The following is a 248937-nucleotide window of genomic DNA, read 5'->3' as shown; positions in this document are numbered from 1 at the left end:
TTTATCAAATGGCCACCGGACTATTTACATTGACACCCCACCCCCCCCATTGGTTTTGTACACTGCTGCTACTCACTGTTTATTATCTATGCATAGTCACTTCACCCCTAGCTACATGTACAAATGACCTCAACTAACCTGTACCCCCGCACATTGACTCGGTACCGGTACCCCCTGTATATAGCCTCCTTATTGTTATTTTATTGTGTTACTTTTTATTATTTTTTACTTTAGTTTATTTGGTAAATATTTTCTTAACTCTTCTTGAACTGCACTGTTGGTTAAGGGCTTGTAAGTAAACATTTCACGGTAAGATCTACACTTGTTGTATTCGGCGCATGTGACAAATAAAGTTTTATTTGATTTTGATTTGAATTCATTTATTTCAATTGACTGATTTCCTTATATGAACTGTTACTCAGTAAAATCGGTGAAATCTTTGCATGTTGCGTTTATATTTTTGTTCAGAATATTTTGTCTGGAATTGTGTTTGGTTAGTGGGTTTTCGGTTGTGCAGTAAGTGTACATGTGATGTGATCCGTCCTCCAATTAAATGGGTGGAGTAAAAGGCCAGCAACACTCCGTACTCTTCAGAGCCCTATGAAATGACACCATATATACATTCTACAGACTCTACTGTGTATTCCCTACAATACTTTTACAGCGACACCCAGAATAGTTCTTGCATTATGCCAATCTGTATTCCACATACAGTGATTCGCATTGGGGGCATTTATTTGATCTTGAAACATGTTTTAAACTCACATTTTATTCAAATGTCACCTAAATATGAACAAATATGAATCATTGTTAATGTTCAGACAATTGTTTTTCATATATCATGAATGGTTATTGACATTTTTCTCCTATTACGTGGGGGACTTTTATTTTGAACATTTCACAAATTCTGTGTCAGGACCCGGTTACGAACTCGGGTCTCCGGTGTGAGAAACAGTCACTTAGTAAGCTGAGCCACTAATAGTCGGCAGAACCCAGAAGATGAGGCAGACACAGCAGTACTTGAGACGGTGAATTTAATAAAGTAAAAAGGAAAAGATCTTCAGGCAAAAATATAAATCCACAACGTCAAAAGTAATTCCAAGAGAAAAAATGTAAATCCTCCAAGAAACAAGGAAAATCCACAAAGTGGTAAGAACAGCAGGGAAAAAACAAACCTCAAAAGAATAATCAAAAATAAACAAGAACAAAACCAGAGTACCCCAAGAAAGACCAACAGGAGAAACAAAAGTTCACAGCATGGCTGGGGCTGGGTGCTAACATTCAAACACAGAGCAAAGAACTGAGGAACACTAAGGGTTTAAATACATACAAGGGAAATGAGGCACAGGTGCAAATAATAACTGGAACAAGGGAAAAACAAAAGGGTCAAAAAAGCACAATGGGGGCATCTAGTGACCAAAACCTGAACAATCCTGGCCAAATCCTGACATTCTGTGACCCGGAAGGACTTTTTTAGTGTTGCCTTCGAGACGCTAATCATGTGATCACTTCGCTAATCAAATGCCCCACTTGTGCTGCCACTGGACAGCGAAAAGCTAGTAAGTGAACCTTAGTTTATTGTAATTTAAATTAGTTTGTACTAGTTAAGTGTTGAGTTAGATAACAATAGCTACCTAAATTATTATTTCAAATAATTTTGGTGACTTCACAGCAATTGCTAGCTTGCCTAAATTTAGCTAGCTAGCAGGCTCAGCTAAATACAAATCCCCCAAGATACAGCCATGTCTCATAGTCACGTAATGAGATTTGTAAATGAAAGAGGAATATAATAATATAAATTGAATAGAGTTTCCCAGCTTCCCATTTAGAGCTTCTGACGCAGCACAGAAATGCCCTTATCCAGATGGTGTGCAAAGACAACTCCTAACAGACCTTCTAACTTTTTGTTGTTGTTACTTTTAAGGTTGGAACTAACATGCAGTACCTCCAGTAGAAAGAGAGGCAAGAACAATTCCTCCACTCAGGGACAAGCTACACTATTTACAGCTCTGTGTAATGTTCAATGCTTTGCTGGACTTTTTGAAACTTCATGTATTTTTATTGTTTTAAAAATGAACAAATAAATGCTATCTAAGAGACTGGAGTCATGTCTTCCTTTGTTGGTCAACCTAGATAGGGTTGATAGGGTTGAATGGCCATACCTCTTTCGCGTCTTGGAAAAGTTTGGTTTAGGTACCGTGTTTGCAAATTTGATAAAATCACTATACAAATCTCCTAAAGCTAGGATTGCTACCAATGGGATTACTTCCTCCTCTTTCCCTCTCTATAGGGGGAACAGACAAGGTTGCCCAATTAGCCCCCACCTCTTTGCCCTCGCCATCGAACCGTTGGCTGAGGCTATTAGATCGTGCACTGACATACATGGCTTTGAGGTGGGCCCCCATACCCATAAGTTATAACTCTTTGCGGACAACTTTATCTTATTTCTAACGAACCCAGAACATTCCCACTCTCACTTACAGAACCTACTACAGTGTTATAGTTCTTTCTCTGGATATAAGGTCAATTTTGATAAAAGCTAAATCTTACCATTATCTGTCTTTGACCACCATACCATCAAGCACAAGTTTCCTTTTAGATGGTCTCCTATGGGCTTCACATATTTGGGCATAATGGTGGATGGTAACCCGAGGAACCTCTATAAACTCAATCTGGCCAGCTTGTTGCAAAAGGTGGAGGGTGACCTTTGGTGACTTCACAGCAATTGCTAGCTTGCCTAAATTTAGCTAGCTAGCAGGCTCAGCTAAATACAAATCCCCCAAGATACAGCCATGTCTCATAGTCACGTAATGAGATTTGTAAATGAAAGAGGAATATAATAATATAAATTGAATAGAGTTTCCCAGCTTCCCATTTAGAGTTTCTGACGCAGCACAGAATGGACTTGCCTCTCACTCTACTGGGTGGAATCAATGTAATTAAAATGAATGTCCTGCCCAGATTTCTATATTTGTTTCAATCTCTCCCTGTGCCCGCAGCATTATTTTCCTCTCTCGACAAGCTGACCAGACGGTGTATCTGGCACGGCAAAACCCCTAGGGTTGGCCTGGATAAACTGACCCTTGATTATGGTCAAGGGGGCTTAAACCACCCCAATTTTAGAATATACTACTGGGCTGCACAGTCTAGGTTTCTAGCTCAGTTTGACAATGGTCCCTCTCTCTCATGGTTGAACATTGAAAAGTTTGAGATAAATGATGACACTGGGGCAGAACTGTTTTACAAATGGGACAGAAAATCTATAAAAACCATCACAGACAACCCTTTAATCATACATTCTGTTCTGGCATGGTGCAAACTGCATGAGCTGTTCAGACGAGAGGGATTTCTTTCCCCTAAAACCCCTTTATGGAACAATAGATTGATCCCTATGTATTTCCAGAATAGTAACTTTAGACCATGGTCTGATAAGGGGATCACTCTTCTGGAACATTGCTATGAGGAGGGAGTTGTTATGTCTTTTGATCAGCTGAAACAGAAATACCACTTGCCTAACAAGGACTTCTTTAGCTACCTACAACTACGAAACTTTATTAGGGTGACTCTCAAGGGACAATGGAACCTACCTAAGATGTCACCTATTGAACAACTCTGCCACGCAGACCAACCACTGTTCAAGACCATTTCCCGTGTTTACGATGCTCTTATGTCAGGACTAACACTGCCTGAGCTAGATAAACCCCGACTTAGATGGGAAAAAGATCTGGGTATTAATCTTGATGAGGGTCTATGGAGTGACCTATGCAGGGATGGTGTTACTTCCACATTGAACTCCAGATACAGACTGATCCAGTTTAATTTCCTCCATCAGCTCTATATCACCCCATCTAGACTGCACAAGTTCAACCCTGATATCTCCTCCCTATGTTTTAGATGTGGCTCAGATGAAGGAACATTCCTCCATTCCACTTAGCAGTGTTCAAAACTACACAGTTTCTGGCAGGGGGTATGCGATACCATATCCTCAAATCATGGGGTTGCATTCCCTTTAGACCCAGAGGTTTGTCTACTGGGTAACTTTACTCATTCCAATCTTAGTCAAAACCATACTATAAAGCTAACAGAAATATTGCTAGCGATTGCCAAGAAATGTATTGCATTGAAATGGAAATTGGATTCCCCCCTGCCAGTTGCAATGTGGCTATCGGAAGTTAATAGTTGTATCCCACTGGAGAAAATCACTTACTGCTTGAGGAATAAGTTAGAGACATTTTACAGAATTCGGCAACCTTTTATTGACTATATGCAGATTCTCCCCTCACATCACATTGATTGAATCTCTGTATAATCCTCACATACTGTTTCACACGTAATGTATAATATGTACAGTAGCCTACGGCAGGTGACCATATGATCCAATGTCTCATTATTATTATTTTTTATTATGACTTATTTATTGTATGTTTGTATATATCATTATTTATTTTAAAATTTTTACGCTTGTCTGTCACTTTCACTTTGTCTAATATCTTTTCATTTTTGTTTTGAATGTTCTTAATTGGAAAATGCAAAAAAAAAAGAAAAAAAAAAGAACAAATAAAAGGAAATGTGACACTGGGTCAGATCAGCTCAGCAATGATTGACAATAACCAGACCCCTTCTTTCCCCCACAGAAAAGGGGAGGAACTGGGCCGGTTTGACAGTTCACACCCTGTTGTAAATTACAGGAGAAGGGGGGGGGGGCTCTTTCTCCCCCTTTAGTAGGAATGTCTTTGTTTCACAGACAGTTTTCCCTCTTAAACTCTAACACGGTCAAAAGTGGATACTGGATCAATATTTCTAACATAACAATGTGGGGAATGGTCAGTGGGGAGCTATAGAAAACTAATGTCATATGGGTTTTCATTTTGTGATGTCATTAAAACTGGTGAAAAATAAATAATCTAACTCAAAAAGTATTTACACTACAGGTATGAAGTCTCCATCCTTAACGTTGTGCATATAATATAAACAATTATGAAAGTATTTTTGTTAAGATATGAATGTGATTTTAGGAGGTATGAGAGAATCTATCTCCTATAAACTGTGCATAAGTAAGTAGCCACGCCCTGAGTGAGGTCGGATAGCATGCCAGACAGAAGGAACAATGCGCCTTTGACGAGAGTGCATAACAAGCATTGCCAACGAAATTAACATTAGACCAGGAAAGACGGGGAGTTGCAGCCCATGTCTAAAGTGGTTTAAATGCTGAATCTCAGAGACCAGGAAACGTGAGCCGAGAGCTACATGTTTGAAATGGTTGGAACTTTGAACCTCAACTCGAGGTGAAGAAATAAACTCACCTTCCTTTAGACCAGAGAGACGGCGAGCTGCAGCTCATGTCCATTGTGGTCCGAATCCTGAATACCATCACGAGGGGGAAAACAAACTCCCATCAGACAATCACTAAAACAGCTGATTAGCTGTCTTGAGTCAGATATTGAGAAAAGCTCATCTAAGTGAGACTATCCTACTACACTCATCACCAATGGGAACCGTTGACACGGCTGGCTATCTTTCAGAGTGAACAACAGTGGAAGACGAGAAAGGGGAGACCCCTTTCAGACAATCAGAGCCATACAGCTTGCCACTGAAAGGCCAACAATCTTCCTAAGGAGGGCTGGTTTCGACCGAACAAAGGCACTCATATGTAAATACATGAATGATTTCTTATTCCAAATGGGCGGCGGTTCGTGTGCAATATATATGATTAGTGTGAGAATAGTTCTAAAATGTATCCACGAAAAGTGTCCCTTTTCCTCTCTCTCTCTCTCTCTCTCTCTCTCTCTCTCTCTCTCTCTCTCTCTCTCCCTCTCTCCTCCCCACCACTCTTCATTCGTTGTGTATAAGCCACCATATTTTGTCAGTCCACTAGGGACCTTTGTCTCATGTAAAGGGTCTATGTTTATTCTGTGTTATTATTTAGTTAGCTAGTAAATAAATAATTATACCAATTTGTGTAGTACTGAATCATGAGTGAGAATGGGGATTTAGCAGATGCGTGAGGTTACGACTGTTCAGAATGATGATATGATATGAGGTAATGATTAATAAGATGACAAATCAGAATGATAATATGATAAGAGGTAATGATTAATGAGATGACTGGTCAGAATGATGATATGATAAGAGGTAATGATTAATGAGATGACTGGTCAGAATGATGATATGATAAGAGGTAATGATTAATGAGATGACTGGTCAGAATGATGATATGATAAGAGGAAATTGTAATTTATTTCAATTTTTTTAATTTAACCTTTATTTAACTAGGCAAGTCAGTTAAGAACAAATTGTTATTTGCAATGACGGCCGAGGAACAGTGGGTTAACTGCCTTGTTCAGGGGCAGAACGACAGATTTGTACCTTGTCTCCTCTGGGATTGATCCACCCACCTTTTGGTTACTGGCCCAATGCTCTAACCACTACCGCCTTGTAACGGCAGTCTAAGTCGTCCTCCTCCTCAGACGAGGAGAGGCGAGAAGGATCGGAGGACCAATGTACAGCGTGGTAAGTTTCCATGATTTAATAACAAGAAAACTAGACAAAATACAAAACAACAAACGTACTAACCGTCACAGTCCCGTGTGGCACAAACACTGACACAGGAAACAACTACCCACAAAATCCCAACACAAAACAAGCCACCTATATATGATTCTCAATCAGGGACAACGATTGACAGCTGCCTCTGATTGAGAACCATATTAGGCTGAACACAGAAACAGACAAACTAGACACACAACATAGAATGCCCACCCAGCTCACGTCCTGACCAACACTAAAACAAGCACAACACATAAGAACTCTGGTCAGGACGTGACAGTACCCCCCTCCTGAGGTGCGGACTCCGAACGCACCCCTAAAACTTTAGGGGAGGGTCTGGGTGGGCATCTGTCCGCGGTGGCGGCTCCGGTGCAGGACGAGGACACCACTCCACCACTGTCTTTGTCCCCCTCCTTAGCGTCCTTTGAGTGGCGACCCTCGCCCCCGACCTTAGCCTAGGAATCCTCCCCAAGGCCCCCACATGATTTAGGAGACAGCTCAGGACAGAGAGGTATCTCAGGACAGAGAGGTAGCTCAGGACAGAGAGGTAGCTCAGGACAGAGAGGTAGCTCAGGACAGAGGGGCAACTCCGGACTGATGGCAGCTCCGGACTGAGGGGCAGCTCCGGGCTGAGGGGCAGCTCCGGGCTGAGGGGCAGCTCATGACTGGAGGGCAGCTCATGACTGGAGGGCAGCACATGACTGGAGGGCAGCTCATGACTGGAAGGTAGCTCATGACTGGAGGGCAGCTCATGACTGGAGGGCAGCTCATGACTGGAGGGCAGCTCATGACTGGAGGGCAGCTCATGACTGGAAGGCAGCTCATGACTGGAAGGCAGCTTATGATTGGAGGGCAGCTCATGACTGGAAGGCGGCTCATGACTGGAAGGCAGCTCATGACTGGCAGGCGGCTCTGGCAGCTCCTGACTGGCTGGCGGCTCTGGCAGCTCCTGACTGGCTGGCGGCTCTGGCGGCTCCTGACTGGCTGGCGGCTCTGGCGGCTCCTGACTGGCTGGCGGCTCTGGCGGCTCCTGACTGGCTGGCGGCTCTGGCGGCTCCTGACTGGCTGGCGGCTCTGGCGGCTCCTGACTGGCTGGTGGCTCTGGCGGCTCCTGACTGACGGACGGCTCTAGCGGCTCCTGACTGACGGACGGCTCTAACGGCTCGGGACAGACGGGCGGCTCTGACGGCTCGGGACAGATGGGCGGCTCTGACGGCGCTGGGCAGACGGATGGCTCAGACGGCGCTGGGCAGACGGATGGCTCAGACGGCGCTGGGCAGACGGATGGCTCAGACGGCGCTGGGCAGGCAGGCAGCTCAGACGGCGCTGGGCAGGCAGGCAGCTCAGACGGCGCTGGGCAGACGAGCAGTGCAGGCGGCGTTGAGCAGACGAGCAGTGCAGGCGGCGTTGGGCAGACGGCCGACTCTGACCTGCTGAGGCGCACAGTAGGCCTGGTGCGTGGTGCCGGAACTGGTGGTACCGGACTGGAGACCCGCACCTCAAGGCTAGTGCGGGGAGCAGGACCAGGGCACACTGGACTCTCGAGGCGCACTATAGGCCTGGTACGTGGTGCCGGCACTGGTAGTACCGAGCTGAGGGCACGCACCTCAGGGCGAGTGCGGGGAGAAGGAACAGTGCGTACAGGGCTCTGGAGACGCACAGGAGGCTTGGTGCGTGGTGCCGGAACTGGAGGTACTGGGCTGGAGACACGCACCACAGGGAGATTGCGTGGAGGAGGAACAGGGCTCTGGAGACGCACTGGAAGCCTGGTGCATGGTTTAGGCACTGGTGGTACTGGGCTGGGGCGGGAAGGTGGCGCCGGATATACCGGACCGTGCAGGCGTACTGGCTCCCTTGAGCACCGAGCCTGCCCAACCTTACCTGGTTGAATGCTCCCTGTAGCCCGTCCAGTGCGGGGAGGTGGAATAACCCGCACTGGGCTGTGTTGGCGAACCGGGGACACCATGCGTAAGGCTGGTGCCATGTACACCGGCCCGAGGAGACGTACTGGAGGCCAGATATGTTGAGCCGGCTTCATGGCACTTGGCTCAATGCTCAATCTAGCCCGGCCAGTGCGGGGAGGTGGAATAACCCGCACCGGGCTATGCACACGTACAGGAGACACCGTGCGCTCTTCCGCATAACACGGTGTCTGCCCGTACTCCCGCACTCCACGGTAAGCATGGGAAGTGGGCGCAGGTTTCCTACCTGCCTTCGCCACACTACCCTTTAGCCCCCCCCCCCCAATAAATGTTTGGGATTTCTTCTCGGGCTTCTTACCGCGCCGTCGTGCTAACCTCATTCGCCGGTATCCCTCCGCACATTGCTCCATCGAATCCCAGGCGGGCTCCGGCACTCTCCCTGGGTCAACCGACCACCTGTCTATTTCCTCCCAAGTGGTGTAACCCAGATCCGGCTCCTGCTGCCGAGCTAGCTCCTCGAAACGCCGCCTCTCCGCTTTTGCTGCCTCCAGCTCTGCTTTGGGGCGGCGATACTCCTCTGGCTCTGCCCAGGGTCCTTTCCCCTCCAAAATGTCCTCCCATGTCCAGGAGTCCTGTGTAGTTGGCCGCTGCTGCTGTCGCTGCTGCCCGTTGCCACGCTGCTTGGTCCGAGTTAGGTGGGTGGTTCTGTAACGGCAGTCTCCTCAGACGAGGAGAGGCGAGAAGGATCGGAGGACCAATGTACAGCGTGGTAAGTTTCCATGATTTAATAACAAGAAAACTAGACAAAATACAAAACAACAAACGTACTAACCGTCACAGTCCCGTGTGGCACAAACACTGACACAGGAAACAACCACCCACAAATCCCCAACACAAAACAAGCCACCTATATATGATTCTCAATCAGGGACAACGATTGACAGCTGCCTCTGATTGAGAACCATATTAGGCTGAACACAGAAACAGACAAACTAGACACACAACATAGAATGCCCACCCAGCTCACGTCCTGACCAACACTAAATCAAGCACAACACATAAGAACTCTGGTCAGGACGTGACACGCCTCTAATGATTAATAAGATCACTGTTTATCGATTAAATAGATACAGTGGGGAGAACAAGTATTTGATACACTGCCGATTTTGCAGGTTTTCCTACTTACAAAGCATGTAGAGGTCTGTAATTTTTATCATAGGTACACTTCAACTGTGAGAGACGGAATCTAAAACAAAAATCCAGAAAAACACATTGTATGATTTTTAAGTAATTAATTTGCATTTTATTGCATGACATAAGTATTTGATCACCTACCAACCAGTAAGAATTCCGGCTCTCACAGACCTGTTAGTTTTTCTTTAAGAAGCCCTCCTGTTCTCCACTCATTACCTGTATTAACTGCACCTGTTTGAACTCGTTACCTGTATAAAAGACACCTGTCCACACACTCAATCAAACAGACTCCAACCTCTCCACAATGGCCAAGACCAGAGAGCTGTGTAAGGACATCAGGGATAAATTGTAGACCTGTACAAGGCTGGGATGGGCTACAGGACAATAGCCAAGCAGCTTGGTGAGAAGGCAACAACTGTTGGCACAATTATTAGAAAATGGAAGAAGTTCAAGATGACGGTCAATCACCCTCGGTCTGGGGCTCCATGCAAGATCTCACCTCGTGGGGCATCAATGATCATGAGGAATGTGAGGGATCAGCCCAGAACTACACGGAAGGACCTGGTCAATGACCTGAAGAGAGCTGGGACCACAGTCTCAAAGAAAACCATTAGTAACACACTACGCCGTCATGGATTAAAATCCTGCAGCGCACGCAAGGTCCCCCTGCTCAAGCCAGCGCATGTCCAGGCCCGTCTGAAGTTTGCCAATGACCATCTGGATGATCCAGAGGAGGAATGGGAGAAGGTCATGTGGTCTGATGAGACAAAAATAGAGCTTTTTGCTCTAAACTCCACTCGCCGTGTTTGGAGGAATAGAAGGATGAGTACAACCCCAAGAACACCATCCCAACCGTGAAGCATGGAGGTGGAAACATCATTCTTTGGGGATGCTTTTCTGCAAAGGGGACAGGACGACTGCACCGTATTGAGGGGAGGATGGATGGGGCCATGTATCGCGAGATCTTGACCAACAACCTCCTTCCCTCAGTAAGAGCATTGAAGATGGGTCGTGGCTGGGTCTTCCAGCATGACAACGACCCGAAACACACAGCCAGGGCAACTAAGGAGTGGCTCCGTAAGAAGCATCTCAAGGTCCTGGAGTGGCATAGCCAGTCTCCAGACCTGAACCCAATAGATAATCTTTGGAGGGAGCTGAAAGTCCGTATTGCCCAGCGACAGCCCCGAAACCTGAAGGATCTGGAGAAGGTCTGTATGGAGGAGTGGGCTAAAATCGCTGCAGCAGTGTGTGCAAACCTGGTCAAGAACTACAGGAAACGTATGATCTCTGTAATTGCAAACAAAGGTTTCTGTACCAAATATTAACTTCTGCTTTTCTGATGTATCAAATACTTATGTCATGCAATAAAATGCAAATTAATTACATAAAAATCATACAATGTGATTTTCTGGATTTTTGTTTTAGATTCCGTCTCTCACAGTTGAAGTGTACCTATGATAAAAATTACAGACCTCTACATGCTTTGTAAGTAGGAAAACCTGCAAAATCGTCAGTGTATCAAATACTTGTTCTCCCCACTGTATATACCTTATAGAGTTTCATTGGGGAGATGGTAACTCTTTAAACAACCAAATTCCTAATGAGTAAATTGTTACATGATTAATTTAATCGGGTAACAATTAAAGATAGTTAGTTGATTAGATAAATAACAGTCATCAGATTAATGAAAGTAAAGTCACGACAATGTCTTTAATGTTCATTTGTTTTAGTGATAATACATTTGTGTTTACATCATTAAACCTTTATGTATGTGTTATGAATGACCAAAGGTGACTGACTGACCTTATAGTAATAACAGCGTCATATGATACAAGGCATTTATGTATCTGTTACAAATGACCAAGCGGTCTGAACTTAAGTACAGTGTCATGCGATATAGAGTCTTTATGGATGTGTTATGAATGACCGAAGGTGTCTCACTTCAAACTAAGTGTTACAGGACACTACATAAAATGTCAATAAATCGGTTATAAATAGGTTATTAACGTACTGTTGATTTATGAAGGTATGGCTCGTTTTTGTTGTGTGCGTGTTTGTGTACTGAGGAACAAGTAACTTGGTTCCTGAAGAAAGACACTTTCAATTTCTTTAGGTTTGGGGCTTTCATCAAAGTAAGTGTTTCTTTAGGTTTGGGGCTTTCATCAAGGTGTTTCTTTAGGTTTGGGGCTTTCATCAAGGTAAGTGTTTCTTTAGGTTTGGGGCTTTCATCAAGGTGTTTCTTTAGGTTTGGGGCTTTCATCAAGGTAAGTGTTTCTTTAGGTTTGGGGCTTTCATCAAGGTGTTTCTTTGTGTAAAGTCACCCCCAGGCTATTGCACACATTTCCACAATGTATCTACTTAAAACTGTATTTTAAACTTAACCCTAACTAATGAAGGCCAAGTTTGATGCGTTTATACACCAGACCTTCCGCACATTTGGGAGGAAGTGTCTGGGAACGAGATTAGGTGTAATGTGACTAACATGGCATCACTTTAGAGTGTATGCCGTCCTTCAGCACAACATGTCACCCTTTATAAAGCACATAATATAAAGCACATGTTTATATTATGTTCGACATAGTGGGTTATATTACATTTGACATGGTGATTATGTCACACAGTACGGCCACATTTATGAACCCTTTATAAAGTATGACATAATGGTTATAGATGCTTTGTAACACATTTATGTAGTGCTTATGAATGCCTTATGAAGGCTTTATGAAGCCTTTATAAGCTGAACGTCATTTAAAGTGGGATCCCTTCGGTCAAATCCTTCTCCCTCCTGACTCTGCCTCTTTGACCCTACTCTACTCCCTTTCCACATCCTTTGACTCTCACTGTCCCCTTTCCTCCCGGCCGACTCATTGCATGCTAACAAAATATAGCTGCGGGCCATTGTTGGCAACTGTAACATTGAAGCTAAACCTAACCCTAACCCTTTTCCTAATCTTAACCTCAGTCTCCTGACCTGCCACGCTAATTTACCTAACCTGCCACGTTAGTTATCCTAACCTGCTATGTAAACAAATAATTTGTGTCGAGAAACCATCAGTCTCATAACACCGGAACTGACCAATGGCAGGTATCAATGAGCATTTCCTGATATCAGGGAACACCCACATCAAGAAATGCCCCGCAAAACAGTCCGTAATTACACAATATTCGAGAATTTGACAAAAGCTGTAAACCTTTTAGCCATGACTCAACAAAAGATGAAGGATATGAGGAAGAAATTATCACTTATCATATGACTAATATCTTCTTCGGTGGTATCATAAAGCCTTCATGAACCCCCCTACCTTATGGGAGTGATTTAAAGGGGCATCAGACATAACATTTTGATAAGTTTTGTGTGTTGAAATGCAATATAACAAAGCTATTTTCGAACAAGTCTCTGTATTAACAATATCCCTCATCACTTATCCATCACTGCAAATTAATTTTATTGCCTGTCTGTCGGCATAGCCTAGGCCCACCTCCAAAAGCCTTCACAGTTTGAACATAAATGGCAATGACAATGTGTAGAAAAATTAATATAATTTAGTTTATACTGAAGGAGATCATTGCGCAAATGAAGTGGTAGCCTATATCGTTTTTCAAGTAGAAAAGAACAGATATGGAGGTTAAAATGATGTGCTTACGATACAACAATACAATATCAATGTGTTTTAATTTACATACATCATCGTTTTTCACTCTTGCAGGTCTTTGGCATGCATATTGTTGGCATGATGGTTGACACAGACACAACATAGTTCTCTTTGTTCTGTTTCAGAAGTAAAACAAATAGTAGCACTTTACATTATAATAACTCCACGTAATAAAGCATGTATACTGGCTTAATAAATAGTTTAATCATCATTTGCTAACCTTTCCTCCCACATTGTAAATGCTAGTAATCTAGTATACACTGAGTGTACAAAACATTAGGAACACCTGCTCTTTCCATGACACAGACTGACCAGGTGAATCAAGGTGAACGCTATGATCCCTTATTGATGTCACCTGTTAAATCCACTTCAATCAGTGTAGATCAGGGATGGGCAACTTTGATGGGGGTGGGGGCACAAAAAAACGGAACTCATGCGTACCCACATCCACCCCCCCCTTTCAAAGTTACGTTTTAAAGTTAAATTCCTGCAATTCTGCAATTTTGCCATAGGTGGAGGCAAATGTTAGCAGTTTTTAATATGATAACTGAGAGCTAGTTGATAACTAGTTACTAGTAACTAAACTAGCCCCGGGGAGCTAGTTACCCCACGCTACCCTACGTTTAGAGAGTTACTATATTTAAAGGTCCAGTAGAGGTGACACCAAACAAAGCCATGTGTGAAAATAGTCTGCAGTTAAAAGACTGAAGCACTGGAAACATTTAAAGTTTATACATATACAATTTCTACCTGCAAATCATACATGTAACACGTTTACCTCAATCACATATCAGTAATAATTAAGTAATAAAAATCAACTAGAGAACAACTGTCTGGTCCGGCCAGCTGTTGTGTGTAGTCTACATCTCCATGTTTTATGATCAGTTCATATTCTCCAGGTTGACAACCCTAGCAGAACATTCACATTACAGCTCTTCCTCAAGCCCTTTGTAACAGTTGTTTCACAACAGTTTTTGTGAATAAAATTTCAATATATTTCCTTATTCTTTAACCATTTATATGTTCTAGGGGCCATTTTGAGACCTTAAGGAGCATCAGGTACTGCTGGAATGTCTACCAATGGCATGTCCATCTTTTTGTTAGAAATTACACTGGTCACTCAAAACATTTATAAAGTATTTCTAAAGCATAAATAGCTCACATTTTATTTTAAATGAGGCCATGCAAAAATATGTAATTTATGATTAGTAAATGGTTTATAAGGACCTGTATACATAGTCCATAGATAAGTAATGTTACTTCAACACACAGTATATCATATAAGAAAGCACTGTTAAATTAAAATGATCATGCTGAGTCATTTTAAAACCACTGAACGGATAGAGGTGATCAGCTCATCAGATGAGGTTAACTGAGTTACTGTGCTGTAAATGGTGAACAGTCTGAACACCCATGGTGAGAGAATGACTTCAGAAAATGTTTTAATACAGAAAACTTGTGAACAAAATGTACTCTCAACATGGACAGACAGACACATAAATATAAAATGTGTCAAAAACTCATTTTTCATCAGTCCATAGCACCGCAGAAGGTCAAAGAGATATACCAACCATCTGCCAAACACAACAGCAACTTCAACAGCCGGGCCAGCCAGAAGAGTCTCTTCAGAATCCAAAACAAATCAATCTACGTGGAAATTACGTCATAACTGCCATATTGGGACTCCAGAAGACAGTGAAACAAGAGAACAATTAATTTTACCGGAGGACCACCTGCTGGGGTGATAATTCAGATTGCCTGGGACTCACTCACTGACTGATGGGGAGCTGAAAACAATCAAATGGTCTTGTCATTCTGCACAATCTTCGAGTGCTGTGAGGAACTCCAGAGCTACAGATGTCTTTAGTTCTGAGCAGCTGGGTTTATAAGCCATAACTGTCACAGAGAAGAATCAAGAAGACAACATTGACATGTAGTGCTGATTGCAGAGTTCATCCTTTCAAGGTCAGTTATAGGTTAGACAGACATATCAGTAACTGGGGCTAACTAACTCCAGGGTCCATCTTAGTCCTGTGTGTCATTGTCAATTATGACCAACACACCTATTACCAGTGTCTGTACACCTCACGAGTGTACAATTAAGCGATAAGGCCTGAGGAAGTGTGGTATATGGCCAATATACCATGGCTAAGGGCTGTTCTTATGCAAGATGCAATGTGGAGTGCCTGGACACAGCCCTTAGCCATGGTATATTGGCCATATACCACAAACCCTCAAGGTGCCTTATTGCTATTAGAAACTAGTTACCAGCGTAATTAGAGCAATAAAAATAAATGTTTTGTCATACCCGTGGTATACGGTCTCATATACCACGGCTGTCAGCCAATCAGCATTCAGGGCTCGAACTACCCAGTTTATAATACTTTGAATGATCCTTCATATGCTCTTCCTAAAACAAATCTTATCTGGTTCCTTAGCTTATCGCTTACTCCAACTATACATCAATGTGCTACAGGTGCTGCCTGCAAACACTCCACCTGGGACCCAGGGTCTCTCAGATCAGATGCCCCATCCAGGGGTTCAGGTGATGGGCTTAATTATTGTGTCTGGTAGGCCTCCAACATTTCCATCCAAACAGAAGAATTCTGGTTTAGTGCTGATGGAGGTGCCGCTGGTCTCCCCAGAGCCTTTCACTGGGCTGCACTTCCAGCGGTTGAGGGGGTGGGAGTAGGAGTGGGACTTGGTGCTCCAGCAGCTGTGCACCAGCAGGAAGAGCTTCTTGAGGATGGCCTTTCTCAGGAGGATGTAGATCCAGGGGTCCAGGATCTGGTTCCAGGTGGCCATGCGGATTGACAGCAGCAGGCTGGCAAACGCACGCTCGCCCTGGACCTGGGTGCTCAGTATGATGACGTTAACCTAGGACGGTAAACATAGGACATTATGTGAGACTGAATGTAATTACTTGAAGGGAACCATTTAAATTGTTGTTAGTTGATTACTGTGCTTTGTTCAACGCTTCAAATTGCGTTATTACAGTATAACCAGCTCTCTTGAATCAAGGGAAACTGATTTAAGCTACCACTTTATTTTATTGTCCTAGAAATAGCTGAATAGAATATGATTAAATTGCGTTTGAGAATGTGTAATAGTGTTTGTGTACACAGTGATGTGTGAGGGGCAGTAAATGAGTGAACGGTTTTTATATTAAGGGATACCTGGAGGTAATCGGACCTCTCTGAAATGAAAATGGATGGCAGTCCCCCCTGAGGATAATATATTTTTACCTGGCCCTCCCCGAGCATTTGAAAAAGAAAACATGTAACCCTCCAAAATTATCATTAAAACAAAATAGCTGAAATATAAATTCCACTTTAAGTAGGCTATCAATGTTGCAGTCGTGATTTCTATCAAATCCCTGAGAACCACTGCTGTAGTTCATACCCCATTCATCCGTTAGAGGGTGGCATTTACCAATTTAAGCATTAAGGGTCTTCCACACTAAGGACGATAACTATAACAATACATTATTGATGTTGGCGAGCATCCACACTAGAGGAAAGTTTGTCGTTCTACAATAGCCTATACCTGTCAATCAACTGATCAATGCATCCTGCTGTACAGCATCCGTAGCCTATAGTACATTGTGCACGGGAACAGCTGGAAGAGAGGAGCTAGAGTTGTGTAGCCAAAGAAGCTAAATATTAGCTAGATATTAGGCCACTCATTAGGTAAATATTAAGGCTATAAATATTTACCTGTCAAAGTGCATGAAAAATAAATTAGGCTAACAGATAATGAAATGACTGATCTGTGCGTTCCTCCAGGCTGTGCTCTGCAGTCCCCGGGCAGTCGGGCATGCAAAGCTCCACTATTGATTAGGCCTAGGATTTTAGACAACATTATTCCACCCTTAGGCTACAACAACACAGTGCAATTGGGAATGTATTATTGTTATCAAGTGCGTAGACCTACACATTTATTGGCTAGGGCTGTAAACTGCAGTGATGTAGGCTAATTTGAATAACCGCTCAAACGTCCTGTTTTGAATGCTTCATGCCTAAATAACTGCATACAGCCTAAGCCTGATAATGCAACCATTTAGATCAGTTGTGGATCTTTTTTAGACAGTTTACAAAGTTCAGAAAGGTACATTAGCAGGCTACTCATATGGTGAATTTTAATCACACCATCGAGACTTCTCTTTCTCTCCTTTCAAAATCACAGCCAGTTATTTTGGTTTCTGTATTTTATATTCAGCAAGCAAGAACAAGCTGGAATCTCTCCTTGATCCGTAGAAAATAAAATGCTTGAAATAAGTGTACAACAGGCTATTGTAGGTCTAGTCTAGCATTTCCTGGGACTCCAAGAGATAAAGACGAATTATTAGGAATAATACTGCAGTGAATGGCATATAGGCCTACCCAATGAATTTACACAGATAAAAAAAATCAAAAAAAGTTTATGAAATGATAAACATATCGCTATAAAGGCATACAGATAGTCCAGCCATCCACATGGACTGTTGTCCTCCCCATTCAGTAGCAGCATTGAAGAACCATCTCCTTTCAACTTCAAAATTCAATTGAACTTTTCTGGACTGTCTTCAGCGGACAGAGATTGCAAAGAAACCCTTCAATTATTGTGAAGGTAACTTTTTTCACTTGCTGTGGTCCTTGTGTAATTGTGCTATGCCATGCTTGTTATTGTTCATTGGTGCTTCCAAGAGAACTGGAACTAAAAAAAAACAACAAGATCAAATCACAAGGTTATTGATTTTCAATGAGGAAAGTCTGAGTTCTAAAAAGATGCCAGAGTTTTCAGTGTTGAAAGTGGAATGCCCATGCAGCCAGGCTCAGCGAGGAGAATGAGAGGGAGAGAGAGCACAGGGTAGTACACCAAAGTTACACACAGTCGAATTCAATATGTAAATTCCAAAATGCTGAAAATAACTGACATTTAGTCGATTACAAAATACATGACCCTCGCTGGACAAAGAAAATATGAAACCCTCCCACATTTTCCTCCGGGTAACATTGTGTACATTTTGAACGCTCCGTAAACATCTTATTGATGTAGGTCTAATGAAATGTCTTGCCAGAGAAAAAACTATATTGTTTGACCTTCCCTTACAAGCCTTCTCATCACGTGTTAATGATCCAGCTTAATCTAAGTTATTATACTGTCACTTTTAATTTTAAGAATCCTGGTCTACGATTAATGGCAGGCATAGAAATAAAAACATTGTCAAAGGAGGACCATTTATTTCAATAAGACTCGTCAGAGGTTCCATCACAGAGAAGAATTCTGGATTGAGAATGTTTCCCCTCTACTTTTGCTGCATACCATATTTTGCTCTTAAAAGGGTTGGTAAAAACAAATGTCATTGAAATGGATGTAAAGTAACTACACAAAGTACTGGGAGAAAAGAAGGAGATTACATGCCAGAAATCTTGGCGTGAAATGACAAACTGCCTTAACGTGAACACAAGGGTCAAAAGCACAAAATAACAAACAGGCCAAAAATCTGTGCCCTATTTAACATCTTGAGCATCTCTACAAAGGTTTAAATAGCTCCCTTTCCTTTTGAAAGGATTTGTGAGCATTTTGAGTAGAAGAACAAATTGCTTGCTGTGGGAATCTTGGCAGACTCCACCAATGCAGAGGACTGTTGGCAGAGATGAGGTGAAAGTGAGTTCTTCATCACTGCTTAACAGACATACCAGAGATAAGCGCTTCTACGACCCAGTGAAAGGAGGGAAGAAGATGCCTTACCAATAAAGGGCCCCAGCACACACAGGACACAAGCATGATGGTTATGAGCTGGCAGATCATCTCAAAGTGGTGGGAGGTATCCTTGCGGCGACGTTGGCGGTGGCAGCGCAGCTTGGACTGCAGTAGGGTGCAGCTGGTCAGTGTGTTGCACACAATGGACACCAGCAGAGCCAGGAGGCCCAGTGTAGAGAAGATCAGCGGGAGGACCACGTCCAGCCAGTTGCGGGGCCCCTCCATGCGGAAGAAACACCAGCTCTGGGAGCGCTGCACCTTGTAGGGCCTCCACAGCAGCACAGGTAGCAGAGCCACCAGGGCAGCTAACAGCCAGGTCAGCCCCAGCAGCCACTTCATGTGGTGGGCGGCAAGGGCTGTGGAGTGGAACAGGGGCCTGGTGACACCAATGCAGCGTTCCACTGCCATTAGGCTACCCAGGAGCAGGGGGCTCAGACCGAAAAACACCATGGACACCCCGAAGAGACTGCACAGTATGTGGTGCGGGTCAAAGGCTTCCCACTCCTTGTTAAAAGCGTAGACATATAGCACCAGGGAGCCGTTAATGAGGTGGCCCAGGAGATCGGTGCCCACCAGGCCGCTGGCGAACAGCAGGAAGGAGGCCTTGGTCTTGAGGCGAAAGCGGCGGTAGGCTTTGACCAGGATGCAGAGAGCCAGGATGTTGGAGAAGATGCCCACGGTCATGGAAATGACGGAGGCGGTGACGGACAGCTCCGTCTGGCCGCAGGTGGTGTTGGAGTAGCTGCCTGATGCTGTCCTGCTGCATCCCGCCTCGGAACTCCCATTGCCTGGCATCATCAAGTCCTGGTCCAGTCTGAGGATCAACATGTGACAGAAAGGATGGTTGAATGGCTTTGACAGAGCCCCAAAACATTTATCTTCACGACACGTTAATAAACAACACTCCAACACAAATTACATTTAAAACGTAGATTTTACGGAGCAACTGAGTCATGACCAAGGTGAATACGTATACAGAGCTTTTATCTAGTAGGTCTACATTTTAGAGCATCAGACTTATAAGTCAGTGCTTACAAAATATATATATGTTTTCCATTAAAATGTGCAGTGTACCACTGGGCTACGGTAAATGGTCATTCAAATAAGGAACAAGGAGTACCAGGCTCCCACTGTGCAACAGTCAATAAATATTTCATCATTGCAGTGGTAGAAGTGTGAGGTGCGTAAAAATACATTTATTGTGTTTACTTTATTGAGAGAAATCAAGCAAGGTATTGTGTCATTTTGGAGTCACTTTTATTGTACATAAGAATAGAATATGTTTCTAAACACTTCTACATTAATGTGGATGCTACCATGATTACGGATAGTCCTGATAAATCGCAAATAATGATGAGTGAGAGATGCACAAATATGCAAAAATATCATACTCCCTAACAAATGCTACCCCTGTCATTGTACTGTTGAGCAGTTATCATGTCTTGGGGGTATGGTGCATCTGTACCTTTCTCACTCATCATATTTCAAGATTAATTGAGGATTATCCATAATCATGGTAGCATCCACATTAATGTATAAGTGTTTAGAAGCATATGTTATTCTTATTTACAATAAAAGTGACTCCAAAATGACACAATACATTATTTACCATTAATTTCTATTGGGCACAAAATAATTGGAAACACAACCAACAGCAAATGCATCCAACAAATGTGTAGAGTCACAAGCTTGACGCAGTCATTGTGTGTTAGGAATATGTGACCAAATATTTAACTTTTTACTACTTTATAAGTGAATTTGTCCCAATAGTTTTGCTCCCCTAAAATGGGGGGACTATGTATAAAAAGTGCTGTAATTTCTAAATGGATCACCTGATATGAATGAAAATGCACTCAAATGAAAGCTGACTGTCTGCATGTTAACCTCATAGTCACTGTTTGATTTCAAATCCAAACTCTTTAGAGACATAAGAAGAAAAAAAGCTTCACTTTCCCAATAATTATGGAGGGTACTGTACTTCACTGCCTTGTTTCAGTGTTGACTGCACCTGGTCAGTATTCAACCAATCGATTGACACCCTTTGAAAAAGTAACATTTTATATATGATTGAGCAGAGTTTTGTAAACAATTTTCATCAATTCCCTTTTACTTCTAGCTCCAGGACGTTAGTAACCCCTAAAACAAAGTTTAAAAGGTAGGTTAATCACTGACTTCACGTGCGTCAATCGTAAAAATCACTGTATACAAAAATAAATGTACACTGAACGTTTATTTTTGGAAAAAGTGATTTTTACGCATGACGCACGTGAAGTCAGTGATTAGCCTACCTTTTAAACTTTGGTTTTAGGGGTTATTAAAGTCGAGGTATCAATATTTCACTTGTGATAAAGAACTGATATTTTGGTCGAAACTATGCAACAAAAAAAAAACAGAAATAAACATGATTAATTAAAGGAAAATTCCCACCTGTCAACGTCTTCAGCAATTATATGTCACCATTTACCGATGCAAGGATATTATGGATTAATGAGAACAAGTTTGACTGTTCTCATAACAGTAATCAAATTAATTACGAATTAATTGGTAAAGAAATCATAATCTTGGCGTCTCCTGCTTTGCTGCTTCTCGGAGGTACAATGTCCCATAGCGTAACGGTGTGGTCCATGAACATCTGACTCTGTTCCCGTCAAATAACGCACATGAAGTACCATTTTCCAGTTTGGCACCGCACCCGTCTTAACAACACATTATAACATACTGTCTCCAAGCTCTTTCAGCTACTTCTGTAAAGAGGGGCGCGGCCTCACCAGTAGATGTGGTGCGCCACACAAAGCCCTCCTCTGAGATTTGTCACACTGATGAATGCAGAAGTTTTGTCATTTTGAGAAAGAATACATCAAACACCTGGAAACCAGTTTATAATCTGTTATATAGAACCCTTTTATAGGGTTCTTTGATCAGAACGTTAGGGGTTCTTCTCCCCTGAACCAAAATTGGTTCCATATAGAACCCTACATTAATAAATAAGAAGTTGTTCTTAACTGACTTGCCTAGTTAATTAAAGGTATATATATATATATATATATATATATATATATATATATATATATGTGGTGTAATTTATGAATTACGGCTACTAATAAATAATACGATTTCTAGCTAAGAATATAATATATTAAACAGTAAAAAAAAATAGACAAAAGAATAGCGGCATAGTTTTGAGATTTTATTATCATTATAGTTTGGAAATATACACTGGTGGCCATGAAGGCATCTTTGTTTGAGTGATGGCCCACGTCAATCTCGGTACCAACTGTATTTTTGCCTGGCTGCTTCCTTAAAAAAAAAAACAAAGGAGCAAAAACATTAGTTGATCTTCAGAAATAAGCATCAGTTAATCTGCTTTGTAGACATAATTATGATGATGTAGAAGAAGAATTTACATGCAGCAGCTGAAATAATAATGTAGTGATCCTCTGCCTCAGATAGCTAGGTTACTTTCAGACTGAGCAAAACTTAGATAGTGTTTTAAAAGTCATTTCATGATTAACTAGGCTATTGACTCACCAAGACTTATTATAAATAATTGTTTATAAATCATTTTGATAGCTATCAATGCCTTCAAAAAGTATTCATACCCCTTGACTTATTCCACATTTTGTTGTGTTACAGCCTGAATTTAATTGAGTTTTTCTAAGAAATTTGCACACCTGGATTGTACAATATTTGATTATTTGTTTCCCAGTGTCTGTTGGAAAGCAGACATAACCGGTAATCCTCTAGGATTTTGCCTGTGCTTAGCTCTATTCCGTTTTTATCCCCAAAAACTCCCTAATCGTTGCCAGTATCGGTGCGTGGGTCGCTGGGGAAGCCGAGCCAGAAAAAAATGCCATATTACAACCTATGTGTTGTGATAATTACGTTGTTTTCTCCTGTTAGTTCGCATGCCTTGTGACCGTGATATATAGGCCTAAATCAGAGACAATAAGAAGACAGAATAAATTCAACCACAGCTTTGTTTCATCACAAAAACAGAGAGTAACCTCTCTCCGGTGAATTCCCGAAGCATATTGCATGTAACAAACAGTTACATGACCTACAGCATGGTCAAGAAAGTTAATGTTTCCGACATTTTCGGACTACAAAACACTACTGCTTTAGAACCATAAAGAGTTACCACAAGTCGCAAAGAAAACAGGAGCTGCCACGACTATTCCAGCATCATTTCAACTTTAACATTTCAACATCAGCAAATCACCTCTGCTTAGTCTAATACAGTGACAACTAAAAGATACCAAAGAACAATTTAGTCCAATCAACGTGAGCGAAATATGATGTGGCTGACCATGGTTCTGATTTGTGTGCGTGTGTGTGTGCATGCGTTTGTGCAAGTAGAAAAAACATGTTGACTCACCCTACGCCAACGCCATCCTTCTCTTTCATATTGACAAAACGGTCTAGTTTTTGTTGTCCTAAGCTACCTGGCTAAAATGCTTGCTTGCTAGCCTAACTTGCTTTCATAGGTAACATTAGCTAGATAACATCAGCCTTCTACATCTAGCTACATATTGAACTTCCATCCTGTCAGTCCAGGGGCATAATGTATGAATTTATGGTTGGATCAGAATCGCCGTTGTAATCATTGGCTAGTACGGAGAATTATGGCTAATTATGGCTAAAGGGTGAATTTTAGCTAGACAACAACACAATGAGATGCAACAATTCAAGTAGTTTCTGTCAATTACATATTTATCTTGGCGTGATGTGATAGGAGTGAAGCCAAATCCAAACTGGAGTCCCTTGACAGTTTTTTTTGGTGCACCAGGACCATTCACAGTTGAGCTCACTCAGTTGAGATCAACGCTGTGTGGCGTACCGCAGATTAGCCACCAGGGGGAGACTCGTCGAGGCCTGGTGACAGACGGAGTCTACATCACGGTGCGATCGCCAGGACTAATTGGGGCTGATTGTGGTTGGTGAGTAATCAAGGGGCTGATTGCTCACCAGCTGGACAAGTCCCATAAAGCTGCCAGTACATGGGGGTGGGGACTGGGGAAGAGAGGTTACTCCCGTATAGTCGTGTTCAGTACCAGAGATAATGGAGGGAGCTCGGTTTTGTTCCCCACCGGATACCGCAAGACCTCGGAGCCCAGAAGACTGTGTCCCGGAGGAGACCTATTCTTTTCTCTTTGTTTATTATTTAAATAAACACCCTTGAAACCGATTTTGTCAGTGTCTGATCTGTGTAAACGTCTTGACCAAACCCCCTGGTCTGCCACAGCTGATTGGCTATTATTTTATACTTTTTTTATCAAGGGGGGCCAAATGCTCGCTGGCTTCCCCTGCATTCAATGCTACAGGCGGCAACAATGTCATACACTTTATGACCAGGCAGCATCAGATAGATGGCCTACACATACAGAGACAGAGGGGTGCTGTTTCGCTTGCTCCGATGCTTTCTTTGGTGAAATACATACTCTTGCGAATTGAAGGAACATTATGAAAACACAGAGACTAAAGATAAATTATTTGATATGTTGGTTTTTCAACAAAAAAAAGCTACTTTTTTGGGGAAGCCTGGCTTACCTTGCTTCCATGAATACACACCACTGGTCCTTGCCGATGACAAGCATACCCATAACATGATGCAGCCACCTCTATGCTTGAAAATACGAGGAGTGGTACTCAGTGATGTGTTGAGTTGAATTTGCCCCAAACATAATGCTTGGCATTCAGGACATAAAGTACATTTCTTTGCCACATTTGAGTTAGGAAGGATGCCTGTATCTTCGTAGTAACTGGTAGTGTAATTAATAACTTCACCGGGCTCAAAGGGATATTCAATGTCTGCTTTTTTACCAATAGGTTCCCTTCTTTGCGAGGCATTGGATAACCTCCCTGGTCTTTGTGGTTGAATCTTTGTGGTTGAATTCAATGATCGACTGAGGGACCTTATAGATAATTGTGTGGGGTACAGACATGAGGTAGTCATTAAAAAATCATGTTAAATACTATTATTGCAACTTACTACTTGACTTGTTCAGCACATTTCAACTCCTGAACGTATTTAAGCTTGCCATAATAAAGGGGTTGAATACTTATTGACTCAAGACATTTCAGCATTTCATTTTTAATTCATTTGTAAAAAATTCTAAAAACATAAATCCACATTGACATTATCGGGTATTATGTGTAGGCCAGTGACACAACATATAAACTGTATCTATTTTAAATTCAAGCTGTAACAACAAAATGTTGAAAAAGTCAAGGGGTGTGAATACTTTCTGAAGGCATTCCTTTCAGTCAGTACACTGGGCTCCTTTCAGTCAGCCCACTTCACATCACGTGCATTCAACAGAGGTCAGCAACAGTCTCCTTTTGGCTTCATGAAACATAGCCCCCTCATCTGACTTGTCATGAGGCAGGCTTAGAGTGGCATCATCACCAGTTTTAAAGGTCTTTAAAATTCATTTCAAGAAGTTACTATTATCTAAAATGCATAAAAGTATATACATGTGTGGTTTGGATAAAATTCACTTGTCCATTAACGTGCATACTCACCCCACTTTGGTGGCGCCTCTGGTGCGGGGACCCTCGTCGCCGACCCCGGACTGGGAACCCTTGTTGCGGGCCCCGGACTGGGGACCGTCGCTAGAGGCTCCGGACTGGAGACCGTCGCTGGAGACTCCGGACTGGGGACCCTCGTTGCGGGCCCTGGACTGGGGACCATCGCTGGAGGCTCCGGACTGGAGACCGTCGCTGGACACGCCGGACTGGAGACCGTTGCTGTAGGCTCCGGACTGGGGACCGTCGCTGGAGGCTCCGGACTGGAGACCGTCGCTGGAGACTCCGGACTGGAGACCGTCGCTGGAGGCTCCGGACTGGAGACCGTCGCTGGAGACTCCGGACTGGAGACCGTCGCTGGAGACTCCGGACTGGAGACCGTCGCTGGAGGCTCCGGACTGGAGACCGTAGCTGGAGACTCCGGACTGGGGACCGTCGCTGGACACGCCGGACTGGAGACCGTTGCTGTAGGCTCCGGACTGGGGACCGTCGCTGGAGGCTCCGGACTGGAGACCGTCGCTGGAGACTCCGGACTGGAGACCGTCGCTGGAGGCTCCGGACTGGAGACCGTCGCTGGAGACTCCGGACTGGAGACCGTCGCTGGAGACTCCGGACTGGAGACCGTCGCTGGAGACTCCGGACTGGAGACCGTCGCTGGAGACTCCGGACTGGAGACCGTCGCTGGAGGCTCCGGACTGGAGACCGTAGCTGGAGACTCCGGACTGGGGACCCTTGTTGCGGGCCCCGGACAGGGGACTGTCGCTGGAGGCTCCGGACTGGGAACCGTCGCTGGAGGCTCCGGACTGGAGACCGTCGCTGGAGGCTCCGGACGGGAGACTCTCGTTGCGGGCCCCGGACTAGGGACCGTAGCTGGAGGCTCCGGACTGGAGACCGTCGCTGGAGACTCCGGACTGGAGACCCTCGTTGCGGGCCCTGGACTGGGGACCGCCGCTGGAGGCTCCGGACTGGAGACCATCGCTGGAGGCTCCGGACTGGAGACCGTAGCTGGAGACTCCGGACTGGGGACCCTTGTTGCGGGCCCCGGACTGGGGACTGTCGCTGGAGGCTCCGGACTGGGAACCGTCGCTGGAGGCTCCGGACTGGAGACCGTCGCTGGAGGCTCCGGACTGGAGACCGTCGCTGGAGGCTCCGGACGGGAGACCCTCGTTGCGGGCCCCGGACTAGGGACCGTAGCTGGAGGCTCCGGACTGGAGACCGTCGCTGGAGACTCCGGACTGGAGACCGTCCCTGGAGACTCCGGACTGGGGACCGTCGCTGGAGGCTTCGGACTGGGAACCGTCGCTGGAGGCTCCGGACTGGAGACCGTCGCTGGAGGCTCCGGACTGGAGACCCTCGTTGCGGGCCCCGGACTGGAGACCGTCGCTGGAGGCTCCGGACTGGAGACCGTCGCTGGAGATTCCGGACTGGAGACCGTCGCTGTAGGCTCCGGACTGGGGACCGTCGCTGGAGGCTCCAGACTGGAGACCGTCGCTGGAGGCGCCGGACTGGAGACCGTCGCTGGAGACTCCGGACTGGGGACCGTCGCTGGAGGCTCCGGACTGGAGACCGTAGCTGGAGGCTCCGGACTGGAGACCATAGCTGGAGGCTCCGGACTGGAGACCGTCGCTGGAGGCTCCGGACTGGAGGCCCTCGCTGGAGGCTCCGGACTGGAGTCCGTCGTTTGAGGCTTAGTGCCATGACTCCTCACTGGAGGCTTCGTGCCATGGATCATCACTGGAGGCTTCGTGCCATGGATTATCACTGGAGGCTTCGTGCCATGGATCATCACTGGAGGGTTCTTGCCATGGATCATCACTGGAGGCTTCGTGCCATGGATCATCACTGGAGGCTTCTTGCCATGGATCATCACTGGAGGCTTTGTGCCATGGATCATCACTGGAGGGTTCTTGCCATGGATCATCACTGGAGGCTTCGTGCCATGGATCATCACTGGAGGCTTCATGCCATGGATGATCACTGGAGGCTTCGTGCCATGGATCATCACTGGAGGCTTCGTGCCATGGATCATCGCTGGAGGCTTCTTGCCATGGATCATCACTGGAGGCTTCGTGCCATGGATCATCACTGGAGACTTCGTGCCATGGATCATCACTGGAGGCTTCTTGCCATGGATCATCACTGGAGGCTTCTTGCCATGGATCATCACTGGAGGCTTCTTGCCATGGATCATCACTGGAGGCTTCTTGCCATGGATCATCACTGGAGGCTTCTTGCCATGGATCATCACTGGAGGCTTCGTGCCATGGATCATCAGTGGAGGCTTCTTGCCATGGATCATCACTGGAGTGAGGAGACGTATGGGCAGTCTGGTACGTGGAGCTGCCACAGGGCTCACCAGGCTGGGGAAACATACAGGAGGCCTGGTTCTGACAGCAGGCACAGGACTCACCAGGCTGGGGAGACATACTGGAGGCTTGGTTCTTGGCGGACAGGAACAGGACACCAGGCTGGGGAGACATACAGGAGGCTTTGTCCTTGGCAGAGGCACCGGATACACTGGGCCGTGGAGGCGCACTGGAGGTCTCGAGCTTAGAGCTGGCACAACCCGTTCTGGCTGGATGCTCACCCTAGCCCAGCAGATGCGGGGAGCTGGGATGTAGCACACCGGGCTGTCAACGCGCACTGGAGACACAGTGCGCTCCACCGCATAACACGGTGCCAGACCAGTACGACGCTTGCCACGGTAAGCACAGGGAGTTGGCTCAGGACTCTCTTTAGTCCCAGTAAGGGGAGAGTTAGGTTCTGTTAAGAGTTGAAGGGGTAAGTTATGCTGTTTAACATTTAGGCCTAGTTTCAGCTGCAGTAGAAACCTATTGAGGGGATGAGCTTTAGACTTGCCATCATCTGTTGTTTTTGTATCCTGAATGTTTCTGCTATAGACAACTGTCTGAGAAAAGCTATATATCCTGCAATACTGCATCCTGTAATGAATTGAAGTACTGTTTTCGTACAATCATGGATCCTCATTCCTACCTCTCCCCTCCCTTGGCTACTCTGGGTCCGCAGTTCATGACTCCACACTGAACTACTGAAAGAAACAATTAGCTAATTGCCAATGTCATAGCTCTATTTGGCATATTCAAAAATGAACATGTATTTGTAAGAGCTAGCTTATAAAGTGTCTAATATTAGCTGATTCTGAAACAACCTTATCTATCTAGCGTGTAGTTCATATGATTACGGTTTAATATATTTGCATTAAATAATCAACTTTGCTTACCTTACAGGTCAAATGCAGCTGTTATTATCACAATATAAAATAATTTCTGGGTAACAATTAAGTACCTTACTATGATTGGTAGCAATCAAAATGATTAAAAAAAGAAACAAAAATAGCTTCTTAGCAAAGAGACATTTCTCAAGCAAGAATGTTGCTAGGACTGTCTGGGAGTGGTCTGAGTGGGGAGGGAAAAACTGAAAACTAGCTGTTATTGGCAGCAGTTTGGAACTTTCTTATTAACTCATTTACCACCAGGTGATGTAACCAGACAGGCCAATATGTCACACCCTGGCCTTAGTTATCTTTGTTTTCATTATTATTTTAGTTAGGTCAGGGTGTGACATGGTGTAGTATGTGTTTTTGTATTGTCTAGGGTGTTGTATGGTTTAGGGGGTTAAGTAGAGTAGATGGTTTAGTGTTCAGTGTAGGTGTCTAGGAAAGTCTATGGTTGCCTGAATTGGTTCTCAATTAGAGACAGCTGGTTATTGTTGTCTCTGATTGGGAGCCATATTTAAGGCAGCCATAGGCTTTAGCTGGTTGTGGGTAATTGTCTATGTGTAGTGTTTGTGTCAGCACTATTTATATGTATAGCTTCACGGTCGTCAGTTTGTTATTTTGTTAGTTTGTGTATAGTTGTTCGTTTCTTGGTTTTTCTCTCTTCTTTAATAAAAGAAGATGTATTTTGCACACGCTGCGCCTTGGTCCAATCTCTCTCAAGAAGACGATCGTGACAGAATTACCCACCAATCTAGGACCAAGCGGTGTGTCAAGCCGCAACAGGACCCACCTACACAGGATTCATGGACATGGGAGGAGATACTGGATGGTAAGGGACCTTGGGCACAACCGGGAGAATATCGCCTCCCTCGTGAAGAGCTGGAGGCAGCTAAAGCCGAGAGGAGGCGATATGAGGAGGCAGCACGGAAGCAAGGCTGGAAGCCCGTGAGTACAACCCAAAAATTTCTTGGGGGGGGCCTTAAAGGGAGTGTGGCGAAGTCAGGTAGGAGACCTGCGCCTACTCCCTGTACTTACCGTGGAGAGCGAGAGTACGGGCAGACACCGTGTTACGCAGTAGAGCGCATGGTGTCTCCTGTACGCATGCATAGCCCGGTTCGGTACATTCCAGCTCCACGTATCGGCCGGGCTAGATTGAGTGTTGAGCCGGATGTCATGAAGCCGGTCCAACGCATCTGGTCACCAGTGCGTCTCCTCGGGCCGGCTTACATGGCACCAGCCTTACGCATGGTTTAGCCGGTTCGCCTACATAGCCCGGTGCGGGTTATTCCACCTCCCCGCACTGGTCGGGCGACGGGGAGCATACAACCAGGTAAGGTTGGGCAGGCTCGGTGCTCAAGGGAGCCAGTACGCCTGCACGGTCCGGTATTTCCGGCGCCACCTCCTCGGCCCAACCCAGTACCACCAGTGCCTCCTCCACGCACTAGCCCTATGGTGCGTGTCTCCAGCCCTTTACCACCAGTGCCTACACCACGCACCAAGCCTCCTGTGTGTCCCCAGAGTCCTGTGCGTCCTGTTGCTGCTCCCCGCACTAGCCCTGAGATGCGTGTCCCCAGTCCGGTACCACCAGTTCCGGCACCACGCACTAGGCCTAATGTGCGCTCCCAGGGTCCAGCATGCCCTGTTCCTTCTCCCCGCACTAGCCTGAAGGTGCGTGTCTTTAGCCCGGTACCTCCAGTTCCGGCACCACGCACCAGGCCTACAGTGCGTCTCAGCCGGCCAGAGTCTGCCGTCTGCCCAACGGCGCCTGAACTGCCCGTCTGCCCAACGGCGCCTGAACTGCCCGTCTGCCCAACGGCGCCTGAACTGCCCGTCTGCCCAACGGCGCTTGAACTGCCCGTCTGCCCAACGGCGCCTGAACTGCCCGTCTGCCAAAAGGCGCCTGAACTGCCCGTTTGCCCAACGCTGTCTGAACTGTCCGTCTGCCAAGCGCCGAATGAACTGCCCGTCTGTACTGAGTCTTCAAAGCCGCCCGTCTGTACTGAGTCTTCAAAGCCGCCCGTCTGCCATGATCCTTCAGAGCCGTCCGCCAGACAGGAGCCGCCAGAGCCTTCCGCCAGACAGGAGCCGCCAGAGCCTTCCGCCAGACAGGAGCAGCCAGAGCCTTCCGCCAGACAGGAGCAGCCAGAGCCTTCCGCCAGACAGGAGCAGCCAGAGCCTTCCGCCAGACAGGATCAGCCAGAGCCTTCCGCCAGACAGGATCAGCCAGAGCCTTCCGCCAGACAGGATCAGCCAGAGCCTTCCGCCAGACAGGATCAGCCAGAGCCTTCCGCCAGACAGGATCAGCCAGAGCCTTCCGCCAGCCATGAGCAGCCAGATCCGTCAGCCAGCCATGAGCAGCCAGATCCGTCAGCCAGCCATGAGCAGCCAGATCCGTCAGCCAGCCATGAGCAGCCAGATCCGTCAGCCAGCCATGAGCAGCCAGATCCGTCAGCCAGCCATGAGCAGCCAGATCCGTCAGCCAGCCATGAGCAGCCAGATCCGTCAGCCAGCCATGAGCAGCCAGATCCGTCAGCCAGCCATGAGCAGCCAGATCCGTCAGCCAGCCATGAGCAGCCAGATCAGTCAGCCAGCCATGAGCAGCCAGATCAGTCAGCCAGCCATGAGCAGCCAGATCCGTCAGCCAGCCATGAGCAGCCAGATCCGTCAGCCAGCCATGAGCCGTCCAGCCAGGATCCGCCAGAGCCGTCCAGCCAGGATCCGCCAGAGCCGTCCAGCCAGGATCCGCCAGAGCCGTCCAGCCAGGATCCGCCAGAGCCGTCCAGCCAGGATCCGCCAGAGCCGTCCAGCCAGGATCCGCCATTCAGTCCGGTGCTGCCCCTTAGTCCGGTGCTGCCCCTTAGTCCGGTGCTGCCCCTTATCCCGGTGCTGCCACTTATCCCGGTGCTGCCCCTTATCCCGGTGCTGCCCCTTATCCCGGTGCTGCCCATTATCCTGGTGCTGCCCCTTAGTCCGGTGCTGCCCCTTAGTCCGGTGCTGCCACTTAGTCCGGTGCTGCCCCTTAATCCAGTGGGGTTAAGTTGGAGGGTGGTCATTTGGAGGAGGCTACGAAAGCGGGTAGTGACTATGGTGGGGTGGGGACCACAACCAGTACCAGAGCCGCCACCGTGGACAGACGCCCACCCAGACCCTCCCCTAGACTTTATGCTGGTGCGTCCGGAGTTCGCACCTTAAGGGGGGTTATGTCACACCCTGGCCTTAGTTATCTTTGTTTTCATTATTATTTTAGTTAGGTCAGGGTGTGACATGGTGTAGTATGTGTTTTTGTATTGTCTAGGGTGTTGTATGGTTTAGGGGGTTAAGTAGAGTAGATGGTTTAGTGTTCAGTGTAGGTGTCTAGGAAAGTCTATGGTTGCCTGAATTGGTTCTCAATTAGAGACAGCTGGTTATTGTTGTCTCTGATTGGGAGCCATATTTAAGGCAGCCATAGGCTTTAGCTGGTTGTGGGTAATTGTCTATGTGTAGTGTTTGTGTCAGCACTATTTATATGTATAGCTTCACGGTCGTCAGTTTGTTATTTTGTTAGTTTGTGTATAGTTGTTCGTTTCTTGGTTTTTCTCTCTTCTTTAATAAAAGAAGATGTATTTTGCACACGCTGCGCCTTGGTCCAATCTCTCTCAAGAAGACGATCGTGACACAATACTCCATCCCACCAAAAGAGGCAGAAATATCAGGCAGTCTTTTCAAACAGGTCTAACACTAAAAGGGAATTATCATAATTTTCACAATTTCACCATATTATTCCAACTTCATAGCGAGGAATTATATAAAACACAGGACAATTACGTTTTTGACTTGCACTGGGCCTTTAATAGATTTTAAAATAACATGCTTATTGGTAGGGTGTTTGCAACCAGCGTCCTCCTGCGTCTTCATGCTGGAATGGCAGTTGATTCCTGGTGGACCGTTAGAATTAGAACAGTTTAAAATTGATTCCTGGTGGAATTATAACATTTTAACTGACCAAAATGTTCCATATAGTAGCCCTTTTTTTATTTAAGAGTGTGCTTTTATTAAACACATTATTTCATCTTGCTACTAGTGTCACGGCTGTCGAATGAAGAGGACCAAGGTGCAGCGTGGTAAGCGTACATATCCCTTTATTAAGAATGACGCCAACAAAACAATAAATAACAAGAATGACCGTGAAGCTTACAGGGCATAAGTGCCACTAACAAAGTCAACTTCCCACACTGAAAGGAGGGAGAAGGGCTACCTAAGTATGGTTCCCAATCAGAGACAACGATAGACAGCTGTCCCTGATTGAGAACCATACCCGGCCAAAACATAGAAATACAAAATCATAGAAAACAAAAACATAGAATGCCCACCCCAAATCACACCCTGACCAAACCAAAATAGAGACATAAAAAGGCTCTCTAAGGTCAGGGCGTGACAACTAGCTAGAATTGACTTTGCAACAGCAGAGGTTTGTATGAACTTTGCTATTTGCCACTCTGACCTCGGCAACAATGTTGCAAAATATGAAAACATACTAATTCGATCTCCTCCTGGTGGTCGGACGAGACAGCTATCCATTTGCGAAATCATTAATATGAATATAAATGTCAATGCAAAAAAGCTCAAACAAATGAAAAGGCAGTTAGTTAGCTGTCATTTTAGAGTTTGGCTTGTTGGCTGAAATCCACATTACACTCTGGGGTAGGGATATAATGTTCTTTGCCTTCATTCGGTTAATACTATATAGTAAGGGTTCTTTAATCTCTTCCAACTAACCAAAATGTTCTATATAGAACCCCAAAGAACCCTTTCTTCTAAGTGTGGACATAAAACACATTAAGACTTGCATTAAGAATTAGTCAATGTGTGCAGGGTTGATGCACCTTGATCCACGCTTTGACCTCCATGGAGGATTTAAAGATGCAATATGCAGGAATTGCTCTGCCATTTCCTGGATGATACAGTTCTAATAGTTTGCCTAATTTCAGTTTGTGACAAAACATGCAAGTATAGTGTAGAGAATCAATGTACCATCTAAACTGCTGTGAAATATCTTTCTCATAAACAAAAATCAGCCGTTTGAAGCTGGTATACAAAACGGAAAATAAAACACACAAACTAAACTTAAAAATGGGAAGCATAGAAATAGCGCACATAGAACAGTTCTACAACTTCTTTGACTTGCTTTCAATGTGAATGGCAGATCTATACCTCACATTTCTATGTGAAATTTTGTTGGGCCCCCCAAAAACGTACATATTGCAGCTTTAAAGTTGCTAGTGCTTCTTAAGGTAGAGGGGCATCGATAGTAGTCAAAATGGACTACATAGTGTAAATATTGGTAACAAAATCAGTGTCGTACAAATCTGAGTTTGGTAAGTGATTTCGACAATGTTCACTTGTCCACTAACACAGGATAAACAGCTGTTTTGATCGCACTCTATACAATCCTAACGCAGAACACACACACAGTGAGACAGACCTGCCTAGCAGCAGAACGGACTTTGTTTACAGAAGACAACACCTCACAAATGTTTTAACCAAAGAAATACTGCACCAAACACCTTAGCTACATGTAGAATTGGACAACTAAAACCTTAGCAAAAATGTCAAAATGAATTATAGATTTCTTTGAGTTATCTTGTCTTGACTATTTTGAGGAAGTGATACTGGCTTTGCTCCTCTGGTGTCTCCCATGGGGGACAAACATCAGTAATTGCCACATCTGCCACTGACACACCCCCTAAGACTGAAATCTTGGTTTTCTTAATGAGCAGCAGAGAAACGCATGCGGAATCGGTGCGTTCAGTGTTATGAATATGGAACACATGCTGCTACTTTCAGAAGAAGTTCAAAAGCAATTAGATGGAGGAATTATGAGAAACACAAGTGGGAAAATGTGATTTCCACAGAGTCACACCTGGCTAGATGAGAATATCATGTTTATTCTCAAATTACATACTCACTATGAATTAAGACTGAGACAAAGATAAAACAAAACAGCCCTCAGGTGACTGGTGTTTATATGTCTGTGAGAATTTTGGCGTGTGTATGCGCATATTCAGTGTGGATGCGCATATTCAATTTGAGTGTGATCTACGTTTATTTCATAGCATTAGGCATTAGGCTGTGATTTGACTATCGGCTGTTTACAATGAATGGAGAGACATTTTGGGATTTCCAAACAGATCAGATGTTTAGTACCCAAACTTTGGCAACCTAGTCCTTGGTTTTTGTCACCTGCTAACTATATGGTGGAGTTGAGCTCAGCCCATACTGGTGACCTTTCTTGTATTCTCTGATCTATCAACCTGACCATGCTCTACTACCTCCATCTTGAGATAATAGTGGTAGTATAAAGCTGGAAGTTACAGTGAGTGTGTAGAAGCCAGTGCTGTTCCCTGCAATAGATTCAATTCACAAGAAATACAAAATTCTGCTTCTGATAGAAGTGGATCGTTTAGGAGATGGCGTCTAGGAGCATTTTGTTTTTTGACCTTTTCAGTTTTTCATCAGCTATGTTGTTAACCTGGCAGATTGACAGATTGCTCTGAAAGACTCTGATGTCAGCACTGTGAATGTGCAGCAACATGATATGTCCCTCTATTTATATCAAAGACAGTTTGACCCACAGCAAATTATCACAAATGAGTTCAACAAACTATAAAACGCCCCTCATCTTCATTAGACCGTTTGGAAAAACCTTTGCTTGAGCCCTATGAGTTTCCATCTGTACACAGGGTGACTTAATATACCCACAGCGTGAATGACAGTAACTAAGGGAAGTTTAGAATGGTTATATTAAAAGGGAGGCATATGAAAGGAGAGTATAAAACTAGCTTGAAATGACAGCATCAATACCACTGCCATGTGTGGATCCCTTAAACTGGGAGGCAACCAAGTTGAGTTGTTCAGTTGAATTATTGCAACAGAAACACAGTTAGGTGTTTCCTGTGGTGTCAATGTGACATACTACTTCTGTAATTGATTTAAACCCCATCTAGATTCATTTTGAACGTTCCATCTGTCGGTCCCAGGGTATGTGATTAGCAATCTAGTCACTGCCAGGGGTTTGTTTGGGTGGGCTGCCAGAGGTTTGTTTGGGATGGGGTGGGACTGGGGCGGTGTTGTTTAAAAATGATATTGTTTCTAATTGGTTTTATTGTTGCTGAAGTGACTAAATAAAAATAATTGTTCACAAAGAGCTCCTTTGGGATTTAGCCTACTTTAAGCCAAGTGTTTGATATGACTGCTGTGCACAGGGCTTAGGTTTCTTCTTTTTCCGTCTCGATATTTACTCAGTGATACAGATAGTTAATACTTATCAGCCTACCCTTTAATCAATGGGACATTTTGAAACTCCCCCATCGATTGTTAATGAAAATTACAGAAGCGTATTTATTTAACGCTAAGAGTGACAAAACATCAGAGAGGAGACTGTTCTGATGAAGGAGATGGAAGTAAAGGTCTCAGATATTTTGGCACCGCGTCCCAACAGAGGCACCATTCTCAGCTATAAGGATGCAGACAGAGTCGACAGACACACTCTTCATTTCCACAACAGCCTCTTTGATTCGACTTTCCATTAGTTGGACATTTTCATTAATGTCCTCTCAGGATGAAAAGCAGCCAGTCAGTGGCAGTAGATCTCTTGTTGTTGTGTCTCTGGGTAATGACGAGAAGACAGAAGTCACAGAACATCACTTTTAGTACAATGGCCTTGGCTTCATTGATATCTCTATTGTTAGCGAGGAGGTAATACACTTCTTCTCATGGGATTAAGTACCAATAGGGGGTAGCTATCAGTACCAATATCAGGTAGGCATCTTATTTTGGGTGTCTGTGGCAATAGGCTACAACTTGAATATGAATTATGCTTTGCGATGAACAACAAAGCTGAAATCGGCATAGCAAAATGGTCTCTGCTTTGGAGTTTTTACCAAAGTAATCACAGTATCCAATAAGAATCCTACAAGCAGAACCATTCTCTTTCCCAGCCGGGTCTCACTCCCCTACAATACAGCCAACAATACGCCACAATAGGCTGTAAATGAATGAGTTCTTCAATCACAATCAATGTGTTTGCACTGATGAATTCCGTCTTTAGAATTTCCACACACATTGCTAATTACAACTGTAAAAGTAATGATTAGATCAATGTAATGAGTGCAAATTGATTTAGCCAACTTTTAATTGCTGACATGACTCTGTCTTTACCAAGATAATATAGCCCTGTGAATGACATGACGATTATATGCAAAATTATTTAAATTGAGTTTCTCTTTTCTTTGAAGTTATCACTTTGTTTCCCATGCTCCTGCAACAAGATATCTAAGATGCGGGAATGCTTTTTGAATTTTTTTATCCAAGTTTAAAAGAAAAAAAGGTTATGATCAACATTCACTTGTCAACCAGGCTTTTATGGAAAGTGTTGTGATGTGGAAGGTGGCTTCAATCAGGAGTTAGCTTTAGCAGGTAAATCATGCCAGGGAAAATGGCAGAGGTGTAAAGTAGCTAATTACAACTACATTCGTTACTGTAATTGAGTAGCTTTTCAGAGTACTACTTATTTGAGCATTTTCCCAAGTCAGTCATTTTACTTCTAATTGGGTAAAATTTCATTAAAGTAACAGTACTTCTTCTTGAGTAAGATATTTCAGTACGGATAAATGGCAAGACATGTAATCTAATCTACTTCTATAATCACAATTGATGTTATCCCCCAGGTTAGCATAATCATGATAGATATACACTCTGATATCAGCATCATTATAATGACTGATGGGATCTATGACATCGGCGTAATCGTGGGAACAGTTTATCCCAACACTGAGTAGTTCCTCACTGGCATTGGTACTGGCACCAAACCCTTTCACGATACATTTTAAATCACAAATTGCTTGATGGTAAAAGACTGTACCAGTTTTTCTGGCTGCATTACGGAGTCTTGAGTTCCCGCCAGTGGCAGCCTGAGCCTTCCCTCCCTCAATAACTCTTTTTTTTCCCATCACAAAAACATCTACCACCTTTCTCCCTTTTCAAGTCCTATCCCCAGCTCCAATGTGCTCTCCTCCATCGTTCCTCATCTCTTTTTCACCATCCTCCATCTCTCTACTCCCATCCAAACCACCCTCCCTCCCCTGTCTCTGCCATCATCTCTGCCATCACACTCCCCTACCATTGCGTTCTCTCACCATGCTCTCCTGGGCCGTCTCTAGCCTTTTGTGGGCCCTAAGCGAGATTTTGTTGGGGAGCCCCCACCTGATGGTAAAACATTTGTAAAGGCCCCCCTCTTGACGATGGAGAGAAAAGTACATTTCCTACAATTCTGCACATTTTGCCATTAAACACTGAGTGCCGTCAAAAACATGATTTCCTGTGGTTTATATATATTTCCACACTATAAGGTTGGAATAATACTGTGAAATTGTGAACATGATGATAATGCCCTTTTAGTAGGCTGTTTGAAAAGACCACCTGAAATTTCAGCCCGTTTTGGTGGGCTTTCCATGGTGACATCACCATGCGGTAAATTAGTTCATAGAACAATAAAAAAAAGAGTGTTCCAAACCTCTCTGTCAATAACAGCTTATTTTCAGTTCCCCCCATTCAGACCACTCCCAGACATTTCTACCAAAAAGCTTGCTTGAAAAATGTATCTTTGCTAAGAAGCAATATTTTGTTTATTTTTGACAATTTTAATTGAAAACTATCAAGTTAAGGTATTTAATTGTTACCCCGACATGACTTGATATTGAGATTAAAAAAACGCCTGATTGGACCTTTAAAGCAAGTTTTCTGCAACTCTACACTTTTGCTATGGGGCGGAGAGAAGACTTTGCAATTTTATAACACATTTCATGCAATTCTACCCATTTTGCCATGGGGTGGGGATACATTTTTGCAGTACAAAAAACAATTTCCTGCAATTCTACACATTTTGCAATGGCTTATGCCATGTTAATATGATATCTGAGTGAGAATGACTGACAAAATCAATGTGGATCCCTGGATGTCAGGGCCCCTGGGAACGTGCCCTGTGTGCCTGGTCGGTATTTGGCCACGATTACTACAGGCTTAGATAGCTGGCTAGACTAACTTCCAATCCAAAAATTTGGGGCCCGCCTCCCGAGTGGCTCAGTGATCTAAGTCACTGCATCGCAGTGCTGAGGCGTCACTAAAGCCTCGGGTTCGATCCCAGGCTGTATCACAGCCGGCCGTGACTGGGAGAGCCATGAGGCAACGCATGGGCTCTGCATTGTCCGGAATAGGGGAGGGTTTGGCCAGCCGGGATTTCCTTCTTTCATAGTGCTCTAGCGACTCCTTGTGGTGGGCCGGGCGCCTGCAAGCTGGCTTCAGTCGTCAGTTGGATGGTGTTTCCTACGACACATTGGTGCGGCTGGCTTCCGGGTTAAGCGAGCACTGTGTCATGAAGCAGGGCGGCGATGAGACAAGAATGTAACTACCAATTGGATACCACGAAATTGGGTAGTAAAAGGGGTAAAAGTAAACAATAACATGGGGGCCCGAAGCGACTGCTTATGTCGCTTTTGCCTGGAACCGGCTCTGATGCTCTCAAAGACACTCAGGCTGTCATAGTTCCTCCTGGCACCAGAGGGCGGCAAAGACCGCCCTAGAGACTTGTTTTGGATTCAGGTGTGTCTTATTATTTCATGATTGTGTCCCTGTTAAAGAGGTGTGTTTTATGTGGTACTTTGCAGAAGCTTGAATTGTTTACTGTGTACTTTCATTTTCTGAGTGAGTTTGAGACTTAGTGTTTGTTGATTTTTAAAGTGTACTGTGATCCTGCAGCAATTTTTACAGGCGTTTTATACGCAACTTTGATGCGGTGGCAGCGCCTCTCACAGTCCTAACCCGCAAGTCCCAGACCAGTTTGTGGTGGAGGTTGCCGCCTCGGACACAAGAGCAGGGACGGTCCTTTCACAGCGGAACGACGAGGACAAGAAACTGCCCTCATGCGCCTTTCTCTCCAAGTGGTTATCGCCAGCGGAACACAACTACAATGTAGGCAACCGGCAGTTAAGTGGGCTCTTGAGGGGTGGAGACACTGGTTGGAGGGGGCACCACATCCTTTCCTGATCTGGATGGACCATAAGAACTTGGTCTTCATTCAAGAAGCCAAGAGGTTGAACGCTCGCCAGGCTAGGTGGGCTGTTTTTGAACAGGTTCAGGTTTTAACAGTTCACTATCCTGGTGGTCACCGATCGGTTCTCCAAGGCAGCCCATTTCATCATCGTAACCCAAGTTGCCTTCGGCGAATCCATGTCTTTCGACTACACTGACTTCCCCAGGACATTGTCTCAGATCGTGGGCCCCAGTTCATCAGCACGGCATTGGAAGGCCTTCAGTTCCCTGTTGGGGGGCATCGGCGAGTCTCTCCTCGGGGTTCCACCCTCAGTCGAATGGGCAAACTGAGCGGGCAAACCAGGAGCTGGAGAAGTTCCTCCGCTGCTTTGTCTCCACTCAGGCCAGCAACTGGAGCAAGTTCCTCATCTGGGCAGAGTATGCTCATAACACACTGCCAAACTCGTCCACTGGACTGTCGTCGTTTGAGTGTCAGTTCGGGTTCACCCCCCCCACAGCTGTGCTTTCACAGATGTGCCCCATCAGCACTGACGACCCTCCCATCTCTGCCCTCCTCTCCTACTCTGGCCACCAATCTCATGCAGGAAGTAAGCACAGCGAAACCCAGTAAACAGAGCAGTGAGGGGCCGTCACAACTGTTTAACAGTCTAATGGCCTGAAGATGCAGTAGAAGCTGTTTATCAGTCTCTCTGTCCCAGCTTTGATGCATCTGTACTTTCTCAGCCTTCTAGATGATAGCGGGGTGAACAGCCCGTAGCTCAGGTGGCTGAGCTCCTTGATGATCTTCATGGCCTTCCTGTGACACAGGGTACTGTAGATATCCTAGAGTTGTTGCACCTTATTCACCACGCTGTCAGTGTGAAGGGACCATTTCAGCTCCTAAATGATGTGCACCCCGAGGAACTCTCAAGCTTTTGACCCTCTTCACTGCGACCCCGTAGATGTGGAGGGTGTCTTGTTCTCTCTACTGTTTCCTGTTGTGTACAATTAGCTCCTTTGTTTTGTTGATGTTGAGGGAGAGGTTTTACTGGCACCACTCCGCCAGGGCTCTCACCTCCTCCCATTAGGCTGTCTCATTGTTTTTGACAATCAGGCCTACCACTGTTGTGTCGTCAGCAAACTTGAAAATTGAGTTGGAGAACGATGATTACAGAAGGCTGCTTATCATACACCCCTGTAGGGCACCTGTGTTGAGTAGGTCCGTCAGGAAGTCTAGCACCCAGTTGCACAGGGAGGGGTTCAGACCAAGGGCCCTGAGCTTAGTGATGAGCTTGGAGGGCACTATGGTGTTGAAGGCTGAGCGGCATTCTTAGATAGGCATTCCTCTTACATAGGTATTCCTTTCGATGAACAGCATTCTTACATAGGTATTCCTCTTGTCCAGGTGGGATAGGGCAGTGTGCAGTGCATTGGCGATTGCATCATCCGTCGATCTGTTGGGGCGGTATGCAAATGGTAATGGGTCTAGGGTGTTAGGTAAGGTGGAGGTGATATGATCCTTAACTAGCCTCTCAAAGCACTTCATGATGACAGAAGTGAGTGCTATGCGGAGATAGTCATTAAGTTCAGTTACCTTTGCTTTCTTGGCTATAGGAACATTGGTGGATATCATGAACCAAGTGGGGACAACAGACTTGGATAGGGAGAGATTGAATATGTCCGTAAACACTCAAGCCAGCTAGTCTGCACTAGTCTGCAATAGCGACTCCACTTTGTTCCTGTACTGTCGTTTTGCCTTTTTGATTGCTTACGGACATCATAGCTGGTCTGTTTGTACACATCCATGTTCCCAGTCACCTTGCTGTATTTAAATGCGGTGGTTCGTGCTTTCAGTTTTGTATGACTACTGCCATCTATCAACTGTTTTGGTTTGGATAAGTACTGTAATTGTCACAGTAGGAACAACATATTCTATGCACTTCCTGATGAACCCAGTCACGGAGTCAGTGTATACGTCAAAACTATTACCAGAGGCGACCCGGGAATATTGCCCAGTCCGCGTGATCAAAACAGTCTTGAACAATAGATTCTGATTGGTCAGCCCAACGTTGAGCAGTCCTTACCACGGGTACTTCCTAATTAAGTTTCTGACTATAGGCAGGGAGGAGCAGGATGGAGCCGTGATCTGATTTGTCAAAGGGAGGGCAGGCGAGGGCTTTGTAGCCTTCCCGAAAGGGAGAGTAACAATTGTCAAGCATGTTCTCTCCGTGTGTAGTACAGGAGATGTGTTGATAGAATTTTGGAAAGGAGATTCTCGCCCTGAGCTTGTCTACTTTATTGCCCAGGTACTGAACGTTAGCGAGTAATATACTCTGAAACGATGGATGGTTTGCTCGCCACCTGTGCCTGAATAGAACCCCACTGCTCCTCCCTCTTCTCCGGCGGCAATGTTTTAGTGTAGCATTCAGGATGAATGGGAGAGGCTCTGGAAGTCCAAACAAAGGATCCAGGTTGAGGAAGTCGAATTTCTGGATGAATTTCTGTTGAATGACTGCTGATCTAATGTCCAAAAGTTATTTTCAGTTATTTTAAGTAATGATACTAAAAACATTCTGAGCAAATCATGTAAGAAATAACACAACAACAACAAAAAATACTGCAAAGTTGGCTAGTAGCTCGAAACAGGGTGACAGTGTCTGCCGGTGCCTTTCTTATAACTGTAAAAGAAATAAGATCATACTTTATGACAGTAAAATGTTGACACCATTTCATATAACTGACGACAGACTTCTCTGCGAAACGTCCACTGAGTGACAGAGAGACGGCAATGAAATATATGCAGACTTGTTACAACTTCAGCTTTTGTTGGATCCGCTGGACCAGGGGCCTCCAACTCAATTTTAACTACGGAGCCCATTTATCTGGACCTGGGGACTCCAACTCATTCCAGGGAGGGCCTAGTATCTGGATCAGGGGCCTCCAACTCATTCCAAGGAGGGCCTAGTATCTGGATCAGGGGCCTCCAACTCATTCCAAGGAGGGCCTAGGATCTGGACCAGGGGCCTCCAACTCATTCCAAGGAGGGCCTAGTATCTGCAGGTTTTTGTTTTTTTCCTTTCAATTAAGACCTAGACAACCAGGTGAGGGGAGTTCCTTACTAAGATCTAGACAACCAGGTGAGGGGAGTTCCTTACTGAGACCTAGACAACCAGGTGAGGGGAGTTCCTTACTAAGACCTAGACAACCAGGTGAGGGGAGTTCCTTACTAAGACCTAGACAACCAGGTGAGGAGATTATTTTCTAATTAATCATCAATCAAGTACAAGGGAGGAGTGAAAACCTGAAGACACTCCGGCCTCCGTGGAATGAGTTTGACACGTGCGCTAGACTATCCCGTTTTATATGCGCTGTTGCAAGCGGCTGCTACGAGGTTCACTGGCACAGGAAATCATTCCTTTGTCTGGATAGGCCAGAAAATGTGACGTGTTGCTCCTTAATCAAATATTCGATTTCCTGTGTCTGTGAACCTCACAGCTGTGCTTGCGATAGCGCATATGAATCGGAACAACCAGCGCTTTTAAGTGGTAAAGCAATTGATGTTGCGCCGTTCACAGAACCTGCTGTACACAGAAATATTGGTAGGAACCAGTCCAGAACCACTCAAGTCCTTGAGCAGTTCTGGACCGGTTCCGACCAATATTTCTGTGTACAGTGCGCTCTGTGAACAGCGCAACATCAATCTAGAATTAAGTTCTACAAATAAGTTATTGCTTATAGAAACATTGAAGAAAGCACTCAAGTACACAGTGGTTCGACCTCTGTGTCAGCCCTGGCAAGGCTGGCATAGAGATATGGTCCTTGGCATCATGAACTCTGTAGCACTACCACATAAAAGAGAGTAGTGGCCGTATGACACTCACAGCTTGTAAGGGGAATGTCGCCATATATTTTGGGATCAAAAGGTAAACTAAGGGCAACTTTGTGCCAACCTAACAAATGTGTTAATTACTTATGCATTGAATCCAAAACTTTCACAATATATTTTTGATCAAAAAATTCTTGAAAAATAAAACATTCCGCTGTTTAAATATGTTCTGAAATAATACACTTTAATTGTTCCTGTTTAGCTGTTACATGTTCCAGCAAAGTGTACAGTACATACTGCTCTATCTAAATGATCTATCTACATGTTTTATCATCAGAAATTGAGGCATTGATAACACAAACTTACAGATGTATCAAATAGCAGTGATTTACCACATGCCAAAAGAAGTGTCATAACAATGACTGTTTTCAGTGAAACTGTGGAACATGTTGTGCATCTCAAATGGCACCCTATAACCTACAAGTGCACTACTTTTGACAAGAGCCATATAGGACCTGGTCAAAAGTAGTGCACTATATAGGGAATAGGGTGCCATTTGGGACACCCCCCATGTCTTCAGGAGTTCTGTGTTCTGTTGGCTTGCTCCTGAGGGGATTGAGTCAACTCTCTCCCTTACATTCCAGGGTGCTTATTCTCTGAGTAATAACACTGCCCTTATGTTCCTTCACTTCTTTGCACAGCACTGCGTGTCCCTGTAAAGTACCAAATGAGAGGTAGTGTTCCTTAACGTTGATACTAGATCATAACACCTTATTCAGAACTCCAGAGTTTGGCTAAATTTGTGACGAATGCGCAAAACAAAGCTGACTTATAACTTTTCTTCTCTCCTCCGATTTTTAAGAATGAAAGGGTGAGAGAAACATTTTGGATCCTCTACTGCTTGTTTTAAAGTTGACATTGCACAGGTATTCTATTCTAGACTGGATGTTTAGTATCAGGTCATTAGTCTGATTCAGTAGGGACTAGTGAGACATCTAAGAGGATCCTATCACTGACTCACTCACTAATCAGGGCATCTGACACAAGAAGCGTTTGAGAGCTGTAGAGCTTTCAGTTTCATTGCATTTTATTCAATGACAAAATAGGGGAGAAATGTGAGCTCAAAGGAATTTCCTCTGTACTAATTGGCTTTGTAAGCTATGAAATAGGAATGAGTCACATGGATTACTGCATAATATATACTTTGTCTCCTAATAACACAGTCCCATAATTGATTATCTTCTCATTTCTGTTTTGAATAATGTCCTTTTCCACACACAAACTCATAATCCATATTCAGAGGTCTGGGATGCTGTGCCTGATGTCAATAGTGGAGCTCCCAGTGTCCAAATCAATGAGGTCATTATTGGTGGTATTGATTCTCTGTTCAGTCTGGTTCATATCATAACACGCATCAGACCCCTTTCTGGTTCCTCTTAATCATAACATGTGTCAGACCCCTGTCTGGTTCATCATAACACGCATCAGACCCCTGTCTGGTTCATCATAACACGCATCAGACCCCTGTCTGGTTCATCATAACACGCATCAGACCCCTGTCTGGTTCATCATAACACGCATCAGACCCCTGTCTGGTTCATCATAACACGCATCAGACCCCTGTCTGGTTCATTATAACACGCATCAGACCCCTGTCGGGTTCATCATAACACGCATCAGACCCCTGTCTGGTTCATCTTAACACGCATCAGACCCCTGTCTGGTTCATTATAACACGCATCAGACCCCTGTCTGGTTCATCATAACACGCATCAGACCCCTGTATGGTTCATCATAACACGCATCAGACCCCTGTCTGGTTCATCATAACACACATCAGACCCCTGTCTGGTTCATCAAAACACGCATCAGACCCCTGTCTGGTTCATTATAACACACATCAGACCCCTGTCTGGTTCATCATAACACACATCAGACCCCTGTCTGGTTCATCATAACACACATCAGACCCCTGTCTGGTTCATCATAACACACATCAGACCCCTGTCTGGTTCATCATAACACACATAAGACCCCTGTCTGGTTCATCATAACACGCATCAGACCCCTGTCTGGTTCATCATAACACACATCAGACCCCTGTCTGGTTCATCATAACACACATCAGACCCCTGGCTGGTTCATCAAAACACACATCAGACCCCTGTCTGGTTCATTATAACACACATCAGACCCCTGTCTGGTTCATCATAACACACATCAGACCCCTGTCTGGTTCATTATAACACACATCAGACCCCTGTCTGGTTCATTATAACACACATCAGACCCCTGTCTGGTTCATTATAACACACATCAGACCCCTGTCTGGTTCATCATAACACACATCAGACCCCTGTCTGGTTCATTATAACACACATCAGACCCCTGTCTGGTTCCTCTTCATCATAACACGCATCAGACCCCTGTCTGGTTCATTATAACACGCATCAGACCCCTGTCTGGTTCCTCTTCATCATAACACGCATCAGACCCCTGTCTGGTTCATCATAACACGCATCAGACCCCTGTCTGGTTCCTCTTCATCATAACACGCATCAGACCCCTGTCTGGTTCATTATAACACGCATCAGACCCCTGTCTGGTTCATCATAACACGCATCAGACCCCTGTCTGGTTCATTATAACACGCATCAGATCCCTGTCTGGTTCATTATAACACACATCAGACCCCTGTCTGGTTCATTATAACACGCATCAGACCCCTGTCTGGTTCATTATAACACGCATCAGACCCCTGTCTGGTTCATCATAACACGCATCAGATCCCTGTCTGGTTCATCATAACACACATCAGACCCCTGTCTGGTTCATCATAACACACATCAGACCCCTGTCTGGTTCATCATAACACGCATCAGACCCCTGTCTGGTTCATTATAACACGCATCAGACCCCTGTCTGGTTCCTCTTCATCATAACACACATCAGACCCCTGTCTGGTTCATTATAACACACATCAGACCCCTGTCTGGTTCATTATAACACACATCAGACCCCTGTCTGGTTCATTATAACACGCATCAGACCCCTGTCTGGTTCATTATAACACACATCAGACCCCTGTCTGGTTCCTCTTCATCATAACACGCATCAGACCCCTGTCTGGTTCATTATAACACGCATCAGACCCCTGTCTGGTTCCTCTTCATCATAACACGCATCAGACCCCTGTCTGGTTCATCATAACACGCATCAGACCCCTGTCTGGTTCCTCTTCATCATAACACGCATCAGACCCCTGTCTGGTTCATTATAACACGCATCAGACCCCTGTCTGGTTCATCATAACACGCATCAGACCCCTGTCTGGTTCATTATAACACGCATCAGATCCCTGTCTGGTTCATTATAACACACATCAGACCCCTGTCTGGTTCATCATAACACGCATCAGACCCCTGTCTGGTTCATTATAACACGCATCAGACCCCTGTCTGGTTCATCATAACACGCATCAGATCCCTGTCTGGTTCATCATAACACACATCAGACCCCTGTCTGGTTCATCATAACACACATCAGACCCCTGTCTGGTTCATCATAACACGCATCAGACCCCTGTCTGGTTCATTATAACACGCATCAGACCCCTGTCTGGTTCCTCTTCATCATAACACGCATCAGACCCCTGTCTGGTTCATTATAACACACATCAGATCCCTGTCTGGTTCATTATAACACACATCAGACCCCTGTCTGGTTCATCTTAACACGCATCAGACCCCTGTCTGGTTCATCATAACACGCATCAGACCCCTGTCTGGTTCATCATAACACACATAAGACCCCTGTCTGGTTCATCATAACACGCATCAGACCCCTGTCTGGTTCATCATAACACACATCAGACCCCTGTCTGGTTCATCATAACACGCATCAGACCCCTGTCTGGTTCATCATAACACGCATCAGACCCCTGTCTGGTTCATTATAACACGCATCAGACCCCTGTCGGGTTCATCATAACACGCATCAGATCCCTGTCTGGTTCATCATAACACGCATCAGACCCCTGTCTGGTTCATCATAACACGCATCAGACCCCTGTCTGGTTCATCATAACACGCATCAGACCCCTGTCTGGTTCATCATAACACGCATCAGACCCCTGTCTGGTTCATCATAACACACATCAGACCCCTGTCTGGTTCATCAAAAACACGCATCAGACCCCTGTCTGGTTCATTATAACACACATCAGACCCCTGTCTGGTTCATCATAACACACATCAGACCCCTGTCTGGTTCATCATAACACACATCAGACCCCTGTCTGGTTCATCATAACACACATAAGACCCCTGTCTGGTTCATCATAACACGCATCAGACCCCTGTCTGGTTCATCATAACACACATCAGACCCCTGTCTGGTTCATCATAACACACATCAGACCCCTGTCTGGTTCATCATAACACACATCAGACCCCTGTCTGGTTCATTATAACACACATCAGACCCCTGTCTGGTTCATCATAACACACATCAGACCCCTGTCTGGTTCATCATAACACACATCAGACCCCTGTCTGGTTCATCATAACACACATCAGACCCCTGTCTGGTTCATTATAACACGCATCAGACCCCTGTCTGGTTCATTATAACACACATCAGACCCCTGTCTGGTTCCTCTTCATCATAACACGCATCAGACCCCTGTCTGGTTCATTATAACACGCATCAGACCCCTGTCTGGTTCCTCTTCATCATAACACGCATCAGACCCCTGTCTGGTTCATCATAACACGCATCAGACCCCTGTCTGGTTCCTCTTCATCATAACACGCATCAGACCCCTGTCTGGTTCATTATAACACGCATCAGACCCCTGTCTGGTTCATCATAACACGCATCAGACCCCTGTCTGGTTCATTATAACACGCATCAGATCCCTGTCTGGTTCATTATAACACACATCAGACCCCTGTCTGGTTCATCATAACACTCATCAGACCCCTGTCTGGTTCATTATAACACGCATCAGACCCCTGTCTGGTTCATCATAACACGCATCAGATCCCTGTCTGGTTCATCATAACACACATCAGACCCCTGTCTGGTTCATCATAACACACATCAGACCCCTGTCTGGTTCATCATAACACGCATCAGACCCCTGTCTGGTTCATTATAACACGCATCAGACCCCTGTCTGGTTCCTCTTCATCATAACACGCATCAGACCCCTGTCTGGTTCATTATAACACACATCAGATCCCTGTCTGGTTCATTATAACACACATCAGACCCCTGTCTGGTTCATCTTAACACGCATCAGACCCCTGTCTGGTTCATCATAACACGCATCAGACCCCTGTCTGGTTCATCATAACACACATAAGACCCCTGTCTGGTTCATCATAACACGCATCAGACCCCTGTCTGGTTCATCATAACACACATCAGACCCCTGTCTGGTTCATCATAACACGCATCAGACCCCTGTCTGGTTCATCATAACACGCATCAGACCCCTGTCTGGTTCATTATAACACGCATCAGACCCCTGTCGGGTTCATCATAACACGCATCAGATCCCTGTCTGGTTCATCATAACACGCATCAGACCCCTGTCTGGTTCATCATAACACGCATCAGACCCCTGTCTGGTTCATCATAACACGCATCAGACCCCTGTCTGGTTCATCATAACACGCATCAGACCCCTGTCTGGTTCATCATAACACACATCAGACCCCTGTCTGGTTCATCAAAAACACGCATCAGACCCCTGTCTGGTTCATTATAACACACATCAGACCCCTGTCTGGTTCATCATAACACACATCAGACCCCTGTCTGGTTCATCATAACACACATCAGACCCCTGTCTGGTTCATCATAACACACATCAGACCCCTGTCTGGTTCATCATAACACACATAAGACCCCTGTCTGGTTCATCATAACACGCATCAGACCCCTGTCTGGTTCATCATAACACACATCAGACCCCTGTCTGGTTCATCATAACACACATCAGACCCCTGTCTGGTTCATCATAACACACATCAGACCCCTGTCTGGTTCATTATAACACTTATCAGACCCCTGTCTGGTTCATCATAACACACATCAGACCCCTGTCTGGTTCATTATAACACACATCAGACCCCTGTCTGGTTCATTATAACACACATCAGACCCCTGTCTGGTTCATTATAACACACATCAGACCCCTGTCTGGTTCATTATAACACGCATCAGACCCCTGTCTGGTTCATTATAACACACATCAGACCCCTGTCTGGTTCATCTTAACACGCATCAGACCCCTGTCTGGTTCATCATAACACACATCAGACCCCTGTCTGGTTCATCATAACACGCATCAGACCCCTGTCTGGTTCATCATAACACGCATCAGACCCCTGTCTGGTTCATCATAACACGCATCAGACCCCTGTCTGGTTCATCATAACACGCATCAGACCCCTGTCTGGTTCATTATAACACGCATCAGACCCCTGTCGGGTTCATCATAACACGCATCAGACCCCTGTCTGGTTCATCTTAACACGCATCAGACCCCTGTCTGGTTCATTATAACACGCATCAGACCCCTGTCTGGTTCATCATAACACGCATCAGACCCCTGTCTGGTTCATCATAACACGCATCAGACCCCTGTCTGGTTCATCATAACACACATCAGACCCCTGTCTGGTTCATCAAAACACGCATCAGACCCCTGTCTGGTTCATTATAACACACATCAGACCCCTGTCTGGTTCATCATAACACACATCAGACCCCTGTCTGGTTCATCATAACACACATCAGACCCCTGTCTGGTTCATCATAACACGCATCAGACCCCTGTCTGGTTCATCATAACACACATCAGACCCCTGTCTGGTTCATCATAACACACATCAGACCCCTGTCTGGTTCATCATAACACACATCAGACCCCTGTCTGGTTCATTATAACACACATCAGACCCCTGTCTGGTTCATTATAACACACATCAGACCCCTGTCTGGTTCATTATAACACGCATCAGACCCCTGTCTGGTTCATTATAACACACATCAGACCCCTGTCTGGTTCATCATAACACACATCAGACCCCTGTCTGGTTCATCATAACACACATCAGACCCCTGTCTGGTTCATCATAACACACATCAGACCCCTGTCTGGTTCATCATAACACACATCAGACCCCTGTCTGGTTCATCATAACACGCATCAGACCCCTGTCTGGTTCATCATAACACGCATCAGACCCCTGTCTGGTTCATCATAACACACATCAGACCCCTGTCTGGTTCATCATAACACACATCAGACCCCTGTCTGGTTCATTATAACACACATCAGACCCCTGTCTGGTTCATCATAACACACATCAGACCCCTGTCTGGTTCATTATAACACACATCAGACCCCTGTCTGGTTCATTATAACACACATCAGACCCCTGTCTGGTTCATTATAACACACATCAGACCCCTGTCTGGTTCATTATAACACGCATCAGACCCCTGTCTGGTTCATTATAACACACATCAGACCCCTGTCTGGTTCATCTTAACACGCATCAGACCCCTGTCTGGTTCATCATAACACACATCAGACCCCTGTCTGGTTCATCATAACACGCATCAGACCCCTGTCTGGTTCATCATAACACGCATCAGACCCCTGTCTGGTTCATCATAACACGCATCAGACCCCTGTCTGGTTCATTATAACACGCATCAGACCCCTGTCGGGTTCATCATAACACGCATCAGACCCCTGTCTGGTTCATCTTAACACGCATCAGACCCCTGTCTGGTTCATTATAACACGCATCAGACCCCTGTCTGGTTCATCATAACACGCATCAGACCCCTGTCTGGTTCATCATAACACGCATCAGACCCCTGTCTGGTTCATTATAACACACATCAGACCCCTGTCTGGTTCATCATAACACACGTCAGACCCCTGTCTGGTTCATCATAACACGCATCAGACCCCTGTCTGGTTCATCATAACACGCATCAGACCCCTGTCTGGTTCATCATAACACGCATCAGACCCCTGTCTGGTTCATCATAACACGCATCAGACCCCTGTCTGGTTCATTATAACACACATCAGACCCCTGTCTGGTTCATCATAACACACGTCAGACCCCTGTCTGGTTCATCATAACACACATCAGACCCCTGTCTGGTTCATCATAACACACATCAGACCCCTGTCTGGTTCATCATAACACACATCAGACCCCTGTCTGGTTCATCATAACACACATCAGACCCCTGTCTGGTTCATCATAACACACATCAGACCCCTGTCTGGTTCATCATAACACACATCAGACCCCTGTCTGGTTCATCATAACACACATCAGACCCCTGTCTGGTTCATTATAACACACATCAGACCCCTGTCTGGTTCATTATAACACACATCAGACCCCTGTCTGGTTCATTATAACACGCATCAGACCCCTGTCTGGTTCATTATAACACACATCAGACCCCTGTCTGGTTCATCATAACACACATCAGACCCCTGTCTGGTTCATTATAACACACATCAGACCCCTGTCTGGTTCATTATAACACACATCAGACCCCTGTCTGGTTCATCATAACACACATCAGACCCCTGTCTGGTTCATTATAACACACATCAGACCCCTGTCTGGTTCATCATAACACACATCAGACCCCTGTCTGGTTCATCATAACACACATCAGACCCTTGTCTGGTTCATCATAACACACATCAGACCCCTGTCTGGTTCATCATAACACACATCAGACCCCTGTCTGGTTCATTATAACACACATCAGACCCCTGTCTGGTTCATTATAACACGCATCAGACCCCTGTCTGGTTCATTATAACACGCATCAGACCCCTGTCTGGTTCATTATAACACGCATCAGACCCCTGTCTGGTTCATTATAACACACATCAGATCCCTGTCTGGTTCATCATAACATAAACACCTTATTCAGAACTCCAGAGTTTGGCTAAATTTGTGACGAATGCGCAAAACAAAGCTGACTTATAACTTTTCTTCTCTCCTCTGATTTTTAAGAATGAAAGGGTGAGAGAAACATTTTGGATCCTCTACTGCTTGTTTTAAAGTTGACATTGCACAGGTATTCTATTCTAGACTGGATGTTTAGTATCAGGTCATTAGTCTGATTCAGTAGGGACTAGTGAGACATCTAAGAGGATCCTATCACTGACTCACTCACTAATCAGGGCATCTGACACAAGAAGCGTTTGAGAGCTGTAGAGCTTTCAGTTTCATTGCATTTTATTCAATGACAAAATAGGGGAGAAATGTGAGCTCAAAGGAATTTCCTCTGTACTAATTGGCTTTGTAAGCTATGAAATAGGAATGAGTCACATGGATTACTGCATAATATATACTTTGTCTCCTAATAACACAGTCCCATAATTGATTATCTTCTCATTTCTGTTTTGAATAATGTCCTTTTCCACACACAAACTCATAATCCATATTCAGAGGTCTGGGATGCTGTGCCTGATGTCAATAGTGGAGCTCCCAGTGTCCAAATCAATGAGGTCATTACTGGTGGTATTGATTCTCTGTTCAGTCTGGTTCATATCATAACATGCATCAGACCCCTTTCTGGTTCCTCTTAATCATAACACGCATCAGACCCCTTTCTGGTTCCTCTTAATCATAACATGTGTCAGACCCCTGTCTGGTTTATCATATCATAACACTCATCAGACCCCTGTCTTGCCACAGAGTCACTCGATGGCGATGGATTCATGGAGATGGCATGATCAGGAGTGCCTTGTCTGCATCACAAATTACATCCTATTTATTCCCTATCTACACTGAGTATACCAAACATTAGGAACGCCTTCCTAATATTGAGTTGCATCCCCCTTTTACCCTCAGAACAGACTCAATTTGTCGGGGCATGGACTCTACAAGGTGTTGAAAGCGTTCCACAGGAATGCTGGCCCATGTTGATTCCAATGCTTCCCATAGTTCTGTCAAGTTAGCTGGATGTCCTTTGCATTGTGGACCATTCTTGATACACACAGGAAACTGTGTAAAAATAAACAGCAGTGTTGCAGCTCTTGACACAAACCTGGGCTAGGGTTGTGACGGTCATGACATGTTGTCAGCCTGTTATTGTCATGCAAAAGCCTGCCGGTCTCACCGTAATTGACCGTTAATGAACATAAACATGTTTAGCATCTCCAGTCCTGCACACATAACATCTGCATACAGGCCACTGATGCTTTTGGAATGTCTACATTTAAGACAAAAGTATAAATCAATTTAATATACACCATCACACTAAATCCATTATTTATTTTAGTCAGGTCTAAAGAAACATTATGATATGAAGAAAATGTATTTCAGAAGAACAGAATGAGTCGGCTTACTATATGTTATCTGGCTATGCTCCATACCATAGGCTTGTTCATTTAGCTGACAAGATATGCTTATAAGTCCCATGTGATTATATTATACTATTTAATTTTATAGTAAGAAGAATAGAATTGAACTGAATATTATAGAAAGGATATGTTTCCCATTCTGGAGCGAATGCGCATATGAAGTGGCTATGTTGAGCGTAAAAGTGATTGTTTGAAACAGGTCCTATAAACCAGATTTTGAGTAATTTGGCAACTTAAATTGTGAATGGCACAAACCTTAAAATGAAAACCTATATGGGCTGCATGATGCGACTATAGGCTATTGATGATTTGAGAAAGTCACAAAAAAAAGCTTGCGCTCTGTTCCTTGCCTCAGGCTGCACAGCTGTTCTCTCATCAAGTGAACATATTTTCACCCATCAGACTATTCTCAACTGAATCTTGTCTTCACTAAAATGTACAATTTGTTTCAATTTAGAATGGCCCATTATTAAATGGGTAGGGACTGAGGAAAAATACATGTCATCTGTATGCACTCGAATATCGAATGGAGGCCGTGCGCTTTCCCATCAGTCAGTTTCTAAATGATACTGGGTAGGCTACTTGGGTTTTATAGCGGAGCTGTGCTTAATATGAGCAGCTGAGAAATACATATATTAACACTTATTTCACTCCATGCATCAACCACTGTTTGAGGAGCATGCTCTCGCTGCGCGACAGGTGATATTCTGCCAAAATGCTGTATGCCATGGGCTCTCCAACCCGGTTACTGCAGCTACCCAGTGCTTAGTTTGGGAAACCAAGTGAAATCTGTTCAGAAACATCAATAGTAACACGTTTTAACAACAAAACATATTTCACTAAACTGTTGACAGCCCTTCTGCGCGCTCTAGAAAGGAATGAAAGAGAGAGAGAGGAGGAGATGTAAGCATGTCTGTGAGATATTCTCTATAGCTAAAGGTAATGTGTCACCCAATTTAATTATGAAAATATAAAAAATGTCCTATTACTAGGCTATTCAATTCGCTATAATTGGAGGCTAACTGTAAGCCTCCCTGCACAATCAATGAACCAACAAATATTTTTGCCTGCGCTGGCGATGCAGATAAGAAAGAGCTGTCCATTTCATTGTGTTAGGCTTTGAAACAACAGCTTTGTCCTCAGGTCTGGAGGGAAGCACAAGTAATTCCGCTACCCAAGAGTGGTAAAGCAAACTTTACTGGTTCTAACAGCAGCCCTATAAGCGCGCTGCCAGGTCTTAGCAAACTGTTGGAAAAAATTGTGTTTGACCAAATACAATGCTATTTCTCTGTAAACAAATTAACAACAGACTTTCAGCATGCTTATAGAAAAGGGCACTCAACATGTACTGCTCTGACACAAATTACTGATGATTGGTTGAAATAAATTGATAATAATAAGATTGTGGGAGCTGTACTGTTAGATTTCAGTGTAGCCTTTGATATTATTGACCATAACCTGTTGTTGAGAGAGCTTGTGTTTTGGGGCTTTTCAACCTCTGCCATATCGTGGATTCAGAGCTATCTATCTAATAGAACTCAAAGGGTTTTCTTTAATGGAAGCTTCTCTAATGTCAAACATGTAAAGTGTGGTGTACCACAGGGCAGCTATTTAGGCCCTCTACTCTTTTCTATTTTTACCAATGACCTGCCACTGGCATTAAACAAAGCATGTGTGTCCATGTATGCTGATGATTCAACCATATACTCATCAGCAACCACAGCTAATGAAGTCACTGAAACCCTTAACAAATAGTTGCCGTCTGTTTTGGAATGGGTGGCCAGTAATAAACTGGTCCTGAACATCTCTAAAAATAAGAGCATTGTATTTGGTACAAATCATTCCTTAAGTTCTAGACCTCAGCTGAATCTGGTAATGAGTGGTGTTCCTGTTGGCCAAGTTGAGGAGACTAAATTACTTGGCGTTACCTTAGATTGTGAACTGTCATGGTCAAAACATGTAGATTCAATGGTTGTAAAGAAGGGGGAGAGGTCTGGCTAAAAAAGAGATGCTCTGCTTTTTTGACACCACACTCCCAAAAGCAAGTTCTGATCGGTCTAGTTTTGTCTAATCTTGATTATTGTCCAGTCGTGTGGTCCTGTGCTGCAAGGAAAGACCTAGTTAAGCTGCAGTTGGCCCAGAACAGAGCGGCACATTTTGCTCTTAATTGTAATCAGAGGGCTGATATAAATATTATGCATGCCAGTCTCTCTTGGCTAAGAGTTGAGGAGAGACTGACTGCATCACTTCTTTTTATAAGAAACATTAATGTGTTGAAAATCCCAAATTGTTTTTATTGTCAACTTACACACAGCTCTGACACACACTTATCCAACCAGACATGCCACCAGGGATCTTTTCACAGTGCCCAAATCCAGAACAAATTCAAGAAAGAGTCCAGTATTATATAGAGCCCTTATTGCATGGAACTTCCTTCCATCTCATATTGCTCAAATAAACAGCAAATCTGGTTTCAGAAAATAGACAAAGCAACACCTCGCGGCACAACGCCTCTCCCCTATTTGACCTAGATAGTTTGTGTGCATGAGCTGACCTTGAGCTGTTCTTGTCTATTGATGTTCTGCATTATGTCATTCGGTCTTATGTTTCATGTTTTTTGTGGACCCCAGGAAGAGTAGCCGCTGCGTTTGCAACAGCTAATGGGGATCCTAATAAAATACCAACAAAAAAATACGAAATACCACAATGACCATGTTTTACACTCAGTTTCAACCTGCTGTTGAACTTCTTTCTTGAAATTGATCACAGTGAGGTGACTTTTAAAAGCCAGATACTGTTTGGATGATGTGTTTGGATGATGTGTTTGGATGATGTGTTTGGATGATGTGTTTTCAATTGCATTTGCATTGATGTCAGAGTGGTTAGAGGGACAATAGAGCCCTGAGTACCAGGCCATTAGGACCTGATGGTGGGACAATAGAGCCCTGAGTACCAGGCCATTAGGACCTGATGATGGGACAATAGAGCCCTGAGTACCAGGCCATTAGGACCTGATGGTGGGACAATAGAGCCCTGAGTACCAGGCCATTAGGACCTGATGGAGGGATAATAGAGCCCTGAGTACCAGGCCATTAGGACCTGATGGTCATCAGCAAGTTGGGTACTGCCAAAGCATGTTCAGAGTGCATAAGAGGAGATTACCGTGACTCTGTATCAGTCTTAGATAGAAACGGCTGCACCTTGGTAATGTTCCTCAGGTGGTAAAAAGCTATAGAGTCTAAAATGACACCTATATTTTTTTACCTGGTGTTTTATCATTATTGCCATTATTGCAGCCAGATTCTCTCTCTCTCTGCTTTGTCTCCAATAACAAGTACCTCAGTCTTTTCTTTATTTAGCTAGAAGTTCAAATCAAATCAAAGTTTATTTGTCACGTGCGCTGAATACAACAGGTGTAGACCTTACAGTGAAATGCTTACTTACTTTTCTAAGCAATAGTGCAAAAAAGGTATTAGGTGAATAATAGGTAGGTAAAGAAATAAAACAGTAAAAATACAGTTGTGAGCCATCCAAGTATTTAAATCACTAATACAGTCTAATTATTTATCTGTGGAGCTAAAATCCTCTGGTGACACAGAAATGAAAAGTTGTGATATGTGTGATATCTATTTTCTCTGAGTTATGTTTACCAAGGGTGACAAACTCTACCAGTTAAATAGGTCTTAAACCAACTTAGAACTGGACTGGAGAGGCCAACCCACCTCTCCAGTCTGTGCAGAAGGACATCATGGTCAACAGTGTTGAATGCAGCACTTAAATCCTAGAGTACAAGGAAAGAGAGCAGTTTGGCATCTGTGTTGGCTCTAAGATCATTTACCACTTTAACCAAGGCTGCCTCTGTGCTGTGGTGGGCATGAAAATCAGATTGGATATTTTTTTAAATACAGTTGACACTTAAAATATAATTTAGCTGTTTGAAAACCAATTTCTCCATAATTGTGCTTAAGAATGGAAGGTTTGAGATTGGCCAAAAATGACTAAAAGCTGAAGAATCTAGATGACTTTTCTTCAGAAGGGGTTTCACCATAGCAGTTTAGTGCAGTGGGGAAATTGCCTGTGAATAGGGAGTGATCAACAATAGCCTGCACTTCTTCAGATATGCTATTAAAATCTGTTTTGAAGAAGGTGGTTGGGATAGGAGGAAGATGACAGGTAGAAGGCTTAAGTTGTGATATCACTTTCCTGAGCATGTCTGTGTCAACCAGGGAAAATTACTCCATAATGCCTTTACATGGTAGGCTAGGGCACATATCATCAAGCTTCTCATCAGGTCTTGCTTGACTGATGCCTAGCCTAAGGTTTGTTATCTTCTCTGAAATATGCAGCAAACTCATCACATTTAGCTGAAGAGGAAAGTTCATAGGTTTGCGGGGGTACGATTTATCAAGCCATCAATGGTCGAGAAGAGCACTCTCATAATAATTCTGATTAATAGTGATCAAGTTAGAAAAATGAGCCCGTCTGGCATTTCTAACTGCCAAGTTGCTCTCTCAGAATATCTTAATGGACCTGCAACTTTGACTTTATCCACTTCTACTCTGCCTTTCTGCAATGTCTCTTTAATCGATTTGTTTCTTCACTCATCCAAGGAGCTCTCCATTTGGATGTGACCTTTTTCAACCTTACTGGAGCAATGGCATCAATGGTTACCCTTAATTTGCTATAAAAGTTAACTAAATCAGCACAAGAGGAAGGGAGAACAGGTGATGTGTATTGTTCATACACTGACTATGGGTAACAAGGTAGTAAAACATTCATAGTGGTGATCAGATAAAGCAACATCAACAAAAGAGGATAGGTCGATAGAACCCCCTTTGGTATAACCAGGTACAGAGTATGGCTGTGGTTATGAGTGGGCCCAGTAACATGTTGGATAAAGTCCATAGAGCTCAAAAGACTTATAAATTCAATGGCCTTGGAGTCTGTCTCTTTGTCAACATGAATATTAAAATCACCCAACACAATGATTTTATCATAGTTCTCAACAATAGTTCAGAGAGATCAGTAAAGAAAAGTGGGGCAGTGCTTCAGTGGCCTATACAGGGTTATAGCCAGCACTGGTGGCTGACATTTAAACAGTATAACATGATGCTCAAAAGACCCAAAGTCGCCGAATGAAATATACTTACAGCTGAGAGCAATAGTAAAAATAGAGGCTGCCCACCCACCTTTTTCTTTTTCCCAATTTTCTGATAGAGTATGAAAGCTGTAGTCCAGGGGTGAGACTTCAATAAGAGCAACACTAGTCTGAAGACAGCCATGTTTCAGTGAGAAACATGCAATCAACCTTGCACTCATTCACGAGAAAGGTTTTACTAGTGATTGCGCAAAAATGTAAAAGTTAATTATTATTATTCAATGAGTGTGGGCCACTCTGCTCCTGGGGTATCTGCCTCGAAGTAACCAATAGAATAACAACCAAATTATGAACATTACAGCCAGGTTTTCTGACAGTCTTCAATCTCAGAATGGTAGGATATGACAGTTTGTATAGAGTTAGAGGAACACAAATTAGGTTAATCACAATAACCATAGTGCCATTTCTACAGAAGTTGATATGGTTTCCAAATCCTCTATTGCTTATGACAGGGAAGACTGAAGCACTATCAGACCCTGTCCGTCAGTTTCGAAAACAGTTTGCGATGTTGCTGGAAATAATCATGGAACCCCTGCGGTTAGTGAGGGTGAGTGACGATGGTGTCAATATTGGAGCTGGGTCGTATCTTCTCGGCTAGATAAAGGGGGGCCAGACGGCCTCCCCAATCTCCTAAACCTTGTGAGTGTCCTGTCTCCCAGGGGCCGTGGAGTTGAGCTTAACATCTTTCCTTTGGATTGGTACAGATCAACGCCGCCCGACTCATCGACAGCTTTGCTATGTGCGGCATTTATAACTGATATTCGGTTTGCCTAGGCAACATCAAGGCCAGTGTACTTAGAAAGCAGGTTATCCCTTTCTCGCAGCCAAGCTTGCAACCGGAGGACCTCTTCCCTAAGCTGCTTGATGGTGGTGCATTTAGGGCAGACAAATCCCTGTCCATTGTTCAGTTCCACCTTATCTTCATCTTGTAAGTGTGTGGAAATCATCTCACACCTAAAACATTTGTGCCCAGCCGTGGATAAAACACTGGTGGGCTAGCACTGCTAGTGTTAGCCAGCTCAGTTTTCATGATGGCTAGCAGCTAACTGCTACTTAACAAGAATCCAGAACACAAACTTGAGGTCCTAGCCCTAAAGGCAAACTCTGTCGTGGAATCTATAGAAATAAAAACTTTAGCTATGATTTAAAAACGATTTCATAAAAACCGCAACAGCCCTACCTACGCCTGGCACCTACTACCATAACCCATCCAAAGGCACTTACATATTTTGTCTTGCCCATTCACCCTCTGAATGGCACACATACACAATCCATGTCTCAGTTGTCTTAAGGCTTAAAAATCCTTCTTTAACCTGTCTCCTCCCCTTCATCTACACTGATTGGATTTAACAAGTGATATCAATAAGGGATCATAGCTTTCACCTGGTGAATCTATGTCATTGAAAGAGCAGGTGTTCTTCATTTTTTGTATACTCAGTGTATTGTCCCCATTTCTATTCTATAGCAGCCATACTCAACTGGAACTCAGTTGGGCTCTCAATTCACTGCTGTTGAGAGTTATAATGGTAGAATGCACAAGGTGCAATTTCGAGATTTGGTAGTGCATGAGCAGTTATCCTCTTGTTATGTCATTCACTGACAGACTTAGAGCTATTTACAACCTGTCAGAAATTTCCAGTTGATCAACTAATAGCCCATGTTAGGTCATTTAACCAGCTATCTAGCGATCTAAATCTTGTAGTTATCATGACTGGATTACGTGCCTAGGGGCCTTGACCCCAGGGGGCCTTCATTGATTTTCACCTGTATCATATGAACACACTGTCATGACGTTGGCCTGGGGGTAGGTTTATGACAGTCATAAATACCTCTTTCCCCCTTTTTCCCTCTCCCTACTATAACTGATGTGACATAAGAAAACCCATTGGTTAACATAGAGATTCTGGGAACATCAGAAGTTGGGGGGAAATGAACTATATTCTGGTAATCCGACCAATTGAACATATGCGGTGGTACTTAAGGTATATTATGTCAGTTCGGTTGCCCTCTGACACATTCTCATCAATGATAGAATGACATAAACTCTACTGTGGAAAGTGTAAATGTCAGAGGTATCGGATTCACATGGAATTGTTGTTTAATTCAAATGTTTGAATATGAAATTATTTGTGAAGAGATGAAATGTAATTTTAGCTTCCAAATGAGAGATTTGGGGTTTTCATAAGTTTGGCTTCTGCTCAACCAGGGGCCCGCCCCTGTGAAGAGACATGGCTTATAAACTTTTCAGACACACCCCTCTCCCTCCACTATAAAAGCCATTGACAAAAATATAACTTCCTGTTCCGGGGACACTAGGATGACGATCCGATGTCAGAATGGTTCAGATAATAACTACAGAACTAAGCCAACATCAGCATGGACTTTGGTTGCAAATGGTATGAACTTTGAACTCGTATTCACTACAGAAGTGATAACTCCTAGCCGTTGAGTTAGCAACAGCTGCTACAAACGCAGGTTAGGAAGGACAGTCAGAGTATCCCGTCTACTACACATCGACGTTACTCCAACGTATCCAGTGACCACCAGAGACATTCTTCAAAGGACAGAGGACTCGGTTTGGCAAGACGGTCTTCCATCTACCACCAACTTACTGAAGCGCAGCTCAGAGTAAATATTTATTGCATTTTCCTTTTCTAAATGGGCGGTAATTTAGAATGCATAAGATACTGTATTTACGATAGTACAGCTTCACCTATGTTCCAGTCTCCCGCTCTTTCACTAAAATCCCGCTCCTTTTCTTTGTGTAACAAGCTGTCATATCTATTCTGCCCGCTAGGGACGTTTTCCTTTATGGCGGCACTTTGTAATCAAGTTATGATTTAATTGTGTATGTGTGATTCTGTGTGATTAGTTAGGTATTTAGTAAATAAATAATTAAACCCAATTTTGTATTGCTGATTCAACTTGTTAGCCAGGATTCTTGCAGATAACCAAGGATTTACCACTTTCAGATGAGACTGAATAAAATGACGATTAATGTGACTGCTATGGATGTAAAATATTACTAAATCTTTAAGAGTTTATTCGAAAGATAACAGCTCTATAAATATTCTTTCGTGGTGTCCCTCTCTAGTTAATTACATTACATCAGGTAATATTAATTACGGATAAATTATTTTATAGAATAGCATGTCATAGCAATTAATCTGGCATAGCCAAAGACACGACAACACATTAGACATTGCAAATACATAAAATTGCAGCAATTTGGTTTACTTCTCTCTGCCCCATTGCAAAAAGTGTAGAATTGCAGGAAATTAGCTTTACTACGCTCATACATGACAATATCCATCTGGACCTCTGCCACCTAGGACATTTGCGTGACAGTTCCGTTTCAAATAGTAGTTGAGTACCAATGCCAGGTAGACCAGGGTCCAGGTCAAAAGCAGTGCAATCTAAAGAGGAATATGGTGCCATTTGAGGACACAGCCAATGTCAACGATCATGCACGGGGACTACTGGGGACACAGCCAATGTCAACGATCATGCACGGGGACTACTGGGGACACAGCCAATGTCAACCATCATGCACGGGGACTACTGGGGACACAGCCAATGTCAACCATCATCCACGGGGACTACTGGGGACACAGCCAATGTCAACCATCATCCACGGGGACTACTGGGGACACAGCCAATGTCAACCATCATGCACGGGGACTACTGGGGACACAGCAAATGTCAACCATCATCCACGGGGACTACTGGGGACACAGCCAATATCAACCATCATGCACGGGATCCAGGTGGACAGGGGTGGTCTGCCAGTCACTGGGACGACAACCCAATTTGGGATGGGGGGAGGTTTAGTGGGTGGAATAGTGGAGAACAATTGGAGGTTTACTCAGTAGCAGTGCAAATATCATGGCACAGTTGTATGGACACTCAATTATCATGATGCAACACTCTATCACTCTCCTTCTTTGTCAAATAGCCCTTACGCCTGGAGGTGTGTTTTGGGTCATTGTTCTGTTGAAAAACTAATGATAGTTGCGCTAAGCGCAAACCAAATGGGATGGCGTATCGCTGGAGAATGCTGTGGTAGCCATGCTGGTTAAGTGTGCCTTGAATTCTAAATACAGTACATCATCGACAGTGTCACCAGCAAATCACCCCCACACCATCACACCTCCTCCATGCTTCATCGGTGGGAAACATACATGCGGAGATCATACGTTCACCTTTCTCTGCATCTCACAAAGACACGGTGGTTGGAACCAAACATTTTACATTTGGACTCATCAGACCAAAGGACAGATTTCCAGCAGTAAATAGAAATAGTAATCAAAACTGGATGATCTTCAGAGATAGATGGGAGGGGTTGAAGGGAACTGAAGGGTGGGACTTAAAATATATATATTTTAAAGATAACTAATGTAAAATATACTGTGTCCGTAAAATGTCAATAGGTTCAGAACTTTTGTGAAACATCACAGCACAGTTGAAAAATATATGGCAATTAGAAATCAAAACTGGATGATCTTCAGAGATAGATGGGAGGGGTTGAGAACGGGACTAAAAACAAACAAAAGTTAACTAATGTAAACTATACTGTGTCCATAAAATGTATATAAACTCAGCAAAAAAAGAAACATCCCTTTTTCAGGACCCTGTCTTTCAAAGATAATTCGTAAAAATCCAAATAACTTCACAGATCTTCATTTGAAAGGGTTTAAACACTGTTTCCCATGCTTGTTCAATGAACCATAAACATTTACATTACATTTACATTTAAGTCATTTAGCAGACGCTCTTATCCAGAGCGACTTACAAATTGGTGCATTCACCTTATGATATCCAGTGGAACAACCACTTTACAATAGTGCATCTAACTCTTTTAAGGGGGGGGGGGTTAGAAGGATTACTTTATCCTATCCTAGGTATTCCTTAAAGAGGTGGGGTTTCAGGTGTCTCCGGAAGGTGGTGATTGACTCCGCTGACCTGGCGTCGTGAGGGAGTTTGTTCCACCATTGGGGTGCCAGAGCAGCGAACAGTTTTGACTGGGCTGAGCGGGAACTGTACTTCCTCAGAGGTAGGGAGGCGAGCAGGCCAGAGGTGGATGAACGCAGTGCCCTTGTTTGGGTGTAGGGCCTGATCAGAGCCTGAAGGTACGGAGGTGCCGTTCCCCTCACAGCTCCGTAGGCAAGCACCATGGTCTTGTAGCGGATGCGAGCTTCAACTGGAAGCCAGTGGAGAGAGCGGAGGAGCAGGGTGACGTGAGAGAACTTGGGAAAGTTGAACACCAGACGGGCTGCGGCGTTCTGGATGAGTTAAACAATTAATAAACAATTAATGAACATGCACCTGTGGAACGGTCATTAAGACACTAACAGCTTACAGACGGTAGGCAATTAAGGTCACAGTTATGAAAACTTACACGGAACCCAAACCGGCTGCGAGCGTGCGCTATCGTGCATAAATTTATTTTGCCCCCCCACACCAAACGCGATCATGACACGCAGGTTAAAATATCAAAACATACTCTGAACCAATGACATTAATTTGGGGACAGGTCGAAAAGCATTAAACATGTATGGCAATTTAGCTAGTTAGCTTGCACTTGCTAGCTAACGTTCATTTGTCCTATTTAGCTAGCTTGCTGTTGCTACCTAATTTGTCCTGGGATATAAACATTGAGTTGTTATTTTACCTGAAATGCACAAGGACCTCTACTCCGACAATTAATCCACACATAAAACGGCCAACCGAATCATTTCTAGTCATCTCTCCTCCTTCCAGGCTTTTTAATCTTTGAACTTATATGGTGATCTCATCTAAACTTTCATTGTATTACCATGACAACCGGCAACAAAGTTCGTCTTTCAATCACCCACGTGGGTATAACAAATAAGGAGATGGCACGTGGGTACCTGCTTATATAAACCAATGAGGAGATGGGAGAGGCAGGACTTTCAGCGCGATCTGCGTCAGAAATAGGAATGACTTCTATTTTGAGCAGACGCTCGTTGGTGCGCGCGATCAGTGTGGGTGCAATAATTGAATAACATGGATTTCTACATTTATTTTGCGACGCTCGTGCACGCGACGTGTCCGGTCTGGTCAGCATGTTAGGATGTTAAAGATGCCTTTCTACTGACTCTGATAAACACCAAAAGAAAGATGCCCAGGGTCCCTGCTCATCTGCGTGAACATGCTTTAGGCATGCTGCAAGGAGGCATGAGGACTGCAGATGTGGCCAGGGCAATAAATTGCAATGTTCGTAATGTGAGACGCCCAAGACAGCGCTACAGGGAGACAGGAAGTACAGGACAGCTGACCGTCCTCGCAGTGGAAGACCACGTGTAACAACACCTGCACAGGATCGGTACATCCGAACATCACACCTCCGGAGCAGGTACAGGATGGCAACAACAACTGCCCGAGTTACACCAGGAAATCGCAATCCCTCCATCAGTGTGGAGGATTTGCGTTTATCGTCAAAGGAATGAGCGTTACACCGAGGCATGTACTCTGGAGCGAGATCGCTTTGGAGGTGGAGGGTCCGTCATGGTCTAGGGCAGTGTGTCACAGCATCATCGGACTGAGCTTGTTGTCATTGCAGGCAATCTCAACGCTGTGCGTTACAGGGAAGACATCCTCCTCCCTCATGTGGTACCCTTCCTGTAGGCTCATCCTGACATGACCCTCCAGCATGACAATGCCACCAGCCATACTGCTCGTTTTGTGCGTGATTTCCTGCAATACAGGAATGTCAGTGTTCTGCCATGGCCAGTGAAGAGCCCGGATCTCAATCCCATTGAGCACGCCTGGGACCTGTTGGATCGGAGGGTGAGAGCTAGGGACATTCCCCCCAGAAATGTCCGGGAACTTGCAGGTGCCTTGGTGGAAGAGTGGGGTAACACCTCACAGCAAGAACTGGCAAATCTGGTGCAGTCCATGAGGAGGAGATGCACTGCAGTACTTAATGCAGCTGGTGGCCACACCAGATACTGACTGTTACTTTTGATTTTGACCCCCCTTTGTTCTGGGACACATTATTCCATTTCTGTTAGTCACATGTCTGTGGAACTTGTTCAGTTTATGTCTCAGTTGTTAAATCTTGTTATGTTCATACAAATATTCACACGTTAAGTTTGCTGAAAATAAACTCAGTTGACAGTGAGGACGTTTCTTTTTTTGCTGAGTTTAGTATGGATAAATTGGAAGTAGATACCTAAGTGTTGTTGTCCATTTGTTTATTCTAATAAGGGGAGGGGTTGTAGGGTCAGGGGAAAATAAGAAAGCACATCTGCTCTTTCTATGACAGACTGACCAGGTGAATCCAGGTGAAAGCTATGATTCCTTATTGATGTCACTTGTTAAATCCACTTCAATCAGTGTAGAAGGATTTTTAAGCCATGAGACAATTGAGACATGGCTTGTGTATGTGTGCCATACAGAGGGTGAATGACTACTCAAAATATTTAAAGTGGAACTTACAGCATTTTAACAACATGAAATCTTATATAAAATAATCTGTTCATATGCACCCTCAGGAAGAATATGACACCTTTTTGTTTACATATTCTGACAAGCCAGCACTTAGATATGGTAATTTTTATGTTTTCATTAATTCATAGAATATTTGGCATTTGTGAAAATTCTATAGCAATATAGAGTGCGAAAGCAGCCGTGCGTTTGGACAATTAATAGACACTGCAGTAAATAAAACCCAATAAAGAAATGTCTTGTCCAGGACCGGAGTCTACACAGACCGGTAAGCGATAGGCCTACTGTAGCTCTGACTGGCTATATGCAAATATACCTATAGTATATACTATGTGTATGCCCACAGGCCTCTTGCCTATGCACTTCCAAGGTGCCTTCCCCTTCCCTCCTGGGAACAAAAACAGAATAACAAAAACACTGCGTCCCATTTACACACACAGAACATACTAATAATCTCTCTCTCTCTCTCTCTCTCTCTCTCTCTCTCTCTCTCTCTCTCTCTCTCTCTCTCTCTCTCTCTCTCTCTCTCTCTCTCTCTCTCTCTCTCTCTCTCTCTCTCTCTCGGTGGAACGTAACAGGAACATTAAATAAACTGTCTCAAACTTTTCTACTAGTTGGCCATCAAAATTGCACTGATAAACGATGGGGAATGCCTGCTCATCCTTCTGCAGCTTGTCTGCCCATGCATGCTTGTTCCAACCACCGCTTTGAAAACTGAATGGGAACTTCCCTGCCTGCCAACCAATTCGATCAATGCTAAAATACATTTGATTGACAACTAAGGGTGCGGTTGTAAATTGCGCTCTGTGTTGTTCCTAAATTCAGAGCATTGTCAGAATGTCTCTTCGTAAATTCAGAGCACACACTGCACTATTGACTCTGGACGCTCTGGCCTAGCAGTAGGGGTGATCCGAGAATTCCTCACAACGGCAGTCAAGCACCCAAGCTAACTGGCTAAAATTGGATAGTTTGCTAGCTACTTCCAGACACAAGTGAGAGAACACATCACTCTGGCCATTTTACTCACCTTAGCAGAGCTGGTTAGGATGTTTACATGTTATCTAGAGCATTAGTGACTAACTGTGCTGCTGAAAACATTTTTAAAATGTTTTTTAACAACGTTTACTGACACCGGTCATATTCAGTGGGTGTTGCGCGCTCATAAATTCATCAGGTATTCTGCATTCTGGCACACTCAGACTAGACTGCTCTGAAATCGGAGTAGATAGCCAGACTGAATTTACAATCACACCATGGATAACAGTCATTCAAGTTCAGCATGCTCTAGCAAACAAGCTAGCTAGCAAAGCGATTCGTATTTCTTTCTAGCTAACCAAATGACACCTGCGCCTCTAGCTGTAGCCACTGAAAAACAATATGAGGGTGAAAAGTAGGCCACTCACCCACTCCTCCAATGACATAACATCCTCCCAGCAGCTAGCTACCTATTCTAGGGCAACGTGCAAGTTAACTAACAAATAGCCTACCAAAATTTCAGAAATTATAACAGAAACATATCTAAATTAGGCACAAAAAACATTTCCTGTACCTCCTGTCAAGGGATCGTTCCGCCATCTCGGATTGTAGCCTACAGTGCATTTTCTATATTTACGGTTAGGGTCGGGCGCCTTCCTCAGATTTTCACTTTATCCCATATCGTCGTGTGGTTGTAGATGGGTTATTAGCGATTGCGTGCGGTTCCGGGTGAACAAACAGCTGACCCGCACACCACTAACTGGGACAGTTTGTGTTCAAGACTGGTCTGCAAGCCTTGTGTACTACCCTAGAAAGGGAAGAACCTAGGAAGAAATCTAGAGAGGAACCAGGCTCTGAGTGGGTGGCCAGTCCTCTTCTGGCTGTGCCGGGTGGAGATTATAAGAGTACATGGCCATTAGGGCCAGATCGTTCTTCAAGATGTTCAAACGTTCATAGATGACCAGCAGGGTCAGATAATAATAATCACAGTGGTTGTAGAGGGTGCAACAGGTCAGCACCTCAGGTGTAAATGTCAGTTGGGGGGGGGGGGGGGTATTAGAACATACTTAAGTTCAAACAGGACACCAGATAAGACAGAAGAATTTCACCAGGTAAGACAGATTGACCCTAGACTATTGCAGCATGCATACTGGAGGCTGAGACAGGGGGGATCGGGGGACACTGTGCTTCTGTGCAATGATACTTTCAGACAGGGCCAACCAGGCAGGATATAACCCCACCCACTTTGCCAAAGCACAGCCCCCACACCACTAGAGGGATATCTCCAACCACCAACCTACCATCCTGAGACAAGGCTGAGTATAGCCCACGAAGATCTCCTTCACCGCATGGGCCCGAGGGGGCGCAAGACGTCTGTGACTCAACCCACTCAAGTTGAGTATAGCGGGGGAAAAAGCCTGCCACGACGTGACGCACTCCTCCTAGGGACGGCATGGATGAGCACCAGTAATCCAGTGATTCAGTCTCCGTAACATGGTCAGAGGCAGAGAATCCCAGTGGAGAGAGCGGAGCCGGCCAGGCGGAGACAGCAAGGGCAGTTCGTCACTTCAGCGCCTTGCTGTTCACCTTTGCACCCCTGGGCAAGACTACATTCAATTATAGGACCTACTGAAGAGATGAGTCAATAATGAAACCACAAATTAATTTTGGGTCCATGTTCTTCCACATAATGAATGCCTACACCCTTTGACATAGTCTATAAACCCTTTGCGTTAATCACAAATCAATGTTGACAACTAGTGTGACATTGGACTCATGACGAACTGCATGCGGCAGGTAATAAAAGTCCATAAGAAGTTGTAAAATTACCAACAGTACTTTTTCACCAGGGTACAAAAGCAAGTCTCTAGTCTGGCTTCTGTACATCCTGTGCAGTGGGGCGATGGATGTATTCCCTCCTCCTCCTCAGCAGCAGACTCTTAATAACACCTGAATAAGTGACATGACACCTTAGAGAGGCATGGGCTGCGTCTCAAATGGCACCCTATTCCCTATATAGTGCACTACTTTTGACCAGAGCCCTATACCTGATCCAAAGTTTGGGCTCTGGTCAAAAGTAGTGCACTATATAGGAAATAGGGTGCCATTTGGGATGCAGCTGAGGGCTTCTCTGGTGTGAACAGCAAGTAATGATGTGCAGCAGCGCCTAGGCAGGCCATTCTGTCTCTGTGTGGTGAGAACACAGGATCAGCAGTGGCCATGGTAGCTTCACAGGGAAGCTAATCACACTCGCTTTCCCCCTGCACCAACCAACAAATGGGCCTGCTGTAATATACTGACTACTCAGAGCTGGTTGGGAGACTGTAGTGGATTGAGAGAAATTGGGAAATGGCCCGTAATGCGAGCTCTTTGCCACTCATGTCTCGACGGGCTGCATCAGAGCAGTTTTTACTGGCTCTATTACGGAGTCTTGAGTTCCCGCCAGTGGCAGTCTGAGCTTCCCCTCCCTCCAAACCTCTCTGTCCCCATCACCCTTTTCACACCATATCCCCAGCTCCAACGTGCTCTCCTCCATCCTTCCTCATCTCTTTATCACCATCCTCCCCTCCCTCCATCTCTCTACTCCCATCCAAACCACCCGGACCTCTCTCCCCTCTCTTTGCCATAATCTCTCTATCCCTATCTCTAACACACCCCTCTCATCATGTGTTCTCTCACCATGCTCTCCAGGGCACTTTTTTCGCCTACAGAGGCTACCGCTGTCGCACAGGGAACCCCGAATACCCCACCTGTTCTCCCATAATGCCACTGCTTTGAAAGGGGTAATTTGCAGACTGAGAGAGGCAAATGTTCATATCACAGGCTGCACTTAGCTAGGTCAATGAGACTAGCAGATGGGGTTATGTCAACCTATCAGAGTACATTATCAGACTGAAAAAGAGAGCAGGTGAAGGACTGCTAGGTGAATGATATATGAGATTGGTACATTTATTTACATATTTATGCAGAGAATAAATTGATGGAGAAAAGTCGTCAAAAATTACCCCTCTCTGCCGGTATCATGCTCTGCTGCCACCTTGAACGATGTTGGTTTTGATGACCTATTCCAACCTTAAAGTTAGTTAACTATTCCAACATTTGTCATTTGAAGCTACGGCTGCTGTCAGAAACATAGAAGACAGCACACAAAGTACACAGTGGTTCCACCTCCGTGTCAGGAGGCTGCGCATTAACCTGTCAGGACAGTCAGGAGTTTATAAAACGTTAACAGGGAACAGACTGATCCTCGGAGAAAAGCAAACATGCTGATTTGAATCTTTTGTCAAGGGGACATGGCTATAAGTAACGAGAAACATTACAGGGACATTTCAGAAACATTACAAGGATATTGTAGAAACATTACAGGGACTTTGTAGAAACATTACAGGGACATTGCAGAAACATTACAGGGACATTGCAGAAACAGTGCACAGGGACCTAGCCTACACTGCTTCTGTCAGTGTTGGGAGAGGACACTCACTCACATAGGTTTAAAGAGCTACACTTGACATGACACCATTTTAGCAAAAATAAATAAATACATATATTTATTGCCTATTTTGCATGTTATTTTGGCATTAATACTTGTAACATATCAGTTTGCAAACACCGTAAAAAAAACAACAATGTTAATAAAATCGCTTACAAACATGGTCTCTTTTTTGTTTTCTTGAGTAAGGCAGCTCCAAAATGCAGGTGTTTCAGCCTAGCTCAGTGCTTTCTGTGGTGGTGGGGCAAGCCAGCAGAAAGTAGGAGCATTGCGTCTTGATTGGCTCAGTGTTCTGTCGCTCAATGGGACGCTATGTCACAGTCAAAGTCTAAGTCCTTAGGAAGGGTAGACATCAAACATTTAAGCCCTTTGGGTGCTGCCATAGAGTTACATTAGAAAAGCCCTTCCAGGAAGGCTCAAGGTCATTTACCACAGATAAAATGACGTCAAATCACGCTATATCTACAGTATCTTTGATTGGACTGATCATGTCAACATCATACTTTCAAAATCTTAGCTAGCAGTCATTATCATGAATCAAGTCGACAATCTACTGGCAAATCCTTGTCATATGAAGAGAAATAATGAAGAGAAATTATAGATAAAACGTATCGATGCTCATCGGCCAGAAACATTACACAACAAGTTGGAAATTGTAAATTCAACAATGAGTGGTTTGGAAGGAATCAGTGGCTAACTGCAAGCATTGCAAAGCAATCATTAGCCTGCTATTCAGTGGAGTGGCTGTGTGTTTTTTTCTGAGTTCCCACCATAAATCCAGAGAATGCCAGATTTTGATGACAAAGTTTGATGACAAAATTTGCCCACAAAAGACCGCCTCGCCACCTTCCTCCTTTAAGGCAGTAAATGAGGCTTAATGAACTGTTTTGCTGCCAGACAAGGCTCTGTTGATAGCCAGGTGTAGCAGTGGTAAGGTGTTGGGACTCTGCTGTTGAGATAACTTTATGTAGGTTTGTGTCTCCTCTTCTCTTCCCCAATAAATGTATTTAGATTCTGGCCCTATTACCGACAAAATGTATATCATTAATGCATTTAGTCACCATTTTATCTCTGCAGGCTTTATATTTGAATGTATTTCAAAGCCAGCTCTTGAAAATAGTAGTTTGGATGTAGATGGTGAAAATCTATTGAATGATACTGAAAATGCTGGTCAGGAGTTTACTTTTAGGAAATTCACTGATAAAGAAGTCCTGGATGCTTTGTTAACATTAGACAAAAACAAAAGGGCTGATAATTTGGAGCCTGGTCTGTTCAAGTGTGCAGCACCCTTTATTGCTGGCTCGATAGCCTGCATTTTTATTTTTTATTTAACATTGTTATCAGGAAGTATTCCAAAAGCATGGAAACCCATATATGTGCTGCCACGCCTCAGCGGGCTCGTCGGGCTCCCACGCTTCAGCGGGATCGTCGGGCTCCCACGCATCAGCCAGCTCTTCGGGCTCCCACGCATCAGCCGGTTCATCCGTCTCCCATGTCTCGTCCGGCCCGTCAGGCTTTCCCAGGTGGGACGCAGGGTGGCTCCCCTAGACGGGGGGAGGGTTACTGTCACGACTGCTCCCGCTCCCCCTCCCTGGCGCTCATCATTACGCACACCGGTCACCATCATTACCCGCATCAGCGCTTCTTTGGACTCACCTGGACTCCATTGCTTTGTTGATTGCCTTCCCTATTTCTGTATTTTTCTCAGTTTATCCCCGTGTCAGCATTATTGTCCTTATGTTTCACTGTCCAGATGCTGTTCTTGTTTGTTTTATGTCGGTTATTTATTAAATGTTCACTCCCTGTACTTGCTTCTCGTTTCCCAGCGTCTGTCCTCACAACCTGAGTGTCCGGGTTGATGACAAGTTGTCCTTCGTAACGCATATAAAAAATCTGATCCTAGATTGTTTTTTTATATCGAAATAAATCATGCCTTAGTATTAAAAATAGGAGAACGATTGTTCAAACAAGTCTTCTCCCTGTATTGGATTTTGGGGATATTGATTGCGTGCATGCGGCAGCCTCTGTTTTAAAACCCTTGGACGCAGTCTACCATTCAGCAATACGTTTTATCACGGGGGGCAATTTTAGGACTCATCATTGTAGTCTTTACAAAAATGTGGGATGGACCTCTCTTTCTGTAAGAAGAGAGCTACATTCTCTTTTATTTATTTACAAAGCAATCTGACAGAAACACCCTCTATATGTAACATCATTAATTAAGATAAAAAATCATAAGTTACCAAACCCGTTCACAGGAATGGATAACACTAGAGATTCCTCCAGGTCTTCACAGATTTGGGAAAGTCTGTGTTATGTTTTTTGCCACTAATTTGTGGAACAATCTGCAGAGTTCACTGCAGTTAGATGTGCTGGTGTCACTCAGGCAGTTTACATTATTGATTGAGGACCTCTATGTAGTTGAATGTGATTGCTTTTATTAAATGTACATTTTTTATTGTGTTGAATTATATTGTTTTATACACGTGTGTGTTGTTTTAATATTCTGTTTTTATTTTAATGTGTACAGGGCTCCCTTGTAAAAGAGATTTTTAATCTCAGTGTGACTCCTTGTTAAATAAAGGTTAAATAAAAATAAAAAATGAAAATGTAGGCACTAACAGGTTGTGGGCACTGTTTGTCACCGTTATGGTGCAATGAATGTATTGTTTAGTGTTGTGTCGTATAGTGGCTTTGATGGCATGCATCCCACATTTTATTTGCCCCACCAAGATTTTCATGATAAAATCGCCACTGCATGACACACCCGCCTGCAGTTATTATAAGATTCATTGAGATTGTGTGTTCATTAGTGGTCAATGCAGGATCAGGACCTCGGGGCAATTTTCGTGAAATAACTATATGAAGCATGGTCGGTAGCATGACCCTGGTGTGGTAAGCCACATTATGTGCTCTGTCTTCTCCAAGGATTCCTTCCCATGTGGTCAAACCCAATAAAGACTCAAAAAAAGGAGGAAAAACAGGTCGGTGTAAATTCAAGTACGGCGCTTCCAGCATTTCAAACTGTCTATGGGAGTTTTTCTCAAGGTTGGGACAACATCTCCATCTGCTGGTTTAAGAAGCACACTTCAACCACTGTTATTTCTAAAGGCTCGTATCAATCTCCACTCCAGTTGTTTGGGAACAAATTAAAAAAGGATGCATATCCTTCTGAAATGTAATTGCAGAAACATTGTTCCATATGGGAAAAATATATGAATGTACATTTTATTCGGTTACATATGATGCCATTTCTAAACAGATCAACATCACTCGGTAGGCTAGCTAAATTACAAAGACTAGGTGATTGAAAATATACCTTTAGTGTTGATGAACAGAGAACACAACACGGTCTATGGCAGAAACTGGCCCTACCTGGCCGAAACTCGTTGTACATATAATGTCGGGGCCTGTCGGGCTGGGGTCGGGTAGCAGAGCTCTAGCGTCTACGGGAGACACACCCAGTTAAGTAGACCGGAACCTACCTTTTTTTCCAATGGTAAACGGCCTGAGTGAATTATCTTAATTTATAGGTTGTGGGATGTTGTTTTTTTGTTAGCTCTGCATAGTCTACGGAACGTGACGTTCGTTGTTCTTTTGTTGTTTTGTTTGGAGTTCGGATTTAATAAAGAATCGTGAATAGGTACCACGCTACGCTTTGGTCTCATCCTTCCGACGAGCGTTACATCTTCAGATTACAAAGTTATAATTTTCAGAATATAACTCTTCAGATATTTTAATATCTGATCAATTAGTCTTCTTATTAATGAATTATTCTTTACCTCACGTTGGTCTCATTCCAAACATTGTAACTTGTTGGTTATCTGCACGAGCCCAGCCTTTACTATGAATCATCCATACACCAATTGGCTTAATCATTTATTTACTAACTAACAAAAAAATCACAGAAATGCGTAAACAAACAAACAGTAGATATATGTTACTAACAAGGATTGGGAAGATTCCCTAGTGGGCTAGCCGATATGATGGCTTGTTGGACAAAGGGAAGTGGGTGTGGACTGAGCAAGAGTGGGAAAGACAAAAGGGGTCACTACCCACAGTTGATAATTATATTAAATGAAATGCCAATCCTTTGCACATAACGCTCACTCATTCGGGAATAATTGCAATCAATATATATTTACGCCCATGTGTCGTCATGATCTCTGTTGGAATCCGGTCAGTCTGCTGGAGAGTCAGTTCATCTGAGTCTCTTTCTCTCTCTCTCTGTTTCCCTGAAGATCAAAGTATTTCGTGGTTAGAATGGATACTTCAGAGTACCATTCAGAAATGTTCACATATACTAGATGTTTCGGTTGTCGGTATTCGCATTCGAGGTTTTCATAATTTTTAGCTGCAGACTAGTAATTAGTATCTAAGATTTGCTCTTATTCTGTAGGTATCAATAGTCTCAGAGTATAACCATTTTCAGCCGTGTAGCCAATGCTCCACGTGGTATGATTAGGAATTCAATAACTTTTCACAATCACAGCTCACGCTGTGGGTTTGTTTAGTCTAAACTCAAACCTGTGCCACCTCAGTTTCCACCGAGGTACACGTGGTCTGAAGAGCATTTCCTCAGGAGGGTTTTTTATTCGTAACAGTAGAAAGGGCGGTTCTATGACGCCTGATCATGTCTGTGCTCACAGCGGCGGGCCAATGACTAAGTTCAACTTTAAAGGGAATACAATTCTCTCACATTAGAGGTTTAACATCACATTACATCATTTCACAAATAGTTTCATCTTTACTCATTCATTTTATACAATAATTAGATGCAAACACCATAATTGAGAAATGTACACATTCAGAAATATAGTTATGTGTGTGTTCCTGTCCTCTCTGAGTTCACCAAATGAAACACACTCGTCATGCCCGTCCCTTAAGTGTCCACGGACCATTCCCACCTTCTCACAAGTGGACATTTTCTTTCATATTCCCATTTTGGGGATTTAGGAGTACACCACATGAAATCCTTTGTTCTCTCTGTGTCTTTCTCTGCATGACCAGGGGGAGAGAGTCTCTGCCAGGAATTTATTGCCTGAGTTAACATAACCTGGGTGTCGGAGAGAGTGAGAGAGAGGGGTAAGCCACTATCTATACCCAGAAAGGGCCACGTCATGACACTGTCTCACTTGGGTATTTTGCACAAAAACTATCTGGATAATCATGGGGGCCTCAAGGGAAAAAATGAGATGGTGTGGGTGCCTCAAGGAAAAGAATTGTGGTCCCAGTCCGTCCCTGCTCACAATCTAATCAAATGTAAAAAGTCACTGTTCAACTTTCTCCCAAACTCACAGACCAGTCCCTGCTCACAATCTAATCAAATGTAAAAAGTCACTGTTCAACTTTCTCCCAAACTCACAGACCACAGTCCCATCAGATGAAGGACACAAATGGCCACTATGTGTCAGGGAAAACCAACATGTAATATCTCCTAACACTCCTCATAAGCTTCCATTTAAAAGGAGACAATAATTTGATTTGATATGATTTGATCTCCAGCACCTGCTCAGTGTTGGATGTAGGTAGGCTCAGTATTGGATGTGGGTAGTGTCATGACGTGGCCCTTTCTGGGTGTAGATTGTGGCTTCCCCCTCCCGCACTCTCTCCTACACCCAGGTTCTGTTATCTCAGGTTGTAAATTCCTGGCGGAGACTCTCCCCCTTTTCATGCAGAGAGAGACCACAGATTTCACGTGGCCGAACTCTTAAATCCCCAAAATTGGAAAATGAAACTATATGTCCACTTGTGAGAAGGTGGGAAGGGTCCGTGGACACTTAAGGGATAGTTATGTTAAGTGTGTTTCATTTGGTGACCTCATGAAGGACAGGAAACACACATAATCTCTGAATGTGTAATTTCTCAATTATGGGGTTTGCATCTAATTCTTGTATAAAAGGAATAAGTAAAGATGAAACTATTTGTGAAATGATGCAATGTGATGTTAACCTTTAATTTTGAGAGAATTGTATTCCCTTTAAAGTTTAACTAAGTCATTGCCCGCCCCCGTGAGCACAGACATGATCTGGCGTCATGGAACCACCTTTTGTATTGTTATGAATAAAACCCCCTCCTCAGGAAATCCTCTTTAGACTACGCATACCTCGGTGTAAGCTGAGGTGGCACAGGTTTGAGTAACAAGACTAAGCAAACCCACAGCGTGATCTGTGATTGCGAAAAGTTATTGAATTCCTAACCATACCACGTGGAGCCTTGGCTACACGGCTAGAAATGATTCAACTCTGAGACTATCAATCCCTACAGAATAAGAGCAAATTTTAGATACGAAGTACTGTACATTTCTGAATGGTACTCTGAAGTAACCATTCTAACCACAAAATACTTTGATCTTCAGGGAAACAGAAAGAGAGAGAGAGACTCGGATGAACTCTCCAGCAGACGGACCGGATTCCAACAGAGAAAACAACAATGACATACACCGTAAATATGTACTTGCAATTATTCTCGAATGAGTGGCCGTTCATGTGTGAAGGATTAACATTTCAATGTATATAATTATAAACTGTGCAATGAATACATTTTGTCTTCCCCGCTCTTTCTCAGTCCACACCAACTTCCCTTTGTCCACCAAGCCGTCATATCAGTTTAGCCCACTAGAGAATCTTCCCTATCATTGTTAGTAAACAATATCTACTGTTTGTTTGTTTATCCATTTCGGTGATTATTTAGTTAGTTAGTAAATAAATGATTAAGCCAATTGGTGTATGGATGATTTATAGTAAAGGCTGGGTTCGTGCAGATAACCAATGATTTACGACGTTTGGAATGAGACCAACGTGAGTTAAAGAACAATTCATTAATAGAAGACTAATTGATCGATTTATATTCTGAAAATTATAACTTTGTAATCTGAAGATTTTCCTTGGTGTCCCGACTTCCTAATTAATTACATTTACATGATTAGTTTAATCACATAATAATTACAGAGAATTGATTTGATAAAATAACTGTCTTCACTTTTAATGATGTCAAAGACACGACAGTAGGCTCAGTATTGGATGTGGGTCAGCTCAGTATTGGATGTGGTTAGGCTCAGTATTGGATGTAGGTAGGCTCAGTATTGGATGTGGGTCAGCTCAGTATTGGATGTGGTTAGGCTCAGTATTGGATGTAGGTAGGCTCAGTATTGGATGTAGGTAGGCTCAGTATTGGATGTGGGTCAGCTCAGTATTGGATGTGGTTAGGCTCAGTAATGGATGTAGGTAGGCTCAGTATTGGATGTGGGTCAGCTCAGTATTGGATGTGGTTAGGCTCAGTATTGGATGTGGGTCAGCTCAGTATTGGATGTGGTTAGGCTCAGTAATGGATGTAGGTAGTGTGGTGGAAGAATTTGGGGTGAGCTGTTGTAACTTCTCAATGAATATATTCTGTGTTGGACTGTGATATAATGAATTTCATGGACTCCTGTTATGTCTGCACCCTAACACAAGGCCATTATGTTCCAGAACTATTACTCTTTGAGTTCTTCCCTGTGAAATCAGAGATAGATATCCCCTGCAGCTGCTTGATTAAAGATGTTTCTATTATATCATTAAATAGTGTCTGCCTTAATCTTTGGATTGAGTTTTCCACAACATTTGGTGTCGTGAGGTAAGAGTTAAGAGACCTTGTTCAAAAATCTCTGTGAGGGACTGTCTGTTTTCCAGCCAAGTGGATCAAATGGTGAAAGATCTCTTGTCCTCCTCATCCACAAAATGTTGGGGTTCAGTTTGGCAAAACTATTTTCCTATAATAATGAATCTGACCGGTGAACAGTAGGATCTAAAGAAATTGATCCAGAATTGACCTACAATCAAGTGTAGAACCTAGGGAAATTTGTTCAGGGGATCTAAGGAAATTGATCCAGGGTTGACATTGATCAATGGGAGTAAAACCTAAGGAAACTGGTTCAGGGGATCTAAGGAAATTGATCCAGGGTTGACATTGATCAATGGGAGTAAAACCTAAGGAAACTGGTTCAGGGGATCTAAGGAAATTGATCCAGGGTTGACATTGATCAATGGGAGTAAAACCTAAGGAAACTGGTTCAGGGGATCTAAGGAAATTGATCCAGGGTTGACATTGATCAATGGGAGTAAAACCTAAGGAAACTGGTTCAGGGGATCTAAGGAAATTGATCCAGGGTTGACATTGATCAATGGGAGTAAAACCTAAGGAAACTGGTTCGGGGGAATCTAAGGAAATTGATCCAGGGAGTAGATCTAAGGAAACGGATTTACATTAAATGCTAGTCATAATATGTATATAATTAAATACAAGCACAATATGTACTGTATAACCGATTTGCACACATGAGAGGAAATTAATTGAAGGCTTGAGCATGTTTAACGAAGTTGGTAGAAGTAAGTGAGAAGGTTGAAGGTAATTACAGGCATGTGACTGTAATTGTTTGGTTTGTATTAGGACGGGTTGAGTATAGAGAGAAAGTGATTGACCAGTGGTTAGGTAGAATTGTGTCGGTTGAGAGACGTCGTTGGATAAAGAGAGATTAAGTAATAAAGGTGTATATAATGGTTTACTAGAGTTTTGATAAAGTAACAATAAAAAAACAGAGAAAAAAACAAAAATTGAAGTAATTCGGTGTAATAATACGGGACTAAGAAAACAATTAGAAATTATGGGTGGTAAACCCTCGGAGAGTACCGATAAACTGTCCCCTCCCCCAGCTCCTCTTACACAGCCTCAATCCCCACCACCAGTGGTTTGGTATCCTCCACTGAAAATAGAAGCCCTAACAGCAGTGTTACACTGCTACCCTGCTTGAGTAGATTAGACCAAAATGACATCCCGTGTTATGACTGATGGTTTAGATGCCCATGGTTTCTCTAGCAGAATGACTTATTTTTCAAGCACTCTGGAATGGCGTCTGATGCAGAGGGAGTTAACTGCCTCCTGGTGTCAGTATATGTGTGTGGGTTACCAAAGAAGGCCTTTGAGCTACTCAAATAAATTACTCCAGGTTGGCAGGCTAAAACCCTACTGGAATTACTATCCTAGCTCAGCATTGGATGGAAATTATTAAGGATAAATCCACCAAAATTTACTGTAGTTTACAGGCAGCTCAGCTGCAGGTTTACACGGCAGGGGCTTTTCAACCTGGGGGCCGCTCCAGGGGTCGTGGGCACGGGCGGAGTGACTGGGGTGGTGACAACGGAGCAGCCAGAGGGGATAGTAGTAGGGATAATAGGAATAGAGATAATGAGGGCTGTTTCTTTTGTCACAACCCCACCCACTGGAAAAATGAGTGTCCAAGGAGATTGGAACCGCAAAGACGAGGATACAGATCAGAATAGGGACGCCCCTCAGGGAAACAACATCTTTAATACAGCAATACCCACAGATAAAACAAGACCAATATAGCCCAACATTATGGTAAAAATACAAGGGAAAGAAATTCCGATGTTGGTAGATACGGGAGCCACTACATCCACTTTTGATAAAGTTACAGGACTTGACCTACCCCTAACCAACAAAACTATAAACGCTTATGGGATTTCCTCAAACCTCAGTAATACATTTTGAAACAAACACATACCCTGTTCAATAGGACCAATTCATGTTGAACATGATTTTCTGTATTCACCCACTCAACCGCTTAACTTGCTAGGTGAAGACTTGTTAACTAAACATGAGTCTACAACTTATTGTACTCCCAATAGAGTTTTCATTGATATCCCCAATGATTAAGTTCTAAACCAATTTGTGAGTAGGTAACATTGAAAGACAGTGATAAAGACAGTCAAATTGAAAGATTCGTGGTACTATCAGTTATCAAATTGAATGTGTGTTGACAGTATGCGAATGGTAATATGTTATTAGTGGCTTTCAGATAGCACTCTAATAATGCAATATCTTAGTAATTTGAAGGATGGTACTATAGGCATAGTAGTACCGAATATTGCATTTTTAGGACTGATTAAGATGTAGACTAGTGAAAACTAAGTACATGTTCATTTTTTCTTCAAGGTCCACTACCACGTTTTTTGATGAGTTTAACAATGATTCTGTCTCTCCCTTTGAAATTCTTCCTGAGGCAGGTGCCTTGGGAGAGCAGTTAGTAAAACTCTGCAGTACTTGGTTGCTGCGGGAGCACCCAAATTAAGTAAGGCCTGGCCATTTGTTTGTTTTTGCCCTTTCATTTTTTACCACACACACACCAGCAGACACACACACAACCCCCCCATCTATACTTATGCATATTTGTTAGTGGTGTTAATACCATGGGGCGGCAGGTAGCCTAGTGGTTAGAGCGTTGGAGCGTTAGTAACCGAAAGGTTGCAAGATCAAATCCCCGAGCTGACAAGGTAAAAATCTGTTGTTCTGCCCCTGAACAAGGCAGTTAACCCACTGTTCCTAGTCTGTCATTGTAAATAAGAATTTGTTTTTACCTGACATGCCTAGTTAAATAAAGATTAAAAAAATAAATCACGGTATGAGTCATGTGTCCGAAGAAGGAATGGTAAGTGGTTGTAGAAAAGAATGGTATGCAATCAAATTTACTACGATCGCTGCACAAATGACATAGTGTCATACCCTGGGACCTCCTAGAACCCAATAGGGGCTCTCTGCTTACCCTGGGACCTCCTAGAACCCAGTAGGGGCTCTCTGCTTACCCTGGGACTTTCTAGAACCCAGTAGGGGCACTCTGCTTACCCTGGGACCTCCTAGAACCCAGTAGGGGCTTTCTACTTACCCTGGGACCTCCTAGAACCCAGTAGGGGCACTCTGCTTACCCTGGCACCTGCTAGAACCCAGTAGGGGCTCTCTACTTACCCTGGGACCTCCTAGAACCCAGTAGAGGCACTCTGCTTACCCTGGGACCTCCTAGAACCCAGTAGGGGCTCTCTGCTTACCCTGGGACTCTCAACCATTGGAGCTGTGGGCATCCTCTGGGTGGTAACAGACTTTGAGCAAGAGGCGACTGAACGTACTAGTAAGCTCTCCCCGACCTCTCTGCTCCAACGAGAACCGGTTTCCTCAGGGGGATGACCACACTGACCTGAATCTGCACCCTGGTGACCCCGCCTACCTGAAGAGAAGAAAAAGAGGACATGAACATTAGGGGGTTTCCCCCGGGGTCGAACACTTTCTTACAATTAGCTAGTAATGTCTCTGTACTACAGAATGTATCAGATTGTTGGGGTTGTGGATTGTTACCAGACAGTGCTGAGACTATAACATCAGATTGTTGTGGTTGTGGATTGTTACCAGACAGTGCTGAGACTATAACATCAGATGGTTGGATTTGTGGATTGTTACCAGACAGTGCTGAGACTATGACATCAGATTGTTGTGGTTGTGGATTGTTACCAGACAGTGCTGAGACTATGCCGTCAGATGGTTGGGGTTGTGGAGTGTTACCAGACAGTGCTGAGACTATGACATTACTAGCAATACCCCTCTGTGCTTATGAAACATTTTTATGGACCAAAGCAGGTAATCTTACAGACAGATAACTTGATTGGGTGGAGAATAAGGTTTTTAATATTGATTTTAATAATCCCACCTGTCTGCCCAAGCAGCCCATCACCCTGGCCTACTCTCCCCCAGGTTACGTGTTATATAGGGTTGAGTCACTGACGTGATCTTCCTGTCTGGGTTGGCTCCCCCCCTTGGTTTGTGCCGTGGCGGAGATCTTTGTGGGCTATACTCGGCCTTGTCTCAGGATTGTAAATTGGTGGTTGAAGATATCCCTCTAGTGGTGCGGGGGCTGTGCTTTGGCAAAGTGGGTGGGGTTATATCCTTCCTGTTTGGCCCTGTCCGGGGGTATCATCGGATGGGGCCACAGTGTCTCCTGACCCCTCCTGTCTCAGCTTCCAGTATTTATGCTGCAGTAGTTTATGTGTCGGGGGGCTAGAGTCAGTTTGTTATATCTGGAGTACTTCTCCTGTCTTATCCGGTGTCCTGTGTGAATTTAAGTATGCTCTCTCTAATTCTCTCCTTCTCTCTTTCTTTCTCTCTCTCGGAGGACCTGAGCCCTAGGACCATGCGTCAGGACTACCGGGCATGATGACTCCTTGCTGTTCCCAGTCCATCTGGCCTTGCTGCTGTTCCAGTTTCAACTGTTCTGCCTGCGGCTATGGAACCCTGACCTGTCCACCGGATGTGCTACCTGTCCCAGACGTGCTGTTTTCAACTCTCTAGAGACCGCAGGAGCGGTAGAGATACTCTTAATGATCGGCTATGAAAAGCCAACTGACATTTACTTCTGAGGTGCTGACTTGCTGCACCCTCGATAACTACTTTGATTATTATTATTTGACCATGCTGGTCATTTATGAACATTTGAACATCTTGGCCATGTTCTGTTATAATCTCCACCTGGCACAGCCAGAAGAGGACTGGCCACCCCTCATAGCCTGGTTCCTCTCTAGGTTTCTTCCTAGGTTTTGGCCTTTCTAGGGAGTTTTTCCTAGCCACCGTACTTCTACACCTGCATTGCTTGCTGTTTGGGGTTTTAGGCTGGGTTTCTGTACAGCACTTCGAGATATTAGCTGATGTACGAAGGGCTATATAAATAAATTTGATTTGATATAGCAAAAGGAACCGGTCTCCAGTTGGGGGAAAGTCAGTGTAAGTATAACCTTTCTGTCTACAATAACATAACCCTGCCCTTACTGTTGACAAATGGAACATTCCCTCCTAACATGTCATTGGGCATACGTTATAAACTTAAGAATGTCAGTGTGTATGCTAAACCTACTTCCTCAGTAAATGGAACTATGTACAGTATGTGTGTAGGGGGAAAGTGTACTATTATCAGCCTACAAATTGGTCAGGGTCCTGCTATGCTTCCTATGTTGTTCCCGTTGTGCGTGTTACCCCAGTACCCCCAAATCCCCCTCTCTTTCAATCGTATAGAAGGACCATTGTAGTTGGCCCTGCAAAAAAAAATGTCTCTGCACTAATTCCAAATTATGGCATGACAACTGTGATTGATTCCATTCAAGAACTAGCCAATGAAGTAGAAAGAATGGTTAATGCTACTGCCACTGCTTTGGAAGAATGTGGGTACACATACATTGGTTTTACAAAATAGATAGGCTTCGGATATTATCCGAGCGGATATGTGTGGTGATGGGGACAGAATGTTGTACTTACATTCCGGATTCCTCCAATGGGGTTTCTGAGTCTGTTGCAACTATCAGATACTGTAGGTGGTAGCCACTGTAAACAATCTAGATAACGGTTGGGGTTGAGATCTGTTTGCATGGGGAACATTGGAACTCTCATGTTGCAAGGTCTACTAACCCTGGTTGGAGTCCTTGTGCAATCATTCTGTCTGTTCTCATGCCTGGTGACATTGGTGAGGAGATTATGTGAAACAGCCGTATCTCCTCCTCCCCAGATGGTCATGCCCACAGAAGTAAACTTGAATGACCTGACGGATTTCGCCACTGTTTCACCCTTTATTGGGGATCCAAATTGCCCTATTGGATATGATAGTGCCTACTGCCATCGACATGACCTCGATCCCTATGAATAAAATATTTGTCATATGCGCCGAATACAACAGGTGTAGACCTTACAGTGAAATGCTTAACCAACAATGCAGTTTTAAGAAAAAAAGTGTTAAGAAAGTATTTACTAAAATAAACTGAAATTTATAAAAAACTTTTAAAAATAAATAATAATAATAATTAGGAGCAACAATAAAATAACTGTAGCGAGGATATATAAAGGGGGTATCGGTATAGAGTCAATGTGAGGGGGCACTGGTTAGTTGAGATAATTGAGGTAATATGTACATGCAGGTAGAGGTAAAGTGACTATCCATAGATAATAAACAGAGAGTGGCAGCAGCGTAAAAATGGGGGATGGGGTGGGGACAACACAAATAGTTGGTCAGGGAGGCCACGGTTGAGACAGTATCCTGGCTTCCCCAGTATCCTCTGCTCCCTGCGTTTGACTCCGCACCCACCACTCCAGACGTTGTGACAGAAGCCCTTACCATCATATGGAGTCAGCAGGAGCAGCTGCACCTCCTCTCCCATCCATGGAGGAGCGAGTCCTCCATCATACGGCCATTCTCCACCGGATCGGGTCGGCAATGGACCAAATGATGGAGAGGATGGACCGATGGGAGAGGAGTGGCCTTCCTAGCTCACCCCCAGCTCCTCCTCCGCCAGCACCACCTACCCCTGCTACGGCATCCGGATCCGGTGCTCTGCGTCTGGCGCTCCCCAGGGAGTACGATGGAGCGGCGGCTGGGTGCCAGGGGTTCTTACTACAGCTTGAGCTGTACCTGGCTACCGTTCGTCCGACTCCTTCGGGGGAGGAGAGCGTGAGCGTCCTCATCTCCTGTCTGACGGATTGAGCCCTGGAGTGGGCCAACGCAGTGTGGAATGGCCCAGACTCGGCGAGGGACCACTGCCCCGAGTTCACCCTCCGGTTCCGGGCCGTGTTCGACCACCCACCGGAGGGCCGAGCAACGGGTGAACGGCCGTTTGACCTGCGACAGGAGACGAGGAGCGCGCAGGACTTTGCGCTGGAGTTCCGGACCTTGGCCGCTGGGGCGGGGTGGAACGACAGGGCCCTGATGGACCACTATCGCTGTAGCCTCCGGGAGGACGTCCGCAGGGAGCTAGCTTGTCTCTCTCGCCCTCGAACGAACTCATTGACATGTCGATCCGACTAGACATCCTGCTGGCTGCCTGCGGGCGTCCAGAACGGGCCCTGTTGGTTCCACCTCCCTGCCCTCCCGCTCCAATCCCCATGGAGTTAGGGGGGGACGCATCAAGCGGGAACCGGAGGAGTAGGCTCCTCCTGCACCAGGTGTGACTCCATATGATGGTAAGGGCTTCTGTCACAACGTCTGGAGTGGTGGGTGCGGAGTCAAACGCAGGGAGCAGAGGATACTGGGGAAGCCAGGATACTGTCTCAACCGTGGCCTCCCTGACCAACTATTTGTCAGCACCAGACTCACCCAGAGCTCCCTGTTGGTCATATGTTCCTACTAATTTCTTTCTCTGAGTTTTCTCCCTCTCTACAGCATAAGGCGCTAGTCAATTCAGGCGCACCTGGGAACTTTATGGATCGTGGGCTCGCGTTAAGGCTAGGGATTCCCCTGGTGCCGCTAGACCAAGCCTTCCCCGTGCACTCCTTAGATAGCCGACCATTAGGGTCAGGGCTGGTCAGGGAGGCCACGGTTCCACTGGACATGGTAACGAAGGAGGATCATAAGGAGCGGATTCGTCTATTCCTTATTGATTCACCTGCGTTTCCAGTGGTGCTGGGGATTCCCTGGCTGGCTAATCACAATCCTGAGCTTTCACGGAGACAGGGGGCTCTTCGGGGGTGGTCAGAGGAGTGTTCAGGTAGGTGCATAGGAGTTTCCATCAGTGCGATGACGGTGGAGAGTCCAGACCAGGTTTCCACTGTGCGCATTCCCTCTGAATAGGCCGATTTGGCTATCGCCTTCTGTAAGAAGAATTACCACCTCATTGACGAGGGGATTGCGCGATAAACCTCCTGGTAAACGCTGCACTTCCCAGGAGTCACGTGTACCCGTTGTCCCAGGAGGAGACAGTGGCTATGGAGACATACGTCACAGAATCTCTGGGACAGGTGTACATTCGGCCCTCCACGTCACCTGTCTCTTCAAGCTTCTTTTTTTGTGAAGAAAAAGGAGGGAGGTCTGCGTCCGTGCATTGATTATAGAGGTCTAAATTCCATCACAGTGGGGTTTAGTTTCCCTCTACCTCTCATCGCCACGGCGGTGAAATCATTTCACGGGACGCGTTTTTTCACAAAACTGGACATTAGGCGTGCGTATAATTTGGTGCGTATCCGGGAGGGAGATGAGTGGAAGACCGCGTTTAGTACCACATCTGGCCATTATGAGTACCTCGTCATGCCGTATGGGTTGAAGAATGCTCCAGCCATTTTCCAATCTTTCGTAGACGAGATTCTCAGAGACCTGCACGGGCAGGGTGTGGTGGTGTATATCGATGATATACTGATCTATTCTGCCACACGCGCTGCGCACGTGTCTCTGGTGCGTAGGGTACTTGGGCGACTGCTGGAGCATGACCTGTACGTCAAGGCTGAGAAATGTGTGTTCTCCAAACAAGCCGTTTCCTTCCTGGGTTATCGCATTTCCACCTCTGGGGTGGTGATGGAGTGTGACTGCGTTACAGCCGTGCGTAATTGACCGACTCCGACCACGGTAAAGGAGGTGCAGCGGTTTTTAGGTTTTGCCAATTACTACCGGAGGTTTATCCGGGTTTTGGTCAGGTGGCTGCTCCCATTACCTCACTGCTGAAGGGGGGGCCGGCGTGCTTGCGCTGGTCAGCGGAGGCGGGCAGAGCCTTCAGTCGTCTGAAGGAGCTGTTAACCGACGCTCCCGTGCTGGCTCATCCGGACCCCTCTTTGGCGTTCATAGTGGAGGTGGACGCGTCCGAGGCTGGGGTTGGAGCCGTGCTATCACAGCGCTCGGGCACGCCACCGAAGCTCTGCCCCTGCGCTTTCTTCTCGAGGAAGCTCGGTCCGGCGGAGCGGAACTATGACGTGGGGGACCGGGAGTTGTTAGCTGTGGTCAAGGCTCTGAAGGTGTGGATACATTGGCTTGAGGGGTGCCAAGCACCCTTTCCTCATCTGGACTGACCATCGTAATCTCGAGTACATCCGGGCAGCGAGTAGATTGAATCCACGTCAGGCCAGATGGGCCATGTTTTTTTACCCGATTTCGTTTCACGATCTCCTATAGGCCAGGTTCCCTTAATACTAAGGCCGACGCGCTGTCCCGTCTCTATGACACCGAGGAGCTGTCCATCGATCCTACTCCCATCCTTCCAGCTTCATGTCTGGTAGCACCGGTGGTATGGGAGGTGGACGTGGAAATCGAGCGGGCGTTACGGTTGGAACCTGCACCTCCTCAGTGTCCAGCGGGTGTTCAGTACGTCCCGCTTGGTGTCCGTGATCGTTTGATCTGATAGGCCCATACACTACCCTCTTCGGGTCAGCCTGGTATTGAGAGGACAGTGCGGAGTCTTAGGGGGAGGTACTGGTGGCCCACTTTGGCCAAGGACGTGAGGTTTTATGTCTCCTCCTGCTCGGTGTGCGCTCAGAGCAAGGCTCCTCGACACCTGCCTAGAGGGAAGTTACAGCCCCTCCCCGTTCCACAACGGCCGTGGTCGCATTTGTCGGTGGATTTTCTCACCGACCTTCCCCCGTCTTAGGGAAACACCACAATCCTGGTCGTTGTGGATCGGTTTTCTAAGTCCTGTCGTCTCATCCCGTTGCTCGGTCTCCCTACTGCCCTACAGACTGCGAAGCCCCTGTTTACCCACGTCTTCCGGCACTACGGGGTGCCTGAGGACATCGTTTCTGATCGGGGTCCCCAGTTCACGTCCAGAGTTTGGAGGGCGTTCATGGAACGTCTGGGGGTCTCGATCATTCTGACCTCGGGTTTTCACCCCGAGAGTAATGGGCAGGTGGAGAGAGTGAACCAGAATGTGGGTAGGTTTCTGCGGTCGTATTGCCAGGACCGGCCTGGTGAATGGGCGAGGTACATCCCCTGGGCGGAGGTGGCTCAGAATTCCCTCCGCCACTCCTCCACTAACATGTCACCGTTCCAGTGCATGTTAGGCTACCAGCCGGTCCTGGCCCCATGGCATCAGAGCCAGACTGAAGCTCCTGCGGTGGAGGAATGGGTGCAGCGCTCGAAGGAGACCTGGAGAGCCGTCCAGGAATCACTGAAACAAGCTAGTGGACGGCAGAAGAGGAGCGCTGACCAGCACCGCAGTGAGGCCCCCGTGTTTGCACCGGGGGACCGGGTCTGGCTCTCGACCCGAAACCTGCCCCTCCGCCTGCCCTGCCGGAAGCTGGGGCCGCAGTGTGTGGGGCCATTTAAAGTCCTGAGGAGGATAAACAAGGTGTGTTATCGGTTACAGCTTCCTCCTTAGTATCGTATTAACCCCTCGTTTCATGTGTCTCTCCTCAGGCCGGTGGTGGCTGGTCCCCTGCAGGAAGGTGAGGTGCCGGAGGTCCCTCCGCCCCCTCTGGACATCGAGGGGTCCCCACCGTACACTGTACGTTCTATTCTGGACTCTAGACGCCGGGTGAGGGGCCTACAGTACCTCGTGGACTGGGAGGGGTACGGGCCGGAGGAGAGGTGCTGGGTACCAGTGGGGGACATCTTGGACCCATCACTACTGAGGGACTTCCACCGCCTCCACCCGGATCGCCCTGCGCCTCGTCCCCCGGATCACCCTCGAGGCCGGTGGCGGCACGCTGCGGGAGCCGCCCTTCGGGGGGGGGGGGTACTGTCACGAATCTCCTGCCTGTTCGGGCGGCGCTCGGCGGTCATCATGGCCGGTCTACTAGCTGCCACCGATCCCCTTTTCCTTTTCTGTTTGTTTTGTCTCATTGGTTGCACCTGTCTCTCAGGACTATTTAAGCCGGTTAGCCCCGCCTGTTTTTGTGCGGGCTTGTTTTCTGTTAGTCAGGTTGTGCGTGTAGTGTTCCTGTCCGTTTGTGCCCTGTGTTGGGTTGGACAATTTTGTATTTATTTCGCCTGTTGTTTTGGGCGTTAGCTTTGGAAACGTAAATAAATTCCGGTTTCCCCAGTATCCTCTGCTCTCTGCGTTTGACTCCGCACCCACCACTCCAGACGTTGTGACACCCTGGGTTTATAAGCTTGGATATCGACTCTGCCGCTGGAGCATGCTTTTGGGGCACAGTCGATAGCGCACTGGACTTCGGGCTAGAAGGTTGAGGGTTCGAGACCTGCTCCCTGCCTGTTTCATTACAGTATCCATTCCACTAAGGTATGTTGTGAAATGTGACGATTTTGTATTTTATGTTTAATTAATGTGCGTAGTTAGCTGTCGTTCATTTTGTTACCTGTCCGTTCATGTCAAAAATGCCGTTGTTGCTTCATTAGTATGCCTCAGGTGCAATGGTACAATAGTACACTCTCTAAGAAATATTTAGCACTTATTAGCAAATTATTAGTGTATTGGTGTACAACATTTATAAAAAGAAATGTGAGTCTTTTGAAAATATGAACATGTACATTTTGAACACATCACATTCAGAGTGTGATGAGGAGAGGCAAATGTACTTGTATGGGAGTCCAGAACGGCAGCATGAACTTTTGCCTTGTATTTGTATTCATTCCATTCAGTCATTAAAAGAGAGACAACCGGCAGAACTGTGTCCAGAGCCTTGTCTTCCACCTACACCTTACCAGAACACAACGCAGAGAGGTACCGGTCCAGAGCCTTGTCTTCCACCTACACCTTACCAGAACACAACGCAGAGAGGTACCGGTACAGAGCCAGTTACACTAACACAAGGCCATTGTGTTCTGGAACTCTTACTGGTATATAGAACTGTTGTGTAATAATATGATTGTATTCTCACCTCTCACGATATAAGGGACATGGAACCATTTACTCTTTGAGTTCTTCCCTGTGAAATCAGAGATAGATATCCCCAGCAGCTGCTTGATTAAAGATGTTTCTATTACATCATTAAATAGTGTCTGCGTTAATCTTTTGATCTAGTTTTCCACAAGAGTATGCTCAGTATTGGATGTGGGTAGGCTATGTAATCTTTTCCTATACTGAATCGTAGAAAACAGTTTGGTCCCACTGGAGGATGATGTTATTTTTAAGAATCACCGCCAAAACATCTTAAAACCATATCCCCTACAACCAGGGTCTATCCACATTTGTAATTTCTGTAATTTAGCGCCAGAGCTTATCTATGTCAGTAATGGGGATTTGTGTCATGCTAGAAATTGCTGCTCAGAAGATTAAAGTGTCAGACTATGGAACATTGGCTGTTTCTCCTCCGACTCAACTTAAAGAGGTTTCAAATCCTGACACATACTGTAACGCGTCCACAAACTGTAGGCTTTCTAAGGGGAGAAAGTTCAGCACTGTTGAAAGGATTCCCAAGTCAAATATGCAGGACAAGACTGTTCATTATTTGTGAACCAAATACACCACCTTGGCACTTTTGGTCCTATAAAACTCATACTAACATTTTCCAACAAGAACAAAGAAAGCTGAATTGAATGTAAATACCGTTTGTAATCACAAACTGTATTTTGTATCACCCAAAACCTTATTTCCACCATATTTCCCAACCTTTGTTTATCGTCTGTATTTGACCAGGTAAGGTCAAACATAATCACCATGTCGCCCGAGAGTGTGATTACAGGGACTGGACAAATTGAGAACCAGGCTTGTTTAAACCCAGCTTGTCCTTTAAAGCCCTTCAATCCAACCGTTCCACTCCAGGAATGGTCATTGGTGTGCCGAGCACATGTTCCAGGTCTCGGGAGGACGCGGTGCACATAGCATGAAATCTGAAGGGTCGTCTTTGTGGCCCCAACCTTTTTGGGATTCCACCTCAGCACTGGCTCTCATGGTGTAGAGGCAACATGAACAGCAGAGTAGGCAGCAGGCCAATGTCCTCTCAGCAGCAGCCGGTACAGGAGAGCCACGGGAGGGCCTGGGTGGAATTCTAAAACAAGCACTGTGCTCTTTCACCCACGAGGAGTGGACAGATAGCATGCTGCGGATCCTTTACTATGAATCAACCTGCAGGGTTGGGATCGAATAGTATGCTCTCAACACTTTGATCGGCTCATTTCTACCATCCATTAACTATTAATGCTCTGTACTGTTAATATGCCTTTGGCTTTTTGTTTTAAAGTTTGGCTTTAGAAACACGATGACTCATTGCTTAGAGTACTGCCATGCTGGTCTACTTGGCCCATCTCTCAAGCCTCCATCTGCTTCAGAAGCCCCAGCAATTGTGTAGCCTCTTGCAATGCCTTAGACAAGGATATTGAAGAGATATACTACAAATGTATGCATACAATACAGTAACCTTTCATATTTGTACAATACAAAAAGTGCCTTTAGGTTTTAATTGTGACATCCAATTCCAAAAGACGTTGAAAACCAGAGAAAAAGTATGTTCAAACTGTGCAGCCATAGAACAGATAACATTTTCATATGAATAAATGTTATCCTTACGTACAGTACACTTTAGTCGTTGGGTAATATACAGTAACAACATGCTATTTTTGAAACATCCAATGAATGGTTCTGGTATGAAACACCACACAAATTGTCAACCTAGTACTAACACATTCTCGAGACACTTCCTTATGGGTATACACTGCCATAAATCAAGTCAAGTTCAAATAAAAGTATATTGGTCACACACACATACTTAGCAGATGTTATTGCGGGTTTAGATAAATGTTTGTAAAAAAAATACAGTAGAATAGAATACAGCAGTATGTAAACATTATTAAAGTGACCAGTGATTCCATGTCTATGTATATCGAGGTGCAGGGTTGAAGGTGCAGGGTTGAGTAACTGGGTGGTAGCCGGCTGGTGATGGCTATTTAACAGTCTGATGGCCTTGAGATAGAAGCTGTTTTTCCGTCTCTCGGCCCCAGCTTTGATGCACCTGTACTGACCTCGCCTTCTGGATGAAAGTGGGCTGAACAGGCCGTGGCTCGGGTGGTTGATGTCATTAATGATCTTTTTGGCCTTCCTGTGACATTGGTGCTGTAGGTTTCCTGGAGGGCAGGCAGTGTGCCCCTGGTGATGCGTTGTGCAGACCGCACCACCCTGCGGTTTAGGGTGGTGCAGTTGCCATACCAGGCGGTGATACAGCCCGACAAGATGCTCTCAATTGTGCATCCGTAAAAGTTTGTGAGGGTGTTAGGGGCCAAGCCAAATTTCTTCAGCCTCCTGAGGTTAAAGAGGCGCTGTTGGTAATCAGGCCTACTATGGTTGTGTCCTCTGAAAACTTGATGATTGAGTTAGAGACGTGTGCAACCACGCAGTCATGGTTGAACAGGGAGTACAGGAGGGGGCTGAGTACGCACCCTTGTGGGGCCCCTGTGTTGAGGATCAGTGAAGTGGAGGTGTTGTTTCCTACCTTCACCACCTGGGGGAGGCCTGTCAGGAAGTCCAGGACCCAGTTGCACAGGGGGTTCAGACCCAGGTCCCAAGCTTGATGAACTTGGAGGGTACTATGGTGTTGAAGGCTGAGCAATAGACAATGAACAGCATTCTTACATAGGTACTCCTCTTGTTCAGGTGGGATAGGGAAGTGTGCAGTGCAATGGCTATGCGATCATCTGTGGATCTATTGGGGCGGCAAGCCAATTGAAGTGGATCTAGGGTGTCAGGTAAGGTAGAGGTTATATGATCCTTAACTAGCCTCTCAAAGCACTTCATGATGACAGAAGTGAGTGCTATGAGGCGATAGTCATTTAGTTCAGTTACCTTTGCTTTCTTGGGTACAGGAACAATGGTGGACATCTTGAAGCAAGTGGGGACAACAGACTGGGATAGGGAGAGATTGAATATGTCCGTAAACACTCCATCCAACTGGTCTGTGCATGCTCTGAGGACGTGGCTAGGGTTAACACTCTTAAATGTCTTATTCATGCCGGCCACGGAGAATGAGAACCCACAGTCCTTGGGAGCGGGACACGTCGATGGCACTGTGTTATTCGCATAGCAGGCGAAGAAGGTGTTTATCTTGTCTTGAAGAAAGACGTCGGTGTCCGCGATGTGACTGGTTTTCCCTTTGTAATCCGTGACTGCCTTGAGATCCTGCCACATACGTCTCATGTCTGTTCCATTGAATTACGACTCCACTTTGTCTATGTACCTATGTTTTGCTTGTTTGATTGCCTTACGGAGGGAATAACTACACTGTTTGTATTCGACCATATTCCCAGTCACCTTCCCATGGTTAAATGCGGTGGTTCATGCTTTCAGTTTAGCACGAATGCTACCATCTATCCACGATTTTTGGTTTGACTAGGTTTTAATAGTCACAGTGGGAGCAACATCCCCTATGCCCTACCTGATGAACTCAGTCACCGTGTCCGTGTATACATCAATGATATTACCAGAGGCTACCCGGAACATATCCCAGTCTGCGTGATCAAAACAACCTTGAAGCATGGATTCTGATTGGTCAGTCCAGGGTTGAATAGACCTGAGCATGGGTACTTCCTGTTTGAGTTTCTGCCTATAGGAAGGGAGCAGCAAAATGGAGTCATGATCTAATTTGCCAAAGGAAGAGCGGGGGAGGGCCTTGTAGGCATCCCGGAAGAGAGAATAGCAGTGGTTGAGTGTTTTCCAGAGCGAGTACTACAGTCAATGTGTTGATAGAACTACAGTAGCGTTTTCCTGAAATTTGCTTTGTTAAAATCCCCAGCTACAATAAATGCAGCCTCAGGATATGTGGTTTCGAGTTTGCATAAAGTCCAGTGTAGTTCCTTGAGGGCCGTTGTAGTATCGGCTTGAGGGGGAATATACACGGCTGTGACTATAACCGAAGAGAATCCTCTTGGGAGGTAATATGGTCGGCATTTGATTGTGAGGTATCCTAGGTCAGGTGAACAAAAGGACTTAAGTTTCTGTATGTTATCACAATCACACAATGAGTAGTTAATCATGAAACATACTCCACTGCCCTTCTTCTTCCCAGAGAGTTCTTTATTCCTGTCTGCGCAATGTACTGAGAACCCAGCTGGCTCTATGGACGGGGACAGTATATCCAGAGAGAGACACGATTCCGTAAAACAGAGTATGTTACAGTCTCAGATGTCTCTCTTTAAGGAGATCCTCGCCCTGATCTGGTCTACTTTATTGTCCAGAGACTGAACATAAGCAAGTAATATACTCAGAAGAAGTGGATGGTGTGCCCGCCTCCTGAGTCGGACTAGAAATCCACTCCGAATACGTCTTCTCCGCCGGTGGCGTCTTGGCGCAGCCTCTGGGATATGTTAAATTGCCGTGGGAGGGTGCAAACAAAGGATTACATTTGGGAAATTCGTATTCCTGGTCGTATTGCTGGTGAGTTACCGGCGCTCTAATATCCAAAAGTTATTTCCGGCTGTATGTAATAACACAAAAAACATTCTGGGCTAATAGTGTAAGAAATAACACGCAAAAAAACGAAATACTGCAAAGTTGCTTAGGAGCCAGAAGCAGAGCTGCCATGTCTGTTGGCTTCATCTTACTTGCAGCTACCCACTTCTTAAGAAAGCAGCTACCCACTTCCTTGAAGTCTACTTATCCAGCAGCAGCTTGTACCATGCCACTTCTTCCAGAGTCTCCCATATGGAACACAGGGAGAGGATGGGGAAAATCAGAGTGTTAGAGTCCAAACACACAGCCATGTCTTCCCCAGTGCCTGGGCAGTGTCGATTTTAGCATGTACATCTTGGTGGGGCAAACTTTTTTGATGCATGCCAGCAAAGCCACAACACAACACTAAACAATGCATTAATTGCACTATAATGGTTACAAACGGTGCCCACAAACTGTTTGGGCCTACATAAAGCTGTCCCAACAGCAGAGTCCCAATACCTTACCACTGCTACACCTGGCTATCAGCAGAGCCTTGTCTGGCAGTGAAACAGGTCATTCAGCTTCATTTACTGCCTTTTAAAAAAACATAGCTGTTATGGCTGATTTGCTTAAACAAATGTGGTTTCTACTGACAATTGAGATGTACAAACTATGGCATAAGGGGACAACGAGCGGATAAGAGACAATCCGTAATTTAGGTTAAGACATTAATGAGGGAGCTAGGATGGACGTAGTCAATATAACTATTTGTTCAGTACTTTGAAATGTACAGCGACAAAATTTAGAACATGGGCCGTTCTTACAGTATTCTGCCTGTACTCCAAGTCAGAACCATAGGATAAATAAAGGGGGCATATAAGCAGGCAATGACAGCTTTTACAATATTCAATGATTACATTTCTCTAAAACAGGCTTTAGGCTACATGTGCACCACCAAGTCAGAACAGAAGGCTAAATATGGGGGGAAAAGTGACCAAATTATTAGGTTGAGGCACATGGATTACTAACAGTTTATTACACAACATACACTTAGTATTACTTTCTTAGCTACAGTATACATATCTCCCTGGCATATTACATAATTTACGCAGCAGCATACAATACATTTTTGGACTCACCTTGTTGTGCTATGCTCACTTGGGCAAATTTTGCCATCAAACTTTGTCATCAAAGTCTGGCATTCTCTGGATTTATGGTGCTTTCAAGACAACTGGGAAATCTGAAGAAAAAAAACAAGGTTGAATCATGATGACGTCAGTGATCTTCAGGTCGGAGCTCTAGAAAGTTCCAAGTCGGATGACCGTTCAAACCTGGAGCTTGTTTTTTCCCGAGTTCCCAGTTGTCTTGAACTCACTGAAGTCTGAGATTTCCCAGTTCTGAGTTTCCAGCTGTTTTAATCATGGCAGAAGTCATGCTGGATTGACAGGATAGCCAATGTTGAATGTTTATAATTTTAAGCTTGGAAAAGAGACCCTTAAACCCAGACTTGGACCACACACCCACTCCACGGAATAGCAGGCTAGTGATTACTTTGCAATGCTTGCAGTTAGCCACAGATTCCTTCCAAACAACTCATTGTTGAATTTGCGATTTCCAACGTGTGTATAATGTTTATGGCCAATGAGCACAGATACATTGTATCTATAATTTCTCTTCATTATTTCTCTTCAATAGACAAGGATAGAAAAGGATTTGCCAGTAGATTGTCGACTTGATTCATGATGATGACTGCTAGCTTGATAGCTAAGATTTTGAAAGTATGATGTAGACATGATCAGTCTAATCAAAGCTACTGTAGATGTAACGTGATTTGACGTCATTTTATCTGTGACCAATGACTTTGAGCCTTCTTAGATGGGCACTTCTAATGTAACTCTATGGCAGCACCCAAGGGGCTTGAATTCTTTAGCTCTACCTGTAGATGATTTTGTGGTGACGTAGTGTCCCCATGACTGACAGAACACTGAGCCAATCACGATGCAAATAGAGAACATTACCAACCCCTATGCTCTGTATTTTCCGCTGGCTGCCCCACCACCAGAGAAAGCACTAAGCTAGTCTGAAACACCTGAATTTTGGATCTACCTTACTCAAGAAAGCAAAAAAGAGTTTGTATGCGGCTTTATTAACTCAACGATTTTTATTTTATTTTTTACATTGTTTACAAACTGATATGTGACACGTATTAATGCCAAAATAACATGCAAAACAGGGAAAACAATTTTTTTTTATCCTTTTTTTGCTAAACAGGTGGGGCTCAAAACAGGTGGGGCTCTTCCCCACCTGCCCTGAATGACGGGTCGCCACGGGTCCTGTGGACCTTTCTGTCTGTCAGTCTGACTGTCTGTCTGGTATCAGGAGACAGCTGGAGCAGGTGTGTGTGAGCTGCTTCCATTGAGAGTGGAGGACGGGCTCCAGTCTGGCTGGTAGAAGTGGATGTCATACTTCTGGGCCCAGTTGGCGAACACTGTTTTCTCCGTGATGAAGCGGTGGTGGCCGCCGCTCTGGTTGTGCTCGTGGGAGAGATACAGGGAGCATTCGTCTGGGCCAGAGGGCTCATAGTAATGATACGGCACCGAGAGATGAGAGGGAGTACTGTGAAAAGAGGATGAGAAGAGAGAAGGAGAAAGGGGAATACGAAGGGAGAAAACAGAAGAGGTTGGAGACAGAGAGTGAGAATGGACAGGGAGTGATGGAGAGATAGATTAACAGAGAGAAAAAGGGAAAGTGTGCATGAGTGCGTGAGAGAGAGAGAATGAAAGAATGGGGAGAGGAGTGTTAAAGGGAGGGAGAGAGAGGGATAGAGAGAAAGACAGAGAGATGAGAGAGATATCATAAAAATAATTCTTAGCCATGAGAGCCCTGTGCTCATCAAAGCTAGTCCCATGATCCCTGTGATGATCCTGAAAGTACTACACTCAGTAGACTCGGGCCTCAAGAGGGGCGTTTGAGCCAGCAGAAAGAGGGGCGTTTGAGCCAGCATGAATCATTCAAACAGCAAAGGCATTTGATATGGTCCCATGGACCTGCCTATGGATATCAGCTTAATGTCTGAAGCTACTGTAGTCCTCCATCAATCTACAGGCGGCAGACAGCCTAGCAGCATTGGGCCAGTAACCAAAGGTCACTGGTTCGAATACCCAAGCCGATAAGCCGATAAGGTGATAAATCTGTCTGTACCCTTGAGCAAACATTTATAAAAATAGTAATAGTAGTAAAAGTTACCTATGGAATGTTCCATAACTTTTGTAATTAATGCTCAAATAACAAAAAATTATAATAATTCATATACAATACCAGTCAAAATTTGGAGACACCTACTCATTCAAGGGTTTTCCTTTATTTTTACTGTTTTCTACATTGTAGAATAATAGTGAAGACAGCAAAACTATGAAATAACACATATGGAATCACGAAGTAACCAAAAAAGTGTTAAACTATTCTAAATATATTTTATATTTGAGATTCTTCAAAGTAGCCACACGTTGCCTTGATGACAGCTTTGCACACTCTTGGAATTCTAACAACAAGCTTCATGAGGTAGTCACCTGGAATGCTTGTCCAACAGTCTTGAAGGAGTACCCACATATGCTGGGCACTTGTTGGCTGCGTTTCCTTCACTCTGTGGTCCCACTCATCCCAAACCATCTCAATTGGGTTGAGGTTGGGTGATTGTGGAGGCCAGGTCATCTGATGCAGCAATCCATCACTCTCCTTCTTGGTCAAACAGCCCCTACACAGCCTGGAGGTGTGTTTTGGGTCATTGTCCTGTTGAAAAACAAATGATAGTCCCACTAAGCGCAAACCAGCTGTGAAAGCGTATCGCTGCAGAATGCTGTGGTAGCCATGCTGGTTAAGTGTGCCTTGAATTCTAAATAAATCACTGACAGTGTCACCAGCAAAGAACCCCCACACCATCACACGTCCTCCTCCATGCTTCACGGTGGAAACAACACGTGGAGATAATCCGTTCATCTACTCTGCGTCTCACAAAGACACGGCAGTTGGAAATGAAAATCAGAAATTTGGACTCATCAGACCAAAGGACAGATTTCCACCGCTCTAATGTCCATTGCTCATGTTTCTTGGCCCAAGCAAGTATTTTCTTATTATTGGTGTCCTTTGATAGTGGTTTCCTTGCAGCAATTAAACCATAAAGGCTTGATTCACACAGTCTCCTTTGAACAGTTGATGTTGAGATGTATCTGTTACTTGAACTCCGTGAAGCATTCATTTGGCCTGCAATCTGAGGTGCAGTTAACTCTAATGAACTTATCCTCTGCAAAAGAGGTAACTCTGGGTCTTCCTTTCCTGTGTCGGTCCTCATGAGAGCCAGTTTCATCATAGCGCTTGATGGTTTTTGCTACTGCGCTTGAAGAAACTTCTTGAAATGTTCCGTATAGACTGACCTTCATGTCTTAAAGTAATGATGGACTGTCGTTTCTCTTTTCTTATTTGAGCTGTTCTTGCCATAATATGAACTTTGTATTTGACCAAATCTTCTGTATACTACCCCTACCTTGTCACAACACAACTGATTGGCTCAAACGCAATAAGAAGGAAAGAAATTCCACAAATTTACTTTTAACAAGGCACACCTGTTAATTGAAATGCATTCCAGGTGACTACCTCATGAAGCTGGTTGAGAGAATGCCAAAAGTGTGCAAAGCTGTCATCAAGGCAAAGGGTGGCTACTTTGAAGTATCTCACATATAAAATATATTTTGATTTGTTTAACACTGTTTTGGTTACTACATGATTCCATATGTGTTATTTCATAGTTTTGATGTCTTCACTATTATTCTACAATGTAGAAAATTGTAAAAAAATATAGAAAAACCCTTGAATATGTAGGTGTGTCCAAACCTTTGACTGATACTGTATATAGTACTCATTCTTTATATCTGTGTATATCTATATCATATTGTCCATTAGTTTCTAGTGGATAGACCATATTGTTCAAGAGAAAATAGCCTAATTAATGAAAAAAGTACTCTATCTAATCAACAATGTCATTATTTTCAATAAACTCTGCAACTCTTCCAATGAATTACTTTTTTTCACAACTGCCAGCAGTTTGGAACCAAAACATTAATAACAAAGACATATTTACATAGAAAAATAAGTAACCCAAATATTAAGGATATTTAATGCTGAAACGCTTATATTAAACACCAATGGTATTTAATTTGTTAAAATATTTTTTAATATATTTTATATTTTTTATTTCACCTTTATTTAACCAGGTAGGCTAGTTGAGAACAAGTTCTCATTTACAACTGCGACCTGGCCAAGATAAAGCAAAGCAGTGTGACACAGACAACACAGAGTTACACATGGAATAACATGGAATAAACAATAAACAAGCCAATAACACAATAAACAAGTCAATGACACAGTAGAAAAAAAAGAAAGTCTATATACAGTGTGTGCAAAAGGCATGAGGAGGTAGGCAATAAATAGGCCATAGTAGCGAAGAATTACAATTTAGCAGATTAACACTGGAGTGATAAATGAGAAGATGATGATGTGCAAGTAGAGATAATGGCAGAAAAGTAAATAAAAACAGTATGGGGATGAGGCAGGTAGATTGGGTGGGCTATTTACAGATGGACTATGTACAGCTGCAGCGATCGGTTAGCTGTTCAGATAGCTGATGTTCAAAGTTGATGAGGGAAATATAAGTCTCCAGCTTCAGCGATTTTTGTAATTCGTTCCAGTCACTGGCAGCAGAGAACTGGAAGGAAAGGTGGCCAAATCAGGTGTTGGCTTTGGGGATGATCAGTGAGATATACCTGCTGGAACGTGTGCTACGGGTGGGTGTTGTTATCGTGACCAGTGAACTGAGATAAGGGCGGAGCTTTACCTAGCATAGACTTATAGATGACCTGGAGCCAGTGGGTCTGGCGACGAATATGTAGCGAGGGCCAGCCGACTAGAGCATACAGGTCGCAGTGGTGGGTGGTATAAAGTGATTTGGTAACAAAACAGATGGCACTGTGATAGACTGCATCCAGTTTGCTGAGTAGAGTATTGGAAGCTATTTTGTAGATGACATCGCCGAAGTCGAGGATCGGTAGGATAGTCAGTTTTACTCGGGTAAGTTTTGCGGCGTGAGTGAAGGAGGCTTTTTTGCAAAAATGAAGGCCAATTCTAGATTTGATTTTGGATTGGAGATGTTTAATATAAGTCTGGAAGGAGAGTTTACAGTCTAGCCAGACACCTAGGTATTTATAGTTGTCCACATATTCTAGGTCAGAACCGTCTGGGGTGGTGATGCTAGTCGGGCGGGCGGGTGTGGGCAGCGAAAGGTTGAAAAGCATGCAAGTTGATGGTTTATTTTTAGGATAAGGCCACACAGAGGGCCAAAGATAATAACAGACACCTGTGATAGTCTTAAGTACCAAAAAAGACCAATAGAAAATGTTAAGTTTCCAAAAGTCTGGTAGTTTGCTGGTAAACTTAGAAAGTTTCCAGTAATATACCCCACCTTTGCAAACTTATATGCCAATTAATAATCTATTAGTACAATTGGGGTAATAATCCCTGTCGGACAGCACTTTGCAGAACCCAACCCACCTGCAGAAGTCCGGAGCCACCATGCCATAGACATTGACCCTGTCACAGAGTTCCAGGGCAATGGCCATGGTGAACCAGCCAGTGGTCAGCCACGAGTTAGAGGTCTTCCTGGATGAGAAGGTGCATGGAGAAAATACATGTTCAACAAAATGTACTGCATGATTCAATAGAATTTAATGTTAATCATGCCAAAACCTCCCTATGTAGTGCTCGCAGTGACATCCGTTCTGGCCAAGACCTCAATTTATTAGGTCATTTTTAATACCATACGTTTTGACACTGCCATATTCCTAATTTACATGATTTGACATGAAATGACGGTTTCAAGGCCGATAAACAGCCATCAAACCGGTGCCCCCTGTAATATGGAGCCCTCTCATCTACTGAGCCATCAAGGCTAGTTTGTCGGGGTTGGACCTGCCACACCTGCCGGCAATACCAGCCCCTCGCTGGGGGATATCCCAGATGACAGCGGAGCCAATCCTGTTTGGGCTCATCCTGTGTGCTGTTGGCAACGTCTGCCAGATAGAGTGCCAGGGAGAGTGCAAGCCAGTGAGAGTCTGGTAGGACCTGTAATCGGTTTCTGCTTCCAACTCTGACTCAGTGACATCATATTGTGAGGCAGTGTAGTGCTTCTGTAACTTCCTGTCAACAGTTAATGAAGACACCAATTATCTTGTAGCATATGTATCTGTCATGTAGCTGCTGGAGCTAATTTGGATTGCTAGAGCTAATCTGTCAGCATCTATTAATGATTAGTACGTTGGGTTGGCTCCCCATGACATAAATGTTTAAGCGCGTCACTTACTGTAGGCTAGCTACCAAGCTTATGATGCTGTATCTGACTGACTGACTGAGCTAACTACAGTTTGCCAGAGGAGAGTTGAGCAGACATTGAAATAGCACATGCCCAACATACATAGAAACATTGTGTATTCATACCAATTGGATGTACAGTTGAAGTCAGAAGTTTGCATACACTAAGGTTGGAGTCATTAAAACTAGTTTTCAACCACTCCACAAATTTCTTGTTAACAAACTATAGTTTTGGCAAGTCGGTTAGGACATCTACTTTGTGCATGACACAAGTCATTTTTCCAACAATTGTTTACACACAGATTATTTCACTTATAATTCACTATACCACAGTTCCAGTGGGTCAGAAGTTTACATACACTAAGATAACTGTGCCTTTAAACAGCTTGGAAAATTCCAGAAAATTATTTAATGGCTTTGGAATCTTCTGACAGGCTAATTGACATAATTTGAGTCAATTGGAGGTGTACCTGTGGATGTAGTTCAAGGCCTACCTTCAAACTCAGTGCCTCTTTGCTTGACATCATGGGAAAATCAAAAGAAATCAGCCAAGACCTCAGAAAAAAAATTGTAGACCTCCACAAGTCTGTTTCATCCATGGGAGCAATTTCCAAATGCCTGAAGGTACCACATTCATCTGTACAAATAATAGTACGCAAGTATAAACACCATGGGACCACGCAGCCATCATACCGCTCAGGAAGGAGACACGTTCTGTCTCCTAGAGATTAAAGTCCTTTGTGCGAAAAGTGCAGATCAATCCCAGAACAACAGCAAATGACCTTTTAAGATGCTGTAGGAAACAGGTACAAAAGTATCTATATCCACAGTAAAACAAGTCCTATATCGACATAACCCGAAAGGCCGCTCAGCAAGGATGAAGCCACTTCTCCAAAACCGCCGTAAAAAAAACAGACTATGGTTTGCAACTGCACATGGGGACAAAGATCGTACTTTTGGAGAAGTGTCCTCTGGTCTGATGAAACAAAAATAGAACTGTTTGGCCATAATGACCATCGTTATGTTTGGAGGAAAAAGGGGGAGGCTTGCAAGCCGAAGAACACCATCCCAACCGTGAAGCACGGGGGTGGCAGCATCATGTTGTGGGGGTGCTTTGCTGCAGGAGGGACTGGTGCACTTCACAAAATAGACGGCATCATGAGGGAGGAAAATTATGTGCAAATAATGAAGCAACATCTCAAGACATCCGTCAGGAAGTTAAAGCTTGGTCGCAAATGGGTCTTCCAAATGGACAATGACCCCAAGCATACTTCCAAAGTTGTGGCAAAATACCTTAAGGACAACAAAGTCAAAGTATTGGAGTGGCCATCACAAAGCCCTGACCTCAAGCCTATAGGAAATTTGTGGGCAGAACTGAAAAAGCTTGTGCGAGCAAGGAGGCCTACAAACCTGACTCAGTTACACAAGATCTGTCAGGAGGAATGGGCCAAAATTCACCCAACTTATTGTGGGAAGCTTGTGGAAGGCTACCCAAAACGTTTGACCCATGTTAAACAATTTAAAGGCAATGCTACCAAATACTAATTGAGTGTATGTAAACTTCTGACCCACTGGGAAAGTGATGAAAGAAATAAAAGCTGAAAGAAATAATGCTGTCTACTATTATTCTGACATTTCACATTCTTAAAATAAAGTGGTGATCCTAACTGACTTAAGACAGGGAAAATTTACGAGGATTAAATGTCAGGAATTGTGAAAAACTGAGTTTAAATGTATTTGGCTAAGGTGTATGTAAACTTCCGACTTCAACTGTATCCAAATTGTATTGTGCTGCAAAGTGGGATTCAAATGTACTATTATTTTGTTTTTAAAGATTAATAGAAATTAAATAACTAAAATATAGTCGTTGCACAAGTATTTAGCTCCCTGAGTGAATACATGTTAGAAACACCTTTGGCAGCGATTACAGCAGTGAGTGTTCTTGGATAAGTCTCTAAGCTCTTTACACACCTGGACTGTGCAGTATCAGCCCATTACTCTTTTCATAATTCTTCAAGCTCCTTCAAGATGTTGGGGATCATGGATAGACAGCAATTTTCAAATCTTGCCATAGATTTTCAAGCAGATTTAAGTCAAAACTGTAACTTCCCCACTCAGAAACATTCACCGTCTGCTTGGTAAGCACCTCCAGGATTTATTTGGCCTTGTGTGTAGGTTATTGTCCTGCTGAAAGGTGAATTCATCTCCCAGTGTGTGTTGGAAAGCAGATGAAGCAGGTTTTTCTCTAGGATTTCCACTGTGCTTAGCTCCATCCCATTTAATTTTATCCTGAAAAACTCCCCAGTTTTTGTCAATGTCAAGCAAACCCATACCATGATGCATCCACTTGAAAATAAGGAGACCGTTACTCAGTGATGTGTTGTATAGGATTTGCCACAAACATAAGGCTTTGCATTTAGGCCAAAATGTGATTTTCTTTTCTTATTTTTTTTCAGTATTACTTTGGTGCCTTGTTACACACAGGATGCTTGTTTTGTAATATTTCTATTCAGTATATTTGTACTCTTCTTTTCACGCTGTCCTTTAAGTCATTATTGTGGAGTCGCTACAATGTTGTTGATCCATCCTCAGTTTTCTCCCATCAAAGCCATTGAACTCTGTAACTGTGGCCAATGGCCTCATGGAGCAGTTCATTCCTGTCCTGCAGCTCAGCTCCGGAGGACGACTGTATCTTTGACGTGTCTGGGTGGTTTAATACATAATCCACAGCATAGTTATTAACTTGACCAGGATTAAAGAGGTATTCAATGTCTGATTTGATATTGTTACCCATCTACCAATCACTGCTCTTCTATATTGGCTTTTATGAATCTGTCAACCCCTATTATTTTACACAGAGTGAGTCCATGTAACTTATTACATGATTTGTTAAGCCACATTTTACTCCTGAACTAATTTAGGCTTGACTAAACAACCACTATATTTTAGATATCAAATTTGTTTTAATAACAATAAAAAATAAACTTCCACTTTGACATTGCAGCGTATTTAGAGGAGAACGATCCCATTTGTAATATTTTTTTTTTTGAAGAAATCCAAGGGTATGAATACTTTTGCAATGCACTGTAGCTGTTAACTTTTCGCAACATTGTGTGCAACGTTGTGCTGAGATAAAAACAGCACTTGCTATCAGGTTGTCTCAATGTTGTTCTTGTTTCTTCTTCTACCTTTTCCAACGTGATTCAGCCATTGTTTTTTTATTCGGGACAGTGTTATTGTACTTTCAGATAGTCTTAGAATCCCTCTCTAGCTGCATCGTACACTTCATTTGGACTCTCATATCCCATTGGTTCTACAGTAAGTAGAGTATTAACATATATTAACATATATTCAGAGTGCTTTGAACTAAATCCTATTTAATGATACTGTGATATGTTTGGTGGTTGTTGGGATTTCTTAATTAGTCTTTTGTTAAGAGCGTCAACAATGCTCAATGGCAGCTTTAAAATTAGAATGTGTACAGTTGAAGTCGGAAGTTTACATACACCTTCATACACCGTTTTTCACAATTCCTGACATTTAATCCTCGTAAAAATTCCCTGTCTTAGGTCAGTTAGGATCACCACTTTATTTTAAGAATGTGAAATGTCAGAATAATAGTAGAGAGAATTATTTATTTCAGCTTTTATTTCTTTCATCACATTCCCAGTGGGTCAGAAGTCTACATACACTCAATTAGTATTTGGTAGCATTGCCTTTAATTTGTTCAACTTGGGTCAAACGTTTCAGGTAGCCTTGCTCACACACGCTTTTTCAGTTCTGCCCACAAATTTCCTAAAGTATGCTTGGGGTCATTGTCCATTTGGAAGACCCATTTGCGACCAAGCTTTAACTTCCTGACTGATGTCTTGAGATGTTGCTTCAATATATCCACATAATTTTCAATCCTGATGATGCCATCTATTTTGTGAAGTGCACCAGTCCCTCCTGCAGCAAAGCACCCCCACAACATGATGCTTCCACCCCCGTGCTTCATGGTTGGGATGGTGTTCTTCGGCTTACAAGCCTCCCCATTTTTTCTCCAAACATAACAATGGTCTTTATGGCCGAACAGTTCTATTTTTGTTTCATCAGACCAGAGTACATTTCTCCAAAAAGTACGATCTTTGTCCCCATGTGCAGTTGCAAACCATAGACTGGCTTTTTTTATGGCGATTTTGGAGCAGTGGCTTCTTCCTTGCTGAGCGGCCTTTCAGGTTATGTCGATATAGGACTCATTTTACTGTGGATATAGATACTTTTGTACCTGTTTCCACCAGCATCTTAACAAGGTCCTTTGCTGTTGTTCTGAGATTGATTTGCACTTTTTGCACCAAAGTACGTTCATCTCTAGGAGACAGAACGCGTCTCCTTCCTGAGCGGTATGACGGCTGCATGGTCCCGTGGTGTTTATACTTACGTACTATTGTTTTTACAGAAACGTGGTACCTTCAGGCATTTGGAAATTGCTCCCAAGGATGAACCAGACTTGTGGAGGTCTACAATTTTTTTTCTGAGGTCTTGGCTGATTTCTTTAGATTTTCCCATGATGTCAAGTGAAGAGTCACTGAGTTTGAAGGTAGGCCTTGAACTACATCCACAGGTACACCTCCAATTGACTCAAATTATGTCAATTAGCCTATCAGAAGCTTCTAAAGCCAAGACATAATTTTCTGGACTTTTCCAAGCTGTTTAAAGGCACAGTTAACTTAGTGTATGTAAACTTCTGACCCACTGGAATTGTGATACAGTGAATTATAAGTGAAATAATCTGTGTGTAAACAATTGTTGGAAAAATGACTTGTGTCATGCACAAAGTAGATGTCCTAACCGACTTCCCAAAACTATAGTTTGTTAACAAGACATTTGTGGAGTGGTTGAAAAATGAGTTTTAATGACTCCAACCTAACTGTATATTTCTCTAATGTGAGGGAATATTTTGGAACTGATTTCCAATATTAAAATCAATTGGAGCTAATTTGCTGGTGTTTTTACAGTCTTATATCAATTATAACTATATCAATGAATAGACATGCATGTATGTTCATGTATGACATGCATAAGACCAACATGCAAGGAATGAAATAATAATAATAATTATATTAACTCTACTTCTGCATGCTTATTAAATCAAATAAAAGTTTATTGGTCTCTTAGACAGTTTAGCAGATATTATAGCGGGAGCAGCAACATGCTTATGTTACTAGCTCCTAACAATGCAGTAAAATGTCCAACAAGTTGACAAATATTTGACATTTTACTGCATTGTTAGGAGCTAGTAACATAAGCATGTTGCTTCTCCCGCTATAATATCTGCTAAACTGTGTAAGCGACCAATAAACTGTTATTTGATTCTAACCAACTTGCGAAAACTATAGTTTGTTAACAAGAAATTTGTGGAGTGTTTGAAAAAAGAGTTTTAATGACTCCAACCTAAGTGTATGTAAACTTCCGACTTCAACTGTATGTGTATTCGAATATTGTATGTGTATTAAAATGTGCATGAAAATATGTGGGTGTATTAAAATGTGTATTAGAATATGTATGTGTATTAAAATGTGTATTATATGTATGTGTATTAAAATGTGTATTATATGTATGTGTATTAAAATGTGAATTATACTCTATGTGTGTTAATATGTGTATTAGAGTATGTATGTGTATTAAAATATGTATTAGAATCTGCATGTGTATTAAAATGTGCATTATATTATATATGTGTATGAAAATGTGTATTATACTATTTATGTGTATTAATATGTGTATGTGTATTAAAATGTATATTATACCATATACAGTGGGGAGAACAAGTATTTGATACACTGCCGATTTTGCAGGTTTTCCTACTTACAAAGCATGTAGAGGTCTGTCATTTTTATCATAGGTACACTTCAACTGTGAGAGACGGAATCTAAAACAAAAATCCAGAAAATCACATTGTATGATTTTTAAGTAATTAATTTGCATTTTATTGCATGACATAAGTATTTGATCACCTACCAACCAGTAAGAATTCCGGCTCTCACAGACCTGTTAGTTTTTCTTTAAGAAGCCCTCCTGTTCTCCACTCATTACCTGTATTAACTGCACCTGTTTGAACTCGTTACCTGTATAAAAGACACCTGTCCACACACTCAATCAAACAGACTCCAACCTCTCCACAATGGCCAAGACCAGAGAGCTGTGTAAGGACATCAGGGATAAATTGTAGACCTGTACAAGGCTGGGATGGGCTACAGGACAATAGCCAAGCAGCATGGTGAGAAGGCAACAACTGTTGGCACAATTATTAGAAAATGGAAGAAGTTCAAGATGACGGTCAATCACCCTCGGTCTGGGGCTCCATGCAAGATCTCACCTCGTGGGGCATCAATGATTATGAGGAATGTGAGGGATCAGCCCAGAACTACACGGCAGGACCTGGTCAATGACCTGAAGAGAGCTGGGACCACAGTCTCAAAGAAAACCATTAGTAACACACTACGCCGTCATGGATTAAAATCCTGCAGCGCACGCAAGGTCCCCCTGCTCAAGCCAGCGCATGTCCAGGCCCGTCTGAAGTTTGCCAATGACCATCTGGATGATCCAGAGGAGGAATGGGAGAAGGTCATGTGGTCTGATGAGACAAAAATAGAGCTTTTTGCTCTAAACTCCACTCGCCGTGTTTGGAGGAATAGAAGGATGAGTACAACCCCAAGAACACCATCCCAACCGTGAAGCATGGAGGTGGAAACATCATTCTTTGGGGATGCTTTTCTGCAAAGGGGACAGGACGACTGCACCGTATTGAGGGGAGGATGGATGGGGCCATGTATCGCGAGATCTTGACCAACAACCTCCTTCCCTCAGTAAGAGCATTGAAGATGGGTCGTGGCTGGGTCTTCCAGCATGACAACGACCCGAAACACACAGCCAGGGCAACTAAGGAGTGGCTCCGTAAGAAGCATCTCAAGGTCCTGGAGTGGCCTAGCCAGTCTCCAGACCTGAACCCAATAGAAAATCTTTGGAGGGAGCCGAAAGTCCGTATTGCCCAGCGACAGCCCCGAAACCTGAAGGATCTGGAGAAGGTCTGTATGGAGGAGTGGGCCAAAATCCCTGCTGCAGTGTGTGCAAACCTGGTCAAGAACTACAGGAAACGTATGATCTCTGTAATTGCAAACAAAGGTTTCTGTACCAAATATTCAGTTCTGCTTTTCTGATGTATCAAATACTTATGTCATGCAATAAAATGCAAATTAATTACTTAAAAATCATACAATGTGATTTTCTGGATTTTTGTTTTAGATTCATTCTCTCACAGTTGAAGTGTACCTATGATAAAAATTACAGACCTCTACATGCTTTGTAAGTAGGAAAACCTGCAAAATTGTCAGTGTATCAAATACTTGTTCTCCCCACTGTATACATGTATTAAAATGTGTATGTGTATTAAAATGTGTATTATAATATATATATATGTGTATTAAACCGTGTATGTGTATTGGAATGTGTATTAGACTATGCATGTGTATTAAAATGTAGATTATAATATATATATATATGTATTAAAATGTGTATTATAATATATGTGTATTAAAATGTGTATTAGAATATGTATGCTCAAGAGCTCTGAAAACAATACATTCGGCTTCCCTGGCAAATCCTGATTCAAGTTCTCAAACACAGTGACTGTATTCTTCAGATGTCATTCTCGGACAGAATTGGACTGCCAGACTCACAAAGTTAAAACCCAATGACATTATTGACCCAATGGTCAAAATGTCAAAATCCTACCTGTCTTTTCCCGTTTCATTTTTGAAGAGCTCGTCAAACTCCAGCATCTTGAGGGGGGAGATGACGTAGACCTTGAGCTTGGGAAGCAGCTGGTTGATCAGACGCAGGTTGTTGAAGACCCTGCCCTTGCCGTCGCGTCGCATGGCGCTGGTGGGTCCCCAGAAGAGGAAGACAGAGTCCTGGTTGGCGTTGAGCAGCTCCTGCCGTCTCTGCAGCACCCTCTGCACGCTGGAGTGGGCGATGACGCGCAGGCTAGTGCGCCGGCCCACATCCTGTTTGAAATTGTTTCCGTTTGGGGCATTGTTCATGCGGATGACGCACTCGGTGCGGTCAATTTCGTCCCCTCGGTTACTGCCAGTAAGGTGGCCCGAGCTGGACACCAGGGCACAGCAGTTACAGTGCATCCTCAGAGGCTGGGGGGGGGGGGGGGGGGCAATAGGTCAAAGACGGTATAGTACAGTGAGGTCAGGGTTTACACTGGCCCTTAAACAACATAAAAAATGCATGCTTCCTTCTTTCCTTGCCCTGAAATTTTGTGGCTAACAGCATTGGACAAGTGAATGCACGGTACCCACCACATTGCTTAAGCTTATCACAAGGCAGATGAAAAAGAAGGATGCATGTTTGAAGTTTTCAAACAGAATCTGCACTCTCTAGGGCCGAGCAAAGCACAAAGGGTCTTCTACAGGAATCACACAATCCATTATCATTCAAAAGAATGTGAGACCATATTCACCAAGGACATTTTGCCTGAGTATCTTCCTATAACAAAATAACTACAAGTGTTTAAAAGTGAATGCAATCCTCCCTCTCTGTCATCGAGGTCAATGGACACATGGAGGTGTGAGATCCATGGCATTAGATTCAAATCTCCCTGCCAAGAGGAAAACTGTACTTCCCAAAATCCAATAGCACAATCAATACCCTCTACAGCACAGAGTAGAAGGCTAGGCAAAAGGGCATCCATCTCTAATAGTAAAAACCCTGAGACCCTCTCATGAATTATTCTAAGGCTTAATGCAGAGGTCCATTGGCATTCAGAGCTGTACTCTGAGCTTCATGCTTGAGTGGGGCCTGTGCATACATTCATATACTGTATACATACAGGTGAGATTACCTACTTCACTGCCTCACTGCCTCCTGATCCCATTCTACTGTTTACACATCTCTTCCTTTAATCTCTGTGATTCCACACATATTAATTACCAAGGGAAACTTAGAGGAAATGGAGATGGCCCTGAGCACGATGTGGGAAGTGTGTGTGAAGACACAGAAGATAATGAAGACAGACTATAATGAAGACAGAAGATAACGAAGACAGAAGATAATGAAGACAGACTATAATGAAGACAGAAGATAATGAAGACAGAAGATAACGAAGACAGAAGATAACGAAGACAGACTATAATGAAGACAGAAGATAACGAAGACAGAAGATAATGAAGACAGACTATAACGAAGACAGAAGATAACGAAGACAGAAGATAAAGAAGACAGAAGATAACGAAGACAGACTATAATGAAGACAGAAGATAATGAAGACAGAAGATAACGAAGACAGAAGATAACGAAGACAGACTATAATGAAGACAGAAGATAACGAAGACAGAAGATAATGAAGACAGAAGATAACTAAGACAGAAGATAACGAAGACAGAAGATAATGAAGACAGAAGATAACGAAGAAGAAAAAAAAAGTTTTTGGCGGAGCCAGAAAGTTGGCTTTCAGAAATATTATAATGTAAACTTACTTTTAATCCATCTGTCTGCATATTTCAAGACATGGCATATGGAGGTTTAGTGAGATACCAAATGGGCTGGATGATTCTCTTCATCACCCATCTTGAAAAAACGTGTACTAAAAAAGTGGAAATCAATGGATTTCAACACAATGGAAAAATCTAATTATTTATCATTAAAATATTTTGGGCAGATGAGATTTAGTGATTGTTTGTGTTCGTCTGTAAGTTGTTGTTCGTATGTATAAGTTTGTATATCGATATTTTATAAAATAATAATAATAAAAAATAATAATGTTAAAAAAGATATAATAATAATGAAATCGCTGCCCATGGCAAGACAAACCACTCTTCTTACTAATTCCTACTTAATGCAATACAAGAAAATGATGGCAGACGTGCAATTCATGTTGGTTTAGTTCCATTATTCTCCCTGTCGGTAGGTCTTCATGCGTGTCACTTCTGATGAAGCGCAACAGTTTTCTCCTGGTAGCTTATTCGCATCTCTGAGGCTGTGCTGCTTTCTTTGTCTGAACTGACTATGTTTATCTGTGAACATTTCCCAGCACATTCATTTCTCCTCTGACGAGTCAAGAAATAAGATTGATATTTTGGATTTGACATGATGGAATTGTTTTTATATATTTTTTTAAACGTTAAGGAATATCAGGGCAGCAAATGCAAATATTGCCCAAGCAATAACGTTCAACTCTATTAATGTATCGTACTTGTGGCCTGGAGCATCAGGGAAATTCTCCCAGTAATAAAAGTGTTTTTGCAAGGAAGACTAAATTGTCTTTGACAGTCTATGCCCAGAGCTTCTGTCAGCTCAATGATTCTATGCGGAAATAGCAACGACTTATCAATCTTCATTCTGAGGAAAAGGTTGAAACTGAGAATCTTTAAGAGGGGAAATCTCATCAAAAAGGATTCTCAAACAATTCTCCCTTTTCCCAGTACAACTAGCTTATCAGTAGTGGTCATCTTGTGATGGGCTAGGATGAACTTATGTGTTACAAATAGACAAATGGGACAGTACAGAAGGATGGTCTCTGTCGTGCAAGTATGTCCGCAAGGGTTGTATAAACATGTTTTGCACAAGTGGATGGAATGCGTCTGTCTGGTTTAGGACAAAGTCGCAGTTGAGTTACTGTTCAGCAAGTTCTAGTTTCTGTACGAAATGGGGAGAATGCAGTCAACGTCGAAGTGAAAATATCACGATGCAGAGGAAGAGCCAGCCCTTCCAGGGCATTTTCCCTTTATATATGAAGAACTGTGTGACTTTACTATTCAGCTGAAGCATCCAGGTGGGTGAATAAATCAGGTTCTTAGTTTTGTCAGTCTCCACCTGTATCTGATTATATTTTCATCATTTAGCAGACACTCTTATCAAGAGAGACTTACAGTAGCGAGTGCATACATTTTCCTCATACAGGTCCCCTGTGGGAATTGAACCTACAACCCTGCCATTGCAAGCAACATGCTCTACCAACTGAGCCACACGGGACCATAATAGATAAAAACCTAACATCACATTATTGAATCAAATGTTATTACATAGATTCATCATTATGGAGGTTTCCTGATTGAAGCCTTGAAATTAAACAAAAAGTAATAAGAATTGTGCAGATCGATGCATTTTCAACATGTTAGATTCAGATGTGCAACATTATGAACCAATTTCAATCGAATCACAGGATCTTCTGAGGGGAGAACGGCTCATAATAATGGCCGAAATGGAACAAATGGAATGGCATCAAACACCTGGAAACTATGTGTTTGATGTATTTGATACCATTCCATCTATTTCGCTCCAGTCATTCGAACAAGCCCATTCTCCCCAAATGAAGGTGCCACCAACCTCCTGGGATTTTCAATAAGAGCACACCTACCTACAGTATGCAGTAGGAACTTGACTAATATGACCGTCTGTCTCATTCGTAAAAGGAAACGATTCTTATTCCACTCAAACTGTCAGTCCCAAATGGCACCCTATTCCCTCTATAGTGCACTACTTTTGACCAGGCCCCCATAGGAAATAGGGAGCCATTTTGGATGCAGTCCCAGAGTTAGCATGGTAGTGGGACGTTGGCAGGTTCAGACTTCATCTAATGTGGAGTATATTAGATTAGCTGAGCTACAATACATAGATCACAGAGCTCACAGCACACAGTTACGAGTACAGCTCCAACTCAGTCAGTTACCACTCACAAAGCAACTGGTCTCTACCCAGGAAACCAGGGTCATAATTGCTTTGAGAAAGACGCCATCCATTTACTGTAGCTTCTCTCATTCTTTCTGTCTAGGTAGCTACCTCCAAGAATACTCATACACAGCACCCGAGGTAGACAGTAGCCTCAATTTACAGTCTTGCAGTTGTGGTCCATGTAATATTTCAGAAACAATGGTCTTACTTGTGAGACTAAGAGCACAGAGCCCTTCCTTTATGATTTGTTTGATCTATGATGCTTATATGTTTCTGTAATTGAAATGTATGTGTGTCTACATCAAATTATTTTTTTTGGGGGGGGTGTGTCTTTGTCAGTAAATTGTTACAGTATGTCTGATATTTGTCTTAAACATTGTTCCCCGCTATGCTGCTGTCTTGGTTGGACCAGGCCTCTCTTGACAAATAGATGTTATCTCAATGACACTAACCTGGATAAATAAAGGTTCAATAAAACAATTAAAAAGCATGTTTTAGATCAGATGAAGAAAAATAGTGAACAATAGCAATATTCAGAACTTGTGTAACAGAGGAGGCCGTTTGACTTTGAAGACAATGCACTGAGGGGGGAAATTTAATTGGAAATCAAACGGTACTTATCTTTTCCATTAATTTGCTATTGTGAAATATTGCTTGATCTACAAAACAGCCTGGGATGTGGACTTCTCTCAACATAAAAACACTTTTGAGTGGAAACGCAGAGGCAGTCATTTTGACTGCATATGAATTTAAAATTCACATTTTTAAATCACACCCCCTTCTGTCCTTGACTTTTTATAAATAAGTCTCTTCACCACATGTATGTTGTTAGAATGTAACATGTTACAAACAGAATTTGTGTTTTAAGCAGTTTTAAGAGGACAAGTCATTTTTTCCCCCCAGAGTCAAATGCAGGTAAAGATATTTCGATTTCTATACTGAACAAAAATATGAACGCAACATGCAACAATTTCAGTGTCACATCTTCCCCTGCTCCTCCCCTCCGGCATACCACTTCGCTGGAATACTAACCACCGGTCCTGGGATTCATCTTACGCACACCTGGCACTCTTCATTACGCACAGCTGTTGGAAGGAGAGGACCAAGGTGCAACGTGGTACGTGTCCATATTTATTAAATTAACACTGAAATAACAAAAATAACAAAGATAACGACCGAAACAGTTCTGGCTGGTGCAGACACACAACACAGGAAACAACTACCCACAAAACACAGGTGGGATGAGGCTACCTAAGTATGGTTCTCAATCAGAGACAACGATAGACAGCTGTCCCTGATTGAGAACAACACTCGGCCAAACACAATGAAATATAAAACATAGAACAAAAACATAGAATGCCCACCCCAACTCACGCCCTGACCAAACCAAAATAGAGACATAACAAAGGAACAAAGTATGATCCCCAATCAGAGACAACGATAGACAGCTGCCTCTGATTGGGAACCATACCAGGCCAACATAGAAATACAACATAGATTGCCCACCCTAGTCACACCCTGACCTAACCAAATAGAGAATAAAAAGGCTCTCTAAGGTCAGGGTGTGACAAATTGTCTCGTTTCTGGTTTTGTTGTTTATTAAACGTTTCACCTGCACTTGCTTCCTGACTCACAGCTCCATTATTACACAAAGATTTTACTGAGTTACAGTTCATATAAGGAAATCCGTCAATTTAAATAAATTCATAAGGCCCTAATCTATGGCTTTCACATGACTGGGAATACAGATATGCATCTGTTGCTCACAGATACCTTTAACAAAAAGGTAGGGGTGTGGATCAGAAAACCAGTCAGTATCTGGTGTGACCACTATTTGCCTCATGCAGAGCGACACATCTCCTTCACATAGAGTTGATCTTCAATGGCTGTGTGAAGTTTATAATGGCGGGAACTGGAGCACGTTGTCGTCCACATCGATCCAAAGCATCCCAAACATGCTCAATGGGTGACATGTCTGGTCAGTACGCAGGCCATGAAAGAACTGGGACATTTTCAGCTTTCAGGAATTGTGTACAGATTTGTGTACAGGCCGTGCATTATCATGCTGAAACATGAGGTGATGGCAGCGGATGAATGGCACGACAATGGGCCTCAGGATCTCGTCACGGTATCTCTGTGCATTCAAATTGCCATCACAAACTGTGACAAGGAGATGGGGGAAATTACTGTGAATATGCCTGCCAGCTGATCTACACATCTGAAAACGCAACCTTGAATACCGTCCAGCCTCACGGCCTTGCAAGTGTTGACTTGATCACGTCGACCTCGGAGCGCGAGATCACCCAGTCCTCTGGGTCGGTGGGGGCCCTCACATATGGTACGGTGTTGTTATTGTCGAAGCGTGCATTAAATGCATTAAGTTCGCTTGGAACAAAGACATCGTTGGGCAGATCACGGCTGGGTCTTCCCTAGTCCCCTCCTGTACTCCCTGGCTGCATCACTGGCTGCATCACTGCTTGGTATGGCAACAGCACCGCCCTTGTTTGCATGGCGCTACTGAGGGTGGTTGGGAAATCCCAGTACATCACTGGGGCCACCTCTATATCAGGCGGTAGAAAAGAAGGCCCGGAAAACTGTGAAGGGCTCCAGCCACCCAAGCCATAGACTGTTCTCTCTGCTTCCGCATTGCAAGCGGTACCGGTGCATCAAGTCTGACACCAACAGGCTCCTGAACAGCTTCCATCCCCAAGTGATAACACTGATAAATAGCTAACAGAATGGCTACACAGACTATCTTGTATTATTTATTTTAATGCACACTCACAGGACTCTACAGACGCACACTGACACTCCAACACACTAATTTCATGCACACACATTTATACTGAGTCTACACACTCACTCACATTCAATCATCATATACACTGCTGCTACTCTGTTATCATATATCCTGATGCCTAGTCACCTTAGCGCTATACATATCTGCCTCTATCACTCCAGTATCCCTACACATTGTAAATATGGTATTGGAACAGACCCTGTATATAGCTTCTTACTTTCCCGACTCAAGTAAAAGTAAAAGTCACCCAGTAAAATACTACTTGAGTAAAAGTCAAAAAGTATTTGGTTTTAAATATACTTAAGTATCGAAAGTAAATGCAATTGCAAAAATATACTGAACTATCAAAAGTAAAAGTATAAATCATTGTAAATTACTTATATTAAGAAAAACAGACGGCACAATTTTCTTGTTTTTTATTTATTTACGGATAGCCGGGGGCACTCTCCAACACTCAGACATAAACAAAGCATTTGTGTTTAGTGAGTCCACCAGATCAGACGACCAGGGATGTTCTTTTGATAAGTGCGTGAATTGGACCATTTTCCTGTCCTGCTAAGCATTCATCATGCAAAAAGTACTTTTGGGTGTCAGGGAAAATGTATGGAGTAAAAAGTGCATCATTTTCTTTAGGAATGTAGTGGAGTAAAAGTAAAAGTTGTCAACAATATAAATACTCAAGTAAAGAACAGATACACAAAAAACTACTTAAGTACTTTACACCACTGCTTGTGCACATGATATTAAAACTTGAAACAAAAACTGCAGGTTTCCACTTAGATCCAAGATAGAGAACACAGTTGCCTCTCATAAATTGATGATATTCATTGCTTCCTGTCAGCTTCCTGTCAGCCCCGTCTATCTATCAGTTCATGAAGAAGTGGTGCTCTTGGATTAATGAGGACTGGGATCCTTTGAAAAATGTATATCAGTGAGGAGAAAGTACAGCAGCAGCACAGCCAATGGGTTACGTGTGTTAATGACATTGTAACGGTTGTCGTTGGTGGAAGGAGAAGAGGACCAAAGTGCAGCGTGGTACGTATTCATAATAATTTAATAAAGAATGAATACTGAACAAAAACAACAAACCGACAAACGAACAGTTCTGTAAGGTGCAAACAAAAACACTAAACAGAAAATAACTACCCACAACCCATAGTGGGAAAACAGGCTACCTAAGTATGATTCTCAATCAGAGACAACGATCGACACCTGCCTCTGATTGAGAACGATACTAGGCCAAACACATAGAAATATAACGACTAGAACAAAACATAGAAAAACAACAGAATGCCCACCCCAACTCACGCCCTGACCAAACAAAAATAAAGACATAAAAAAGGAACTAAGGTCAGAACGTGACAGACATCCAGAGGATAATGTCCAATAAGGTTAGCCGTGGTTCGGTTGAGCATTGATCTAGCTAGTCTCTGTCTAGGCCTTTAGGTTATGTGGTTAACCTTTTCCTGCAGTGGGCTATATCACGGTCACAAAGAGTGATTCTTGGTAGTCTTAAACAAATCTACTTTTATATACCTCACACACATGGTTAAGGGCTTAAAAAAACAAGACATCTGTACCATGTCAGATATTGAATTGAAATGTATTACATGTTGAGCTTGCATCCTAATATTACACTTTATATACATCACAGAAGACTGAAATATAACAAAACTGTTTGACAAAGAAACACCAGGTTTTCGTTTGGTAAAAAAAAAAAATCTTTACTAATAATCTTTACTAATTTACTAATAATCTTTCAAATCTTTAATTAAGAAATAAGGAAAAATATGAATAACATTCCACCCATGAGGCCAAAGAGGGCGCTTTTGGTAATTGACTGCAGGAAAGGGCTACGATATCAGATTGATATCTTAGGCAGGAATACACTGATTCTCTTTGTTAGGAATTCTACATTTACTAGTTTTTGTCTGGTGTTCTATAAAACTGGTAAAAGGCATCATTGACTCAAAAATAAGTCAGTTCTGCACTTCTGGTTTTCTTTGGTTATCTACATGTTTCTGTCTAGTTCTTATAATTACAGCATCAAAAAGGCTGGAATAATGAGTCATGAACCCACACACACATGTGCAAAAACACACACACACACACACACACACACACACACACACACACACACACACACACACACACACACACACACACACACACACACACACACACACACACACACACACACACACACACACACACACACACACACGCACACACACACACACACACACACACGTGTTAGCAGGGAGATTTACAGAAAAGACAGGTTTTGTGATTACCATGTGTAAAGGGCAGTGCAGATGGATGCTGCTCACTACTGTTTAAAGGTCAACATCTCTTTAACAGGAACAGGCAAAGCAACAGAGAAGTGGTGGAGGGAGAGGGGGGTGAGAGGGGTAGTGGAGGAGAGGGAGAGAGGGAGGATAGGAGAGAGAAGAGGTGAGTCAGAGGATGGAACTGTGATGTTGTCACTAAATGTATCTAGTCTACCATGTGTGTGTGTGTGTGTGTGTGTGTGTGTGTGTGTGTGTGTGTGTGTGTGTGTGTGTGTGCGTGCGTGCGTGCGTGCGTGCGTGCGTGCGTGCGTGCGTGCGTGCGTGTATGTGTGTGTGTGTGTGTGTGTTCGTGCTTGTTTGTGTGTGATACTCTGCAGCTATAATCAGACTGTCAATGCTGAGAAAGCAAGAGGGAGGGATATTCTCAGAAAAGAAGGCACTGTGGCAGTGGAGGAGAATGACAGACACAAACAGAGAGAACGAGGAGAAAATAACACAATGGGAGGAGCATCGATGAATTATAAAATCTGATTAAGTAGATCAGAGATCAAACACTAAATTAATAACTGTGTTACTATATTTATTTGTATGCTAACTTTATCGGCACAGTTTAAACTACTGGGATAAATTAGTCTTACTAAAATACTAAAAACAACGCCAACATCTACAGCTTGGTATCGGGTGCACCAGTATTTGTCCATTAGAGATTTTGACGATGAGTAAGGAAAACTCTACAAGTTCTAAAATGCCACCTGAATTCGCTACAATTATTAATTATTGGTTGGGCAACCTTCACTGATAAGCAATATCCTCGTACTTACAGTATCAGTCAAAAGTTTGGACACACCTACTCATTCAAGTGTTCTTCTTTATTTTTTACTATTTTCTACATTGTAGATTAATAGTGAAGACATCAACACTATGTAATAACACATATGGAATCATGTAGTAACTAAAAAAAGTGTTAAATCAAAATATATTTTATATTTGAGATTCTTCAAAGTAGCCAACCTTTGCCTTGATGACAGCTTTGCACACACATGTCATTCTCTCAAAAAGCGTCATGAGGTAGTCACCTAGAATGCATTTCAAATAACAGGAGTGTCTTGTTAAAGGTGAACTTGTGGAATTTCTATCCTTCTTAATGAGTTTGAGCCAATCAGTTGTGTTGTGACAAGGTAGGTATACAGAAGATAACCCTAAATATGGACTTGTAAAAGAACAAGTCAATATTTATTTTTGTAATTTGTTTTTAAAAATTGAACCTTTCTTTAACTAGACAAGTCAGTAAAGAACAAATTCTTATTTACAATGACGGCCTACACCGGCCAAACCCGGACTACGCTGGGCCAATTGTGATCTTGCCATATTATGGCAAGATCAGCTGAAATAAGCAAAGAGAAACGACAGTCCATCATTACTTTTATTAACATTTTACGGCTAGGGGTTCCGCTAGCGGAACGTTTCGACAACATCCGGTGAAATTGCAGAGCGCGAAATTCATATATATATTTTTTTAAATATTTAACTTTCATACAATCACAAGTGCAGTACACCAAAATACAGCTTAATTTCTTGTTAATCTAGCCACCGTGTCAGATTTCAAAAAGGCTTTACGGCGAAAGCAAACCATGCTATTATCTGAGGACAGCACCCCATCAAACAAACACATGACAATCATATTTCAACCCGCCAGGTGTGACACAAAACTCAGAAATAACGATATAATTCATGCCTTACCTTTGAAGATCTTCTTCTGTTTGCACTCCAATATGTCCCATAAACATCATACATGGTCCTTTTGTTTGATTAATTCCGTCGTTATATCTCCAAAATGTCCATTTATTTGTGCGCTTTTGATTCAGAAAAACACCAGTTCCAACTCGCGCAACATGACTACAAAAAATCTAATAAGTTACCTGTAATCTTGGTCCAAACATTTCAAACAACTTTCCTAATACAACTTTAGGTATTTTTTAATGTAAATAATCGATAAAATTTAAAACGGGATAAACTGTGTTCAATAGCGGATAAAAACAAAGTCGAGCGAGCTTTCAGGTCGCGCGCCCCAACCACAATAGTATACTAGACTCAACCCTTGTTCCGAACAGCCATACTTCTTCATTACTCAAAAGAAAAACATCAACCAATTTCTAAAGACTGTTGCCATCCAGTGGAAGCGATAGAAACTGCAAGCAAGTGCCTTAGAAATCTAGATCCACATAGAAAACCCATTGAAAACACTGTCACCTCAACAACAACTAAAATTCCTGGATGGTTTGTCCTCAAATAAGTTATGTTATACTCACAGACATAATTATAACAGTTTTAGAAACATTACAGTGTTTTCTATCAAAATCTACCAATATCCTAGCTACTGGGCCTGAGTAGCAGGCCGTTTACTTTGGGCACGCTTTTCATCCGGACGTGAAAATACCGCCCCCTGGCCCGAAGAGGGTTTAATTTCAAGAAAGTTTCTTCAAGTGCAGTCACAAAAACCATCAAGCGCTATAATGAAACTGGTTCTCATGAGGACCACCACAGCAAAGGAAGACCCAGACTTACCTCTGCTGCAGAGGATACATTCAGTTACCAGCCTCAGATATTGCAGCCCAAATAAATGCTTCACAGAGTTCAAGTAACAGACACATCTTAACATCAACTGTTCAGAGGAGACTGCGTAAATCAGGCCTTCATGGTCGAATTTCTGCAAAGAAATCACTACTGAAGAACACCAATAATAAGAAGGGACTTGCTTGGGCCAAGAAACACGAGTAATGGACATTAGACCGGTGGAAATCTGTCCTTTGGTCTGATCAGTCCAAATCTGAGATTTTTGTTTCCAACCGCTGTGTCTTTGTGAGATGCAGAGTAGGTGAACATATGATCCCTACATGTGTGGTTCCCAGCGTGAAGCATGGAGGAGGAGGTGTGTGGGTGCTTTGCTGGTGACATTGTCTGTGATTTATTTAGAATTCAAGGCACACTTAACCAGCATGGGGCTACCACAGCACTCTGCAGCGATACGCCATCCGATCTAGTGTGCACTTAGTGGGACTATCATTTGTTTTTCAACAAGACAATGACCCAAAACGCACCTCCAGGCTGTGTAAGGGCTATTTGACCAAGAAGGAGAGTGATGGAGTGCTGCATCAGATGACCTGGCCTCCACAATCATCCGACCTCAACCCAATTAAGATGGTTTGGGATGAGTTGGACCACAGAGTGAAGGAAAAGTAGCCAACAAGTGCTCAGCATATGTGGGAACTCCTTCAAGACTGTTGGAAAAGCATTCCAGGTGAAGCTGGTTGAGAGAATTCCAAGAGTGTGCAAAGCTGTCATCAAGGCAAAGGGTGGCTACTTTGAAGAATATAAAATATATTTTGATCTGTTTATCACTTTTTTGGTTACTAGATGATTTCATATGTGCTATTTCATAGTTTTGATGTCTTCACTATTATTCTACAATGTAGAAAATAGTAAAAAAAAAAAAAAACTTGAATGAGTAGGTGGGTCCAAACTTTTGACTGGTACTGTATGTAGCGGACATGAGTCGGGAATTTTTGTATATTTGGATGTTTCAGTAATAGGACCTAGGCCTAGCATTTGAGCGAGCGAGAGAGAAAATTATTTTGATAGCTAGCACTGATCCCAATGACTCGACTGCTCCGAGATGGAGAGAAAGAGAACTGCTCATTTTCAGGGCTCATTTGAATTTGAAGCAGCAGGAAAATTCGCTGCAACAAAAGAGTGATCAAGTTAAGATCCAACCTTTGTATTGAGATTTGATGAGCAACTATCTTCATTTACTCCCGTTACGGCCAGTTGGAACTTCCAAAAAAGGTTTAAATAAAAATGTACAAGCAACTGAAAAGATGCCTATTCCTGCACCTCCAATGTAAATCATTCATTACTGCCACACACAGGTCGGAAGTCTACAACAGCTCAATACATTGGAGGTGCTGAATAGGCATTTTTGTTCGGTAGCTTGTAAATGTGTACTTAGAACTTTTTTGGATGTACATACCGGCCGAAACGGGAGTAAATGAAGATAGTTGCTCATCGAAACTCCATCTGTATTTGGTGAGTAACGAACGTATTTTGACATTATAACGCTTGCAGAGCTGTCTATTGGAAGTTTGAATCGGAGCTTCCTGGGCGTTAGAGAGAAAACACGTCATATTCATCGTCTAAAGCACAGATAGTGGGGCAGGAACTGTGTGGTACATGGTACGTAGGAGGTAAAAAGGAATAACCTCTCCTGTTATTCATCATGATTAAAGGAAAACTCAAACCAAAAACAATCTTTTGGTATTTGTTTCATTAGTCCATTGTTGACATAGTCCCAAAATGTTTTTCTTATCATCAATCGAGTTCTGAAGATATATAACTTTGTAACTACAGAAATCATACCCGTCTGATACATTTTGCATCATATGACGCAAAATGCAGCATCATATGGAGCAAAATTAAAACATGTTGGAACTATGTTAACAATGGACTAACGAAACAAATACCAAAATATGTGTGCCCTTTATCAGCCTCCAGGATCAGACATAAAGAAGCTAGAGCTCACATATCCAGCATCACCACCACTACCACCACCACTACCAGCACCACCACCACCACCACCACCACTACCACCACCACTACCAGCACCACCACCAAGCTCACAGATCCACCACCACCACCTAGCTCACAGATCCACCCCCACCACCACCACTACCAGCACCACCACCACCACTACCAGCACCACCACCACCACCACCACCACCACCACCACCACCACAACCACAACCACCACCTAGCTCACAGATCCACCACCACCACCACAACAACCACAACAACCACCTAGCTCACAGATCCACCACCACTACCACCACAACCACAACCACCACCTAGCTCACAGATCCACCACCACCACCACTACCACAACAACCACAACCACCACCTAGCTCACAGATCCACCACCATCACCAACACCACCACCATCACCACTACCACCACCTAGCTCACAGATCCAACACCACCACCACCACTACCACCACTACCACCACAACCACCACCTAGCTCACAGATCCACTACCACCACCACTACCACCACCACCACCACAACCACAACCACCACCTAGCTCACAGATCCACCACCACCACCACCACCACTACCACCACCACCACCACCACAACCACCACCATCACCTAGCTCACAGATCCACCACCACCACCATCACCACCACCACTACCACCACCTAGCTTACAGATCCACCACCATCACCACCACCACTACCACCACCTAGCTCACAGATCCACCACCATCACCAGCACCACCACCACCTAGCTCACTGATCCACCACCACCACCACTACCACCACAACCACAACCACCACCACCACCACCACCACCACCACCACCACCACCACCACCACCACCACCACTACCACTACCACTACCACCACCACCACCTAGCTCACAGATCCACCACCATCACCAGCACCACCACCACCTAGCTCACAGATCCACCACCACCACCACTACCACCACCACCACAACCACCACCTAGCTCACAGATCCACCACCACCACCTAGCTCACAGATCCACCACCACCACCACTACCACCACAACCACAACCACCACCACCACCTAGCTCAGTGGAATGAAAGAAGGTATGCACATAAGTTAAGGAGTCATAAATAGACTCCTTCAGTAAATACTGTATAACTCTGTCCTCAGGTTGAAAGAGATCTCTCACGCAGCTGGGGCTGTATTGGGGTTAGTTGTGGGGTTGTGTACACCACACGCGTGTGTATGTGTGTGATCAAGAAGCCCTGCAGCATAGGCCGATTCCAACCGTCTCTGGGTGGGTCTGTAGATTTATACCAGGCTCAAAGGCTCTGAGTGCAGAGAGTGATTGATGCCAGGCTCAAAGACTCTGAGTCCAGATAGTGATTGATAGCAGGCTCAAAGGCTCAGAGTCCAGATAGTAATTTTCTGGATCTAATGGAAGCTACAGTACAGAGCTAAAGTTGAGAGTCCCCACGGGGAGAGCAGACTCTGAGATAAGGCAGTCCGCGATTGATGAAGTACAGTATACATCATGCAGCTATACTGCCAGCTGTCAATAGGATGGCAGAGGACAACAAAAGGGAAGATTTTTCAATACATAATGAATACAGATGTTGCATCTTAATTTGATCACCCTGTTGCAGGAGAACTTTCATTTAATGCAGGAAATATAAAACCTGTAGGGTATTTGAGGTATAAAAAAGGCTTCTGAAGTTTGTAATTTCCACTTTGAAATTTCCAACTTGATTTTCCCTTGATACATGAAAAATGTATCAACCCCTACAAAAATATCCATAAAATATAATCCACATAATAATTCACATGTCATGTTGCTCCGGGATTCTTTTCCTGCTGTAGCAAACTGGCTCAAATGAAGATCCTACATGTGTGTCAGACACAATATCATGAGAACAACAACTAGATGTGCTCACTGTGCTGTCTTTTCTTGGATTTAGACCAAATATAACACAAAGTAAAAACGTATTTCTATCCTGTTTAGTCCAAGTTACTCAATTCTTTCAACATCACATTCTAGCTCTTGGCTAGGAGTGGACTTTAAATTGCTTCTGATTTTCTGGAAAAGTTTGGGAAGCTGGAAGAACAGAGCACTTAGTTGTGCTGCACATGTACAGTACAATAGCATCCAAAACTCTCTGAAGCTTGTAACCATTCAACCGTGAACAGAACAGCTCCAGACACAGCTCCTGATTTTATCCTGTTCTCAACTCCTGTCCTTTGTAGCCTCTCCTTGTCCGGCGCCACCTGAGAGACGCAGTGTCCTTTCACGGTGCCGTGGCTCACTACTCCTGTATCACTCACACCCTGAGGGAGCCAGGAAGACAGGCAGAGGAGACCTATCTTTTCTGCATTCTGATACACTATACAGTATCTACAAAAGTATATGGACAACCCTTCAAAATAGTGGATTCGGCTATTTCAACCAAACCCGTTGCTGACAGATTTATAAAATCGAGCACACAGCCATGCAATCTCCATAGACAAACATTGGCAGTAGAATGCCTTACTGAAGAGCTCAGTTACTTTCAATGTGGCACCGTCAGTTTCATCAAATTCCTGCCCTACTAGAACTGCCCTGGTCAACTGTAAGTGCTGTTATTGTGAAGTGGAAACGTCTAGGAGAAACAACTGCTCAAAGTGGTAGGAAGTGGCCACGAAGTGGTAGAACACACAAGCTCACAGAACTGGACCGCCAAGTTCTGAAGCGCGTAGCACCAAAATAAATGGTGCAACACTCACTACCGAGTTCCAAACTGCCTCTAGAAGCAACTTCAGCACAAGAACTGTTCATCAGGAGCTTCATGAAATGGGTTTCCATGGCCGAGCAGCCGCATACAAGTCTAAGATCACCATGCGCAATGCCAAGCGTCGGCTGGAGTGGTGTACTTGTATTTGTATTTATTATGGATCCCCAAGGCAGCAGCTACTCTTCCTGGGGTCCGGAAAAATTAAGGCAGCTATACAATTGTAAAAACATTACAATATATTCATAACAGATTTCACAAGTGTGTGCCCTCAGGCCCCTCATCCACTACCACATATCTACAACACAAAATCCATGTGTATACAGTGGGGAGAACAAGTATTTGATACACTGCCGATTTTGCAGGTTTTCCTACTTACAAAGCATGTAGAGGTCTGTAATTTTTATCATAGGTACACTTCAACTGTGAGAGACGGAATCTAAAACAAAAATCCAGAAAATCACATTGTATGATTTTTAAATAATTAATTTGCATTTTATTGCATGACATAAGTATTTGATCACCTACCAACCAGTAAGAATTCCGGCTCTCACAGACCTGTTCGTTTTTCTTTAAGAAGCCCTCCTGTTCTCCACTCATTACCTGTATTAACTGCACCTGTTTGAACTCGTTACCTGTATAAAAGACACCTGTCCACACACAATCAAACAGATTCCAACCTCTCCACAATGGCCAAGACCAGAGAGCTGTGTAAGGACATCAGGGATAAAATTGTAGACCTGCACAAGGCTGGGATGGGCTACAGGACAATAGGCAAGCAGCTTGGTGAGAAGGAAACAACTGTTGGCGCAATTATTAGAAAATGGAAGAAGTTCAAGATGACGGTCAATCACCCTCGGTCTGGGGCTCCATGCAAGATTTCACCTCGTGGGGCATCAATGATCATGAGGAAGGTGAGGGATCAGCCCAGAACTACACGGCAGGACCTGGTCAATGACCTGAAGAGAGCTGGGACCACAGTCTCAAAGAAAACCATTAGTAACACACTACGCCGTCATGGATTAAAATCCTGCAGCGCACGCAAGGTCCCCCTGCTTAAGCCAGTGCATGTCCAGGCCTGTCTGAAGTTTGCCAATGACCATCTGGATGATCCAGAGGAGGAATGGGAGAAGGTCATGTGGTCTGATGAGACAAAAATAGAGCTTTTTGGTCTAACTCCACTCGCCGTGTTTGGAGGAAGAAGAAGTATGAGTACAACCCCAAGAACACCATCCCAACCGTGAAGCATGGAGGTGGAAACATCATTCTTTGGGGATGCTTTTCTGCAAAGGGGACAGGACGACTGCACCGTATTGAGGGGAGGATGGATGGGGCCATGTATCGCGAGATCTTGGCCAACAACCTCCTTCCCTCAGTAAGAGCATTGAAGATGGGTCGTGGCTGGGTCTTCCAGCATGACAACGACACGAAGCACACAGCCATGGCAACTAAGGAGTGGCTCCGTAAGAAGCATCTCAAGGTCCTGGAGTGGCCTAGCCAGTCTCCAGACCTGAACCCAATAGAAAATCTTTGGAGGGAGCTGAAAGTCCGTATTGCCCAGCGACAGCCCCGAAACCTGAAGGATCTGGAGAAGATCTGTAGGGAGGAGTGGGCCAAAATCCCTGCTGCAGTGTGTGCAAACCTAGTCAAGAACTACAGGAAACGTATGATCTCTGTAATTGCAAACAAAGGTTTCTGTACCAAATATTAAGTTCTGCTTTTCGGATGTATCAAATACTTATGTCATGCAATAAAATGCAAATTAATTACTTAAAAATCATACAATGTGATTTTCTGGATTTTTGTTTTAGATTCCGTCTCTCATAGTTGAAGTGTACCTATGATAAAAATTACAGACCTCTACATGCTTTGTAAGTAGGAAAACCTGCAAAATCGGCAGTGTATCAAATACTTGTTCTCCCCACTGTATGTGTGTATAGTGCGTATGTTATTATGTGTGTGTGTGCATGTTTGTGTTGCTTCACAGTCCCCGCTGTTCCATTAGGTGTATTTTTATCTGTTTTTTAAAATCTGATTCTACTGCTTGCATCAGTTACCTGATGTGGAATAGAGTTCCATGTAGTCATGCCTCTATGTAGTACTGTGCGCCTCCCATAGTCTGTTCTGGACTTGGGGACTGTGAAGAGACCTCTGGTGGCATGTCTTGTGGGGTATGTGTTACGTTCCCCAGTTTCTGTGTTGTATTTGAGTGTGTGTGTTTCAGGAGATGGCTTCCTGGAAGCCTCCCCAACCAGCTGATTGGTCGACTCAATGGCTAATGGATGATTAGAGAGCTGACCCCGCCCCCTCGTCAAGAAGCAGCTGACACTAATTACCTTTGCCACCTGAGGAATATAAAAGCCAGTGTTCTGTTCAGGAAAGGAGATCATGAGAGAGATTAGAGATTAGAGAGAGATCATTGTAGGCTGAGGAATGCAGAGAGATTAGAGATTAGAGATGAGATCATGAGAAGAGATTAGAGGGAGATTGAATGTTTTGGAGAGATCATTAGAGAGAGAAGGAGAAGAGATCAGAGATAGAATTGAATATTTTGTATAGTGTTGGTTGTGTATCAGAAAGTGTTGGTATGTACTATATTAGTTGTTGTTGGTAGCAGCTTTGCTATGTCCTGTGTTTGTGAGTGTTTGTGAAATTGTTAATAATTATTCTGTTTCATTTGTTCCCAGGGGGGAAGGGGAAGGCACTTAGGGAGTGCTTAGGCAAGAGGCCCGCGGGCATACATATACCCGTAGTATATTCATTGTCTAGGCACACTAGGTAAGACCTGGGCGGACCACCCCCTGTATTTTGGTTAGGGCACCAGGTGGTGCTAAGATAGGTAAGTAGTGGGTAGGCAGGTTAGATAGGAAAGGGGGAAGTTTTGATATTTACTTTCTTTGCTTTGGTTCCGTCCAGCCCCTTTTCCCCATATTACCGTAAGGAAATAAATCCTAGTAACGGTAAAATCTGCCTTTGTCGTCCTTTCTCCCACCTACACTTCATACCTCTTGCACTTCACAGAGAGTTGAGTTGCAGCAGGGAGTTGCGTTCCCTCTTCTCAGAGGCGTGCGTAACAGTATGCATTAGTGTCTGAGCTGTATGCTAGTCGTTTAAACAGACGGCTCGGTGCTTTCAACATGTCAAATACAAGTAGTGATGAAGTCAATCTCTCCACATTGAGCCAGGAGAGATTAACATGCATATTATTAATGTTAGCTGTCTGTGTACATCCAAGGGCCAGCCGTGCTGCTCTGTTCTGAGCCAATTGCAATTTTCCTAAGTTCCTCTTTGTGGCACCTGATCACACGACTGAACAGTGGTCCAGGTGCGACAAAACTAGGGCCTGTAGGACCTGCCTTGTTGATAGTGCTATTAAGAAGGTACAGTAGACAACACTTTATTATAGACAGACTTCTCCCAATCTTAGCTACTGTTGTATCACTATGTTTTGACCATGTTTACAATCCAGGATTACTCCAAGCAGTTTAGTCACCTCAACTTGCTCAATTTCCACATTATTTATTACAATATTTAGTTGGGGTTAGGGTTTAGTAAATGATTTGTACCAAATACAAAGCTTTGAGTTTTTGAAATATTTAGGACAAATGTATTCCTTGCCACCCATTCTGAAACGAACTGCAGCTCTTTGTTAAGTTTTGCAGTCATTTCAGTCGCTGTAGTAGCTGACGTGCATAGTGTTGAGTCATCAGCATACATAGACACTCTGGCTTTACTCAAAGCCAGTGCCATGTCGTTATTAAAGATTGAAAAAAGTAAGGGGCCTAGACAGCTACCCTGGGGAATTCCAGATTCTACCTGGATTATGTTGGAGAGGCTTCCATTTAAAAAAAAAGCCTCTGTGTTATGTTATCCAGAATATAGCAGGGGATGTAAAGCCATAACACATACGTTTTTCCAGCAGCAAACTATGATCGATAATGTCAAAAGTCACACTGAAGTCTAACAAAACAGCCCCCACAATCTTTTATCATCATTTTATCTCAGCCACTCATCAGTCATTTGTGTAAGTGCTGTGCTTGTTGAATGTCCTTCCCTATAAGAGTGATGAAAGTCTGTTGTCAATTTGTTTACTGTAAATTATCCTTGTATCTGGTAAAACACAATTTTTTCCTAAATGTTACTAAGGGTTGGTAACAGGCTGATTGGTCGGCTATTTAAGCCATTACTATTCTTTGGTAGTGGAATGACTTTCGCTACCCTCCAGGCCTGAAGGCGCACACTTTCTAGTAGGCTTACATTGAAATGATAGGAAATAGGAGTGGCAATTTCATAAATGTGTCAAGTGCAACGTCTGTTTGCTCCTCATTACACACCACAGACCAAGAAATATTATTTACATCAACAACATAGGAATCACTACAAAACTTATTGTATGACCTCTTACTGTCACACCCTGGCCTTAGTTATCTTTGTTTTCTTTATTATTTTAGTTAGGTCAGGGTGTGACATGGGGGATGTATGTTTTTTGTATGTTTATGGGGCAGTGTTCAGTCTAGGTGTATGTATGTCTATGGTTGCCTAGATTGGTTCTCAATTAGAGACAGCTGTCTATCGTTGTCTCTGATTGGGAACCATATTTAGGCAGCCATATTCATTAGGTAGTTGGTGGGTGATTGTCTATGTGTAGTGTTTAGTGTCAGCACTATTTGTTATATAGCTTCACGTTCGTTTGTTGTTTTTGTATAGTTTCTCAAGTGTTCTTCTTCTTCGTTTATTAAATATGTATTCATTTCACGCTGCGCCTTGGTCCTCCTCTCTTCAATGTTACGACGAACGTGACACTTACACACTATATTAGGCCCAGCCTTTAGAACGTTGGTTTTCCTACTATATTGCCATCACTACAGCCAATGGATCTGTATACTGCTTTCAAGCACATTTCTGCAGCATTAGGAAAGATGTGATCAATGCATGTTAATGATTTCATTCCTGTGCTGTTTGTAACTACCCTGGTAGGTTGACTGATAACCTGAACCAGGTTGCAGGCACTGGTTACAGTTTGAAGTTTTTTCTTAGGTGGGCAGCTTGATGAAAGCCAGTCAATATTTAAATCACTAAGAAATTATACCTCTCTGTTGATATCACATACATAATCAAGCATTTCACACATATTATCCAGATACTGTCTGTTAGCACTTAGAGGTGTATAGCAGCTTCCCACAATAATGGGCTTTAGGTGAGGCAGATGAACCTGTAGCCATATTACTTCAAGAGTATTTAACATGAGATCCTCTCTAATCTTTACAGGAAAGTGGGTCTGAACATAAACAGCAACACCTCCACCACTGGCATTCTGTTAGAACCTTGTATTGCTACCACTGTATCATCAAAGGTATTGTCTAAGTGAGTTTCAGAGATAGTCAGAATATGAAGGTCAAATGTTACTACCATGTTATTAATTTCATGAACCTTGTCTCTTATATGTTAACGTGGGCTATTTTGAGCACTTTTTTGGGATGCTTGCTTGCTTGTAAAGCTCGCCGACAGTGGACTCTGGAGCAGTGGAAAAGCGTTCTCTGGCAGTCCGACAGACGAACCGGGTTTGGCGGATGCCAGGAGAACACTACCTGACCCAATTCATAGTTGCCAACTGTAAAGTTTGGTGGAGGAGAAATAATGGTCTGGGGCTGTTTTACATGGTTCGGTCTAGGCCCATTAGTTCCAGTGCAGGGAAATCTTAAAACTACGGCATAAAATGACATTCTAGACAATTCTGTGCTTCCAACTTTGTGGCAACAGTTTGGGGAAGGCCCTTCCTGTTTCAGCATGACAATGCCCACGTGCACAAGGCGATGTCCATACAGAAATGGTTTGTCGGACTTGACTGGCCTGCACAGAGCCCTGACCTCAACTCCTTTGAACACCTTTGGGATGAATTGGAATACTCTTGTGGCTGAATGGAATGGAAGCAAATCCCTGCAGTAATGCTCCAACATCTAGTGGAAAGCCTTCCCAGAAGAGTGGAGGCTATTCTAGCGACAAAGGGGGGACCAACTCAATATTAATGCCCATGATTTTGTAGATGTTCGACGAGAAGGTGTCCACATACTTTTGGTCATGTAGTGTAAATTAGTCCCTGGCTACAGAACCAACATGCACAATACTATGAGTATGCTATGCATCTTCATTCAGGAACAACAACAACCCATGCGGCACCCCATTTTGTCTGACTGGAGAACTTTTACTGGGGTTGAGGAATGGGGTTGGTAGGGTTTGTCTGTCTGCTGTGTGTGTGTGTGTGTCCGTGTGTGTGTCCGTGTGTGTGTCTGTGTCTGTGTGTGCCTGTGTGTGTGTCTGCTGGTGTGTGTGTGTTTGTTTGTTCAAAGGGCAGATGCCATCTTAATCAGACAGTGTTATGAAAGGCACTATCAATGGCTTCATTTGATATTTTGGAACGATACACAGCTTGATTTTTACACAGCCTGAAGTTAAAGGAGCAATAGCTTTCTCCTACAGGAGATGGTTACCGAAACACATCATGAGCCTTTTGATCCACTTTCAGGTCAACACAGTGTTATCCGCCATAGCTCTGTGAGTATGAGAAATGAAAAGTAGGCTAGTATACGAATAAAGCTACTGTATATGATATACAGGTTAGGTTAGCTTTTGTATGAGACTACTTGGGAAGCTTTTGAAGCTTTATGCACAGGATGCTTCTCCTTAAAATATGTTTTCTCATTAAATATTTTATGTCAGGCACACGCATAAATTATGAATTTGGAGAAAGCGTATTAAACTACAGAAAGAATTTGAAGATGGGGCTTCCCTGTCGAGACCTATACGGCCAAGTTCGAAGAGACTACTGCAGTAATATAGGAGACAACATTGTCTAGACTAAACTCAAGTACTTATCATAAAGAAAGAAAACAATACATTCAGTTCTGTCATGCATCTGTTTCCCAATTCAAATAACAACTACTAAAAGTAAGTCATTCACATCTGAAATGAAGAAAAAGTGCATAGCTGAAATATATTCTGATGGTCAAAATAGTGCACAGTACAGATGTAGGATCTTAATTTGACCAGTTTCGTTTTTGATTATAAAAAAGTAATTATTCTAACGTGAAATGAGTTGTGATAGGCTACAATAGGCTATAGTTTAGGTGTACACTTGTATGTCGTAATGGAGATCAATATCTATCTTGTGTTATAAAGCTATATAAAACAATGGTTGTTGATGTGTACGGCTGCATTTCAAATACGTTTTAATGTCAAAGTAGGATCTACAGTAATAGGACAGTTATTCTCTCTTGTGCTTTAGCGTTTAAGCGAGAGAGAAAGAGCACTGCAGCTTTTCAGTGACTTTATGTAAATCACAAGGCTCATTTGAATTTCCTGCAGTGCAGAAAAATTCTCAGCGACAACACATTAACCAAATTTAGATACTCCACCTGTACATCAAAAAGGGAAATAGTTGAAGAAATGACACATAGTATATTGGACAGATAAACCTAAAGTACACTATGATCTTAATACAGCAAAGTACACTGACTGCCCCTAAACTGGCCATAAACCAAACCCTGTATAATCTACAACCTGTTATAATTGCATTGCTTTCAAGACAAATTAATAAAATTAATCTGACTACCAATCATCCTAATTGACTGCTTTGGAAACAAACTCAAACACACTGCAAACGGTTACCATTATCAAAGGCCTATACCCAGTCAGTCTGGCTCAAGGGAAATCCCCATAGCTTTAGCAATAAGCCATTTCAAGTGTAGCCTACAGTACCTGGGCTATTCATATTCATGTGAGCTGACCTGCCAGCATTACCTGAACGACAACTGAATACATATCAGGAGGAGCAGCATGAATTATAAATGCACATCACTAGAGCAATCAATGTGCCTCTCAGGTACTTGATGCCCAACATATCGGGTAAGGCCACAGATTACAACTGTACTCAAAAGCCACGGAATCAATTAGCCCTCACCTTAGTTTGTTTTAAATGTATGTAGTTCAGTCCTTGAGCTGTTCTTGTCTATTAATGTTCTGTATTCATGTTTCATGTTTTGTGTGAACCCCAGGAAGAGTAGATGCTGCTATTGCAATAGCTAATCGGAATCCTAATATAATACCAAAATACCAATACCAAATGATTGAACCTTAAACCGACTGTATGAAGATGTGTGTGGCAACGAAGGGCATCAGGGAATTGAAAAGTCTAGTGATCGTGTTGTAAACAGTGCTTTGGAAGATAGGATTTACTGAATACCGAAAATGTTGAAATATCTAGGCTACAAAGCCTTTGGAATAAATGATACATGCAACAACCTCTGTCTGTTGACAGCATTGGTTGTCCATACATTCTTTCTACAGAAAACCACATTATTATAGTCAGTAGGGCTGGGCAGTATACCTTATTTTAATATATACCGCTATTGATGCAGGAACCTGTTTGGGTTTTTACTTTACATTGTATAACGGTATTTCGATGTTTGTTTTGTTAAATGTGATATGCAAATCAGGCGTATGTAATGGACGTTTTTATGGTTTACTCCGTTTGTTACTTGAGTCTTCTTTCTCCCTCTCCTCCTGCTGCATGCTTGCATCCCACACCAAGCCCCGGCCCTTGTCACTCTCTTGCCATTCATTCTGCCGTCTGCATGGTCAGATGCAGAAAGATGTTGGTGACAACGATGCTGCTTTCTACAAGCGTTCTATAATGACACTATTAGTTCTGTCTAGAATAAATTGTTAGCTTGATAAATGTACTAAGTCAGACCAAACTTATCTAGCTAATACAGCCTGTTACCAGTGCTGGTGTAGGCCTAGATAAGCATGTTTTTTGTGCGATGGTATCTTCCAAATCAGAGAGGAGTAGTCGAAGCATGATTATGTTAACTAACTACATGAGGTAAGAAAACATGTAATATAACATCTAATTATGTTCCCCTGGAAACACTGACAAACACTTTAGCTCCGACACTGTCAATAATTCCTTCCTGGTTTATTCATTCGTTGTCATGTCAAACATTGTATTTAAGGTGCTTCCCACTATATTCCAACTATAGAATTAGATTAAACATTCTATTTCCATGATTCCAATAGTTCACCAATTAACTATGCCTAGATTGTTTTGCCCATATTATGCATCTCTGTGGGGTACAGTGTGGAAATGATAACAAAAGTGCAGGAAATGCAGAAATGTATTGAAATGCTGAAAGTTTTTTTTGTTTGAAGTTGGATGGAAAAATAGAAAACATTCAGAATGGAGAAAGCCCTATTGAAATCACTTATCATTTCCACCCTAGGGTCATGAACTACTCATAAAGAATATTTAGAACTTTATTATTCAAAAACATAAAATATGTTCAAAAACCACAATACCGTAATTTAAAAATATATATATAGTGATATGATATTTTGGCCATATCACCCAGTACTAATAGTCAGTGTAGCCTACCTGTTGATTGATGAGTCCAGTGTAGCCTACTGCTTACCTGTTGATTGATGAGTCCAGTGTAGCCTACTGCTTACCTGTTGATTGATGAGTCCAGTGTAGTCTACTGCTTACCTGTTGATTGATGAGTCCAGTGTAGCCTACTGCTTACCTGTTGATTGATGAGTCCAGTGTAGCCTACTGCTTACCTGTTGATTGATGAGTCCAGTGTAGCCTACTGCTTACCTGTTGATTGATGAGTCCAGTGTAGCCTACTGCTTACCTGTTGATTGATGAGTCCAGTGTAGCCTACTGCTTACCTGTTGATTGATGAGTCCAGTGTAGCCTACTGCTTACCTGTTGATTGATGAGTCCAGTGTAGTCTACTGCTTACCTGTTGATTGATGAGTCCAGTGTAGCCTACTGCTTACCTGTTGATTGATGAGTCCAGTGTAGTCTACTGCTTACATGTTGATTGATGAGTCCAGTGTAGCCTACTGCTTACCTGTTGATTGATGAGTCCAGTGTAGTCTACTGCTTACCTGTTGATTGATGAGTCCAGTGTAGCCTACTGCTTACCTGTTGATTGATGAGTCCAGTGTAGCCTACTGCTTACCTGTTGATTGATGAGTCCAGTGTAGCCTACTGCTTACCTGTTGATTGATGAGTCCAGTGTAGCCTACTGCTTACCTGTTGATTGATGAGTCCAGTGTAGCCTACTGCTTACCTGTTGATTGATGAGTCCAGTGTAGTCTACTGCTTACCTGTTGATTGATGAGTCCAGTGTAGTCTACTGCTTACCTGTTGATTGATTAGTCCAGTGTAGTCTACTGCTTACCTGTTGATTGATTAGTCCAGTGTAGTCTACTGCTTACCTGTTGATTGATGAGTCCAGTGTAGTCTACTGCTTACCTGTTGATTGATGAGTCCAGTGTAGCCTACTGCTTACCTGTTGATTGATGAGTCCAGTGTACTCTACTGCTTACCTGTTGATTGATGAGTCCAGTGTAGCCCTCTAGAGTTGATGATAGGGCTCTTAGTGGTTTAGGCTGCGCTTTCCCGGGCTTCTCTGAGTGAAACTCTGACGTGTCGGTGAAGCTGTTGTTGTACACAACCATAAGAATGGTACCCATGGTAATAACGATAATGCCGATAACCCCATGGCACTATAATATGGAGGGAATTGGTAAAATAGGCTATATCATGAGGTACTCAACCGGTTTGCAAGAAGAAAAAAAAAGCAGATTACTATTAGTTCGCCTAATTTCAGTTTATGTGACAAAACAAGTCAATGTATAGTGTAGAGAGTCATTGGACCATCTAAACAGCTGTGAAATATATTTTCAATAACCAAAAATATTGTACTTTCAGCTGTTTGAAACTGTTTGGCCTAAACACAACTGAAAAATAACCCAATTTAAGAACGGGATGCATATAAATAGTGCACACAGAACAGTTCTACCACTTCTTAGACTTGCTTTGAAAGAGAATGACAGATCCATCTCATATATCTATGTTCATTTTGTCGGGTCCCCAAAAAGCTACATATTGCAGCTTTAGTGACTTATTTATAGCATTTCTATTGTACAATATAATGACAAATGAGACATTTTAAACTCTGTTAACAGCTTAGAAAAATGGTTGTGTGATGACAAATAATAGCATATATCTTCTTTCTGTGATTACATTTTATTTTTCTCATCTCATCCACTAGGCCTACTCAAAACAACAGATGCGCTCTATGGATTAAAAACAATGACAGCTGTACGCTCTGGAACTCTTTAAATGATAATCTTTAAATCCATCATCCAGCCCATTGTTATAGAGAGAGAGAAACTTGTTTAAACAGGAGAGTACAGTAGACAAGACTAGCAGCACGATACTGTAGAAGTAGGCTAGATGTCTATTTTCCCCTTAACTTCGTTCTTTCAAAGAGTTTAAAAAAAAAACATACCACTAGTGTCTTCATTTTGTGGATGTCCTCCGTAAATTGTCCACTTTACATCACGGTTTAGAAGCCCGAGCATCCACGTTGCTGAAAACGTTGCAGCCCGTCCACGATTGCGCCAAATAATACCTGACTTTCTCCCAGTGACAACGAGCGCATGCCTCAATGTAGCGGATTAGCGCTCGCGCTGATACAATACAGTACATCAGTTCTCTTCCCTCTCGCAGAATCCAGAGCGCTCTGTAGGTAACTCCGCATGGTCATAATGAACGCAGGGTTCAAGGATGGCACAATTTCATATAGTTCAAATTATTGATTGGGGACCTCTTTACTGAGGAATGTGATTGTTTCTCTTGAGTGTGTTTGAAATCTTGTATATTTGTAATATGTTGTATTTGGAAATTGTGTATGCAGTGCTCCCTTATAAAATAGACCTTGATCTCAATGGGACTCCCTGCTAAAATAAAGGTAAAATAAAAATTTCAGTATTAACAACTGCCACCTGTGTGTCCACTACCACCTGTGTGTCCACTACCACCTGTGTGTCCACTACCACCTGTGTGTCCACTACCACCTGTGTGTCCACTACCACCTGTGTGTCCACTACCACCTGTGTGTCCACTACCACATGTGTGTCCACTACCACCTGTGAGTCCACTACCACCTGTGTGTCCACTACCACCTGTGTGTCCACTACCACCTGTGTGTCCACTACCACCTGTGTGTCCACTACCACCTGTGTGTCCACTACCACCTGTGTGTCCACTACCACCTGTGTGTCCACTACCATCTGGGTGTCCACTACCACCTGTGTGTCCACTACCACCTGTGTGTCCACTACCACCTGTGTGTCCACTACCACCTGTGTGTCCACTACCACCTGTGTGTCCACTACCATCTGGGTGTCCACTACCATCTGGGTGTCCACTACCACCTGTGTGTCCACTACCACCTGTGCCATAAATGTCTTGACCTCTTGTCTGTGAATAGCCTCAACAAGAGTACACATTACCAATCACCTGCCAAGTGTTCCCATGCAAAATACATTGGGAGCCCCCATGTGAATAGATAAATGATAATACAATAATAATGATAATACATTTAATTTGTATAGCCTCATACCATCTTACCATCTCCTCATCTAAATGTGGTAACCAAAGAAGAGTACCAGAGCTCCCCATGGGAGAGCAGATTTGCTGGAAGCTGAATTCTAGTCTGAAGCTGCTCACCTAAGTTTGAAGATACAGTGTCCTTCGGCTTGAGGGAGGTGGCACTGGCAAACAAAGTCATTTTAAAAATCAATAGAAAACAATGCAAGTAGCCTAAGTTAAAGTAATAAAAGTGTGTGGAATAATTAAAGTCATTGTTTGGTCTCTTTTCACTCTGGCCTATAGATGTACATTTTAATAACATCATTGCCCTAATTAGTGTAATCGGCATGGGGTTAGGGTAATTAGTACTAATCAAAGTCTTATATTCACATGCACGCATTCATTTTATTTCATATCTTTTGATATGTCTAAGGACATTTGGTCTGGAAGGGATATGGCTCCAGTGTGTTGTACGCATAGCTAATTCAAACTGGTTTAACACTGCACTCATTCCACTATGACTAATGATGAAAGGGCGTATAAGAGCACATGAAAATTACCCAAAACTAACCTCATGAATAGGACCTGAGAGAGACTGGTAGAGGATAATGGAGAAGATGTCACTGCAGGAAGTGAAAAATACTGTTCATTCTTCCTGTGACAAAGCTGTGGTCCTGGCTAACTGTTGGCAAGCCACAGGGACACTGTCACATCAGAAAACAATTCAACAATTGACCCACTGGGCACAGACGTCAATTCAACGTCTATTCCACGTTGGTTCAACGTCATTTAATTGAAATGATGTGGAAACAACGTTGATTCAACCAGTGTGTGCCCAGTGGGGACTTACAGTGCCTTGCAAAAGTATTCATACTCCTACATTTTATTGTGTTACAAAGTGGATTTAAAATTGATTTAATCATATTTTTTTGTCAACAATTTACACGAAACACTCTGTAATGTCAAAGCGGAAGAAAAAGTATTGTTATATTTTATTTGTTAAAATTTGATAACTAAAATATAGTCATTGCATATGTATTCAGCCCCTTTGCTCAGGCAAGCCTAAATTAGTTCAGGGGTAAAATTACATTGACTCACTCTGTGTGAAATAATAGGGGCTGACATGATTTTTGAATGACTAACCTTTCCTCTGTCTCCCATACCATCAGTTAAGTATTGGAATTTAAGCACAGATTCAACTACAAAGACTAAGGACATTTTCAAAAGCCTCATAAAGAAGGATAGTGATTAGTAGTTGGGTAACAATAACCAATCAGACATTGACTATGTCTTTAAGCATGGTTAAGTTAATAATTATGCTGTAGATTATATATTAAACCATCCAGACACTAAGATAGTCATCCTTCTGAACTGAGCTGCAGGACAGGAATGAAACGGCTCAGGGATGTTACCATGAGGCCATTGGTGATTTATAAACAATTACAGAGCAATGGCAGTGATGGGAGAAAACTCAGGATGGATCAACAACATTGTAGTGACTCCACAATAATGACTTGATTGACATGCATCTTGCATGCAACAAGGCACTATAAAAAAAGATTGCAAAGGAGTTCACTTTTTGGACTAAATGCAAAGCCTTATGTTTGGGGCAAATCTAACGCAACGTAACACATCACTGAGTAATTGCCTTCTTATTGTCCAGCATGGTGGTGGCTGCATCATGGTATGGGTATGCTTGACATCGGCAAACACTGGGAGTTTTTCAGGATAAAAAGAAACAGGATGGAGCTAAGCACAGACAAAATCCTAAAGGAAACCTTCTTCATCCTGCTTTCCAACAGACACAGGGAGATGAATTCATCTTTCAGCAGGACAATAACCTACAACACAAGGCCAAATTTACACTGAAGTAGTTTACCAAGAAGACACTGAAAGTTCCTGAGTGACCAAGTTACAGTTTTGACATAAATCTGCTTTAAAATGTATGGCAAAACTTGAAAATAGCCATGATCCCCAACATCTTGACAGAGCTTGACAAATTATGAAAATAATAATGGGCTAATATTGCACAATCCAGGTGTTTAAAGTTCGTAGAGACTTACCCAAGAAGACTCATAGCTGTGATCGCTGCCAAAGGTGTTTGTAACATGCATTGACTCAGGGAGCTGAATACTTATGCAACGCCTATATTTTACTTTTAACATTTCGGTTAATCTTACATTTTTTAAAATAAATGTTCTTCCACTTTGACATTATAGACTATTTTGTGTAGAGTGTTGACACAAAATTACAATTCAATGAATTTTAATCCCACTTTGTAACACAATAAAATGTGAAGAAATCCAAGGAGGGTTTTGCAAGGCACTGTATTCAGTTGGGTGGGATTAAATTCTACCACACCGGTTTCAAGGTCCTTCAAGGCCACATGAACATGCAGCACGCAATAATATCTACAGGGAGAGACCATGCTTTGGGCTTATGTATCTCAAATGGGTTCCATTCCCAGTTCTATTCCACTGCGCTTTCTGACTCTGCATCTCCCTGATAGGGTCATGGGGCAAGAGTACAGTCAATGCTGTGAAGTAGAAGATAAACACACACACACACACACACACACACACACACACACACACACACACACACACACACACACACACACTCTCTCTCTGACATATTCACATGTTTGTGCAGCAAAACAACATCATTCTTCAAACTGACTGTGACAATATCATATATTTGTCTTTACAACACACATCCCTAACAATATATACCAAATAGGGAATTCATGATTGCCAACGACTAGTCTCGGAAATCCCAGACCTATGGTGGAACATTGCTTACATGTGGGGGGGGGCAACCTGTTCGCCTAGGGAGACTATTTAATGACAGGTCGATTCCCTGCACTGTTGAATAATGTGGAGTATAACTACGGACTGATATTTTTTTTATTGAAGTGAAAGACCATGCTTGGATGGATTAGCTGACTATTCCCCAGTGTTTCCAGCAGACAGTATATACTGTATGTTTAATTAGATAGCTTCCTGAGGTATTATGCTAGTAGAGCATGGCTCTTGTAACGGCAGGGTAGTGGGTTCGATTCCCAGGACCATCCATACATTAAAATAAATGTATGCACGCATGACTGTAAATTGCTTTGGATAGAAGTGTCTGCTAAATGGCATATATTATATTACAAGCTTAGGGGACCACAGTGACAGAAAGGAAGCAAATGCTGTCTGTGGAACAACAAATGTTTTTTTAATTAACTAGGCTCTCCTTTACAGTAAAACGACAGACGGCGGCTCGCCCAAGCTGCACTAGACATAATACAGAAGAGGACTAGGCAGCTCTGCTTGCATCTGTTTGATATTCTTCATGCTTTTTGTCACTCACTCCATTGTCCAGCCCTCTGAAGTGTCATATTCTACACTGTAAAACATTCCATTTTTTTTCTTCAGGTAATTTACTGGCAGCCAGTTATCTGTAAAACATTTATTTAAAATACAGTATCTCACAGTAAATATTGTATTATCTTGTATTTTATAGGAATACACATTGGTTAGCAGAAAAGCATAGGAGGCGGTATGTGGATAGATAGCCACACAAACTAAAAGGAGCTATATGGGAGGCAGTGCAGTAGACACAACACAACCTCCAACAGATAATAGCAGGGAAGATACAGTATAGGATGGACAAAGCTGCTGAATGTTAATTTATTCTGGACAGATTCTGGGTGGGAGCTTTGACTCTGCAGTCCCCGGTGGGTCTGAGACTGTATCAACTGCCAAGAGACTCCACATATCAGCATCTCCCAGTGAATCGATATCTGACAGAAGATACTACTACCTGAGTAGAATGGTCAATTCTCTATCGGCAGGTGTACTGTACACTACACATGACTATACTTCATGCCAGATAGTCACTAACTTATTCTTTGAGCAAAGCCTCTGTATACCAATGCAATACCCTTCATACCTTTTGTGGATGCAATTTCCTCTTTCAGATGGACCTGATCTTTCACAACAGAAAACTCTCAAGTTTGTTTTGTTATTGTGATCATTTTCCCCGTTGTTTTGTTGGTTTGTTTGTTAGTTTTTCGAGAGCAAAAGCATTGCCGAGAGAACTCTACTGAATCACTTCAATTCCTTATTTTGGAACTAGTTGGGTTTCAATACCAGGGAGTCACTGGGGTCGATTACAACCACAGTACCTCATTACCCACTGAGTAGAAACAGAGGTAGTCTAGAGAAGCATGGCCCTGCCGTCCCCGCACTGATTGTCAACTCACTTCAGCTCTAAAATTGCAAATGGAAAATTACTCATTGTGTCTGCAAATAGTGTAGCAGCAGCAAATCGTCAGCCTGGAATCAAGAGAGAGATGGAAACACCAGTAACCCATCACATCTGGCATGTACTATTATTATAGATTATGCAATTAACAAGCTGTTGGTTGTTCATCGTTATTTCAGTCAGATGGTGCGACAGGCAGCTTTTTGGCAAAGTGCAACTCCGGGACATTTTAGTGATTCTTGTTAATCAGGCTTTTTCAATCTGCCTAATGCAACTTCAATGTCTGTGCAATTACTAATCTGCTATCGTAATTAGATCACTCAGTTGTCACAGATAATTTTTCTGCGCTGCAGGTAGTGTTTAAAAAGGCTTCCAAGGTTTGTAATTTCCACTTAAAAATGTCAGACTTGATTTGCTCTGACATAAAATATATCAACCTCTACAAAAATGTCCATGAATTATAATGGACACAAAACTCACATTTCCTGTTGCTGCAGGATTATTTTCCTGCTGTGAGAAACAGGTCAAATTAAGACAGCACACCTGTAGATGGGTGGGTATATGACACGAACATCTAACAACTCAAAAGTTTTGAGTTTGAATCTCATCATGGACAACTTTAGCATTTTAGCTAATTAGCAACGTTTCAACTACTAACTACTTTTTTGCTACTTTGCAACTACTTAGCATGTTAGCTAAGCCTTCCCCTAACACTAACCTTAACCGTTTTAGCTAACCCTTCCCCTAACCTTAAACCTTTAACCTAACTCCTAAACTTAAATTGAACCTTAACCCTAGCCCCTAACCCCTAGCCTAGCTAACTTTAGCCAGCAAACTAACATTAGCCACCTAGCCACCTATCTAGAATTCATATCACATCGTACGTTTCGCAAATTCGTAACATATAGTACGTTTTGAGAATTCTTAACATATTGTACATTTTTCAAATTCGGGACATGCAGTGCATTCGGAAAGTATTCAGACCCCTTCCCTTTTCCCACATTTTATTACAGACTTTTATGGCCTTTTATTACGGCCATTGTATTACAGCCTTAATCTAAAATATATTTTAAAAAATGTAATCCTCATCAGTCTACACAAAATAACCCATAATGTCGAAGATTCTTCTTTTTTTTGTTGGTGCAAATATATTACAAATAAAAACAAAAATATCTTATTTACTTAAGTATTCAGACCCTTTGCTATGAGACACCAAATGGAGCTCAGATACATCCTGTTGCCATTGATCATCCTTGAGATGTTTCTACAACTTGATTGGAGTCCACCTGTGGTAAATTCAATTGATTTGACATGATTTGGAAAGGCACACACCTGTGTATATATGGTCCCACAGTTGACAGTTCTTGACAGAGCAAAAGCCAAGCCATGAGGTCGAAGGAATTGTCCATAGAGCTCCGAGACAGGATTGTGTCAAGGCACAGATCTGGGAAAGGGTACTAAAACATTTCTGCAGCATTGAAGGTCCCCAAGAACAGTGGCCTCCATCATTCTTAAATGGAAGAAGTTTGGAACCACCAAGACTCTTCCTAGAGCTGGCCGCTTGGCCAAACTGAGCAATTGGGGGAAGGGCCTTGGTCAAGGAGGTGACCAAGAACCCGATGGTCACTCTGACAGAGCTCAAGAGTTTCTCTGTGGAGATGGTAGAACCTTCCAGAAGGACAACCATCTCTGCAGCATTGCACCAATCAGGCCTTTATGGTAGAGAGGCCAGATTGAAGCCACTCCTCAGTAAAAGGCACATGACAGCCCGCTTGGTGTTTGCCAAAAGGGACTTAATGGACTCTCAGACCATGAGAAACAATATTCTCTGGTCTGATGAAACCAAGATTGAACTCTTTGGCCTGAATGCCAAGCGTCACGTCTGGAGGAAATCTGGTACTATCCCTACGGTGAAGCATGGTGGTGGCAGCATCATGCTGGGGAGATGTTTTTCAGCGACAGGGAGACCAGTCTGGATTGAGGGAAAGATGAATGGAGAAAGTACAGCGAGATCCTTGATAAAAACCTGAATGACAAGTGTCACGTCTGGAAGAAACCTGGCACCATCCCTACGGTGAAGCATTGTGGTGGCAGCATCATGCTGGGGGGATGATTTTCAGTGACATGGAGACTGGTCTAGATTGAGGGAAAGATGAACGGAGAAAAGTACAGAGAGATCCTTGATAAAAACCTGCCTCAAAGCGCTCAGGATGTCAGACAGCGGCGACGGTTCAACTTCCAACAACCCAAAGCACACAGCCAAGACAACGCAGGAGCGGCTTCAGGACAGGACTTTGAATGTCCTTGAGTGGCCCAGCCAGAGCCCCGACTTGAACCCGATCGAACATCTCTGGAGAAACCTGAAAATAGTTGTGCAGCAGAACTCCCCATCCAACCTGACAGAGCTTGAGAGGATCTGCAGAGAAGAATGGGATTAACTCCCCAAATACAGGTGTGCCATGCTTGTAGCGTCATACCCAAGACGACTCGAAGGCTGTAATTGCTGCCAAAGTACTGAGTAAAGGGTCTGAATGCTTATGTAAATGTGACATTTCTAAAAAACAGATTTTACTTTGTCATTATGTGGTATTGTGTGTAGATTGATGAAGAAAAAAACAATTTAATCAATTTTAGAATTAGGCTGTAACGCAACAAAACATATTAAATTAAATGGGTGATGGACATCTACAAACTAATACATACCATATGAAACAGAACATATCATACTTGCAATGCGTTTTTATGTACAGAATAATACGAAATGCTCTGAGACCAGGTTGGTATAATACAGTTGAAGTCGGAAGTTTACATGCACCTTAGCCAAATACATTTAAACTCAGTTTTTCCACATTTCTTGACATTTAATCCTAGTAAAAATTCCCTGTCTTAGGTCAGTTAGGATCACCACTTTATTTTAAGAATCTGAAATGTCAGAATAATAGTTGAGAGAATGATTTATTTCAGCTTTTATTTCTTTCATCACATTCCCAGTGGGTCAGAAGTTTACATACACTCAATTAGCATTTGGTAGCATCGCATTTAAATTGTTCAACTTGGGTCAAACGTTTCGGGTAGCCTTCTACAAGCTTCCCACGATATGTTGGATGAATTTTGGCCCATTCCTCCTGACAGAGTTGGTGTAACTGAGTCAGGTTTGTAGGCCTCCTTGCTCCCACACATTTTCTATAGGATTGAGGTCAGGGCTTTGTGATGGCCACTCCAATACCTTGACTTTGTTGCCCTTAAGCCATTTTGCCACAACTTTGGAAGTATGCTTGGGGTCATTGTCCATTTGGAAGAACCATTTGTGACCAAGCTTTAACTTCCTGACTGATGTCTTGAGATGTTGCTTCAATATATCCATATAATTTTCCTTGCTCGTGATGCCATCTATTTTGTGAAGTGCACCAGTCCCTCCTGCAGCAAAGCACCCCCACAACATGATGCTGCCACCCCTATGCTTCACGGTTGGGATGGTGTTCTTCGGCTCCCAAGGATGAACCTGTAAGGGGTGCGTAACTGGTGGCAGGGAAGTCAGACACAGGAGAGCAGAACTAGGTAATAGCCGGAGCAGTTTAATTCCAAAATCAACGGCATCAAGAAAATAATAACTTGGGTACAAAACCCGACGCGCACCAGTCAACATGTGCACAAGCACTTACAAACAAACAATACCACACAAAGACATGGGGGGAACAGAGGGTTAAATACACAACGCGTAATGAGGGAATGAAAACCAGGTGTGTGGGAAAACAAGACAAAACAAATGGAGAATGAAAAATGGATCGGCGATGACTAGAAGACCGGTGACGTCGACCGCCGACCACCGCCCGAACAAGGAGAGGAACCGACTTCGGTAGAAGTCGTGACAGAACCAGACTTGTGGAGGTCTACACATTTTTTTCTGAGGTCTTTGCTGATTTCTTTTGATTTTCACATGATGTTATGCAAAGAGGCACTGAGTTTGAAGGTAGGCCTTGAAATACATCCACAGGTACACCTCCAATTGACTCAAATTATGTCAATTAGCCAATCAGAAGCTTCTAAAGCCATGACATAATTTTCTGGAATTTTCCAAGCTGTTTAAAGGCACAGTCAACTTAGTGTATGTAAACTTCTGACCCACTGGAATTGTGATACAGTGAATTATAAGTGAAAAAATCTGTCTGTAAACAATTGTTGGAAAATTACTTGTGTCATGCATAAAGTAGATGTCCTAACCGACTTGCCAAAACTATAGTTTGTTAACAAGACATTTGTTGAGTGGTTGAAAAATGAGTTTTAATGACTCCAACCTAAGTGTATGTAAACTTCCAACTTCAACTGTATATCAATTATAAGACATGCATTATTCATGTATGACATGCATAAGACCAACATGCAAGGAATTACATAATAATAATAATAATTATTATTATATTAACTCTACTTCTGCATGCTTATTAAATCAAATAAAAGTTTATTGGTCTCTTACACAGTTTAGCAGATATTATAGCGGGAGCAGCAACATGCTTATGTTACTAGCTCCTAACAATGCAGTAAAATGTCCAACAAGTTGACAAATATTTGACATTTTACTGGATTGTTAGGAGCTAGTAACATAAGCATGTTACTTCTCCCGCTATAATATCTGCTAAACTGTGTAAGCGTCCAATAAACCGTTTTTTAAATTTAATAAGCATGCAGCAGTAGAGTATAATAATAATAAAAGGTCATATTATTATTTTATTTCTTGCATGTTGGTCTTATGCATATTTTCCTTAGAAAAGAATGTACTCCATACATTTTCCCTGACACTCAAAAGTCCTCGTTACATTTTGACAGGAAAATTGTCCAATTCACACACTTAGCAAGAGAACGTCCCTGGTCATCCCTACTGCCTCTGATCTGGAGGACTCACTAAACTCAAATGCTCCGTTTGTAAATTATGTCTGAGTGTTGGAGCGTGCCCCTGGCTATCCATCAAAAAAAATATTTAAAAAATTGTGCCGTCTGGTTTGCTTTTACGGAATTTGAAATGGTTCATACTTCTACTTTTGATACTTACAGTGGGGAGAACAAGTATTTGATACACTGACAATTTTGCAGGTTTTCCTACTTACAAAGCATGTAGAGGTCTGTAATTTTTATCATAGGTACACTTCAACTGTGAGAGAAGGAATCTAAAACAAAAATCCAGAAAATCACATTGTATGATTTTTAAGTAATTAATTTATATATATACTGTATAAATATATATTTTTTTACAAAGAAATCTATAAATGTCAGAACAAGTCCAATTAACAACCCAAATAGCACTGTAACAGTAATCCAAATGCAATCTACAGCCAAGTACGTACTGTATATACACCACTTATAGTTTAGCGTAGAAAGGCATCACAAGAGATTGCATGAGCAACTTAGGTCAATAAAACTGTAGTGGATTGGATGTCATCGTTAATACCAGAGCTATAGTGTATATTTCTGAGGGAATGAAATATCTCAAACTGCATTCTGATCTCCAGTACTAATCAAGATGTATAATCTGTAAAGCAGAAAACAGTTACTACAATTTTCATCTCCATAAACGACTCCTCATTTCAGTGCAGAAAATCAGTAAATCACCATCTGATCTGCCTGGGGGAAGTCAATCCCTTTTTAATGATTGCCCTTGGGCAACTTGAGTAATTTAAATGGGTTTCATCGACAGCAGCATTAGAGAGAGAAAGCAGTTTTGGGTGTAAATGCTTTGGTAATCAGGCCACATAATGAGGGATGGTGTTCTGGTGGTTGCTAAGCCACTTGGAGTTGATTAGTCTAGTATCAAATAACTTGTACTTTAATAATCATAGTGGAATTAAAACAGATTCCCTCTTATTTGATGACGAGGCATAGGTTGTAAAATAATGATAAAGTCATTTTATATTAAAGTACTTCAGACACTACATCCTGCCAGGATCAAGCCTATAGCCTACTACATACAGTATGTATACTCTATGGCCTTTCCTACCTTCTGCTGCCACTCCCTGGCCATGCCCATATAATGTAGTGTGTGTGTGTGTGTGTGTGTGTGTGTGTGTGTGTGTGTGTGTGTGTGTGTGTGTGTGTGTGTGTGTGTGTGTGTGTGTGTGTGTGTGTGTGTGTGTGTGTGTGTGTGTGTGTGTGTGTGTGTGTGTGTGTGTGTGTGTGTGGACGTGTTTAACTATTCTTGTGGGGACCAGAAGTAAACAAAGTAAAAATTGACCAACTGGGGACATTTTGTTAGTCCCCACAAGGTCAAATGCTATTTCTAGGGGGTTTAGGGTTAAGGTTAGAATTAGTGTTAGGGTTAGAATTAAGTTAAATATTAAGGTTAGGAGTTAGGGTTAGTTGTAGGGTTAGGGTTAGGAGCTAGGGTTAGGTTTAGGGTAAGAGTACGGGTTAGGATTAGGGTTAGGTTTAGGGTTAGGGGTTAGGGAAAATAGGATTTTGAATGGGACTGAATTGTATGTCCCCACAAGGTTAGCTGTACAAGACTGTGTGTGTGTGTGTGTGTGTGTGTGTGTGTGTGTGTGTGTGTGTGTGTGTGTGTGTGTGTGTGTGTGTGTGTGTGTGTGTGTGTGTGTGTGTGTGTGTGTGTGTGTGTGTGTGTGTGTGTGTGTGTGTGTGTGTGTGTGTGTGTGTGTGTGTGTGTGTGTGTGTGTGAAGATGGCATGTCTTTCAATTCAGTGCATCTTCACTTGTACATTTTAAATGTGTGTTTTATATTTGTGTTAATTGGACCCAAAACGGTGTTGTATTATTCAAACCTTTTCATATATGTATACATTTACCATCAACTTCATTCTCAACAGTCAGTAGTTTTTCTTGTCAATTTCAGTGTGTTCAGGTGTGTTGGCCACACCTAATAATTGGCCACACATGATGGGTATCCTACTAAGCAGGTTTGAGGAGTTAAATCAAATCAAATTGTATTTGTCACAGGCTCCGAATACAACAGGTGTAGACCTTACCGTGAAATGCTTACTTACAAGCCCTTAACCAATAACGCAGTTTAAGAAATATAGTTATTTTTTTAAATATTTAATAAATATACTAAAGTAAAAATGACATAACAATAACGAGGCTATATACAGGGGATACCGGTACCGTGTCAATGTGCGGGGGTACAGGTTAGTTTGTAAAGTGACTATGCATAGATAAACAGCGAGTAGCAGCAGTGTAAAAACCAAGGGGGGGGGGGGGGCAATGTAAATAGTCCGGGTGGCCATTTGATTAATTGTTCAGCAGTCTTACTGCTTATGGCTGTTAAGGAGCCTTTTGGTCCTAGACTTGGCGCTCCGGTACCGCTTGCTGTGCGGTAGCAGAGAGAACAGTCTATGACTAGGGTTGACTGGAGTGACAATTTTTTGGGCTTTCCTGACACCGCCTATATAGGTCCTGGACGTCAGGAAGCTTGGCCCCAGTTATGTACTGGGCTGTACGCACTACCCTCTGTAGCGCCTTGCGGTCAGGTGCTAAGCAATTGCCGTACCAGGCAGTGATGCAACCAGTCAGGATACTCTCAATGTTGCAGCTGTAGAACCTTTTGAGGATCTCAGGACCCATGCCAAATCTTTTTAGTTTCCTGAGGGGGAATAGGCTTTGTCGTGCCCTCTTCACGACTGTCTTGGTGTGTTTGGACCATTCTAGTTTGTTGGTGATGTGGACACCAAGGAACTTGAATCTCTCAACCTGCTCCACTACAGCCCCGTTGATGAGAATGGGGGCGTACTCGGTCCTCCTTTTCCTGTAGTCCACAATCATCTCCTTAGTCTTGGTTACGTTGAAGGATAGGTTGTTGTCCTGGCACCTCACGGCCAGGTCTCTGACCTCCTGTCTGTAGGCTGTCTCGTCGTTGTCAGTGATCAGGCCTACCACTGTTGTGTCATCTGCAAACTTGATGATGGTGTTGGTGTCGTGCCTGGCCATGCAGTCATGGGTGAACAGGGAGTACAGGAGGGGACTGAGCACGCACCCCTGGGGGGCTCCAGTGTTGAGGATCAGCATGGCAGATGTGATGCTACCTACCCTCACCACCTGGGGGCGGCCCGTCAGGAAGTCCAGGATCCAGTTGCAGAGGGGGGTGTTTAGTCCCAGGATCCTTAACTTAGTGATAACCTTTGAGGGTGCTATGGTGTTGAACGCTGAGCTGTAGTCAATGAATAGCATTCTCACATAATTGTTCCTTTTGTCCAGGTGGGAAAGGGCAGTGTGGAGTGCAATAGAGATTGCATCATCTGTGGATCTGTTTGGGCGGTATGCAAATTGGAGTGAGTCTAGGGTTTCTGGGATGATGGTGTTGATGTGGGCCATTACCAGCCTTTCAAAGCACTTCATGGCTACGAACGTGAGTGCTACGTGTCTGTAGTCATTTAGGCAGGTTGCCTTTGTGTTCTTGGGCGCAGGGGCTATGGTGGTCTGCTTGAAACATGTTGGTATTACAGACTCAATCAGGAACATGTTGAAAATGTCAGTGAAGACACCTGCCAGTTGGTCAGCACATGCCCAGAGCACACGTCCTGTTAATCCGTCTGGCCCCACAGCCTTGTGTATGTTGACCTGTTTAATGGTCTTAGTCAAGTCTGCTACGGAGAGCGTGATCACACAGTCATCCGGAATAACTGATGCTCTCATGCATGCCTCAGTGTTGCTTACCCCGAAGCGAACATAGAAGTCATTTAGCTCATCTGGTAGGCTCGTGTCACTGGGCAGCTCGCGGCTGTGCTTCCCTTTGTAGTCTGTAATAGTTTGCGAGCCCTGCCACATAAGACGAGCGTCGGAGCCGGTATAGTATGATTCAATCTTAGCCCTGTATTGACGCTTTGCCTGTTTGATGGTTCATCGCAGGGCATAGCAGGATTTCTTGTAAGCTTCCGGGTTAGAGTCCCGCACCTTGAAAGCGGAAGCTCTGCCCTTTAGCTCAGTGCGAATGTTGCCTGTATCCCTGGCTTCTGTTTGGGGTATGTACGTACAGTCACTGTGGGCACGATGTCCTCGATGCACTTATTGATAAAGCCAGTGACTGATGTGGTGTACTCCTCAATGCCATCGGAAGAATCCCGGAACATGTTCCAGTCTGTGATAGCAAAACAGTCCAGTAGTTTAGCATCTGCTTCATCTGATCACTTTTTTTATAGACCGAGTCACTGGTGCTTCCTGCTTTAATTTTTGCTTGTAAGCAGTAATCAGGAGGATAGAGTTGTGGTCGGATTTACCAAATGGAGGGCGGGGGAGAGCTTTGTATGCATCTCTGTGTGTGGAGTACAGGTGATCTTTCCAACAGGACAATGACCTGAAGCATACAGCCAAAACAATGCTGGAATGGCTTCAGAACAAGAATGTGAAAGTCCTTGAGTAGACCAGCCAAAGCCCAGACTTGAATCCCATTGACAATCTGTGGAAATACTTGAAGATTGCTGTTCACAACTGATCCCCATCTAAATTAACAAAGCTTGAGAAAATCTGCAAGAAATTATGGGAGAAAATCCCCAAATCCAGATATGCAAAGCTGATCCAGACATACCCAAGACAACTCAGAGCTGATCCAGACATACCCAAGACAACTCAGAGCTGATCCAGACATACCCAAGACAACTCAAAGCTGAGCCAGACATACCCAAGACAACTCAAAGCTGATCCAGACATACCCAAGACAACTCAAAGCTGATCCAGACATACCCAAGACAACAGAGCTGATCCAGACATACCAAAGACAACTCAGAGCTGTGATTGCTGCCAAAGGTGCTTCAACAAAGTATTGATTCGGGGGTGTGAATAATGAAACTAGATATTTCTGTGTTATATTTTTTATAAATTGGCAACAATTTCTAAAAACACGTTTTAAGTTTTATCATTATGGGTTATTGTGTGTAGATGGGTGAGAACCAAAATCTATTTAATTAGTTTTGAATTCAGGCTGTAACACAACAAAATGTGGAATAAGTCAAGGGGTAAGAATACTTTCTGAAGGCACTGTAGCTGTAAAATATAGATAGGATCTGTGCTGTCACAAGAAGTCCTGCAGAGGACAGTGTTTCTCCACAAAGGGTCCATGTTAAACTCAAGAGATTTTGCACAGTAAAATAGTGAAAGCTGTTTGAGAGAAAGCTATGGGCCAATGTTTCCAAACTCCAGTCCTCCAGTACCTCTCAACAGTACACATTTTTGCTGTGGCCCCGGAAAAACACCCCCGATTCAACTTGTCAACTAATCATCAAACCCTAAATGAGATGCGTCATCCCTTCACACAGGAATAGCTGCCATGATTGGCTTTTAGGTGCCTCTGCTACCACACGTAATATGAAGACTGATGATCGCTGTGTGGTACTCATACACACTCATTTTGTTGAATAAGGTGAGTTTGTCCGGGGCTACAACACAAATGTGTTACTGGAAGGAAGAAACACTGCATAGGCTAGCAAACATTCATAATGTCACATATACAGTAGCATACTTAAGCAATAAGGCACGAGGAGGGGTGGTATATTGGCAATATACCATGGCTAAGGGCTGTTCTTTGCATGACGCAACGCGGAGTGCCTGGACACAGCCCTTAGCCAAGGTATATTGGCCATATATCACAAACCCCTGAGGTGCCTTATTGCTGTTATAAACTGGTTACCAACGTAATTAGAGAGGTAAAAATAAATGTTTTGTCATACCTGCGGTATACGGTCTGATATACCACGACTGTCAGACAATCAGCCTTCAGGGCTCGTACCACCCCGTTTTATAAAGAGGGATATAGTAGGCTGACTATATTTGGATATTCCATCTGTAGATGCTCTACAGACTATCAGTAACATTTCAACTAGCTACTAACCCTAACCTTAACCCTTATCCTAACCCTAAAGTCAACCCTTACCCTAATCTTTATTCTGATCCTAACCCTAACTGTAACCTTAGCATGGAGTTTCTTATCGACAGATCGTTTGATGACAGAGCATCTACAGATGTACTATCCAGACTATCCAAATAAAGCATGACCAACTGTAGTGTGACCATATTGCTTTCAAATGTTACTAATACATTCACAATATAGATCATTGTCACTATGTGCCAAGTGTGAATCAGGTCTACATCGAGATTCATGTAAAACATTTTCATTGCAATCAGTCCTGGTGTCTGTGTGCCTTTAAGGGTTTTAATCACACAGTTGATGACGATATATCGTGCTGTAAACACCGCTGACGCTCAGCTGCGTGGCGGAGACAGCTCAAACCAAGGGCTGCAGCTGCTGTATTTACGTAGACTGGGCCATTAAAACGCTGTATTCACATCTCACGCCTCATATGCCATCTCAAAGACGGTGCAGAATCTCCTGTCAGGTGCAATGGCTAGAAAGACAGACATTCCTCCTTCATACTATGGTGAGTCGCCACATTCGTCTTTGTTTAACGTCGGTAACCTCAAGTTCTTTCTTCAAGACAACAAAGGGTAGCCTACAACGATATTCTTCAAACGCTATTCTGACTTTGGTTCTTGGGGCGGCTTTTCGCGCTGGGGCTGATTTACAAAATGTAACGTTAACATTGAAGCAAGATACAATGTAAGAATGTTATGTCAATGTAACGTTCATAGAAAGCGCTACAACTGTATGCCGATAATTAATCATGAATGGAGCCTAACGTTACCAAATTAGAAATTGCTTCGCGATAATATTTTAATTTGAAAGTAAGCTACTGGATATAAAAATGGTAACGTTAAGATATTGTTTCTGTCACTCGAATCATGAAATGTAACACCAGGGGAACTATCAATCGTAGTTTGCTATGGAACTCGACCGTAGTTTTTTAATATATTTTTAAAAACATAATACAGTGCAACCTCTTGGGGATTGACACTTGGCATGTAGTGTACCTAGCTAACCGTATTGGTACAACATGTTATTGTTACAGTATTAAACACATAATATAGCCTAATTCTAATGATTTAAGACTGTTTTCTTTTCCCCAACCGTTGACAACAGATGAAAGACTTAAAGTATTGTTTTGATGAAGAAAAAAAGTGAATTGCATCTGAAAGCCAAGACGAACAACAATACTCATAAACATGTCCGTTGTTGTTTGGCAAATACAAGGCAAACGATGTAAAAGACAATAGATTTTTCCCTTTGTCCCTAGGTGAGAGTTGTCCTCTGGTCGGCCAATGGATATTCAATCTCTGAAGATTTACTGTCCATTAGCTGGTCCTCTTTGTTAGGTTGTCTCTGAAAATCCAGGACTCGTGCCAGATGCCATAGAAACCACATTACTACAGTGTTTCAAGTGTGAAACGACATCTTTCATAAGCAGTAACACAGTAATAACACAGTTTATCACAGATTGTCAGACAAAGGAGCACTAATACGAAGACGTGGATGTTGATTAAGGCAGCCCCCCCCGCACCTCTCTGATTCAGAAGATCCATTTCAGTTGAAGGAATTCAGTTGTACAACTGACTAGGTATCCACCTTTACCTTTCCCTTATAGTAGTGTATTATGTAATTACAGTATAATAGTCAATACACCAAGGGCTTTTTGACTCATGTCTGTTGGTTATTATAGACAGTGCATGTCATGGCATCTTATAAGTAACGGTTTTACAGTCATTATCATAGGAGGTGAACCCTCATTATAATCAATCATTTCTGTACATGATCATTCATTATAATTAGGGTCAAGCCATCCATATTATTGGTGAATTTGTTAAGACCGCTAATTCAGCCAGCCCAGTTCATGTTCTGACAACTGGCAGAGGTATATAGAATTGTCATTGTCAGTAAGTGACATAGTCAGTCTACTCAGTATGACTTCATGGGAAAGCTGCAGTGTCTCTCATCTCTCCCTACACACTGACCCTGTGTTTCACTCAGTTCCCATGACTCCAGGCCCCTGCCAATCATGTTTGTAGCCTGTCAGCTGGAGATGAGGATTGGCTGCAGTGAAATAGACTCTCGCTGCCATCTCTGGAGACCTCCAACTGCCCACTCAGAATTCAGCCCACACTTGAACATTGTGTTGAAGCTGTACATACAGTACAACACTATGTTCAGAACTTCATGTTATAATGAATAGTGCATGTTTATGGTACACGTGAGTTGATCATGCTTGTGCCAAAGCAACATTTCGGTGTTTATTGTCGAGAGATTTGGGATAATCTTACGCTCCTCCATCTGAAAACGAAGCGAGGCCCTGCGTCTTTAAATGCAGCCTGGGCAGTTGGAGACGTAGCCAGTGGAGCATGGCATGGAGTTGTGCCGACTCCCCATGTTCAGGTCAGCTGCTGTGTCCAAGTGGCCTCTCTGGTGCTCAGTCAGCCAGCCTGTCCAAATGGCCTTTCACAGGCAGCTCAGGACAGGGCTGTCAAGCAGAGAGGGATGATAGGTGCAAAAACTCTATAGTCCTCGCCAACCTGCCTCTCTAGCAAATGGAAATGCATGGTGATGGTCACACACACACACACACACACACACACACACACACACACACACACACACACACACACACACACACACACACACACACACACACACACACACGCACGGACACTAGTCAATCAAGCACCAATACACATCGAATCAATGCACACTTGCAGACATGCTCAATTTGTGCACTTTCCATCACACACCAACATGTTAAATCATACATTTGCAGTCATAAACAGTCCCTTCATTCATCCTCAACCTATTATAATGAATCCACAGACAATACTTTCATCACTAATGCATCCTGAATGATGTTAAGTCATTCATAAAGGTAGAAAATACTTAATAATCACTATCTGACAAGTTAGTAAGTGACTGTTTAGATTGAGTCTCGTTCAGCAACAAAAGTGTTGAGCTGGTCACCTTGTTAATTAACACATTTCTCACATGTTCAGGTTGCCTGAGCATGGCATTCTCACACCCAGGCAATGCAGACTTTTCACAGAGGCTGACAAAGAGCTAGGAATACTTTTTTCAAAGACTCCTCTCCTTATAAACTAATGCGGTCGTAGTTCAGATGCCTCATCCCTTCAGACAGGAATAAGTGCCATGATTGGCTTTTTATTTAACTAGGCAAGTCAGTTAAGAACAAATTCTTATTTACAATTACAGCCTAGGAACAGTGGGTTAACTGCCTTGTTCAGGGGAAGAACGACAGATTTTTACCTTGTCAGCTCCGGGATTCAATCTAGCAACCTTTCAGTTACTTGCCCAACGCTCTAACCACTAGGCTACCTGCTGCTTTTAGGTGCCTCTGCTATCACACGTAATATGAAGACTGATGATCACTGGGTGGTACTCCTACACACTTTAATGTACTCTTTATAATGCTCCTACTCATTCTATTGAATGAGGTTCTTCCCCTATGAAATCCTGCAGTGCTTTTCTCTGGCTACTACAGCAGGATATCACGGTTCCCTGATGTTTTTAGAGGCTACAGAAAGGTATTCACAGTGCTGGCAGGCTTGAGACAGTAAATACTTCCACAAACTCGCTTCGTATCACGACAGGCAAACATGAACTGCCTTTTGTAAACCCTGTGCGAAGTGAACAGAGTTCTAAATGTCCAGCTTTGTCTCCTTGTTACAGGCAACGCTATGCACGAAGGCTTTGGATATCCAGTTTGCAGCATGAATACAGTCCCTTTCTTTGTTGGGGTAGTGGGCTAACTGACATTATACAACAAGTGGCTCTAATGTAATTGTGGATGCTGATTGATTAAAACTGACAATGATTTATTAAACACAACTCAACGAAACAAACTGTGTATAGCGAGTGAGACAGCTGCAGTTACAACATAGAAAACAGCTTCAGGTCTTTGTCTTTTGAGTCCCTGTTACTGTGAGGTTGGTGATGAGGACTTTGGTTGAGAGCAACACACTGTACTGAATGATTCAGGTCTATCAACAGATTCCACTCAGATGGATCATTATCCTGAGATGAAAGTCAGCTACTGTTGCCCCCTGTGTTATTTATTCTGTATGTGGGGAGGTGAGGGACTTGCATAACACCTCAGGGATGTGCTGCGTTGCACCGGTTTCTCAGCCAACTCCAGGCTGATCTGAATGACAAAATGACTGTGAGAGATGAGAAGGAAAGGAGAGAGTGGTAGAGGCCTATGAGAAGGAAAGGAGAGAGTGGTAGAGGCCTATGAGAAGGAAAGGAGAGAGTGGTAGAGGCCAATGAGAAGGAAAGGAGAGAGTGGTAGAGGCCAATGAGAAGGAAAGGAGAGAGTGGTAGAGGCCAATGAGAAGGAAAGGAGAGAGTGGTAGAGGCCTATGAGAAGGAAAGGAGAGAGTGGTAGAGGCCTATGAGAAGGAAAGGAGAGAGTGGTAGAGGCCAATGAGAAGGAAAGGAGAGAGTGGTAGAGGCCAATGAGAAGGAAAGGAGAGAGTGGTAGAGGCCTATGAGAAGGAAAGGAGAGAGTGGTAGAGGCCAATGAGAAGGAAAGGAGAGAGTGGTAGAGGCCTATGAGAAGGAAAGGAGAGAGTGGTAGAGGCCTATGAGAAGGAAAGGAGAGAGTGGTAGAGGCCAATGAGAAGGAAAGGAGAGAGTGGTAGAGGCCAATGAGAAGGAAAGGAGAGAGTGGTAGAGGCCTATGAGAAGGAAAGGAGAGAGTGGTAGAGGCCTATGAGAAGGAAAGGAGAGAGTGGTAGAGGCCAATGAGAATCCTCTATCCTGAGGACAACCCAGTGTTCTTACTGACATTGATGACATTAGGATCCAGAACCAATTCTTACTGTCACTTAATCAGTGAAGTCAAGTAAGTCTGATTGCTTTGGGTCCTGTAACACCCCATGCAACCTCAGGCACATTGACAACAGAGTCGCGTCAGCGAGTTGTTATGCTCGACATTGAAGCGCCGCTGTATTAGGGAGAGGAGGCAGTCTGAAATGCAATATTTAGTGTGTGAATGACAATAAAGAAACATTGTGTGTTTAGCTAAGCATTTAAGCTGTGGTGTCTCTCCCTGAACCTCCACATTACACAAGACGGAGATGAAGAAACAGGCGTCATTCCCGTGACTCAACCTTAAAATCCATATAAACCCAAACCAAAGCCTGTTGAGCTTGTCACTGATCCAGCATGAGAGACTAATTTCACAGGAACACAGGGCTGCTACTGATATGCCTGGGGACCTAGCTGCATTTCTGTCCCATCACACCCTGCTACATCACACAAGTAGCCAAGGTCACAATCCCCCAACACTGCCTGCCTCTCTCTCTACTCTGCTCCTGTCTCTCTCGCTCTCTCTACTCTGCCCCTCGCTCTCTCTCTCTCGCTACTCTCTATTCTGCTTCTCTCTCTACTCTGCCCCTGTCTCTCTCTCTACTCTCTCCTCTGCCTCTCTCTCTCTACTCTCTCCTCTGCCTCTGCCTCTCTCTCTCTACTCTCTCCTCTGCCTCTCTCTACTCTGCCCCTCTCTCTCTACTCTGCCCCTCTCTCTCTACTCTGCCCCTCTCTCGCTACTCTGCCCCCCTCTCTCTACTCTGCCCCGCTCTCTCTACTATGCCCCCCTCTCTCTACTCTGTCCCGCTCTCTCTACTCTGCCCCCCTCTCTCTACTCTGCCCCCCTCTCTCTACTCTGCCCCTCTCTCTGTACTCTGCCCATCTCATCAAAATCAAATCAAGTTTATTTTATATAGCCCTTCGTACATCAGCTAATATCTCGAAGTGCTGTACAGAAACCCAGCCTAAAACCCCAAACAGCAAGCAATGCAGGTGTGGAAGCACGGTGGCTAGGAAAAACTCCCATGAAAGGCCAAAACCTAGGAAGAAACCTAGAGAGGAACCAGGCTATGAGGGGTGGCCAGTCCTCTTCTGGCTGTGCCGGGTGGAGATTATAACAGAACATGGCCAAGATGTTCAAATGTTCATAAATGACCAGCAGGGTCAAATAATAATAATCAAAGTAGTTATCGAGGGTGCAGCAAGTCAGCACCTCAGGAGTAAATGTCAGTTGGCTTTTCATAGCCGATCATTAAGAGGGTCTCTCTATCTCTCTCTATCTCTCTCTACTCTGCCCCTCCCTCTCTACTCTGCCCCTCTCTACTCTGATCCTCTCTCTGTACTCTGCCCATTTCTCTACCTCTCTCTGTACTCTGCCCATCACTCTGCCCCTCTCTCTGCACTCTGCCCATCTCTCTACATCTCTCTACTCTGCCCTTCTCTTTACTCTGCCCCTCTCTACTCTGCTCCTCTCTCTGTACTCTGCCCATCTCTCTACCTCTCTCTCTACTCTGCCCCTCTCTCTGTACTCTGCCCATCTCTCTACCTCTCTCTCTACTCTGCCCCTCTCTCTGCACTCTGCCCATCTCTCTACCTCTCTCTCTACTCTGCACTCTGCCCATCTTTCTACTCTGCCCCTCTCTCTCTACTCTGCCCCCCTCTCTCTACTCTGCCCCCCTCTCTCTACTCTGCCCCTCTCTCTCTACTCTGCCCCCCTCTCTCTACTCTACCTCTCTAGTCTCTCTCTACTCTGCCTCTCTGTTTGCTGTAGGCTAGCTGCCAGAGGCTGACACTGAAATGCTAACCCAAACCCCCTGTGGGAGCCCATCCTGTACCCTGCCGCCTCTTTCCCCCACGGAGTGGATGTCAGTGTGGTGTGTTTACAAGGCTGGTAACAGGGAGATGTTTTAAATACTACTCATTTCTTAATGAACTAACTCAGTGAGAGTCCACTCCAGATATTCCAGCTGAGTGTAGTCCCGGGGGCTCAGTTGGTTGGAGCATGCTGGTTGTAACATAAACGTGGGTTTGATACCTGCACTGGTAGATGATCTATTGGGGAACCGAGTTAAGCTCAGGGAGGACTCAGCAGTTGGTTATATAAGTCCAGACATTTGGAGTTCTTGTGTCAAAGGAGAACTGGCGGCACACGGGTGACTTTATGTTTTCTGAGCAGATCAGCCGGTCAAACGTTTTAGGACATCTACTCATTGAACGGTTTTTCTTTATTTAAAAAAATGTTCTACATTGTAGAATAATAGTGAAGACAAACTATGAAATCTCATATGGATTCATGTAGTAAGTGTTAAACAAATCTAAATATATTTGAGATTCATTAAATATCCACCCTTTGCCTTGATGACAACTTTGCACACTCTTGGAATTCTCTCAACCAGCTTCACCTGGAATGCTTATTCAACAGTCTTGAAGGAGTTCCCACACATGCTGAGCACTTGTTGGCTGCTTTTCCTTCACTCTGCAGTCTGTCTCATCCCAAACCATCTCAATTTGGTTGAGGTCGGGGATTGTGGAGGCCAGGTCATCTGATGCAGCACTCCATCACTCTCCTACTTGGTCAAATAGCCCTTACACAGCTTGGAGGTGTGTTGGGTCATTGTCCTGTTGAAAAACAAATGATAGTCCCACTAAGCGCAAACCAGATGGGATGGTGTATTGCTGCAGAATACTGTGGTAGCCATGCTGGTTAAGTGTGCCTTGAATTCTAAATAAATCACTGACAGTGGCACCAGTCACCAGTTCTGCATCAGATGACCTGGCCTCCACAATCCCCCGACCTCAACCCAATTGAGATGGTTTGGGATGAGTTGCCCCTGTCTCTCTCTCTTTCTACTCTGCCCCTCTCTCTACTCTGCTCCTCTCTCTCTCTCTACTCTGCCCTTCTACTGTCTCTCTCTACTCTGCCCCTCTCTCTACTCTGCCCTTCTACTGTCTCTCTCTACTCTGCCCCTCTCTCTACCTCTCTCTATACTTTCTGATCCACACCCTTACCTTAAAAAAAAAGTTATTTGTGACCAAAAGATGCGTATCTGTATTCGCAGTCATGTGAAATAAATTCATTAGGCCCTAATCTATGTATTTAAATTGGCTGATTTCCTTATATGAACTGTAACTCAGTAGAATCTTTGAAATTGTTGCTTTGCTGCAGGAGGGACTGGTGCGTTTCACAAAATAGATGGCATCATGAGGATGGAAAATTATGTGGATATATTGAAGCAACATCTCAAGACATCAGTCAGGAAGTTAAAGCTTGGTCGCAAATGGGTCTTCCAAATGGACAATGACCCCAAGCATACTTCCAAAGTATGGCCATCACAAAGCCCTGACCTCAATCCCATTGAAAATTTGTGGGCAGAACTGAAAAAGCATATGCGAGCAAGGAGGCCTACAAACCTGACTCAGTTACACCAGCTCTGTCAGGAGGAATGGGCCAAAATTCACCCAACTTATTGTGGGAAGCTTGTGGAAGGCTACCCAAAACGTTTGACCCAAGTTAAACAATTTAAAGGCAATGCTACCAAATACTAATTGAGTGTATGTAAACTTCTGACCCACTGGGAATGTGATGAAAGAAATAAAAGCTGAAATAAGTCTCTGCTATTATTCTGACATTTCACATTCTTAAAATAAATTGGTGATCCTAACTGACCTAAGACAGGGAATTTTTACTAGCATTAAATGTCAGGAATTGTGAAAAACTGGGTATAAATGTATTTGGCTAAGGTGTATGTAAACTTCCGACTTCAACTGTATGCGATCATATACTTAGGATGTAAGCAAGGTTTGAAATTATTACGTTTTAGTCTGGCTTCTTGTAGTCAATTTGCCGTCTACAAATTATTTGTAATTATGTTCCGGCCCCCTGAACTTCCGCTCAATAAAAAATTGGCCCGTGGCTGAATCTAGTTGATGATCCCTGGCCTAGACCAGGTTTGGTGCCCCTGAGGAATAGTGAGAGAGAGGGAACTGTTTAGAGAGAAAGAGTGTGTGTGTGTGTGCCCATGTCTGAAATATAATACAGCCATCTGCAGCTGGTTCTAAGATAGATTCCAAATCATTTAGGTTGGACAGAGAGAGTGGGGAGTCTGATCAGCACGCTACACCCAACAGAGCCTCAGAGGAGTTTATGCTCAGGCCATTCACACTGCCTGTGTGTCATAACCCAACAAGCAGAGTTGAGATTGGTGTGCCAAGCCTCTGATAAGTTGGGTTTGGTGGTGAGACAGAACACATTTATATTTTAGTCATTTAGCAAACACTTTTATCCAGAGAGAATTACAGTAGAGGTTTCATACGTTTTCTTCTCACTGGTCCCCCGTGGGAATCGAACCTGTAACCCTGGCATTGCAAGTACCGTGCTCTACCAACTGGGCTACACGAGACCACAGACAGGGTAGATACAGTAGAGACAGACCTGACAGAATACTAACAAGCGAGAGATGTCTTAAAGGTGGAGAACGCCACTCCCAGTCTTTAATATGTTCCTGAATGGACAGAATGAGAAAAGGTCAACCAAAAGGCTTCTCAGGTCCAACCCATGTGTTGCACCTGTTGAGCCGTTTTCCTGGTCACCTTATGAAAGAAGCCTGTGGAACCTGTGGACGGTGGTGCCACTTGTCTGCCTGTTTTGGTGTGTCTGTGTAATCGATGAGTTAATGGGGAAACATGAGAAAGGCGGAGGAATGGAGAGAAACGGGGAGAAAGAGAGGGCGCAGGGAGAAACGGTGCCATACTGTACTTATGTTGTATAATAACGTACACAATCCCAATAGGCCAATATCTCAATTAAGAGGTGTTTTAATAAAATAGTATGCTGCTGTTTTTGTGACCTGAAAAATGTTTTATAACAGACACATGCATTTAGTCTGGCATCCCTTTTTGTAGCCTTTTTTCGAGCCCTCTCATAGCCCTCTACCAAGAACATCCTGTTCCACCAATGATAATGACAAAATTCATTTCTGTACAATGTCACATTTACAGCGCTCTGAAAGGATGCTAGAGATCGTCTAGTTGAAGCTGTCCTATGTCTTCAAGTACATCCATTGATTAGTCACAGAATGATTGGAAGTGGAATGTGGTTGGAGTGAAACTATCAATCTGTTCTGGACAGTATGTCACAGTCAATGCTGTCAGTTCTGTGGTGTACATTGACCCATAATGCTATCGCTATGGCAGACTGAGGATGCAAATAGGATTGGAGTATGAGGATTAGTGACAAAGCCTCTGTCTGAACCTGATGTGTAATGTCATACCCAGTCTGCCCTCAACGCCCCAGAGAGTAGCTATAATCGCCACAATTCATTTGCTGGGCTGAAGAATCCTATAGTTTTTTTTCTCCTGGAGAAATGGAAAACACTAGTAAGATGCTTGAGGAGGGTGGTCACGGGCGCTAGCAAGACAGAGGTCCTGGGTTCGAGCCTCAGTGTGAGCCGACTCAGGAGGAATCGGTACTTGCTTAGTAAGCAGCGTAACAACAAATGGAAGCCTAGCCGCGAACTGCCCAGTGACACGAGCGTACCAGATGAGCTAAATTACTTCTATGCTCGCTTCGAGGCGAGCACCACTGAAGCACGCATGAGATCACCAGCTGTTTTGGACGACTGTATGATCATGCTCTCCGTAGCCAATGTTTTTTATTTATTTTATTTCACCTTTATTTAACCAGGTAGGCTAGTTGAGAACAAGTTCTCATTTACAACTGCGACCTGGCCAAGATAAAGCAAAGCAGTGCGACACAAACAACAACGCAGAGTTAAACATGGAATAAACAAACATACAGTCAATAATACAATAGAAAAAGTCTATGTACAGTGTGTGCAAATGAGGTAGGATAAGGGAGGTAAGGCAATAAATAGTCCATAGTGGCGAAATAATTACAATATAGCAATTAAACACTGGAGTGATAGATGTGCAGAAGAGGAATGTGCAAGTAGAGATACTGTGGTGCAAAGGAGCAAGATAAATAAATTGCAGTATGGGGATGAGGTAGTTGGATGGGCTATGTACAAGTGCAGTGATCTGTGAGCTGCTCTGACAGCTGGTGCTTAATGCTAGTGAGGGAGATATGAGTCTCCAGCTTCAGTGATTTTTGCAGTTCGTTCCAGTCATTGGCAGCAGAGAACTGGAAGGAAAGGCGGCCGAATGAGGAATTGCCTTTGGGGGTGACCAGTGAAATATACCTGCTGGAGCGCGTGCTATGGGCGGGTGCTGCTATGGTGACCAGTGAGCTGAGAAGGCGGGGCTTTACCCCCGCTTTGTGAGTAAGACCTTTAGACAGGTCAACATTCACAAGGCCGCAAGGCCAGACAGATTACCAGACGTGTACTCGAAGCATGCGCTGGCCAACTGGCAAGTGTCTTCACTGACGTTTTCAACCTGTCCCTGACCGAGTCTGTAATAACTGCATGTTTCAAACAGACCACCATAGTCCCTGTGCCCAAGAACACCTGCATAAATGACTACCGACCCGTAGCACTCGTCTGTAGCCATGAAGGGCTTTGAAAGGCTGGTCATGGCTCACATCATCACAAACATCCCAGAAACCCTAGACCCTCTCCAATTTACATACCGCCCCAACAGATCCACAACAATCTCTATTGCACTCCACACTGCCCTTTCACACCTGGACAAACTAAACGTCTAAGTGTGAATGCTGTTCATTAACTACAGCTCAGTGTTCAACACCATAGTGCCCTCAAAGCTCATCACTAAGCACCTCCCTCTGCAACTGGATCCTGGACTTCCTGATGGGCCGCCCCCAGGTGGTAAGGGTAGGCAACAACACATCTGCCATGCTGATCCTCAAGACTGGGGCCTCTTAGGGGTGCGTGCTTAGTCCCCTCCTGTACTCCCTGTTTACCCATGACTGAGTGGCCAAGCACAATTCCAACACCATCATTAAGTTTGCCAATGACACAACAGTGGTAGGCCTGATCACCAACGATGATGAGACAGCGTATAGGGAGGAGGTCAGAGCAAAGGAGATGATTGTGGACTACAGGAAAAGGAGTACCGAGCACACCCCCATTCTCATCGGCGGGGCTGTAGTGAAGCAGGTTGAGAGCTTCAAGTTCCTTGGTGTCCACATCACCAACAAAAATATAATGGTCCAAGCACACCATGACAGTTGTGAAGAGAACACAACGATATTCCCCCTCAGGAGACTGAAAAGATTTGGCAAGGGTCTTTAGATTCTCAAAGTTCTAGAACTGCACCATCGAGAGCATCCTAACGTGTTGCATCACCGCCTGGTATGGCATCTGCTTAGCCTCCGACCGCAAAACGCTACAGAGGGTAGTGCTTACAGCCCAGTACATCACTGGGGCCAAACTTCCTGCCATCCAGGACTTCTATACCAGAGGAAGGCCCTAACAATTGGCAAAGACTCTAGCCACCCTACTCATAGACTTTTCTCTCTGCTACCACAAGGCAAGCGGTACAGAAGCGCCAAGTCCAGGTCCAAAAGGCTTCTTAACAGCTTCTACCCCCAAGCCATACTTCTGCTGAACAGCTAATCAAATGGCTACCCTGACTATTTGTATTTTTTGTACGCTGCTGCTACTCGCTGTTTATTATCTATGCATTGTCACTACTCCTACCTACATGTACATATTACCTTGACTAACCTGTACCTCCACACTCTGACTCGGTACCAGTACCCCCTGTATATAGCCTCGTTATTGTTATTTTATATTTTCTTAACCAACGACGCAGTTTTTAGAAGGGCTCGTAAGTAAGCATTTCCCGGTAAGGCAACAGAGCCAACACACTGGGAGTAGAGGAGCCTAGCAGGCACCAGGCAACAGAGCCAACACACTGGGAGTAGAGGAGCCTAGCAGGCAACAGAGCCAACACACTGGGAGTAGAGGAGCCTAGCAGGCACCAGAGCCAACACACTGGGAGTAGAGGAGCCTAGCAGGCACCAGGCAACAACCAACACACTGGGAGTAGAGGAGCCTAGCAGGCAACAGAGCCAACACACTGAGAGTAGAGGAGCCTAGCAGGCACCAGGCAACAGAGCCAACACACTGGGAGTAGAGGAGCCTAGCAGGCAACAGAGCCAACACACTGGGAGTAGAGGAGCCTAGCAGGCAACAGAGCCAACACACTGGGAGTAGAGGAGCCTAGCAGGCAACAGAGCCAACACACTGGGAGTAGAGGAGCCTAGCAGGCAACAGAGCCAACACACTGAGAGTAGAGGAGCCTAGCAGGCACCAGGCAACATTAGCCAAAACACTATGTTCGCTAACTGCCACAGTATGCCTTGGAGGCATTTTCCAAATGTTGTTGACTATAGCCCTTCATTCAGCCTGACTGACCCCAGAACATCACACATCCGCTACTCTCTCTACACTGGTTAAGTCTAAAAACAGCACAGTCGTCAACCAGGGCCGAGTCTACTGGTGGCCCAGTGTTACCGATTTAATGTCAGGCCCCCGGTACTGTATAATGGGACTGAAATCACTTTGGAGAATCAGAGTAAAGCTCAGAATTCTTCTTGGAGGAGGAACAGGGCAGGCTACTGTGGTGAGCCAAGCAGTCAAGCAATAAAGCCAAGCAGTAAATCCTGGTTTCGTGTGTACTGATGAGAATCTAGTGCATTTCAGCTACTCATGTTGTTGAGTAATGTTCTTAGATGTTCACTGAGTCCCCTGATAACTTGTGTTTTACGTCCAAGAGAGTATTCAGACAATAGTATGATGAGCCACCCACGCCAAGCTGGTGTCCTCTCTTTACACCCTAACAGTTGGCCGAGGCCCACAGCCCCCCATCCGTTCCCCTGTTGGACACTGTGGTGTTTGTCAATGAAGTGGGGAGCGATATTGCAAGCCCTCCCGAAACAATATTCTCCTGCCCCTTGCTGTTGCGCAATCTGTCCTCTCAACATTAGCTTCCCTTCATCTCTGTATGAATTAGCTTCCGCAATCCCCCCCCCCCCCCCCCCCCCCCCTGTACAGACCAGTCTGTTTTCACCACGATGGATGACAAATGTTCACACACTGAGGTCAATGAAAATGATTTTTCTCTCTATTTATAATCTACCTGGCTGCTTGAATTCCGGTCCAACAGATACAGTAGTCAGCTCACAACCCCCGGCAGCTGGACCTTTAATAATCTCTGATGTTAGTTCATCTAATGCTACCTGCTGGCCGCTGGTTTGTAGGAACATCCCCCGGGATATACAAACAACAACATGCGCCATGCGGACGTGTTGACACAGATCCAACCGTTCTCCTACAGGACCTGGTTTCTAATATCTGCTCTGAAGACATATATTGTAGGAATTGTCAATGGGGAATTAGTTTGGCCATTTGCCATTGGCAGTTAATTGAACTGGCTTTGAAAGTTCTGTTGAAACTTTCTCTATGACCCTGATGGTGTCCCGGGGTCCATCCCGACATGTTGCACTCATCTAAGGGACATGTGTAAACATCTGTGTCCGGGTCACACAGATACTAAGGTGGTGAGATTGTAGTTAAGGACAATGCGGTTGTTTTGCTGCTTTTGACTGAGGAAATAGATGGTGTTGCTGTCATGACCTGCATGTCTTGGAACATGGCAGGCTAAATCACCATAATAGTTCGGCAGGCTAAATCACCATAATAGTTCGGCAGGCTAAATCGCCATAATAGTTCGGCAGGCTAAATCACCATAATAGTTCGGCAGGCTAAATCACCATAATAGTTCGGCAGGCTAAATCACCATAATAGTTCGGCAGGCTAAATCGCCATAATAGTTCGGCAGGCTAAATCGCCATAATAGTTCGGCAGGCTAAATCACCATAATAGTTCGGCAGGCTAAATCACCATAATAGTTCGGCAGGCTAAATCACCATAATAGTTTGGCAGGCTAAATCACCATAATAGTTCAGCAATTGGTTTGTCACTGCATCATTGATGTCTCATATCTTTATAGCACAGATGTGCATCCGTGTGTCAAACATATCGATGTGGTTTGCCTATTGAAATAACTTGATGTGCTTTATAAGGAAATAGCTAGCTCAGTAACCTGGTCCCAGATCTGTTTGTGATGTCTTGTCCTGTGGTCATTGTCATGCAAAACGTGACCAGGCTGTTAACACAACTCGACATCTACGCTCTCTCTTATCTGAATTCCAAGGTTGCTGTAGTCTCCTGCTGACTGCACCTGGTCCTGTGACTCTATGTCCTTGGCTGAGAGATGCAGATTAATCCTAGAAAATCTCCAAGGTCCTGGGCGTCTTTATTTAGAACCAAAATACAACGTCATTGCGGTAGAGAACAATCGACTGTATACTCAGTGGGTTGGAGGTGCACAGCGTCTCTGGCACAGGGGGTTATGGGTTCAAGTCCCTTGAATCTGGTACTTTTACATTTTGCTTTGCATAAATAACTAATGACCTCCTCCGAATGTGATGCCTGAATATCGGGACAGTGCCGATGGAGACAATGTCTTCACCCAGAAATGTTGAACACCTCAGCCACGTGATTGATCGTCAACATGAGAGCGTTGCAATGTATCTTTCTCACTCTCTCTCTCTCAGCCAATGACACCCAGTGATTCATGAGTGCTCAGTGAGGAGGCCAAGTGCGTAGAAAGGGTCCCCGGCACTGGGTTCTGCCAAGTGGGCTGTATCTCTGAGAGCAGAAGCAGGCCTTCAGAGACAGATGGGAGATAGGCCCACTCATGTTGCTCTGAGAAATGACACTCTCTGTGTGATGATGAATGTGCTCACAGGAACAGTTCATACTGCAACTCCACGGGGGCACCGGCAAACATATACAGCACACATACCAACACATGTTGGGATGTGCATGTGGACACACTCTCACACACTCAAGCAGCACAAACACATACACATAGTGGCTTGGCATCATGTTAGCATCTCAGTATTGCTACACAGGATGCGTCTCAGATGCCACACCTCTACTTAGTCCACCACTTTTTTACCGGTAGGTAGTTATGCACTGTTAGGGGAATAGGGTGCCATTTGGACTGAAGATACAGGGAGGAGCTGTGAACTGACCTAGTTAGTGCCCTCCCAGGCAGTTGGATGTTACACTTATTGCAGGACCAGACCAGACACAATGTTATGTCTACTGGTAGATGTGCTGTTCTTTCACTTTCTCTCATTGATTCCTGTTCCTGTCAGTATCACCATGTGCAGTTACTGTATGTTGCTGGAGGACCGTTTTTAAACACTTTATTTCTGCTCTGTAGTCTACATTCAATAACTTCTCTTTTGATCTCATGCAGTGCCGTGAAAAAGTTTTTGCCCCCTTTTTAATTTTCTCTACTTTTTTGCGTATTTTTGATACTGAATGCTATCAGATCTTCAAACCTAATATTAGATAAATGGACCCTGAGTGAACAAATAGCACAATGATTACATACTTTGATTTATTTCCTAAACAAAGTTATGCAACACCCTGTGTGAAAATGTATTGCCCCTTTACTCTGAATAACTGGTTGTGCCACCTTCAGCTGCAATGACTCAACAAACACTTCCTGTAGTTGTTAATCAGTCTCTCACGTCTCTGTGGAGCAATTTTGGACCACTCTTCCATGCAGAACTGCTGTAACTCAGAGACATTTGTGGGTTTTCAAGCATGAACTGTTCGTTTCATGTCCTGCCACAACATCTCAATTAGGATTAGGTCTGGACTTTGACTAGGCCATTCCAAACCTTAAAATGTGTTGCTTTTTCACAATTTTAATGTAGACTTTATTGTGTGTTTTGGATCATTGTCTTGCAACATGACCCAGCTGTGCTTCAGCTCAGATGGAAGGCTTGACATTCTCCTGTAGAATTCTCTGATACAGAGCAGAATTCACGGTTCCTTCTATTAAGGCAAGTCGTCCAGGTCCTGAGGCAGCAAAGCATCTCCAAACATCACACTGCCACCACCATGCTTAACCGTTGGTATACGGTTCTTACTGTGGGATGCAGTGTTTGGTTTTCACCAGGCATAATTGGACCCATGTCATCCAAAAAGTTAGACTTTTTACTCATCTGTCCATAGAACATTCTTCCAGCAGTCTTGATGATCATCCAGGTGCTTTTCAACAAACTTGAGTCACCTTTTGGATGAGATGCGTCCCATTTATGTCTGGCGAAAAAACAAACACTGCATTCCACAGTAAGACGTGAGAGACTGATAAGCAACTACAGGAAGTGTTTGTTGAGTCATTGCAGCTAAAGGTGACACAACCAGTTATTGAGAGAAAGGGAGCAATAACTTTTTAACACAGCGGAATTGGATGTTGCATAACTTTGTTCATCAAATAAACAAGTATAAAAAATGTGTATTTGTAAACTGAGGTTCCCTTTATCTAATATTACATTTTAGTTGAAGATCTGATAACATTCAGAATGAAAAATATACAAAAATAGAGTAAATCAGAAAGGCGGCAAATACTTGTTCACTGTACATGTAAATTGTCTTATCAATATTATATATTTCCCTGTTTCTAAGCCGAGTAGTTCTCCAAGACACCGTTGTGTTGCATGTTAGAGGTAACAGACTCTTGGTTTATGAATGGTAACCACGCTATGATCTGCTTCCCTTACAGGTGAGCCACGCCACTTTGACCCCAGCTTCAGAGGACCTATCCATAACAGGTACTGTACTCACTGGTCAACTCCAACTTCCCTTGCATGTTTGACTTTTTCAGCTGAAGAAGCTATAGAGACATTACGTTTACATGTTAGTCATTGATCAGACGCTCTTATCCAGAGCGACTTACAGTAGTGAGTGCATACATTGTCATTCGCACTGGTCCCCCATGGGAATCAAACCCACAACCCTGGTATTTCAAGTGCCATGCTCTACCAACTGAGCCACACAGGACCAGACATGTACAGTAATAAGCTGCATGATGGACATTCAGCAGCCTATTGACAGTGAGGCCTAGATTCTTCTTAACAAAAGCGTAATTTTATTTTCTCTGCCCCAAAGATATGCCTATAGTCATCTTGTAAAACGGACCTAGAATTTAATTGTGCATGCTCTTAGAACCACGCTGTTTCATAAGCTTCTTTGCGTCTCAACACATTGATCGTTTGTCAGGCAGTGTTAATCGAGAGGGGCTGAGGGCTGGCAGGTCTCTTTGCTACATCACACAGATCAATGGCTATTAGTCACATGGTGGTCTGGAGTTTACACACTCACATATCATAGGGAGTTTAGCGCGTCAACTGCAACATAAGATCCTCTTTTGACCTATTTTCATTTAACAAGGAAGCAGTCAGAGGTTGAATGTTTGACCTTTATCTGGTCCATTGACCAATGCCATGTTGCGGTGTCTTGTTTGCATTTGTTTGGCTCTCACTTGACTATGTCATCTCACAAGACAACATAGTAAACAACATTGGTAACTTAGTATGCAACTGCGTATGTCTGATAGCCTTTTAAAGTTGAGCTTATTCTCTTTGGACCACTGAAGCGTATCATTACTTCATACTGTAGAATATATTCAGTTTCACAAGCTGGTGGGAAAGCATGTTCAGGTCCTTCTGAGCCTCTCTATCCCACCCTCTCCACCTCCTCTCTATCCCACCCTCTCCACCTCCTCTCTATCCCACCCTCTCCACCTCCTCTCTATCCCACCCTCTCCATATCCTCTCCACCTCCTCTCTATCCCACCCTCTCCACCTCCTCTATCCCACCCTCTCCACCTCCTCTCTATCCCTCCATCTCCTCTCTATCCCTCCATCTCCTCTCTATCCCACCCTCTCCATCTCCTCTCTATCCCTCCCTCTCCATCTCCTCTCTATCCCTCCATCTCCTCTCTATCCCACCCTCTCCATCCCACCCTCTCCATCTCCTCTCTATCCCACCCTCTCCATCCCCTCTCTATCCCACCCTCCCCATCTCCTCTCTATCCCACCCCCTCCTCTCTATCCCACCCTCTCCATCTCCTCTCTATCCCTCCATCTCCATCTCCTCTCTATCCCTCCATCTCCTCTCTATCCCTCCATCTCCTCTCTATCCCACCCTCTCCATCTCCTCTCTATCCCACCCTCTCCATCTCCTCTCTAACCCACCCTCTCCATCTCCTCTCTAACCCACCCTCTCCATCTCCTCTCTATCCCTCCATCTCCTCTTTATCCCTCCATCTCTCTATCCCTCCATCTCCTCTCTATCCCTCCATCTCCTCTCTATCCCTCCATCTCCTCTCTATCCCACCATCTCCTCTCTATCCCACCATCTCCTCTCGATCCTACCCTCTCCATATCCTCTCTATCCCACCCTTTCCAGCTTGTATAACTCCTACATCTGTGTGGACTGAGTGAAGGCACTTTTATGTTTCTCTTGCTTGTAGGCTTTTTTAATGAGAACTGGGAGAGAAGTGAAGCTCATTGCCTAAATGAAGTCCATACCTGTGGTTAACAGTTCTCCAAAGAGTAGAGAAAATGGGCACATATTGTAGCTTTCTGACTAATTCTGCCTACAATTATGCTGTTGTACGAGCGGCATATCAATCTGTAAAGTACGTCTGAATAATGTATGAATTGAAATAATGTAATTGACAGTGAACAGTGGACTGCACGTCTTTTTAGTCAAGGCAGGAAAGTATATATATTTTTTAAACATTCAAAACCCTCCTGCCTTCCATTGCTATCCCTGTTGGCTCTTCAGACGGTTAGACATTTCCCAGTGTGTTCCAGCATGTGGGAATCCACTATTTCTCCCCCTTTCTCCCTGTTAATTCTCATTATATGCTGGAGACAGGCGGCCGGTGGTGACACACCAGAATGGCACCCAGGCTACTCTGTAGCAGCGTCTAACCAGTTATCACCACCACAGCCATGGCTCTCTAAGTGGAGTGAGCTTTATGAATAATACACACAGCTTCACATGGCATTGCAAGAATACCAGCCAGTATTCACTGCCTCACAGCACGTAGAGTAGCAGCACACACAAACACCAACCCAGCAGGTGGAAAGAACTTGTTCTAGCCGATTGGCTTTTGGTTCAGATATGGAGGGAGATCTAAGGGAGACCAGGTTTGGAAATCAGAATGGGTTTAGACTAGGACAGGAATTTTACAGTGGACCACATTTGCATTCCAGCTGCGTTTGCTTCTCGTAGATAAAAGAGACGTTTTTTTTCTCTCCTTTGGCATCTTCCTTTCAGCGTTCACCTTTGAATGACTCAAAGGTGGTTATTTGTATTAGCTGTGTAGTGCCAGTTTTGACTTTGCCTTAATGAGGTAGTTTCTATGCCCTGGGGGGTTAGGTAGAAGACAGTGAAGACTGACCTCACAGTAAGGCAGTGAAGAGGTGTTAGAAGGTCTGCCTCGGAGTCCCACCCCCTGGATCTCACCGACTAATCACCCATAATTCCTAGCTACCCGCTGGTCCACTACAATACCTGACTCAACTCCTAACAGCTCTTGTTCCTTGCCTTGAATGAAATGAAAAAGTAGTCCCTCATCTCTTTTTTAATACAGTGTTTAATATTAGAGCAGGCAGGGCCTGAGGTGGCGTAACTCCACTTCACACTGTATCAAATTAACCGTCTCTACAGGAACTTTCTCTACAGGAATGTAGTCAGTGTGATGGAGTTCTGCCTCAACTCCCTTTGTCTGGGTCTGTTTTCAAAATGTGGCATAGCCTTTGAAGTCTGACTTCCATAACCACCGCGCTATAGACATGTCATTCTTTGAGTCGCTCTCTGCCATCAAATATATATATACAGTGCATTCGGGAAGTATTCAGACCACTTGACACCAGTCTCAACGTCAACAGTGAAGAGGCGACTCCGGGATGCTGGCCTTCTATCCAGAGTTCCTCTAGCCAGTGTCATGTGTTCTTTTGCCCATCTTAATCTTTTCTTTTTATTGGCCAGTCTGAGATATGTCTTTTTCTTTGCAACTCTGCCTAGAAAGTAGAGGTCGACCGATTATGATTTTTCAACGCCGATACCGATTATTGGAGGACAAAAAAAGCCGATACCGATTAATCGGCCGATTTAAAAAAATAAAAAATAAAATATTTTTTTTTATATACAGTGATCCCTCGCCACTTCGCGGTTCACTTATCGCGGATTCGCTATTTCGCGGATTTTCATAATGCATTTTTTTTTTTTTTTTGGTGCATTGTGCTCTGCATTCTGATTCGCTAAAAACTCACTCCCGCTTCTTGTATCAAAACATGCTACGAATTGTGCTATAATTTTGTCGTCTCGTGCAGTTATGTGTACGTACATAAAACAGCTTGGCAAATTTACATTAAGTTGGCCAGGAAGGAAGGAAGGACTAACGCTTGGTCGCTTAGCAACCATGGTGCGAATGGCCACTGAACTTAAGCGAGTAGCTGAGGAATGGGACCCTTTGATGAGCCGTTCATTACAGTTCTCCAACGTAATCGATGGTGGCATGTCGGTGTACAAGGATCTTTTTGCAAAGAAGAAAAAAGAGCGACAACAGCTGCCTATCACTATGTTCTTCTCCCGAACAAACACACCTGCACCGCGGGCTTCAGAAGAAGAGAACACTGCAGAGCGCAGTCAGGATGCAGCGGCCCAGTCTGAAGAGCAGTGAAACGGCCTACACGTGAGTCACTGTATTTGTATACATGTAATAGTTGCTAATTGTAAAAAAAAAAAAAGTTTTCTATTTCGCGGATTTCACTTATCGCGGGTCATTTTCGGAACGTAACCCCCGCGATAAACGAGGGATTACTGTATACAGTGGGGAGAACAAGTATTTGATACACTGCCGATTTTGCAGGTTTTCCTACTTACAAAGCATGTAGAGGTCTGTAATTTTTATCATAGGTACACTTCAACTGTGAGAGACGGAATCTAAAACAAAAATCCAGAAAATCACATTGTATGATTTTTAATTAATTAATTTGCATTTTATTGCATGACATAAGTATTTGATACATCAGAAAAGCAGAACTTAATATTTGGTACAGAAACCTTTGTTTGCAATTACAGAGATCATACGTTTCCTGTAGTTCTTGACTAGGTTTGCACACACTGCAGCAGGGATTTTGGCCCACTCCTCCCTACAGATCTTCTCCAGATCCTTCAGGTTTCGGGGCTGTCGCTGGGCAATACGGACTTTCAGCTCCCTCCAAAGATTTTCTATTGGGTTCAGGTCTGGAGACTGGCTAGGCCACTCCAGGACCTTGAGATGCTTCTTACGGAGCCACTCCTTAGTTGCCATGGCTGTGTGCTTCGTGTCGTTGTCATGCTGGAAGACCCAGCCACGACCCATCTTCAATGCTCTTACTGAGGGAAGGAGGTTGTTGGCCAAGATCTCGCGATACATGGCCCCATCCATCCTCCCCTCAATACGGTGCAGTCGTCCTGTCCCCTTTGCAGAAAAGCATCCCCAAAGAATGATGTTTCCACCTCCATGCTTCACGGTTGGGATGGTGTTCTTGGGGTTGTACTCATACTTCTTCTTCCTCCAAACACGGCGAGTGGAGTTAGACCAAAAAGCTCTATTTTTGTCTCATCAGACCACATGACCTTCTCCCATTCCTCCTCTGGATCATCCAGATGGTCATTGGCAAACTTCAGACAGGCCTGGACATGCACTGGCTTAAGCAGGGGGACCTTGCGTGCGCTGCAGGATTTTAATCCATGACGGCGTAGTGTGTTACTAATGGTTTTCTTTGAGACTGTGGTCCCAGCTCTCTTCAGGTCATTGACCAGGTCCTGCCGTGTAGTTCTGGGCTGATCCCTCACCTTCCTCATGATCATTGATGCCCCACGAGGTGAAATCTTGCATGGAGCCCCAGACCGAGGGTGATTGACCGTCATCTTGAACTTCTTCCTTTTTCTAATAATTGCGCCAACAGTTGTTTCCTTCTCACCAAGCTGCTTGCCTATTGTCCTGTAGCCCATCCCAGCCTTGTGCAGGTCTACAATTTTATCCCTGATGTCCTTACACAGCTCTCTGGTCTTGGCCATTGTGGAGAGGTTGGAATCTGTTTGATTGAGTGTGTGGACAGGTGTCTTTTATACAGGTAACGAGTTCAAACAGGTGCAGTTAATACAGGTAATGAGTGGAGAACAGGAGGGCTTCTTAAAGAAAAACTAACAGGTCTGTGAGAGCCGGAATTCTTACTGGTTGGTAGGTGATCAAATACTTATGTCATGCAATAAAATGCAAATTAATTATTTAAAAATCATACAATGTGATTTTCTGGATTTTTGTTTTAGATTCCGTCTCTCACAGTTGAAGTGTACCTATGATAAAAATTACAGACCTCTACATGCTTTGTAAGTAGGAAAACCTGCAAAATCGGCAGTGTATCAAATACTTGTTCTCCCCACTGTATATATTATATATATATATCATACACGCACACAAATTGTTGTAATAATGACAATTGCAACAATACTGAAAGAACAATGAACACTTTTATTTTAACTTAATATAATACATAAATACACACACGCACACAGCTCTGAAGTGACAATGATACTGAAGAGTCTGCTTAGGAGACAAATACTCTCAACTGTTTGAATAAAAATAGAGGGGAAAAAATGGAGTTTAAGTTACCTGTGATGAATGTTGAAAACAAAAACTGTCATTTCTATATGCAGGAAATCCTATTTTAATAATGGGCATGGTAAGAATTGACGACCAAAGTGCGAGTCATAATTCCCATGACAGCAAAATCTGAAAAGCGGTTCCTTCATTTATTCCATAGGATATTTTTAGATTCACTTAAAATAAGGTCTGTGTTTCGTGTAGGCTTACACCACCTTGCCAATTTTATAACTGTGTAGATATCCATAGGACAAGGTAACTCTGATCAATATTGGCTAAATATAAGCGAAGATCATTTTTTTTGTAGAGTGAATTTATGAAAATATGTTGACAAACGTTACCTTATCCTAGTGAGATTTACACGGGTATCAAAACGTCGAGGCGGTTTAAGCCTGCACGAAACACAGACCTTATTTGAAGTAGATCAAGACATTCTCTATGGAAGACATGAACGGTAAAATAACGAAGGAACCCCTGTCAAGTTCAGCCGCAAGTTATTACAGGAATTACAACGCGTCGACTATTTCTCTCTAAACCATATACCTTTGACTAATCCGGAAACTATCACCTCGAAAACAAAACATTTATTCCGTTCCGTATTTTATCTAATGGGTGGCATCCATGAGTCTAAATATTCCTGTTACATTGCACAACCTTCAATGTTGTCATAATTACGTAAAATTCTGGCAAATTAGTTCGCAAAGAGCCAGGCGGCCCAAACTGTTGCATATACCCTGACTCTGCGTGCAATGAACGCAAGAGAAATTACACAATTTCTATCGTTGTCTCTGATTGGGGATCATACTTAGGTAGCCCTTTTTTCCACCTTCAGTTGTGGGATCTTGTCTTTGTTTGTTGCATGTGTTTGCACTCCTAAGCTTTTCGTTCGTTGTATTGTTTATTGTTTTTGGTGGAACTTTAAAAAAATTAAAGAACATGTACGTCTACTACGCTGCACCTTGGTCTCATTCCGACGACGAACGTTACAGAGTGATGGTTGCTGATAATGGGCCTATGTACAGTTGAAGTCGGAAGTTTACATACACTTTGGTTGGAGTCATTAAAACTAGTTTTTCAACCACTCCACAAATTTCTTGTTAACAAACTATAGTTTGAGAAGTCGGTTAGGACATTACTTTGTGCATGACACAAGTCATTTTTCCAACAATTGTTTACAGACAGATTATTTCACTTATAATTCACGGTATCCGAATTCCAGTGGGTCAGAATTTTACATGCACTAAGTTGACTGTGCCTTTAAACATCTTGGAAAATTCCAGAAAATTCCATGGCTTTAGAAGCTTCTGATAGGCTAATTGACATCATTTGAGTTAATTGGAGGTATACCTGTGGATGAATTTCAAGGCCTACCTTCAAACTCAGTGCCTCTTTGCTTGACATCATGGGGAAATCAGCCAAGACCTCAGAAAACAATTGTAGACCTCCACAAGTCTGGTTCATCCTTGGGAGCAATTTCCAAATGCCTGAAGGTACCACGTTCATCTGTACAAACAATAGTATTCAAGTATTAACACCATGGGACCACGCAGCCGTCATACCGCTCAGGAAGGAGACACATTCTGTCTCCTAGAGCTGAACGTACTTTGGTGCGAAAAGTGCAAATCAATCCCAGAACAACAGCAAAGGACCTTGTGAAGATGCTGGAGGAAATGGGTACAAAAGTATCTATATCCACAGTAAAACGAGTCCTATATCGACATAACCTGAAAGGTCAGCAAGGAAGAAGCCACTACTCCAAAACCGCCAAAAAAAAGCCAGACTATGGTTTGCAACTGCACATGGTGACAAAGGTTGTACTTTTTGGAGAAATGTCCTCTGGTCTGATGAAACAAAAATAGAACTGTTTGGCCATAATGACCATAGTTATGTTTGGAGGAAAAAGGGGGAGGCTTGCAAGCCGAAGAACACCATCCCAACCGTGAAGCACGGGCGTGGCAGCATCATGTTGTGGGCGTGCTTTGCTGCAGGAGGGACTGGTGCACTTCACAAAATAGATGGCATCATGAAGATGGAAAATTATGTGGATATATTGAAGCAACATCTCAAGACATCCATCAGGAAGTTAAAGCTTGGTCGCAAATGGGTCTTCCAAATGGGCAATGACCTCAAGCATGCTTCCAAAGTTGAGGCAAAATGGCTTAAGGACAACAAAGTCAAGGTATTGGAGTGGCCATCACAAAGCCCTGACCTCAATCCTATAGAACATTTGTGGGCAGAACTGGAAAAGCTTGTGCGAGCAAGGAGGCCTACAAACCTGACTCAGTTACACTAACTTATTGTGGGAAGCTTGTGGAAGGCTACCTGAAATGTTTGACCCAAGTTAAACAATTTAAAGGCAATGCTACCAAATACTAATTGAGTGTATGTAAACTTCTGACCCACTGGGAATGTGATGAAAGAAATAAAAGATAAAATAAATAATTATCTACTATTATTCTGACATTTCACATTCTTAAAATAAATTGGTGATCCTAACTGACCTAAGACAGGGAATTTTTACTAGGATTAAATGTCAGGAATTGTGAAAAACTGAGTTTAAATGTTTTTGGGAAAGATGTTTGTAAACTTCCGCCAAACTCCCAGATATTTGTTTTGACTTGCTCTGTAGCATGTCCTTCCAAGGTAGTAATTACATGGTGTTCAGAATGTTTAGAGTCTGAAAATACCATGCATTTTGTTATAGCGGAATTCAGAAAAACCTTACAATCATACATATTCTGTTAAGGAGGTGAGGGCACTCAGTGTGGTGTCAGGAAAACAACCTCTCACTCAACATCAACAAAACAAAGGAGATGATTGTGGACTTCAGGAAACAGCAGAGGGAGCACCCCCCTATCCACATCGACGGGACAGCATTGGAGATGATGGAAAGTTATGTTCCTCTGCGTACACGTCACAGACAAACTGAAATTGTCTACCCACACAGACAGTGTGGTGAAGAAGGCGCAACAGCCAGGACACCTACAGCACCCAATGTCACAGGAAGGCCAAAAAGATAAACAAAGACAACAACCACCCGAGCCACTGCCTGTTCACCCAGCTACCATCCAGAAGCCGAGGTCAGTACAGGTGCATCAAAGCTGGGACCGAGAGACCGAAGCTCTTTTTCAATCTCAAGGCCATCAGATTGTTAAACAGCTGTCACTAACAGAGAGGCTGCTGCCTACAAACAGACTTGAAATCATTGGCCACTTGAATAAATAGATCACTAGTCATTTTAATAATGTTTACATATCTTGCATTACTCATCCCATATTTATATACTGTATTTTATACCATCTATTGCATCTTGCCTATGCCGCTCGGTCATCGCTCATCCATATATTTATATGTATATATTCTTATTCCAACTCTTTACTTAGATTTGTGTGTATTAGGTAGTTGTTGTTGAATTGTCAGAGAACTACTTGTTAGATACTACTGCACTGTCAGAAACTAGAAGCACAAGCATTTCGCTACACTCACAATTATATCGGTGAGCATATTGGAATCGGCCGATATTAGCTAAAAATGCCAATATCGGCCCGATGTCTAGTTCAACGCAGATTTGTGCAAAACTGATGTCAAAGTTGACGTGCATACCTATATATCGTAAGTAGATGACATAATGACGCCACGAAAAATACAGCGCTACACAGAACAAAAGCAGAAAAATACTAAGCGCCCACTTCCAACAACTAAACAAGCTCAAGACACCTCGAAGGCAAAATCCATTAACGCCAAGATAATGGAATTCATTGCCCTTGACAATCAACTGTCGTGGATGATTTTTGCTTTCGCCGACTGGTCCAGCCCCGGTACACACTATTTTTCAGATGTTGCCGCACCGGAGTTACACAGCATTGTTGAGATTCACATCCATGGGCTACTTGCTATGGACGTCACTGCTATTAGCTTCACGACTGACATTTGGACCAGCGATGTCAGCGCCATGAGCATTATGAGTCTGAAAGCACAGTGGGTCCACGAGGATTTCATACTGAAGAAAGATGTATTACATGCTCAAGAATGTGCTGGTTCAAACATGTTTTCAAATGCCATTGAAATGGCAGCAGCGGTAGCTGCTGCCATTTCAATGGCATTTGAAAACATGTTTGAAACTTGGTAACATGAACACTCCTAGCTCCATTCGAACAACTGACTCGAGAAATAAGCTAAACTGAGTCTGCAGCAGACTTGATACCATCTGTCATGGTATTGAAATGCCTGCTCAACAAAACTGCCCACACAGACCGTGAGGTTAAAACTTACAAAAGTACTCGGCAGTGAACAAGCGATGCGGTGGCATTCTCTCTGAGTCTCTTTACTGTGTTGCCACCGTGCTCGATGCTAGGTACAAGGACCGCTACTTCGATGCAGACAAGAAACAGGGTTTACGTGAAATGTTACATACACAGCTGGACAAGATGGAAACGGACACAGTGACAGTGCACACCGAGGAAGAGAGGCCAAGGACAGACAGAGATGAAACTTCACTGCTTGACATGCATGATGAAATCCTGGTTGAGAATGAAATGACTGAACAAAACAGCACATCAAGTAAGTGAAAGAAATAGGTTTTGATTATGTTTTACTGGTAATGGGGACATACGTAAATGCCAACAATTTACTTTTGTGTGTGCGTGTAACCTTTATTTAACTAGGCAAGTCGGTTAAGAACAAATTCTTATTTACAATGACAGCCTACCCCGGACGACGCTGGGCAAATTGTGCGCTGCCCTATGGGACTCCCAATCACGGGCGGATGTGATACAGCCTGGATTCAAACCAGGGACTGAAGTGACGCCTCTTGCACTGGGATGCAGTGCCTTAGACCACTGTGCCCGTGTGTGTGTTAACTATTTAACTGTACTAGAATGCTTAAAAGGCCGCTACATTTTTAAATATTGGATATTGATAACGGCCAAAAATGTCGTATCGGAGCATCCCTACTCGCAATAACACATGCTAACCATGTGTATTTGACCAATAACATTTGACTTGATTTGAAATGATGTTAAAAGCGGTTTGAGCTTTTTCAAAAGCAAAGTCAAACTGCTGCCACTTGAACAGAAAACCGTGTCATCCACACGTCTCATAGATAATGAACCACAACCCGGTACACCCGAGCACACCTCTACGGTGTCCAACTTACAACCCTTAACACACTGGGTTTGAATTGACAGTTTTTGTGGGTAATGGTGTCTTTGACAGGAGGATGCTGATCTGAACAGATGGTCTATGGGTCAGCCATTAGCTGGAGGGGATTTATGGGCAATGTCATTTGAGGAGATATCTCAAATTAGACGTTCACAATTTAATGATGATGTCTCCAGACTTCATGTAATTCAGATGAGATTGGTGATAGACATTTAATTCAGCAGTGAGAAAGATGTGTATTATAGATACTGTACTTGTGGATCTCATCCATTTACAGTAAAATCAGGAAGTATTCACACCCCTTGACTTTTTTCACATTTTGTTATGTTACAGCCTACATTTACAATGGATTAAATATCGTTTTGTTTTGCCTACACACAATACCCCATAATGTCAAAGTGGAATTATATTTCTTGACATTTTTACTCATTATTTCAAAATGAAAAGCTGGAATGTCTTGATTCAATAAGTATCCAACCCCTTTGTTATGTCAACCCTAAATTAGTTCAGGAGTAAAAATGTGCTTAAGAAGTCACATAATAAGTTGCATGGACTCACTCTGTGTGCAGTAATAGTGTTCAACATTATTTTTGAATGACTACCTCATCTCTGTACCCCACACATACAATTATGGGTAAGGTCCCTCAGTCAAACACAGATTCAGCCACAAAGACCAGAGAGGTTTTCCAATGACTCGCAAAGAAGGGCATTTATTGGTAGATGGCTAAAACAGTTTTAAAAAGCAGACATTGAATATCCCTTTTAGCATGGTGAAGTTATTAATTACATCAATACATCCAGTCACTACAAAGATACAGGTGTCCTTCCTAACTCCATTGCCAGAGAGGAAGGAAATCGCTCAGGGATTTCACCATGAGGTCAATTGTGACTTTAAAACAATTACAGAGTTTAATGGCTATGATAGGAGAGAACTGAGGATGGATCAACACCATTGTAGTTACTTCAGAATACTAACCTTATTGACAGAGTGAAAAGAAGGTAGCCTGTACAGAATACATATATTCTAAAACATGCATCCTGTTTGCAATAAGGTACTAAAGTAAAAATGCAAACAATGTGGCAAAGAAATGTACTTTATGACCTGAATAGAAAGCATTATGTTTGGGGCAAATCTAACAAAACACATCACTGAGTACCACTCTTCACATTTTCAAGCATGGTGATGGCTGCACCATGTTATGGGTATGCTTGTCATGGGCAAGGACTAGGGAGTTTTTTATGATAAAAATAAACCATTTAGAACTAAGCACAGGCAGGATACTTAAGGAAACCTTTTTCAGTCTGCTTTCCAACAGACACTGGGGGGAAAATTCACCTTTCAGCAGGACAATAACCTAAAACACAAGGTGAAAAATATACTCTGGAGTTGCTTACCAAGACGGCATTGAATTTTCTTGATTGCTCTAGTTACAGTTTTGAGTGAAATCGGCTTGAAAACAGAATATTTTGTCTAGATTGTTGAAAAAAGGACAAATCCATTTTAATCACACTTTTAACGCAACAAAATTGTAGAGAATGTCAAAGGGTGTGAATACTTTCTGAAGGCACGATAACTGGGAAGGAATCTCAATCGTCTTTATTGTTGAACTCCAACAATCCCCATGTTCACATAACAACTCATTAGAGTGGAATGCTAATGCAGTGGCAATTACCTACGGTATTTATGTAGGGCCATAAACATTCTGCTTAATTGCAACAGCACTTTGCAAAACATTCCAGGATCATTTGTGATGCAAAGCTAAAACTATGCAATGCCATCGAAATCAGTTTAAGAGCCATATTTAGTTACCTAAACGTGTGTGCATTTCTAGCACGCAATGACTACATCAAGCTTGTGACTACAATCTAGTTTGTGACTACATCAAGCTTGTGACTACAATCTAGTTTGTGACTACATCAAGCTTGTGACTACAATCTAGTTTGGGACTACATCAAGTTTGTGACTACAATCTAGTCTGTGACTACATCAAGCTTGTGACTACATCAAGCTTGTGACTACAATCTAGTCTGTGACTACATCAAGCTTGTGACTACATCAAGCTTGTGACTACAATCTAGTCTGTGACTACATCAAGCTTGTGACTACAATCTAGTTTGTGACTACATCAAGCTTGTGACTACAATCTAGTTTGGGACTACATCAAGTTTGTGACTACAATCTAGTCTGTGACTACATCAAGCTTGTGACTACATCAAGTTTGTGACTACAATCTAGTCTGTGACTACATCAAGCTTGTGACTACATCAAGCTTGTGACTACAATCTAGTCTGTGACTACATCAAGCTTGTGACTACAATCTAGTTTGACTGCATCAAGCTTGTGACTACAATCTAGTTTGTGACTACATCAAGCTTGTGACTACAATCTAGTTTGATGCATTTGCGGTTTGTTTTGGATCGGGATTTCAAACAATAAAAAAAAATTAGGTAAATCGCAGGATTTGCTGTGATATTAATAGGAAATTCAGAATTTGATCTAATTGAGCTGGAATTTTAAGATTAGTTATACAAGAAGCATTACAAAATATTGACGTCTTGATTTTGTAAAAAGTAACGGTAAGCAAAATCAGGTAACTTGATAAAGCACACTTTCTCAATGTCAACTTGTTTTGACATCATAATGTTGTTTTTTGCTGTGTAGGTTGTGTATTTTGAAGGATTTACGACATTGCGATTAATCACGATTTAAAAACAATTAGTGCAATGAAATTTTAAAAAGTAAACTGATTAACTCTGACGGCCCTAGTTTTGGATTACGTTTTGAACAATAGGAACTGAATGGTGAATAATGCGTGTGTACTTACACTATTTTTCATTTATTTTTATTTCACCTTTATTTAACCAGGTAGGCCAGTTGAGAACAAGTTCTCATTTACAACTGCGACCTGGCCAAGATAGAGCAAAGCAGTGCGACGCAAACAACACAGAGTTACACATGGGATAAACAAAAGTACAGTCAATAATACAATTGAAAAGTCTTTATACAGTGTGTGCAAATGTAGTAAGATTAAGGAGGTAAGGCAATAAATGGGCCATAGTTACGAAATAATTACAATTTAGCAATTAAACACTGGAGTGATAGATGTGCAGAAGATGAATGTGCAAGTAGAGATACTGGGGTGCAAAGGAGCAAAAAGATAAAATAACAATATGCGGATGAGGTAGTTGGGTGGGGTATTTACAGATGGGCTATGTACAGGTGCAATGATCAGTAAGCTGCTCTGACAGCTGGTGCTTAAAGTTAGAGAAGGAGATATAAGACTGCAGCTTCAGTGATTTTTGCAATTCGTTCTAGTCATTGGCAGCAGAGAACTGGAGGGAATGGCTTTGGGGATGACCAGTGAAATATACCTGCTGGAGCGCGTACTACGGGTGGGTGCTGCTATGGTGACCAGTGAGCTGAGATAAGGCGGGGCTTTACCTAGCAAAGACTTCTAGATGACCTGGAGCCAGTGAGTTTGGCGACGAATATGAAGCGAGGGCCAGCCAACGAGAGCATACAGGTCGCAGTGGTGGGTAGTATATGGGGCTTTGGTGACAAAACGGATGGCACTGTGATAGACTGCATCCAATTTGATGAGTAGAGTGTTTGAGGCTATTTTGTAAATGACATCGCCGAAGTCAAGGATCGGTAGTATAGTCAGTTTCACGAGGGTATGTTTGGCAGCATGAGTGAAGGAAGCTTTTTTGCTAAATAGGAAGCCGATTCTAGATTTAATTTTGGATTGGAGATGCTTAATGTGAGTCTGGAAGGAGAGTTTACAGTCTAACCAGACACCTAGGTATTTGTAGTTGTCCACATATTCTAAGTCAGAACCGTCCAGAGTAGTGATGCTAGACGAATGAGCAGTTGCGGGCAGCGATCGGTTGAAGAGCATGCATTTAGTTGTTCTTGCATTTAAGAGCAGTTGGAGGCCACGGAAAGAGTTTTGTATGGCATTGAAGCTCGTCTGGAGGTTTGTTATCACAGTGTCCAAAGAAGGGCTATATTCAATCGTTCAAAAGTTTGGGGTCACTTAGAAATGTCCTTGTTTTTGAAAGAAAAGCACATTTTCTGTCCATTAAAATAACATAAAATTGATCAGAAATACAGTGTAGACATTGTTAATGTTGTAAATGACTATTGTAGCCTGAAATGGCAGATTTTTTTAATGGAATATCTACATAGGCGTACAGAGGCCCATTATCAGCAACCGTCACTCCTGTGTTCCAATGGCACGTTGTGTTAGCTAATCCAAGTTTATCATTTTAAAAGGCTAATTGATCATTAGAAAACCCTTTTGCAATTTATGTTAGCACAGCTGAAAACTGTTGTGCTTATTTAAAGAAGCAATAAAACTATCTGGAGTACCTGGAGCATCAGCATTTGTGGGTTCGATTACAGGCTCAAAATGACCAGAAACAAAGCACTTTCTTCTGAAACTCGTCAGTGTATCCTTGTTCTGAGAAATGAAGGCTATTCCATATGAGAAATTGCCAAGAAACTGAAGATCTCGTACAACGTTGTGTGCTACTCCCTTCACAGAACAGCAGAAACGGGCTCTAACCAGAATAGCAAGAGTGGGAGGCGCGGTGCACAACTGAGCAAGGGGACAAGTACATTAGTGTCTAGTTTGAGAAACACATGGCTCAAGTTCTCAACTGGCAGCTTCATTAAATAGTACCCGCAAAACACCAGTCTCAACGTCAACAGTGAAGAGGTGACTCCGGGATGCTCTGCCTCAACTCCCTTTGGCTGGGTCTGTTTTCAAAATGTGGCATAGCCTTTGAAGTCTGACTTCCATAACCACCGCGCTATAGACATGTCATTCTTTGAGTCGCTCTCTGCCATCAAATATATATATACAGTGCATTCGGGAAGTATTCAGACCACTTGACACCAGTCTCAATGTCAACAGTGAAGAGGCGACTCCGGGATGCTGGCCTTCTAGGCAGAGTTCCTCTGTCCAGTGTCCTGTGTTATTTTGCCCATCTTAATCTTTTATTTTTATTGGCCAGTCTGTGATATGGCTTTTTCTTTGCAAGTCTGACTAGAAGGCCGGCATCCCGGCATCGCCTCTTCACTGTTGACGTTGAGACTGGTGTTTTGCGGGTACTATTTAATGAAGCTGCCAGTTGAGGACTTGTGAGGTGTCTGTTTCTCAAACTAGACATTGCTTATTGCTTCTTTAATCAGCACAACAGTTTTCAGCTGTGCTAACATAATTGCAAAAGGGTTTTCTAATGATCAATTAGCCTTTTAAAATTAAAAACTTGGATTAGCTAACACAATGTGCTATTGGAACACAGGAGTGATGGTTGCTGATAATGGGCCTCTGTACACCTACAGTATGTAGATATTCCATAAAAATCAGCCGTTTCCAGCTACAATAGTAATTTACAACAATAACAATGTCTATGCTGTATTTCTGATCAATTTGATGTTATTTTAATGGACAAAAAGTGTGCATTTCTTTAAAAAACAAGGACATTTCTAAGTGACCCCAAACTTTTGAACGGTAATGTATTTTGGAGTAAGAAGTAAGAATAGATATTTCTGAACACTTCTACATTCATGTGAATGAGAACATGATTATGGATAATCATGAATGAATCCTGAATAATGAGTGAGAAGGTTAGAGGCACAAAGATCGTAGCCCTCAAATGCTAACCCTAATTTGTTGTAGCTTCTGAACGGCATCTCACTCATTATTCATGATTCATTCATGATTTTTCTAAATGATGTCATTATTAGGATTCATTTTAGAAGTGTTCAAAAACATCTTAACTGCTCACTTCGAAGGAAAGAATTACTCAAAAACATTGGTATTGGTACGGCGTTAGGATCCCCATTCAGCAGCTACTCTTCCTGGGGTCCACATGAATCATGATATAATACATAGCACAGAACATTATTAGTCAAGGACTGAACTACACATATTTAAAACGTCACACATATCCTACATATCAGTACATACACACAGTATCTAGGTCAAATGCATAATGCAGTGAAAATTACAATACAAGATATATAAAATGTCTGTCTCTTCACAGTCCCCTTTTGTGCAGTAAGGTGCTTTTTAATCTGGTTGTATTGCTAGCTTGAGTTAACTGGGGTGGCAGAGTTCCATGTTGTTATGGCTCTATTTAATACTGTGCGTTTCCCAGCCTCTGTTCTGGACCTGGGGACTGTGAAGAGACCTCTGGTTGCGTGTGTTGTGCCGATGAGTGTCTGTGCTGTGTACATCTAAGTGAGATACGTGCTGCTTTGTTCTCCACCAACTGCAATTGACCTATGTCCCTCTTTGCCACACGTGACCAAACAGCTGGGCAGTAGTCCAGGTACGACACAACTAGGGCGTGTAGGACCTGTCTGGTCGACTGAGATGTCAAGAATACAGAGCAACGCCCTATCATGGACAGACCTCCTCCCATTTTAGCAACTATTGAGTCTGTATGTTTTGACCATGACAGTTTACTATCTAGGGTTACACCCAGCAGTTTAGTCTCTCCAACTTGCTAAATCACCACACTATTCAATGATATATCTAAATGAGGTTTAGCGTTGAGTGAGTGTTTTGTCCCAAATATTATGCTTTTCGTTTTTGAGATATTTAGCAAACATAACCCAAACACTAACAAAACAGAATGCAAATGCATCCAACAAGCTTGCAAAGTCACAAGCTTGATGTAGTCATATGGGACCAAATTCTAAACTTTGGACTTATACACTATATGTAAATTTGTCCAAATATTTGTGACTTCTTCACATGGGGGGGGACTAGCTACATAAAGTGCTTTCATTTCTAAGCTGTAAAACAGATAGTGCCTTTAGAATGTATTCATACCCCTTGACTTATTCCACATTTTGTTGTTATAGCCTGAATTCAAAATTGATTAAATTGATTTCGTTGCTCACCCGTCTACACACAATACCCCATAATGACAAAGTAAAAACATATTTTTAGAAATGTTAGCAAATGTATTGAAATGGAAATACAGAAATATCTAATTTATATAAGTATTCTCACCCCTGAGTCAATACATGTTAGAATAGAATAAACTTTGCCAGCAATTACAGTTGTGAGTCTATCTGGGTAAGTCTCTAAAAGCTTTGCACACCTGGATTGTACAATATTTGCACATTATTCTTTTTTAAATTCTTCAAGCTCTGTCGAGTTGGTTGTTATAGTCTTCGCTAGACAGCCATTTTCAAGTCTTGCCATATATTTTCAGCCTAATTAAGTAAAAACTCTTAACTAGGCCACTCTTTGGCACACCAGTATTTATACTTGCACATCCTCATCTGCACATATAGCACTCCAGGTTAAATTGCTAAATTGTAATTACTTCGCCACTATTGGCCTATTTATTGCCTTACCTCCTTACTTCATTTGCACACACTGTATATAGATCTTTCTATTGTGTTACTGACTGTACGTTTGTTTATCCCATGTGTTGTTTGTGACGCACTGCTTTGCTTTATCTTGGCCAGGTCGTAGTTGTAAATGAGAACTTGTTTTCAACTTGCCTACCTGGTTAAATAAAGGTGAAAAAAAATAAAACAAATACAATGTCTTGGTATTTCAGCTTTTAATTTTTAATTTGTAAACATTTCTCAAAACAATTTTACTTTAACATTATGGGGTAGTGTGTGTATGCCAGTGACACAAAATCTCAATTTAATTCAGGCAGTAACACAACTAAATGTGAAACAAGTCAAGGGGTGTGAATACTTTCTGAAGGCACTGTATGTATGAAAATACAGTGCCTTCGGAAAGTATTCACACCCCTTGACTTTTTCCAGATTTTGTTACATTACAGACTTTTTCTAGAATGGATTAAATACTTTTTCCCCCTCATCAATCTACACGCAATACCCCATAATGACAAAGTAAAAACTGGTTTTTATACATTTTTGCTAATTTATTAAAAATAAAAACAGATACCTCATTTACGTAAGTTTTCAGACCCTTTTCTATGAGACTTGAAATTGAGCTCCGGTGCATCCTGTTGCCATTGATCATCCTTGAGATGTTTCTAGAACTTGATTGGAGTCCACCTGTGTTAAATTCAATTGATTGGATATGATTTGGAAAGGCGCACACCTGTCTAAATAATGTCCCACCGTTGACAGTGCATGTCAGAGCAAAATCCAACCAAGCCATCAGGTTGAAGGAATTGTCCATAGAGCTCTGAGACAGCATTGTGTCGAGGCACAGATATGGGGAAGGGTACCAAAACATTTCTGCATCATTGAAGGTCCCCAAGAAGTGGCCTCCATCATTCTTAAATCGAAGAAGTTTGGAACCACCAAAACTCTTAGACTCTTCCTAGAGCTGGCCGCCCAGCCAAACTGAGACATCTGGGGAGAAGGGCCTTGGTCAGGGAGGTGACCAAGAACCCGATGGTCACTCTGACAGAGCTCTAGAGTTCCTCTGTGGAGATGGGAGAAACTTCTAGAAGGACAACCATCTACAGTATGCAGCATTCCACCAATCAGTCCTTTACGGTGGAGTGGCCAGACGGAAGCCACTCTTCAGTAAAAGCCACATGACTGCCCGCTTGGACTTTTGGACCAAAAGGCACCCAAAGACTCTCAGATCATGAGAAACAAGATTCTCTGGCCTGGTAAAAACAGGACTAAACTTTTTGGCCTGAATGCCAAGCGTCACGTCTGGAGGAAACCTGGCACCATCCCTATGGTGAAGCATGGTGGTGGCAGCATCATGCTGTGGGTATGTTTTTCAGCGGCAGAGATTGGGAGACTAGTCAGGATCAAGGCAAAGATGAACAGAGCAAAGTACAGAGAGATCCTTGATGAAAACCTGCTCCAGAGCACTCAGGTTCACTTTCCAACAGGACAACGACCCTAAGTACACAGCCAAGACAATGCAGGAGTGGTTTTGGGACAAGTTTCTGAATGTCCTTGAGTGGCCCAGCCAGAGCCAGGATCGAACCCGATCGAACATCTCTGGAGAAACCTGAAAATAGCTGTGCAGCAACGCTCCCCAACCATCCTGACAGAGCTTGAGAGGATCTGCAGAGAGCAATGGGAGAAACTCCCCAAATACAGATGTGCCAAGCTTGTAGCATCATACCCAAGAAGACTCGAGGCTGTAATCGCTGCCAAAGATGCTTCAACAAAGTACTGAGAAAGGGTCTGAATACTTATGTAAAAGTGATATTTCAGTTTTATTCTTTAGTACATTTTCAAAAATGTATAAACCTGTTTGGCTTTGTCATCATGGGGTATTGTGTGTTGATTGAGAAAAATTCAAGGGGTCTGAATACTTTATGAATGCACTGTACCGTTAAATAAAAGGTGACGTTCTGTACTGTCATCTCATATGAAACATTTGACCTAAAATCCAACATTTTTAAACATGTTTTTTCCGTATGTAGACTAATCCTATGTGTTTTATTCAAATCAACTACATTATGCACTGAGCTTGTCTGATGCTTTAAGCTAAATGTTTGATTAAATAATTAAGGCACAAATGACTAGAGGGAGTCCAACTGAAATTGATTTGTTTGTGCCGCCTGGCTCAGACTTGCTGCGTAAAAAAAAGAAAAGACAGTGAGTGACTGTGACTAGCACCCGTTGTCTCTCCTCCCTGCTTCAGCGACCACCACACATCAGCAGTGTGTATCGCGCTGTCCGTGTTGCTGAAGCTGTCAAATAATTACTGACTGAAAAGTTCTCTTACCGAAATCCCTCATTTTGTTTAGGAAAAACATTCCCTATTCCCTCAACCCTGCTCTTTTTACGTGACACATATATGCATCGTATGCACGTGACCAATAGGGTCTGACCTATAGCATATCATATTCACATCAATAAATTGGTTATAACAAACTGAACTCTGTAACACGTGACAGCAAAATGGATGCAGAAGACCTGACAAATAAACTTGAAACGGGGGAATGTTTACCGGTTGCTCAGGAGGTAAAGGGGAAGTGAGATGTGTGGAATAAATTAGACTAGTTGTGGAAAACACTGGAGATCAAGAAAAATAAGTTAAGGAGCAAGCGCTGCGTGCATATTATGTGTGCCAAACAGGTGCTGTTAGATTACTATGTCATTTTTCAGACAGTTTGGAACAATGTTAACACAATAAATTATAAGCCTACCAGAGAGTCAGAATTTATTATTATTATTTTCTGTAAAGCCTTTACTACAGTCATTTTATTTTAAAACTAAAATTCTTGTTTGCATTTCACATCATGAATGACTCGTATGCTGTGTGATGACATTAACAAATACATTATTGATTGATACAGTAGCCTATATAAGTATTGAAAAATAGGCCTAAGTAAGTTACAGTATTAAGACTAAACAGGATGGGCTCTTAGGCCTACAGCTCAATGGTGGTTATATAAGGCTGCTATACTAAACCTACTAATGATAATGACATTAGTTATTATTATAATGATGATCATCATAATAATAATAGTAATAATACAAATAAGGAGATCAAGGAAAAATAGTTATTATTATTATTGTAAATATAATCTTCTGACACTTTGGCACAGTGTAAACAACATTAAGTTAATTATAAATAATACCAGAGAGGCTGGTCTAATGGGAAAAAAAAGTGAAAAGCCTTTATTACAGCAAAGATTAAAAACAAACACATTTGTGAAATTGTATAGTTGACATGTAGTTGTGTGAGGTTTGGTGCTCACGGAATCAGTAGGCTATTTAACAAATACTCAAACAGGTAACAGAAGCAGGATCTGTCTTATTTCTGTAGATACAGTGGTTCCTCCTTTTAAAAGTTGCGTCATACTGCAGCACACCTTGCGGGCTGCTGCATTATTCTGTGGCACGTTATCTATTTGTCAGCCATTTTCTTCTGTTAATGCAAGTTATTGCTAGTTTGACCACCAGAGGGAATCTTTGAGAAGCATTGGATAGTATTCCGTATTGGCATTACCAGAGAATTTAAAACCTTTTTTTGTAATAACGTAGTATATGGGATTGATTTTAAGAAATGTGGCTTAATTCATTTGATTAATATTATGGTGTTTCTATTCAGAGAAAAACAAAACCTTCAGGGTTTCTGTTAAAATGGAATGGAAAATATGGCACTGTACAACGTGATGGTCAAGAGTAGGCTACAGGATTGGAAGAATTCTACATTGTTTGCCTTCATTAGACAACTTTGTTCCAATATTTCTGTAAATCAGTGATATTTATTCCCATAGTAATTTGTTATGGATCCATAACTAAAGCAACATCTGCATTTTGAAAGAGTATTTTTATAATTGTTTTATAAACACACAATGTGTTTTATTTGTTTATTAGGTTTCTGTGCAGTCTACAATACATAATGTAGTAAACATGGGAAAGTCCCTAATTCCTTACATAAGGGAAAGCAGGCCGCGGGAGTCTTATTTCATAGTTGTGATGTCTTCAATATTATTCTACAATGTAGAAAATAGTAAAAATCTAGAAAAATCCTGGAATGAGCAGGTGTGTCCAAACTTTTAACTGGTACTTGCTTAATTAATTAGATTAATATTATGGTGTTTCTATTCCATGAAAATCCCTCTGGGTTTCTGTTCGGATGGAATGGAAAATATGGCGCTGTACAACGTTGCGGTCAGCAGTACAGTACTGGGCTATTTAGCTAAAGAATCCCTGCAGGGCACAAGGAGTAGGCTGTCCTTGTAAATAAGAATTTGTTCTCAACTGACTTGCCTAAGTAAATAAACGTTACACTAAGAGCATAACATTTCTGCACCCTAATTTTCTAATTATTGTCTAATCAATACCCAAATGGAGATTAAGTGAAAATAAAAATCTCATTTGATTTATCAAAACCAGTCCCCATGCTTGCCTCAGAGAATTGTGAAACGGTGCTAAAATAGTTCTAGGCTTTTGCTTCTACCTTTTTATATGCTATTTAAATAAATAAGACCTACACCATTTTTAACAGCACATTACTCAACACTAGTGAGACTCATTTAACCTATGGTAGGCCTACCGTATATCAAAAATATCAAATGTTTTTTTCAATGACGTGACTCTCCGCCAATAACTACATTTAGAGGATTGGAGGACTCTAAATGAATATCTAAGGGGCATTTTCCATTAGATATTCTCACATATCCTAGGGGGCTTTTATATCATTCTAAATTAATTAATAATAATAATCGCTTTGTTTAAAAAGTTATAATATTTTGGAGATTTCGTTTTCATTTAACCTAGAGTGAGCGAGGAAAAAAGGCAATTCTTGGGGTGAGAAATTCTCACTAGTTTGTAAATAAAGCCAGTTTGTTATTTAGAATAGTTTATTTCTGGAGAAACCTAACTTCATTATTTAGCAGACATCACTTGCTTATATTCCGTCAAGACATATCTTAAGAATATCATGGAATATTTGAACAAGTAATTCGTTATGGATCCATAACTAAATAAACATCAGCATTTTGAAAGAGTATTTTTATCATTTTATTAAGGAAAGCATAAAGATGCTGATGATGAAATACAGTACTGTACAGTATATGCTTTTACATTTGGATAATAAAGCATTTTGAAGATACAGTGGGGAGAACAAGTATTTGATACACTGCCGATTTTGCAGGTTTTCCTACTTACAAAGCATGTAGAGGTCTGTAATTTTTATCATAGGTACACTTCAACTATGAGAGACGGAATCTAAAACAAAAATCCAGAAAATCACATTGTATGATTTTTAAGTAATTAATTTGCATTTTATTGCATGACATAAGTATTTGATACATCAGAAAAGCAGAACTTAATATTTGGTACAGAAACCTTTGTTTGCAATTACAGAGATCATACGTTTCCTGTAGTTCTTGACTAGGTTTGCACACACTGCAGCAGGGATTTTGGCCCACTCCTCCCTACAGATCTTCTCCAGATCCTTCAGGTTTCGGGGCTGTCGCTGGGCAATACGGACTTTCAGCTCCCTCCAAAGATTTTCTATTGGATTCAGGTCTGGAGACTGGCTAGGCCACTCCAGGACCTTGAGATGCTTCTTACGGAGCCACTCCTTAGTTGCCATGGCTGTGTGCTTCGTGTCGTTGTCATGCTGGACGACCCAGCCACGACCCATCTTCAATGCTCTTACTGAGGGAAGGAGGTTGTTGGCCAAGATCTCGCGATACATGGCCCCATCCATCCTCCCCTCAATACGGTGCAGTCGTCCTGTCCCCTTTGCAGAAAAGCATCCCCAAAGAATGATGTTTCCACCTCCATGCTTCACGGTTGGGATGGTGTTCTTGGGGTTGTACTCATACTTCTTCTTCCTCCAAACACGGCGAGTGGAGTTAGACCAAAAAGCTCTATTTTTGTCTCATCAGACCACATGACCTTCTCCCATTCCTCCTCTGGATCATCCAGATGGTCATTGGCAAACTTCAGACAGGCCTGGACATGCACTGGCTTAAGCAGGGGGACCTTGCGTGCGCTGCAGGATTTTAATCCATGACGGCGTAGTGTGTTACTAATGGTTTTCTTTGAGACTGTGGTCCCAGCTCTCTTCAGGTCATTGACCAGGTCCTGCCGTGTAGTTCTGGGCTGATCCCTCACCTTCCTCATGATCATTGATGCCCCACGAGGTGAAATCTTGCATGGAGCCCCAGACCGAGGGTGATTGACCGTCATCTTGAACTTCTTCCATTTTCTAATAATTGCGCCAACAGTTGTTTCCTTCTCACCAAGCTGCTTGCCTATTGTCCTGTAGCCCATCCCAGCCTTGTGCAGGTCTACAATTTTATCCCTGATGTCCTTACACAGCTCTCTGGTCTTGGCCATTGTGGAGAGGTTGGAATCTGTTTGATTGTGTGTGGACAGGTGTCTTTTATACAGGTAACGAGTTCAAACAGGTGCAGTTAATACAGGTAATGAGTGGAGAACAGGAGGGCTTCTTAAAGAAAAACTAACAGGTCTGTGAGAGCCGGAATTCTTACTGGTTGGTAGGTGATCAAATACTTATGTCATGCAATAAAATGCAAATTAATTATTTAAAAATCATACAATGTGATTTTCTGGATTTTTGTTTTAGATTCCGTCTCTCACAGTTGAAGTGTACCTATGATAAAAATTACAGACCTCTACATGCTTTGTAAGTAGGAAAACCTGCAAAATCGGCAGTGTATCAAATACTTGTTCTCCCCACTGTATATGCCACCTGCATTTGTTTTTTTAGGCTACTGTGCAGTCTGACAAGTAAACATAGAATACAGTACATACTGTAGTAAACATGGGAAAGTGCATAATTCCTTACATAAGTGAGAGCAGGCCATGTCAAGACTTTCTCGGTGACCTCAAGTACTCATTAACTCTGTCTTTAATGCTTTTTTTGGGTTGCATCAGTCATGGATGGAAACTTCTGAGACACAGTATTAATGAAGAACACCCGGAGGTTCACTGGTAAGCCACATTTGCCTCGGGATCCATCCCAGTTTGTATTCTGTGCCCACTTGTGGTATCTCTCTTCGGTTACACATCCTTGAAATAACAGAACAGCTTAACGGTCCAGGCGGTCCTTGCTGTGCCTGGTAAGCAGTTGGTCAAGTTCTGTTGTCAGAAGAGAAATGGAAAGGTCAGGGTGAACCGACGACCTGACGAACCCACCACGTAGGTTGACTCTGCCTGTCGGAGGTGGAGTTCCAGAGCTCACAGGTGTGCCTGGCATGGATTGTGACTCAATCTCGTTCCTCGCCCTTTTCAATGCGTCCTTCTCCACCTGACTCTCCGCCAATGCCGTCTGACTCTCCGTCCGCCAATACCGCCTGGCTCTGGACCAATGCATCAGCTGTCGCCTGTATCTCTGCCCTCAGAGAATGTTTCTCTTTCTGATGGTCTGCCTTCAATGACTCAATCTCGGTCTTCAAAGTTTGAATCTCACCCATAAGCACCTTCATCAGATGAGCAGAATGGTACCACCCTGAGCCCCCATTCGATTACAGTGGCCTATGATAGAAATGGTCGATCATTTAAGAATTTAAATGTGACTCCAACACACAAATGCTGCATACACATTTTAAGAGTCTAGCTTAACTAACCGCGTTCTTTGCAACTATGCATTTTTCCGGTGCGGCCCGTTGTCCAGACCTTTTTTCACTGATCTCCACGGATGGTTGTCGAAATGGTTGTAAGCTCTGCAAAAATACATTCACGTTTTTAGTACACAATTATTGATTTTATTCCACAGTATGTCTACACATTGATAGGTATATAGCCTTCTTTTTTTATTTTATAAAATGCTCTGAAACCAAAATACCTTTAGTTTTGGTGATCCTTTAGTTTTGGCTCATTTTCATGTCCTCTGGTGATTACAGTCCTAACACTGGAACAGGTAGCACCATAGAAAGAAGCTGGCTTGATGAAAACGATGTCCATTTCGTCTGTTCTCTTTGGTCGCAATGTCATTTTTTTTAGAAAAACAGCACATTTTTGAATGGTAACTTTGGCGGAGTGAGGGCGGGGTGAGAGCGGGGTGAGGAAAGGTGTGACTTTAAGGTTATAATAGGCTATAAGTATACAGCAGATTGCCGATTGACCTCACTTTGATTATACTGTAGCAGCCTGACCAGGATCTCTATTCATTTAAGTGAGCAGATTAGGGCATTCAGGAGGAACGGGAAATCTACTGGAGACATTTAGAAATACTGGTAGACTTGGGGATTTTGGTCACGGACAGTGCTATTCGCAAACACTATCATCAGATGCCTGTTTTACGCTGAAATCGAAGCCCAGGAAAATGAACAGGTACAGTAAGCGACAATACTTTAATGTAGGCCTAATAATGCTAAAAATAATGCTTAAATAAATCGACTGCTGGTCTTTACTGTATGCTGCACATTTTCAACTTGTATTTCATTTCCAGTGAGACTATTCAAGCCATCGACTCACTGATGAATGAAGATGATGAGCGATCGCCAAAGGCAATCTGTAATCTGCCGAGTTATAAAAAGTATATTGTCCTGCTAATAGGAAACATTTGCATGATGGGCTACACATGCTACGGTTGTGATGTCTTCACTATTATTCTACAATGTAGAAAATAGTAAAAATATTGAAAAATTCTGGAATGAGTAGTTGTGTCCAAACTATTGACTGGTACTTGCTTAAAACCTCTCTAGGCTAGATGGGACGCTACCGTCCCACCTGACCAACATCCAGTGAAAGTACAGGGCGCCAAATTCAAACTACAGAATTGTAAATATTTAACATTCTTGAAAATACACATGCAATATGTCAAAATAAAGCTTAACTTCTTGTTAATCCAGCCACAGTGTCAGATTTCAAAAAGGCTTTAGGGCGAAAGCAAACCATGCGATTATCTGAGGACAGCACCCCACTTTACAAATGCATAACAATAATTTTCAACCAGGCAGGTGGCGACACAAAAGTCAGAAATAACAATATAATTTATGCCTTACCTTTTGAAGATCTTCTTCTGTTGGCACTCCAAAAGGTCTCAGTTACATTACAAATGGTCCTTTTGTTCGATAAATTTATTTTTTATATCCATAAAAACTCAGTTTAGCTGGCACTTCAGTCAATAATCCACTCGGTTTCCATCGGTCAAAATGCATACAAAATGAATCCCAAACGTTACCAATAAACTTATCCAAACAAGTCAATCAACGTTTATAATCAATCCTTAGGTACCCTAATACGCAAATAAACAATTAAATTTAAGACGGAGAATCGTTATTGTCTTTACCGGAGATAAACAAAAAGAACGCGCTCTCGGCCATGCGCATGGAAACATTACAGCCAAAATGTGAGCCCTTAGAAAAACTGCTTCTTCTCCCTCATTTTTCCAAAAACCAGCCTGAAACTCTTTCTAAAGACTGTTGACATCTAGTGGAAGCCCTAGGAACTGCAATCAGGGAGGATTTCGCCCTATAATAAAAATGCCAGCCATTGAAATCAGTGTTATGCTGAATTATATTTTTTTGGGGGATGGTTTGTCCTCAGGGTTTCACCTGCCATTTCAGTTCTGTTATACTCACATACATTATTTTAACAGTTTTAGAACCTTCCGAGTGTGTTCTATCCACATCTACCAATTATATGCATATCCTAGCATCTGGGCCTGAGTAGCAGGCAGTTTACTTTGGGCACGCTTTTCATCCGGACGTCAAAATACATCCCCCTATCCCAAAGAAGTTAATTAACACACTCAAAGTATGGAGGTCAGTTCAACGCTTCCTGGGAAGGTCCAAACTAACCTCTGCTCTTACCCCAGTTCTTAACAACCCAGATTTTGGTGCACGATTGCTGGATGCTGGCTTTAACTTTTGGCTTAATAAGCGCATATGCAGACTAAATGACTTATTTGCTGATAAGATTTTATTGTCATTTGAGCAGATGGTCGAGAAATATCGACTCCCAAAGCAGGACTTTTCCGGCTTCCTACAAGTAAGACATTATATTGTGAAGAGCACCACCTTAATTGGTAACCCTGATATGTCTGTCATTGAAAGAATGCTTTTTTTCCCACAAAGGAAACTGTCTGTTTTATGATGCTTTAAGGTCCTTTTCTGCTGTCGACACACAGAGGGTGAAACAAGTGTGGGAGAAAGAATTGTCTGTTACTATTGAGATGTGGGAGGACATTTGGAGATATGCAAAAACAATATCTATATGTAATCGTACTAGAGCAATCCAATTAAGAATAATACACAGATTGCATATATCCCCAAATCGCACACATGCTTTTAGCCCCTCTTCTCCTCAGTGTATTAAATGTAAAACTGATACAGGCACCCTAACACATTGTTTATGGTCATGTACCAAAATACAAAGATACTGCTCTGGTGTTCTGCAAGAAATTGAAAAGATCCTAGGGGTGGATCTAGAATTGGACCCAGTTTCTTTACTGTTGGGTCTCCCTAGTAGGCATGTTACTTCTGTGGGTAAGAGGAGGCTTTACAACATCCTTACCTTTGCAGCGAGGAAAAACATCCTCTTACAGTGGATTAGTGATAAGGTTCCTTCTATTAAAGATTGGCATAAGATACTATTTGAATGGGTGCCTCTGGAATATCTGACATTTGCATTCTAAAACAGATCAGTTCTACAAAGTATGGGAACCGTATCTAAATTACCTAGAACCTGAGGTATCAGCTATTATGCTGCAAGGATTCTCTTAGAATGGTGGTGATCTATGTATTTCAGAATTACACTGTACGTTCCATGTGTGGAACCAAACTTCTTAGTTTAAACTGAGCTTTTTTGTTTAATATCTGTTCGTAAGTTTGTTTAAAATGTATGTATTGAGAGACGCAATGATGGGGATGGGGTGAGAGAAGCGCCGAGCGGGGAGAGGAAAATGGTGTACGTGTGTATGGGTGTATATGTGTGTGTATGTATGTATGTATATGTGTGTATATATATGCGCAGGTATGTGTAAGTGAGTGCTGTTTTTTTTTTTTAGTCTCTGTTGTATCTCTTAATATTGGTGAAAATTGTGAAATTCCAATAAAAATACTGTTACAAAAACTAACATATTCCTCTCAATTGTACATTTTTTGCTTGACTTGTTATGACGTTATAATTACTTAAATTAGCTCCCACCGTAATGTTTTGTCAGCCATCTTTCCTGAAGAAAGTCACCAGGGACAGGTGGCTCGTGTCAAATTCGTTATTGGAACCACTCGATATGATTGGTCATATAAAACCCTTAGGACCCAAATGCATAATGAGTGCTCTAACTCCTCCTTGCGGTGGTCTGGAGCAATGAAGCCGTGACGCTGGGTACCTCTAACTCCCCCTGGTGGTGGTCTGGAGCAATGAAGCCGTGACGCTGGGTCCCGCGGTGTAAGCTCGCAACTTTTAAAGGAGGAACCACTGTATATATTGATGATTTATAAGGCCAGGCACATTTACCAGTTAGGCTATTGGTTATGCACGATATATACAAAAGTATGGGGACACGCCTTCTAATTAGTGGATTCGGCTATTCCAGCTACATCCATTGCTGACAGGTGTATAAAATCAAGCACACAGCCATGCAATCTCCATAGACAAACATTGGCAGTAGAATGGCCTTACTGAAGAGCTCAGTGATTTTCAACATGGCACCGTCATAGGATGCCACCTTTCCAGAAAGCCAATTTGTCTCATTTCTTCGCTGCTAGAGCTTCCCCGGTCAACTGTAATTGCTGTTATTATGAAGTGGAAGGTTAGGAGCAACAGTGTCTCAGCCGAGAAGTGGTAGGCCACACAAGCTCACAGAATGGGACCGCCGAGTGCTGAAGTGCGTAGCGTGTAAAAATCATCTGTCCTCAGTTGCAACACTCACTACCGAGTTTCAAACTGCCTCTGGAATCAACGTCCTCACAAGAACTGTTCTTTGGGTGCTTCATGAAGTGAGTTTCCATGGCCGTGAAGCCGCACACAAGCCTAAGATCACAATGCGCAAGCATCAGCTGGAGTAGTGTAAATAATCTGGGTTTGGCGGATGCCAGGAGAACACTACCTGCCCCAATGCATAGTGCCAACTCTAAAGTTTGGTGGAGGAGGAATAATGGTCTGGGGCTGATTTTCATGGTTTGGCTAGGTCACTTAGTTTCAGTGAAGGGAAATTGTCTCCCTCTGTCGATTCTGTGCTTCCAGCTTTGTGGCAACAGTTTGGGGAAGGCTTTTTCCGGTTTCAGCATGATAATGCCCCCGTGCACAAAGTGAGGTCCATACAGAAATGATTTGGTCGAGATCGGTGTGGATGAATTTGACTGGCCTGCACAGAACCCTGACCTCAACCCCTCACTAATACTCTTGTGGCTGAATGGAAAAAAGTCCCTGCAGCAATGTTCCAACATCTAGTGGAAAGCCTTCCCAGAAGAGTGGAGGCTATTGTAGCAGCAAAGGGTGGGACCAACTCCATATTAATGCCCATGACTTTGGAATGAGATGTTTGACAAGCAGGTGTCCACATAATTTTGGTCATGTAGTGTAGACCTAATTAATTTGGGGTTTCCTCTCTCCTCACTTTTCTTAGACAATAAGACCTTCAAGCGATGGTCTTTTAAGGGAGTATGCGAGCACGCCGACTTCGGCTATACGCCAGCTGAACTGAAGCATGCTGATGCCTTAAGAGGACACCATAAGGTTGAAGTTGGGGAGGGTTTTTGTAAGACGGGCCATGGAGGGGCAAGGCTGACTGCTCCTCTGGGGGGAGATACGGGGGAAGACTTCTTATCTGTTGACAGAAGGAGAAAGCCCAGCTGTGAAGGAGACAGACTCCCCTCTCTAAAGGGGGCAAAGATGTACTATACTGTTGTGGAATCCAACCTTGAGAACCTCTGTCGGGGGGATCTCTATGGAGAGCGTAAACTCTGTCGGAGGGGTCTCTGTGGAGATTGTAAGCTCTGTCGGAGGAGTCTCTGTGGAGAGCATAAACTCTGTCGGAGAGGTCTCTGTGGAGATTGTATGACCTCTGGGGCTTTGTGTCATTAGAAATTCAGTGTAGCTCGGAATGTTTTTATCTGAGCTCACAGTCTTAACATGCCACCTGGTCTGGTGGCAAATTCTTCTCCCAGCTTAGGAGCTCAAGTAAAAGCCTACTATTAGCGATGTATGCCATGGCAAGGGCAGAGCCCTGGGTACTAGTCTCATCTAATCATCGCTCGCTCTCGCTCTTTCTGTTTCTCAATTCAATTCAATTCGCTCTCTCTCTCTCTCTGATCTCTCTTTCTCTATGTTCTCTCTTCCTCTGTCTCTTTCTCTCTCTCTCTCTCTCTCTATTTATCTCTCTCTCTCAATTTAATTTAAGGGTGTCGTAGCATTAGCTGTCATTAAATGTGAAGACAGTTAAATTATCAAATCAATTCTTTGTGTAATTATTCCTTATGTGAATAAACTAATCATGTAACTTTAATTAACTAGGAAGTCGGGGCACCAGAGTAAAATGTTTATAAGAGTCTCTATTTCCCAAATTAAAGATATTTTCATATCTTATCGATTACGGTCTTCTATTAGTGTATTATTACCTCATCAATCTCATCCCTGAATGTCGCAAACCCTTAGATATCTGCACGAACCCTAGCATCATAAATGATGAATCAGCGATATACAAATTGGCTTAATTATTTATTTACTAACTAATCAATCACAGAATTACATAAACATACATTGGTCATACATTGGTTACTAACATGATACCAAGAAAAAGTCCCATGGACGAAACCCATATGATGGTGGTAGGCAAAGGAAAGGGGTGGGGACAGATAAGAAAGAGCGGGAGAACAGAATGGACCCACTACATACGCTACCATTCAAAAGTTTGGGGTCACTTAGAAATTCCTTTTGTTTTTGAAAGAAAAGCAATTTTTTTGTCCATTTAAAATAGCATAAAATTGATCAGAAATACAGTGTAGACATTGTTAATGTTGTAAATGACTATTGTAGTTGATTTTTAATGTATTGTAGTTGATTTTTTATGGAATTTCTACAGAGGCCCATTATCAGCAACCATCACTCCTTTGTTCCAATGGCATGTTGTGTTAGCTAATCCAAGTTTATAATTTTAAAATACTAATTGATACTAATACTAATAGAAAACCCTTTCGCAATTATGTTAGCACAGCTGAAACCTGTTGTGCTTAATAAAGAAGCAATAAAACTGTCCTTCTTTAGACTAGTTGAGTATCTGGAGCGTTAGCATTTGTGGGTTCGATTACAGGCTCAGAAATGAAGGCTATTCCATGCGAGAAATTGCCAAGAACCTGAATATCTCGTACAACGCTGTGTACTACTCCCTTCACAGAACAGTGCAAACTGGCTCTAACCAGAATAGACAGAGGAGTGGGAGGCCCCGGTGCACAACTGAGCAAGAGGACAAGTATATTAGAATGTCTAGTTTGAGAAACACATGCCTCACAAGTTATCAACTGGCAGCTTCATTAAATAGTACCCGCAAAACACCAGTCTCAACGTCAGCAGTGAAGAGGCGACTCCAGGATGCTGGCCTTCTAGGCAGAGTTGCAAAGAAAAAGCCATATCTCAGACTGGCCAATAAAAAGAAAAGAGGGCAAAAGAACACAGACACTGGACAGAGGAACTCTACCTAGAAGGCCAGCACCCCGGAGTTGCCTCTTCACTGTTGATGTTGAGACTGGTGTATGCCTTTGTTGTCCCTCTCTGTGATCACTGGTCCATCTGCTGGATAGATTCGACAGAAAGTGTCTGGTTAATCCACCAGAGATTAAAGTATTTCGTAGTTGTAGGTTGTTATAATGGATACGACAGAGTACCATTGGGAAATGTTTTTAGGATGGATGCGTTTACCAGACTAAATTATTTAAACAGGTGCAGCCTGAAAAATTGGTCTTTTAGTTTGTAGATTTTTTCACCGTTTCAGCGTGGGGATGATCTCCACGTTCTCTGGTTTTGTCCCTTTGTAGAGTTGTAGTTTAAACCATTGTGAAACCTTAAACCTTGTGAAGACTTACAGAAAATGTTTGACCTCTGTCATTGACAACAAAGGGTATATAACAAAGTATTGAGATAAACTTTTGTTATTGACCAAATACTTATTTTCCACCATAATTAAATTCATTAAAAATCCTACAATGTGATTTTCTGGATTTCTTTTTCTCATTTTGTCTGTCATAGTTGAAGTGTACCTATGGTGAAAATTACAGGCCTCTCTCATCTTTTTAAGTGGGAGAACTTGCACAATTGGTGGCTGACTAAATACTTTTTTGCCCCACTGAATGACCATATTAGAGACACATATTTCCCTCAGATTACACAGATCCACAATTTTGATAAACTCTATCTACTGGGTGAAATACCACAGTGTGCCATCACAGCATCAATATGTATGACCTGTTGCCACAAGAAAATATCAACCAGTGAAGAACAAACACCATTGTAAATACAACCCATATTTATGTTTATTTATTTTCCGTTTTGTACTTTAACCATTTGCACATTGTTACAACACTGTATATATACATAATTATTTTGGAACTTCTGTGATTGTAATGTTTACTGTTCATTTGTATTGTTTATTTCACTTTTGTTTATGTACTTCACTTGCTTTGGCAATGTTAACATGTGCTTCCCATACCAATAAAGCCCCTTGAATTTAATTGAATTGAGAGTGGGGGCGCCTATGATCCTCCCTTTTATTGGCATGGGAAACGTATGTTAACTTTGCCAAAGCAAGTGAACTAGATAATAAACAAAAGTGGAATAAACAATAAAAATGAACAGTAAATATTACACTCTGTCTCTCTCTCTTTCTCTATCTCTCTCTCTCTCTTCTCCCCAGGGCCTGCACGGATGTGTTGTGCTGTGTCATCTTCGTCATCGTCATCCTCGGCTACATCGCTCTGGGCACCGTGGGTGAGTTGTCATGTTGCTGCCTATTTCATCAGACATAGAGGTTTCATAACAACAAAGTCCCAGAGTCCCACACACATCCCCCTTCCCTCTGTTGTACCTCAAAGAAGGATGTGGTCTAAGACGGAACCCAAACCGGCTCGTGCGCTATCGTGCATAAATGTATTTTGTCCCCCTACACCAAACGCGATCACGACACGCAGGTTAAAATATCAAAACAAACTCTGAACCAATTACATTAATTTGGGGACAGGTCGAAAAGCATTAAACATGTATGGCAATTTAGCTAGTTAGCTTGCACTTGCTAGCTAATTTGTTCTATTTAGCTAGCTTGCTGTTGCTAGCTAATTTGTCCTGGGATATAAACATTGAGTTGTTATTTTACCTGAAATGCACAAGGTCCTCTACTCCGACAATTAATCCACACATAAAACGGCCAACCGAATCGTTTCTAGTCATCTCTCCTCCTTCCAGGCTTTTTCATCTTTGAAATTATATGGTGATCAGCATCTAAACTTTCATAGTATTACCACGACTACCGGCAAAACAGTTCGTCTTTCAATCACCCACGTGGGTATAACCAATGAGGAGATGGCACGTGGGTACCTGCTTCTATAAACCAATGAGGAGATGGGAGAGATGGGACTTTCAGCGCGATCTGCGTCAGAAATAGAAAGGAGTTCTATTTTAGCCCTTGGCGTCGCCAACCGTACACTATTTCATTGTAGCCCTGGACAAGCACACCTGATTCAACTTGTCAACTAATCATCTATCCCTCAATGAGTTGAACAAGGTGTGTTTGTCTCGGACTACAATGAAAATGTTTACTGTTGAGGGTACTCGAGTACTAGGGTTGGGAAACACTGGTCTAAGAAGATGGTGTGAGGAAAGTTGGTGTGTGTGTGAGTTCGTCTGTGTTCATGTTTGTTAGTTAGTGAGTTTCTGCGTGCCTAGCTCTCATCTAGACAGTCTTTGTGTTCTATATATTCCACCAACTGTGTTGCCATATCGATGCTAGTGTTGTATTTGATGCCATTTTTGCATTGAGCAACAGAGCCTCTGATTGTGTCGTGTGTGGGCGGTAGAAATATGAGTGCCTGAATTTCCCCAGAGACAGACCCATTCCTTAATGAGCGGGAGTTAGTAACATCAGTCTGTTTGTATGTGAGGCACTTTCTGTTTTCTGAGCTTACTCTATGGCAGATATTGCAATGCCGTCAGGGGTACGCCAAATAAAAATGTGATTCACATTTAAAAATTAAAAATATATATTTTATTTTCACATTTTCAAACGGTCCATTTATATTTTCCAACGGGGCTATACATTTGGGTGAGGTTTTTTTCACGCCTGAGTAGCCTCGTTTCAGTGCCAAAAAAACATCTAGTGTCCAGCAAAATAACATCACAATGTCAAATACAGGTAGCCTAGTCAAATAATTAACATACAATCACATTAACCGTATGTAGCCAAATGTAGCTGGTGCTCATCCCGTTTGTTCAAAAATTGATAAATGGTTAAAAAAAAGTAAGGCCCGCGTTTCCATAGAGACTCATAGTACTGCTACTACCAGCAGTACTACAGCAGTACTACACCTGTACCTGTCGACGACACAAGTTGTTCTGCTTCCACGAGCACATCCAATGCTAGCATCAGTAATTCTACATTTGTTGTTAGCCCAGCTAGTATGGACACTGACAGTTGTGAATCTGATGCAGCCGAAGAGCTGCTGCCCCCATTGCACCATCGAAGAGGCGCAAATATAATGAGAACTACATTGATTTGGGGTTCACTTATATTGGGTGTAGTGCCTTTCCTCAGCCACAGTGTGTTATATGTGCAAAAGTACTATCTCACAACTCTTGCACAGACATTTAGAAACAAAACATGCAAATTTGAAAAATAAGCCACGGGAGTTTTTTGAGCGAGAATTAAGACCACTTTCGAGTAGTAAGACACGTATAAAAGAAACAGATTCCATTAATAACACGGGGCTAGAAGCGTCTTATATGGTGAGCTACCAAGTCGCTAGGACAGGCAAGCCCCATACTATTGTGGAGGACTTAATTCTTCCTGTTTCTGTGGCTATGGCTGGGACAATGCTGGGGGAAAAGGCCAAAAAAACTATACAGACAATGCCGTCATCAAACAACACTGTTTCACGACACATCAATGACATGGCAGGAGATGTTTTGAAACAATTACTGCTTCGCATACAAGCCAGTGAATTATATGCGTTACAGCTGGATGAGTCAACAGACATGGCGGGCCTGGCACAGCTCTTGGTATATGTCCGTTACGTTTATGGGGGGTCAATTAGGGAAGACATCCTCTTCTGGAAACCAGGACAACAGGAGAGGATATTTTTGAAGTTCTGGACAACTTTGTGACATCAAATGGAATTTGGTGGTCAAGATGTGTTGGTATCCAGGTCGCAGTTGTAAATGAGAACTTGTTCTCAACTAGCTTACCTGATGAAATATATATATATTTTTTAAGTATCTGTACTGATGGCGCAAAAGCCATGACAGGGAGACATAGTGGAGTGGTAACGTGCTTGCAAGCAGTTGCACCCGACGCCACTTTGGTACACTGCAGCATCCACCGAGAGGCTCTTGCTGCCAAGGGAATGCCTGACATTTTGGACACTACAGTGAAAATGGTTAACTTTGTTAAAGCAAGGCCCCTGATCTCTCGTGTATTTTCTGCACTATGCAATGATATGGGCAGCGACCATGTAACACATTTACAACATACAGAAGTGCGCTGGTTATCAAGGGGCAAAGTATTGACACATTTTTTTGAGTTGAGAGACAAGCTTATTTACTTAAAGTTCTCTTTACTGACCATAATTTTCACTTGTCTGACCACTTGCATGATGACGAGTTTCTCACACGACTGGCCTATCTGGGTAATGTTTTTTCTCACCTGAATGATCTGAATCTGGAATTACAGGGACTCTCCGCAACTATATTCAATGTGCGGGACAAAATTGAGGCTATGATTAAGAAGTTGGAGCTCTTCTCTGTCTGCATTAACAAGGACAACACACCGGTCTTTCCATCATTGTATGATTTTTTTGTGTGCAAATGAACTCAAGCTTACGGACAATGTCAAATGTGATATAGCGAAGCACCTGAGTGAGTTTGGTGTGCAATTACGCAGGTACTTTCCTGAAACGGATGGAACAAACAACTGGATTTGTTATCCCTTTCATGCCCTGCCTCTAGTCCACTTACCGATATCTTAACAAGAGAGCCTGATCGAAATTGCAACAAGCGGTTCTGTGAAAGTTGAATTTAATCAGAAGTCACTGCCAGATTTCTGGATTGGGCTGCGCTCAGAGTATCCTGCCTTGGCAAATCGCGCTGTTAAGACAATGATGCCCTTTGCAACCACGTACCTATGTGAGAGTGGATTCTCAGCCCTCACTAGCATGAAAACTAAATACAAGCACAGACTGTGTGTGGAAAATGATTTAAGACTGAGACTCTCTCCAACACAACCCAACATTGCAGAGTTATGTTTATCATTCAAATTCACCCTTCTCATTAACCTGTGGTGAGTTATTCACAATTTTCAATGAACGATAAGGTGTTTTATGTAAGATGGTTAAATGAAGAGAAAAATTATTGATTATTATTTTTTGTGCCCTGGTCCTATAAGAGCTCTTCGTCACTTCCCACGAGCCGGGTTGTGACAAACTCACACTCATTCTTATGTTTAATAAATGTATCGTATAGTCTGTGTGTGTGGCAGGCTTACAATGATGCGCTGACCCTGGTGCTAGAGGTGGATTGTTTGAAGGGGTACGGGACTATAAAACGTTTGGGAACCACTGCTCTATGGCATCTCCCTAATCTGTGCTCTAATCTTCTGATTGGAGTTTAGAGCATGTTCTCTAGAGAAATGGGTAATGACCTCTGGCCTCTAAGGCATTTAATTAGAGCAGTTAAACACAGCATACTCCAGTGTGTTCCTCTCAGTAGATTGGAATCAATCATGTGAATCTCCTCACACACACACCTAAGTCTGTACACACACACACACACACACACACACACACACACACACACACACACACACACACACACACACACACACACACACACACACACACACACACACACACACACACACACACACACACACACACACACACACACACACACACACACACAGTGAGTCAAATGAAATCAACGGTGATGTCTTCTCTCAAAGTGGAGTCCCTCTCAGACTTCGATTGGCAGTGTAGTCACGTCCGAGTCTGGGCAGAGGAAGGACTGTCTGTTGCCCAATTACTTTAAGAGAGCCAGAGCCATGAAAATGGAGGTGACTTCAAATAGACACTGGCATGTCAGCAATTACATGAAGAGCTTTTCATTCTTTCTCCTCCCATGTGCTCTTCCTCGTGCATAACTTCTCTTTCTCATCCTCCCAACTGTGTGAGGCAGGCTAGAAAATAATATGTTATTGTCTTCCTAGGTCATTATTTGCTGTTTATGTTTTGAACAGGTTAGAAAAACTATTGAACAGAGGATTGCAACGTGAATTGAAGCCTGAAAAGATGCAGACTGGTGGAGTGTCACGTTCTGACCATAGTTCTTTTGTGTTTTCTTTGTTTTAGTGTTGGTCAGGACGTGAGCTGAGTGGGCATTCTATGTTGTGTGTCTAGTTTTCCGTTTCTATGTTTGGCCTGATATGGTTCTCAATCAGAGGCAGGTGTTAGTCATTGTCTCTGATTGGGAACCATATTTTGGTAGCCTGTTTTGTGTTGGGTTTTGTGGGTGGTTGTCTTCAGTCTTCGTGTGTCTGCACCAGATAGGACTGTTTCGGTTTTTCACATTTGTTGTTTTTGTATTTGTAGTGTTCACGTTTATGTTCTTTATTAAACATGATGAACACTAACCACGCTGCGCTTTGGTCCTCTCCTTCGTCCACAGAAGAAAGCCGTTACATGGAGAAAGTGTTGGAATGATTGGATTACCTTGGCCTTGGTTTTGTTAGTGCTTTTCACTCGTATTATCACTCTCTAAGTTTCTCACGTAGACTTTTTTGGGTTGTCCTGTAATGTCTGAACAGCCAGGTCTCAGCTTGACACACTAATATATTCATATCTGGCTTCTGATTGTGATTCATAACAGCAGTCTATATTGGATCCCATTTGACCTGCTTTTATACGGATGTACAGTAGCTGTGGGCTGAAGTGATCATGGTAGTCAATCACATCAATCACAAAACGCCATTTTTACATCAGCAGTTGTCACAAAGTGCTTATACAGAAACCTAAAACCCCAAAGAGCAACAATGCAGATGTAGAATCACAGTGGCTAGGAAAAACTCTGAGAAAGGCAGAAACCTAGAGAGGAACCAGGCTCTGAGGGGTGGTCAGTCCTCTCCTGGCTATGCCGGGTGGAGATTATAAGAGTACATGGTCATTAAGGCCAGATCGTTCTTCAAGATGTTCAAACATTTATAGATGACCAGCAGGGACAAATAATAATCCCATTGGTTATAGAAGGTACAACAGGTCAGCACCTCAGGAGTAAATGTCAGTTGGCTTTTCATAGCTGAGCATTCAGAGGTCGAGACAACTTGTGCATGTGCATTAGACTGTCAGAGTATTCCAATACATACACAGTCAGGCAGATCCTATCACTCATTCATGTCCAGAGTGATTGACATATGACAGGTCTGTGAATGAGGCTAATGATGTGGCCGTCTGTCTGGTTGCAGCCTGGATACATGGCGACCCCAGGAAGGTGGTCTACCCCACTGACAGCCACGGACAGTTCTGTGGACAGCAGGGGACCCCCAACGCGTAAGTAGAAAGAAAGACCGCTATCTGTGTTTGGAGAAAAATGTATTGTATCTACAGTACTATGTATACTATATAGTTACTATGGATAGGTATAGTACTATATCATTGAAATTGCACTTAGGACAAGTGTGGCTTCACATTAATATCCTCTAAAAGAATTCTGCACTTGGAAGAGATTGTAAGCAGCCTGGGAGGGGTGTTGGCTTAAACACTTTTGACACCTCCAATACAGCAGGAACAACGTGCGAGAAGTCATAATGCTGACAAACTGCTTTTCTCTACGATTAATATCCGGCCTCAGTAAATGTCAGTTGTATTAGTCTGTAATATTTGAAACATAGTCATTTTAAGCTACCCTTCTATGTTCAGCAGGGCTCTCCAACCCTGTTCCTGGAGAGCTACTGTCCTGTAGGTTTACACTCAACCCTAATCTAGCGCACCGGATTCTAATAATTAGCAGATTGAGAAGGTGAATCAGGTTAGTTACAACTGGTGTTGGAGTGAAAACCTGCAAGAGGGTGTGGCTTCCGTGTGGCTCAGTTAGTAGAGCATGGCGCTTGCAACACCATGGTTGTGGTTTCAATTCCCATGGAAGAAAAATAGGTTCAAAAATATATGCACTCACTACTGTATATCGCTCTGGATAAGAGTGTCTGCTAAATGACTAAAATGTAAAGGAGTGTAGCTCTCCAGGAATGGAGTGAAAACCTACAGGAGGGTAGCTCTCCAGGAACAGGAATGGCGTGACAACCTGTAGGAGGGTAGCTCTCCAGGAACAGGAATGGAGTGAAAACCTGTAGGAGGGTAGCTCTCCAGGAACAGGAATGGCGTGAAAACCTGTAGGAGGGTAGCTCTCCAGGAACAGGAATGGAGTGAAAACCTGTAGGAGGGTAGCTCTCCAGGAACAGGAATGGCGTGACAACCTGTAGGAGGGTAGCTCTCCAGGAACAGGAATTTAGTGAAAACCTGTAGGAGGGTAGCTCTCCAGGAACAGGAATGGAGTGAAAACCTGTAGGAGGGTAGCTCTCCAGGAACAGGAATGGCGTGAAAACCTGTAGGAGGGTAGCTCTCCAGGAACAGGAATGAAAACCTGTAGGAGGGTAGCTCTCCAGGAACAGGAATGAAGTGAAAACCTGTAGGAGGGTAGCTCTCCAGGAACAGGAATTGGGTGAAAACCTGTAGGAGGGTAGCTCTCCAGGAACAGGACTAGAGTGAAAACCTGTAGGAGGGTAGCTCTCCAGGAACTCTGCAGAGCCCTGCTGTACAGTAATCCCCCCTTTTGTTTGTATAGGGCTTTGCGTGGCATGTATGAAAAGTGCATTTAAAGTAGCATTAACCACCACCACAGGCTCCCCTGCACCCTGTGTGTTTACACTGTGTGTTTACACGGTGTCCTGCCTCTGTTTGACAGGCAGCTCAATCTGCCATTAGTTTCAATACAAAATTTGTTCGCAGGATTTTCTAATAAAACTGTCATTGTGTGTGTTGGAAAACGAATGACTATTCTCTCCATTTCACTGTGGTTACAGCAACAAAGCCATATTATTCTACTTCAACATATTGCAATGTGCCAATCCTGCCGTTCTCATTAACCTCCAGTGCCCTACAACCCAAGTAAGAGGTCCCTCTTTACGCGGCACACACTATGCTATTATGTTCCTGCTCGTTTTTTCTTGCTTGATTATACAAGGTCAGTGTTCTCTGTTGTTAAGCATTGATGAATGTTTGTATCTATCTCTCTCTTCTCAGCTCTGTGTCTCCAAGTGCCCAGACAGATTTGCCACATACCTAGACATGCAGTACAACTACAGGTACAACAACAGCTACTGGGAGTATTACAGGCAGTTCTGCAAGCCAGGCTTCGACAATCCTAGAAAGGTACAGAGACCTGATGCCTCCAGTCACTTATGGCCTCACCTTATCAAGTCCTTGAGTGTTCTGAACAGATGTCATCTGTAATGGTTATCCGTCTAGAAGTCAGTAGCGACCAAGACTCTTCAGAAATGGCAATCTTATTAGAATCAGTAAGTCATTTAGTTGCTGCAATTAGAGTATATCTTGTTGTACATTTAATTATACGGAAAAACACTATATTGCTTTATAAGTACTAGGCCTATGTAATGTATTATGTAAAGGAAACATAATGAGATGTAAAAGTTCTGTGGCAAAGAGGGAGGGACTGAAAGGGGGAGAGCGGGAGGAAGAGAGAGAGGAAAAGGGTGTGCGCTTAGTCTGCACCGAGACCAGAGTGCTAAAAATACAAATGACTCAGGAAGGGTTCCCTACCAGTCTGTAATGTATGACAGTCTTCTGTTCTGTTCCTATCCAACTGAGCCACACGCCCACTCTCCTCATGGTCCTTTTGGATAATGGCAAACTCATAGGATATGGTGATAGGATGTCCTACCAGTCATCCTAACCTATGAGTTGGTATAAAAACTAAACTCTGAGGATTTGACGTCACTGAATTTACATTGTTTGACGTCTTCTTCCTCTCTTGTCTCCCTTTAGTCAGTTGCACACGTCTTGAGAGATGAGGACTGCCCATCTATGATAGTGCCAAGCAGACCTTGTAAGTGAATCCAGGTTCTACACACAGTTCCTCCACTATCGTTATGGTGACTTAAGATTCAGACGGTCTAACCTAAGACTTAGGTTCTGTGGGAGGGGGCATTATGTGTTAGGGGTTGGGAAAGGAAAGTGATACTTTTCAACAGTGTATGACATTGAAACATTATTCTTAGCCATTAAATATTTGTTTGTGTGTTTCAGTCCTTCAGAGGTGCTTCCCTGATTTCATCACCAGGAACGGGACGCTAACTGTCGCCAACAAGACGGACTTCAAAGACGGGTTAGGTAAAACGAGGAGCGTGATCGATCTCAGGGACGCTGCCAAGTAAGTCCTGCTCTCCTCAATGTCCCTTTGTTGTAGTCGAAATGTTGTCGAGGCAGTTTGGTGGAAACGCACCACTGGAGGGAAAATTTGCATATTTTCTTTATGTGGATTTTAGAATATTCACATGAAAATCTGTCGCCAATTGGATTGAAACCTAGCTATTGCTATCTATTTATAGACTGATAGGCTAACATACAAATTATTTTAGACTTACAGCTAATGTCATTCATTGCCAATTAAATTCAAATAAACCAATACTGAAACAAAATTAACATATTAACACTTTCTATTTATTAATTACATATTTAGTGCGTTCGGAAGATATTCAGACCTGTAACGTGTACCCTGGGAGTCAGGAAGCAAGTGCGGGGAGTGCATATGTAATAATAAGTAGAACATAGTACAAAACAGGAAAAGCGTACAGACATGAAACAGAGTCAATAACACCTGAGGAAAGAACCAAGGGGTGTGACAGATATAGGGGAGGTAATCGGGAAGGTGATGGAGTCCAGGGGAGTGTCATGAGGCGCAGGTGCGCGTAACGATGGTGGCATGTCTGCATAATGATGAACAACTGGCGGCGTCGAGCGCCGGAGAGCGGGAGTAAACGTGACAGTACTCTTTGACTTTTTCCACATTTTGTTGTTACCGCCTTATTCTAAAATCGATGAAATTGTTTTTTTTCCCTCATCCATCTACACACCCCATAATGACAAAGCAAAAACAGGTTTTTTGATATTTTTTGGGGAAATGTATAAAAAAAATTAACTGATATCACATTTACATAAGTATTCAGACCCTTTACTCAGTACTTTGTTGAAGCACCTTTGTCAGCGATTACAGCCTTGAATCTTCTTGGGTATGGCGCTACAAGCTTGGCACACCTGTATTTGGGGAGTTTCTCCCATTCTTCTCTGCCCAATCAATTTAATTTACTACAGGTGGACTCCAATCAAGTTGTGGAAACATCTCATGGATGACCTATGGAAACAGGATGCACCTGAGCTCAATTTTGAGTCTCATAGCAAAGGGTTTGAATACTTGTACTTATGTAAATAAGGTATTTCATTTAGATTTTTTTTTATACATTTGCAAACATTTCTGAAAACCTGTTTTCACTTTTACATTATGGAATATAGTGTGTAGATTGATGAGGATAAAAAAATATTTAATCTGTTTTAGAATAAAGCTGTAACGTAACAAAATGTGGAAAAAGTCAAAGGGTTTGAATACTTTCCGAATGCACTGTATATGGCATATATAAAAGGGCAATTAGAAATGCCAGACGGGCTAATTTTTTAAACTTGATCACTATTAATCAGAATAATTTGACAGTGCTCTTTTCGACCATTGATGGCCTGTAAATCCTACCCCCGCCAACCTACAGTATGTGAATTTTCCTCCACATGTGATGAGTTTGCGGCATATTTTAGAGACAAGAAAACCAACGTTAGGCTGGGTATCAGTCAAGCAAGACCTGATGAGAAGTTTGATATGTGCCCTAGCCTACCAGGCAAAGGCACTATGGAGTAATTTTCCCTGGTTGACACAGACATGCTCAGGAAAGTGATCTCACAATTTAAGCCTTCTACCTGCCTTCTTGATCCTATCCCCAACATCTTCTTCAAAACAGTTTTTAATTGCATATCTGAAGAAGAGGGAGCCTTTAGTTATCACTCCTTGTTCACAGGTACTTTCCCCACTTCACTAAAAACTGCTATGGTGGAACCCCTTCTGAAGAAAAGTTATCTAGATTCATCAGCTCTTAGCAATTTTTGGCCAATTTCCAACCTTCCATTCTTAAGCAAAATTCTGGAGAAATTTGTGTTCAAACAGCTAAATATTTTTTTTATGTGCCAACTGTATTTTTGAAAAATTCCAATCTGGGTTTTGTGCCCACCACAGCACAGAGACAGCCTTAGTTCAAGTAGTAAATGATCTTAGAGCCAACAGATGCCAAACAGCTCTCTGTACTCTTAGATTTAATTGCTGCATTCAACACTGTTGACCATGATGTCCTTCACAGACTGGAGAGGTGGGTTGGCCTCTCCAGTCCAGTTCTAAGTTGGTTTAGGACCTGTCGAGAGTTTTTTGTCATCATTGGTGAACATAACTCAGTGAAAAATACTGTTCAATAACCCCTTGGCAGCGTTATCAGAAAGCACTGCTACTCAGACGATACACCATTTTACATTTCTGTGTCATCAGAGGATTTTAGCTCCATGTATAAATGATTATATTGTATTAGTGATTTAAATACTTGGATGTCTCACAACTTCCTCCAGCAAAATCAAGACAAGACCAAGGTTCTTATTGTTGGAGCCAAAGCACCTTGGGCAATAAAGATAAAACACCAGGTAAAAAACCTAGGTGTTATTTTAGATACTGATCTAAATATTGAATCACACATTAGAACGTGATTAAAATATTTTTTTGCCACCTGAGGAACATTGCCAAGGTGCGGCCGTTTCTCTCTCCGGCTGATACAGAGAGACTCATCCATGCATTTATTACAAGCAGACTTGACTACTGTAATGCTCTCCTGTCTGGTTTATCCAAGAAAGTCATTGGTCAACTGCAAAACATACGGAATGCTCCAGCATGGGTCTGACCAAGGCCAGACGGAGAACACATTACACCTGTTTCAAGGTCTCTGCATTGGCTCCCAGAGAATTTTAGAATTAATTTTAAGATAGTTTTTTTTTTAATTCACGATTGTGCACCACAATACATATCAGACATGCTTTTAAGTTATGTACCCAGTAGGTCCCTCAGGTCCTCTGGTACTGTCCTTTTAACTATCCCAAAGCCTAGGACCAAGAGGCATGGAGAGGCAGCTTAGAGTTATTATGCCCCCAGCCTGTGGAATAGCCTGCCAGAGAACCTGAGGGGTGCTGAAACTGTGGACATATTTAAGAGATCTTAAAACAATATTTTTAGCTTTGGTTTTCCTTAGGGTGCTTTTTAGTTGTTCAGTTTCTGTCATTCTTTTTATTTTTTATTTTATGTTTGTCGTGTAGTAAATATTTCAAGTTTTATTTTCAGTGTTTTTTCAGTGTTTTTTTTCTTCCTGTAAAGCACATTGTGTTGCATTCCATGTCTGAAATGTGCTGTGTGTATATAAAGCTTGATTTGATAGTTAGAATTTCTGTCCAAGTAAGTACTGCTCTCCTCAACGTCCCTTTGTGTAGTAGAAATACTGTCGAGGCTGAGGGAGACTGTTGCATAAGTGGAAGACCTATTATGGGTGATGGTATCAAATGGTTTAATATTTTTGACCAGCAGACCTAACGCTGCACAAATCTGTTCACTGAGGCCTCATTGATGTTTGGGAATGCGAATGCATTGAAACCAGGGGCGCAACTTTGGTTTTAGAAGTGGGGGTTACATAATAATTTATTATTATTGTTATTTTATCCAGTTGGTTAACCTCCCTGGGATAGGCGGGACGCTTGCGTCACACTTGGCCAATAGCCAGGGAAAATGCAGAGCGCCAAATTCAAAAAAATTATATAAAATCAAACTGTCATTAAATCACACATGTAAAATACCAAATTAAACCTACACTCGTTGTGAATCTAGCCAACATGTCAGATTTCAAAAAGGCTTTTCGGCGAAAGCATAAGATGCTATTATCTGATGATAGCACAACAGTAAACAAAGAGAGTGTAGCATATTTCAACCCTGCAGGCGCAACACAAAACGCAGAAATAAAATATAAATCATGCCTTACCTTTGATGAGCTTCTTTTGTTGGCACTCCAATATGTCCCATAAACATCACAAATGGTCCTTTTGTTCGATTAATTCCGTCCATATATATCCAAAATATCCATTTATTTGGCGCGTTTGATCCAGAAAAAAACAGCTTCCAAATCGCGCAACGTCACTACAAAATATCAAAAAAATTACCTCTAAACTTTGCCAAAACATTTCAAACTACTTTTGTAATACAACTTTAGGTATTTTTAAACGTTAATAATCGATCAAATTGAAGACGGGTCTATCTGTTTGGACAACAAACTAACGCTACTTTTCTAGTCTTGCGCAACTCTCAAACAGTACACATAACGTTACACTGATTCCAGATGGCCGTACTTCTTCATTGCACAAAGGAATAACCTCAACCAATTTCCAAAGACTGGTGACATCCAGTGGAAGCGGTAGGAACTGCAAACATGTTGATTAGAAATCTAGTATCCCAATGAAAACTCATTGAACAGACCTCAACAAAACAAAATCTGAATGGTTAGTCCTCAGGGTTTTGCCTGCTACATAAGTTCTGTTATACTCACAGACATGATTCAAACAGTTTTAGAAACTTCAGAGTGTTTTCTATCCAAATCTAATATGCATATTTTATATTCTGGGGATGAGTAGAAGGAAGTTGAAATTGGGCACGCTATTTATCCAAAAGTGAAAATGCTGCCCCCTATCCTAGAGAAGTTAAACACTCCAAGCAGCCTACCCGACCACTCGGAGGCATCCATATAGTCCTGAAGCACACGGTTGCCTCGTTTTGTATCACATTCAAATGATAAAACTGGGATGAAAAAAATGCTATTTCAGAATGTGGGGGGGACATGACCCCTCCCGTCCCCAGTGAAAGTTGCGCCCCTGGGTCATAGGGATTCCACCCTTGAACCCAGAGTCAACTGGACAGCTATTGCAGGGTAGGACAACTAGGCAATGAGACTCATGCCTAATAATGTGTGGAGTGTGGATCATTCATGCATATTGAAAGCCGTCTATGCATGTCTGCATGAAAATACAACGTATGCTGTAGCTTCAGAGTAGTACAGTTAAGTGACTTTCTCCATACTTATGCAAGTACAGTCTTTAAAACTTTCAATACGTTTAGATTAACTGGTGGGAGTGATTAGAGGAGCAATTAAGACAAATGCAGGGTCTTGATAGTTTTGTATCAATGAGTTGCCATCATTAGTGCATCAAATTCCATGGTTGCATTTTTTTTTTTTTTTTTTTTTTTTTTTTTTCCACCTTTATTTAACCAGGTAGGCTAGTTGAGAACAAGTTCTCATTTGCAACTGCGACCTGGCCAAGATAAAGCATAGCAGTGTGAACAGACAACACAGAGTTACACATGGAGTAAACAATAAACAAGTCAATAACATGGTAGAAAAAAAAAAAAAAAAAGAAGAGAATCTATATACAATGTGTGCAAAAGGCATGAGGTAGGCAATAAATCGAATAATTACAATTTAGCAGATTAACACTGGAGTGATAAATCATCAGATGATCATGTGCAAGAAGAGATACTGGTGTGCAAAAGAGCAGAAAAGTAAATAAATAAAAGCAGTATGGGGGGTGAGGTAGGTAAATTGGGTGGGTAGTTTACAGATGGACTATGTACAGCTGCAGTGATCGGTTAGCTGCTCGGATAGCAGATTTTTAAAGTTGTTGAGGGAGATAAAAGTCTCCAACTTCAGAGATTTTTGCAATTCGTTCCAGTCGCAGGCAGCAGAGAACTGGAAGGAAAGGCGTCCAAATGAGGTTTTGGCTTTAGGGATGATCAGTGAGATACACCTGCTGGAGCGCGTGTTGCGGGTGGGTGTAGCCATCGTGACCAGTGAACTGAGATAAGGCGGCACTTTACCTAGCATAGCCTTGTAGATGACCTGGAGCCAGTGGGTCTGACGACGAACATGTAGCGAGGGCCAGCCGACTATTGATTGATTTAAACCCGTTTGCCTTTGAAACAAGGAATTGATGACCAGTTGAATGCTTTTCCTTCATAGCCAAGTTATCGCCATGCAGCAAGGATTGGAAACGTCTCAAACTAGTTACAGTATTTCAACCTTCTGTAGCCCGAGTTCGCTGTCTTCAAACTAACCTTCCCACTTGACTGTGCATCATCGGTAATCTGCTGCTGCTCCTCTCTGACTGTGGCTGTGGAAAGGAAAGGGGACAGATTACCTCTAAATGTTGTATGATGTGGAGCTTACATCGATATCAAAGCCCTAACAAAGAGTAACAATGTAGCTTACAGTTGATGTACTATTGGTCTTTCAAAGCTGAGTGTCACGTCACCTCCTGGCTTTCATCAATGTGTTCCTTCACCAGTGTGTTCCTTCATCAATGTGTTCCTTCATCAATGTGTTCCTTCATCAATGTGTTCCTTCATCAATGTGTTCCTTCGTCAACGTGTTCCTTCGTCAACGTGTTCCTTCGTCAACGTGTTCCTTCGTCAACGTGTTCCTTCGTCAACGTGTTCCTTCGTCAACGTGTTCCTTCGTCAACGTGTTCCTTCGTCAATGTGTTCCTTCATCAACGTGTTCCTTCGTCAACGTGTTCCTTCATCAACTTGTTCCTTCGTCAATGTGTTCCTTCGTCAACGTGTTCCTTCGTCAACGTGTTCCTTCGTCAACGTGTTCCTTCGTCAACGTGTTCCTTCGTCAATGTGTTCCTTCATCAATGTGTTCCTTCATCAATGTGTTCCTTCGTCAACGTGTTCCTTCTTTCTTATCATAATGTTTGCAAAGATTTCATTTAGTAAAACTGGAAAAGAGCACCCTCAGATTAGTGTAGTAATTAGCGTTATTACCACAGTAATTACCACAAGTTATATATAGGTCTTAGGCCTACCTCAGTCTATGAAAGTCAATCTGAACACAAAAATTGAGTTTCGTAGCTGAAAATGAAGGTGGTATTCTGATGTCCTTGTCATGAGATGAAACTGTTTTGAAGACCATTTCTGACAGTGTGTTCTTTGCTTCTGACAGAGCAGGGATGATGTCCTCTAACTTATCCTTCCCTCAGTCTCTGAACCAGAAAGATTTATCTCTGAGCCTCAAGCCACCAGACTCAGTGGCACTCACTTTGTCTGCTGTACTTGTGCCTTGATGTTATGACTGCTCTATTTTTTTTATTTTTTTATTTCTCCTTTATTTAACCAGGTAGGCTAGTTGAGAACAAGTTCTCATTTACAACTGTGACCTGGCCAAGATAGAGCAAAGCAGTTCGACACATACAACAACACAGAGTTACACATGGAATAAACAAACATACAGTCAATAATACAGCAGAAAAAGTCTATATACATTGTGTGCAAATGAGGTAAGATAAGGGAGGTAAGGAAATAAATAGGCCATGGTGGCGAAGTAATTACAATATAGCAATTAAACACTGGAATGGTAGATGTGCAGAAGATGAATGTGCAAGTAGAGATACGGGGGCGCAAAGGAGCAAAATAAATACATAAAAACAGCATGGGGATGAGGTAGTTGGATGGGCTATTTACAGATGGTCTGTGTACAGGTGCAGTGATCTGTGAGCTGCTCTGACAGCTGGTGCTTAAAGCTAGTGAGGGAGATATGAGTCTCCAGCTTCAGTGATTTTGCAGTTTGTTCCAGTCATTGGCAGCAGAGAACTGGAAGGAAAGGCGGCCAAAGGAAGAATTGGCTTTGGGGGTGACCAGCGAGATATACATGCTGGAGCGCGTGCTACGGGTGGGTGCTGCTATGGTGACCAGTAAGCTGAGATAAGGCGGGGCTTTACCTAGCAGAGACTTGTAGATTACCTGGAGCCAGTGGGTTTGGCAACGAGTATGAAGCGAGGGCCAGCCAACAAGAGCATACAGGTCACAGTGGTGGGTAGTATATGGGGCTTTGGTGAATGACATCGCCAAAGTTGAGGATCGGTAGGATGGTCAGTTTAACGAGGGTATGTTTGGCAGCATGAGTGAAGGATTCTTTGTTGCGAAATAGGAAGCCGATTCTAGATTTAATTTTGGATTGGAGATGCTTAATGTGAGTCTGGAAGGAGAGTTTACAGTCTAACCAGACACCTAGGTATTTGTAGTTGTCCACATATTCTAAGTCAGAACCGTCCAGAATAGTGATGCTGGACGGGCGGGCAGCGATCGATTGAATAGCATCATTTAGTTTTACTTGCATTTAAGAGCAGTTGGAATTCACGGAAGGAGAGTTGTATGGCATTGAAGCTCATCTGGAGGTTAGTTAACACAGTGTCCAAAGAAGGGCCAGAGGTATACAGAATGGTGTCATCTGCGTAGAGGTGGATGAGAGAATCACCAGCAGCAAGAGCGACATCATTGATGTATACAGAGAAGAGAGTCGGCCCGAGAATAGAACCTTGTGGCACCCCGATAGAGACTGCCAGAGGGCCGGACAACAGACCTTCCGATTTCACACACTGAACTCTATCAGAGAAGTAGTTGGTGAACCAGGCGAGGCAATCATTTGAGAAACCAAGGCTGTTGAGTCTGCCGATAAGAATGTGGTGATTGACAGAGTCGAAAGCCTTGGCCAGGTCGATGAATACGGCTGCACAGTAATGTCTCTTATCGATGGCTGTTATGATATCGTTTAAGACCTTGTGCGTGGCTGAGTTGCACCCATGACCAGCTCTGAAACCAGATTGCATAGCGGAGAAGGTACTGTGGGATTCGAAATGGTCGGTAATCTGTTTGTTAACTTGGCTTTCGAAGACCTTAGAAAGGCAGGGTAGGATAGATATAGGTCTATAGCAGTTTGGGTCTAGAGTGTCTCCCCCTTTGAAGAGGGGGATGACCGCGGCAGCTTTCCAATCTTTGGGAATCTCAGACGATACGAAAGAGAGGTTGAACAGGCTAGTAATAGGGGTTGCAACAATTTCGGCAGATCATTTTAGAAACAGAGGGTCCAGATTGTCTAGCCCGGCTGATTTGTAGGGGTTCAGATTGATGTCCTTATTGTTGACTAGTCGTCTAATGTCACCCTCATTGTTTTGACTGGTATGCTATTGTTTTAACTGGTGTAATGCTATTTTTTAGACAGGTATAATGCCATTGATTTAACTGGTGCAATGCTGTTGTTTTGACTGGTGTAATGCTATTATTTTGACTGGTGTAATGTTTTTGTTTTGACTGGAGTGATGCTTTTGTTATGACAGGTGTAATGTTATCTTTCATCTCACCCAAATGTTGAACTTTGTATGACCTCAACCACTGTTAGGGTGACAGCTCCTTAATTTCCCATTAAATAAAATTACAGCAATGTTAAAGGGCCATTTTTGTAATCTCTCAGCTTTTCGCCTGGTGGTGAACCCCTCAGGCATGGCTGGGCTCATCTCACCCTTACACGTGATTTGTCCACCCCAGTGCCTTCCCCATATTTCCCCCTGAATGTCAAGCGCTTCAACAAGCTGTCCAAGGACAGAGCATTTCAGGCCAATTACACTTCCTACAACCAACCACTCCAACTTAGCATCTATTATTTTGCTTTCGACTGGCTGAACTCCATCTGTTAATATCTGGTCTGTTGAGTGCATTAGGCACATCAGCACGCCACGTGTATCCACAGAGTTGGGTAAATCTACTTTTTCCTACCAGGTCCCTATCATGTGGAATAATCTCCAAGTAATGTTTGGATGTGTTGTTGTCTCTGGGTCATTTTAGGAGAAAAGTTAGGGATTTTTATAGTGATAAAGGTGTTTGTTTTGTATGATTGTGTATATAATATTTGCTATTTAATTTAGTGTTTTAAATTGTCTAATTTTATTTTTTGTATCGTTCCCAGGGCACATTTGCAAATGAGACCTAGGTCTCAATGTGTTTTTCCCTAGTTAAATACAAGTTAACAAATGGTTTCATTAGTACTGATGGAGATCAGGGACTCTCTTTTTCATAACAACAAAATTACTTCAGTAAATTGTATTTTGTGCTACTATAGGGATTTTTATAGAAGTTCGATGGCCCAGATTAAATGAACTCCTAGAGTGAGTTTTGCTCCTGACATGAGGTAGCTGTCCTCATAAAACAGATTAGTGCTTGGTATTCTACACAGTTCCAGTGGAAGGTTGGTTCTAGTCTCATGCTACATTTACATTTACATTTAAGTCATTTAGCAGACGCTCTTATCCAGAGCGACTTACAAATTGGTGCATTCACCTTATGATATCCAGTGGAACAACCACTTTACAATAGTGCATCTAACTCTTTTAAGGGGGGGGGGTTAGAAGGATTACTTTATCTACTATGCTACTGCTGTCCACCAGTCCTGTAGAGGCTGAAAGCCTAGTGAGCAAAAACATTGGGGATATTTTAGTTGAGATATCTACAATTTAAATTATGAACAATATAACTTGTGTTAACGTTGCCAGTTTACCAATGCAATAATGAGGAATCACAAAGCCAGATATTTGCATGATTTTACAGAATCTCTGTAGTTACAGTGGATATCTGATCAAAGTATTCTAGGTCACCTCTTTCTCTAGCTTGTACATTGAACCGTTACCATACCCTGCTTGTACATGTAGTTTTGACGGAAAGAGATTCAGGAATAATTAATAATCCAGACCCATTTCTTTGTCCTGTTCTAATCAGACGATTAATTTGTAACTGCTGTAGAGTAGTAACCTGCTGCTTCCGAGTCATAGAGAGCATCGCTGCTTCCTAGCACTTTGATAACACTGATGTTGACTTGTGGTATTTATAAGGGAGGCCTGTGCAGGGAGGCCTGTGCAGTCTCCCAGGGTTGTACAACCCAATCATAAACTGCAGTGTGTCATGACCTGCTGTGTGAATAAGAGAGTCACTGTTATACAACACAGGTCAGTATAAGTCAATGTTTCTCCCTTTGTGGACATGTTCTCACTCTCTCTCTCTTTCTCCCTCCCTCCCTCTCTTTCTCCCTTCATCTCCCTCTCTATCTACCTTTTTTCTTTCCACAATCCTCCCACCCCACTATATTTGTCTATCCCACTCCACCTTTTCCTCTCTCACAGTGGCATTACCAGTCTGCTAGATGCCAAGGAGGTTGGCATGAAGATATTTGAGGATTACGCCAGCTCCTGGTACTGGATCTTAATGTAAGACCCGCGTTTCTGTGCGTCTGTGAGTGCCATATGTGTGTTTTACTGTGGTTTTCACTCTGACATAAAGGTGTGTGTGTGTGTGTGTGTGTGTGTGTGTGTGTGTGTGTGTGTGTGTGTGTGTGTGTGTGTGTGTGTGTGTGTGTGTGTGTGTGTGTGTGGTGTGTGTGTGGTGTGTGGTGTGTGTGTGTGTGTGCGTCTAGAGGTCTGGTGATAACCATGGTGGTCAGCCTGGCTTTTATCCTGCTGCTACGGTTCACAGCCGGAGTTCTCCTGTGGCTCATCATCTTTGGAGTCATCGCTGTGGTGGGCTATGGTTAGTACTACAATACAGTACACTCTGCCACTAATCAACTTTAGCCTCAGTAAAAGAGCCTAATGCCGTCTTTAGTCTGAGTACAGTACCCACACTCCACCAGCCCATACTGTACTTAAGGTAACATACCGCTACTGTATATAGATTTGTGGGAGACAGTGTCCACATCTTCTAACATCCAACTGTCACCAACACCTCTGTTGTCATGGCAAACCAACACCTGTTGTCATGGAAAACCAAATGTAGCAGATAACTTCTCACATCTCTCTCTCTTTTTTATTTTTATTTTTTCTCTCTCTCTCTCTCTCTCTCTCTCTCTCTCTCTCTCTCTCTCTCTCTCTCTCTCTCTCTCTCAGGGATCTGGCACTGCTACTGGGAGTTCAGTACACTGAGAGGGAAGCCACACAGTGATGGTGATGTTACCATCTCTGACATCGGCTTTCAGACGGACTTCAGTGTTTACCTGCAGCTCAGTCAAACCTGGCTCATCTTGAGTGAGTGACCATCCACTATCCCGTTATTTAAGCACAGGGGGATACTATTTATTTATTTATTTTATTGAACCTTTATTTAACTAGGCAAGTCAGTTAAGAACAGATATTTACAATGATGGCCTACCAAAAGGCAAAAGGCCTCCTGTGGGGACGGGGGCCTGGGATTAAAAATTAAACATAAATATAGGACAAAACACACATCACAGCAAGAGAGACAACAACGCTACATAAAGAGAGACCTAAGACAACAACATAGCAATGCAGTAACACATGACAACACAGCATAGTAGCAACACAACATAACAACAACATGGTAGCGACACAACATGGTAGCAGCACAAAACATTGTACAAACATTATTGAGCACAGACAACAGCACAAAGGGCAAGAAGGTAGAGACAACAATACATCACACAAAGCAGCCACAACTGTCAGTAAGATTGTCCAAGATTGACTCTTTGAATGAAGAGATTGCGATTAAACTGTCCAGTTTGTGTGTTTGTTGCAGCTCATTCCAGTCGCTAGCTGCAGCGAACTGAAAAGAGGATGCAGTAGATATGTGGGGGAGTCAGGCCACTGGTTGATGCTTTATATATTAGCATCAACCAGTGGGTCTTGCGACGGGTATACAGAGATGACCAGTTTACAGAGGAGTATAGAGTGCAGTGATGTGTGCTATAAGGAGCATTGGTGACAAATCTGATGGCCGAATGGTAAAGCACATCTAGCTGCTCGAGAGCACCCTTACCTGCCTATCTATAAATGATGTCTCCGTAATCTAGCATGGGTAGGATGGTCATCTGAATCAAGGTTAGTTTGGCAGCTGGGGTGAAAGAGGAGCGATTACGATAGAGGAACCCAAGTCTAGATTTAACTTTAGCCTGGAGCGTTGATATGTGCTCAGAGAAGGACAGTGTACCATCTAGCCTTACTCCCAAGTACTTGTATGAGGTGGCTACCTCAAGCTCTAAACCCTCAGAGGTAGTAATAACACCTGTGGAAGGAGGGGCATTCTTCTTACCAAACAACATGACGTTTGTTTTGGAGGTGTTCAGAACAAGGTTAAGTGTAGAGAAACCTTGTAGGACATTAAGAAAGCTTTGTTGTAGAGCATTTAACACATCATCTGGGGAGGGGCCAGCTGATTATAAGACTGTATCATCTGCATATAAATGGATGAGAGAGCTTCCTACTGCCTGAGCTATCATGTTGAAGTAAATTGAGAAGAGTGTGGGGCCTAGCATCGAGCCTTGGCGTACTCCCTTGTGACAGGCAGTGGCTGAGACAGCAGATTTTCTGACTTTATACACTGCACTCTTTGAGAGAGGTAGTTAGCAAACTAGGCCAAAGACCCCTCAGAGACACCAGTACTCCTTAGCTGGCCCACAAGAATGGAATGGTCTACCGTATCAAAAGATTTGGCCAAGTCAATAAAAATAGCAGCACAATATTGCTTAGAATCAAGGGCAATGGTGACATAATCGAGGACCTTTAAGGTTGCAGTGACACATCCATAACCTGAGCGGAAACCAGATTGCATACCCGAGAGGATACTATAGACATCAAGAAAGCCAGTCAGTTGACTATTGACAAGTTTTTCCAACACCTTTGATTAACAGGGCAACATAGATATAGGCCTATAACAGTTAGGATCAGCCTGATCTCCCCCTTTAAATAAAGGACGAACTGTGGCTGCCTTCCAAGCGATGGGAACCTCCCCAGAAAGGAGAGACAGGTTAAAAAGGTTTAAGATAGGCTTGGCGATGACCCAGATGTTTTTTTGGGGTCAAGTTTAAGGAGCTCCTTTAGCACCTTGGAGTCAGTGACTGCCTGAAGGGAGAAACTGTGTATCAAAGCAGAGGAAAAAGAAGGAGAAGCATGATAGGGGCAGCAACCTTAAAGAAGAAATGGTCTAAACCATCTGACTCAGTTGTTTTTTTGGCGTCAAGTTTCAGGAGCTCCTTTAGCACCTCGGACTCAGTGACTGTCTGCAGGGAGAAACTTTGTAGCGGTGTAGGGGAAAAAGAGGGAGAAGCATCGGGGATAGTCGCATTAGAAGGGGTGGAAGATGAGGAAATGTAGGACGGGCTAGGAGGCATGGCTGAGTCAAATAGGAATCCTGACTTAATGAAGTGGTGATTAAAGAGCTCAGCCATGTGCTTCTTGTCAGTAACAACCACATCATCAATATTAAGGTACATGGGCAGCTGTGAGGAGGAGGGTTTATTCTCCAGGTCTTTAACCATTTTCCGTATCTTCTTGGGGTTAGACCCACAGAGAGAGAACTGCTCCTTAAAGTAACTAACTTTGGCCTTCCGGATAGCCTGAGTGCACTTATTTCTTATTTGCCTGAACGATAGTCAGTCAGCCTGAGTATGCGTGTGCGGAGCCTTTCGCCAAATGCAATTCTTGAGATGGAGTAATTTTGGGGCGGCAGGTAGCCTATTGGTTAGAGCGTTGGGCCAGTAACCGAAAGGTTGCTAGATCGAATCCCCAAGCGGACAGGGTAAAAATCTGTCATTCTGGCCCTGAACAAGGCAGTTAGCCCACTGTTCCTAGGCCGTCATTGAAAATAAGAATTTGTTCTTAACTGACTTGCCTAGTTAAATAAAGGTTAAATAAAAATAATAAGAAAAAAAAGATCACGGTTGAACCTGTTTTTAATTATTTTCTTTTTTATGGAGGCGTGTTTGTTAACAATACCACTGAAAATATCAAAAAAGAAGGTCCAAGCGTCTTCGACAAGCTGATTCTATACCATTTTACGGAAGCCAGTTCATGAAGAAAGGCTTTCTCATTGAAGTTTTTTAGCAAGCATCTATTACAAATCAGGACAGGTCGTTTCACTGAGCAGCCATTACGACCACGGGCTGTAAAACAGTGATCACTAAGGTCATTACAGAAAACACCAGACTGATACCTATCAGGATTATTTGTGAAGATAACATCGAGGAGAGTAGCCTTTTCTGGGTGTTTGGAGTCATACCTTGTGAGATTGGTAATAATCTGAGAAAGATTTAGGGAGTCCCATTTCTTTAGGATTTGGTCAGGTGGTTTAAACATATCCCATTTGAGGTCACCTAGCAGGACAAATTCAGACTTAGTGTAAGGGGCCAGGAGAGAGCTTAGGGCAGGTAGGGTACAGGCCGGTGCTGATGGAGAACGATAGCACCCAGCAACAGTCAACAAAGAGATATTAAACATTTTAATGCTTAAAACCAGCAAATAAAATAGTTTGGAAACAGACTTGGTGGAGACAACCGAGCACTGAAGGTGATCCTTGGTAAAAACTTTGGAAGAACTGTTTTGCCGAAAAATGTGATAACCAGAAAGGTTAACATCAGTATTCAAAACACTCTTCCTTAACCACGTCTTAGTAATGACCAACACATCTGGATTGGAGCTGTGAACCCACACTTTATTTTACAAGAGCAGAAATCAGTGAAGCAGATATTAGAGCACAAGTCAGAATTGGGGCTAGCAACAGTAGATGGGGTGTACATGCACATTTCCAGATACCATCAACAGTAACAATCACGGCACGGCAGACATAGCACACTAGCCGAGCACAAGGCTGCCACAACTCAGTTTACTGTGTCACAAGGTGCAGGGTCTCTCTAAGTTGCTAGGGAAGCAGTTGGGTGTGTCTGCTAGTTTTGTTCTTATTTCTCAATCAGGCCTTCCTGTTAACTGTATTTTATTGATTTATTTTTATTTCACTTTTATTTTATCAGAGAGTCATACTGAGACCAAGGTCTCTTTTACAGACAAGCCCTGAATTTACATAAAATACTAAATTAATCCTGATATTGTTTAAAATAATTTGGCAAATCCCAGGAGATGCTGTGGCCTGAGAGGATCCATTTTTTTTTTGTCCACCTCTGCTGTAAAGGAACATAGATTTTTCTACTCAATGGTAATATTTTGTATTGCAGTGATCTCCCTATCAGTCATTGAGGCGGTCATCATAGTCATCCTGATATTCCTGAGGAGGAGAGTACGCATCGCCATCGCTCTGCTGGAGGAGGGGAGCAGGTGAGTTGTTCTCTCAGGAGATTAAGTCGGACGTCTTGTTGTGTCACTTCCAATGAAACCAGCATCTGTGAGTTCAAACTTTTAACTATTATTTTTTTCACACTTTCTCCCCCTTCTCTGTCTCTCTTTTCTCCAGGGCCATTGGTTACATCATGTCCACTCTCTTCTACCCGATCATCACATTTGTGCTGCTGGCCATCTGCATAGCGTACTGGGCAGTCATTGCTGTGTATCCTCTCTATGTATGTCTTCTCAGCCTCGTCCTCACTGTGTGTGTTTACACTTTTACACAGTTATCTTTACATGCAGCATTGCCCATTGTAGCTACACATGTGAAGCATCCTGAACTGTCACCAATGGCATCATAGAGATAAAGACTGGATGAATTGAACCTATTGAAACTGCTGAACCCGTAGTGGAAATCCCAATGTAGATGGCTCATAGGCAGGCACACATTTTGTTACTTATCACTGCTTCTATTCTTCCGTGTTGCCCTTGACTGGTTTTGCCCTCAGCTTCTTAGCGTCATCTGGTGATGCTGTCTACAAGGTCATGTCGACGCAGGACAAATGCATGTATGCCAACCTCACCTGTGATCCAGAGGTTCGCAATTCTTTTTACTGTCTTCCTCTTTGTCACATTGACGTTATTGCCGTATTGCACACTCCTAGAATACTGTATGTTATTGGCCTTGAAACCCTGAATTGGAGTAGCTTACAGCTTATTGAAATTCAGCTCAGTGTGCTTGGCAGCAGTACAAATCATCCAAGTCAGAAGTTTACATACACTTAGGTTGGAGTCAATAAAACTTGTTTTTCAACCACTCCACAAATTTCTTGTTAACAAACTATAGTTTTGGCAAGTCAGTTAGGACATCTACTTTCCGCATGACACAAGTAATTTTTCCAACAATTGTTTAAAGACAGATTATTTCACTTATAATTCACTGTATCACAATTCCAGTGGCTCAGAAGAATACATACACTAAGTTGACTGTGCCTTTAAACAGCTTGGAAAATTCCAGAAAATTATGTCATGGCTTTAGCTTCTGATAGGCTAATTGACATAATTTGAGTAAATTTGAGGTGTACCTGTGGATGTATTTCAAGGCCTACCTTCAAACTCAGTGCCTCTTTGCTTGACATCATGGGAAAGAAATCAGCTAAGACCTCAGAAAACAAATTGTAGACCTCCACAAGTCTGATTCATCCTTGGGAGCAATTTCCAAACGCTTGAAGGTACCCCGTTCATCTGTACAAACAATAGTATGCAAGTATTAACACCATGGGACCACGCAGCCGTCATACCACTCAGGAAGGAGATGCGTTCTGTCTCCTCGAGATGAACGTACTTTGGTGCGAAATGTGCAAATCAATCCCAGAACAACAGCAAAGAACCTTGTGAAGATGCTGGCGGAAACGGGTACAAAAGTTTCTATATCCACAGGTAAACAAGTCCTATATTGACATAACCTGAAAGTCCACTCAGCAAGGAAGAAAGGAAAAATGTCCTCTGGTCTGATGAAACAAAAATATAACTGTTTGAACATAATGAACATCGTTATGATTGGAGGAAAAAGGGGGAGGCTTGCAAGCCGAAGAACACCATCCCAACCGTGAAGCATGGGGGTGGCAGCATCATGTTGTGGGGTGCTTTGCTGCAGGAGGGACTGGTGCACTTCACAAAATAGATGGCATCATGAGGGGGAAAATTATGTGGATATATTGAAGCAACATCTCAAGGCATCAATCAGGAAGTTAAAGCTTGGTCACAAATGGGTCTTCCAAATGGACAATGACCCCAAGCATACTTCCAAAGTTGTGGCAAAGTGGCTTAAGGACAACAAAGTCAAGGTATTGGAGTGGCCATCACAAAGCCCTGACCTCAAACCTATAGAAAATTTGTGGGCAGAACTGAAAAAGCGTGTGTGAGCAAGGAGGCCTACAAATTTTGTTTTGACCCAAGTTAAACAATTTAAAGGCAATGCTACCAAATACTAATTGAGTGTATGTAAACTTCTGACCCACTGGGAATGTGAAGAAAGAAATAAAAGCTGAAGTAAATCATTCTCTCTACTATTATTCTGACATTTCACATTCTTAAAATAATGTGGTGATCTTAACTGATTTAAGACGGAGAGTTTTTACTTGGATTAAATGTCAGGAATTGTGAAAAACTGAGTTTAAATGTATTTGGCTTAGGTGTATGTAAACTTCCGACTTCAACTGCATATAGCCAGTGAAACCATCTGTTAACTCTGGCTACATTTGGTCTTTCATTACAATTTAAAACTGAAATGGTACCCTATTCCCAATATAGGGAGTAGTTTGCCGTTGTAAACTCTGGCCAAAGGTAGTGAACTGTATAGGGAATAGGGTGCCATTGTAAACTCTGGCCAGAAGTAAATAGAGAATAGGGTGCGATTTCCTTCTAACCCAATAACGTACCCCTATCTCTCCGCAGACGTTCAGTCAGACCAACGTGACCACGGTGTGCCCGGGCTCCCAGTGCACCTTTGCCTTCTACGGCGGCGAGAGCCTCTACCACCACTACATCTTTGTGCTGCAGCTGTGCAACGTACTGATGTTCCTGTGGCTGGTCAACTTTACCATCGCCCTGGGACAGTGCACCCTGGCCGGGGCCTTCGCTTCCTACTACTGGGCCCTGAAGAAGCCCCAAGACATACCATCATGCCCCTTGTTTTCCTCCTTTAGCAGGGCTGTACGGTAGGCTGACTCAGTCGTATAGGTTTTTAACGCATAAGGAAGGTGAAGATGGTGTTGAGTTGGACACTGAACAAAAATATGAACTAACATAGAAAGTGTTGGTCTGATGTTTCATGAGCTGAAATAAAAGATCCCAGAAATGTTCCATATGCATTTTCTGCACAAATGTGTTTACATTCCTGTTAGTGAGCATTTCTCATTTTCTAAGTTAGTCCATCCAGCTGACCGGTGTGGCATATCAATAAACTGATTAAACAGCATTATCATTACACATGTGCTGGGTATAATAAAAGGCCACTAAAATGTGCAGTTATTTCACCACAGATGTCTCAAGTTTTGAGGGACTGTGCAATTGGCATGCTGGCTGCAGGAATGTCCACCAGAGCTGTTGCCAGAGAATTTAATGTTCAATTCTCTACCATAAGCCGCCTCCAACGTTGTTTTAGAGAATTTGGCAGTACGTCCAACTGGCCTCACAACCGCAGACCACGTGTATGGCGTTGTGTGGGTGAGCGGTTTGCTGATGTCAACGTTGTGCCCCATGGTGACGGTGGTGTTATGGTATGGGCAGGCATAAGCTACAGACAATGAACACAATTGCATTTTATCGATGGTAATTTGAATGCACAGAGATACCGTGACGAGCTGCTGATGCCCATTGTTGTTGCATTCATCCGTCGCCATCACTTCATGTTTCAGCATGATAATGCACAGCCCCATGTTGCAAGGATCTGTTCACAATTGCTGGAAGATGAAAATGTCCCAGTTCTTCCATGGTCTGCATACTCACCAGACATGTCACCCATTGATCATGTTTTGGATGCTCTGGATCGACGTGTACGACAGCGTGTTCCAGTTCCCGCCAATATCCAGCGACTTCGCACAGCCATTGAAGAAGAGTGGGACAACATTCCACAGGCCATTCCAACAGCCTGATCATCTCTATGCGAAGGAAATGTCACGCCCCATGAGGAAAATACTGGTCACACCACATACTGACTGGTTTTCTGATCCACGCCCCTACCTTTTTTTTAAGGTATCTGTGACCAACATATGCATATCTGTATTCCCAGTCATGTGAAATCCATAGATTAAGGCCTAATTTATTTATTTAAATTGACTGATTTGCTCAGTAAAGTTGTTGAAATTGTTGCATTTTGCTTTTATATTTTTGTTCAGTATAGTTTATATTGGCTCATCTTGCTTGAAGAGATATTCCCTAAGGGAGTTATCCTAGTACTGCACTAATAAACTATTTCAGATTCTCCATTAAGCCTTTAAATCCAAGACGAGACATAATCTGTGTTGAGGGAACTGGTCCTACGTGTGTTGAGGGTTTTACACCTATGATGGGAAGGGGGAAGTGTGTGTTGTGGATATAAAGCTCTATTTTGTATTAGTAATACAGTGTATTGTGTACCTCCCAGGTACCACACAGGCTCTCTGGCATTTGGCTCTCTGATCCTGGCCTTGGTGCAGATGTCTCGCATCGTTCTAGAGTATCTGGATCACAAACTCAAAGGTGGATTTCCTGCTCGTACTTAACCCACTGCCTTTCGTATGTTTACATACAGTACTGTATATTTCTATGGAATATTTTCATGAAGATGATCATCATGTATTTTTCAGGTGCTCACAATGCTTTTGCCCGCTTCCTGATTTGCTGTCTCAAATGCTGCTTCTGGTGCCTCGAACATTTCATCAAGTTCATGAACAGGAACGCCTACATCATGGTGAGTCTGGGTAGTTTCAGTCAAAATATTTTTCAAACCATCCATCCAGTACCTTTGAGGCATTTCAGTAGTTAGTACACCCATTACTATTGTGATCATGCTATTTGATAACCATCTCACAGAAAGTGTTGGAATCGTGAATAACATGGTCTTACTTTGAATTTCTCACCCTAGATGGCGATATATGGAAAGAGCTTCTGCACTTCGGCCAAAGATGCTTTCTTCCTCCTGATGAGGAATGTAGTAAGGTAAGACAACGTCTTTTGTATCGGTTCGTTTGATTGTCTGTCCCTCAGACAGTTTTTTTGTGTCTGTCTGTCTTTCATGGTGGTGACTGTCTCTCTCTGGGCCTTTGGGCTTCTCCAATGAGTTGTCTCCTCTGTAGGGTGGCAGTGCTGGATAAGGTGACAGACTTTCTCCTCTTCTTGGGAAAAGTGCTTATTTCAGGGAGTGTTGGTGAGTTCCCTTTCCCACACACTGGTGATAACCTTGTGGTATGTTTAACTATGAGTGCTGATGTTAAAATTACCCAATGCATGAACTTGACTAAACAAACAACACACGCTGGAAAAGAGTACTACAATGTTCTCGGCAGAGGCGTTCTCTATAAGACAATGTCCATAGATACTATGTTACACTAATTGTACATTTGTCAGTGTTTGCTCAGGTTGTTATTTTGTTATTAAGGATTCCGATCCCCCCCCCCCCCCTCCCCCAGGTGTTCTAGCATTCTTCTTCTTCACCCGTAAGATTCCAGTTATTCAAGAGGAGGTGCCATCACTAAATTACTACTGGGTCCCCCTACTGGTAAGAAATAGACTTACATCATATGAGTCAGCATTGCTTGTTGATAATTGCGCCCGCATACGTAGGTTCTGTTTGCTTGTAGCTGAACTTGGCTAGGCGAAGCGACTTCTATGCTCTCATACTCCCTAAAGACATTCGCTGGAATAACTAGAAAATAACAGCAATGTTAATGTTGTTCGCACAGTTTTACATTTAGCTAAGATGTTTGGTGCCGAAAAAAATGTGCATGAAAACTAGTCATCACTCGTTGAATGACAAACACTTCACGTTCCTACTCCGACTAGGTGTATTACTATTGTCTAATCAACCAAACTTCGACTTGCCTCAAGAAATGTTTTTGTCTGCACAAACAGCTGGAACAAAAACTCAGAAAACCAAAAATAACACAAACGTCACACAATTTCGTGATAATATATGCGCAAACTGTTTTGACTGGGAAGCATACGGTAAGCTTTATTGTGCTTAATGACTTGGACTTTTCTGCCATTGTCAGACGGTGATATTTGGATCCTACCTGATCGCCCATGGCTTCTTCAACGTCTATGCCATGTGTGTGGACACCTTATTCCTTTGTTTCTGTAAGTACACCATTCATCTCTTTTAAATACAGGCAAGTCCGGGGTGTGAGGGTGTTTATATGATACACAGGGAGTACACTCCAGGGTTTGTGTTGGATCTGACTGCAGCTTTGGGAGCTAATTGAATGCTTCTCCATTTCTACTTCGTGTTGCTCTCTATTATATCATTAGCGGTGTACAGTTTTTTTCATAAGACAGAAAAAGGTTATTCTTGCACTGCGTGATAATTTTTTTTTTACACTACTATCATTGTTTTACTAATTCAATATTTGATATTGCATGTTCTTGCAGTGAAGACTATTGTATAGGGCCTGTGCTATATGCATTATATTTATCGAACTTTTCCTCTGCTGCATACTAATCACTGAACCAGTTGGCTATAATGCACTGGCCATTTTGGCTGACTGAAACCTATATCAGCTTTTTTTCCTAATTTCCCTGCTTGGCTTTCTAAATTGTTTGGCTCAAACTCCTTTCTCTTTCTCTCTTTCTCTCTCTGCCTTCCTACCTATACGTTGTCTGCTCCTCTCCTCCTCGTCTCTCCTCCTTTTCTCCTCCTCTGTGACAATGCTTCGTCTTCCGTCGGTCCTGGATCAGGTGAAGACCTGGAGAGGAACGACGGCTCGCCCCTCAAGCCCTTCTACATGTCCCCTCAACTGCACAGGATCCTCCGCAGAGAGCAAGGCTCCAAGCTCTACGCTTCCTCCTGATAGGCCACAACACTGAACCTCTTTCTCCTGATAGGCCACAACACTGAACCTCTTTCTCCTGATAGGCCACAACACTGAACCTCTTTCTCCTGATAGCCAAAACACTTGATACACTGAAGGACTGACCCATTCAGCGTCTGTGTGTGGGGGTGATTGTGGTCTGGAGGATACTAGAGCAGGACCTTATGGCTGGGCTGGACTCATGAATGGAGGTGATCTAACTGGTCAGGACTGACCAGGAAGGCCTTGGCAGGACATGGCAGGACCCAAGAGGGTGGTGTATGTGGGTGGGGTTTTGAAAGAGGCGAAGCTCTGTTCAACTTCCTCCCTCTCACCGCCTGCACCGCCGCTGATACTTCTAATATTAGCCTTTTTTTCTCTGCCGTGCTTCTGTCCCTTTCTTTGTTGTGTCGACACTCTGCTGGCCTCTGCCTTACTTAGAGAGCGCTGCAGCAGCACAGTGGACGTGGGTGAAATTGCCATTAGCCCAATACACTGCAAGAGGCACATACACTGCAGAAGGAGATCTCTGTATTTCGGATGCAATTGGTGTACTTTTGCAGATGGTTGTGGGGTGATGCAGGGCAAGGGCGCCCCCGTGTGACACTACTGTGTTTGTGCAATGGTTCCATGTACTGTAATGTAAGGTCATGTGTAGGGTGAAGTTGCCCTTCGACACTGATCTTGGGTCAGTTTAGCATTTTCCTCAACAACGGTTAAGGTTAGGATTGGGGAAGCTGATCTTAGATCTGTACCTAGGGGAAACTTCATCCCAGAGCTATTTTTAGGCGCTCTCATGTGTTGGAAAATAACCCTGAGGTGGCTTTTCTGTCTAGCATGATTATTTGAATGGCTGTTTAGTCTTTGGTTGAAGAGGCACTTTATGTCCACCATATTTATTGGCACTGTTACAGACACAGTTCAAAACTTAATGTGCAATGCTACGGATAGATAAACTGAACATACGCCTAAATTGTGGGGTGGCAGGTAGCCTAGTGGTTAGAGCATTCGACTAGAAAGGTTGCAAGATCGAATCCCCAAGCTGACAAGGTAAAAATCTGTTGTTCTGCCCCTTAACAAGGCAGTTAACCCACTGTTCCTAGGCCGTTATTGAAAATAAGAATTTGTTCTTAACTGACTTGCCTAGTTAAATAAAGGTAAAATAAATTAATACAAATTACATGGTTACAGACACTTGTAGGTTGTTTTGGTTTTACACTGTAAGGTGTAACGCTAGATATTGGTTTTACACTGTAAGTGACAGTTATAATGTAGGCTCAGGGAGGTCAAGACTTCTGAACACATTTGATGCTCATGGTGAATGATTTGAATGGACACCCTTCAGGGATTCCGACTGCAGTTGCTAGTAAATGTGCCTAGTTCTGAATGGAGAAATGTTCCTCTTTATTGTTTTGTGGTTTTACGATCTACCGCCGAGAACCTTTTGAAATACCGTTTATAAAAGGATGTTAAAGCCATTTTTGGTATTTTTATATGGAATAGTGCAGAACTGCAGTAGTGCGGTTTTTAATACTAGGTACTGTAACACACATCTGTTCTGAGGATATTTAATGTTTTTGTACAGGATAACTCTTTTTGTATCAATGACACCATGAAAATGTGAAATCTTTTTTTAAATAAATGTGAATGATTTCATTATAGCAAATTTTCTAGGCGATTCATATCTAATTTCTATATTTTATTTGTATATTGTATTTAAGGGTTAATGACATTTAAATTGATCGTTGGTTTGGGATATTCAAGTTTTTGGGGTAGGCCTGTTATCAAACAGTGGGTTTGAGGAAATGAGAGGTGTCTTGGTTGGGATCAAGAGGGCTTTTATGAAACAGTGATATAAAGGGTAAGTATCTAAACTTGAGTTTGGTATTTCAAATGGATTTGAAGGAATTTACAATAACAGTGAGTTTGAGATATATGACTGCGTTTCAGAATGTTTAGCAGTAGGTTATGGGTATACAAAGTCTTGTATTTAGTTTGGCCAGTTTTTAGAATGTTTTATATTGTTCTAATTCTATACATGTCATTATTTGAATATTCCCCTTGTAATGTTAATGAGGTGCTACCACTGATGCCATAGAATGTTGTGTCGTCATTTAAATGTGACGTAGTGCAGAAACCGCAATGGCCCAACTTTCTAAATACAAGGGGGTATTTAACAGAGTTTCAGAGTTTCTGTGGTATGTGACTGGCTATGTGTTCCTGTCCCCAGTGGTGGATCTGGAGGTGAACAACGGCTCTGCAGCCAGACCCTTCTACATGAGCAGAACCCTGAGACACATCCTCAACAAGAACACCAACAAGAGGAGGAAAGACAAGAGATAGACGAGAGAAGAAGAGAGGAACGGATACAGGGTGACTGGAGGAGTATGGATAGACAGAGGCAGGAAAGGTGATAGGGAAGACAACCGTGCAGGATCAAGTAGAGATGGAGGTAAATACTAATTCAGGTCCATATTGGACCCAGACTATCGCCCCGTAGCATTCACTTCTGTCATCATGGAGTGCTTTGGGAGACTAGTCAATGATCATATCACTGCCACCTTACCTGCCACCCTAGACCCACTTCAGTTTGCATACCGCCCCAACAGGTCCACAGACGATGCGATCGCCATCACACTGCACACTGCCCTATCCTATCTGCACGAGAGGAATACCTATGTAAGAATGCTGTTCATTGAGTACAGCTCAGCATTCAGCACCATAGTACCCTCCAAGCTCATCATTAAGCTTAAGGCCCTGGGTCTCAACCCTGCCCTGTGCAATTGGGTCTTGGACTTTCTGACGGGCCGCCCCTGGTGGTGAAGGTACGAAACAACATCTCCACTTCGCTGATCCTCAACACTGGGGCAATCGAAGTGTGGTGTCAGGAAAACAGCCTCTCACTCAACAAAACAAAGGAGATGATCGTGGACTTCAGGAAACAGTAGAGGGAGCACCCCCCTAACCACATTGACGAGACAGTAGTGGAGAAGGTGGAAAGTTTTTTAAGTTCCTTGGCGTACACATCACGGACAAACTGAAATAATCCACCCACACAGACAGTGTGGTGAAGAAGGTGCAACAGCTTCTCTTCAATCTCAGGAGGCTGAAGAAATTTGGCTTGTCACCTAAAACCCTCACAAACTTTTACAGATGCACAATTGAGAGCATGCTGTTGGGCTGTATCACCGCCTGGTAACTGCACAGCCATCAACCGCAAGGCTCTCCAGAGGGTGGTGCGGTCTGCACAACGCATCACTGGGGGCAAACTACTTGTCCTCCAAGACACCTACAGCACCCCTTGTTACAGAAAGGCCAAAAAGATCATCAAGGACAACAACCACCCCAGCCACTGCCTGTTCACCCCGCTACCATCCAGAAGGTGAGGTCAGTACAGGTGCATCAAAGCTGGGACTGAGAGACTGAAAAACAGCTTCTTTCTCAAGGCCATTAGACTGTTAAACAGCCATTACTAACACAGAGAGGCTGCTGCCTACATACAGACTCAATCATTGGCCACTTTAATAAATTGATCACTAGTCACTATAATGCCACTTTAATAATGTTTACATATCTTACATTACTCATCTCATATGTATATACTGTATTTTATACCATCTATCCGCTTGGCCATCGCTCATCCATATATTTATATGTACATATTCTTATTCCATCCCTTTACATGGTGTGTATTAGGTAGTTGTTGTTGAATTGTTAGATCACTAGATATTACTGCACTGTCGGAACTAGTAGCACAAGCATTTTGCTACACTCGCATTAACATCTGCTAACCATGTGTATGTAACCAATACAATTTGATTTGATTGCTCCTGATGCCATTATTATTATGTACTTTGGACATACAGTTGAAGTCGGAAGTTTACATACACTTAGGTTGGAGTCATTAAAACTCCTTTTTCAACCACTCCACAAATTTCTTGTTAACAAACTATAGTTTTGGCAAGTCGGTTAGGACATCTACTTTGTGCATGACACAAGTAATTTTTACCGCAAGGTTATTTCGCTTATAATTCACTGTATCACAATCCCAGTGCGTCAGAAGTTTACATACAATAAGTTGACTGTGCCTTTAAACAGCTTAGAAAATTCCAGGAAATTAAGTAATGGCTTTAGAATCTTCTGATAGGCTTATTGACATCATTTGAGTCAATTGGAGGTGTACCTGTGGATGTATTTCAAGGCCTACCTTCAAACTCGGTGCCTCTTTGCTTGACATAATGGGAAAATCAAAAGAAATCAGCCAAGACCTCAGAAAAAAAAATGTAGACCTCCACAAGTCTGGTTCATCCTTGGGAGCAATTTCCAAACACCTGAAGGTACCACGTTCATCTGTACAAATAATAGTACGCAAGTATAAACACCATGGGACCACGCAGCCGTCACACGACTCAGGAAAGAGACGCGTTCTGTCTCCTAGAGATGAACGTACTTTGGTGCAAAAAGTGCAAATCAATCTCAGAACAACAGCAAAGTACCTTGTGAAGATGTTGGAGGAAACAGAGGGACTGGTGCACTTCACAAAATAGATGGCATCATGAGGTAGGACAATTATGTGGATATATTGAAGCAACATCTCAAGACATCAGTCAGGAAGTTAAAGCTTGGTTGCAAATGGGTCTTCCAAATGGACAATGACCCCAAGCATACTTCCAACGTTGTGGAAAAATGGCTTAAGGACAACAAAGTCAAGGTATTGGAGTGGCCATCACAAAGCCCTGACCTCAATCCTATAGAAAATTTGTGGGCAGAACTGAAAAAGCGTGTGCGAGCAAGGAGGCCTAAAAACCTGACTCAGTTACACCAGCTCTGTCAGGAGGAATGGGCCAAAATTCACCCAACTTATTGTAGGAAGCTTGTGGAAGGCTACCCGAAACGTGTGACCCAAGTTAAGCAATTTAAAGGCAATGCTTTCAACTACTAATTGAGAGTATGTAAACTCCTGACCCACTGGGAATTTGAGATAAAAGCTTAAATAAATCATTCTCCCTGCTATTATTCTGACATTTCACATTCTTAAAATATAGTGGTGATCCTAAATGACCTAAAACAGGGAATTTTTACTCGGATTAAATGTCAGGAATTGTGAAAAACTGAGTTTAAATGTATTTGGCTAAGGTGAATGTAAACTTCCGACTTCAACTGTAATATTGGAATTTATTATCTTGCCATACAGTACTTTATGTACTAACAAAACATCACCTTAAAGAGATTCTCCAGTAATTTTGTATACTTTTTAGACAGTTGTTCTGAAAGTAGCGCTCCCGAGCCAAAAGTGGTCTGCAAAAATTGGCATATAAATGACATCTCAGCAAAAAAAGAAACGTCCCTTTTTCAGGACCCTGTCTTTCAAAGATAATTTGTAAAAATCCAAATAACTTCATAGATCTTCATTGTAAGGGGTTTAAACACTGTTTCCCATGCTTGTTCAATGAACCATAAACAATTAATGAACATGCACCTGAGGAACGGTCGTTAAGACACTAACAGCTTACAATAAAGGTCACAGTTATGAAAACTTTGGACACTAAAGAGGCCTTTCTACTGACTCTGGGAAACACCAAAAGAAAGATGCCCAGGGTCCCTGCTCATCTGCATGAACGTGCCTTAGGCATGCTGCAAGGAGGCATGAGGACTGCAGATGTGGCCAGGGCAATAAATTGCAATGTCCTTACTGTGAGACGCCTAAGACAGCGCTACAGGGAGACAGGACGTACAGCTGATCGTCCTCGCAGTGGCAGACCATGTGTAACAACACCTGCACAGGATCGGTACATCTGAACATCACACCTGCAGGACAGGTACAGGATGGAAACAACAACTGCCCGAGTTATACCAGGAACGCACAATCCCTCCATCAGTGCTCAGACTGTCCCCAATAGGCTGAGAGAGGCTGGACTGAGGGCTTGTAGGCCTGTTGTAAGGCAGGTCCTCACCAGACATCACCGGCAACAACATTGTCGATGGGCACAAACCCACCGTCGCTGGACCAGACAGGACTGGCAAAAACTGCTCTTCACTGACGAGTCGCGGTTGTCTCACAAAGGGTGATGGTCGGATTTGTGTTTATCGTCGAAGGAATGAGAGTTACACCGAGGACACATTATTCCATTTCTGTTAGTCACATGTCTGTGGAACTTGTTCAGTTTATGTCTCAGTTGTTGAATCTCATGTTCATACAAATATTTACACATGTTAAGTTTGCTGAAAATAAACGCAGTTGACAGTGAGAGGACCTTTTCTTTTTTTTCTGAGTTTATTATAAAAAAAATGCGTAGTACGTCACGTCATTGCTCTCTGCTGTGGATGCATCATCTGCCTCTTGCTAGCTGTCACTAATATGGCGAGGGGCTGAAGCTCATTGGTTGAACTCCACTTACTAGGTGGCCCACGTGGGGGAAAACTAGAGATTTTGTGTGTAACTGAGCTAAAACAGTAATTATATATTATGCTTGTATTCAAGTTGACACATTCAGCCCAAAGCGGGAGGTTTAAAAAATGCTTAGTAGTTGTCAAAGTTCCAGAGCATGTCTTTAAATGCACAATGATAACAGTATGGTTAGCATAGCTGTGACCAAATCATGCATTTAATGGCAACTGCAAGACATTGTTGATTTTACCAATGTACTGTACAGCACTTACTTGAGTGAAAAATCAAGTATATAATTTTATAACAATATGTTGCTCCACATATTACCCAGCAGGCACTTGTATCTCTGTATGCAGTGACTCAAACCAGACACAGGGTGGTACTACAAATATTCAGAAACCTCCCAAAAGGTTACACCAAGACAACTGATTGAACGGCTGCTCTGGTTAATACTGTACATGAAATGCTCATAGTTCCCATGTATAATTATGTATAATTATGCTCTTCAAGCTCCTTTGGAGCACTAACATTTATTTTCTCATATTGAGAAAGCTATTTGCCATGCATTGTCCATTGGGCTAATTTCTTTGTCTCAACCCTCTAACTTTTCCAATTGTGAGTATGTAATAGCCCTACAATTTAAAGGTGTTTCAGTAAGTGCCAAGCCTTTGAGGACCCTTGCCTTGTTCATAGCATTCTAACCACAATTGACCATAAATCACACAAATGAGTCATGTTTGGCCCCTGTCCCTCTGGTGTGCCATTCAAGGTTTTTTGCTTGAAAGTCTTTGTCCCTTGCTTTCTTTGTGCAGCAGCACTGTGTGGACAGATATGGTGCCCTCACTGTCTCTGTCACGCCGTTGCATCACTGTCAATATTACATCACATCCTCCTTCACCATACTGTAGCACAACATGCCCATATATGCACAAGCCTTACCATGTTTGTTATTGACATCCGACCTGTGTAACGGCACAACAAAGTCATGATCATGTAACATTAAAATACAGATGAAATGTATTTCATATTCGCGCTGGTTATAGAATGTCATGGAAGGTCCCCATCGAACCACCAAGACTCTTCCTAGAGCTGGCCCCCCGGCCAAACTGAGCAATCGGGGGAGAAGGGCCTAGGTCAGGGAGGTGATCAAGAACCCGATGGTCACTTTGACAGATCTCTAAAGTTCCTCTGTGGAGATGGGTGAACCTTCCAGAAGGAGAACCATCTCTGCAGCACTCCACCAATACGGCCTTTATGGTAGAGTGACCAGACGGAAGCCACTCCTCAGTAAAAGGCACATGACAGCCCGTTTGGAGTTTACAAGATTCTCTGGTCTGATGAAACCAAGATTCAACTCTTTGGCCTGAATGCCAAGCGTCAAGTATGGACTAAACCTGGCACCATCCCTACGGTGAAGCATGGTGGTGGGATGTTTTTCAGTGGCATGTCCTTGAGTGGACTTGAATCTTATCGAACATCTCGGTAGAGACTTGAAAATAGTTGTGCAGCAACGCTCCCCATCCAACCTGACTGAGCTTGAGAGGATCTGCTGAGAAGATTGGGAGAAACTCCCCAAATATAGGTGTGCCAAGCTTGTAGCGTCATACCCAAGAAGACTCGATGCTGTAATCGCAAAAAAAAGTTGTTTCATTAAAGTACTGAGTAAAGGGTCTGAATACTTATGTAAATGTGATATTTAAAAAATAAAATAATTTTTTTAAACGTTCTTCTAAACAATCTGTTTTTGCTTTGTCATTATGGGGTATTGTGTGTGGATTGATGAGGAACAAAACAATTTAATACATTTTAGAATAAGGTTGTAATGTAACAAAATGTAGAAAAAGTCAATCAATCACATGTATTTATAAAGCCCTTCTTACATCAGCTGATGTCACAAAGTGCTGTACAGAAACCCAGCCTAAAACCCCAAACAGCAAGCAATGCAGGTGTAGAAGCACAGTGGCTAGGAAAAACTCCCTAGAAAGGCCAAAACCTAGGAAGAAACCTAGAGAGGAACCAGGCTATGAGAGGTGGCCAGTCCTCTTCTGGCTGTGCCGGGTGGAGATTATAACAGAACATGGCCAAGATGTTCAAATGTTCATAGATTACCAGCAGGGTCAAATAATAATAATTACAGTGGTTGTCAAGGGTGCAACAGGTCAGCACCTCAGGAGTAAATGTCAGTTGGCTTTTCATAGCCGATCATTCAGAGTATCTCTACCACTCCTGCTGTCTCTAAAGAGTTGAAAACAGCAGGTCTGGGACAGGTAGCACATCCGGTGAACAGGTTAGGGTTCCATAGCCGCAGGCAGAACAGTTGAAACTGAAGCAGCAGCACGACGAGGTGGACTGAGGACAGCAAGGAGTCATCATGCCAGGTAGTCCTGAGGCATGGTCGTAGGGCTCAGGTCCTCCGAGAGAGAGAAAGAAAGAAAGAGAGAGCATACTTAAATTCAAACAGGACACTGGATAAGACAGGAGAAATACTCCAGATATAACAGACTGACCCTAGCCCCCCAACACATAAACTATTGCAGCATACATACCGGAGGCTGAGACAGGAGGGGTCGGGAGACACTGTGGCCCTGTCCGACGATACCCCCGGACAGGGCCAAACAGGCAGGATATAACCCCACCCACTTTGCCAAAGCACAGCCCCCACACCGCTAGAGGGATTTCTCTAACCACCAACTTACCATCCTGAGACAAGGCCGAGTATAGCCCACAAAGATCTCCCCCACGGTACACCCCAAGGAGGGGCGCCAACCCAGACAGGAAGATCACGTCAGTGACTCAACCCACTCAAGTGACGCACCCCTCCTAGGGATGGCATGGAAAAGCACCAGTAAACCAGTAACTCAGCCCCTGTAATAGGGTTAGAGGCAGAGAATCTCAGTGGAGAGAGGGGAACCGGCCAGGCAGAGACAGCAAGGGCGGTTCGTTGCTCCAGTGCCTTTCCGTTCACCTTTCTCACTCCTGGGCCAGACTACACTCAATCATAGGACCTACTGAAGAGATGAGTCTTCAATAAAGACTTAAAGGTTGAGACCGAGTATGCGTCTCACATGGATAGGCAGACCATTCCATAAAAATGAAGCTCTGTAGGAGAAAGCCCTGCCTCCAGCTGTTTGCTTAGAAAATCTAGGGACAATAAGGAGGCCTGCGTCTTGTGACCGTAGCGTACGTGTAGGTATGTACGGCAGGACCAAATTGGAAAAATAGGTAGGAGCAAGCCCATGTAATGCTTTGTAGGTTAGCAGTAAAACCTTGAAATCAGCCCCTTGCCTTAACAGGAAGCCAGTGTAGAGAGGCTAGCTGTCACGCCCTGGTCTTAGTTATCTTTGTTTTCTTTATTATTTTAGTTAGGTCAGGGTGTGACATGGGGGATGTATGTGTTTTGTATTGTCTAGGGGTTTTGTATGTTTATGGGGCAGTGTCTAGTCTAGGTGTATGTATGTCTATGGTTGCCTAGATTGGTTCTCAATTAGAGACAGCTGTCTATCGTTGTCTCTGATTGGGAACCATATTTAGGCAGCCATATTCATTAGGTAGTTCGTGGGTGATTGTCTATGTCTATGTTGCATGTTTGCACATTGTTTATATAGCTTCACGTTCGTCGGTTTGTTGTTTTGTTTAGTTTGTCAAGTGTTCTTCGTTTCGTGTCATTAAACGTAGAATGTATTCACTTCACGCTGCGCCTTGGTCCTCCTCTCTTCCACCATACGACGATCGTGACACTAGCACTGGATTAATAGGGGTCTGAATAGTTTCCGAAGGACCTGTATAGTTACAGTACCAGTCAAAACTTTGGACGCACCTACTCATTTGAGGCCTTTTCTTTATTTTTACTATTTTCTACATTGTGTAATAATATTGAAGACATCTAAACTATAAAATAACACATGTGGAATCATGTAGTAACCAAAAAAGGGTTAAACAAATCAAAATATATTTTATATTTGAGATTCTTCAAAGTAGCCACCCTTTGCCTTGATGACAGCTTTGCACACTTGGCATTCTCTCAACCAGCTTCACCTGGAATGCTTTTCCAACAGTCTTGAAGGAGTTCCCACATATGCTGAGCACTTGTTGACTGCTTTTCCTTCACTCTGCGGTCCAACTCATCCCAAACCATCTCAATTGGGTTGAGGTCGGGTGATTGTAGAAGCCAGGTCATCTGATGCAGCACTCCATCACTCTTTCCTGGTCAAATAGCCCTTACACAGCCTGGAGATGTGTTGGGTCATTGTCCTGTTGAAAAACAAATGATACGCCATCACAGCCGATTTGCGCTTAGTGGGAGTATCACTGCAGAATGTTGTGGCAGCCATGCTGGTTAAGTGTGCCTTGAATTCTAAATAAATCAACGACAATGTCACCAGCAAAGAACCATCACACCTCCTCCTCCTCCATGCTTCACGGTGGGAACCACACATGCAGAGATCATCCGTTCACCTACTCAGCGTCTCACAAAGACATGGCGGTTGGAACCAACAATATCAAATTTGGACTCATCAGACTGAAGGACAGATTTCCACCGGTCTAATGTCCATTGCTCGTGTTTCTTGGCCCAATCAAGTCTCTTCTTCTTATTGGTGTCATTTAGAAGTGGTTTCTTTGCAGCAATTCGACCATGACGGTCTGATTCACGCAGTCTCCACTGAATAGTTGATGTTGAGATGTGTTTGTCACTTGAACTCTGTGAATCATTTATTTGGGCTGCAATTTCTGAGGCTGGTAACGCTAATGAACTTATCCTCTGCAGCAGAGGTAACTCTGGGTCCTCCTTTCCTGTGGGTGGTCCTTATGAGAGCCAGTTTAATCATAGCGCTTGATGGTTTTTGCGACTGCACTTGAAGAAACTTTCAAAGTTCTTGAAATGTTCCGTATTGACTGACCTTCATGTCTTAAAGTAATGATGGACTGTTGTTTCTCTTTGCTTATTTGAGTTGTTCTTGCCATAATACGGACTTAGTTTATTTGGTAGAAGACCATCTTCTGTATACCACCCCAGCTTGTCATAACACAACTGATAGGCTCACATGCATTAAGAAGGAAAGACATTCCACAAATTCACTTTTAACAAGGCACACCTGTTAATTGAAATGCATTCCAGGTAACTACCTCATGAAGCTTGTTGAGAGATTTCCAAGAGTGTACAAAGCTGTCATCAAAGCAAAGGGTGGCTACTTTGAAGAATCTCAAATATAAAATATATTTTGATTTGTTTAACCCTTTTTTGGTTACTACATGATTCCACATGTGTTATTTCATAGTTTTGATGTCTTCACTTTTATTCTGCAATGTAGAAAATAGTTTTAAAAAATTAAGAAAAACTCTTCAATGAGTAGGTGTGTCCAAACTTTTGACTGGTACTGTATATCGTTAGGCTGTATGTATTTTTAGATATAGGCCTATTATAAATGTGTATTATTTAGCGTCATCTTTATTGGGTGAAGTGGTGCTCATGTAAATGACTTTTCTTTTTTGTCTTTAGACCAATGCCTATGTCTCACTTAAAACACTCTTGGGTT

At 43.0% G+C, this 248937-nt stretch overlaps 3 protein-coding genes across 7 annotated transcripts; 1 reads left to right on the top strand and 2 right to left on the bottom strand.

The window, feature by feature from the left end:
* Positions 1-14454: 14454 nt before the first annotated feature.
* On the bottom strand, positions 14455-21783 carry ptgfr (prostaglandin F receptor (FP)). The gene is made up of 3 exons (XM_071342562.1): positions 21488-21783; positions 19049-19874; positions 14455-16192 (listed from the first exon to the last, which is right to left on the bottom strand). Exons 2-3 carry the CDS (start codon positions 19856-19858, stop codon positions 15857-15859), a joined length of 1146 nt encoding a protein of 381 aa, XP_071198663.1. The 5' UTR covers positions 19859-19874; positions 21488-21783; the 3' UTR covers positions 14455-15856.
* Positions 21784-97242: 75459 nt separating this feature from the next.
* On the bottom strand, positions 97243-138210 carry LOC139539520 (alpha-N-acetylgalactosaminide alpha-2,6-sialyltransferase 5-like). Of its 2 annotated transcripts, XM_071342560.1 has the most exons (5): positions 138023-138210; positions 137055-137234; positions 110301-110713; positions 101712-101819; positions 97243-97727 (listed from the first exon to the last, which is right to left on the bottom strand). In XM_071342560.1, the coding sequence occupies exons 1-5, from the start codon at positions 138035-138037 to the stop codon at positions 97487-97489; spliced, it is 957 nt and encodes a 318-aa protein (XP_071198661.1). In that variant the 5' UTR covers positions 138038-138210; the 3' UTR covers positions 97243-97486. The 2 variants fall into 2 exon arrangements, with proteins under 2 accessions (XP_071198661.1, XP_071198662.1); XM_071342561.1 differs by lacking the exon at positions 137055-137234.
* A 16334-nt stretch (positions 138211-154544) lies between these two features.
* On the top strand, positions 154545-243263 carry LOC139540435 (choline transporter-like protein 5-B). 4 transcript variants are annotated; one of them, XR_011668194.1, is made up of 23 exons: positions 154545-154727; positions 171623-171671; positions 205999-206072; positions 211804-211888; positions 213418-213502; positions 213638-213766; positions 214400-214460; positions 214661-214784; positions 225530-225613; positions 225820-225932; positions 226289-226426; positions 230362-230461; positions 230598-230690; positions 230977-231064; positions 232925-233187; positions 234615-234709; positions 234817-234920; positions 235095-235168; positions 235306-235376; positions 235639-235727; positions 236221-236305; positions 239246-239467; positions 239625-243263. XR_011668194.1 is itself a non-coding variant. In XM_071344251.1 (22 exons), the coding sequence occupies exons 1-22, from the start codon at positions 154691-154693 to the stop codon at positions 239356-239358; spliced, it is 2154 nt and encodes a 717-aa protein (XP_071200352.1). In that variant the 5' UTR covers positions 154545-154690; the 3' UTR covers positions 239359-243263. The 4 variants fall into 4 exon arrangements, 3 of the variants coding, with proteins under 3 accessions (XP_071200352.1, XP_071200351.1, XP_071200353.1); XM_071344251.1 differs by having other exon boundaries at positions 239246-243263; XM_071344250.1 differs by lacking the exons at positions 239246-239467; positions 239625-243263 and adding an exon at positions 236903-238686.
* Positions 243264-248937: the final 5674 nt, after the last annotated feature.

This window comes from Salvelinus alpinus, chromosome 15 (assembly GCF_045679555.1).
Source record: "Salvelinus alpinus chromosome 15, SLU_Salpinus.1, whole genome shotgun sequence".
NCBI lineage: Eukaryota > Metazoa > Chordata > Actinopteri > Salmoniformes > Salmonidae > Salvelinus > Salvelinus alpinus.
The sequence above is the reverse complement of the archived record's forward strand: the minus strand, read 5'-3'. Positions and strand labels throughout refer to the sequence as shown.

Bases quoted from the DNA above. Each gene is read 5' to 3' on its own strand.
- LOC139540435 (XM_071344251.1), top strand. From the start codon at position 154,691: ATGGCTAGAAAGACAGACATTCCTCCTTCATACTATG. The intron at 171,672-205,998 runs GTACTGTACTCA...TCTTCTCCCCAG, and splicing joins AGAGGACCTATCCATAACAG to GGCCTGCACGGATGTGTTGT. The intron at 225,933-226,288 runs GTTAGTACTACA...TCTCTCTCTCAG, and splicing joins CATCGCTGTGGTGGGCTATG to GGATCTGGCACTGCTACTGG.
- LOC139539520 (XM_071342560.1), bottom strand. The intron at 101,820-110,300 runs GTAGGATTTTGA...CTTCTCATCCAG, and splicing joins AATGAAACGGGAAAAGACAG to GAAGACCTCTAACTCGTGGC. The intron at 97,728-101,711 runs GTGGGTTGGGTT...CTCTTTTCACAG, and splicing joins GTGGCTCCGGACTTCTGCAG to TACTCCCTCTCATCTCTCGG.
- ptgfr (XM_071342562.1), bottom strand. From the start codon at position 19,858: ATGATGCCAGGCAATGGGAGTTCCGAGGCGGGATGCAGCAGGACAGCA. The intron at 16,193-19,048 runs GTAAGGCATCTT...TTACCGTCCTAG, and splicing joins TGTGCTGGGGCCCTTTATTG to GTTAACGTCATCATACTGAG.